The 288358-nt window shown below is 26.5% G+C and overlaps 21 protein-coding genes across 39 annotated transcripts in view; 12 read left to right on the forward strand and 9 right to left on the reverse strand.

Annotated features, from left to right (window-relative positions):
- Nucleotides 1–22223: 22223 nt before the first annotated feature.
- On the forward strand, nt 22224–40092 carry LOC112687683 (allatotropins-like). The gene is made up of 3 exons (XM_025560542.1): nt 22224–22324; nt 35713–35987; nt 39575–40092. The coding sequence occupies exons 2-3, from the start codon at nt 35728–35730 to the stop codon at nt 39714–39716; spliced, it is 402 nt and encodes a 133-aa protein (XP_025416327.1). The 5' UTR covers nt 22224–22324; nt 35713–35727; the 3' UTR covers nt 39717–40092.
- A 13941-nt stretch (nt 40093–54033) lies between these two features.
- Nucleotides 54034–58348, forward strand: LOC112687665 (protein PIF-like). Its single transcript, XM_025560513.1, has 2 exons — nt 54034–54139; nt 57290–58348. Exons 1-2 carry the CDS (start codon nt 54116–54118, stop codon nt 57842–57844), a joined length of 579 nt encoding a protein of 192 aa, XP_025416298.1. The 5' UTR covers nt 54034–54115; the 3' UTR covers nt 57845–58348.
- Nucleotides 58349–64462: 6114 nt separating this feature from the next.
- Nucleotides 64463–86131, reverse strand: LOC112687707 (E3 ubiquitin-protein ligase ZNRF2). Of its 2 annotated transcripts, none has more exons than XM_025560578.1 (4): nt 85247–86129; nt 69993–70088; nt 69649–69754; nt 64463–64847 (listed from the first exon to the last, which is right to left on the reverse strand). In XM_025560578.1, the coding sequence occupies exons 1-4, from the start codon at nt 85614–85616 to the stop codon at nt 64790–64792; spliced, it is 630 nt and encodes a 209-aa protein (XP_025416363.1). In that variant the 5' UTR covers nt 85617–86129; the 3' UTR covers nt 64463–64789. The 2 variants fall into 2 exon arrangements, with proteins under 2 accessions (XP_025416363.1, XP_025416365.1); XM_025560580.1 differs by lacking the exon at nt 64463–64847 and adding an exon at nt 69495–69572 and having other exon boundaries at nt 85247–86131.
- Nucleotides 86132–101391: 15260 nt separating this feature from the next.
- On the reverse strand, nt 101392–110050 carry LOC112687651 (leukocyte receptor cluster member 8 homolog). 6 transcript variants are annotated; one of them, XM_025560490.1, is made up of 16 exons: nt 109975–110050; nt 109759–109815; nt 108734–108818; nt 107544–107607; nt 107410–107476; nt 107166–107342; nt 106606–106951; nt 106385–106528; nt 105651–105812; nt 104435–104575; nt 104048–104306; nt 103846–103980; nt 103405–103618; nt 103118–103325; nt 101547–102620; nt 101392–101484 (listed from the first exon to the last, which is right to left on the reverse strand). In XM_025560490.1, exons 3-15 carry the CDS (start codon nt 108814–108816, stop codon nt 102464–102466), a joined length of 2157 nt encoding a protein of 718 aa, XP_025416275.1. In that variant the 5' UTR covers nt 108817–108818; nt 109759–109815; nt 109975–110050; the 3' UTR covers nt 101392–101484; nt 101547–102463. The 6 variants fall into 6 exon arrangements, with proteins under 6 accessions (XP_025416275.1, XP_025416272.1, XP_025416273.1 ...); XM_025560487.1 differs by having other exon boundaries at nt 109898–110040; XM_025560488.1 differs by having other exon boundaries at nt 101547–101665; nt 101765–102620; nt 109759–110040.
- Nucleotides 110051–112431: 2381 nt separating this feature from the next.
- LOC112687689 (exocyst complex component 8) lies at nt 112432–125370 on the forward strand. Of its 2 annotated transcripts, XM_025560551.1 has the most exons (14): nt 112432–112512; nt 112779–112864; nt 112934–113089; nt 113156–113367; nt 113427–113569; nt 113649–113793; nt 113853–113970; nt 115009–115189; nt 115731–115875; nt 115936–116119; nt 116184–116314; nt 118247–118472; nt 124820–125010; nt 125079–125370. In XM_025560551.1, the coding sequence occupies exons 2-14, from the start codon at nt 112813–112815 to the stop codon at nt 125241–125243; spliced, it is 2049 nt and encodes a 682-aa protein (XP_025416336.1). In that variant the 5' UTR covers nt 112432–112512; nt 112779–112812; the 3' UTR covers nt 125244–125370. The 2 variants fall into 2 exon arrangements, with proteins under 2 accessions (XP_025416336.1, XP_025416335.1); XM_025560550.1 differs by having other exon boundaries at nt 112484–112864.
- A 1503-nt stretch (nt 125371–126873) lies between these two features.
- Nucleotides 126874–128370, reverse strand: LOC112687696. Of its 3 annotated transcripts, none has more exons than XM_025560564.1 (3): nt 127386–128370; nt 127247–127304; nt 126874–127178 (listed from the first exon to the last, which is right to left on the reverse strand). In XM_025560564.1, the coding sequence occupies exons 1-3, from the start codon at nt 127795–127797 to the stop codon at nt 127166–127168; spliced, it is 483 nt and encodes a 160-aa protein (XP_025416349.1). In that variant the 5' UTR covers nt 127798–128370; the 3' UTR covers nt 126874–127165. The 3 variants fall into 3 exon arrangements, with proteins under 3 accessions (XP_025416349.1, XP_025416348.1, XP_025416347.1); XM_025560563.1 differs by having other exon boundaries at nt 127247–127321; XM_025560562.1 differs by having other exon boundaries at nt 126874–127304.
- A 4062-nt stretch (nt 128371–132432) lies between these two features.
- Nucleotides 132433–134174, forward strand: LOC112687639 (transcription factor BTF3 homolog 4). The gene is made up of 2 exons (XM_025560470.1): nt 132433–133181; nt 134041–134174. The coding sequence occupies exon 1, from the start codon at nt 132633–132635 to the stop codon at nt 133173–133175; it is 543 nt and encodes a 180-aa protein (XP_025416255.1). The 5' UTR covers nt 132433–132632; the 3' UTR covers nt 133176–133181; nt 134041–134174.
- A 643-nt stretch (nt 134175–134817) lies between these two features.
- LOC112687653 (RNA polymerase II-associated protein 3-like) lies at nt 134818–138852 on the reverse strand. Its single transcript, XM_025560494.1, has 9 exons — nt 138385–138852; nt 138241–138321; nt 138036–138161; nt 136476–136603; nt 136211–136412; nt 135981–136142; nt 135655–135912; nt 135404–135596; nt 134818–135048 (listed from the first exon to the last, which is right to left on the reverse strand). The coding sequence occupies exons 1-9, from the start codon at nt 138508–138510 to the stop codon at nt 134966–134968; spliced, it is 1359 nt and encodes a 452-aa protein (XP_025416279.1). The 5' UTR covers nt 138511–138852; the 3' UTR covers nt 134818–134965.
- Nucleotides 138853–139049: 197 nt separating this feature from the next.
- Nucleotides 139050–147991, forward strand: LOC112687681 (RRP12-like protein). The gene is made up of 21 exons (XM_025560539.1): nt 139050–139299; nt 139360–139549; nt 139714–139840; nt 139906–140106; nt 140162–140278; nt 140339–140536; nt 140615–140853; nt 140925–141186; nt 141258–141428; nt 142562–142680; nt 142752–142884; nt 143510–143749; nt 143814–144043; nt 144809–144932; nt 145002–145293; nt 145449–145603; nt 145756–146018; nt 146082–146257; nt 146325–146453; nt 147589–147660; nt 147744–147991. Exons 1-21 carry the CDS (start codon nt 139170–139172, stop codon nt 147956–147958), a joined length of 3783 nt encoding a protein of 1260 aa, XP_025416324.1. The 5' UTR covers nt 139050–139169; the 3' UTR covers nt 147959–147991.
- Nucleotides 147992–148022: 31 nt separating this feature from the next.
- LOC112687644 lies at nt 148023–151387 on the reverse strand. 3 transcript variants are annotated; one of them, XM_025560475.1, is made up of 3 exons: nt 150961–151387; nt 149815–150179; nt 148023–148242 (listed from the first exon to the last, which is right to left on the reverse strand). In XM_025560475.1, exons 2-3 carry the CDS (start codon nt 150139–150141, stop codon nt 148054–148056), a joined length of 516 nt encoding a protein of 171 aa, XP_025416260.1. In that variant the 5' UTR covers nt 150142–150179; nt 150961–151387; the 3' UTR covers nt 148023–148053. The 3 variants fall into 3 exon arrangements, with proteins under 3 accessions (XP_025416260.1, XP_025416262.1, XP_025416263.1); XM_025560477.1 differs by lacking the exon at nt 150961–151387 and adding an exon at nt 150590–150648; XM_025560478.1 differs by lacking the exon at nt 150961–151387 and adding an exon at nt 150414–150511.
- A 5267-nt stretch (nt 151388–156654) lies between these two features.
- On the reverse strand, nt 156655–157216 carry LOC112687692 (BET1 homolog). Its single transcript, XM_025560555.1, has 2 exons — nt 157090–157216; nt 156655–157021 (listed from the first exon to the last, which is right to left on the reverse strand). Exons 1-2 carry the CDS (start codon nt 157100–157102, stop codon nt 156669–156671), a joined length of 366 nt encoding a protein of 121 aa, XP_025416340.1. The 5' UTR covers nt 157103–157216; the 3' UTR covers nt 156655–156668.
- Nucleotides 157217–157420: 204 nt separating this feature from the next.
- Nucleotides 157421–162613, forward strand: LOC112687691 (SURP and G-patch domain-containing protein 1-like). 2 transcript variants are annotated; one of them, XM_025560553.1, is made up of 13 exons: nt 157421–157592; nt 157692–157962; nt 158033–158142; nt 158529–158585; nt 159172–159443; nt 159512–159743; nt 159902–160031; nt 160089–160384; nt 160442–160581; nt 160658–160906; nt 160974–161134; nt 161298–161427; nt 162511–162613. In XM_025560553.1, the coding sequence occupies exons 2-13, from the start codon at nt 157706–157708 to the stop codon at nt 162535–162537; spliced, it is 2061 nt and encodes a 686-aa protein (XP_025416338.1). In that variant the 5' UTR covers nt 157421–157592; nt 157692–157705; the 3' UTR covers nt 162538–162613. The 2 variants fall into 2 exon arrangements, with proteins under 2 accessions (XP_025416338.1, XP_025416337.1); XM_025560552.1 differs by having other exon boundaries at nt 157422–157592; nt 159890–160031.
- A 13175-nt stretch (nt 162614–175788) lies between these two features.
- On the forward strand, nt 175789–192008 carry LOC112687699 (coronin-1C). Its single transcript, XM_025560568.1, has 9 exons — nt 175789–176143; nt 178118–178312; nt 187875–188029; nt 188112–188209; nt 190433–190611; nt 190670–190891; nt 190953–191159; nt 191221–191502; nt 191644–192008. The coding sequence occupies exons 2-9, from the start codon at nt 178118–178120 to the stop codon at nt 191848–191850; spliced, it is 1545 nt and encodes a 514-aa protein (XP_025416353.1). The 5' UTR covers nt 175789–176143; the 3' UTR covers nt 191851–192008.
- Nucleotides 192009–197691: 5683 nt separating this feature from the next.
- On the forward strand, nt 197692–199584 carry LOC112687666. The gene is made up of 6 exons (XM_025560514.1): nt 197692–198038; nt 198102–198165; nt 198231–198599; nt 198676–198832; nt 198888–199003; nt 199280–199584. The coding sequence occupies exons 1-6, from the start codon at nt 197950–197952 to the stop codon at nt 199388–199390; spliced, it is 906 nt and encodes a 301-aa protein (XP_025416299.1). The 5' UTR covers nt 197692–197949; the 3' UTR covers nt 199391–199584.
- Nucleotides 199585–217989: 18405 nt separating this feature from the next.
- On the forward strand, nt 217990–219723 carry LOC112687637 (FAS-associated factor 2). The gene is made up of 2 exons (XM_025560468.1): nt 217990–218101; nt 218201–219723. The coding sequence occupies exon 2, from the start codon at nt 218202–218204 to the stop codon at nt 219522–219524; it is 1323 nt and encodes a 440-aa protein (XP_025416253.1). The 5' UTR covers nt 217990–218101; nt 218201; the 3' UTR covers nt 219525–219723.
- Nucleotides 219724–221617: 1894 nt separating this feature from the next.
- Nucleotides 221618–229833, reverse strand: LOC112687710 (mitogen-activated protein kinase kinase kinase kinase 3-like). 3 transcript variants are annotated; one of them, XM_025560584.1, is made up of 10 exons: nt 229608–229833; nt 227175–227483; nt 226581–226629; nt 226323–226469; nt 226077–226159; nt 224227–224485; nt 223935–224151; nt 223132–223749; nt 222240–222430; nt 221618–222163 (listed from the first exon to the last, which is right to left on the reverse strand). In XM_025560584.1, exons 2-10 carry the CDS (start codon nt 227453–227455, stop codon nt 221954–221956), a joined length of 2055 nt encoding a protein of 684 aa, XP_025416369.1. In that variant the 5' UTR covers nt 227456–227483; nt 229608–229833; the 3' UTR covers nt 221618–221953. The 3 variants fall into 3 exon arrangements, with proteins under 3 accessions (XP_025416369.1, XP_025416368.1, XP_025416370.1); XM_025560583.1 differs by having other exon boundaries at nt 221618–222166; XM_025560585.1 differs by having other exon boundaries at nt 222090–222182.
- Nucleotides 229834–230320: 487 nt separating this feature from the next.
- On the forward strand, nt 230321–239711 carry LOC112687759 (probable ATP-dependent helicase PF08_0048). The gene is made up of 13 exons (XM_025560680.1): nt 230321–231146; nt 231214–231392; nt 231455–232183; nt 232262–232646; nt 232731–233239; nt 233305–233532; nt 234974–237487; nt 237553–237769; nt 237839–238314; nt 238394–238554; nt 238616–238776; nt 238854–239147; nt 239229–239711. The coding sequence occupies exons 1-13, from the start codon at nt 230768–230770 to the stop codon at nt 239642–239644; spliced, it is 6648 nt and encodes a 2215-aa protein (XP_025416465.1). The 5' UTR covers nt 230321–230767; the 3' UTR covers nt 239645–239711.
- Nucleotides 239712–241691: 1980 nt separating this feature from the next.
- LOC112687667 (rho GTPase-activating protein gacF) lies at nt 241692–251587 on the reverse strand. Of its 2 annotated transcripts, XM_025560515.1 has the most exons (17): nt 251454–251587; nt 251218–251319; nt 250017–250287; nt 249730–249869; nt 248949–249033; nt 247089–247571; nt 246704–247016; nt 245459–245644; nt 245054–245314; nt 244880–244996; nt 244677–244801; nt 244121–244219; nt 243874–244017; nt 243584–243810; nt 243254–243521; nt 243028–243185; nt 241692–242951 (listed from the first exon to the last, which is right to left on the reverse strand). In XM_025560515.1, exons 1-17 carry the CDS (start codon nt 251465–251467, stop codon nt 242489–242491), a joined length of 3456 nt encoding a protein of 1151 aa, XP_025416300.1. In that variant the 5' UTR covers nt 251468–251587; the 3' UTR covers nt 241692–242488. The 2 variants fall into 2 exon arrangements, with proteins under 2 accessions (XP_025416300.1, XP_025416301.1); XM_025560516.1 differs by lacking the exon at nt 244121–244219.
- Nucleotides 251588–259562: 7975 nt separating this feature from the next.
- Nucleotides 259563–270458, forward strand: LOC112687631 (cyclin-T1). 2 transcript variants are annotated; one of them, XM_025560455.1, is made up of 2 exons: nt 259563–259650; nt 267914–270458. In XM_025560455.1, the coding sequence occupies exon 2, from the start codon at nt 267927–267929 to the stop codon at nt 269955–269957; it is 2031 nt and encodes a 676-aa protein (XP_025416240.1). In that variant the 5' UTR covers nt 259563–259650; nt 267914–267926; the 3' UTR covers nt 269958–270458. The 2 variants fall into 2 exon arrangements, with proteins under 2 accessions (XP_025416240.1, XP_025416241.1); XM_025560456.1 differs by lacking the exon at nt 259563–259650 and adding an exon at nt 267746–267831.
- On the forward strand, nt 266289–271882 carry LOC112687632 (G patch domain-containing protein 4). The gene is made up of 5 exons (XM_025560457.1): nt 266289–266420; nt 271157–271326; nt 271402–271449; nt 271550–271635; nt 271753–271882. The coding sequence occupies exons 1-5, from the start codon at nt 266375–266377 to the stop codon at nt 271874–271876; spliced, it is 474 nt and encodes a 157-aa protein (XP_025416242.1). The 5' UTR covers nt 266289–266374; the 3' UTR covers nt 271877–271882.
- Nucleotides 271883–272866: 984 nt separating this feature from the next.
- The window catches only part of LOC112687760 (cadherin-99C), a 53824-nt gene continuing 38332 nt past the window's right edge, over nt 272867–288358 (reverse strand). Inside the window, exons 1-19 of one of the 3 annotated variants that reach the window (XM_025560683.1) lie at nt 286943–287059; nt 286715–286864; nt 285552–285770; nt 285280–285483; nt 285036–285173; nt 284774–284923; nt 284252–284710; nt 283895–284179; nt 281692–281865; nt 280976–281317; nt 280803–280919; nt 279906–280152; nt 279471–279622; nt 278997–279380; nt 278619–278887; nt 278149–278385; nt 277973–278069; nt 277758–277890; nt 272867–274953 (exon numbers count right to left, since the gene is read on the reverse strand). In XM_025560683.1, coding sequence (XP_025416468.1) covers nt 274673–274953; nt 277758–277890; nt 277973–278069; nt 278149–278385; nt 278619–278887; nt 278997–279380; nt 279471–279622; nt 279906–280152; nt 280803–280919; nt 280976–281317; nt 281692–281865; nt 283895–284179; nt 284252–284710; nt 284774–284923; nt 285036–285173; nt 285280–285483; nt 285552–285770; nt 286715–286864; nt 286943–287041 — 4137 coding nt within the window. In that variant the 5' untranslated portion in view covers nt 287042–287059 and the 3' untranslated portion in view covers nt 272867–274672. Of the gene's footprint in view, nt 274954–277757; nt 277891–277972; nt 278070–278148; nt 278386–278618; nt 278888–278996; nt 279381–279470; nt 279623–279905; nt 280153–280802; nt 280920–280975; nt 281318–281691; nt 281866–283894; nt 284180–284251; nt 284711–284773; nt 284924–285035; nt 285174–285279; nt 285484–285551; nt 285771–286714; nt 286865–286942; nt 287060–288358 lie in introns of those variants that run through there. The other 2 variants (XM_025560682.1, XM_025560681.1) reach the window with 2 other exon arrangements.

Here is a 288358-nt window from a genome sequence, read left to right on the forward strand (position 1 = left end):
TTAGTAAAATATTTATTATTCAAAATATTCAATAAAATTATCTTCAATATACTGTTTGCCATGAAATACTAAATGGAATCCCAACGCAGGCTCATAACCAGACCAAATAATTAGGAGGGGTGAACCAAATTTTAAAGAGGATATTAGAAAAAACAATATAATGCATAACACCACTACATAGAACATTTAAAACTTGTTGAAGGACAACAATAAGATCCAGAAGGCAATTCACCTTTTGCCTCTCCGTGGCTACGGGCCATTGATCTTCATTTTTTACGTGTTGGGTTTTTTTCAGTAGTTAACTCCAAATATTTACGAAAGAAAAAATGGTTCAATCAAATTTTAATTTATTAATTATATCAAAAAGCGTAATTATAATTTTATTTTTAAATTGTATTTATTGTATTAAATATATATTATTGTATTTTTTATAATGATATAAATTGTTATTTATAGATTGATGAATATTCTTATTAAATATTTTGTACAAAGATTAAAGTATAATAAAATTATTCCACATATCAATGAAAAAGTACGTAACACCGTTTCATCGAACAATGTGTTGCGAAATTCAGCAGAAAAATTCTGCCTCATTTATTGAAGTAGAGTTTTAAACAGCTTATTAAAATTTATTGATGCACTCAAGTTTGTTAACATCAGAAAACCGTATGAAATATAATACTACTAATATAATATTAGATACTTCTTTCCAAGTTCAATATTTATAATATTTATGTGTTTTCGAATTTTCTAACAAAACTATACACTTCAATGGTTATAATAATAAAAGAAGCGATGAAATACAATCGGTCCAAAGTTTTTGTACAATGATCAATAACGAAGACATTTCAAATAATATATTTTTTAATTGAACCTAATATATTATATTATACCTACTTCGTAATGGTTATCACTAGGGCTCGGAATTATATGCACTAAAAACGTACGAAATATGCATGCATTTACGTGATGATTATCATTCAAATATGCACTCGAAATATGCAAAAATATGCGAAAATATGCAAACAAAAATGCATTTTTATTATTTATTAAATTTATTAAATTTTAAAATGTATACAATTCATTAAATAATTAATATTCAACAAAAAATATGCTTTAAAATATCAACTATATTTTATATATTTAATTAGACTGTATGGAACTGTTTGTTGTATTGAAATAAAATTGTATTTTGAACACTCACTCATCTAAACAAAAAGGTCACAAACGAGAATCAATTTATGCGAATCAAGTGGATTTTTATAATATTTTAATGTTACTATCGTATTGGTACTTTTAGCAATCTTTATTTTATCTCATTATAACACAAAAATCAAATTATATAACTGCACGATTTCCGGAATTTACGATGGACATGCGCTAAGTAATAAATAATAATATTAATAACTTCGTAATATTTTTTTTATACATATATGCATTATATTTCGAAAATATTTATAATAATTTTAAATGTTCCAAATTGATATTTATATCAAACATTTTTATTCAGTTTCTATCGGTTCGCAGTCAGAGTTATACATCTTTTCCTTAGCAATGCCACATCCCGTGCCGCGAATTACTCATTCATCACGAGTTGGAAATTACCAATTCGAAGTTCAAAAAACAACCACCAATAGAATCATTTTTTAAGAAATAATTAATAAATTTATATAAATATAATATAACAAATTTATAATATGTCATTGTATGTATGTATGTAATATAAAAATAATAATTAAAATTAAATTTATAATGTATTTGTATAATGTGTATATAATATTAATAGATTATACCTAATACATATTATAAAATATAAAATAATACAAATGTACGTAAAAATTGTAATTTTTAAAACATTGAAACCTGTCTATAATGGACACCTGTCTATAACAAACAATTATTTTGGTCCAGTGACGGTCCGTTGTATACAGGTTTCACTGTATTACAATTCGAAGGAAATTTATCCAATGAAACCGATTTTCGTTGACTCATTCGCATGACATGACGAATATTTGTCTTTTAATATTTGTGTTTTAGTTTGGTTATCAAAAATCAAATCAATACAATTTTATTTTAAATTTCAAATCGGTCACTGTCACATAACAATCACGATAAACTACAATAGAATAATTGCATTTGTAAATAAATACGAATTTTTTTTTTAAATCTATTTTCAGTAAATGTTATTATAAATTTATTAATAATGTCTTTTTTTTTTTTTTTTTTTTTTTTTTTTTAATTGTAGTATAATTATGTTATTTTGTAAAAATAAATATTTTATTTGATACCAACGGAAATTCTTTGTTTATCAATCACATATAATAGCGCTAAATCGATATGATATGTTTACCATTCTTAGACCCATGAAATGAAATCAAAATTAATGTACGAGTTCTCATTTGGTGAGAAACATTTTAGTGACATTTTCTTATACCGTGCATTTGCCCGAGTAATTGTAATTATAGTGGATGTGCCCAAAATGATAGAAGACCGGAATGTAGCAGAATTGCCTATAAAAGACGCCGTGTTCGGCAATGTTTAACATTTAAAACGTTTTTTATCACGCATAAATGCCACGTGAGACGTTAACAAAAACAACACAAGATTTAACGATATGGTATACTATTTAATTGATTTTCATCAGATAATTATACAAATTATGCATACAGGCGTCCTAGGAGAAAAAAACTCTTTGAAATTTATAGACAAAGGCGTTCAGACGATTATTGTACAATTTTTTGAGCATATTTGAGCATTATTTAGAATCATACATGAAGAATAAAATAAAAAAATATACTAATAACCTAAACGAATAGGAAAAAACCTCTGGATTTTCCTTTCCACCAGAAAATCAAAAATCATTGTATTTATGCACAGCAAAAACATTAAAAAAAAAAAAAAAATATTACATTATATAGCATGCAAATTTAACTGACTGACTTTTGATGAAAAACTCACCTGGAAAAAAAACAAAACGAACCTAAAAGAATACACGAAAAAAAGATTCAACATAATTAAAGTAGTAGCAAATATAAATTGGGAAGCAGATTCTGAAACACTACTGTAAATTCACAATTCACTAATTAGATTAGTAATAGATTATGGATCAATATTTTACTGTACTGCCAAATATAAACATTTAAATTTTTAGTCGTAATACAACCAAGCAGGTTTAAGATTATCAATAGACACTTTCAAAAGCAGCCCTATAGAAAGTATCTTTATAATTTCTGGTGAAATACCTTTAAAATACAGAAGAAATAAGTTATTGCTTAAATTTACTACCTTAAATGCAATACAAAACCAAAAGTATACCCACCATAAAATTTTCAATCTCCTACTAACAAATACATTCAACAACGACAATAATTTATGATTTATTTAGTTTAGATTAAGAAGGAATGTATAGTACAAAAATAATGATGTACAGAGTAATTAAATTGCATGTGACATGTAAGCCATGTGCTGTAAATGTTACTTAAAACGAATATAATAGAAAAAAAATCATTACACGCGATTCGACTAGATTGGAACATTATATATATATATATATATATATATATATATATATATATATATATATAATTGGTCAAACGATGTACTTAATACTAAGAACTGTACATCTCCTATCAGAATTCATAAAACTTATAAATTCTTAAGTGAATAAAAGCGACAGTGTCATATAATTAGCGAGTATCATGTACTACGTTTATTATACCATCGTGGAAACATGGTTTCTATATATATATATATTTACAAACATGTGTAGTGTATAATATTCCAATATCGTATACGTATAAGTTTAGATTAATCCATTTTCACCATATCCATATGGGCGATAGGTTAAGAGCTTTATATATATATATACATAATCGTATATAAATATACTCTTTATATAGGGTATGTATTTGTATATATGGATTATTACGGAAACGCAAAAAGGGAATGAAAAATGTATTAAGTTAGGCATTTTGAGAAAATTGAATAAAATTTATTTATAAATATTTATAACAATGATTAATGACTATTAACAAATTTAAATATAAAATAATTATATTAGTTTTGTATTCAGAGTTGTTATTATCAATTTACATGATGAATGTTCTATTAAAATAACCTAAATATTCAAATTATATTTATGCAAATACACAACAATGAAACTTATAAAACTTCTTAATTTTTGTAATTGTAAAAATATTAAATACTATTCTAAATTTAAATGTATAACGGATTCGTAAAATCATAACTATCTTGTATTAACTGACAAAAAGCTCTCCATTATATATGTGGGCTTACATACAATAATATAGTTAGCTACGTTAACTATTAATTGGTTTAATTTCAATAACTGAAATAATGCGTTGTAGTTCTATCACTTCTGAGAGTGAATATTTTACTATATGCCTATTATAACATTTTAAAAATTCCAGAGGATTAAAAAAAATTGAAGTATTAAAAAATTAAATTGTAGTCTATACGGATTTTATAGAACAATACCGACATCAAAACATTTCACATTTAAACCATATTAATGTAGAAATATTTGTAACCCTATTTTTTAGTAGAAAGGTGAATCCATTTTGAAAAAGAGTTCTAATTTCGTTAAAAACATCCCAAACTTGAAGTTGTGATGAGAGATCCGACTGAGAAAAACTTAACCGATAGCAAGATGACTTTTCGGATGATGTACTTTGAATGGTTTAACATGTAGTTTTATGTTAGTCTTATGTATACATTTAAATGTAAATCGTTATACACTAGCAGTTATTGTGACATTTACTTTGTATGCCAATATTTGTATTTATTGATACTATGTACTGCGGAGTATTTTCGCATTTGAATAAATTTAATTTTAAAGTCAAAACTATTCATCAGTGTATATACAATATATACTTAATATTATACAAATGTACATTAAATATATGTCAAAATGATCGAGACGTCCAAAAACCTAACTTTGCACGTGTATTTAGAAAAATACAGATTCAGTGGCCTACTAAAATAATTTCAAATCGTTCAAAAAAAATATGAACGCTGTCTATTGAGTATTCACGTGTTAAACTTTTACACTAGTAAGACTAAATACATATATGTATATATATATATATATATATATATATATATATATATATATATTATAAGAAATAAATAATAACATAAGTGTCGTATTTATAAATGATATATTTATTGTTATGTTAATAATGACATTGTTATTGATCACATTTCGTTTATAATTTTTTCTTTATTTAATTATCCTTATTAATTATAGTCATAGTAAAATACTATTATTTACCAATAGAAGTAGTCTTTTCTATCAAATAGTATAAAAAAATAGAAAAACTGGTTCTTTTATTATCAGTAATAAAAATTTAAATAAAATAATTTATTACAATTGCTATTATAATTATTTTCATTATTAAAAAAATGATTCCATATGCTTTTTATATTTATGGTAAGACATTAAGCCATTATTCAAACACTGCCTCTAAACTATCGGCATCGATTTACGCATATACACTCAATCGTATAAAATACTAGTGTGGGGCATATAATAACCATGTGCAAACCGTTATTGGAAAACAACCGGAGAATATAACGCATTATACATATAGGGATATGTTTATACTACAAGAAATTTCGCGAAATGTGGCGATGGTGTACGAAACGATAGAATACCCCGTTGTCACCTAGCTCACACGCGTGCGTCATATATTACGTTTGGAATTTTCAGCGGCACAACATCAAAGTCTTTAGACGTAGGATGGAGATCAAAGAATAATAATGATTCAACCATAAGTAAGTTCGTCTGAAACTTGTATTTTTCACGTCCGAAAATCGTTAAAGTTTAAATATTTCAACGGTATTTCAATTAATGAAAATAACTTCGAATTCGACCGCACACTACTGACATAAATATATTATACATACCTATGTACGTTATTTTGCGAAACGATTTCAATAATAATACCAAATGTGTGCACGTGAGAGTTTGTGATTCTTCGAGTGAGACGCACTGGTTTTTGTTTAATTAAACGTCCGCCCAGGAGGTGATACTTACTGGTAGTTTCTGCAGTATATTACATATATATAAATACATATTACTTGCATGTATTTATTTACAAACACGCATATATGTAGGTTTGACAAATTTTGAAATCCTTAAATCAGCGCATCATATTGAATAACTCACTTTTTTTTTTATGTAACGTTCATATGGAAACAAAAAAAATATATATAATTTTTTAATTTAAATATTTCTTAGATAATACAAAATACATTATTGTTGTATATAACTATGTCGATTAGATAACCATGATATAATGATATAATTACAATATTATTCTATGTTTTATTAATAAATAATATAATATTAAATGTTATTTTCTATCAGCTTCTATTAACCGGGACGAATTATAAGCATATATATACATGAGTGAGTGTGTTTTGTATATTATTAATGGTTCGTCTGTGTGAAATATATTTGTATTCCTAGAGCTGTGCGATATAATTGTAAATTTAGCACTTATATTTAAAAAATAACTGCGCACGTAGTAGTAAATATATCGTGTAGTGGTGTTTGTAGTACTTGATGTGCATAAGTGTGTTTGTGTGTGAGTAGAACAAAATGAGAGAGTAAATAATTTTGGATATTTATCAGAACAATATTATACTATGTATACATTGAAGATCCACCGCAATCGGTATCACAAGTGTCATGTATTTATATAATAAATAAATATACTGTGTACAAATGCTAATTTGAACATCGAAATATTTTTATGTATTCAAATTTCATTAAGAATATTCTATATTAATTCAATGATTTTAACTTAAAAATATACAAAATAGCGCGTGATAAAATATATGCTTTTTAAATAACAAGCCATGGATTTGGATCAAATTTTAATTATCTGTTTATCTTAAGTTACTTACAAAATTATTATTTCCATTTTCTAAGTTGACCAAATGAAATTGAATGAAAATTTCGTATTATTAATATTGAAATTAAATACAAAATAATATATGTGAAATCGGTAAAAACTCCCAAAGTTTAGAGTTTGTTAAAAATAATACTGATTTAGTTAACATAAATCGATTATGACTGAAATCCCATACAACCAATGTTAAACGCATATAAAAATTATATCTAAAAATTTGCTTTATAAAATTAAGATGGACCAAATCTAGTCTAGGAGTAAAGGACTTTTATACAAAAGCCGTCTATTTTACATTTTATTCTTTTTCTTTGTAGTTAACGGCCTTCAAAACCAAACTGACAAACCAAATGCTATGCCATCTCTCTCTCTCTCTCTTTCTCTCTCTGTTCATCGCTAAAACACTCCTCTATGCGTCCGGCACAGTTTACTCCACACATTTTTTTTCTTTTTTCTTTTTTTTCTTCAAAAAACTAAAAAAAAAAATTATTTTTATTTTAAGTATATTTTTTTCCAGTAGATAATAACCTGATCTAATTTAATGGTATATATTTCAAATTTTTAGTTTACAATTATTGTTTACACTCTAATTTTCGTTTGCTTGTATTGTTTACGAATCATAGCTGTTAACACTAATTTAATCTCAATGTCACTGAGTACAGTATACAATATATATTACTAGTACCCAAAGGAAAACGGAATTAAATTTCAAGAAATTCCGATCTCTGTTCAGTATCACAGAGCTGTGGTAGGTTTGTAATTAGTCGAGACAATCACTAGTTCCTAATCAGATTTAAAATGTCAGAGTTTTAAACATCTGTCACCAAAACTTTTATCTTCTGATTAACTTCGATTTTGACCCTTGCATGTCTCTATCATACTGTTTTATTACATGATTAGGTTTCATTATATAAACTATATATTGATATATTCGTATAAATTTATTCATACATATTTTTACAATAATTTTAATTTATTTCAGTTTTAAAAAAACAATTTAACACGATTTATAATTTTAACGGGCCAGGTAGGACCACGACCCTATTTATAAATGTCCGGTCCTACCACCGACTTTACTACTGATATTACACACTGTATTGGTCCCACATTAAATTTGATAACTTTTGAATTTGTAAAGTTAGCGCACCCAATTTCTTTCAGAACTTCCATATAGGTATATAACAAAAGGTAATAATTAGCAATTATTTGTGTCCATTTTTAGAAATCGTAAGTAAACCAGGTTGCCAGTAAGCGCTTTCAAAATTACGAAAATAGCCCACCCAAGTTGTCTTTGAACAACTTTTTTCTTTTGTCAATTTTGAAGTGGGTATCAATTATTATAGTAAATATTTACTAGTCATTAAGTGAAATCAGAAAATGGCATTTATCGCCATATATTAATGTATATATTAAAATAATTAATCATAATATTATTAATTGTAATTATTTATTGGATGGGTCAATTTCACAAGTTCAAAAGTATATAAGGGCTACCTGAATGACTTGCAAATTTGAAAAACAGACTTTCTAATTCTTGCTAATCATTAGATTTCTTTTGGTGTTAATTTCAAAGTTCAAGGTAAAAACGGGTGGACTACGTGAAGTTGGCCCAATTTTAAATTTTTTGGTTTTATGGCAAGATTATTGACTTGCAAATTCTTACAAATAACTTGGAAAATAATGTCATTAATAAAAAAAAAAAATTCAGTATTTAGGTAGATCGACATGATAAACGTCTCAATTAACCCATACAGTAAAATATTCTGGCACTACTATTGCTCTTATTAAATTGACACTACAAAGTCGATTGAAATGCTTTAAAAGTAAAAATTATTAATTTTTGTATTTTGATTTGATACCACATTAGTTAAAGCATTAGTTATTCAAGTTTTATTACTTGAATAAATAAATAATTTTTATATTAACCTAATTAATTTAATTATACATTTTTTTTTCGGTGGTCAGCAGTTTATTCGTTATTATTATTATTAGATTATTTACAATTCGATATTCAACTGCAATATTACATGGTATTCAGGAACTCTTTTTTTCATCTCCATTAAAGAATTTGAATTTTGTAAAATACTTACATATCAAACTTATCAAATGTATAATAAAAAAAAAACTTAAATCATTTTCAACATAGTTCTGTTTTAATAACAGCTTACAGGTTACAGTTGTATACAGTTCGTAGGCGCCTCGACGGTCTTAAACTTATTCAAGTGCCCATTTTATTGTCCAACGATAATCCACCCATTTATATACGTAGTTGATCATAAACGTATAGTAGTCACTATCGCGATCACGAGCATAACTTACTATAGTATATGCAGTTCAGTCGTTACATTAATAGTTGGAGCTATTTGACTATTTTCAGATGTTGTATATTTACATGACTGTTCGTTAACTCGCGAGAAAAACTTAAAACGAAAAATATTAATGACATCAACGCGGCACTATAGTGAATTGACCCACACACACACAGGCAATAATTTCTCCTTCGCAATAGTTTCGGTACCACGCTACACTATACATACGAGTACGACATTAAGTTCAAATCAGCCGCATTGACTCAACAATCCCTCAAATCGATACATTTATATGTTTTGGTCAATTGAATAGGTATTATACACACATATATTTATAGATAATATCTTATCTCGTACGTCGCACGCTGTATTTATTATAATTGTGGACCAGTCAAAACAGAATGAATTTCCAATTGAAAACGTCAAATGTAATATTAGTGATGATGAGATGTTGAACGTTTTAGTCGACGTACACGTTGGCAAAGTCTGATCGAGCGTTAATCCTTCACACATTCACTACTCTCTCTCTCTCTCTCTCTTTCTATTTTCGCAAAGTTGTCGTAATTGTGATACATATGATACAAATACATACATACATACTACTTCAACTGACCCTACTACATTGTCTACACTATGTAACGAGTACACGACCCATAGAACAAATATACTCTGAAGCATGCGCAGTCTCAATAGTAAAGATATGAATTTCATTTGAAAATTGAAAATTGAACGTTGAAATTTTAACGTGCAAATAGCAGTCAATAATTTGATTAAATATTATTCCACGTGGTGATCCATGTTGGTTTAACAATTTTATATTTTTGATAGATTCACAAACACTGTTTTCTTAAAAATTGTAGTTCTCAAAAACATCATTTAAATTCTGTTTAGTTTTAAGATTTCAATTGGTTTGTACTAGTTAATTTAATTAATTATTTTTTTAATTTTATATAGATTTTAAAGAAATTCAAAAACAATAATTCGATAAAATATATATATTTTTTAATAATTATTAAGTATTTTGATGACGTTGACATTTTCATCCATTTAAGACTTTTCTAGTTATTTCTTAAAAATAGAAAAAATATTTATAAGTACTGTAATTATTATTTTTGAACTTTGTTCAAAAGATAAAAATGAATAATAACTATACCTATCTCCAACGTTCTTAAATTTACGTCACTATACGTAACAAGGATACGTAAATGTTCAACACGTGTACACGTGTCCTAATCACGCTATGATATCGCCGATTTCGAAGTAAATTACTAACGAATTTTATATTATCACATAACATACTTACGTTACAATACACGTCAGGCCCACCCAACATAGCACAACTACATTTAAGTACATTAAGTACATTTTAAATATACACATAAATAAATAATGTACGAATTGCATTAATTTTTCATCAAAATATACAAAAGAAATAAGTATACTATACTTAACGAATCACTATGAACAAAATATGGTTTTATATTGGTTTATATTTATCAAACGCATTGTTTGTACGAACAATTATTCATTTAAACATTGAATAAGCAATAAATATAAATATTTTTGCATCAAATATAAGTAATTTAATTCAATATTAATACAGCTAAATTTGAGTTATTTAATTTTTATAATACCAATGCTCCTACCTAATTTTAATAAGTTATTTTAAACACTGAAGTCAATGAAAATATAATTGAAAGATCACTGAAACCTTTTTTTTTTTTTGTATTTGCCCTATGTTTGAATCAATAAATCAGCAAATTAATATAATTATTGGTATTAAAGTAATATTAAGTTGAAACTGAGTTGAAATGTTAAATGTAAATAGATTAGTAAATTTTACAAGAGGAAAAAGATGTCCACAGGATGTAATTATTTGTTTAAAGATCAGTAAGGAGAAATTAGTTTTGAATTTAATAAAATTCAAATTACCTCTGGGTACACCGAAGGTGACATTAAGAAGAAATAACTGGAGAACATATTTCTTTCAGTACAATATGAAGATAAATTGATTGTAAAAATATATAATTTGATGACTTCTTACGTGTTGATAGTAGAACCGTTGAATGATATAAACATGTATGTCATCATAATATTATTAAAATAACCAAAATGGTTTATCCTGTAGAGCGACATTAGCGTCTCGCTGCATATGATGGAGACGTTATATTCAATTACCGTAGCGTTTACTATACATTTTCCATATTTTTATATTTTATTGAATAAAACAAGAATTTTAATATATTTATTAGTGTAACTAAAAATAAAATGCATTTAATACTGTTCAATGGTGAAAATTATTCATGTATATGATAGTCATACAAACATACAGTTAATGAAATCATTGTCTAATTTTGTTCTCAAGAAAATTAGGCGATAAAAGTATCCTGATTGCATATACATCAGTGATATTATGACTTTTAATATGTCAATCAATATTTAGTTTTATCTATACATATAAAATCCAAATACCACTCACTCACTGATCGCTGTATCTCAAAAACTACGCAACGTACGGACTTTAAATTTGGAATAGAGGTTCTTCTCATATTTTCACCGTGCAATCAGAAAGAATTTTCCAAAATGTTGTGTTTTAGTGGTGTAATTAACAATTATAATTATTCACTGCCAATACGTATTGTGCGACACGATGGCCTACGGGTTTCCAGCTACCTGTAAGTTACAGGTTAGGTTACAGGCTAACCTTTCCTTTTACCTTTCCTTTTTGCCCGTCGTCGTGTAGATAAGAATAATTGTTCCGAGAAGTTTATCGATAAAAATAATTTCAGCGTACACCAATACTCATAACATATTATATATTTATATATAGTAGGAATATAAAATTCAAATACAACTGATTCACTGATCGCTGAATCTCAAGACTATTCAATGTACGCACCTGAAATTTGGAACAGTCTTTCACTGGGTAATAAGAAAGGAATTTTCGAAAATCGCATATTTAAAGGTCGAAATAGTTTTGGACTGGGTGCATACATTTTTTAATTTTTGGTTACCAAGGAAATATTTGATTTGTTTAATATGTTGATTTTAATAATCACCGATTAAGAACTATGTAAGTTATAAAACTGTATGACAACATAATCGAAGCCATAATTTTAAACGGAAAATTTAAAGGTAAACATGTACTATTACCAAGCATCCCAATGACTCCAACAGATTAATCATTGGAATTCAAACTTTTGCAGTTTCCAGTGCGACTCACTTTTGCAATTAATATATTAATAAAGACACTTAAAACAAGTGTGTGGACTGAATTTTGAAAATTCATGCTTCTCACATGGATAACTGTGTATTACTGTGACCTACTCACGCGTCAGAAAACCTGATTTATTTAGGCGCGTAGTCAGGAGGGAGGTGTTACAGGTGTAGTAACACCCCCCTTTAACTGTGTTATATTTAAATCATATAAAGGTAAAAATTCATCATAAGCCGTAATGAAAACATTTTTATCATAACGAAATAAATATATATAACAATAATGTAAAGCCGAGATCTGACTTCTCATTACACTGTTTTGTCTAATAAACCCAAGCCGTAGATTTGTGTCGTATCATAAACAATGTAAAATAAGTACATATGACAAAAATGTACATTTTAAATGTTTGTAAAATATTTAAATACTTTCTCATAGAGTAGTACATTACACACGAATATATATTCATGTATAATGTACTAATTTGTCTGTATGCTTGTACAATAAAGTATACGTAAAGTAATTATTTTATTTTGTGTACGCACCACAAAAGAAAAAACAAAAAATATTGTGTAATCCAAATATACTTTAATAAATAACATTTATTTGAAACCTCGAATTTACAGACATTTTTCAATAAAATGAATAAATAAAAAAATAATAATCCAAAATAAATTGAACATTGTTGTAAGGGTATTAATATATGCTTAAATATAGTATAAGGTACAGCAAGGTGTGATAGATATGGCTATATTTAATATTTACTTATTATAATACATTACAAATTAATATTTCAACCGTTATTTCGGGTGATTTATACTTAAAAAGGCATAGGTTCAACGGTAACACCCAAAAAGAGTTAAACACTCACAATTTTCTCAACGGACAACGCCAGGTATTACTCACTTATTGATCATCGCTACATCTCAAAACTATATGAACTCAAAATTTGACATGGTGGTCTCTCCAATATTCAATATATGTAATAAGAAGGGATTTTAAAAAATATTGGAACCAGAAAATACGGTAATTCAGCGTATCAACCAAAATTGCTATACTGATTCATTTGAACTTTCGTTTTATTTGTTTTATAACCACCAACAGTTAAACCAAACTTGGCTTTAAATAGTGTAAAGTAATAATCCATTAAAACCTATGTCACGGCCAAGAATGATCCGTGCGAATCCGGATAATTAAGCTGGTTTTATATAAAACGAACGTATTATTAAGTAAATCTATGCGAGTTCTAAAATAATAAAAATATAATTTTTAATACATTTTGTTGGCTAATTTATTATTCATAACTCATAATTTTCAATAGAAATATGTAGAATAAAAATAAATTAAATCAATAATATTCGTATTTTCTAACATGTATATTAAAAGTTTTATATTGTGAGTAGGAAGAGAAAACTATTATTTCCTATAAAAATATTTTAATATTCTTAACGGAGGTATTGATTTAACAACTTCGTATTACCGTATATTTTTTTTAATATAGATATATTTATTTTTCACCAAGAAACACTTTTTCGAGTGTTCAGATACTCATGAGGTTATCGATTGGAAATTGGGCATATATACAAAATTATTCACCCAGAAAAAAAATAATCATTCTTACGAGAGCAAGAAATTGATCATTCTTTTTTAATTCTATTCATACCTATAATGAGCAGGACCTTGTTCGTAAATTGTAAATATTTTAAAACGAATACACAGTGATCTGTATAAATTATTCTGAACTCTGGTATGTTCAATAATTATTCTTACTTAACAATTGGAAAATCTCTCCAAGAAATCGAAAAATATAAACTTTTTTCAGAACACCTTATATTACAGAGTACAATATTATTAATTACAACCAAAATATATGAAATTACTATATATTATATTTAATACATCCGTTATCTGATATGTGCGATTTCTAGATAATATCTTTCTTAAATATTTAATATAAAACTAATAAACTGTTTTTGAAATTGAAATATTAACGTTTGCGAAAATATATTCTAAATTATGAACAAAACAAATTCAATTTTAAACCATTGTATTTTCTTTAACATCATATTACGGGGGGAAAGATGCTATCAGTTTTTGTGGGGGAATGAAGTTATGGGCGAGATGATTGATTTTGTTTTACCTTTTACGTTTGTGGATAAAACGTACATGATGAATTATAATAACATGTGTATGATAGTACAAACATACTTATAAAGTATATAAATAACTTTTTCGTTATAAGACTTAAGTCATATTTAAGTATATTTGAAAGTTATCTGGAAATATTTTTTGAGTAATTGAAAAGAATCATCTCAATATTTAAACAGTTTGTGTGTTTTTCACTTTAAATAAAAATATGATGAGACGTTCAAAGTTAAATCGTTTAATTGATATCGAAACTAAAAATTTGTTTTTTCAAGTGTGTTCAAACGCGCAGTCAAATGACTTTTGAAAACTTAAATTAAATGCTTAAATATCATTCATTTTTAAACTATAGTAATTGGTATAAATTTTTTAAAAAATATACAACTAAATTATCAAATCTATGCAGTTTTCATACTTTAATTTATTATTTTTAGTTATAGAACTTATATTATAAATATTTTTGTAATATTTTATTTATCAAAGTTTAGCAACTCACCACAAAATAACATATGAAATATAACTTAAAAATTCATAATTACCATAGATAAAACTATTTTATATTTATAGATTTTTACGAGTTCATTGAAGCTTCATGGAATAATTTTTTTTGGTTTTCTACAGAGTATGACTAAGATTAGTGAATAATTGGTATTGTCTAATAGTACAAGATATGTTGAATGATCATTATTTTAAATGTCTTACATTTTCAAAACACGCAGAATTAATAATGACCAATACCATCATGCGTTATAATCATTAATTTGCTTATTTAATAGTGGTAGTAATGTTAGAAGTAACAACAGCTTCAAAATCAAGTAATAAACTGAGATTTTTTACTTTTTCTCTTTCTTACAATTTTTTTCCTTTTTAGTTCTGGAGTTTAAATGAAAAACAAAGATTTTTAGTATAATATTTTATTTGAAATGGTTTATGTGAATGTTTTTTCGTTTGTCTGTATTATTTTCGAGTAATTAATAATTTTCTTTTTCAAATAAATTTTTTTTTTTTGTATTTTTATAAAAATATTTTTATTATTTTTGTTCATATATTATATTATAATGAAACAAACAGTTTTTCTTATAAATTCATAATAAATACACCATGATTTAGAAAAATACTTCTGAGTGAAGATGGTCGGGTAGATCAGTTTCTTGGTCTAAAGATAGTTAACATTACTCTATTTTTATCAGTTATCAGTCTGGTTAAACAAATTCTTAAAAAAAAAAAAAAAATTATATTATCAATGACATGGAAAACACATATGAAAAATATTGCTCAATTTGTTATTTAGTACCAATCCCTTGTTTTTCATAAATATCCCTTTCCTTACACTGACTTACATGTCTTGCTAATATTATGTAAGTATAAACGCATATTGTAGTATATTTGAAATAAATTAATATTAACAATACTTACATTTCTTGCTTCGCTTAGAATATAAATGTTTTATTTACCTTACCAAATTAACTAATATTCAATTTAGCCACAGGGCCATATTTAAGGAGTGGCTTGAGGGGAGTAGAAATTTCCCGAAACAAAAGAAAGAAAAAAGGAAATTTAAAAATAGAATTAAGGTATAATTCATAATACTTTTTATGCTGTATTTAGAAATTTAAAATTAATTTTCAAACCTATTATATTTATCAAGATGTATTTATAATTTTGCATTTACAATTATAAATAAATCAATAAAAATATCTACAATTTTTTTACATCATGGTCTCGAAATTGTGTGAATGGTGATAAATAAATAGAAACATCTTCAACAAATAAAAAACATGATAATTCTATTATGTATAAAGGAACGATAATTTGAATTCAAGAAAATAAATTCCATTATATAGACTTTCGTATACAAACAAGTACAAAATATTGAATGTATGTTGTCTTTAGAGTTTGTGCTGTGGTGTAATCACTGTAAAGTTATAGTTTGGACTTTAGAGTTGATATAGATAAGTTCAATCTTTCAAATAGCGGGTAACGAATTTTAATGCAGAATGTGGCCTTTTTTTTATACTGTACTAAATTAAATTATGAAAAGAGTAATATTACTTATTTATCGCAAGCTAAATATGAATTTAATATGTCACTTAGGTCACAAAAAGTAATAAATACTATGAATAAAGAAGTAAATTAAACAATTAAATATCATTTTGTTATTAATGACTCTACACCTGATTTATCCCATATTGACCAACTTCCATTGCAATTTGTTATGTGAAAACAAACGGTAAATCTATTGAGCGTTTTAATGGGCTCATTGAAAATTTTGGTCTTAAGGCATAATTATAAGCCAAATTATATTATATTTAATTTTAATTATGCTAATTAAAATGTGTAGCAATTTTAAAAATAGGAATAAAATGAAAAGAAAAATATAGATCTTTAACTGTAGTGGAGTGAGATTATTTTTTAAAATATATCTTAGTTTAGACGTTAGTAGTGGTCAATGTGGAAATTAGGCGAAGAAAAGGGTACTGGAATATTTGTAGCCCACTGACGTCAAATCACTAAATACGGCCCTGCGGCTAAGTATATTAAAAACCCTTCCAATACACTACTTACATGGCGTTAGTATTACCATGGAATTTGATTTAATCAATTTAATTATAACAGTTAAAATTATATACAATATAAGAGTATATAATATAATATAATAATGTATTATGCCAACTAAGTATGTTAATTATATTACAAAATTATTATACTTTGGCGCAGTGGTCTCAAACTCAAATTACCGACAAACTATATATATTTACATTAAAAGTTTACGGGCAAAACACCTTTTTTTTTTTTTTACTCTTTTTAATATTAAATTTAAAATAAACAAAATAAATTAAGACAAAATGTATTTCTTTTATTGATTATAATTATGACAAAAATGATGGACATTGTACCAACTGTATATTGATTTTTTTTTTTTTAATAATAATAATAAATTTTTTTTATTTTCGATTAATACTTGATAATTTACATTTATTATTTTGTACCAGACTGTTAAAATATAAAATATTTTATAAAACAAAAAAAAAAAAAAATCAAATTTTTGAAGAAATAAATATTCATTGCGGAACACGTATTTTAGACCACTGCTTTAGTGCCATTATTAAACTTAGATAAAATTATTTAAGGAATGCTATAATAATATTAAATCACTAAAAAGTTATTTAAAATAATTGTTTCATGAATTTTGGGTCTTATTTTAGGTAAAATTATTGATGAAAACTTAGAGATTTTATTCCATTTCACTTATCCAATAAATTATAACAATTGCTATTATCGTGGTGGCTTATAATAATCATAGATACGTTTAAAAGAAATATTCAAAAATAAATTTTCTAGCACATAAAATGTACTTACTGTTTTAATTATAAATATTAAGTTATAAAATAAATAGTTATAATTAACTCTATTATTATTATAATCAAATTAACATTTTATTTATTATTCTTATAAATATTTTAACTCTAAAATTAAATTAAGTATTGTTATAAAGTACCCACGTAACTATCTTAATTAATTATTATTGTGATATACACAGATATGTTGGGTGGAGGGTTCCATAGTTAAGATAAAAAAGTAAACAATTTATGGAGGAAATAGATTTATGTATTGTAAAATGAATTATATTAGAATTTCAACAAATATTTTAAGGGTAAATAGTTTAATTCTCAAATTTCCTTATGTTTTTATGTCTTTAAGTGATGTTCTAAAATAAGTTTGTTTAATGATACAGTCAAAAATTACCAATTTTATAGTTTATATACCTATAGTAAACAAGTGAAAATATGCAAAAATTTATGTAACAATTAGAAGTTAATTTTATCGAATGATCATATTTTTATAAATTATTTATAAGATTATAATATATTAAACAGTATAAGATTTCATCTCAATCTGTAAATCAAGCAAGTATTAAATTTAACAACCATAATTTATAACGACTGAGTGAGAATAAATTCTATAAATATTTTTAAAATTATCAGATGTACATAGCTTAATCATTTTTCTTTATTTGAAGTTCGTAAATATAACTGTACTAGAGATATAAAACATTATTAAAGATGAATGATTTATTTGAATGAGGATCAAAATCCGAAAAATATCTGTTTTTATTTTTAATAAGATTTAATTTTGTATTTTTGCGATATTGTTTCTTCTAAATCAGAGCTTTTCAACGGGGCCGATATCGTCCCCCAGTGAGCGGTGAGCTCGTTTCGGACGATTGGGGGGTGGTGAACTCGTTTTGCGTGATTAGGGGGTTGTGAACTTTTTTCTGTTCAAAGCAACGTACTAAGATTTATCTGTAATTGTTTTCCATTTATCGATTTCTAAAATAATTTCGTGATTATAAAATATAAACTACATACATCAGAGGCAGTGCGTTATTATCTAATAATGAAAAAAAGAAATCGACTAGATATGGTCAAAAGAGGAGACTTACGGCTTCATCTCACAAATTTTGAACTAAACGTAAAAAAATTGGCTTTGAATCACCAAGCATTTCACTGATCAATACATTTCAAAATATTTAAATTATCCTTTTAAATTATATTTAAACATACATTTTACATTTTATTTTTATTATATTTACATTTATATCTAAATTATTTATTATTCAATTACAAACATTTCATGTTTACTATTTTTATTTTTATTTTAATGAAGTGAAGGGTGGAGGGGCGTTGAAAAACATTTTGCTTCTTAGGGGAGCGGCACTCTGAAAAAGGTTGAGAAGCACTGATCTAAATATTGTTATACAAAAAAAAGGTAAAAAATTTTAAATATAAAAATGGCTATAAAATAGTCTGATAAGGTATATAATTTAAAAAATTTAAATTTTGATTGATGTCAAAGTTTTAATTTACAATAAAACATTTTCATCAAAATTGAAAGTAATTCAACAATGACATGTGTTATGAAATACAAATTGTTTTATATAATAATATTCTTATGTAAATTTAAAGACCTATTAATAATCATGAATTTTATGAAATAGACCATCTTCAAATTTTACAAAAATAACCACAAAATACATTCTTTTCATTGAATATCTACTCGTAAAGTATTTTTAATACTTAACTGATATACGCTTAACTTATATAATACTCAACCATATGAATGAAAAAAAAATCAGAATTTGATTATCATTTATTTTAATTAATTAATTAATTTATTTATTTTAATTAATTTTAGTAACAAAAATAACTTAGTAAGACAATTAATATATTTTTTATGTTCTTCCATTGTTATAAATCGTAATAGTTTTAAAGAATCTAAAATTCTAAACATAATGTTTCTACTAATTGGCTATTAATTGGCTTTAAAATAGAAGAACATTTTATTTTAGAGTTACAGTTCTTTTCTTATACTATACTATTTAAGTTGTAAGATAAGTATTGCATTTATGGACATTGGTTTTTTTTTTTTTTTTGTCAATTCTTTATTAAATTGAAACTTGGCTATTCGAGTAGGTAGCATTGGTTCTTACTTAAATTTAAATAATTTCTTATGTATATGAAACTTTTTTACTGTTTATTTATGCACAAATTCTAGTCTATATAAGAAGTGGGAATATATTTTATTGAATGTTTTCAGCTTCTCATAAAATTATTGAAAAATGTAAAAAATCGTATAATAGTTACACCTTGTACGTGAAAAACGTTAACACAGTATATTATTATTTGTTAATCATATCAAAATTGGTAAAATATACCCAAGTCACTATGATTTGTTCGAGGAAATTGCAGAGGATAAATAGTTTAAAATTTTCTTTTAAACAAGTAATATTAAATACTGGTTGCACGTAGAAATTTATAATTTAATAAAAGACTTAAATCGCAAATAACTTCTGATGAAATAATATACTATTATACAAAAACAACTGTGTATTATTTTCATTAAAGCTGCTCCTCTGTCATTAATTTACCTATGAGTCAATCAATATATAAACCTTACTGATGAAAATATTTAGTGGTTGATAACAGTAAGCACAAAATACCTGCTTTATAAATGGTAGGTATAAACAAATTATTCGTAATGCAAATTTTCATTACGACTGCAACGTATACGGGATAGTATAGTATAGCGTTCACGGGATCGCTATACTTCTTAATCAAAAAAAAAAATCGAATGATCAATTTATGTACTAAGTTTCGGGAAATTAATATAATCAAATATTTTATACACCGAGAGAAAGATAATAAAGTAATAATAATTAAAGCTGGGATGTTGTTCCCGAATCACATCCTGAATATCGTTCGTTATTGTCGTTGGCGTCGGATAATAATTATCCGACGCCAATGACAACGACAATTATTTTAGAGAGTGTGAAAGATAGAGAAAGAGAGAGTGAAAGATAGAGTGATAGGAAATATACTACTTGAAAAAAATTAATAATCCTAATTGAATGTGCTATTATTAAATACGATGATTATTATCAAGTGTTAATGTTGTGTGTACATATTATAAGATATATGTTCGTGTAAGTAGTGTTTTTTGTGGTACGTAGACGATCGTGATATGATTTGTGCGATGCAATGCGATACTGCATTAGATCGAATTCAATTAATATAATTTACAACGAAGATATAATAATAAACACGCTATGCGAAATATTCGGTTTATGTTTGCATATATATTTTATGAGGCTTATTTCATATTATATAAATTATGCGTGTACAAATAACGTGTACACATAAAGTTTTTTATGTAATAATGAAAACGAATTCGAAATAAAAAAAAAACCATCTAGGTAACTTAATTATTAGTAATCGCAGGTGACTGCGCATCGAAATATGCCATATTGAGAATATCCCAATTCTCAAAATATTCTCTATTCGTATACAGTGAGCAATAGAGGCGCATTTCATACAGTAATTACATCCTGTCTATATATACACGGATTATAGTAAACGATAGTCGAACAAAATGAAGAAAATATTATAACGGATTGACAAAGAACAAATATTTCGTTATGATATGATCGAGGTAAACTATCGGATTCGATTACTCGCTTACTTATTATTCACCGACTGCTATCCTCGATATGAATAATATCGTGTTGAATTATAATAAATATTTTGAAACGCGGGACGTGTATAGTTCGGATTAATTAGGATGTTCGGGACGACACGGATTGTTTTGAAATGCGAATCCTGCGGACAGGGCAGTACCAATAAATAAATTAGTTAAAACATTGACTGCCCACCGGGTTCAATATACATATATATATATTTAAATATGTATTACTTTCGGCTTCATAGCTTAAGTACTGTGCACAAACATAAGCGCACACAAGTATTACCACGCATGTGTGTGTGTGTGTATAAAAAGAAAGAATGTACGTTTCGGACGACATGCGGCCGATATTGTCCCGGACGACTGCACGGGACGAATAGCGAGCGGTAAACAAACGAACAGAAACGTGGAAAAAAAAAAAAAACGTAAAATCAAATTATGCATATACACATACTATGGTATATTCGTACGTGTGGACACGGCGCCGATACACCAACAGGTTGCGCGGGGAAGAAAAGTTCCGAAGGTTGTCAGGGGGCGTATTTCGCGGTAACGCGCGATGACGCGGTTTGACGCGCTTTCGCCCTGCACTTGGTACATATTGCGCTGCGTCTTTGTCGGCGGCTTCATTCTGTTTGTCGCCCTATCCGCCGCATCCACGCGAATCCAACGCGCTCACGACAGATACTCAAGTCCGACCGGTAAGTCATTCTAAATGTATATATATATATATACATATATATGTGTGTGTGTAAATAATACATATATGTGTACGTATAATATTGTAAGAAATGTATCGGTTTTACACGTATACCGTGTTTCTAAACGGTCGACGATCAGTGAGACGGTCTCGCTTGCGAGAAGGTTATAATGTGTTCACTTACTTCGCAAAGAAAAGGGGAAAAACAATAGCAACGATCACAAGCATTGTGTACGATGTACACGATTGAATTTTTAGAAAATTATACTACCGTCGTCGAGAACGAGACGCGTTCAAATCTTCTTCTTTATATAGACGCTCTGAAAATGTTTTGAAGTCCAACAAAACGCGTTCCGCATTTCTGAAATAACCATGTGTCACTGTGTAAAATTATTCCGTTGCGAGTTACAAAATATTATTCTATTTCGGACATTTTACTCGAATTTCAGTTTTCAAGGTACGTCTTATCGGCATTGCGTGGAACGGTTGAATCGAATTACAAAAAGTAGTAACTTTTATTTCGAACCAACTGTTTTATAGTTAAATAATACGTTAACACTTTTAGGGTTCTGATGGAATACCGTTCAGCTTTAATTTGATATTATTAATTGATAGAAAAAATGATTTCATTGTTCCGTTAGTTTAAAAATGTTTGTAAATTATTTTATGCCATTACAGCGGAAAATTGAATTTTTAAATGAACTGCAGATTCTTTTACAAGATGTAGAATTATTATGTGTTTTCATTGTTTAAAGTGTCTAGCATGCACATGCAACTGAAATTTACATTTTTTTTTTTTTTAAGTGTAGTCATCATTTTTATTGTCGTAAATTAATGAGTTTAAAATAAACATAAAAGGTCCTTTAATGTCAAAGCTGTGTAATAACATTGTTAAAAATGTATTTAGAACAATATACATGTATAAAACTTATAATGAGTTGAAATTAAACATGAAACATAAATACAATTCAACAATCCAACTCGCAAATATAATATATAACTATTTATACATAATTAAAATAACAAAAAAATAATAAAATTAGTTGACTCTAGTGTAATCACTTTCATATAGTTTATTTTTTTTTTTTACAAAATTTGAAAATTGGTTATTTTTATCAATTTAATTTATTTTTATGTAGTTAATTAAACACAATTTACATGTACATTAAATCATTCCCTCGTTTCTACAACTTACTAATTTCAAAATATTGAAATATTTTCATAGATTAATTAAGTTTTAATTTGTTTAAACTATAACTATACTTAATAAGTAACATAATTACTATATGTGAAATATAATGAATTATTTATTTTACGACTATACATCACTCTTTATTTTTAAAAACCCTACTTTAGTATGAATTAGTGTGAATGGCTTTATAATAGAAGTTCATTTATACCTTTACAGAGTTAAATCAAAATTAGATATAAATTTAAGTTATTCTCAAAGTTCTTGGCTCAAAATGGATATTGATACTATTAAGTACAATAGTTCAGATAATAATTTTAGTAATAGCTGATGAATAATGTAAATTTGTAGATGTTTAAAAACCCAATTTTTAATTTAATTTATAGATTTCTAAGTTATAAACGTTATAAAATTGTAACCAACAGAGAATATAAGGTAAAAAATAAATATTTTAGAAACATATACTCGTATATATATTATAAAATAATAACTATACAATTGGTAAATTTAAGGAAAACACCATGTTGCTAAAATCATTTTTATTTTATCGGAAAATATTGAAGTGAATCTTTGTAAAGAAAAAAAATGCATGAAAGTTACTAATACTTAAACTTATGATGTTCGTTTCCTATTATTTTTTTTTTAACTATCATTATGTAACGATAAAAAAATTGCATTAGTAATTAAATCAATTTATTCTATCCAAACACAAACGTAAAAATAAAATTTGAATCGAGAATTATATGCAAACAATTCGTTACTATTCGTTAAGAATTGTTTGCTTTCACGGATGAATTTTTCTCCCTCGAGAGATATTTATAGAACTTAAATAATTTGTATTATATTGATTAGTCATTGACAAATATTAAAAATATATTGGATATTTTTCTTTATTTTCTCCACAGTATTCAAATATTTGAAAAATTGAAAAAAATTTGATACTGAACATTTTAACCAAACATAGTTATATGATATAGTATACCGTTTTAAATATAGTGTGATAGATACAGATGGATTAGATTTTATTTTCAGCGCTTGTGATGTTTATGAAAAGCTAGATTGCATATAATAATATTTTATTGAAGAAAAGTGTTTACGTAATTTCGTCCCGTAAAAGAACAGCATAGTAGCATTTTGTTCTATTAACTAATCAAACTTAAATACATTAATTTTATAACAATCACGCATTTGTACATATTATTTAATTTTGAATAAACTGAAAGTTTAGCAATGTTATTATTGATGTACAATGTACAAATATTAATATATAATACGCACTAATCAAATAGCATTGCATTTATTTTGTCAGGTAATTATCATTGAACACTAATTTATTATTACCAATATATATGTATTAGCGTTAATGTATAAAATAAGTAGTTATTTTAAAGAATAACGTGCACTTTCAATTAATGTATTGAATGAATCCAAAAATACATAATTCAACTAGTTATATTACATACTAGTAGATACTAGATATTTTATCAACTAATAAAAACGATTTAATTAATGTATATAAAATAATTATTAAATTCATAAATAAAAAATATTATTTTGATTTATCTTACGTCAATTTATTAAAACTATTTAATTGTTAAAATTTTAAACAAATTACAAATTCAAAATATCAAGACAATTTAAATAACCTCAATATTATTATAATATAATTTTTATTTATTAATTGGTAAACGAACTTTTTGGGTAGAACTTAAAGTTATAGTAAACTAAATTTTTTTTAATACATACACTGTTTTTAGTGCACTTTTGTTGGAAGGTGCGTTTGAAAAACCCTTGACCATTACCTTGTAATTGGGATTTGGGTGCCTTTTGAAGACAAATATTTTCATCTGGGATGTCATTGAGTTTAGTAAACTTTTCTGGACACATATTAAATTGTTATTATAAACTACAAACATTTACGAAAACCAAACTGGTGTAAAAATTTTAATTAGTAAAACCAAGTAATATATATATATATATATATATACGCACACATACATATAAAACTAAATTAACGAGCATATTTAGGAATTTTATAGACTAACTAGTTAACAGCTAGTTATTTACACGTTTTTTTTATACGGTTATTATTGTATATTCATGGACGTTTTTGATAATAATTACAATATTAGATTACATATTAAATGAAAACTAAATAAATAACCTACCTGAGTATTTGTATGGCTTTTGATAAAAATAAAGTTATACAATATAATAATAGTTTTTTAATGTTTCAACTTTTTAAGGTTATAAAATTAAATTAAATATTAAGGAAAGGACGAAGGGGGAATTGACAGTGTGGTGAGATCAAAAATAAAATATGCATTTTACTAAAATGTGTTGTTTTTATTGCACATAAACACGTTTAGAAACAACTGTTTTCCAAAAAATGCTTACATGCAATCATATTATCTTAGATTAGATTATTGTGCCAAAGGATGTGTGACTTTTGAAACAATGCTATTTGACGATATTGAAATTCTGACATTTATTTGAATTTTCACGTGGGCACTTACATAATTTATGCATCTATAATAAACTTTATTATTAAAGACGAAACGAAACATATTTAGAATATCGAGCATCTCGAGTGATGTCATTCCGATTGGTCCGTAGTGCGTATACCAGCATTTACCAGCTATTTAATGAAATTATGTTTATAATTATGATTTATTAACGACATACATTTAATTTCAATAGAAGAATAAATACTGTTTTTCATAATTCTTATTATATTCTCCTGATTAATTTTTAATTATAAATAACAAATTAATGAGAGAGAGAGAGAGAGAGAGATATTACAAAATAAGTGAATAAAGTGATAAAATAAAAGTAATAAGTGAATAAAATAAAGTAACACTTGTGGCGCAATCAAATTCTATCTAGGAATTCAGATATATTAAAATATGGTGAAATATTAAATAAATATGGTTTGTGGTTTAACAACAAAATACACATTTATATTATATATATATATATATATATATATAATCAACTAACGGAATGCTTGTATAAATATATTTACTACTTTTTTTATGATTTACTTTTTAAGTGTTTTTGAGATAGATATTTTTAAAACATTTATGTATTTTCTTCTACAGTTTAACGCAAATAAATAAATTATACCAATATCAAATTATAATGATGAAAAAGCAAAAATGTATGATTTAATAATTACTTCTTTTTTTTTGTCAAGTCCAAAGTAGGGGTTGTTCTCGAAAAGAACCACTTTAGGGAGCAATTTATTGACATTTTAGCACCGGTGTTGTCAGGAATTAGTTAGCTGTGAGAACACAGCATTAATAGGGACACCATCTGAAGATATTTCAGAAATGATAACTTTTATATTATCATGTTTAATTCAATTACTATAAACCACATATATTTTTAAACTCTGTTGAAACTAAAAAATTAATTATTCAAATAATAATTAAGTAAAACGCGTACTTCTATATTTTTTCTGAGTCTCAAGTGATCATAGATGATAATTTCATGTATAATATGATGTATCATTTTCGACATGTTTAACAAAAATATTTAAGTGGTCTGTAATGTATTTTTATTTTTACTAGCGATTTTCTAAGTACCTTTTTTCTTCTTGTCCCTATCACTTCTTTTTCGTTTCGTTATATAATTTTGGTCTTTAATAACAAATTGCTTATAATAGAAATAACATTTTTTTTACCATGATACGTAAAAAAAGAATCGAGAAAAAAATGAAATATTTTAGTGTCCAAAAATAAAACAACATATAGAAGAAAAAAGTATATTATGATAAAAAATTTTATTTTAAGTCGTAATTCAAAGCAAATGACAATGGAATATCGATTTCAAAATCCCCAACGATTTCACAAGTCCTTTTATAATGTCTTTTCTTGTGAAATACAAGCATATGAATGATTTTTGATAAAGTTATATGCTAAATTCAGTGACTGATTTTAAACTCAAAAGACCTCTTAGGTATTTATAATTTTGGGGATCTGAAAAAAAATCAGTTATCTCACTACTATTTGTCTACATTTTCGGTACGTATAATATAACAGCAATATTTTATAACATTACAAAACGATAAATATAAAACCATATTAGCAACAAATTAATGATATAAGAATTAATAAAATATATCATAATATTTATAATGTATTTTTATTTTTTTTTTTTTGCAATAATTTTTTACTACATTCATATAAAGCGTATCAAATACCTCAACAAAATATACTAATATATCATTATTAACAAATTTTGATGGTAATCAAAATTTATATTCTTATTCTAATTTTTCAATTGAAAATCATAGTACCTATTTAAAGTATTTAATTAACCATATTAATTTGTAATTTAATTTTATAATAAAATCGTAATTCAATCTTTTTTTCCGTTTTTTTTTTTTTTTTCATAGTAGATATTAATTTAATCGAATCATATTACATATTTAATTTTTACTCAATCGCTTAAGCCAGGGGTAGAGGGGAAGGGGATGAAGTGGTAATCATCACTCCTCTTGGAATTTTTTTTATTAAAAATTTAATAAATATTTTTTATAAGATACATTGTCATACAAATATACATAATAAATATTTATAAATATTTACTATCGAACACTATGTTTATCATTGTATAAGTAACATGTTTTATGATAAAAAATAATGAAGTGAAGTGTAGTTTTAATACCTACTGTTTGGAGACTAGTGTTCTGAAATATTCGTTTATATTATGCTTAAAGTTAAATATAAGCGCTGCACTTTATTTTTTTAAATTGCTCAAACTATGATTAGGTTTTCATTGTAATTTGTATATTATTCATAAATATTCTTACTTTCTTCGTATTTTCAATCTTAAACAAACTTAAGATCCTCTCATGACATTAGCAAAGTTTTCCATAGTTGATTCAAAAAATAAAAAAAATTAAGGTCTTTATAAGTTTTAGGCATTGTATCTTTATATAATATATAGCCACTATGTCTGATTAGTCTAGAATAATATTTCTTGATATATTCCCTATCAATTTTAGTTTGGAAACGAAATTTTAGCTAAAGCCATTAATATGCTCTGATACTTGAAACATCTGGAAAACAACTCGATAAAATGAAAAATGTATACCTACCTTTATATAAAACCACTCGTTTGATTATTTATTCATTTTCTTCTCGTTTGATTACAGTTTTAATCGGCATAAACTTTCCGGGAAATTCTAAATAAAATACGTATGGAGTACTCGCATATTGTTACTTTTTATTTTCAATACATAGATGAAATCACTTTTCGACTACCGTATTATATTTTAATCGATACGATAATTGTATTTGAACTGTACAATGAATTTATTTTTTATTTTAGACCTCTTTTAAACACTAAATCAGCAAAAAAAAAAAAAAAAAAAAATGTAGTAAATATTTATTTTTTTTTTCGATTTAAAATATAATACTACAAGTAATTAGAAAAGCGCACTATTAATAATTCTATAATCTGATGCACTAATCCGTTGCTCTATCCGTACGTTAATCTGCTAATCTGCTGTAAATTTTATCCAAGATTGCTGACGGATTATATAAAAAGTACAAAACATAATGAAGATAATAACTAATATTATAACAAGAGTTTCTATTTGTTTAATACCTTACGCTTATGTAAACCAGATGTCTGTATCGCCGAAGTACTCCAAAACTGTTTGGTTTCAGTGGGAAAGTTTTGATCCGAAAACCAGTACGTTATATACAAGCTGCATTGCTAATTTCAAATCGAATATTATAAATTAATTTGATTTTGAATACTTTATTGCAAAAACTGTAGATAATTAATTTCTCTGTATTGCAAAAACCAACGGATGTTGATATTATACCATATATTCTTGTTCATAACTTAAGAGTGCATAGGTTTTTTTCCAAACTTGCACATTATGCGGGTCGAAATAAAGAAGAGATTTACAGTGAGAGAGATAGAATGCTTTGAAAAGGGCTTTCAATTAACCGGATTTGAACAACGAATTCGACAATCCTAACAATCAGCTAATTGTTTAACAATGCTTGTTATAACACTCATTACGATCCATTTTAAACCAAGGGATTAAAGTTTAATTATTATATTATAGGCAGGATTAGATATTAGTATAATAGGTAATTTGGTAATAATATATTGGAATAATTTCATTTCATGGTAAACTCCTACAAAATATTCTCGTTTAAAACAATAATTTAACGATACTAAATATTAATATGAGAAAAAATAAATTTAAAATAAATAAACAATTATAATATAACATGTCTGAATATAATAACACAATATTTCTTTTTTTTTTCAATTATTTAATATACACTTATAGTTTTTAAGTTCTTAATAATTACTTATAATTTTATGGCTAATAATTGTATTAATAAACTATCTGTTTATTCTATATCATTAGACAAAATACTTTTTAATTAAATAATATTAAATTAATGATACATACAAGCATACAGTATTTGGTAATACACATTAGAAGGATAAAATATATTTTTGAGGTATTGAAGAAAAAAATATATGATTTTATTTTGATATTTATTTAATATTAATAAATATTTATTTTAATACTTTATATATAAAGATGAAAATTAAATACTTCACTTTGATTTTTTAGGTTAATTGTTTGAACTTTATTAGTAGCGTAGCCAAAAAGAGTCAGAGTAGAACAAATAATTAGTATTATATAATTACATTAAAGACATAAATGTATTCTTAGTTAATTTTTACATTTTTTTTGTATTTCGTTATAATATATATAAATTATATACAGTATGGGGTGTTTAAATACCCATATTCATCCAACTCTACCTAGGCTCATGACACAATTAAAAAAAGTATTTATCCCCCACTCCTCCAATTAAAAATCCTGGCTACACTATTGGGCTATAAAGAAAAATCCAATTAAAAAATCTTTTGAAAAATCTTTGAAAAAAGTTTAAAAGTTCTTCGATTAAATTAGATAATAAAATAATAGCCTACGCGTTAATGCGATGAATAGTATTCAATATGGACAATACGCCGTAGTTAACATTGTTAACAGTATTTTGTAACAGTGCATTTACTATATATTTATTAAGTACTATGGAAAAAAAAGTTTTTTTATAGTAAAAAAATATTTTAAATTAAAAATTGTTATTTTAGAATAATATTTCTTCATTTACTACTGCCACAATAAAATAAAAAAAATCTGATGAATGATGAAATTTAATATTATAAGGAATCTAGGGCATTTATCGTTGTCTTTTGCTATCCTTTGCCTAACATAAATATTTCTTCTTGCTTCTTATATAAAAAAAAATATTAAAAATATTAATTTAAAATATTTATTTAAATATTTCATAAAAAAAAAAATGTAATTTAAATTATTTCTATATTGACATCAACACCATATTAAAAAAATACATAAAATCTATTTAAAATAACAACAGTATTAAATAATATTTAAAACATTTATCATATTACACATTTCATACATATTATTAAATAGTTTCTAATTTTAATATAGTATTTTTTCAAATTAGTAAGACTACAAAATTTCAATTATACTTTTAACACAAAATCTAAAATTATGATAAAATTTCTTTTTTACAGTGTACATAATTTGTTAATCTCAAAATGCAACATAACCTGAAAAATATTAAATTCTGAAATCTTGTGACTGATGGTAGGATATTATTGATGAAGTATACTTGATGTATAGGAGTTATTAAATAAATAAAAAAAATCAATTTTATTTCTATCTTCCATCTTAAACGTTTCTGTTGAATAGGAAAGAGGGAGGCCAAATAATTTAAGCATGTTAAATAATTATAACCCTACGAAAATACTATCCATTATTTTGCTGTTAATAGAAAATGTAATCCATTTATAAGTATTTTCGCAATATTGAGTGTTTAAGAATCTATGCTAATAAAGTACGCTATCTAGGACTTAAGTACTATTTTATGCTTCATGACGTACAAACCTTTTTGGGTTATATAAGATGTAATGCATATTATTATATCTTAAAATAGTATTAATGTTGATAGTGAAAATATCCTGTTTAGTTCCATAAAATTATACAATACAATTTCATTGTTTACAATTTAAGTATAATCTTTATAAACGAATATTAGATACTAATAGATGGCTTTGCATCATGTAATTTTTTATATATTATTATTTACAGATTAAAAGATAAAATAAATTAAGTTTTTCTAAAACATGATAAATTATTTTTTTCTGTAATTTTGAGCCAGATACTATTTTTGTTTAAATAATATTCACTTGACTTATTGATGTAATTTTCACTGTTATAGTTGCATTTAATTTTCACGTTGTGAAAATAATTGTTATGTAATCGTTTGTTGATTTAATTTAATTGTTAAGTGTACTTTATAAAATTATTCCAATGTAATTGACATATATTCTTGATTCTTTTTATATTACTACATTTATAGTAAATTACTCCAAATACGCGAATAAGTGTTATATATTTAGCGTTAACATAATTTATTTATTACAAAGATGTACATGGGCATGTAATGTATGGGCATTATGAAAGTACAATGCTAAACATTTTTATTTAAAAATATATTAAATAAAGTTGTATAAAGTAAAAATTAGTTGGCTCAAAGTTTTTGAATAAAAAATAATAAATGTCAATCTTTTTTACTGTTGGTTTTAAAGATGTTTAAGGGGAATGGATAATTAAATATTAATTGGATCAAATTTAAATAAAGCGTTCATTTATATTTAAAAAAAATGTAATTCAAATGCAAATAAACATGTTCAAAAAGTATTACAATAATAATATTAATAATGATAAATCAAAACCAGATAATAATAATTCAGTTAGTTTATATTAATTTTACTTTACAATGTTCGGTAGGAAATATTTCTAGAAGTCAGTTATTGTATTAATTTTGAAAATATAAAAAATGGTTTATTATGTTTTGTAAATGACTGAAGACAAATGATTATCCAATATTAACTAGTATGATGTAACTAGTATCATGGTTTATGATGTTTTGAAATCCTTATCAAATAAGTGATTTAGTAAACACTAAATAAAATTTACGTACAATGTACGATACTCTATAGTGTATACATTAGATAATTTATAACATAAAAATAGGAAAATGTGTAACATTTAAAATTGAAATGCCTTGAGCGACCTTCAAATATTTTTTAATATGTACCAAACTCTCAAATAAGCATTTTTATACTAAATTAAACAATATTAAAATATGAGACAAATAAAAAAAAAAAAACTCACACCTATAAGTGAGTGCCACCCTAACGTACATAATATAAAGTTCACTAATTCAATAAAGATAAAAATAATCAAAGAAAATATTGAATGATTTCTATGCATGATAAATTTATAATTTTTCTTCACTAAAACTGCCACAGCGTAATCAGAAAGCAACTTGAATTTTAAAAATGAAACCAATGTTGATTTAATCAATTTTGTTAACGAATGATGACTTACATTTTATTTAAAGTAATTTTTCTGTAGTTTTATCGTAGTTATCGGGAAATCTCATTACTTCTTGATTAAAGAATAATATTTTTAAAGTTTCTCTCTGTGCTAGAACCTAATAAAACTACTTTTAATTTATATATTTTTTTTTTATTTCAAAAAAGTTTAATTGAAAAAAAAATCATAAATTAATGTTATTAAAAAAAAATTATTTTATTTTATTTAGAGTGCACAACTAATAGATTGATTTAAATGAGTTTTTATTTAAAAAAAAAAACTTGGTAACCTGAATAAAAAGGTTTTAGAATATTTTGTTTCTAGCGATTATCAATATCTGCATTTAAAACAGCAAATGCGTATGTTATTGAACAAAAATAACTCAGAAGCAAAGTTAAGATTTGATCTACCATAAAATTTTGTGTACTATAGTATATTTACAATTTAAATTACAGATTACTTTGGATTGAATGGATACAAATATGCAGTGTAGAATACCATACATTTTATATTTATTATTTACCTGCGAAATGCTTAACACCCTGTGGTCTTTAACCATAAGTCACATAAATTATGAAAAAAAAATTATGTAAATTTGATGTACATTTATCTTAATTTTATAAGTATGATGCTCATATTTTGATCCAAAAAGTTAATATTTTATTTATACTTGAGATGAGCAATAAATTATTTTTAAAAGGTTTATTTATTATTTTGTGAAAGTTTCGTATAAAATCTAATTAAGTTCTAGCGTATTTATAATTTTTATTTTTTTAAGTAATGTTACTAAAAAGCTTATGAAAAAGAATAGAATATTTAATATCAACCTGTGAAAATATTATATATTTATGTAAATAAAAATAGGTATTTGCTAAAAAAACTTTTTAAATATGTATACACATATGAAAAATGACTACAATGAAGTCAAGAACAAATGTGCAAGAAATACCTTTTAAAATGTCAATTATTATCATATTATTTACAAATATAATTATACCAGCGATTCCCAAAGTAAGTTCCGTGGAACCTAAATTTTCCATGGGACAATCTCAAGGGTTCCACAAGGTGGACATTGAGTGCAATAATTGTCTTAAAAAATAATCATGAACTATCTTTAAAAAATTATTTGAAATACCAATTATTTTTTCAATTAATTATTGAAAAATTGAGGTTAATTGAAGTTACATAGATTGAGATTCTATGAAACACCAACTATTTCCTAAGGATTCTGTGATCGTAATCATTTTTGGAACTATTGAATTATAAGGTAAAAACATTTATAGGATTAGAATATAACTGAGAATTGAGAGAAAAAATATTTTTATTCAATTAAATTTTTTGAAAAAACAAAAGAAAATCTTACTGATTCCAATCACTTTCATTTATGATTGCAATTGTGCAATATGTGCAATTTTTTTTTTTTTTGGTCTGGAATATAGTGTTATAACTTGTATTTAAATTGGTTGTAATATTTTAGCAATAATTTAGTTGTAATAATTAAATTACGCTATTCATAATACAAAATCATCACCGTTATAATACTTATGGCTATTTAAATACTAAATGAGTTTCGATAATATAATGATATATTTCTATTACAATGAATATTAATCAATTTATTCTTAATATTCTTCAATATATAGTTGCATATTTTCAAAATCAAATAAATCAGTAAAAACATCTGTTTATTTGAAATGTTAATAAAAAACGTTTAATTCGTTTGATATGATATTGTTCCATAAGCTTATTTTTAAATAAATTAAAATTATTATTAATAATATACTAAATATTATTATTAAAAAAAAAAATTAGTATATCAATCAGTTATAATATAACTTAAGTGAATAAATTGCATAATGATAAAAGCAAGAAATATAAATAATTTTTCAGAACAATAGGTAAATCGCCAATCTAAACCTTCTTAACATACTAGTAATATAGGTAATTTAATGTAATATTATGTTACACGTTATTCATATGCGCCTTAATAATTTGAACGTGATCTTGTATATATAAAGAAAAAAACTAAATTTAATCATAAAATCGCTCAAGAAAACCTGGAACTTTTTGATAGAATGAAATTGTATAGAAAGTTTAACGAATACCTATTTACATATAAATAGAGATACCTATTTTTAAAATATCAAAAACTTATAGATGCGTACTATATAGAGAAAAAGAAGAGTCTAAAAGGAACATGAGTTTAAACTACACATAATTTTTATTTAATGTAATTCAATTTTGCCAGCTTGTTATTATTGTGCTATAGTTAAATTATTTGAAACTTAGTAGTTACTGAGCTGAATAGACTAAATATTATAGTAAGTAGTGGCATAAATGGATGAGAACAAACAATGTTTACCTTTTATCACTATTAAGAACCAATGAATTAAAACATGACATTTTATATTGTTATTCCCTCCTGAAAATCATAAGGTATTGTTTTGTTTTAAACCAGTTTTAACTTTTTATAAATAATACCTAGATTTAATTACCATTATGAAATATCGTAAAAGCTGATAGGTATTCACCTTTAAATATGCTATGTACACAAAAAATGAAACAAAATTATAAAAGTTTGCAATTTTGGTACAGTTAAATTTTTTGAAATCGATTCGGAATTGTTTGGAAAATATCTTATTGAAAATAAATTAAGAATAACTTTTTTGTTTAATCAACAATTATAAACGTGTTAGACTTTTATTAAATATGGTTAGAGATAAATTAATGTTTGTTTTAGGTAAATTTTATTATCATGGCAGTCAACAATATAATGGTTCGGCTGTTGATTATAGAGATCACATTTTTGATATTAGCAGTTGTCAATTCATACCCGACATTTGGAGACAACGAATATAAACATAAAAACAGAGACAAAGGGAGAACTATAAGAGGCTTCAAAAATATGGACTTATCTACGGCTAGAGGATTCGGCAAACGAGCCGACCATTATGTTATGAATTTAATGCCATCGGATCTACTTGTGGACAACAAAGACGATAGCTTCAATCAAAAGTAAGTTTTGAGCGTATTTATAATTTATGCGAGTACAGAAATTAGGATTTTAATTACAATAAAGAACCATTGAAATTGTGCGTGACAAAATTATAGAGGGCATTACATAAAACTCTAGTAAAATCTAGTAAATCTAGTGCTGGCCATTTTTGCGGTGATATAAAATTTTAAATATTAGAACTCTGAACAAACGTAATTAAATTTTACGCAATAAGCTGATACTTAATTTAATAAGCCCTTTGAAAAAACATTAACTCAGATATATAGTAATGAAATGTGATCAAGCTGCATAATTTAATTTGATTTTTTCTATCATAAGTGGTTTTAAATAATTTATTTTAGACAACAGGCAGATTATGGATAGTTGATAAAGAATATCTTAATAATATTATAATAATTATTATATAAAAATATGAACTCGAAACATTGTGAAAAACATATTATAAATAATACGTGTTTTTGATAATGAACATTATTTAATAAATTAATGCCCAGTATATAAGTGTTATTTCACTGACATACAGTTAATATATACTGTGGAACAGTATCTATATTTCCTTCAATGTCTGTTGTAAATAAAAACGAATATAATTTACAAATAAGTAGTATTAACACAAAGTTTTAACTTTGAATCCAATATTTAATCTAGTTTTTAGATAATAAGCTGTTTATTGTATATTAAATCTCTATTTCAACCATAAAGTACCATTAAGCTGATATAATCTTTAATAATACATTTTGAAAAATTGATTAGTTATATCGTTAATATAAATAATTACAATGGGTTGTTTATAGAAACAAAAAATGCTCCAAACTTATACAATATAAATGTACAATAACATGTACGTACAATAAAAATATGTAAACAAATACGAGAGTATTAATAATAAGTTACTCGTATATCAAGACATTTGACTAAGAAATTATAGGTACTATTAATTATGAGTCTTATTTTTAAATATGCAATACAAATTAAAATTAAAAAAAAACTTAAATCATCAACATCATATATCATTTTTTTTATCGAATTTTACACTTACTTAATTCTTCATAATTCAAATATATGAATACAGTACATTATGTAAATTCAAAAAAAAAATATTTTAAACGTTTTAAAAAAACGCGGAAGTGTAGATTAAATCTTCAAAGAAACGGAAAATTTACCACGCTAGTGAAATATGTTTTTTTTATTTGTTAACGTAGGCAAAAATAAGAGAAAAAGTATAAACATACTACTTATAATTATACTATGGTATTAATCATTTTTAATATCCTCTTAAACCGTTCAGGAAAATCATTGAAATTAAGTTAAACTATTTCTTTGTTTTTGTGATAAATATATTACTTTATGTAGGTCATTGTACTTTAATTTTGTGTTTAAACATTCACTATGAACGATTCATAGGAATACTCGGTAAAAGGATTCAGTGCCTCATATCTTTTTTAATGTCAGCTTCAATGAGCAAAATTTACGTCAGTGCAATTGTTTATATTAACATTTCTATGTTAAAAATAAAAAATTTAAAAATTTATAAAAAGTAGTACTCTTGGTGTATTATTTAATTTTTGAAAAAAATGTTGGTTACTTTTTATTATTTTGAGGCTTTCAGAATTTTAGGTAAACCGCTGCAACGTATCGTATTTTATAAAAATATTTCATAACACTTCTGATATTCACCACTTTTTTTTTTTTTTTGTTGCTGTTACTAGAAAATAACTAGAAAATCCTCCAGTTATCGTTGCGTGTCAATATTTTAACGGAAGAAAAACACTTTCAAACTTGTTTATTTTTAGTTCGTATAAATATCGGGAATCTTGGCCTATTTGAAAAGGTCCGAATAAAAGTTTATCCAGGAAAATGGTTTGTACATGGTTACAGCACGCGTGGTGTTCTTGATACGTTCGGACTCAATTATGTATGTTCAATATAAATATAAAAGTAAAAATCGGCGTATCCCCGCTGCTACAAACGCACCTACATACATTCGTATCGGTCCCAATAATAACATAGACTGCATCGTAGTTATTGTTCTTGACTTATAAAAAGTACTATGTAATGATCAATATATTTTCGGTACTAACGTTCATCCCATAATGCATCAAAGCGGTAATATTTTCTGTCTTATTTAACATTTATAAATTCGTATTGAAAATCATAGTAAATTCTCATGGTATATTTTGGACATATATAACATTATTACACCCCCAACGCGAGTTGATAAATAAAATAATGTACACTATTATGTAAGTACAAAAATAATGATGGTTTAGCATTGATGTTTCAATAAAAAAAAAAAAATTTAAAAAATAATTAAAACCACCAGATCTTGGTTGTAATATTACTACATGTACCAAAGCGTCCCACGGCCGTATTTCTGTCTATTCATTTTTACTATCAACATTAGATGACTTTGATTTCTGTGAGATCTATTGTTTAATGAATTCGTTCCTTTATCGTAGCAATTTTCTCGTACTTTGAAATGGCGATTATATTCTATACTTCAAGTGTTTCGTCTACATACTTCATCGGTGGTCCTGTGGGTGCTGTGAACTTTATGCGCTTTGCACAATCGATCGTTTTCATAACTTCAAAATCAGGAAGACTGCTGACCGCCGCCTTTTAGGTCCCCTTTATAAGTGCTCGGTAATATATGGAAAATAACCGCCACTGTATACCCACATAACCATATGTGTAATTAATTAATGTTGTATATGAATAAATTGTACAAAGATTAGATTAATTTAGATTCAAAGATTTGATATAAAGTAAATGTATTATGTGCTTTGATGCACCACTTGTTTAATAAATGAAGGCGGTGTGCTTAGAAACGTTTTTTTGTTTTTAATTTATTCGGTGTAAATATGGTTAAAAAAAAAAAACTGAAGACTTAAGGTAACTACGAAACATTTTCATATCGTTTAATCTTGTAACGGTTAGGCTGTTTTATAATTTACAAGACACGCGATTACACGAGATTGATCGGTTAAAAATATTTTATCAACTTCCATCATTCTTCTCTTATAATGCGTATTCTATATGGTGTATTATTTATATTACTCTCTATTTTTCAAAAAAATTTACCTAGTTAAAAAAGGATGATACGTTTACATAATCAATGGTGGTTTTTAGAATTTTTTCTAGAGAGGGGATTCTTTGATATTATATTTCAATTTATTAAAACACAAACATTTTTAACCCATTAATAATTATTGATTTATAACGTAATTATTATATAAACGAAAAAACATAACATATTAAATACGAGAGTCCTGTGTGAATAATATATCATAACTTAAATTCGAAATCTGGGGGAGGGTTCAGCCCCCCCTAAATCTCTCTCACCATAAAACAATCACAATACGTAACTATAACAATATAGTTAGTAAATTTCTATAAAAAAAAAATCTGTCTCAAAAAAAAAAAATGTAGGATCAACTCAAAGTTGCACTAATTTTATAGTTAATATAACTGTATGTCAAGTATATACATGTCAATGTGAATAAAATAATATTCGTAATATATGTATGATGTGAAGATCACAAAAAGAAGAACGAAAAAATAAATGAACAATGTTATTTTTTTACAGCATACCGATGGAGGGATCGTTGGAAAAAATTTTGAAGAATAAATACTTTGCGAAAAATCTGATTGAAAAGTTAATCGACGTCAACCACAATGGTTATATTTCCATCGAAGAATTGCTGCAGCCAATCGATGGTGAATCATAATAAAAAGTTATATATAAATATAAATATATATATTATTAAAGTCAGTTTCACTAACAAATTATTTCGTTGTATATGTCTTCAAAGTTACAAAAAAAATATGTATTAATGTAATTATCAGTATAAAGATTTTATTTCATTTTAAAATTTATAATTTACATACTTAATTATTGTTATTATATAGTAATTCAAAACTAAACAATTTTGTGTAGCTTATAGTAGAAATTACTGACTTTTTGAAAAATAAAATTGATAAATATACACTGAAGACGATCCACAGAATTAATATGCAAAAGAAACATGTGATAGCGTCTCAAATATTGTTTATGCTTTAAAAGTGCTAAGATATAAATATATGCATAAACTTACATTATATATATATATGTATATTTGAAATAATTTTTTTTAAATACCTATAATTTCATTCCATCGGTGAGAACCTGTAATGTTTTCTAGAAATAAAAGGTATACAAAGGTAAATAAAAGGTATCATTTCTCAAATAATTTTTAATGCATTTTTTACATTGTGTCTGAGGTGTAAACAACAAAAACAAAAATAACATTAAAATGGATTGTCAAAAGTTATTAAATAATGTGTTGTTTAAATAACAATCAATACTACTTAGAATGTATATGTATAATTCATACATTGATTATATTGAAAATAAAATAAGTGAGTCATGAGTGTAAAAAAAGATGATTCAAGTTTATATATATATATATAAAAAAAAATAAAAAAATAGTACTATAATTTCATTCAAAATATTATATTAGAGAAATTAAAATAAATATTTATGACAAAAACAAGCTCCAAGCTCTTGCAAATATAACTTGAAAATATTTCTTATTAAATCACATATTATACGAGTATCATATAATGTTTATTTAATTGTTTACGACTATTTTATTGACATTAGTTTGCTATCAGATTAGAAGCAAATGCATGAAATAAAATTGAACGCATAATAATATACAAATAAATAAAAATTGCCAAGGATTGATTTGTATGTTTATGTATTACCATATAACTAATTTTATGCTACAATGAGAATCAAAAGATTTAAAAATAACTACTAAAAAATATTTATACAAACATATAGGTATTATCGTTTTGTGTTAAAATATTATTATTTACAACACAATTAATAATTTTTTCTTAACAATTTATATATATTCATCATTGTTGATGAGAATAAAAAACATCTAAAATATATAAAGCGATTTGTGTATTCATGACTAATTTTATGATGTACAAATATTGAAATAAGAGTTGATGGATTAAGGAAGAAGAAATATTATCCATTAATCATTTTTTTGCAGCCGAATTGAAACTATGAAAAGCTCAGTCAAACCGTGGGGTATAAATATGTAAAAATTAACTATTATTATGTTTTCATAAAGAACATTCACTTACTTTACGAACTTCTGTTGTGTTTTGAGATATAACATCATTGACTGTATGAATTACATTTTATTTGCAAAAAAAAAAAAAGCTCAGCGTTAAAGTAATATTCATTAAATACATTACATAGGAAACAAGTTTAAAATTGGCAGTCGTCAGTTGACCGTTATAGTGTGTGAAAATGTTATAATTGCTTGCTCTCATATCTTAATTTAAATCGTCTTATTTCACCATATTACTCTTTTTCTGTTAAAAAAAATAAAATAAAAAAACACATTTCTATTTAAATAAATGGTACCTAATTAAACTTGTTTCAAATTCAGTTCTCATTTCGGTGATTCAGACTTCCCAATAAGATGCGATAGGTGCTCACAATCCGTTCATAGTAGGTAAATGTTAGGGCCTCACCGCAACCGAAATAAAATAGTTTACAATCAAAAATAGGAACTTAAAATATTTTTGTACTTCATGCAGTCAATGACTTAATAAATAAACTTAACTACTAACTACAACTAAATTACTACTAAAAAAACTTCTTACTGATGTGGAATATCAGTTAAAAGTTAAGCTTCAACCGATTGATAATTCATTTGATAATGCATATGTAATAAATGACATACATTATCGAAATATACGTGTTTCTATCTTATATTTTATAATATTGCCTATAGCAGGGATGGCAAACCCATGGCACGCGAAAATTTTTACTCATAGATATTATAAAATATATAATATTATAGGACTTATAATATAATATAATATAAATAATTAACAAAGCAATATTATTATTATTATTATTATTATTATGTATCTAAACTAATCTTTTTATACTAATACATTAATTATACAATCCAATTATAATATAATAAAATATAATGTTTTTAATATTTTTTTCATGGCACGCTCCATAAAAAAAAAAAAAAAGGTAAATTTTTGGCACGCATTGTTCAAAAGGTTTGCCATTCCTGGCCTATAGTGAACCAAATCATGTCTAAGTCCGAATCACATTTGATTTAGAACAGATAAATAATATTAGTTCAATTATCTCAGACACCAAAGTTAGACCAGTGAAGGTCATTTGTTTCGGAAGATATCGTAACGATAATAATCCACTAAATTAATATTTTCCTTGCCTGCTGATGCATTCGAAATTATCAAATGTAATAAAAATTATCAGGTCAACATGTATCAACTCAAATTCGAAAACACTCAGTTTCAATGAGATTCTACGAAAAATCTATGTAACAAACTTTGGTAACACCTGCCAAAGATGCCAGATTTAACAATTAAATCTATTAAAGAAGTTCTTAAAATTGTACTTAATGAATAAAAAAAAATAAAACTCTTAGAATGACATATCATTTATTAAAATGTTAGATGCCTAAGAATTAAATTAGACTTTTTTTGTAACTGTACTTCGATGCAGGGACTAGAACCCAACCGAAAAAGACCGGTTAGTTTAAAAGTATTTAAACCAAATATTTAACCAGAACCTATAAAACGTTTTTGAAGCAACCGAAACTAAAATCAAAATTTTAATTTAAAATTGAATAATAAATAATGACTAAGTAATAAATAAGTAAAAAAAAAAAAAACAATTTTTCAAATGATTTCGGGTTAAAAATAATATTATTTTTTTACTATCAATTACATTGTACATAATTTAATATTCTAATATTCGCTAAGCTTTCAATAACAGCACCACATTAATGCATTTTTAATTTTATATTTTTCCTTAAGTAAATATAATGTATCAACATTTTTACAATCCACTCTTGCCCTAATCTATGTATGTTTAGACAAATTCACTTTTAATGAATCACTCTAAAAGTTATTTTTTTATATTATTCAATTGAATATTACTTCTTAATAACTTAATAACTTAAAAATATATAATGAAATCCAAAATTGGCTCAAGTACAGAAAAATATAAATATCATAATAAAAACAAATATTATGATTATATTACATTTGCTAATGATAGCATGTAAGTAAAATATATATCTTAATCCTAACAAAGATTTAACAAATTACAAAACCGGTTAACTCGTAGTATATAAAACATTTTATGACTGCTTTTTATTTAAAAATGAAATTAAAATCGAGAGTTATTTTTATATCCATCATTAAGTTGTAATGAAACTATAATTCTAATCATAGATTTTGATTATAATTTTGATAAATTATCAAAACTTCTTCTTTTATGTTTAAATTTCAAATTGTTAGTTGCATGGTTAGGTATCCATGGTTATTTATCATTAAAATTAATCTTTGTTTTTTAAATAATTGAATATACTTTGTCATTAATAGTCTTTATTAAAGATATTATGATTATTAATTATAATTATCCTGGTATAAATAATTTTTAAAAACGGTCATGGTCATTATAAATTAAAATTAAAGCGATCGGCCATGCATGGATGCAATTTTTTTTCATTTTAGTATTAATATTTTTATAACATAATCTATAAGAAAATGTTTAAATTAATGTAAGTTGTTAATGGTTGTTAAAGAATTTTTGTGTGAAAAGCCCCCTCATTAGTAGTACTTTGGATAGAAGTAAACTTATTATTCTTAAAAAAATAAATAAACAGCTATAACATCAGATTTTTATTTAATATTCATCAAATTTAGATCTTTATTACTTTTCAGTGAAGTTTAAATTTTCGTAAGCAAAAAAGAAAAATCTTTGAAAAAACTGAATTTTAAAAAATTATAAAAACTAAAAAAGTACTTTATAATATTTTTATAATTAATTGTTTTTTCATTTTCAATTTTCGTATCAAATAATATTGTGTACTTATTGCATTGAGCACTGTAACATAAATATATAGGTCTTTTATGATTTAATACGAGTAACTAGTTCGTGAAACACACTATCCACAAACAACGATAAAACTATTTTTGCAGGGCTAAAAACCGGTAACCGGTTTGTAACGAAAACCGGTAAAAAACCGTAAATTTGAGAACCAAATAACTGCTTTTAGTTTTGGAATGCTGGAAGCGATTATTGGTTATCGGTAATTAAAGTAGATATCTAAGTATCAACATCAAAGCGATTACCTCATATTTTCAATCCTGGTTTTATAACCAAAACCTATTTCCGACCAAAATAATTAATGGTTTTTTCGTGGTATTAATAATTGAATTATGTCATGATTATACTATACTATTATAGTTGAATTTAATATTCCAGCTATTTTTAAATATTTTTTCTAATTAATTAGCCCCAAATAGCTCCAATTAATGACTGTCGAATATAGCTTATTTGTTGTGAATATCATATATATAGGTATAACTATACATTATAAATATCGTCATAAACGTCGTAGTCGTGGTGTACTGATTCCTATTACGAAATAGTTGGAGGAATAGAGTAAAATAATAATAGAGTCCATTTAGTATTTATGATATTTTATTACTGTCGTTTTAATATATGCTTATTAATTTTTTGGGGTACTGTATTATATACAATATAACCAAAAAGTTCTGTGGCAATGTATTAATCTTGGTGTTATCTTAGAAAATTATTATATTTAATTTCGAGTTTTTACCGTTATAAATAAGAAAATTATAATAATACAATTTTTTATGCAATTTAGTTTTTTGATTATCATTATCTTGATCATAATATATTTTAAACTTAAAAGCAGTTTGAAAAAATAAATACTGAAATTGAGTGAAATTGACCAAATTAAAGCATATTAAGTTTTTGATTTTGTAATATTAAAAGTTATATTATCAACCCACGAATCGCCTATATAAACGGTTTTGAAAATATGATTAAAAAATTGAAAAATATGATTTTTAAAAACCGGTTTTAACCGGTAACCGATTTCTAAAAAACCTTATTCATCGGCTATTAAACGATTAACGGTTATTATAGTTTTTGAAATATCCTTAAAGAAACGGTTACCGGTTACCATAATAACAAAATTAAACGATAACCGCTTATCGGTTTTAAAAAATGTTCAGCTCCTACCGGTGCCGATTACTAACTTTATTAGGAAAACATAGGTTTTAAGCCCTGTATTTTTGTCAAAAATATATAAAATTAATTGATTTCTCATAAATGTTTAATGTTAAACCATTGAACTACATTTCATAAATAATTTCAACTCTACTTTATAATCAATGATAATACGTATTCAAATATATTTATTAATTTATAGCAAACAATTTTTAAATCGGTACATTTTGTACAGAAATAAAATATTTTCTGTTTATAACATGTTATACACATATGCATAAAACGGTATTATGTGGTGCATTAGTTCAGATTCTTTTAAACACTATACATATAAATAATATTATTTTATTAATCATACCTTTCTCATTTCTATTTACATCTTCGTGTGTTTCAGTGTTTGTCGATAAATTCAAAACAATATATCAATTGAAGACAATTATACAACTGAAATAAAAGTAAATACTCTATTTAATTTGTTTAACATTCTTTGGTGATATCAAGAATTTATTGATTATATTTACACAATATAGTATATTTATATACATATATACTATACATATATGTATTATAAATAAAAATGTCCATTACAGTAAATTCTATAAAGAAACATTATTATAATAAATCAGCTATATTTTCATAATATATAAAAGATAATAAATCAATAAATAGGAATATAATAGATAATATACATTCTTAATGAATTGTTGTCTATTTATTTTATTATTGAAATATTATCCATTAATAATGTTAAAAAGTATACATTTATTTGATACCTACTTATAATGTCCGTCAATATGCCATCATTTAGTAATACAGAACAATAATTATTTTTTTTGAAAAAAAAAATAATTAATGTTTATTATAGTACACATGTCCCATAGGTATAAAATCAGCATTTCTAATTTCACATCGTATTATATACAAATTCTTCGGCAAATATATGAGCTTATATTTAGTCTGTTTAGGTTAATGGTAATATATAAAATACACAACAGTAAGCAGATCGTTTACGCAATTAAAATAATCATAATATATTCAAGTAGCGTAAAGACACAGGACAAGCCGAAAAGGGTAACATAGTTTAAGGAATTGGGTAGGATTTCAATAATACACGAAATCATGAGTATATAGGTACAATGTATGCCTATACTAAATATATATAACTTACCTATATATATATGTGGATATTAACAATAAATAAACACATCATAAAATGAATAATTTTAACTATAATAACTCGTTTTAATCTTTACCACTGTATGGTAATATCTGTATAGGAGAATATATATATGCTCAGAATCAACTGTACATTTAAACCACTCGCACGTTCTCTGCTTATATTTCATATTTTATCTTGCCATTTCTCTATACGTGAATTTTGATCGTTTCTGGGAGGGTTTGTGCACAATTTTTTTTACTCTCATACTAATATTTATATAGTTCTGTAGTTTCGTTGTAAATTTTACGCGCACGGTTCGACCGTATAATTACGAGAAGTACTTATGTGTGATTGTAGCGGCATAAAAACGATGGACGTAAAATGGTTTATCCGTCAGATAAGATTAAATATACGACACAAATGTATACGACGCGTAGGTTTAGTTGAATCGCATATATCATAAACTTAGTATTCATTTTTTTTTTTTTTTTTTATCAAACAATTACCAAATAATTGTGCAGAATCCCCTCAGCATACATATATGATGCTATTCTATTTCAAGAAAAGTAAACGGTTAGGATAAAAACTAAGAATTGCAAAAATTTCCAATTGCTGTAGAATGAGTGTAGGATTTCCGACATTTGAATAAACGCATAATTTATCTTATACAGAAGCATGTTTGAGAAATCACTTACCACATGTACTATAGGTAGGGGCGGAACTAGAGGGTGGAAGACGGGGATTCATCCCCGGGCGTAAAATTTTAGAGGGTGTAATTTTTGTAATTATTAACAACTAATATGATATTTTTAACTTTGTCGAATACTGTTATTAGGTTAAAACTCCATAAGTATGATTGTATATTAATTATTAGAAAAAGTTCTAAGAGAAAAGAGTATTCGATTATTGGTCTATGATAAGGCGTAATTTTAACATTTTCTCCGGGCGTAAAAATTCCTAGTTCCACCTCTAGACGTTGACTTTTCGGGGGGAAAACTTTCCGAACTTCTTTTTTCGAACGGACGACTTCAGACAACTTTACGTACACAATCCATAACACCGAACAATAATCGCGTCGAGTAAACAAAAACCTTTAGGTTGGCCGTAGACCGCGCATCAACAGTACGGGTTACATATGTACGCAAACATCCAAACATACGGTTCTTCATACACGGGTCGAAAAGTTTGCTCGGCGGAAATTTCAAGCGAAGGAAAACTAGCGAATGTTTAACGACGACGGCACCACGATGATGAGCAGTCGAGTAGTTGTTTTATAAATATACATTTTTACCCGTGCGGACGAAACGACCGGCGACGGCGAGCTGATGACAAAAAACAATCGTGTAGAACGTGTCTATATTTCATACGTGTATATAGGAGGCGCACATCTTTCTCGAGTCGGTCAGGAAACGTCGGTCGTTTCGGGGCGGTTTTCTCTCGTCGACGGGAAATGCAACACATTATTCACGTGCGCGCGGACGGAAAAGACGTGAGGAAACGGCGCCCCCCCCCCCCCCCTCCACGACAATAAAGCTACGACGTGTTGCAGCCCGCGCCCGTCCCCGTCAATGTACGCGTTCTTAACGGGTAATTAAAGCGATGTCATCGCCACCTACCCCCACCGAACTCCACATCCGTGTGCGTATAATAAAACGTTTATAGACACGTATACATATTAATATATTATTCAGTAATATTCAGTTTGCACGCACCGGTCTGGCGCGATGAAATCACGTTTTACGGCCATCAATATCATGACGTCTTGGCTCCGTCTTGGCTTCGGGTCTTAAGCGCGTAAATATATAATCGTAAGCATATACAAACTAGGTGGCGAAAAACCGCGGTTTCCAGTACGAAAATACTCGTTCTCAGATATGACGTTGTACAAGAATCATTGGTTATTCTTTGCGTTTTCATGATTTTTTTCAGATGTGCTTAAAAACACAAAGAGTTGATACAAATAAATAAACTACACCAAACATAAACAGCTATTAGGTAATACCGTTTTGGATCTAATAAACGGTAGTATTTAATTTATAATAATATAATAGTAATTTATTATTATTTATATTTAGTGACTGTTATATTATGCCACTGTTATAGATTATTAGATATTAATACAAACCGTTTGTAAACGACTTACACCATTTAATATTATAGTTTACATCACTGAAATTTGTGATTTCACTAATTACGTTTTTTTAGTCTAATAACTGATATCGATTCATAAAACGAAAAAAATACTATTTTTTTTACCGAACTCTTCCATACCGTCATAAATGTTTGATACTATTTATTATATATAATATTAAGCTAAGAATATAAGTAGAATTACCAAAACATTGCGATAATTTGTTGTCTACTCTACCTAGTAAATATTTATTAATTGATGCTGCTTAGATTAAAATTAAACTAAAATTATTCATTGACTGTACAACATTTTCATAACTTTTAATGTTAAAAATTATATTGTAATATTAAAAATATATTTTTAGTTAGCTGTTTATTGGTGACTTTATAAAATTGATTTCAAGATTGATAATTTATGTTTACAGTCCCAATAGGTTGTTATATTTTAAAAAGTAAATCATAATTTCAACTTCTTTAGCATATCTTAAAATATGACAACAATTTCTATTAATATTCATTCAGTTTTCGCATAGAGTAAAATCTTCTTAACAATCCAATAAATAAAAGTAAAACTACGTTTATACAATTTTTTTTTTTAGCAACACTAGATCAAATATAAATGTCTAACAAGTAGCAATTAATTATACAACTGGCTTAAAGTTTAGAATACATAATAATATTAACTAATTAAACATTAATATAAATGATTTATGATTGTCTTCTTATCTATATATCTGAAGACAATGTTTATAGTGTAATATTGAATATAATTATTATATTACTAAATTAAAATGTGCTTATATTTTAAATATTGTCGTAGTTATTTTAAATTCTGGTACCGTATACACTACAAAGACAACTAAATTATATATAATTAAATAAACAAATAATTTATATAAATATATAAAAAAGGTTAGTCTGAATTATTATTTAATTTGTAAAATACGATCGATTTTGAATCAAAAATTCATCTTCAGATTTATAAGATTTATATTAATAAAATTGTGACTTAATATGACAAAATTAAGAAATTAAATAGAATTGCATTGCAATATCAATTTTTTATTTTTATTTTATTTATATTATTTTATTAACTAAATTGTACTAGTTCTTTAAACAATTTTTCTAGTGATTTTTTTTTATCTTTTATTCATTTAGTCAAAGTTTTAGTATTAAAAGTAAAATATTTTTTGCAACCAATAGTAAACAGTCTTCAATAAAAATATTATATTTACATGTATAAGAAAAACTGTTAGCTTTATACCTCTATAGGGCATGTATGGGATTTGCCACAGTCACGTTCATTATAAAATACTAAATCCGCACACAGTAGGCTTATACTATACTAAAAAACAAAAAAATTTTACGACTGGTTAGCATGATAAAAACATAACTTTTTCTATGAAAAATATTCAATCGATTTAAAAGTGCATAATTTAGAGTTAACATTAAAAGAACGATTTATTTTCTAGAAAAAAAAATAATAGTATCTAATATAATAAAAATAAAATAAAAATTAGTAAATGGTTATAGCTCGAAAATTAATGTATAAATAAATAGTTGATGTATAGAAATAAACAAATAAATGCTTAAACTAAAGTATTATTTTATTTGTAATGTACGATCAATTTTGAGTTTAAAATTCATCATCAGGAATGGGCTTAGGTACATTGAGTCCCAAACGAATTTATCTTTTTTCGGAATAGGTAAACTGAGTTTTTCATCACAGTTTTTGGTAAATTAGGATGGACAGTTCATCGAATATTTTGTATATTTCTTTTAATAAGAGCCGTATCAGACAAAGTTAATGTATTTATGTCTTCTTTTTGTATCTCAGAATGTAAGAGTTTAGATGGCTTACTTAAAATATCTTTAACGGCTTTCCGTTTTAGACCATTGCTAATTTTTTGCCGGCTCAACGTTTTATCTTCTGGTTTATCGTGGTTGTGATTTTCAGAACTCTCAAGAATTGTGTTTGAATCATTGATTTTCAAAAAGCACTTACATATATTTAAGGAGCAAATCCAACGCTGTATATAATTTTACAACATTTTATGAAACCGAAATTTGTAACCATTTATAATAATAAGTGTTTTGTTACGTTCACATTTTATTACATCCATTATAAAGTTAATACAATAAAATATAGAAAAACTAACTCTAACTGACGGTACACGACAGAAAACTGAAACGTATGGCTATATGGGTAATTTTTAAAACTAATCTCGTTTAATATAATCATTGATTTAGTTATAAATTCTCCGAGTACGATAGGTAAGTGTATCTTATCGTTACTTCGTTAAATATTATTATACTCGTATATCGCTCCGTATTATTATGCGACATTTATATAAGTACCTAACTATCTACAACAACAGACTGATAACTGATAAATGTAAGTTCAATGTACGTAGTATACGATTGTGTTAATATAATTAAAAGTGTGTTAAATAAAAAAAAACAGCATTTCACCATATTTTAAATTACCGCTTTAATTTTTATACAAGGGACTCAATTTACCGATTTTATTTTTATATGAGGGACTCAATTTACCTTTTTTTTTTTTAAGTGGGACTCAGTTTACCTAAAATTAATAAAATTGGACTCAGTTTACCAAATCCATCAGGAATATACAAAGTCAATAAAATAATCGCAAATTGCTGTACGTAAAAATGTTCGGATCTTTTTTTAGATAAATTAATTTTTATAAGACGTTCAAAATAAAACATATAAATAATTATAAACTGTGATGCCTCCATTTTACTAGATAAAAAAAATTACAAATGAATAGGATACAAACATGATATGAATTCTTACATATAAGAATACCTAGGTATATAAATTTATACCAATAAATCACAATAAAATATTTCATTAAATTTAAACTATTTACGATTTAAAATGTCATTACTGAATGAATCTATTAAGTACAACATTAATATTGTTATTTTATATTTTATACTACATTATTATGCTCATTTTACTCAAATATATTTATGTTTGCGATTTACTTACATATTTCATGATTAATAATAACAAAATATTATGAAATTTCAAATGATAATTGTTATATTATATTTTCTAATAATCTTTTAATACATCGAATCAACTGTGTTTTAAGAAATCATTATTGATTTAATTGTGCATGTGTCTTACGAGTACATTGACAAACGAAATAATGTAATTTTAATTTTTTTATACTATACTATTATACAATTTAATAAGCATGTTTAAACATCGAGTCATAACCACAATACTATAACTAAAGTTGGCAGTGGTTTCCAAATTGTGAGGCGCGTTATCCTTGGATGACGCAAGCACTTATTTGAGGAGGCGTTAGACAAATATTTATATTGTATATTACACTACCAGATATTTACTTTTAGATCGACAGTAATTTGCTTATATTTAAAGAATAAAAAAATATTATCTTGTTTATTCATGGGAGGCGCGATTAAATGTTTTTTTTTTGTTTTGGGATTGAATGACCTAAAATTCTTGAGAATTGCTTGTATAAGGTTTACATTTAGCTAGTTAACTACACTTTGTTTATGTTATTTTAATTCGCAGTATACAGGTGATTGAAATCAAAATATAAAATATTAAAAACATAAGTTTCTATTTTTCCTAAAAAATGTTTGAACTAACTTATAAATGGGTTACATGAAAATTTTTCATCGTTCCCTTTATACCCGAAATTGAATATGCGATTGTTTTACAAAAAAAAAAAAAAAAACATCAAAGTGCTGTAAAACTAATAGATTACTCACTTTACTCAGAATCAAAAAATACGCCATTAAAAAAAAACTTGATGCAGGTGGCAAACTATCCCAAGCAAGTGTGCACAATAATAATATTATGACACATGAGTTATTGTTTGTTGAATTTATTTTTCGGATACCTAATGAAACTTTAAGATAGTGAACAGGCACATTTATATATTTTATAAAACTAAAATGTATTTCATTATTATTACAATAATATTCAATATACATTTCGCATATGTCATCTAATTAATAATTATAAAAAAATAAATAATATATATATATATATATATATATATATATATATAAGTAACGTATAAATTAGTATTGTTTTTCAGTGCTTTTGTCTATTATACAGTAGTATTTACGTACAAGTACATGGTTGCAGGTAATATTTTACTTTCGATATCGGTATAATTGTTATTTATTTATTCTGGTATAGTCCGATTTGAATAGTATATCTCCATATGTATACATCGTTTCTCTGACGATTTGACGTCACGATGACTGTAGTAATGTAAATTTAAATTTACTAACCGTAATTAACAATTATCATGGCGTAGTTTTAACATTACCAAGAACGGCGACCTTCTTACCCACTCATCAACCGACTCACACCATCTCTGAACTATACAAGCGTTCGATTCATTACCATGCCACTAAGTAAATCTTCTGGAGAGATTACCTAAACGCAATTAATGTACATAAAGAACGACAGTTGTGCGGTGTCGGTTTCTTGATAGTATTCATTCATGGTGGACCAAATATAATGATCATGTAAGCCTTTAGACTTTTAAACCTAAATTAATCCTTCCGAGTTCCCTATAACTTTTAAGTAGTCTAGTCGTCTGGATAACTAAAAGTAATTAATAATTTAATGCAGGGTTAATTATTAAAGGACCCTATTTTCTATTTTCTATAAGCTTTTATGTAAACTACGAATTTTGTAATCAAAACTATTCGATCAGAAACTACTTATTTTGATATCCGATCACGGTATAGTTATCCAACACAATGTTAACGTTTTACATTAATATAATACAATCATTATTATTTAATATCTTTATATTATATTATCTATAAACTTGTGGGATTGTTTCGGGTTGATTATATACTCCTTCAAATATTCCTGTTAAATAAAAGATATTATGATATCCTACAATATAAATTATAATTTATTTAATACAGTTATCAGTATCCATATTGACATGGGTTTAATGCTGTAAAAAACAATATCATATTTTTTTCTTTATTTTTCGAATTAAGGTGACAGATCATTTAACAGGTACTTAAATGGATGATTTTTCAATGACATTTCAAACTATAAATAACACAACATATCAATTAGTCAAAAAGTCAACTGGTATATATAAAGTAAAATAAATTATGAAATAATGTACTAAATAAATAATGGTAACAATATTAATGGTAATAATGGTGGTACTAAAAGTTGACAAGATGCCAAGAAAGAGCCTCTACGCGATACACCTAGGCAACGATTCAGTGATTCACTAATCGGCTAATCTTTCCACCACGGAGCTCGGGTCTTGTAGACCAAACATGATAAATACCATATTAAGTAATACTTAAAAAATACACGGTTATGATTTAATAATGATTTTGCAATAATCTACAATAGTAACGTGTAATAAATTAAACGAACAAAAGTCGAAGAAATTGCAAAATATTCTAAAACATATTGGTGTATGTAATAATACGTACTTTATGTGTCCCCCCTCATTCCATGAAACTATTCAGCTTACATACACAATAATAACAATAATGTGCAATAACACACACAATAATGCTTAAATTTATATACATATGTGGATTGCGACAACTAAACAAATACGGAAAATCAAATCGCGTACACACACAAAAAAAAAAAAGTAAAACCAAAGAAAACGAAATTGTATTGAAGTTTATTTTAAATGTGATTTGTATAGTATATACTGAATACAATATAAAAACTTAAACATGTTCTCTTTTGGAATAATGACGGTAAGTTACATTTTTTTGATACAATACATCTTAAATAGATACAGAATAAAAATACTTATAATTTTGAACCAATTTTGTATAATATGTTACTTAAGCACGATCAGAATTTTTAGTAAACCTAAACGGTGTACTATGCAGTATCTATCATACATACGTAAATGTACAACACTTGTCGTGTCATTTACGAGCGTTTATCAGTAAAAAACAAAAAAACAATTGCAGTAGCTGTTTTATTATTATTTTACTAAAAATATTACAAAATGGATTTTTTTGTGTATTAAAACAAAAAATAGCATGTTTATTGAAAAAAAAACATATTCTAATAAATTATTAGGCCAAGTTTTTTTGTATTTTATAAAAATATTAAACAAGTTATTTATTTTAAATAATATTTTGTTCGATCGAAAGTTTCGTTCTAAATAAAGACAACTACGAACTTACCGAATAGATTACGTAGTAAAAATAGGTCATACTTGATAGTACTCGTGATAACAATTGGTTGATGATAACTAATTCAAATCATAAACAACTTTAAATTTAAGCAAAAGTTCCAAAAAATATAAGTTAAAATGTAGTATATTTTAATAGTTCCTTTCCGCGTGGTTAAAATAATTACAATAAGATTAATATACTAACTGTATACAATATGCTTCACTTCATATTTTTGTATTTATGCTATCAAACTATATCCAAATGTTTTCATTAAATATGTGTACTTACGCTATGTTTTCCAGTAGTATCTCAGTGTAAAATATTTTCTAATATCATTGCGACAAAAATTATAAGGATGTATGCAGGTAACTGAAGTCTTAAAGAACATAATGGTACTCAAGCATTGAACTTATAAATTTTAAATATTGCATTTAATCATACATTATGAATATAACTATAATTTTCTGTTTTTGTTTATGCTTTTAATGTATTCTTTACACTTTATTATTTACAGTTACGTTATTATTTAATGACGTTAGGTTTCATATAGGCTATGTTTGTGATTATAATCTGGAATATATTCTATAACAATTTGTTATTTGTATAAGACATGCTAATTTTGTTGAAGTTACTTATCATATATCACCTGAGTTGTAATAGATATAGTACTCACTAATGGTTGGTTTTTACTGTGTAATACAAATATTACATTAAAATAAATGAAGAAAAATGTTGTTAATTTTAAATTTTAATTATTTGAACTATATTTAAAAATCACCTGGAAATTTAAAACGTTTGTGTTTTCAAAATAAAATAATACAAAACCTATTAAAATAAATTAAAATAAATTGTTATTCTCTTGTTTGGCAGTAAATAAAATTTCTAAAATGCCCATTATTTGTATTTATTTTCCAAGAATATCGTATATACATAAATGCTCTTCAACCAGTGGATCGCGACCCAATTTTGAATCCCGTAAGCGTTTAGATTGAGTAAAGATAAATCTTCTCTTTAAAATTTAAAAAATTCATATTCCTATACAAATATTATATTATGTATGTCATATGATACCAAATAAAAATTTTCTGAATAAACCCGAAACCGTACTATTTTATATTTGTAGAAAAAGAAGCGAAATGTTCTTTGTGTAACGTTAATTTAACGATAACATGGAACGATGAAAAAGCTCTGAATACTAATTTAAATAGTGAAAATCATAAAAAAAAATTCTCAGAATTTGCAACGTAATTCATTAATGGTTTCGTTTATGACCAAACAAAATAGCTCGGATGAACTATAAGTAGCGATCATTAAAATATCATCGATTTACCACGCAATTAATCATCACCATAGTTATTTAAGTATGGAATTTGGAATAAAACTGAATACTTCTCTATATGAAAATTTTGTTAAGACGATAAAAATTCACTGTGGACGTGCTAAAGCAGAAGCAATAGTCAAAAATAATTTTAAGATCTAGCTCAATTGAACTAGCTATTCAATATTTGAAAATGGTGACGGCTTTTTAAAATGGTAATTATTTTTCAATTGTTATTGATGCGTCTAATAAGGGTTCTCAAAAAATATACCCTATTATTGTTCAGTATTTTCACATTACGGCATTCGTAATTCGGTCCATCGAAAACTTCTTGAAAAACATCCAGCAATATTCTATAAGAAGATCAATTTATGTGCAAAATTTTACTGTCAATATTTTATAGCAATGTTTATTTACTCAAATCTCGTAAAATACATAATGCTATCATAATAATAGCTTATATAATAACTAGTTTATAGATACACATAATTAATAAAATAACAAGTCGTAAATTACGAATTAAATCGGGAAACATTGTTTAAATCTCTGTGTTAGAAATTATTGTGTTCTTTTATTTTAATTTTGAAATACTCTATTACACCTGATATTTTTTTATATTCCCAAACATCATAAATTATAGTTTTTATTATATTATTGTAGTACTAGCGTACTACTACATGAGGGATGAACAGAAAACAAATTACAGAACTAAAATTATAGTGTCAGCATTGTAATCTATTTCATAATAAATTGAAAATGTTTTCAACCAGTAAATTATTATCAATTCATTCCATACGCACAAATACAAAATACACATACGATATATAATACGATTTATGATATTATCGCAGTCCATGCCTATTAGTCTATTATATTCATCGTAGTTTTATGTATATGTTATTATTCGCAATAATATATAACATTGAGAACGAAGTTCTTTGTGAAAAGTTGCAGTGCAACACTGTAAGACTGTTTGAACTTTTTAAGTAAATCATGACCTATTAAACTTCGAATAATTAGTAGAACTTGATAAATTACAGTGTAAGAAACCCTAATTCCGGCCCCGGTTGTCCACCCCTCGATTCGAAAGAAAACAAAAGTGATAAATCACAGTTGCTGGGTTGCGGGAAGAACAATAATAGTGGAAAACAGAAAAATCAGACAACTTCTTGTCATTTGTTTTTTTAATGTTGTTTTTCTTGTATTACTAGAGCATATTTTTTTTAATTTTTTTTTTTTTTTTAAATCATTTCATAATTGATCTCTTAATTTTTTTAATTCCGAAATGTTAAGACTGCAACACCGAACGGTCTAGGAACACCGACGTCTGTTTTTCCCCGTAGCCCATCGATTACGATTGTTATACGGCGCGCGGACGCGCGTGTGTTTGTTTTTCGCAGGTGTTGCTCATGACGATAGCGTACGTGGTGCACTACGACCTGTTGGGCTTGTTCCCTACGTACTCGCACGGTCAGCAGCACGCGCACACGACGGCCGGCGAACACCAGCATCGACGCGAGTACGGGCCCATGGTGGATTTCGACCACGAGTGGCTACCGAAACCGGGCACGGACCCGAACGTGCACCAGCACCCCGGGCCGATAGTGCTGCAGATGGACGACTTGGACGGCATCGACGACGACGACGACGACGACGACGACGACGACGACTTCTGGTCAGAAGTGACGGACCCGAACGGCGACGATACAAGTGACCGCGCGGCCTCGCATGGCGGGTGTTCCGCCGACGACGCCGGCGCGAAGTCCACGGACAACGACACCGACACTTGTCCGGCCCGCGGATACTCCGGGTTCCCGACCACCGACGTACCGCCGCCGTCGAACGACGACGACGAAGATCTGAACACAACCGACGGCGACCACGATTTAGACGCCTACGACGAATACGACGATTTCGTCGCCCCCGGAGAAGAACATGACGCAGATGTTTTTTGACATCTACTCCGTCGGACGCTGTCGAATACGTCCACGGTTATCCACTCGGGTTGGAGCACGACCGTTGGCAACGTAGGTGAACTAAAAGCGCTAGTAGTGGTTGGCCCGGAATCGTCCGACTTTTGCATGTGGGAACCTATTGAAAATGTTAGTTTTAACGCTAATAGTTCGGCCATGTCGCCAACTGACCATGTGATAGTGCTTCGAGCTCCAAACCCGAGTAGATAACTGTGGTTACGACGAATTCAACAACTATTATGTACATTTGTCTTTATTTATTTTATTTGTTTTCGTTTTTATTTTTTTTTTTTTTGTTTTACCCGAGCAATTATAAATGATACTAGCTGAATGATCCGGCGTTATCAGAAAAAATAATTGTGATTGTTCAACTCGTTTAGTGTGAAACTCGCCGTGTAAGCAATGTCTGTTTAAGTATAAATCACCAGAAATAACGTTTAAAATAAAACGTTATCTAACACATAAAACTTTTGAAGAATAAAAATAAAAAAATTATCTATATCTATAATGAATACTTTTCTTCTAGCCCTTACTAGTATTATGTGTTTATTAAAACGTAACAATACTAAATTATAAATAACAATAATTAACTACAAATACAAATAAATTCATATGAAAATGTATAAACAATAAAAAATAATAGTAATTATCACGAAGATTACAGTGGCGGTTTTATAGGAGAGAAGGGTTCAGGGGACCTGGAACCCCCCAGTTTACGCTTTTAAGTTGTGATATAACGGCTGAATCTGAATTGGGTCCCGAATTTAAAATTACTACACTAGTTGGGTCCTGAATTATTTTAGGTTTACACTAGTTCCTGAATATTTTTTGGTAAGTACTACATTATACTAACATTTTCCTTCCTATTTTAACAGACTTAGGACTGTCGCTAGCTTAAAATTGGGGGGGGGGGCTGTCGTGAAGTTGGCCCCTCGAATAGAAAATATGATTTTCCGGAAAAATCGCGGGTATGCAAATTCTGAAAACTACGTAGCAAATTATAGCAAATTAATTGAAAAGTACCTGTGAAGGTTTGGAGTCACTAGCTTGATTTAGGAGGGCCAACTTCCCGCACATAGTTTAAAACGAAAATATCCTTCGATTTTATATGCAACACCACCCCAAATAAATTACAGGATGAAAAGTAAAATGCGACTTACCTATATGATAATATAACACGTAATATTTATTTATTATATACAGTCAACTCGCGGTATAACAAAGTTCGACTTATCGAAAGCCTCGATATAACGTATAAAACTGTCGGAACCTTGAAAATCTCGGATATAACGAAAAATTAAATGTATTTTGGTCCTCTCAATACAACGAAGATTTTTTGACCAAAGTTCACGCAATGTAACGAATTTTTACAATTTTGAAGATTGATACTCGACGTTTTACGACCTATTTATGCGCTGTAACGGCTATTATTATGCGATAAGATAATGTTCATGTATCGTTTATATGATACACGTCTTTTATATATAAATATAAATGTGTTGCTATTAACAAAGATTTGGCTATCTGTGAAGTTCTCAATGACGATGAAATTTAGAATAAATCTGATGATGAAGAAGAGTGTTCCGAAGATCCCCGTAAGCTCGAATGAAGCAAAATTAGGTTTCCGCGTCGTCTTAAATTTTTTACAAGAACATGATATTGACGAAAGTGTATTTTGTAATATTCTAAATTTGGACAATACTATTAATCGCGTAAGCGCATGTGGATACACACAATAAAAAAAAATTACGGATTTTTTAAAAAAATAAATAAGTATGTACGTAATAAACGGAATTTCAATTAAACTATTATTATTATTATTATATGTTATTTATATGTAATTCATCTTATTTTATAATGTAATTAAAATTTCAATAAAAAAGGTTAGTACCTATAGATTTGTATAAGATTTTATTATTTTAGAATAAAAATACTTAGTTTAATTTTGAACCCATATAACTGTATTTATATAATTTTGAATTAAAATTTAAAGGAACCCTTTTTTTTTACTATTGCACACGATCTAATCTTTCAGATGAACCGCCACTGGTTGTAATAATCGTTTAATCAAAAAATCAATTAAAGTTATATCAAAAGAAAAATTGAATACAAATTAATCTGGTTTTCCCTAAAATATGGTAACCATATAAATAGGGGATAAAAACTTAAACCAATCGTAATTAAAGACCAAATGCAGCTTCCTGGTTTTTTTTTTTTTTAATTTTCACTTCTTTACGGAAAGACAAAGGCCATTGAAAATTTATATTTTAAATAAGTCGTGCAAATTTTATCTTAGAGAATTTGTACTTCGTATTTTTTAAGGAAGTTACCAGCAGTGAAATAAAAAAAATAACATTATGTACTTTAAACAGCATCTGCATCTGTTTTCGAAGGATCGTTTTACTATGATGTTTTGTTTTTAATTCAAAGAATTTTTTTAGTTTAAGTCATAATAATAATTTGTATATTGAATTACATCTTTACCTTAAACTAATCACTTACATATTCTATGTAATAAAAAAGTCAAAATATGTAAATATTTATGTTCTTATTTTTGCTAAAATATGTATTGAAAAATGTAAAATATATAACAAAAAACTAGTATTTTACATTAATTTTTAATTAATCGTATTAATTAATAATTATTCATTTAATCATCTTCATTGTTGTCTTCTTCGAAACAATTGAATACGACGTACATTTAAAGATTTTCAAATTTTAATGTAAGGCATTTAGATTTCAAAGTCATTTTGTAGCGGCTGAGGGTGTATTCAACGTCGACCGAGGTTAATGGGACATATTTCATACCACATATGTCGGATGGTGTTACTTTTATATAATTTGACATATTTTCATTTTTATTAATTAGATTATCTCTAATAGTTTTAATTTTTTGTAGACCAACGTATTACCCAGTACGTGGTTTAATTAATTTTTATTATAACTCTAGATTCTCTTTGAACTTAATTTAAATTTCTGTATTTTCCACTATCGCGAGATTCTCAATTATTGTTAGATTTAATGTTTCTAATTTTTTATTTTTTTTAACCATGAAAAAAAATAGTGGAAATTATGCTAAATTATTTTGCAAGTTATTAATTTTACATAATATCAGAAGTAATAGCGATTGTAGTATCTGAATCAAGATTTGAAATTTCTTCTTTCGTTTAATTCCAATATAATAATGGTAAATTAAATAAAAACTGTATTGAAATAGTATGAAAATGTGAAATATTTACAAAATATGTAAATATCGATGAAATGTTTAAAAATATGTATTTACATCAGAATATGTGAAAATATGTAAAATAAAAAAAGGTCTCATATTATTCAAGATCTTATGAAACGAGCTTATTTTTAATGGGAATTGAGAAATTCACGTTCAACAAAATTATGTAATTACATAAAAATCCGCGCCCTACTAATCACATATAGCAGCGGTTCCCAAACTGTGTGGCGCGCTACCCAAAGGAGGCGCAAGCATTTAACAAGGGCGGCGCGGCGTGTGGTCGGAAATTTATAAATATTGTTATTCTTAAATAAATTATATGTCCAATAAAATTTTTGTAGAAACGATTATCTTATCTTATCCACACACGATACACGTTTATATTTTGGTTTTACTTACATTACAATAGATAACGAAGAACGTCCTAAGTGTATTATTTGCTTGAAAATATTAGCTGCTGATAGTATGGTGCCCAGTAATTTAAAACGTCATTTGGAGATTAATTATAGTACATTAAATAATAAATCACGTGATTATTTTGTAAGACAACTTGCAAAATTAAAAAACAATCTTCTAGTTTCGTTAATCAGACAAGCATTCAATCTAAAGCTCTTTTGGCTTCATATACAGTAGCATTTCGTATTGCACAATGCAAAAAACCTCATACAATTGCCGAAGAACTTATTTTACCATCAGCAATAGATGTGGTCAGGAGCGTACCCAGGAATTTTTTATGGGGGGGGGTCCAATATTTTTATTTTATCTATTCTCTAATTATAATTATAGTTTAACTTAATAACAACAAATAACTGTTAATATACTATGGTATGGTTTATATATTATAGCATAGATTCTTAACCTTTTCTGTGGCATGGACCCCTTTAAAGCATAAAATATAATCACAGACACCCCTCCCCTTCAAAAAAAATAAAAATATATATATATATTTATTACACGGCGACAGGTCAACTAAAGTGATATGTTTTCGAGTTAAATTGAAATGTTCCTTAGATCGTATTGTCATGTTATATTACTTTACTATTACGATAACTTTATATGGTATATTAGATTATCATAATCTAAGTTTTATATTTAAAAACATTGTCGTCTTTCAAGATGCTTTCAAATCGTTCAACATTATTATCTTAAAAAAGCTATCAAAACAAATTTATTTTTTGCTTATTTAAAAAAAACTCACAGCCATCTCGTGGATCTCCAAGTAACCATAACCATTTATGGACCCCCGGTTAAGAACCTATGCATTATAGGTATATAATATAATCTATAAACTTTGTATATTGAAGATAATGTGAAATTAAAATACTCTATGTGCTATTATTGTACTATTAACTATTAAATTTTTGAATATGAAGAAATTTAAATTGGAGGGTCCGGACCCCCCCCCCCTTGGGTACGCTCTTGGATACGCCCCATATCATATACTTTCTACTCTGATAGGAGAATCTGTAGCAAACCAACTCAAAAATATACCTTTGCCTAATAATATTAATTAGTCAGAGAATTCAAGATATCTCAGATAATATAAATTATCAGCTTATTGATAAATTAAGAAATAAAAATGTCGCGATTCAGCTTGATGAAGTAACCGATAATAATAAAGATAAATATTTAATATGTTATGTTTGGTTTACAGTTTGGAATAGATATTATAGAAGAATTATTATTCTTTGAGGGAGGCGTGAAAAAAATGTTTAATTTTTAGGGAGCCTTGAATGAAAAAAGTTTGGGAACCGCTGACATATAGGATAAATAATTATTTTCCCTCTAGAGAAAATGCAAATTTGTTTACATATATTACTATGGGTTGGTAGCTTCAATAGTGTGAACAAATATTTATATAATCAGTGAATCAAGGATGCACCAAAATCTATGTTTTAGTTTTCAGAACAATATTCTAAAAATCTAATAGAAAATAAATGACAAGGTGTAATGTGTATAATAATTTTAAACACTATTTTTATACGATCTTTTTAATTTATAGTATATTATACATTCATGTTTAAAATATATCACAACAAAATAGATTAGAATGGGTTTTACATATTAAGCTGCAAAAATAATAATTATGTTAACCTCAACAGAAACCAGAAATGTATTTTTCTTTTCCAGTTATCATATGCTTACAAAGTGTATTTATACATAACAAATAAATAAACAATACAATTTGACTGAACTACTTTGTTTGTTAAAACAATATTATTCTAATTATCATTACAACCCCTCAAAAACATTCATGTATATACAATTAAAAACACATACACGCACACACACACACACACAGGCATGCACATTAAATATTAGTTAAAAAATAAATCATATTTTCAAACTCTGTTCAACATAAGATTATATAATAAATCACTTATATCTTGTTTATTTATTTCATACAATTCAATAAACTTTATAACATAATATATTCTAGATGATAGACTTAGAGCACAGAGTTCAAGCTGGCTAATAGTTTAATGTTTATAGAACAATAGCAGTTTATAGAGCGTTTCATATTTACCAACTATTGTAGCTAAGTGTGTGCAATGTATATTAATCATAATACATTCAAAATGGCATTGGGGACTTGAGATAAATGCAACTCAACAATCAATCGAAACTTTTTTTTGTATTTTCGAATTTTTGTTAACACTTAAAAATAATTTAATTATCCTCAACTAGGTACATATTTCAGTTTTAAAAACAATTTGACATAGATAAAATGATAATTTTAATTACATTTTACAAAGAGCAAACCTAATTATATTACATCAACTATCATTGATCGGTTATAAAATTTAAAAGGAAAAAATAATAATTATAAAACAAAACAAAACAAAGTTACAATGCACCGTACATAAATGTAAAATAACGACAAAATGCTTAAGTCTATTTTAATATTGTTGCAGTTAAGTAAAATTAAAATTAATTATATATTATATTGACCATGATTTTGAAATCAAAAAAATATTCAAAACATTTATCTTAAGACTCTGGAATAGCTATATAAATTTTTAAACTCTTTTGGAATATCAATAAAAAAAACAAGAATTTAAAACTTTTGTATATAGAAAAATTAAAAAGAATAGTAAATTATTTTAAGTTTTGATTCAATAGTTATTTTATTACTTAAAATCATGTTAAATTACCAAAAGGAAAACATGGTTAAATAAGTCTAAAAAAAAAAAAAAATGATATGTACAGTTTTTTGTTATATGAAATATGTCAACTATATAATTAAATATTTTGTATTCAAAAAAGTTATTTTATTTTAAAACTCAACATAGGTATTGTTGTTTAACTTTATAAAATACATAAAATATTAATCTGTTTTAGCAATTAAAAAAAAAATGTATAATAACATTATAAGACTGATTTTTGTTAACATTTTTTTATATGTATAATATCATATCAATAAATAAAAAATCGAGTGAAAACTGACAATAAAGTTACATCAGCCTTTGTACACAACCAAATTGCAAAACATCAAAAGCATATAAATCTAATTTTGACTTTTTTTTCGTGCATATTTATTTAATTTTTAATTTTATACTGGTAAAGTAGATCGGGATCGAAGTTTTACACTTTTCGTAATTATGAAAACTTAAAATAATGAATAATCATACAGCAGCTGTAGCGTTTTAGCTCATATTTCCCTTATCGATTTTGTTCGACGTCAATGTATATACAATTCAATCTCCGGGATGCTCAGGACACGATCTGTTTACTTCAAACCATCGGTCTATACATCTGTAAATTTGAAAAAATAATTACAAGGCGTACTATATAAAATTTGGTGAAACATTTAGGCTATTAAGAATTTTTTCATTTTAAAATAATATAATATGCTACATAAAAAAAAAACATGAGATTGAAAATACATAAAAAAAAAATGTAAAAGTAAATATATAGTTCCTAAACACAATATTTAAGTTTAATTTATAATATTTATAATTTAAAATTAAAATTTTTCAAATTTTAAATATTAAAAATAATAAATCGTTTTAAAAATGAGTTCATAGACACATTTTACACATTTTAATAAATAAAATAATAAATAATTAAATTAAATTAAAAATTATTAAATAGTTAATAATAATAAATTAATATATAAATATATAAAAACATAAACAAGTATATATATATATATATAAAAATAAATAAATAAAAGCTTAACCTGGAGTATTATCAATATATTTATAAAGTATGACCGGTTTCGAATTAAAAATGCATCGTTAAGTGAATACAAAATGAATAAAATCGCAATAGAATATGAAAAAAAAAACTTTTTGAGTAGTGATTTTATTTTTTATTTTTTTATATAAGATAGCAATTTTATCGAATTTTTATGTACACAACGATGGATTTTTAATTCGAAACTGATCATACTTAACAAATATAATAATCAGAGCTCATAACTTATAGCATTTACATATATTTTTTTAGATGTCCTAGAAATACCTATGTGAGTACAAAACTATACATTTGTTTTAGATAACTAAGAAGCCAAATGCGAAATTTTAAGTTGCATATTTTTGCATATTTCAAAGTATAAGTGCTATTTTGCTTTTTTTCTATTATGCAGATTTTTTCTTGCATATTTAGAAATTTGTTATTTGCTATTTTGCTTTTTTAAGTCTTTTTCCATTTCGTAGCATTTAAAATATTTTTTCTTAATGATAAAAATTAGTTATAGTAGTATTAATTTTTATATAAGTAATTAATTCATGTTAATTAACTAATTATTTTCTTCTTCTTTAAGTTTAAATTATATATTTATTTGTATCATATAGTGACGTGATCGGAATTTTAATAATAAGAGTTTACATTTTTTTTTTACACATGATATGTTATCATTTTTTTTTCATTAAATACAACAAATAACAACTTATAAAGAAAATTATACACCACAATGACTTTATGGATATTATACTAAAAATAAAATAAGTTAGCATGTAAATTTAAATATCTTTTTTTTTAAATATATTTGACTGTATTATGAAGGATTACAATCTATACAATTTAAAATATCTATAAATGGCACAAAATATATATATATATATATATATATATTTATTTTAAAAATTATAAAATCTCCATAAAATTCAAGTTTTACAATAATAATTTTAAAGATACGACGAAAAAAAAATTGTTTTTTCCTAAAACCGTTATCCTCTAAATGTAGCCGTAATTTCGTAATTTTTGTAAATTTTTCACAATTATTAGGAAACAATTATGTTCCGTGTACAATAACATGACAAACATTTTTCTAGTCAAAAACATGTAGGCAGTCGCAAAAAACATAGTATGGTAAAATCAATACGTTCCTTGCTTCACTCAGAATCTTAAATGTAAATAGTAAAATGGTACTGGGACTACCAAACGCATAAGATTGCACTTTATCAATAGTCGTAAAAACCTTCAAATACCATCATGTAACACTACGTACATTCAGCATGTTTCCCTCATTAAAACAACACATTAAGTTCATAATGACCCAAGTACTTCCTAGGTCAACAATATTTTTATGTAATTTACCAATGAACAATACTCATCAAAACAATCGAAATATTGTCATGTATATTGAAAAATGTAAAAAAAAATCATAAAATAAAATGTGTACAATATTAAGTAATGCTCAAGTACAACAATTTAATGCGTAAAACCACTAATAAACAACAAAAATGATAAAATAAAAGTTGAGAACAAAAAAAATCAACACGTACGTAATTTATGGAATCTAACAACTGTCAATTTAAATGAAAATAATTTAATACAAATCTATAGCATATATTTTTGTTAATACAAAATACTTTAATCGCAACACTTCTTAGTAAAATATATCAAAGAAACAAAAGTAATACTTTTTGTGTATTCTAAAATCAATTTGATCGTGTGTTAAACTTTTTTGTATTATAAAATATTGGGGAATAAATATTTTTTATTTATTTTATCTTTATTTTATATATAATATTGTATATTTTATTGTATATTTATTGTATATTGATAACGAATTATAAAATCAGCACAATATTTCAGTCATTATAGTAAACATAAAACACAGATTTAAAATTAAAGTTCACATACAATATTTAAAAATAAAATGATGTATTTTATATTTATAAGATAGTCAAATAAATTGAGTTAACGAACAAAAAACGAGAAAATTCTTTGTATTGAAGAATATATCAAATGCGTTACTATTATACAAGCAACTAAAGTTTATCGTTAAGCCGAGAAATGTTCAAATCTACGAGGAAAATCAAACATGAAACTATTGATTCTATTGATTTAAATTAAGTTAATACATTATTAATTAAATTAACAAGATTAAATCTACTTTCTTTCACAACAATTATTTCTATAACATTCAATTAATTTAACTAACAAAAATAAAATAATGAGTTATGCTACCAATTTTTCTTATTTTGATATCTTTTATATAGTATAAAAATTATTAAGTACTTACATAAGTATACATTAAAATCTTAAAATATATAAAACATGACTCAGTATAATAAATGTAAATTTAATTTAAAATAATTTTTTAATCTAATCACTGCTTTTACAATAAATAAGACACGTCTAAAATATTCTGCTTACGAAACAATAATAGAAACATAGAATGTAGATAAAATATTGTCTAGTTCGGACAACTTTTAAAATGCAGATCATCAATCGTCTATTTTCTTGATATATTAATTCGTTTAAAATAAAATATAAATTCAAATATTTTATAAAAAAATACTTTATTATTTAATTAAATGTATTAGTTATATACCGTGGATACAGCATGTATTAAAAACTTTTATCATAGCTAAAAGTATACATCATACACTAACTATACATTTTTATAAACAATTTGAAAAAAAAATGTAACTTTAAACAGCTAGGATAAAATAAGAAACTACTAAAATAAAGGATAGTAGCAAGTTTTCATTATAAATACACAATAAATTAACAAATTATATGATGTAAAGTAAAATTTAAATCAAACTTATTATATAGTATCAATATATCATTTTTTTTAAAAGTATCAAAAACTTAAAATTTGTAATGCTAATTTGTTATCAACAAAAATATCTTATACATTTTTGAACTTGTATAAATATCATTATCACTATATTCATTAAGGACTATTTGTAAAAATTACCAATTATACACACGTTTAAAATAATATTTAAAAGTTTAGTGACCCGGAAATCAAAACCGTTTGAACCTTGATCCAGGAATACCACTAAAATAAATTGGAGGTATCTACTCGTATTGCTAGACTACATTTTGGAACACCCATTGAATTTTAGCCAAAACCAAAAATATCCTTCTGTTGTAGATGCAAAGTTAACGTTAAGGGTTGAGGGCACTATTCCAAATAAATTAAGAATTGTTTTTATTTACATAACTTTTTGTTCTAACATCTATAGAACACAATTTATATCTACAAACTGATATCATATCATTAATATTATTATTAGGTATTGATGATATTACGTAGAATACATTTTTAGTAAGCAAAGAACTTAATTTACAGATAAATACAAAAATGCATTTAAGATCCAAGGTAAAACGATATAGATATATGAATATAAAATATTGATTACCGATAATTATAATTCATAATTATTGTAACTGTCATTATTTGTGAGTCAGATAAACCAATTCATTTGAAAATATTATAAAATTAGTTTTTAACATTTGTATTCTTATAATTAGAGGTAGGAATTATATTATTTTGCATATTTTTTTTTTTTTTTTGATACTATGAAGTCGAACGGGAGTTCAAAATATTTGCAAATCATAAAACGTCTAAATGAATGGCAAAACTTGTTTTTGCATATTTGAGAATATTTCAAGATAAAAGAATATTTCATATAATAAATAATATTAAAGAATAAATCAATTAATTTTATAGATTTTTGATATTTTGTGTTGCAATTACATAAATATAATAATGTTCTATAATAGTTATATTAAACTTTAAAAAAGAAGCAAAAGTTTTGAGTGGAAATAATGAAGTATAAATTATAGATAAATTTTCAACGACTATGATAACTGATTTGCTCCTATAACTTCAGTTGATGTCGAATATTCTTCCAATACATATAAAACCATTTTAATGGATTATGGTATCAATATGACACCAGAACATATGGAACAAAATATTATTATCAACTGTTTACAAAAATGTTCATAATTAAAAATACGTCATTAATCCAATTTAATTAAATAGATAAAATGTTATCTAAGTTTAAGTTTTATTAAGCTTTATTATTTTTTATTGTATACCTTTTTATACCAATATTTTTGTAGTATGTATTTTATTTTTTTTCATATATAAGCATATTTTTTGAATATTTTACTATGATTTTTAAAGAATATTGGAAGAATATTTTAAAATTTTTAAGAGAATATTAGCATCTTATTTTGGCTATTTTAAGAAAATATCACTCCGGCCATCAATTATAACAGTCAACCCTACAGAAAAAAAGATATAGATAAACCAAACCAATTAACTAGCTAAAAAAAATAATAACTTTGATTATATGCTTACGTTTTATGGTATATGCAAAGACAAGGAAGCCTGGCTATGGTATCGCCTTGTATCAGTTCTTCCAAACAAATGACACACTCACCTTTGTCGTCTTTCAAAACATCTTCTACAAAATAATATAATATTATTTAAAACAGCAAACATTTGTAAACAATATTTAACTAAAATATAAAATTATTAATTAAACAATAATAGTTTATGGTATTATAATTAATTACTTGTGTACTTATATTGGTAGTATACATAGTATAGTATAATGTATGTATATGTTATGTATCTATACATTATTATTGACTTATTTTCAACATCATATAAATTAGTATAATAATTATTTATCGACTTACCATTGTAAATCAGTCTAGGTTTGGTCAAGCACATAACGAGATGTACTTCTATCTCATCTGGCAAAACAAATTTTGAACATACTGGGCACTTAATTCCTAAAAAAAAATTATTTATTTATTAAGTAGTTTGATAAAAATAAACGATTAATTATATATTATTATTCTTTTTAGTTTTATGGTTATAATAAAATAAGAAATACATTAGATACCTGTATTAAAATATGTTTTACAGACAACAATAATAAAAACTTTATCGAAAAAAGAAGTATGCACGAAATAGAGAAACAGTACTTTTAATACTTTTGGTAAAACTTTTTTTTTTATTTATGAATATTTGGAATCGGCACAAACTAGTTGAATTATAGTGGTCTAATACAAGATAAAATTCAAAATCAATCATAAATAAAATCGAAAAACACATTTGAAGTAAAACCAAAGTAAAACATAAATGTTTAAAATGTGTAAAACATAAGTCCAACCGTTGTCCAAATAAATGTTTGAAACCCTAACGAGAAATTTAAATCCAATTAGTCGATTAATACGAAGTATCCGTACATATATTATGTATTATATCATTTTCTAATACATATTGTTTAACCCAGCCCATTTTTCTTAGTGAACCCCGATACAAAGTTTGTAGTTTGAAACTGGAAGTGTGCACTACGGATTCGAGAAGTGTGTGCCTACTAAATACTAATAAATAAGACTACTATAAAGGTGTTTTTCAGAAAGACAGTTTAAGCAAGACAACTAATGAGGACTTAAATATATCTATGATATTTTAAATTATATACCCCAAATTAAAATAAATAATTTGTAAATATTTTTCAGATTTATACCAGTTAAAGTATATTTTTAGTTTAAAAAATAATAAAAGATTGGTAGTTACCTAATTATAATCATATGGAAGGGGGTAGAGGGAGCTCTATATCATATAATTGTACACTAAAAAATGTACAAATTTTTTATGAAAAATAAGGACTGGTTTACCCCTATTAACATAAGACACTCAGAATATAATAATCAAGTATTTACATAATATTCAATTTTTATATAAACAACAAACACTTAAATACTTTAATTACAAATAGGTATGTCGCCTACTTCTTAGAACATATTGCTGACGTATATTATAGTAAATTAATGATTATTTAAACTATTTTTACTTGAGTTTTAAATTATAATTTTTTTATTTTCAAAAGTATTGCAATTTATGGTATTCTAAGATAATTATAAAGTAGGTACTAATACATAATATAATATAATTGAAACAATTACCTATAGCTTGTTTTATATATTTATTAATGTTAAATTAAACTGTTGCAGTCTAATCCAATACGTTAACTATTTGTGTGTAAATTAAAAAATTTTGTAATGCTGAGGATAAATTTTGTAGCCTATACTCTACCTATATTAGTGATGGAAAAATACGGATTTACCTAAGTTCGAAAATCGAGATTTATAGAATTTGAAATCCGATATTTGAATTCGGAAAAAAATCTGTAGTTCAAATATTGAAACATTAAATTAGTATTAATTTAAGTATAACTTCTATTAAAGCATTGATAATTATACATTTTTTTGTTATAAATTAATATATTTAATATACTTTTACAATAAAAAATACAACAACAATTATCAATATCACAATAATACGAGAGTATATTTTACTGTATAATATAAAATTTATTTTTTTTACTAAAACTTAATATTGTTTTAAATTGTGAGTAAAATGAAACATGTATCGGTTGTACGATTACATTTTTAAATAAGGATTATTTCCTTTATTTAAATAGAAATGTTAGGTTGTGTAAATAGAAAATGTATGGTTAGTTATTTTAAGATTCATAACAATTTTTTAATTTTATTTTCTGATTTAGATTACAGAAATCTACAATGCGAAAACCAAATACTCAAATTTTGAAATTCAAAAGTCCAATATCCGGATTCTTCGAATTTTCAAAAAATCTGGATTCAATTCTCATCACTAATCTATATAAGATAATAATAATTGCAAACTACCTCATTTATTTAGATAAACATACTAATTTTAATATATTCGTATTTATATACAAACCTATGACATCTCAAATTACAAAAATAATTTAATTATTAAAATTCAGTGAAAAAGTAAATTTTTGGATCTCTAAGAAACAAAGTTAATAGTGCTGCTGGAGGACAAGAGAAAATGTTCTACATGTGTATATAAACAACAAAGAAATTATATTTTGACTAGCGTATTAAAACTGAACTAGACGTCCTTGTTTCTTATGTCTGCCGCACAGTGATCATACTTGAAAATTTAATGGCTTATTGATTCATTTTCAAGGTTTCAGCGAGTAGTGAAAATCCATTTTACATCACAAAATAGTATATATATATCACATATATTAATATAACGTTGTGCTTAACAGTATAGCATTGAAAAAAAATAGGATTTTTCGTTTTTAAAGTGCATTACACACAGACGTAGTTTAAATCATACTATAGTTGAAAAAAATACTATATAAATATTTGAATCGACTCATAAATGCAATACCATAATAGCTAGAAATAGTAATACTATTGACCACTTTAATAACAAAAATTAAGACAAAAATCCGAGTCAGTGATCATTGAAAACATGTATAACGATTAAACGGTTAACAGTTAATTTTTGACTATACTTAGATATGGTTATTACTGATTCTATAGATAATATTTATGTTTAATATAATTATAAGTCAATAACAACAAAGATCTATGATCAGAAATTATGATAGAAATACTGGTAATACTATTTATTCCTTTAGTTTAAAATATGTTTTATTCATTGTGACGACAAAAAGGAGTAAACATAATATACCTACTTAATTTACACTTAGCGTATAAATTAGTAACCATTCAATTATTGAAGTTCATATCCTTAAACTTAAATTTATTATGAACTTGAAGGAGTTATATCTTATGAAAATTTTAAAATAAAAATGCATGATAATTAAATAAGTAGTAACGAATAAAACTTTTATTTTTACTTATTTAATAGATTGTGTTAACAAACTAGTGCTCTTGATACCCGAGTACCCGGGTTTTACGGGTTTTATCCGATTTAAAAAATTTCGGGTACCCGTTATGGTTTGTATGCTCATAACTAGAACTGGAATTTCTATGTAAATACATATTTTTTTCTAAAACATGATAAATTTCATTATCTTTTTTTTTCGTTGCAGAGATAAATAACTGCTATAAATAGATATTATTTTATATAACTTTTTTACAAAAATTTACTGTTTACTTTTACATTACAGTAAATTAGTAGCTATAGTAATATAAAAACAACATAGTTAACAAAACTTTTCAAACACCTATCAATATAATTATTCAATTATTATAATTTTTGTATAGTTGTATATTTTAAGTTCAAAGCATAACAATGAAACTATGAATGTATTACACGTCATCAATAATATCACAATTTCCTTTTTTTTATTGGTCCTGTGCGTAGGTTTGAACGCCTCCTCCCCCTGTGTGTACGCCACTGATTGTGATTACTTATTATTATCTGCGTAGCTATACACATAGAAGGTAACGTATAAGACCACTATATCCGTTATCTGCAAGATTTAAATATAGACTTTATAATAGCTTTTAACATGTTATTCGGCATTAAACTTAAATAAACTAATTATTGAAATATAATATTACTAATAACGCTCATATAAAATACTAAAGGTTTTATTTTTAAAACGTAATTTTGTTAATTTAAAAGGAAAAATATTTTAATATTTTTTATTCGAATAATTGTGTAATGTATAATTTAATACTGATTACCTCTTAGCAGTTAAGACTTAGCTAAACAGTTTACATATATCAAAAACCATTAGATAACCGAAAATTTTGAGTAATAGGTACCCACTACCCGAAAACGTTGATTACCCACATAATCGGGTATTAAAGTGCTCATACACTGCTGCGGTACATGATACGGTATTGGTACGGTACACTATTTTTTTTTTTTGTACGATATTTATACAATCGTAGCTTGCACACTAATCCGGTACTCAATATGGAGTACCGGACGGGAAAATATCGTACCGAAACGTTTATCAGCACAATAAGCACACACTGCTGCGGTACGATACTAAAATTTATTATTTTAAAATTATAATATTATGATTCTATAATTATTATTAAAATTGTTATTATTTTCAGGAAGGACCTTAAGTATTTATAGGCTTATAAACAATTTTATGTGAAGTACTGTGTCTATGTATGTATATTAACATCATAAATGTTATACTTCAAGGTTCAAATTATTTATAGACTATATAGACACACTACATAGACATTCATAAAATCCAAAAAATAAATATAATAAAAATACACAACTACCAAAAAAATGAAAAAAGACAAATTATTCCAAAAACAATTTATTACTGAACAAAGAAAAATTGTTGAATAGTTTTCTACAAATTTTGTAGTTACTAAAGTATTACGTACCTGATAAGGGTAGCTGGCAAATTATAGAAATAAGTTTTTAGAAATTGTGCCCAGAATTCTAGATTTTTTTAAATTAACTGATGAAAAGATGATAGCATTCAATAATCTTAAAAGTGTGAATATTATTGATACGAGTAGGTAATGAGTAGTTACCATTAACGGATAAGCAATAAGATCACAAATTCCGCATGCGTTGTCTCCGTCTTACAAACATACAACATGGCAAATCTGTATTCAGCAGAACTAATTTTGTATTATTACATATTAGCTTTAATACAAGATTAATCTGACCTATTATCGATTTCAACGTAAATTATCTCTATCTTCTCATAAGTTATTTACAAAATCTCAATTTTTAAGCGAGTTTAGGAGTTTATGACTAGGTATGTAAAATATTACAATTCAAAAGAGCTCAAAAATAACTGTCGTTTTAAAAATTAAGATATTGTAAAAGAACTTAAGATAAAACACAGATAATGTGCTTTTCCGGATGTGGCATCATTTTAATTAGAATTAATTTATCCAACTACACAATGATGAAGACATGAAGTAGATATAAAATCTACTATACAGCAGAGTAAATTCCCTGATTTTTTAAGAACCTATTATTTTTAAAACTGATTTGATAGTTAATTTTACCGTTCCGGTACACGATAAAAATCATGCATGCAACATTCTAAAAATACCGGTGCAGAAACCGTCCTCCGGTACGATATTTGAGACCGTACCGGCATTATATCGCACTAGTGTGTAAGCCCCCATTTAGATCTATGGGCATGGTTATTAATTGTACCGCACAAATAATAACGGAGGCGCGCACCGGACCGGTCTAGTTCGGTGTGTGCGTTGCCTATGAAAACCATTTGAACGATTTTACCGGCAACTTTACCGTACCGATACCGTATCGCATACCGCAACAGTGTGTGGGCACCTTTACCCAGATAAACAGGTACCCGGGTTTCTGGGTACCCGGATATTACCCACATCAAATCAAGAGCACTATAACAATCATAATGTTATACCTAACATAATGTAATATGAAATTAAATGTTGATTTTTAATCAAATAAATTTAGTTTAACAGCAATATGTTATGGATATATATTATTTCATAAATATTAAAATAACATTTTATTTTATAAAAATGATTAAAAAAATATCGGTAATATGTTAAATTTCTTCGAACAAATTAATAAGCACTAATTATAATATCATTAAATCAGAAAAAAACTATTAAAGTTAACTTGTACATAAAACTAAAAAGTTTTAAGAATTTAACTCTAAAGCTATAATCATTTTTATTTCATAGTTTACATTTTCTAATTAGAGCAGTAGATCAATCTGGAGGACACGTGCCCCTTGGAAAACGAAAAACATTTATAAAAAGCAACGAAACATAATAATGTTATATTTGATTATTTTAAAATTAAATTGAGACATTGTTAAATCACAATTGATTGGAACTAAACCATATCAACCCTCTCATTAATATGTATCTATTTAATAATAATAAATTTATAATTTAATATTTAAGAAAATATTTTTTTCCTAACAAATAAACTCATTAAATATTTAAAAAAGAACTTCATTAACTTTCATATTATCATAACCTAATAACCAACCTTAAAGGCATGATGCATATATTAAAATACATACATTTATAAATATATATATATTAAGTATAAATCAATCTTATTATGGTGAGAGAGGCATGACATCACAAAATAATATGAAAGATGACATGTACCTCAAAAGGTTGAAAACCTTTAAATTAAAGGAAAGTCTCTTTAGTTAATTTTAAGGAAACCTTAGTTTTGAAATACAGAAACTAAGAACTTCAACAGTACCTATGTATAATATGGATACGATTCCAATCAATTAAAAATTACAAACGTAGAAAACAATTTAAATACAAATATTAAATTTAATTGGATAAAAAAAATAATTTTTATTTTAAATAACCAAATAAACAATTCTATATTTGCAACATTATAATGACAAGTACCTAATTTTTATAAGAGAAACTTAAGTCTTATACATTTTAGGTACCTACCTATGTACTTAACTTAGTTACCTAGTAGTCGCGTCGGTTGCGCGTCTACAGACGCATTCTTAGGAATCGCACTTTACCATATCAAATATACCGCGCATTTTAGAACAAACTTGAATTTACATTAAATTTTTTTATTCTTCATAAAATATTAAGTTTACGAGCTGTGTACAAATTGATTGTAGAAAAATAACCAGGCTTCGTATTAGAGTCCAAACATTTTATAAATACATACTTGTCGTTATTGCGAAATAAATGCACAGAATTCGGCAAGTTAAGCAAATAATCCAAGATAAATATTAAATTTTTAATGGCTATTAACATAATTATTAAATGCAAACAAAACAAGCACCAGACTTAAATTAATTTTAGAACTGATAAAATCTTCTTCACAACTAGTGTTAACCTTAGTTTTTTTTTCGAATTTGGTTTATATTGTAAATTTATACGCCAATTTCACCACGTATTCTAGGCGGATTGTTACTTTCAAAAAAATTCTATACAGTTATAGACATTCTATTCGAATAAAATGAGACTTAATTTAATAATGATATAATAAAATAAATCAAAAATTAGTAAATGGTGAGATATGTGGATTTTATTGTTTTATGTAGCTTAGTAGATACATCGGAAGCTATAAATTGAATTTTTATTAATCATTAATCATTTTTGATTAACTATACATTTATATTCTCCTAAGAATGCTAAAGATGTCATACTCCTAAAATATATTTTCAAGATCGTACCTCATAATGTATGAAGTTGGATTAAAATTGCTCAGATCATTTCAAAGTTCTACAGGGACAAATATAAATTCATTTTTATACATATATTAACTAATTTTTAATTATTTTAGATTTGCAAATTAAAAAATAAATATTTACACTTTCAAACATTTTAAACCAAAATTAATTAGATTATCAACGTTGATGAGAATATAAAGGTTATTTATACTGGTATATAATGTACACATGTCAATAATTAAAATTTTGGTTTGGGAAAATAAGTTGTAACTATACCTTTTTTTTTTTTTTTTTTGCATAGTTTTAAATAATTTTTTAAAAACGTATTTTAATACCTACTTATAATAATAATAAATAAAAACACAATACAAACATAAGTTATATATAATTTATCTAAAATAAAAACATATTTATTCTAGATACATTTTTAAAGTTTTTGATTGTAACGATTATATTTTCTTTTTGAAAATATGATAAAGCCTTTAACTATTAATACTAACTTCATGTTCCGAAAAAATGACTACTAAAAATAGTTAAAAATAAACCTTCATTAAATATTGAAAGTAGTAACTGGTACAAGGTTCAATTATAAACTGATTTAGCTTATTCAATTGTGTTACTAAATTAAAACAAAATAAAAATGTAAAAATTGATATAAATATTATTAAGTCTATAATAATAACCATTAAAAATATAAACACAATTTTCTGTGTTAAAATATTATACAACAATAAAATAGAAAAGAACTGAATATAAAACATTACACAATAATTGTAAATTAGTAAGTTCAGAAGTGGAAAAAATATTTGATATTAGGCCAGACAATAATAATTATAAAATGTATTTTTTCATGAATTAAATTAAAATATATATTTTAAAGCAAGACCTAATTTGAATTGTATTTAAAAATAGTATTAGATTATCACAATTATTTTTACATTACACCATTGAAAACATACAATGATGTGTGTGTGTGTGTGTGTGTGTGTCTGATGAACCTAACTAATGAACTTAACTTTCTTAAACTAGAATGTTACAATATTATTTATGCTTATATTATATACAAAAACAAGAATTTATTTTAAACTTATTTTGTTTTAAAAAACTGAAACGTGTTTTCAATAATTATTAAGGTAAACTTTAATAATATAAATTTGGTACTTCTTAATAAAGAAAAGTACAGTAATTAGATTCAATAGATATTAGTTGAATATATTATACAGAACCTAATAATAAAATAATTATAATATGACAATTATTTGAAATAAATTAATATTAATGCAGTTACATTTTACTTGATAGTATTAAATAAACATTAAAAATACAAGGCCGATGTAATTACATAAATAATGCAAATCTGAATCAGGAAGTCAACAATTACATTTGTGTTATCTTTTTTACAACTTTTACAAACTGTAATACATAATATTTTAAATGACAATAAAAATTGCTATTTTATTTTTAATGTTGTAAAATTAAAGAATTACAATTTTATTATCTATATCGTAAATTTCGGAGCACCTAAGTTGGGTTCCGGATTTTTATAGGTACTACACTAGTTGGGTCTTGAATTATTTTAGGTATTACACTAGTTCCTGAATATTTTTTGGTAAGTACTACATTATACTAACATTTTCCTTCCCATTTTAACAGACTTAGGACTTTCTATGATCTATTTAGACCACAGGTATGATTAAAATGTTTTTTATAGATTTTTTTATTTATATTTCTTTTCCATTAAAATATAAATTATTGGAATTGTGTTCGTAAAAATATTAAAATTGTATTAATATTATTGTATAATTTTTTTTAACTAACTTTCCAATACTATGATTTAAAAATATTATATAAATTATAGGATTTTAAAAAAAATTGGTCCTATGGTCTAAATAGATCATATATAGTCCTAAGTCTGTTAAAATGGGAAGGAAAATGTTAGTATAATGTAGTAATTACCAAAAAATATTCAGGAATCAATGTATACTTAAAAGAATTCGGGATCCAACTAGTGTAATACCTATAAAAATCCGGGATCCAACTAGTGTAGTACCTATAAAAATCCGAGACCCAACTAGTGCAATACCTATAAAAATCCGAGACCCAACTAGTGTAGTGATTTTAAATTCAAGACTCAATTCGGATGCAGCCGTAAATTTATATTAATTTATAATATTAAATTTTTAAATTTTTCCACATTGGGAAGCCTTACTACTGATTCAAATGTCAAAAGTAGGACTTCAAACATTACAAGGATCACGTAAATTATAACTTTAAAAATAGTAAGATATATATAGGAAGTATTATTGGTACAATATATTTATATATATTTATTTTTTTAATCATAAGTATTGAAAGTAAGGTTCAATATCCATATGTATAATAAAATGTTTTATACTATTTTTCTATGCAATACCTATACTATTACATGTGTAATGTAGATAATAACTAATTAATGTATAAAATTTATCTTGAGACTTTTACATTAAGAATAAATTACATTATGCAGAAAAAATTAAAATATAATAGGTATTTTTTTATAACCGAAATAAATTAATATGGCCATTTTTTTTTTATACTACGAATCATATCAGTATTCTAATTGTAATACATAATTAAATTGTATTAAATATATAAGAAACTATAAAGAAGCGTATTTATTTTTTATTATAATTGATCATACATTAAATATGATTGCTGAAAATATGTGAAAATAAAAATAAAAACTTACTCGTACACCCAATTTTTTACAAACCTATTAATTTTTTCAATTAATAGTCTTTCAATTCTGTTACTATTTTTTTTTTTTTTTTTTTTTTTTTTTTTTTTATTACAATTTAGAACAAAAGTACATTCAAAAGTCAGGCATAAGTTTTAAGTTTTTTATTTTACTAAAAAAAAATCGTATTGTTTAAAAAAACAATAGATATTTTGATAACCTTTCTATTGAAGTACTTATTATTGATATTGTAGGTGGCTGATAAACCTTTTAAATCTTTACCACAACAACCCTCTACTTATCTTTGAATTTGATTATTAAGTTTATATAACTCAATATAAATTAAATTTGTTAAATTAAGATATAGCTAATTTTGAAGTCTGGAATTAATACTTCTCGCACTCACTACATAGACATTGAGATTGAGATTACTTTGATTGGAATTTTAAAATAAAATGTTTAATTTATATGTAACAAATTGTTTGAATATTTACAATACTTACATTCTTAACACAAAAATTAATCTACATTTATTATAGAAAATAATATTCGTAAGACATACGAGGTAAATATGTTTAGTAAAATAACTAATTTCGATAAATTACATTAATGTCATTTTAGAAACAGTAGTTTTCAATATAATTATTATTACCATCTGGTTAAGAATCTTGAGTGTATCACTATGTTCAAAATCTATTTTAAAAATTAAATATAACAGGTTTTTAATCAAGAAATATAATGATAAAATATAGTATAGTATATATTAGACATTAATAAAAGTTATCGAATTAATGATTGTAAATTATTAATTCAAATCTAAGCTACATTAAACCTATTGAATATGTTTTTTATTATAATATAAATATAATGTAATTCCCTGGTATATTTTTTTATTTATCATTATCTAAAAAATATAAAAACAAATAATACTTTATACGTTTAAAATTTATTAAATATTTAATTTATTATAAATAATAATTTCTATATAATTTTTAATATATAATTCTGTTAAATTATAAGCTGAACCTAATACAATTTATTATTTGTTATTTATATTTAATATATATATATATATATATATATATATATAAGAATTATTTTATGAAAACATTTACGCACAAATAATTAGTTACAATGTTATTAAAATACTTGTTCTAGTAGCCAACACGCACATTTACTTACGATTTTATAGAACACAAAATTCAATTTAATTTACAATAGATATAATCAGTGGCGTATCCAGAATTTTTTTTTGGGAGGGGTTATAAAAAATGTAACATTCAATTTTTTTTGAATTTTGTGTGTTTCTATTATAATCAATAGACAATATACATACATTAAACATTTTCGAGGGGGGTTATAACCCCCTAACCCCATCCCTGGATACGCCACTGGATATAATAGATAGTTTTATATAAAAATTGCATCTTGATAATTTAAAACTTATTTATACAAATTGTGATCAAATAAAATTTTTAATTTGGCCCAAGGTCAATTTTAAACGAATTTAAATAACTATAAAATTAAATGTTTGATTGTTAATTAATAAAATTGATGATTGGCATTATAATTATTAGATCATAAACCATTATATCACAAATATGTATACAAGCAAATAGTTATGTTACACGCATAAAAAGGATTTAGATGTATAGAGTCGAATTATTATATAATTCTACTTGATTCCACGCAAGAGGGTAGTTACTCTTTAATTAATTAACTTAAAATTTAAAGAAATTTGCAAACGGTGTGTGATTAAATAGGAACTAACATATTTGTGCTTCGTTTAATTAAAAAGAAGATTTATTATAACTAACTATATCAAAATGGGAAGCCCCAACTAGCCACTGACTCAATAGTAAAAACATCTGCCGACTATAAAATGAGAACAGTGAATTATTATAGAATTATTAATAATAAAATTATTTTAGTATTCGTGAGTCCATGGTAGTATTAAATATAATAGAACTAGAATTGATAAGTTTCACAAAAAAAAAAAACGAAAAGTGGAATAATCATAAAGCAGATTTCACTAGTAGTATATAATTGTTATTCTACCATTATAATCGGGTAATGGCTTATTTGATGAGTACCAACACATTAGTCATTAGTCTTTGATTAACATCATTAGTCAATCTGCTTTGTGTCACATTTATCGACAATCTTCGGAAAACGAAGTGTTATAAATTGGAATGAATACTACTACAGGTTTACCGGTCACTACGACTTAACATGTATTCATAAGACTCATAAATAACAGATAATTTACATGCTGTGAAAACTCGGCTTTGGACTATTAAAATAATATATAATTGAAGGGTTGTACATTTTTTGAAGAATTCAAATAATTTTATAATATCGTGTATTAATAACAATTGAAAATACCATAAACGAAAAATTAATTATCTATTTTGAGTATTTGTACTATATATTACATATGATTTCACTAAATTCAAGTAAGCAGATCACAATCAACAAAATACTCGTATTATATAATTGATATTAGAATATTCTAATATGATTATATTAATATTATGATAGCAAAATAATGATTTATACGATGTCATAGTAATACAATTTTTAATAACTAGCGTACATTAAATAAACTATAATTTAAATACTACAAAGTATATACTATATACAGGTTAAAAAATATGTATTGTTTATAAATTTAAAAAATGAAAACATGTTTGAAAAAAAAATTACTTAATAATATAGAATATATATAGAAATATATAGAATAAAATTTAAAAATGGTTTTAGAGAAAAATGTAGTTTCAGCGACCATTAAGGTCAGTATACAATTGAACAAATGGAAACAGGTTTTTTCCAGTATATATCACACATTATCTTTGGTCATCTTAACCCTTAATTTAATTGGTTCTTTTATATTATTTTTATAAATAAAAAAGTAGTAGAACTATAAATGTGGGAAATATTTCTTACATTACTTATATTTCAATATTAAATGAAAATTTTAATAGGCAATCTAAATAAATCGTTACCATGAAATTGATAAGATAATTATAATTATTAAGATGAAATAAGATATATTTTATATCAAAAATACCATTTTTTTTATGATTTTTAAACGTAAATGGTTTAACAATAAATAAAATAGTAATACTATATAACATCCCAAAATTACATTGAAATTATTATTTAAGATTTAACATCTATTAACTCCATACATGACTTTAAACATAATTAATGTGAATTTATAATGTTCAGTTTTCCAGTAAGTTGAGCTTAAAGTCCAATGAAAAAAATATAAATTATAATTTTAACTTTTTGTTTTACTAAGACATAAAATTTAGTTTTATGAATTATTATTCATTACTAAATGATAGGTACTTAAAATTAAATTAATGAATTTAATTAAATAATATGTTTATTTGACTATTCAGATAGAGGAACAAATTAAAGCATCTAGTATTTAGTATTCATTCAGAAACTAAAATTATATTTTATTTAATGAAAACATATTATACAACACACAATCTTCAAACATACATGACATAAAAAAATTCTTTTTTTTCTCAAAATATGCACTTTATATGCATAATTATGATTATAACTAAATTTTTGTATAAATCAAATCAATAATTCTTAAAATATATAAATGAATAAACAAATAGCTTATATATAGAAATAAATAAATAAATAAAAGCTTTGTCTGAAGTATTGAGTTGTTATTTTATTTTTTCATATTCAGTCGTAATTTTATTAACTTTGGATAAACCTGAAAATTAATTTTTAATTTTAAACAGATTGTACACTAAAAATATAATACTGCAGGCTAAGCTTTAATTTATTTCTATTTATAAACTATTTGTTTATTTATTTATATATTGATTTATAAGTATTAACCATTTAATAATTTTTAATTTTAATTATATTTTATATTATTTTATTATCAATAATTTATTGTAAATATCAAATAGTTATTAGGAGAAATTTTCTCCACTAAGAATAGAAAGAAAATATTGATTTTTTTTAATTAATTCAGCCACATAAGGAAACAACCTTAAAAAAGATCAGGATATGCATACATAAATGAATATCTGTGTAGATATATTAGTTAAAATATAGAAAATATCTTATCATGATAAAATATATACAATTTAATATATATTCATATAACATTATTGATTGTTTGTACCTACATTATATTATTTGGTATATAAATAACAATTATTCACAACTAAAATATACCTTACACAGATATTTTATACATGATATGCAACATAGATAATAAATAATTTAAATACTAAACTAATGAATCTTTTTATAAGTGTTAACACTAGTATTGTAGCAAGATTGATAAAATATTATATACCCAAATGTATATACATCAATGTAAAAGTTTATTGGGTAACAACAATTTACTTTTATTAAAACTTAAATTCCATAACAAAATATTTTGTTAGCCAAAAACGTTAATAATCTTTTTAACACAGTTTCTGCTCAGGAATATAAAAACAATATTACATTATCTGTATATTATTAATAATTAAATAACAATGAAATCAAAATAAATATATAATATTAACTAATTCAAAGTGCATTTTGAAGAGTTATTCATACATACTCGGTCATTCCAGATGATATTAGTTGTATTTGTCACTAACTTGAGTAAAATTTGTGGTTATAGTTTATTATGGGAAATTCATTCTTGTACTTCAAATTTCATTAAAGTATAGTATATATGAGTAAAACTAAGCAAAGAAACAGAAAAACAATAAACAAAAACTATGTATATACTTTTTAGATTCTTAAATTTGTAAAATAACTTAAACTTTTTTAATAAATTATTAAAATATGAATAAAGCACCTATAAAATTAATTATTTCATACTTAGTAATTTTTATAATAAGGTATTTTATATCTTTCTATTTCTATGAAATAAGCAGAAGATAACTACCTATGTATTTTTAAATATATTACATATGTTACAATATAATGCAATCAGCCATCAAATAATAGATATACAATAAATTAGGACAAATAGGTGGTAATAATATTACATAAAACAATTGGTACAAGTATATTTATTGAATTAAATAATTAAATACTAGGTCATAATAAGTAACATTAAGAGTTCTCTAGATAGATAACTACCAACCAAAAATATGTTAACATAATTTCCCATGGTTTCATATATAATTTTTTACTGTTAAAAATCAAAAATAAATATTAAGTTTAATAATCTTACATAGCCAAATCAACTGTAAACAGCTAATGTGGTTAAAACAAACAATACATACCGTTGAATGGCCAAATATGTGCAGGTAATGAATGTGCTGAATAAACGCGTCCAAGACTGATATTAGCAGTAACCGTGGGACTATCTAGGATCTGGTCATCATTTGAGCTACTGTCAGCTTCCAAGACATCTGTGATGTCGAATCTAGGACTAGCAGAGTTGCTATTGCCATCATGGCCGTCAGGTACACTGGACAATGATCTGGCACGCTGCCTGTCATTGGCCACAGCACTGGGCAAGGAGCGTAGTATGCTGAACCCTGGGTTTCCAGCGGTGTGTACGGAATCCGAACCATTACCCGAGGCGAACGACCGATCGCCATGGCTGGTGCCACTATCATCACCGTTGGCCGTGCTGGCCTTTGCTCCCATCTCGCATGCAACAAACGTCTACGGAAATACACTCCGCGGACAACAAAGGCACGGAACGACGAAGACAATGAGGAAGTTTTCGTGCGCGTTATACTACGAAAAGAGAATAAAGTGTTCTGTCGTGAAGACGTCGTTCATCACACTTGACATTGATCGCCGAAAACAAACTCCGAGAAGACGAAATTCACTTAATCCACTTATAACATAAGCAAAACAAAACGCACTATGTTCCGATAATGAGCAACGAAATAAAAAAAAAAACGCACACACACAAAAGAATTGATAATAATAACAATTATAATAACAACATTAACTATAAAAACGCGCGACGATTTATAGCGATTTACGGTGCGTGTATCTTTTCACAAATATTATGTTATTTATTGAATATCTATCGTTTTCTTCCTATTGTTTCGTGTTTTTCATATTCCTCGTACTCGTTTCGGTTGTCCGTACGTCGTAGCGCAGTTACAAATTATTGGTAGTTCTGATAGTGATGATAACATGGTCAACTGGTGAGAGAGAAAAAAAAATCCAGACGATTAACATGGCGACGAGGGAAGGGATTTCCCGATCAGCTGTTCCCCGCCGCGCGACGTAACATAATAATAAAACAATATTATTTAATATGTAAGTGGCGTCCGTCGGTCTTTTCACATTTTGCTACCTGCCCACGCTTGCTCTTGTCTCGCCATTGATACCCGATTATCCATCATATAAAGCCTAGATAAATACTCAGCCACCCAATAATTCATTGAAGAGATCTATCTAAAAACCATAGCAAACAAAGACCTCTTATGAAAATTAATTCCAAATATGTATGTCAATCAATTTTCAAACGTAAGAATAATAATCATCAACAATTTTCAAGCCTGAACTTTGACGGAATAGGGGATCGGTACTGAAAGTACCCCCACCATCGGTACGCCCCTGTTAAGGTATATATATTCGACTTCCTCGGACGCAGTTTTTGTACAGGAACAAAACGTTTAGCAGCAAGTTTTCTATTCAAAACGTACATTTTGTGATCGCTGAAAGTTATTACCGTGAAGAGTTGGCACTTGAACAGAATAGATCTACCAGTGGCGTATTTGAATTCATTTTATTGGGGGGTGGGGGCTAAATTTACGATCATTATACATTAGTTAAGTACAATATTTTTATATATATATATATATATATGTTTATGTTCTTGAATACATACCTATTGGCAAGGCCGTATTTGGGGTGGTCCAGAGTGTCTGGACCCCCCCCCACCGAAATTTCTTCAATATTTTATGAATGTTTAAAATAATTATTTATTTTTAATATCAACATAAATATTTACAGTCAAAAATGACTTAAGCTCCAATTAATCATTGACTGCTTTTAATTTTATATCATAATATCATATGAAAACATGATACTAATTTTAATTAAAGAAGATTAAATCTTTTTCTGTCTTATTTTTAACCAAATATCAAAAGTTAAAATCTAAATTCAATAAAATTACAATATACATGTTTTGAACCCCTCCCGAAAAAAATTTCTAGATATGGCCTAGCCTATTAGTCCATTTTATACTTTCATCTTTTACAGATTGCACATCTTGACAAAGATAAATAAAGTACAATAAATCTCAAATTATAGTAAAACAAATTATATTTATTAAATTATAAAATCAATATTTCTATTTTTCATTTGTAAAAATGTATTAATAATTCCATCAATATCTATATTAATTGATCTGTGCACATGCAATAAAGCCAATCCACTTAATCTATTTTGCCCCATTGTAGGTCTAAGCCATGTTTTTAATTTACATAAAATAAATGAGAAATTCAAATATAAGCAGTGCTTGACTTTAGGGGGGGGACAAGGTAACGGAGTACCCCAACTAATTTCAGAAATTTTAGCGTCCCCCTACTATTTTTACGCTATAAATGTAACGTTTAACAAGTCTTGGGGACACTATTTTCTTTAAACTAAACAGAATTCCCTTATTTTTTTTTTTTGCCAAGTCGAGCACTGAATATAAGTATATTAATGTCAATTGCATAATCTAAATCTTTTTACAAACAAAATATTCTATTCAACTACCATGAACTAGAAAATATTTTCAGCAAATTTAATCTATGATATTTTGTACAATAGTAAATAAGTTGCTTTTAAATTCATTTTAATAATTTATTAAGAATTTTTATGGCAAATTATTGTAATGCTTACAAAAAATATTTTTAAAATCACATTAGCTGAAGTATATAAACATGGTTTAATAATAATTACATATACTAATCATAGGCGCAACTAGTCCTTTAGGTTAGGGGGCTAGATTCCTAAAAATGTTTTATCGCAATTTTTTTTAATTAAATTAATATTTATTGTTTCTATTAGTGCTTACAACTGACTTGAACGCATAGGAGTGCGCACGTCGGTGGCCGGGTGGGCCCCCCCCCCTGTGGACTCTAGCTTTTTCTTTAATAAATGTATATCTATACTATACAAGATAGCGAACATTTTTACATTTTACATAAATAAAGTAAAGCCAGTTTTAATCTTATAGTATAGAATTGATATCTGTGAATAAATGTAATAAAGTTATTAGTTATTAATCAGACTAATCAGAACTTGCATATAATATAAAAATTGAAGATGTAATTGATACATTCAAAAACCTTACTCCCGTGGACAGAAGGATGGAGTTGTAAATAGTATAATAATATGTAAATAAGGATTTCTTAGATATAAATTGTGTAAGTCTAAATAGTATTTATTTTTATATCTGCATATTGAATTAAATAAATAATTTATAAAATTTAAAATATTTAATTATACTAGTAGTCTTTAGTACAAGAATCTTTGATTCACTTTTTTTAAGAGGCCTCCCCTGCGGACAAAGTCTGCGCACGCCAATGCTTGAACGGTTATTCGTTTATTTGAAACACTATATTTTTTCATATTGTAAACAAAAATAAAGTTAATAATAACTTATTTATAAGCACATACATTTATCCAAAAATTCTGGAAGGGGCTAACATAAATTTATAATATATAAAAATAACTTGGGAAATGGAGAGGGTGATGGAGGGGTAACTTTTCCGACTGATGCGAATGACTTCATGCGGAAGTACAAAATTAAATAATAATTTTACAGTTGAAAATTTAATTGTAAATGGAAGTGGCCTAGACAATCTGATTGTTGCGAATACGGTGGACGTACTATCACAAATCGATCCGTTTAAGAGTCCTTTCATACACATCCGATCCGATCCGGTTCAGTTGTTTTTATATTTTGATTATAAGCATTTAATACGTATACTTATATCGTAGGGAACGGTTGTATAATGTTTCAAGTTTGAGTTTTGTTTGAGTTTTAAAATTTCAAGTTTATGAACACATATTTTATTACAATGAGGGAATTCAATGAAGATGAATTAATTATTATAGCCCTGATTCTTGATTATACATATACATAAAATAATAATAATAAACTTCTCATTGGACTTGGACCTCACCCAAAAATGACGTTTAAAAACCGCATCTGACATCACGCTTCACCATTTTTGGGATAAAGGATCGAGTCTACGAAAGTTTAAGAACTTTTAAAGTACCTACCGGTTTCGCCAGACGTTCTCGAATCCACGCGCCGAACCTATAATCAAAGAGGGGCGATCGTCCTACTATTCTCGATAGGTGTGGGTCGGTATGTAACCAAAAAAATTATTCATGTAAGCTATAAATGTATATTTATTTGTAGCAGGTCGTAAGGAATAGGGATAAACAACTGACCAAACTGACCAATTAACCACAAACGTGTAATATGTGGGGGGTGCTAAGAAATAATTGTTGTCCCTCCTATTTAATTTTAGTTCGGAGCCACTATATTTACGAGACTGCAACGTATTAAAGTATTATTTATATTATATACACTCTCGACGATATCAATTTTTTCGTGGTTTTTTTTTTTACGCAGTATATTTACTTATAAATTACATAAACTATAAATCAATGTATTGTAATGTTTATATGTGCAATTTTCTTTGCACGGTGCAACGACTTAAAAACTACGTTTCACAGGCGTAATTATTTAACAAAGACTCGAGGAGCCCCCACACCCAGTGTTGGTCTGGCCCACCCGGATACCCGGCAATCACCGGGGGATCTGAGATTTAGTGCTGTACTTGGGGGGGGAAGATACAGAAGAACGGAATACCCCAACTCATTTTCAGAAATGTTAGTGTCCCCCTACTATTATTACGTTTTAATTATAACACTGAACAAATTTTGGGGACGCTTTTTTTCAAAGTAAACAGAGTCTCCCTTTATTAGAAATGTTAATGTTTTACAATCAATACTTTTAAAAAAAAACCTATAATAAAAATGATCACTATGTTATATAAATATTTTCGAATCTAATTCTAGTTAAATGAAACGTAAAAAACAAAATCTATACGTTTATTATAGTGAATATTTAAAAATTAAATATTTTATGTTTGAACTATTGAATTAGATTCCCGATTTCATTAAAATAAGTAAGATAACAAAAAATATATACCTAGAAGCTTATTTTCATCTAGATACACAAAACGTGCGTCTTCCCATCATTCTAGGGCACATACTATACAAATTATTATAGACAATAAATGGTACACATACCATACATAATATTTTATAATATATATGTATGTATGTATAATATATAACCTATATTCGATATAATGACGCAATACGTAGATTTCAATACCACTTATGAATTATTCAATATTTAGTAGTTACCTATAAATTATATTTCATGTTAGATTCCAAGGTTAGGTAGTACGTATATTATACCTACGTGAACATGTTGAATATTTTATATACTTTTGATAAAATATTATATTTACTCATTACTTATTAGCTACCACAACTATAAATAGGTATGTATTTTAAATATTTTATAATGAACCAACGTGTATATAATAGTGTATACTTAACTATGACTATTCAAATTTAATTCAGTATTCTAATATTTAATATAATAATTGACTGAACAATAAACAAGTATAATTTATTGACATTTGTGCACATGTGCTATGACTCATAAAAATCGCGTCGAGACACCTACATAATACCTAATATAAAATGTATAATACATAGGTACCCAGATAACTCAAATTGGTGAGAAAAAATAATTATTTACAAAACCAGAATAGGTTACTACCACTTTCACCTCGCGCATTCGTACTTTATCACCAAGGAACCCAAAACTGCGTATGTGATAAATCACAATTGCACACATAATCATTGACTGTTAACGAGTTTTACTGTAAAAATATAATGTTTTAATTTTTTTTTTCGTTGAGTTTTATGCCGTTCGGACTTTTTCGGCTATACATGAAAGACTATATATTAAAGTCATATACATTACAATATGTACAAATTATTAACATTATTATGCTTGTTGGACTGAAGCAATTCAAATACAGTTGTAATTCTTTGTTGGGATTTTGGAAACATGTGCCTGTTATTAAATACCCAAAAATTACTCTTTGCGCTCAAAAGTTAATATCGATTTTCGGAACATATTCTTGCGAGTCTTTATACTCAACCATGAAAATGATTAAATCTAAACATCGATCAACATTAACGGATGATCAATCAACGGAATTTTTAAGGACTGCGTTAACAACATATAGTCCTGATTTCAAAAAACTTACAAGCAAAATAAACACGCAAAAAATAAGAAAATAGTCAATAAAGAAAAATTATATCAAGAACACATTATTTTTACTTATTTGTTTCTATACACTGTAATTTAATAAAATATTATACTTTTTCAAATACATATATTCATATAATTTTTTTTTTTTTTTTTGTAAAAATGTTACAAGATGCGAAACGCAAAAGTTTGTGACGCGAATCGCGATTTGGCCACCCCAGCCATATACCATTATGTACTTCATTTAATGAACATTAGTATTGTAAAAATTATCTTACACGATGTAAGCTTCCCCCTAGGTCCATACATTAGATTCACAACAGGATAATAGTCTTGTAATTGAAGCATTATTGTAAAAAAATATACAATAGGATGATAAAAGTATGATTAAATATTTATATACCTACAGAATGTGATAATAAAAAAAAATCAACAGATTTATATACTTGTATTATTTACTTAGTATCTAGATCATAAACGTTAGAAGAGGGCTAGTAAATTGAGTCTGCGATATTTTGTGTACATTTTGAAAGCAGTAAATTGAGTCTCGGAAAAAAAAAGATATTAGGTAAGTTGGGTTCCGGGGAAAAAAAAGAAGTAGGTAAATTGAGTCCCAACTACTAACTAACTACCTCGCCGTAGTCGTTTTAGAAATGACAACTCACACTGTTTCTTTCGTTATCGATTCCAATGTAATCAAATAACTTCATAACGTCGTAACATTGATTATGTATAATTAAGATACGTATATAGGCATATACGTACAAAAGTTTGTCGTATATCGTGTGTCAGTTATCAGTTAACACCAATATTGATGATATTATGATTATACACAGACACGAATGTACGAAATCTGACCATTTTCACTATATTTTTCATAGCGTGCATTGCGTACTATACGTATCTTTTAAGTTTTTACTGAAAATTTAATAAAAAACACAATAATATTAAAATTGCTTCTAATAAAAATTATTAGATATTTAAAAAAAAATTGTTTACTTTGGATTTAACCTACTACCTTTATTTTCCCGGGACCTAATTTACCAACTCCCGTTAGAGGACAGCCCGGTCCTATAAAAATGGATCGGAGCAGACTAAATATTTAAGACAATTTGTTTAAGCGGACCAGACCAATACCCAGGGCTTATTCTAAAGCGCAGTTGGACTTATTTTGCGTATTTGGAAAAGGTAGATGCGCACTTGATAGTAAACTTTTGCATAATTGATTTTTAATTCAATGTTGTTTAGTGTTATTTTATACATTACATTATGATTTATAAACAAAGTAAAAAGGAAATTTATTAAGAAATATTAAAAAAAAAAATACTTTGAACACAAATGTAAATTGTTTTATGTCTTTTAAATACATTACATTTTAAATTACTTCACATAGAAACTACACATTTCATCATTTTTAAGTATAATTTGACAGTATATTTTGAGATCATAGTTCTATTTTGATAGGCTTATTTAAACAAAATGTGTAGTTGATAAAAATCCTGAGAATAATCCCTTCCAATACCTAAAATATATTTTTTAACCCAAACCAATTTGAACCAAGCTCACAATTTTTTTAAAAGCCCGGATCAACCCAGTTCAGATTTTATATTAAAAAAAAAACCAACTCGGACCAAGACCGTTTTTATTTGATAATGAAAACCCAGACCAGGACCGTTTTTATTTGTTAATATAAACCAGAACCGTGACAAATATGAAAATACATGAAAGTCCTTGGCCCTTGCTCTAATTATAATATTAACTACCTAATTAAAAATTAAATTAATATTATGACCATTAAAGATGTGCACTGTACAGCGTGCGCTGTATGGACATAGGTAGTATGTATTAATAGTAGTAGATACATTTTCTTATAACTATAACTTAAGATAAAAATTTTATAGTAATTACTAAATTTTTATGCTTACTTTTATGTTCATTGAATGGATCAATCGAATAACAATGCGGCGATGCTTTCTCCGATGAACGGACAAAATAAAATAACACAATTTTGGTCATTCATATTTCACAGTATTATTTGTACATCGTATTATATTTTATATTCAACAGTAAAAAACGTTTATTTGTATAATTTCCTGCCTCGAAGAAAATAATATTAATAATCGATAATTACCTAAACCAAAAATAGGTATAAAAGCATGTGACCGGACCGGACCTAACCCAATCTCGGTCCGGTCTGATCTCTAATAGACGTGTTCAGACTTTGGTGTCTTAGGGGCACAACAAATTTCAAATCATGAGACTCATTTTTTTATTTTTTTTTAGACATGAACAATAAAAATACATTTAAAACTCAAATAAAAACACGTACATTTATGGGCGTAGCGAGGGATAAGAAAGGGGGGATCAAGTGCCCTCCCCTTGCAATTCAGACTAAATTATATTATACCACACGTGTAAGTTATTATAGATGTCGAAAAAATAATATGGAAAATTAGTTACACACACACACACACACACCAACAAAAATTATCACTAGGGCTCGTAACTTTATGCATTTCAGCATTTGCATATTTCTTTGGAAGCTACATATTCAAAATATGATTCAATGTTAATTCGTTTCATAATCCATACAAGTGAAATATAAAAATGTATGTTGCATATTTTTGCATATTTTACTAAATTTATGTGATTTCGAATACTAAAAGATTTTAAGTATATTAATGTATATTTTATGTTCATATACTAATTATCTTGACAATAGACTAATCTAAAGTTTTTAGTTCGAAAAAAAAGAAAAATATCAGTAATAAGTATGAGGGGAAATGAAGAAGAAATAGATAAAATTCCCGAATCTTCCAACAAACCTTCCACTTCTTATAATCCCATTACCGGAAATGCAGATACTCCAATTTCTAAAAAGCCTACAAATGAAGATGGTTATGAAAATGATATAGGTAAATGGGTGGGACGGTCATATCATTTATCACAATATCAAAAAATGGATATCATGAAACGTTGTTAGCAGTTGCGCAACTAGAAAAAAATGTCGAAGGTGGGGGGGCTTACAATGCTACATTACTGCAATATACATAAGCTAAAATCCTGCCTGATTAATAATGTTACATAATTAATGTTAATATACACACTGTATAAATTTCTCAATTAGTATTGTCGTATATGTAATTGTTATATATCACAAGAAATAAAACAATAAACGTCGTATTTATAAAAAAAACAAACAAAAAACACTTATAGATTAATATTGAGTCTTCGTTTTGAAGTTTTAGCCATTTCATCAATTACCATCAATGGATCAATATAAATATCCTGATGTATATTGAGGACTGCCAATCCATTTAGTCTCATTTGACCAGTAGTATTTCTCAGATAATTTTTCAGTTGACGCAAGGAAAAAAAAAGACCTCTCTCTAGTAGCTGTTGTGACTAGTAGTGTAATTAATATTTGCAATAACTTTGAGATTACAGGAAAAAAATCAGGATTACAGTGGAAAAATATTTCAGTTATTATTAATGACGAATTTGGTGATTTGAATGCGCAACTGTTATACCACAGTTTAAGTTCCTAACCTACTTCTAGGCTAGTCAAATTGTTGCTGTTACTTAATATATCAGTATAAAAATTGTACATAATTTGAAGTCCTCAAAAGTTTATTCAGATATTTGTTTGCTAGTCTTAGATAATAAGCAATTGAAACTTTTTAGTTTGGCTCTATGTTAAAGTAATCGTCCATGGAGTTGTTCAATAAAGTTATCAAGAAATGGGATAAATATTGAGACTCTATAATATTCTGTTGGATTATTATTCATAACTTTACTCCTATTTTTTTTGTCGACTTGTTGTTCTTGGAACACTAAAAGTTATACCAAAACTAGTACAGACATCTTCAACATTTTTAAATAAATTATCAAACTCAACATTAGCATTATCGCGGATTTGTTTTATAGTTGATTAAGTCGTATCAGCAAATTCTAGGACAAATTCTAAATCTAAGTTTTCAGTTTGAAGAAATTTGCTCAAAGGAGCAGTTATTACAAATATTTTTACTAATATCAATAAGGCTACTTGAAATAACCTTAATTGATGGATTGAGGAACTAAGTTGGTTAGCTAAAGCAGAAGTCTCAGTATCTTTCCAAGTAGATATTTCATTAAATGCATCCACAACTGCAGGTTGAAGTTCATGAAACACAAATACAGCGTCACTTTGTAGAGAAAATTTTTTTTAGTTTTTTCAATTTTAATTCATGTAATTTATTTTGAATTGATATTTTAAGTAGATATTGCATTTTAGGTTAGCCAAAAAAGTTACATATAGATTGCATTGAGCCCATACAGTTTCGGATATCAGTTATATTACAACTAAATGAAATAGCCAAGTTTAGGCTATGTGCTCCACAGTGGATAATTAAAGACGTCGGATATTTATTATTAATATGTTTTTGTGTTCCATTAAATTTCCCGGACATTACTAATAAGCCGCTACATTGTAGTCTTCCCTAATTAAGTAATTCAATTCGAGTACCGTGATTTCTAGATTTTGAAGTATTGTTTGTGCTAATGCTTTGTCCTTTACAACAGTAACTTCCACAAATTGTAAAAAATCTTCTCTTATTTTTTTTTTTGTTCTAAATAAACATAACGGATACAGATGGTAAGCTGTTTTTTATTGGAGATGTCACTGGTCATGATGGGCGGTGGTGCCAACCACGTCAGGCATACCGAAGAGAGGGAGTACTGTGGTGATGGTTGACCACAGTAATAACTAATAATATAATTTTAATAAATTCTAAAAAAATATTTTAAATTGAGATCACTGCTGTATTATATAGGTTATTATACTAGGCCTCGGAGAAATTTCGGGGGGGAGGCATAACCCCTTACTCCCCCTGGTACGCCACTGGTTGTTAGACACCACCAGAAAATTACAAATTTAGTGAAGATGCTGTTATCAGTGCCATAAAAATTATTGGTGCAGGTGGTACACAGCACCGGGGCCCGCAGAGTCAAAGGGCCCTTAACAGATAGCCGTACATTTTTTTTTAATTTGATTTAATTTGATTCGTAATTATTGTATTATTATGTTGTATTTAATTTTAAATAACAAAATGTAAAAGTCAGGTCCGTTTTATTTGGAATTATTTATCTAAATATTGGAAAAAATACTAAGCCTAGAGAGACATAGATTACTTTTATATATATACCTACTTACTTTTATATTTTATTGTAAATCATATTTATAAAATCCATAATCATATATTCATATTATATATTTTATCTATCTTTATAGTTTATTCTACAAATATTATGGTAATATAATGATGTTTGTATTTTATTTTTTTAACAATTTTTTGGATAAAAATACTGGTTCAAAAGTTTTTACTAGAAACTTTTTAGATTTTAAATTGGCATGTGGTTAATAGTTTTTCCAGGCGTGAGGAAAAAACTGTCCTGAAATGGTAAAAATACGCTATAAATAAGACTCACTTTTCAGATTTTAGTTATTTATTCATAATTCCAAAAGTAATGTGACTAAAAATTTGAAACTCTTACCCTATAGCAAAGATATTTTTTTTCATATTTGATAACATTTTCAAAAAGCGCATTTGATTTAAATATAGAACTTTAAAAATACCTAATTTTTTGAAAGTCTTTATGTAATAAAATTTTTATTTTTGGATATTGAGTAAAAATTTAATATCACTTAACTCATATACGAGTACTTACTTATTTACCGATACTGAAAATTTTTTTAAAAAATTCATATCTGAAATTTATTTCATAAGCGTACATTTTTATACCTACGATTAATACAGATTTTACTGTTTTTACATCAATTTTTAACATCAAATGTTTATTTAAAAATTCATCCAATCATAATGAAACTCTGAATAATAAATATCTGGTTAAAAAATTAGTAATTTTCTTCGTCAGACAGTAAAATATTAAACAGGTTGATAAAAAAAGAACCTACCGATAATTAGACTAAAATTGATAGAATATACTTATAAATCGTTGATTCTTATACTGAATCTTTGCTCAGAACCGTTTTGATAAAGAAATGACTTATAATTTCTTTAAAACTCAGTATATTTACTACTAAGCTTGCCACTCGTCCCGGTGTCCCGGTCGATCATTTAGATTACACCAGTTAATAGAAGCTGATAGAAAATAACATTTAATACACTTATTTTGTTTTCATATCAAAATAAAAAGTCGTTCGATAGGTTTAGGCTTAGGGATTTCAAAATCTGGTATCCCTACCTATTACTATTATCCAGTTCGAGGACCAAAAAGACGAAGAACGAACTTCCACCACCATTATTTAAATAATAAATTTATATATTTATGCAATAAAAACTCTATTTTTCCATACATAATTATAAATCAGTATTTAAAGGTAAATTAACATAAATAAATTTGGGGATACTAATTTCGAAAATGTGGGTGCTAAGCACACCCAACCCCTCCCCAAATTACGCCTATCATGATATTTTAATATCAGATTTATGCCAACGATTTGGTGATTCTGATGGCCTATTGAAAAATATATCACTGTTGTCGTCAAAAAGATTAAGAGAAGTTGACAAAAATCTAAATCTTATTCTAAATGATGCTTTTGTTGAAGTTTGTTCTGCGTATAAGAATTACCTGAATCGTACTCTTCTATCAACAATTTGTTAGAAACTATGAAGAAATTGAAACAACTTCCAAAAACCTTTCTCTCATTAGATTTCTATAATGAATATAATGATGAACAGTGTCGGCCTGGCCAAGGCAGATAGGCAGTAATCGCTGTCTGGGCCCCATAGGCGCCCTGAAAGGAGGGCAAGATGGGGCGTTTGCCCCCCAAGAATTTTAAAATCAATCATGTGCCTACAATAAATATAAATATGACAACATATTAAATTGAACAATTTAAATATTAGTATAAAATAAATATTATTTTACTTAGATCGAGGAATGAAAAGTCGTTTGATAGTTAAAGAATTTTCAAAGTACAAAAATTTTCATGACTCTGTAAAAAAAAACATCATAAATCTAAGTGGCATTGTGAGTCAAAAAATAAAGCGAATGATCTTTGTAAAATTGTAGAAAATAAAAACAAAAATAATATGAAACTAATGCATTCTTCACTGCAAAAAAAAAAAAATTGAATCTAATTGAAAAAAATTAATTCCAATCATAAAAACCATAGTTTTTTGTGATACAAAAATCATTCCTTTCGGAGGAAATACTGGCGATACTGCTATCTTCAATAATTTATTGGAATTTAGAATAGATGCTGGAGATATGACTCTAAATGACCACTTACCGAATTCTCCAACAAACGTCACTTATATTTCCCATCAGGTGCAGAGTGAAATTTTAAATTTATGCAATCATATAATTAGATTTCTTTAGAGAAAAATATATTTCTTGTATAAAATAAATAGTATAATATAAATATTATTTTTATGTGTATACTGAAATTTGCTTACATTATATTGATATGTATGACTGTATTAGTCAGTGGTTTTCAAACTATTATTATACACGTGTTTCAGCCATGAACAGTTTTAAGACCTTTATTTTCAGTCATTATTTTATATTTCATAAACCTTGCCTTTTTGCCCCTCCCTAGAAAAATTTCTGCGGACGCCTATGCTGGGCCCCCGTCTTTTTTTTATATATGTATGTATAAATGTAACGAAACGTTTGGATAAAATAGTTACAAGGAACACGTAGCCGTAAAACATTTTAACTTTTAATTTTTAAATCTATAGGTAGTTAGAATAAGTAAATCGTACTTCTTATTATCTTAGTCAGGTTTTATAATTGTGCTGTAATTCGATAAATATAAATTATAATTATTATGAATGAATGATCTTGATATTAAAGGATTGTAGTTAGTTAATTCCAAAAATATATGATATAGGTACATTGAAAAACTTGAAGAATATACTATGGATATCTTGATAACTGTAACAAAGTTATCTGATGTTAATAGAGATTCTTTATTACTTGAATTAAAACAATTTGCTTCTTACTATTTTAATATTATTCCAAAAAAACATGGCATAATGAACGATAATGATAGTGCAAGTTATATTATAGATGAAGTAATGACATCTGATTCAGAAGATGAATTTGATTCGATAACTTGTAATGCCTGTTGGAAATGTATAGCATGTGCTTTTAAAATTATTACCCAACTATCTTGTCATTATGGTATGTACAACAATTTGAATCAGGTTTTTAAATACATAATGCTATTAACTTATTATTATTGCCATCAACTCAAGTCACTTATGAAAGAGTATTTTCTAAGCTTAAAGTAATAAAAACAAAATTAAGATCGTCACTCGATCAGCAACATTTAGAACCACTAATGATTATGGCTATAGAAAAAGATATTACTTTAAATGTGGATAAAATAAAACTAATAGATGACACAGAAAAATCGTCAAAAAAAACGACTTTTAAAAGACTTTTCATATGATATATTAAATGTACTTATTTTATACATGCAGTTTTTTTTTTAAATAAAAGTTAAATACTTGACTGTAAATTTAGATTAAGAGAATTTTTAACTTTATTCTTTTTTATTTAAAATGACAAATATAGAATCTATATATACATATATATATATATATATATATATATTACATTTTAATGACCATTTTACATATTTAAGGTTTATTTAATTTAAATAAAATAAATACATTTTGTAATATGGGGGTTGGGGCCCTTTCAATTAAAATCCTGCCTGGGCCGACACTAATGATGCATTTTTGCAAATAGATTTGAACTTGAAAAATGAATTTGAAGACACAGATAATATCAGTAAAGATTTATCAAGTAAACTAAAAATATGGCAAAGGTTCTTGATTTATTTCAGCTGTTTTGACTACTAATTTAAATGTAGTATTTCCTACATTATAAATGCTACTTAAAATATGTCTTTGCCAGTTAGTAGCAGCAGTGTGGAAAGTATTTCAAAGCTTAAACTTTTAAAAACTAAATAAAATCTACTATGTTGGATTCTAGATTAGAACTTTTGATGATAATTGTGAATGAGACATTCCAGTTGACAAAGAAAATGCGATACAAACACTTTGTACTTTTAGTTCATCTCTTTCAAAATCTCTTGTATACTACATTACAGAAATAAACTGATCCATATTAAAACAAAATGTTATTTGATTAAGTATTATTTTATTGTTTTGACATGAAAATATATTAAAAGTGAAATCATTAAATCTTAGTTCTTCAATTTTAACTAATTTATTTCAAATAAAATACAAATTATTCAGTATATTAGGGTGTGGGGCTATAATCCTTATGCGTTTGTTGGTTGGAATGTTTTTGATGGGTGGTACATTCTAAAAATAAATTTGATAATAGTACTTTTTTTAGAGCTTGGCGCCACTAATCCAGAACCCAGCTTCACCACTGGTAGTAATGTTTTAAAGTATTGATATAATTGAACCTAACATAATCTTTTTATTCATTTTATCAGTCTGGAGATCCAGGATAAAACACCTATTTTTTTTCAAATTCTTAAAATTTAAAAAATATAAATTATAATTTTTAAAAAATGTTTCTGAAAAGAAAGATAAAATGAAAAAAAAACCTAATAAAAATAAATCTTGGTTGGTTTTATTGTTCTTAAATATATTTACAAAATATACAATAGTTAAATGTAAATAATTGTGTACATTTATAATATAATTAATTATGTATAAACATAGTAACATAGTAAGATGTTTTGTCATCTATTAACGTCAAAGAAGATATTAACTTGAAAAAAAAAACCACAATTTTAAACAGCATATCCACTTGAATTATACTTGGACCACATATTATTGAAGAAATAAAATCTTATTTCAACTAATACTTGGTTTAAAACCAATCCTGAAAACAATAAAATATAATTTATTTAAAGAAAATATCACATAAGTGAAATGTTTTAAATAAATCAGAACATCTTTGTTAACAGACTAAACACAATTAAAAACTAAAATAATATATTTTTTTTATTTAGTAAAATAAACTTTATAATTTTAATTATAAATCAAAAATTTAAGAAAAACAATAAATATCTCATAATATTATTACCTATTAAAAATATTTAACAAATATTGCCCATCTTCTATGGATGACGAATAATCACTTTGATTCAATTTGTAAAATTCAATAATATTGGAATATCATTTTTAGTAATTGAACCTAAAATAAATTAAATATATGAGTAAAAACTACATTTTAAAAAAGATTAGATGTAAACTCACTTATATATAGCATGTTTCAGAAATTGCCATGTATAGATCAATAGATTATCCTTGAATGAGATCCATAATTTATATTATCATTTATCAGAACAATGTGAGGTTATTATAATAAAACTGGACTGAGAAATTAGATATAACAAAGAAATACTTGGAATAAGGTATTTTCATTGTGCAAGTTACATTAAATACAAAACAAATGCACTATTGTAGTCAATTACTTCACTTTACAATTGATCCATGATGCATTTGATGGTTGTGACACTTTCTTCCGACATCCATAGGTACGATTTTCAGAGAATTCAGCACTAAAGTACCTACTTACCTAATTCAAGCTTTGGTACATGAACAACTGCATATTTTCAAGTAAATGTAGTATATTTGATCCTCCAACAAGAATATTTTCCCCAATTTTAAGATGTGTGAAATTTTCTTGGAGTGACTAGACTTGGGTAAATAAGAGTTTGAATAGCTATTATTCACTCATGGCAGAATAAATAATTGGGTGTACATAAAAAATTTCAAACAATTGTCTCTTCTTCAAAACTTGTCGCCATTAGAATGATGAAGATCAAAACAATGATGATCGATCAAACAAAAAAAAAAAAATAAAATATAAAAAAAAGGCAAACATTTGTGGAAAATGAAGTTGCACAGCCCATAACAAGGCTAAAAAATGATCCATTGGAGTGAATTTTGTTCAAAAAAATATGCTAGTCTCCATGACTAACATACCTAACTTATTTTTGGTTTAAAATGACTTTATAGATGTAGTCAGATTTATATAGAAGTAGAATTACAATTTGTGGCCCATCGTGGTTCTTTTCTATGATGACAAATCATCGAAGACTTTTCATATGTTAGATATATACATATGTATATGCAATTAGGTAGGTATAGAAACGAAACCATTCTGAAAGTCAAGCTTCGGTTGAACCGCAGCTTGCTTTGCAGTCGATGTTCTCGTTATTGGAAGAAAATACTGCACCAGCAGCCTTAAGAAAAGCCATACAATCTTCGCGCTTAACGAATGCCATTTGATCTTGAATGGTCGAGATTGGAATAGTTGGACGGTAACTGTTATATCATAATAAAATTATCTTTATAATAAAATTAATTAAAATTATTAACTAAAAGCAAAAAGATTAATTTGAGATAATATAAGCAATACAGTTGAACTTGCAATGTATACATTTTTAAAAGAATATAATTTAAAAACAAGCACATATTTAATAAAAAAATAGTAAAAATTAACAAATTAATAGAGAATTATCAATTATTCCTAATACATATTATTTTTTAAAATAATTACTTTATTACTAGTTAACCTAAAATAATGATCTTTTTTTAAACTAATAAAATTACTTTAAATTTAAATATATTATAATACAATTAAATTGTCATAAAACAAACACAAACCTTCACAATCTTAACCCATAAAATTTAATTTTAAAATTACTCAAATTTAAAATAATAACACTCTGTAAAGAGTAAAAAATATATTAATACCTGTGCAAATAATGTTATGCCCTGAAAAATTATTTAAATAAATGATAAATTGTTTGTATACATACGATTTGGCAATAGCCAAATAGAAGTTATTGCGTTCTCTAGTCAGAAACATATCCATTAAGTATGGAGCCATTTTAGGAGCAACTTTGTATAATGAAAACAGCTGAATATGGTTTCCTAACCACCATGCATCTTTGGTTTTCAATGCAAAATCTACACAATTGTCTTTGATATCAAGCTCTTTAATATACAATATGATATTGTTTAATTCTGTAAAATACAAAATATTTACATTAAAATATTCCTCATAAATTATAGTTAATACAATTTATAATATTAATATAAATACCACATATAGCTCTTGTGTATATACAATACAGTATACTATAACAGAGGAATTCATTTCTATGCTTTTGAGCAGAAGGATTATCTTTTAGTTCCTCATATAAATCACATAATTGAGTCTGACATTGATTAAATTCTCCCATATCACTTTTTTCTAAAGCAATCCTAGCATGTGTTTCATAAACTTCAACTGTAAATGGATCTCTAATACCCTGAACCTAAAATAAGTACATAAATTATTATAATAATCATTATGACTCAAGAAGTCAAAATTAAAAAAAAAAAAACAAGTTTTTTTTACATTTTTTGAATTATATTAATTTATAATTTTAGTTATACACTAATCAATATTATTAAGCTTTTTTCAAAATGATTAGACATAATAAGATTCTGAAAATAATAATATATAACACAAAACAAATAATATCAATACACAAAATCTTACAGTTAAATCTTGTCGAATTGACTTCAATTGATCGCATGCAAACAGATAGTCACCATCACTCATCCATTTAGACTTAACATGTTGTAATGATTTTATCAAAATTCTTAGAGGTCTTACAGCATCAGCATCCGGTGCCTGTTTAATAATAATATGAAAATAATTCTAAAATATTTTATTAATTAATAAGTATAAAATAACATACTGCAGTTAATCTTAAATATTTTTTTTCTAAATCAATACATGTTCCTACAATATGACAAGAATCGATATGAAATTCATCATCATCAATGAATGATTTCTGAGTATGGTAATCCATTTTTAGCATTTGTCGAGGCTTTTTTTTTGGACTTCCTTGAGCTGAAAAACGTGCAGCACGTTTAGTAAGCAAATGTTTATCATAATTAGGTTTAGAATCAACAGAACCATATTTCTGATAGATATGAGCATCTTCATTATATAATCTGGAATATAAATAAATAATAAATTAATATTTATTAAAATTTAAAGAAACTAAAAAATAACAAAGATATAGACAAAAAAAAAAAATTATATAATAATTAATTACACCTTATAAAACTAGGAAACTTACTTTTTATTCTTATTTGTAAATTTACTCTTTTTACTATTACTTTCATCGCTGCAGACAGATAATGGAATAAAATCATCACTATTTTGTTTTTTATTATCACGTAGTGGACTATTATTCTTTTTAATTGTATCATTATTAGATCTAAAAGAAAAAAATTATTTTTCAAATGATATTCTATAAAATATTGATCTTGAAAATTAAGACTTTTAATGGATTGTACAAATTAACGTAAAATATTTTTCAAAGTTTTAATATTTATCTCATTTATATAGGCACCACCTTTTATAATGTTTATATACATAATATACTGAGTATAGGTAAAATGTAATTGCAACATTATTAAGGAAGACATGGTTGAAAGGAATTAAAAATAACATGATATAAGGATATTTGAGAAAAATGTTGGAAACAAAACTGTATAAAGCAGCGGTTTCCAATTTTTTAATAGTCCTGTACCACTAATATATTTTGAAAATGTTCACATCACTTGATCAAAATTTCCTTTCTTTTTTTTGCTTTTTAAAATAAATTAACACATAATTTGAGTTTTTTATTGAATTTTTATAATTAAAATTATATGGTAATTATTAAATACCAAGATGTTTGTTTATTAGGTCAGATGAAAATAGCTTTATATTACATGCATAATAAATATTATCGAAAAACGTAAACAAACTTTTCAACAATATAAATATGGCAATATATGTCACAAGTAGATAAGAGTTGTTTAAGATTAATAGAGTCTAATAGAGGTTCTTCAACAATCATATTTATCAAATCACGTTATAACTAATACATATGGAAAATTATTAATTCTGTCAAATTTATTCCATATTATTTAGTGTATTTTTAACAATTTCTTTAGCCGTTTCAAAAATAGTCATTGAGAAAATAACATTGTACACACTTAATATGCATACAAAATTATAAATTTTTTCATAATTCGCTTAATAAAGTCTCGATTAACCGTATTTTTCATTTATCTATGTTACCCTTCCACACCATTACCCCAGATTATTGAGGTTTTACTGTAATAGTAATACAATGGACATTATTTTTAAATATTTACCATAAAATGTACTTAAGGTTGGAAACAGCTGATGCAAAGGTTAGATTAGATAAAAGTAACAAAAACAGACTTGAAGAAGATGATAATTAATTTCATAAAATCAAAGCTGATTTTTCAAAATCCCCAAAGATATATGAATATACTCACTCATTAGAAGTACTTGGTGATGGCAAACAGGATTTGAATTTGGAAGTAAAGTAGCAATTTACATAGTTATTTGTGGATTTTTTGAACGCAATTTTAATAATAGAATTTTTATTCTTGCCATTTTCATGATTTTGGTTAATGGTAATATTTTCACTTAGCAACCTGTTAAAAAAAAAAATAGCATAAATTTAAATGTTTGATAAACATTTTTATAGATAATAATTTATAAAATTAAGTTTAGTAGATTATTGTATTAACCTTCTTAAAGGCTGTTAGGATTTTGCACACTATATACCAACTAAATTAAAAAAAAAAAAAAGCTTATTTATTATAAAAAATTAACTAATATTATAATTTTTTTTTTTTTTTTGGATTATGAATTAATTATTTTTCATTTAAAGAAGTATTTACATTTTAATTTTATATATCAAAACAAAATTAAAATACTAATATTTACATTTTTTTTAACTTCTAAAATTCAACATATATATATTTTTATAAAAATTTCTTAACTTTAAATCAATTAAATTAAATAATTTGTTTGATAATACATATTATATACACGGAAATTGTTAAAACTAAAAAAAATGTATAAATAATCCATGCAATAAACATGTCATACTCATATTCAAAATAAAGAAGATAATATCTAAAAATAAAATAAATTTGTATATTTACTGTACATCATAAATTACATTAATATTTTTCTATTAATGATAAAAATAAATACATACATTGGCATTGGTTCTTTGGACCAATCTTTGATCCACAATGATCCATCATGATTTGCATTTGTAACTTTTCCTTTTAATATAATATCCATTCTATCTCTGTCTATTTTATTTACACATTTATCTTGACATTTTTTAATGTAATCTCTTCAACAAAATGTTTAATATTTAATACAGACATACAAATATAAAAATAATCAAATATTTAAATCAATAATAATTACCTCAAACTCGTAGGACAATTATCAGGCAAATCGAATCCATTTTGTTTTTTTTGAACAGTTGGAATCATTTCCATTGAAGGTTTGGGTAATGGTTGTGGTTGAGGATTGCTGGGAACTATTGGAGTAAATGAATATGAAGAACTTACCATTGGTTTTGGAGTTGGAGGGGGTTGTAAAATAGGAACAGCTGGAACAAAATGTATGCTCGGATATATAGTTGGGGCAACTTGAGTTGATTGGTTAGCCATTGCTGCTTCCATTAAGTTCCTTTGCTTTTTCCGCCATTTTTTTCTGCCACTTTTTGTTTGGGGCATAGGAGGTAAAGAAGATAAATTTGGTTGTGGTGCTATATGAACAAAAATATCACTTTTGTGTTACAAAAACAAATATGAATAGTTAACTAATAATGCTCAATAAAATATGATTAAATTGAAACCAATGTGATGTTATGCCTAAAAAATGTATAAAATTAAATATGTTCTACAAACTAAAAACAATGTATTAATATAAATTTATAGCATAGTAAGTTTTAAATAATAAATGCTACAAATCCAACTTACGTAAAGGTACATCACATATTCCTGGAACAGGTGGAGGAGAACCTGGTGGTAAAGGAGGAAGTTTGTCCAAATCTTCACTATCAAATTGTGGTGTAGGCGGTTGCGAAGGAGCTGGTCCATTAGGCAGAGGAGGTGAATTTCCAGATAAACCATTTCCTTGTACAACAGAAGTCGAATCTAACACGACACAAAATATAAATAAAATATAGATTTTAAATATAATACCTAGTTAAGTAATACTAACCATTTCCATTAACAAATGGTTTGTAACTAAAACTTAAAGATTGACTTGGAAAATTTTGGTACCCTTGCTGAAATTATAAAAATTAATAAAAAATACCTCTAAATAATATAAATTCAATAAAAATCAAAGGTTACCTGATTGTAACACTGTGCTGTATAAAACGCATTCATATTATACATTTGCGATCCAGCATTATAACTAAAAAATAATAACATTAATTGGTAATACTTTTATAAAATTATACATAGAAAAAGCACAATTAAAATGTATCTTTCATAATTTAAACAAAGAAAAAAATATTAAAGCCAATCAATAATCAATATTTGAGATGATTCTATTTTTAGCAAATATATAATAAGACTATATATGCCGCAGCGAAACAATATTTCCTAAAGTCCTAAAAGAACAAGAAAAATCTGTTGCGTAACACATTAGTTGAGAAAGTATTTCTAATATGAATAATATATAAACAAATGAAAAACTCAATTGGGAATCTCAATATTAAAAGCCATTCTAATAACCCAAGGTAACATAAACAAATCATGTTAAAATTTTCATCCTTATTTAAAAACTAAACTTGATACATTTAAACAATTTGTTTCAACAAAAAATATATTAAAATAATAATAATTAATCTTTTCATTGTCAAACACTTTTAAATAATTGTACAATGTATAATTAAAAAAAATGTTTATTTTAATTTTGATATTCTTTCAACCTATACAATAAATGTCTTCATTGAGTTATTATTATTAAGTTGAATAATTTGTTGTATAGTTTTATATTATGAAATACTAAATTTTTTTACTATAATAATTTCACATTTAAAAAAAATGTATGTTTTATATTATATTATATTATTATTTTATAATATGTTTCTATGTTTTATTGAAATGTATAGGCATCCTGTTCTGAATGTAAATAATTATAGTTATATTAGTCTTATAATTTCTTTCGTAGAACCTGTATAAAATAACAAATTTGCTAATTCATAGCTCATGATCTGAATTTAAAAGTATTTAAATTTTTTTTCAGTAGTTTTAAATTTAATTTGACCAAAATTATAATATTAACTAAAGTATATTTTTTAAACTACAACTCTCTACAAATTTACACTATTATAAATTATATGTATTTGTCAGAGATTCAATTCATAAAGTACTCAATACTTATACTTAAAAAAATCAATTTATGGTATAGGAAAAAAAATTGTTTGATAAACAAACATTTAAGTTAACAACCTGATTAGTTTTATAAAAATATCATTTATTTTGACTTATAATAAAATTGTATGATTATCACTTATCAATAATAAAACACTTACTTCCCATAAGACCAATTCATTGATTGAGACCAATTAGAATATGGAGTTCCAGGAGTTCCCTGATTTTGATTCTGATCAGCCATAACTATAACCAATAAATTAGATGTAAAAAAAAAAAGAAGAAAAATTAATTCACAAACAATAAGCAAAGTAATTTCATTTCAATATTGAATTCAATAAAAATCCACTAGGACTGTTTATAATAGTTTTTATTTATATAATGATTACTATAGAAATGAAAAGTAAAAAAATATTCTCAATAACATTATTTAAATCAAAATATGTACTAAAATCATCAAACAAGATAAACTATGTTATACTTTAAAAAAAAGAAAAGGTTTGAGAAAAAAACTAATTTTACAATTTTTCTGAATAATTAAGAAAATTTAAATAAAATATGCTTTAGTTCATATATCTATAAAGATTAAGATTTTAATCACTATGAGTTAATTAATACAGAATACAATAATAATAATAATAATTATATTACCAATCATATCTTAGTATTAATTATGCTAGCAACTTGAACAATATGCATATAATTATTTAATTATAATGGGAACAATAGGGTACCTAACTAAAATTGAGTAAGATATTAATCAGAAAAAATAACTATGGATAGATACAACAGATTTCTATGACATTTTTAGATTGTAACTCATTTAATTTGTGCAATGTCAGAGATTAAAACAACAAGTTTAATATAAGTACTGTCAAGTCAGAAACTAACATAGGGATGGCTACAATTAAATTTCTACAAAATATAAATTAATAACTTACGATGCTATAACCAACTGTTATTAAAATAAAAAAATACGGCAACAGGAGAAACAAAGAATATATAATAACGATTTAAAAACACGCATATCAGTATAAACATGTAAAACCATAAGTAGGTCATCAATAAACGCCAGGGACATATTGTATGTAAACCGAGCATTCTGCGACGAGAAAGGATTACGAGAAAGAATCGCGTAACACAGTATCCGAGTCGAATGAAATACGGATTAATACAAATTACAAACCTCACTGTAATCGAAAAATTCGTTTGTTTCTGCCGCGTATAAAATTTCTGTTAACGACTGAAAAATAACAACAAAAAAAAAAGAATCAAAATTGTCAATGATAAAACCACAGACTGTTACAATAGATATCAGATATTACAAGTTAAACAATTTAAGAAATAAGACCACTCGTCAGCACAACTATAAGTATAAGAATGAAAAATTAGATTATCTAACTTGTAATTTACAGAGCAGCTCACTTCGATAAACTTCCCCGTAATAAACTGTAAAACAGTAGTGACGACTTGAGTTGGGGCAAAAGTGATAAGAACGACTAACACCAACTTAAAAATATAAAACTCAACCTAACCCAATGATGTGACCATGACTATAGACATATAAAATAATTAATTAGTTAATTAAATAATAAAAATTCTTTTATATGTCTATAATGTGTAAACGCTGAGAACACTCATATCTCTGCGTCGAGAACTGAAATTTGAAGTCTGATTTTTCGTTGGTTTTTATGAAGTTTTTACGAGTTTTTAATTTTTTTAAATTAAATAGACACGCGCATGCGCAGTACAACTTTTTTTCTTAAATGACAAACACCTATTTTAACCACTATAATTATTTTTCGTCTATTTTTTTAATGAATTTTGGTAACTAAACCAACTTTATAAGTCCAAAATTGACCAAGTTACAGCAATTTAGCCAAAAAACTAGAAAATGCGCGCGATTTTGAATTTTTTTGATTGTAACTCTAAAAATAATTATTCTAGAATTGTTAAGGCTTGATATTTTCACTCTTATTTGTTTAAGTGATATTTACACATTATTATAATTTTATCTACTGCATAATTTTCACTTTAATTTGGATATGTATTATAACTTAAAGTAGAAAAACGTAAATAAGCAGGCATGTTATTTATTTCGTGACATTTAATGGATCTATTGGAATTTATCAATAATTAACAATAAGTTTAATTTTTATTCAAGTTACAAATTTATTTATTTATTGATTAATTTAACGTATAAATTGTTTAAATTGTTGTCCTCCGTGAACAAAACATAATTCAACGCGTCGCATGAATTCTTTATTTGTTTCAGCAGTAATTTCTTCATCGGTCAGTTGATTACAATGATGTTTATGATATTTTAAATTGGAATAGAAACGTAATCTAATACTTATCGTATTTTATCAAGCATAAATAAATATAAATATATAAATAAATAAATAAATAAATAAATACAAGAAAATTGATGTAATCACTACAAGTCTACATATTTCATAAAGAATAAAATTCTTTTGTTTCATATTTGTTTTTCGAACCATTCAATAATATAAAAATTTTATTCTAAATATCCCAAGTTAATAATAAAAATAAGCTAAGTAGTAATATTATTAGTAAACCGTGGTTGATACAATAATATCTTAGTAAAATTATCAATATCATGATTTGAGATCGTCAAAAATAGTGTAGCAAACAAAAATTCAGAAATATGTAGATAATTGCAAAGCACAAAATAATTAAGCGACTCACAAAGATATTGAGTAAGCCTGAGACATAGACTTTTGATATAATAGTATATAAATATATATTTTAAGTCTATGGCACTAGATTTCCAATTAGCCATTGAGATAGGTAAAAATTCCGGAACGCTTAACTCCTATGTTCGACACGTAAAAAAACGGCTCGTCTCTACAGCCGTCGTTTGATGCTATCCCCAGCACTGTAAGGTAACAGACTAAATATATACACAAACGGCTGACCAACAAATCATCACTCACCACTCTTCCACTTTAATATAATTGTTTTTAATTAAAACTTAAAATATAATTCTGAATATTGAACGGAATTTATTTTGTGTAAGCACATATTGTAATTAACTAAATCTGTTAACATATAGTTATTTTTATTTATTCAAAGACATTTATAATAAGTATATAGTTATACTTAATAGTTTAATCATTACGGTGTACTTGGGTCAGTAGATAGTAGTTTGTTTGAGCTTTTATTAAAAGTTTAAACTCGTGCCTTATATTAATTATATGTAGATATTACTAATTCGATTTTGTACATATATGTATCAATTAATAAATTAACATATAAATATCATACTACAAATATACATTTTATTTCAATAAATAGATTTTTACAATATGGCTACGTGCCATGTAATATTATTACAATTTTTACAAAATAATTGGTAAATGATCGCAAAACATTGGTTTATTTTAATAATTTATACAATAAAACATAAAATATATTATATTGGCATCCAGATTTTTTGTTATTTGAACAATTAATACAATTAAATAAAATTGAAATGTAAATCTCCATTACGAGTAGGTAGTAAATCGGCCATTGTAGGACTGGTGGCGTACTTTGGTGATAAATTCTGAACTACCAAACTGTCGCGATTTTTCGCTTCAATATCATACCGTTGAAAAATACGGAAACTGTGTCATCTTCTCTACATCGTACATTATATCATATAATTTATATAAACTATCTCTAGCCTTCATGGTATATTATACCATATTTACGATTATAGTTACGATGACTTCGTACCATATTACATTCTCAGACGTATGGTAGTGGGGATAACATTTTGACCGGCAGACCGTTTTTTTCATCTATTATAAGACGCACTCCAGTATTCTTATCTATTTTTTTTTTTTATATCTCTATACACTTAGCACTAGATTTTGGAAACCCCTAAATTTGCCGTTTTCTTATCAAATATTTATGACAAGAGTGCAAGCATTGAGTAATTACTCTATATTAGTAATATATTATTATATTATTTTATATCTTATATTATTAATTTATTACTACAGAACAAGATATTACTCTATGAGTGCAGGGCTTACATTGAAAGTTGACTGAAGTCATTTTTATTACTTATGGCTCATGATCTGGATCAATAAATTATTTATAAAACCCCGTTAAATCTATACCTTATTATAGAAATAACATAAGTTTAAGCATATCAGGTTACATTAGGTATATTATTAATTTTCAATTTTGTTTAAGGATAACATTGATTATAAAATTATAATTAAGCAATATGGAATTATTAATTAAAAGTGTTGGTGATATTGATTATCAACCCGAAAAATGTAAGTACTTATTTTCTAATTTGTCAAAACTGTGTAGTTACAATTTAAAAAGGATTGTATTTATTACAGATGTCAAAGAATTATCCCAAAGGTGTATGGGTCCGGAAGAACTGTTGCAACAGAAAATTAATGTGCAATCATTGGGTGAACAAATTAATACATTGCTTAAGAAAAATGTATTCTACAATTATACTCAGTTTATTGATACTGCTAAAGAAATAGCTAGTAATTTATAAAAATGTTAAGCTTGTAAGTTAATATCAATTTTAATTAAAATTATTTATTTTTCAGATTTAGAAGGTGAAATGTATCAGTTGTCACATTTGCTAACTGAACAAGCATCTTTACTTAATTCATTGGCTAGTTCTTCAATTGTTAGTATAAACATTTCTAATTCAGGCAAAGAAATTAATGGAATTAAAAATATTGAAGTAGATAATATAATTGAAGAAAAAAGGGTTCAGAAGTTGTTAAATATTATGGAAAGAGTAGAAAATTGTCATGTTAGTATTAGTTGCAATAAAGATTCCAAGTTGTAGAAACATTATAAACTTAATTCTAGAATTTAGTTGATGTTCCCGGTCGTAAGTGCTTGCATGAAGGAGATTTATTAGAATTGGATCCTATTGAAAATACACCTGTCCAAAGAATTCATTGTTACTTGTTTACAGATATTTGTATTGTTTCTAGTTGGTTGTCTAGCAGGTAACTAGTTTTTATTTATAAGTAATTATAATACAAAGCATGCTATGTAATAGATTTTTCACATTTGAATTTATTATAGACGTGGACCAGCTAGATATAGATTTCAGTCAACGTATGACTTGGGTAATCTTGCTGTTGTTAATATTAAAGACATAAAAAATGCATTTAAACTGCTTGCTTTTCCTGAAACTAGAGTATTTCAAGCACCAAATACTGGATTAAAGGTTTACTATTTATAATAAATAAATAAATTTAAACTATTATATTTGAAACTATTTTATAGAATGATTGGTTATCAAGATTTGAAGCTGCTAAGAAGTCTCAAATTTCTATTGACAAGATGAAAAATATTGAACATAAAACAATCCAAAGAACCGATTCCATTCAAATAGTTCATAATTGTAAGGATTATTATTTGACTTAAAATAATAATTATTAAATTTCCATATTAAAAATTTGTTTGTTCATTAGCTATATTCTTCATAAATTTATTTGATAGTGCCCTAATACCTAATAAGTGAACAGAAAACATATATATATATATATACTTAAAAATTTGTTTACTTAAATTAATATTTAATATTAATTGAATCAAATCCTAATAGCGAGAAACAAATATAATTACTATTTCATATTTTTATTGTAAAATAGTATTTATAATTATAAAAATATTTCAAAATGTTTTTATGACTGTTGAATTGAATTGAAAGAGTATATATATTAAACATTTGGATTTTTTCAAATAAGATGACTGTTTGAATAGAACGAATCCTAACTTTTTCAAATGTATTTATATCAACTTGTTTAAACATTTAAAAAAAAAAATTGATTTTTAAATTATTATTACCCAAATATTTTTTTTTTATTTAAAATGTATAACAATTAAAATAATTATATTGAAAATTATTTTACTGAAGAAGTGTTGAAATTAATAATACTATTCAATAAATTTTACTAAATCTTGGAAGTTTATGACTTAAAAAAACATTTAATTATTATTTAAAATTTTAAATATTATACATGTTTAAAAATGATGAAAGATTAACAAATAGTGATTTATATTACTAAAACTGAATTTTAAGTTTGTAAAAGACTGGAATTTTATCTCATCCTAATAAGAAATTACTAAAAAATGATTTTAAATTAAAATAATTTTTTAAAAACATTGTGTCAGAAACTGTAGAAATAAAAATTAGGTACCTAGATTTATATTTCATTGAAACATATTTCTAACTATGGAAAATAAATCAAGAATAATATTAAAAAAATTAATTCTTTAGTCTTCTACTTCTGATTTTCTGAGTCGTAATTGATCTCACAGATATTAAAGTGTATTCTATAATTTAATATTTTTAGTTACAAATTAATATTTTGAGTCCCAATATTTTTTTGGATTTATATGTTATTAAAAATAATTATTATTTGTACTATTATTCTAGCATTTGAACCTGAAAATTCAGAAACAGAATTACCTGAATGGATCATTGATTTAGCTGATGATTTAGATGTATTAATTGCTCAAAGGCATTTCGAAGATGCAAATTCTTTAATTTCTAAAGCCAAACAATATTTAGAAAATCATTGTCATCAAATGTCAACACTAATTGAACAAGAAATAAAGTATTTATTTTCTCATTTAAAAAAAAAAAAAAAAATTAACTATCCAATAGTAAAAATATAAATAATCTTGGTTATTTGAAAGTACCTAGTATATGATACTCATGAAATTAGTTATTTTAAGCTCATTCAACTCTATATAATTATTATTTTCTTATATAATAATTAATGATAATATTAATGTAGAACTACAGTTAAAGTAACAAATTTGCTTTTTAATAATTGGGAGCTTATAACTAGTACCTCTCATTAACATATTTAATATGAATTTTGTTTATGCAACTCCTAAGTGTGTAATTAATATAAAGTGCTAAGTTGTTGGTTTATGTTAAAACAAGAATATTAATTGTATTTTACCAATTACTTTTTTGGTTGATGAACGATAAAGTTAGTTTTTTCAATATAATTTTTTTTATAATACTTTACTCAACTATTTTGGTTATCAGAATGCCAGAGATTGTAGAAAAAAGAACATAATTTATGACTTAGTCTAACCCATAAAACTAAATAAACCATACGAAGTAAATTTATTTGTATTTTACAGATCTAAATTAGAAAATCGTATTGAAACACTAACTTTAGTATTAACTAAAGAACTTCAAGTTTCTCCAGATAAATCACATAAAGGTGGATTAAGAGCAGCTCGAAGAGCAGTTCGAATTTTAAATCAATTAGATAAATCGTCTCAAGTATATATTATGAAAATATATTAATTTCTATTTGGTTAAGGTTTCTTTTTTATATCGTAGGCATGTGATTTATTTTTGAAAGTCTGTTCAAATTTATTGAAATCTCAGTTACAATACGTCAAACGTGATGGTGCAATGGCTACATTTGTTAAAAAATATTCTATGGTGTTTTTTGGAACCACAATAGAAATCACTCATGAATTCTTGTACAAAGCTTTTCCAAACAGTCCAGCTTGTTCATCAGGTACTATAATCAGTTTAACTATTTGAATAATATAATTAGTATAGAAAAAATGGGTTTTGTTTAGCTTTTATTTTATGGACTATTCAAGAAGTCAACGATTTTATGGTTATATTGATTAAACACATGTTCATTCCTCAAACATCTTTATCAAATTTATCTGAATGTATAAAAGCAATACACAAAAATTGCCATGAGGTAATATTATTTTATATTATTTAGTTCAGCGGTTCCCAAACTGTGCTCCATGGAACCCTTAGGGCTCCGCAAATATTTCTCAAGGGCTCTGTTCATTTTACCATAGAAAAATTTAATAATATAACCACTGTTGATCGTTATTTTAAACAACAATATTATGTATATATTATATATTATATATATATATATATATATATATGTTTACTAGACTACGTCAAATTAAATATTTTTATTGTAGTTATACATAGATACAGAGGCGGAACTAGGAATTTTAATCCTGGGAAAAATTTTAAAATTTCACCCTATCATCAACTAAAAATCAAATACCTTTTTCTACAATTTTTTTTTTAATTTTTAGCATACCAACATACTTATTGAATCTTAAACACATTATCAGTAATAAAGTTAAAAATATAAAACTAGTAGTCAATAATACATTATATACTACAAAAATTACACCTTCATCTTCCTGCTCCTAGTTCAGTCCCTATATATATAATAACAACATTAAAATTCCAATAATTATTATATGTTTAATTATTTTAAATATAATTTTTTAGATAGTACTCATTCCCATTTCAGTTATTACCCGGCCGGCCAGGTATATTGTATCATTGATTATATAAATATGTATATTTAATCAATGATTGTATGTTTAGATAATATTAAATATACACTATCTCCTTTTGAGTTTCTTCCTATGTAGATACATATCATATGTTATATACTTCATAGAATACAGTTAGATAAAACTTAATATTAAAGATTTCTTGGGGCTCCACAAGAAAATACTGCTTAATAAAAGGTTCTGTGGCTGATAAAGTTTAGGAATCGCTGATTTAGTAGCATTGTTATTTTGTTATTATAGTTGTTAATTATTGAATTATAATTACTAATGAAACTACAAGTAATGTGCATGTATTTTTGTTATCAATATTATTATAATTACTAATATTAAGAATGTGTTTTTAATTTTGGATAAACCCTAAGTTAACAATATTCCATTGCTGTGGTCATTCTATTGATATACATCAATTTATGTATACGTAATACACAATTAATTTCTTTAATTAATCCTACCGAAATTTTTTATTACTTATTTTTATTATATAACTATTTTTATCTATAAACTTATATTCTAGGATACTTAAAAATGTGAGTTTTGTATACCTTTATAAAAAAAAATTAAAGCTTAGGTTTCACTGAAAATTTTCCTTAGTTCGATTCGGTTTAGAGAAAAAATAAGTTAGTGTTTCAGTTCCGGTTTGAAATAAATAGTTTAAGTTTGGTTAGGATTTGATTTTTCTTGGTTCTCGGTTCAAAAGCAAAGAAAAAAAAAAGTTTGGTGTAGATTACGTTCGATGTAATTTATCATGGTTCGACCTATCATTAATTTATAGCTTAATGATGTTTTTAAAATCTTGTCACAACATATAGTCTTAATTCCTTCTTCATATAAATATATTTATATATATCTTTAATATGCAATTTCTGAAATCTGACAAAAAAATGTTGGTTAGTTTAAAATATTGTAATCAATTATTACTGACTGGTAAGTAGTTTAAATAAAAGATTATTATTTTGTATTGAAACTTAGAGGGTTTTATAGGAGTTAAATCTTGAATGCTGTTATGGAATTTGATGTTAAGAAACTTCCCATCAAAATATTTCTTTATAGTCATTAAAGTTGCAAATTACCGAATCAATTTTTTTATGACACAACTTTGTGTACTTAATATTATGGAGTGTAACTTATATGAAGGAAATTAGAATTTATATTGTTACAACAACACAAAGAAAGTATCATTTTAGATTCGTAAAAGTATTGGTTTTTTTTTTCAATTATTAAAATCTAATAGTTTTATAGAAAATTAATTTTTAATTTTTTTGTTTGTACCTCTGTAAAAATATTTTTTTAACAATTTTTTTTAGCTCTGTGATTATGGAATTGATCTACAGTTTCAAATTGATGGCCAACTTAGAATTCCTCTAACTAAAGCAATAAATGATATTAAAGATAAAACTATTGAAGTAATTAAAATAAGATTTTCTGAAGATAAATGGAAGCCATATAATCTGAAAACTAAACAACTGAGGGACAAAATTGTTGAAGAATTTACAAATTATGGTTTTTCAAACTTTGAGTCTTATAATAAAGGTAAAATTATTCTTTATAGTATACTATAAAGTGTAACCCTAACTCATTAAGATATATCAATACATTTTTTTCTCTTTGCATTCAACCGTACGGCTGGTTTTGCAGTTAGACACATAATCTCTACTCTTCCCTGTTTCCGCCTAACCTCTTGAGTTCTATGTAATTTTACAGTCCAGCATCGGAAATCATTTGCTCAACAAATTAAGTTCTTGGACCTCCTCGGTCTTTTATTTTCAATTTTTCCTTCTATACAATTAACTAGTGATGGTTATACACCTACCGAGGGTAAAAATGAAATCATTAAGAATGAGTTCTATGAAAGACTGGACACATTATGTGACTTATTACCAAATAGTCAAGTTAAAACATTACTTGGAGACTTAAATGTTAAGATAGGGTAAGAAACATTCTTCAGTCCGATAATAGGGAGAAATAGCTTACATATAAACTCAAACGACAGCGGTACAAGACTAATTAACTTTGCTATGGCACGAATTATGGTAGTAAGTAGCAGCACTATCTTCCCTCATTAAAAACATACATAAGCAAACGTGGATATCGCCAGATGGGCGAATGAGACACCGAGATAGATCACGTAATAGTAGATGAAAGATTTAAAATATGTATAATGGATGTACGTAGCATGAAAGATAATAGTGGAATATCAGACCATTTCATTGTAAAAACCAAAGTCAGAGTAAAATTATTAACAAAATGGAAAGAGCGAAAAGCACCTGTCAAAAAGATAAATATTGAACCACTGAAGAATCTTCAGACGACAGAACAGTACAAAAATAGGTTAAATGATATACTGTGGCCAACGGAAAAGTATACATGCATACATGAGATGTAGGAAAAACCGAGAAATAAATCAAAAAAAATGCAGAGGAGGTTCTGGCATTTCAAGGAAAACGATAAATAAATAAATGGTGTAATGAAGAATGTAAGACTGTCATAGTAGAAAGATACAATACAAGCAGTGTCGGCCCTAGAGGGTGGCAAGTGATGCAGAGCACCGGGCCCTGTGCTTGTATGGTGCCCAATAAGTTATGTATTACGAATATCACTTTATCTATAAATAAAAATAATATAGTCTCAGTACGCAAATCGCAACCTGTATGGTCGTGTGGTTTTCTCAGGAAACGGGTTATTATCGACGAAAATTAAGACGGTATAAATTACGCATAGCTTTGAAGTATTATATGCGCATGCAATTGTAAAATTGTTTATCCTCGACGACGATTCGAAATATAGTATATATTTATTTGTATAATAACATGAAAAAACATAGATTTCTATAAACAAGTGATAAATTAATTTATATATATGGGGCCCCGAAAACCGTCGGGCCAGCACTGAATGCAAGAACAATAATGCTAAGGAATCCAAGTGAAACCAATAAACGAGAATTAGCCTTAATGCAATGAAGAGCAAAACAGATAATCAGAAAAAACAAAAGAATGTGGGAGGAATCTAGAATGGAAACAATCGAAAATAGTTAAAAAAGTAAAACAAAACTATTCTTTGAAAATGTGAATGAGGTTAAAAACGGAATTAAACCAAGATCAACGATAATGAAAGATGACGAAGAACACTAATAACTGATAAGGAAAAAGTAACACGAGAATTCAAAAAGTTTTAAAGAAAATTTTGAATATACCAACCGAAACAAAGACAAAAGGCAATAATACTGTTACAGTAGAGAAATATTTAGAAGAACAATAATTGGAAGAGGTTAAAATTGCGGTCGAAATGCTAAAGGGAAGGAAGGCACCAGGAGAAGATTCAATAATATCGGAATTTTTATAGAAAGGAAGAATTATTCTAATGATAAACTTAAAACAGCTGATAATTAAAATATAGAGAGAAGAAATAATACCAAAACCATGGCAGGTTTTCGTACTATGTCCAATATATAAAAAATATGTAATGGACTGCCAAAATTATAGATAGGGCCGGCCCAAGCAAAAATAGTGCACTAGGCAAAATCAAATTTTGACGCCTCAAAAAAAAAAAAAAAATTGAGCTCTTATTTTAACTTAGCCTTCCCCCTATTTTTTATTTTATGGATAAAATTATATGTAAAAATAATTTCTATTACTATTACTCAAAACCCATCACTACCGCGACTAACGGATATGTGGTTATTTATATTTTTCAAATAATTGAAAACGCCCAGCGTAGGTCGTAATATAAAGTAATATAATAACTTAAGACAATATTATTTTATTATATAGGTAAGTGGTTTTCACGAATGAATTCATTTAAATGTTTTTCTTATAAAACACCAATAGAACTAAAAAAATGTTCGGTTCAATTTTGAAAATGCCGCCCCTACTAAAGTGCCCCTTTAGGCAGGTGTCTAGCTCGCCTATACCTTGAGCCGGCTCTGACTAAAAAAACTAGTTCATTTTTGTGCCTCAGTATGTGAATAGTCATATTACATCAACTTGCTTTGATGATTTTGAGTATCTCTTCGCATTCATTTATTCCACTGAGTATGTTTTTGTTGGTATAGTGTTCTGTCCAACTTACTTGCAGCATCCTTCTCCTACACCATATTTCAGAGCTTTAAGGTTTCATTGTTCTACCTTATTTAGTATCCAAGTTTCGCTGCACTATAGTTGATTATTCAATGATATTTTTGAAAGCATATCGCAATCTTTTCTATTATTTTTTCCGATTCGTGCTCGTTATTGGCTATGATTACAATATTGACAACAAATTTTTTGAAGGATATTATTTCTCTACTCACATGTATGCCTATTTTATTTTCGTGAAGTGTTAATCTAATTTCTTTAGGCTGTCCGATATAAATATTAAATAGAGTTAATAAGAGTGGCATTCTAGTTTTACTCCCTTCCTAATTATCGTTCACTGTAGTCACATCCTATTTCTTACACACATTAACACATATGAACAAAATTCTAGAAGAGATTTTTATCTGGTTCCGTAAGAAGCCCGATTTTTGGTACCTTTAAAAAATCATGAAATATATCATGTCAAGGCTCGGGACTTATAGCATTTAAAATCATTAAAATAAGCGCTTAAAAACATCATTATAAGCACTAAAACTATAAAATTCTAATTAAAAAACCAAACAAAATAAAAATAAATTTTTACTTTCAAGACTAAATGGATTTTCTAAGGGGAATTTTCTGAGGATTTTCTATTTTTTTGAAAAATAAAATGTAAACTGTTCTCTCTATTCTTGATTATTCTGATGTTTGACACTCACAGTCCTATTTTCAGCGTTGGAATATCATTGTTAACCCTACAACTATACCTTGGACGCAGGGTTGGACTAGGCCACCGGGGCACCGGAGCATGCCCCGGTGGGCTGTTGTAATTTCGGTTAAATAAAATTACTTAGATTTTTTTGTTTTTAATTGAATGCGTATATCTTCTATTCTTGAAATAAAATAAAAAATGTCGTCTTGTAACATGACATTACTAATGGATGCGGTGACACAGGATTAGGTAACTCGGAGTTTGAAAATTTAACATATTTAATGTCGCGATAGGCCTATTGATAACAATTATTTCATCAGAATATTTATAAATAGAAAAATTGTAGGAAATTTGAATACAAAAGATGTGTACAATATGTTAATCATACGAAGTACCGTTCGCGTTTATTCAAACAACATTTTATTAAAATAAAATGTTGGTATGGGTTACGGTCTTAGAAGATTAATTTTCTAAGACCATGGTATGGGTAGACATTGTCGCGCAAAATATGCGATAACGAAATTGTTTTTCGATAATAATAATTTTTATAAGGTTTATTAGACTTTAACAAGTTGGCTGCCATGAGAACTTTTTTGAGATCTTACTGAACTTCAACTCCTTGTCACGTGTTTTTTTCAAAAACTTCCATTAAATGATTGGGTACTTTTTTTTTTTAGTTCTTTGACTTCAAAATTTTACATACACAATATTAGCATATATTTTAAGATTTTTTATTGGTTTATGGATTTTTAAAATATGAGATTCTAAATTAAATCTCAAAATTATTCTTTACCTATTTCAAATATAACCATTAATATATACATTTATACATTTAACCATGGTAGTACACAATCAATTTAAAATAATATCAATTGATAAAAATAATTTTAATGATTTAAATTTATTTGTGTTGACGATTCTTACGATTCACGTTTATTATAATATCATAATCAATAATATTGTACTTATATTATCAAAGTATCAATATCAACCAACATGGTTTATAATAAAAAATGTTCGGTATGGCATAACTCCTTAAAAAAAAATATTATTTCATGTGCTATCAAAGCAGGCGTGTAGAGGACACACTGTATAATTGAATTACACTTTGAAAAACCTAATAAGTGAGATCTACTATGAGAATTCAATTAATAAAAAAAATATTGCCCGAGATTTCGTATGGAATCTCATAGCAGGCAAGTGAAGTTTTTGTGAGATTTTATATGGGGTCTCATGGCAGGCAATTTAAGTTTTCAAAAAAAACCTTGGCAGCCAACTTGTTAAAAACATTTTATTAGTTTTGACGTTCAATCAATAACAATCCTGTTACTAGTTTCCAACCTTAATGGACCTTTGGGCCACATTCACAAATTAAAAATGGTACTAGAGCCAGACAATGTAAAAAATGTTATGATATTCAATGACATTTGCTAGTTTTGAAAATTACTGTAAGCCGCATAAAAGAGACATTAGTTGCCGACCCCACTGTTCTAGCTCAATTAAAATTAAATGTATAAACATATTTAAATCAAATAATTTTTTATGGTGTAAAATTTATCTTAATAGGTCATTATATCAATATTATAGATAAGATATACTATGCGTAAACTAGATTTATTTAAGGAATAACATTAAATCTGAAAATATTCAAATGTACTTGGATGAATATTGTTTTTTGAGTTACGAAGATACATTTTCAGTTAAACAATAATTTGATCAGGTACCTACCTACTTATAAAGCTCCATTGAGGCCGTTCGAAATTATTTTGCCCGGGCCGAGCTATAAAGCTAGTCCAACCCTGCTTGGACGACGACGACCTACGTGACAACGTAGATAAAATAAGAATTATTTTTAATTTTAATTCTATCAAAAACGACTTGGCAGGATAAAAACTATATAAACGTAAAAATAACTGGTCAAATAAACAAAAATAATCAGAAAAACTGGAAATATGCATTTTTTTGAAAAATTGCTAAAAAAAAGCAATAACACGCAAATTCAAATTTCATAGTTGTACGTGTTATAACTTAACATACGCTTCTATAGCACTCTGCTACATATTAGTCAATTCATAAAAATAAGCAAATGCTTTAACTCCCGAGCCCTGGTAATGATTAATAATACACTTTTTTCAATTTTTTAAAATTTATTTTTAGGACTTAGAAATGACAATTTCAAAAATCGGTTTTCTTATGGAACTAATTATAACTTTCCTTTACAATTTTGTTCCTAGGTGTTTTTACGATAAAAGCACTGGGTAACCCATGTTATTGGAACGCGCAAACTTGTTCTTAAATGTATTTTTCAAGCGATTTTTTTTTCGTGAAACTTTTTTTTAAGTATAGAACATATTTTTCTGTCACTTCTCGAAAGCCTTTTCCAATATTTTAAACATTATAAATGTGTCAATTAAATTTTATTTATTTAATTTATTTTTCTGTCATTATTCTTAAACTTAAGATTGCTCTCTAATACCTTTGTTCTTACTAAACTCAAATTAGTTATTGCTTAATTATTTTTCCACTATGGTTCTTAATTAAATTGCATATTAATTTAACTAGGACTTTTTAGTTGTGTCTATTATTAAACTTATCGTTTTGAATTCATTACATTTATCAGCTGCTGTTTTTTTTAGGTATAGGTATTATAATACTTTCCTTAAAGTCTTCTGAAATTTCTCCTATAGTGTACCTATATATCGTTCACTAATTTATTTAAATAGTTCATCTTGAAATTCTGTGCTTGCATTTTGAATAAGTTCCATAGCATTAACTTTAAAGTTTTGTTGAATTATTTTTTTAAGATTATATATCTTGATTGTTGTTATTTTTGAAATTGGCCGCTTCTACTTCCTGATATAGAGCTTCAAGATATTGTTTCCATCTTGTTGCTATTTTGTCATTGTACAGTATCAGGTTCCCATCTATGCCTATTATTTAATTTTTTAGTTTAACCTACAAATTTTATTAAAATTTGAATAATTACTGACCATGTAAATAATTTTTTAAAGAAAAAACAGAATTTAATTATAGTTATCATTTTTTTAGGAGATTTTGCATTAGTTATTTCGTTATAGAACATTCTGTATAGTAAAAGATTATGAATATTGTTTTAGGTGATTCATGGTTAATGTTAACTCAAAACACAATAACATTCACACGTACATATCTATTATTATTAAATGATAGTTTAGTAATGTATTCGCCTGATTTAGCAACTGCCATTGATCAACTGTTGTATGACGTTTTTGCTGCTCACTGTAATTACATTAAAAGTTCTTTGAAAAATAAAAATTTTATAAATGATGTAAGTATTATTAAATGAACAGATATAATAATAATATTATTTACATGTTAACTAATTATATATTTCAGATAAATATTATTACAACCAATGCTAGATTTATTTTAGACATACTTTTATCTCATTGTTTTAAAATATATTCAGCATCTACAGGTAATGTTAACCCACAAATTCACATTCGTTTGAAATCGGAATTCGGAATTATTCCTACTCAAAATATTACTGGTTATATTTAAAATTGTATAGTATTTAATATTAAAATGTTATTGTATTTTATTATCTTATTTAAGACATTTAACTTGAGATACTTTATGTTATTAAGTATTTTACTATTTTTAAATATATAATATTTTATTTATTAAATACCATTTATACACTATTATGTATTTACTACTTGGATAAATATTATATTTTCGTTATTAAATGTTTTAATTTTGTATTCACCATGATTAAATTAAATATAAATATAAATAAATATCAAGTACAATTGATGCTATAAAAAACTGAAATTAATTTTAATTCTAATTTTTTATTATTATTAAATGCTTTTTTTATTATAAATATATTAGGAATGGAAAAAATGCATAATTTTAACCATAATCATGTAACAAAGTAATTATAAATAAATTATTGTTTACAAATACTAGGGCACAATTTTCTGAAAAATAACATATTGTTTGGCCAAGATGTTGGATGTAGTATCATTGATTATAAATACTCATCATTTAATTTATGTATTTCAGGTATTTCATGTATTATTAGTAGAGGTCGGATTTATATTCTCTTAAAATCCTTAAAATATGATGTTTTTATGTTACATAAAATAGGCAATATATTCTCTTAATATTCTTTTAAAATACCAAATATATGATGTTTTATGTCCTTAAATATAAAAATATTCTTTTAATAATAAAAAAAATCAGTTTAAATTTATTTTTTATTAATTTGGTGTTAAATATATTTAATTTAATTAATTTTACAATAACAATTAATTACTATATTTGTTCAATGTGTTACGATGTCATTTTAGTACGTTGGTTTGTAAGAATATTTTTGTATATGCTGAAGGCAGTGGCGTAGATACAATTTTTTTCTGGGGGGGGGGGTTGTTTAAGAGTAAGTTTTTAAGTGTTCTTAGTATATCTTAAAACGAGGTCATATGTAATAATATTACATTTAAAATGGTATTATTATTATGTCCCGTATTTAATGAAAATTATTTTGTTACTCAATTTTTAATATATACCTAATCATAGTAAAATCAAAATATTTTACTATAATATGTAAATATTAATAAATAATAATCAAATATCAATAAAAAAAATTTGTGTGGGGAGGGTGGAAACCCCTTACACCCTCCCCGTAACTACGCCACTAGCTGAAGGGCCGTTCGACATCAACCGATGTCACTGGAGAATATTGCAAGTCAGCTGCCATAGTCGGCGAATAATTTTCCGGAAGTTGTACTGTATTATTTCCACTAAGAACTTGTCCAATATTTTTCAAAAATTTGTATCCTTTGTTTTTTTGTTGAAATTGCAATATTTTTTTTTTTTATTACTTCTCCTTTTTCTCCTGGTATCTGCTCAAGTTGTGTAAAAGCGTTTTCGATAATATTAAACATATCAACCAGTGGCGTAACTGAGAAAAAATCTAGGGGGGCAATATAATATATTTATTATTACTAAAACCCTGAAACCCCACCTCCTCAACAGTTAATACATATTTTTATTGTATGTATTTTATACACTATATCTAATTGTTTAATTTTACATAAGTCTTTTAACTCATTTTATGGTTAAGATAAACATAAATTGTAGGTAGCATGCACTAGGTACCAATATTGTTGAATAATATCCATAAGAGTTCATTAATAAAAGTTGCTATTTGTACTGTTGGATTATCTGGGGGGGGGGGCAAAATTATACCTTTATATCTCAAAAAATGGTCAGATAAGGCACTTGCCCCTCCTTGCCCCCACAATCACACCACTGACATCAACTAAGGGAGTATTTGATTTTTCCAAACTTTTGATAGTTGTAACAATTTGAAGAAAATTAGTTTTAATAAAAATCAAATCATTTTTTACAGTAATAACTAACTAACCTGTAGGTGTAACATATTTTTGCATTTTTCAATACTGACTGGTGACTTTTCTTCACTTAATTTGTCTATAACATTTTTCAAACCCTCAAAATTATTGCAATTAAATACAGCGGCTTCCAACCAAGTTCCCCACCTATTAATACGGGTTCTGGGGCTAATAATGGCATATTGGGCAATATTTCTTTGTACACCTGGACATGATATGGCGCTATTAAAAATACTTTTTTTAGATTACTGATTAATTTGTTAACATTTGGAAACATTTCTCTTACTTTCTCTGCAATCCTGTTCATCATGTGAGCTACACACGTAACGTGAATTAAATTTGAGTAGAAAACTTAGTGTATCACCAGTTTTTGTCATGTATGGAGCTGCATACAATAACATTAACAACACTTTTTCGTCATTTCCACCCAACGGCCATAAAATTTTTAATTCATCATTGATAAACCGAACAACAGTGGAATGATAAGTTTTTTCCAAAACTTTGCATGTCAGAAGAAATGGGCGAGTCGGAGTATTTGATTTTAATATTCCCACCAGTAAATTTGCACCGTAACGACCTTTTATATTTATAGTTTCATCTACAGAAATCCTAATATTATTTTCACCAATTTTATTTTTAATTTTCTTTAAAGTATTATGGTAGCACGGCTCGAGAATTTTTACATAACGCACTTTCATCTGGTATATGTTTGCCAGTGTATTTCTCTAAAAATGTTCGAAATTGAGGAACTAGCATTTTATACCAAAGAATATTAGTTGCTACTAAGGCTAGACACAAATCTTTGTTAAAATCATTGTTGTTGTTTTCATTGGGAGTAGCTTCTGATAAAAATAATTGTTTTGATGAAATATTTAATTTACGTTTTAAACCATTTTTGTGGACAGCCGTATGAACATGTTGTGTTACCTATGATTTTTTGGTGCAAGGAATATTTCTCTCACAAACTTGACAAAAAATTGTTGCACCATCTGTCGTGAAAATCGTTTGTTGGTTATTGTACGACGAAATCCATTGAGCAAATAAACTTTTTAAATTACTTGAAGTTTTCGGCATATTTGTATGTTATAGTACGAGTGGAAAGACAATGTGTAAGCAATAATATATCGCAGTCAGATATCCACACGAGACAAGACGGACGACTAGTAGACGATGCTAGCACGTAGTCAGAAATATATTCACTAGGTGGGCCCCCTCCTCCCAGAACTTTTTTATATTATAAAAAGGTAGTTATCAGCGTATCATTACTACAAATATATATGTATATAACCTAATAATACCATATTTTATAATTTTGCTCTTCTCTTTTTAATTTTAGTTTTCCTTTGGCACATCCACTGAATGGTGCCATTTTAAAATTAATTTAAATATTAAATATATAAGATAAAATGTATAAATATTATAAATTGTACAAATATTAACGCAGGTGACGTCAGCATAAGTGCGGTGTGCGCTGAATGTGAATGTAAGTGCCCAATCGGAGACCATAATATAATTCTATACTTCTATATGAATCAATATAATGTCAGTACCCTTGCTCAAAGTATTTTAAAAATAGACATACAAGCAGTGCTTGACTTGAGGGGGGACACAGGGGGACGGAGTACCCTTTCTAATTTTTAGAAATTTTAGCGTCCCCCTACTATTAGTACATTATAATTATAACGCATAACAAGTTTTGGGGACGCAATTATTTTTAAGCAAACAGAGTCCCTCTTCTTTAATTTTGCTAAATCAAGCACTGCATACAAGTATACAGTAGTCACTGTCTAGATATGATAAGAACTTTGTAGTATAGTACCGGTACTTAGCTATAAATAGCAATTATTTCCTAATCGATCGTTTAAATTTAGTTACAAGTTACATTACTTAGATTATAATTAAAACCCGATGTATTTGGTTTTATTTGCGTCATATTTAGGCAATATTAAAAATTTGGTAAAAATTAAAAGCTATCATATAATAATGAGCCCCTCTCAATACTTTAGGTGGGCCGGCCTAAGGCCGGATACATATTAGGGTGGACCAGGCACACCCTGGCCCTCCTTTAGCTACGTGCCTGAGACGACGAATAGTAATGACAACTAACGAAATAAACGAAGTCCTATCGCAATCGATATGGAATACCTGGAGTTTCATTTTTATTAAAACCCAGAAACTCAGAAATAAATCATTTATATAGTGAACATTGTATTTATTAAAATTCTAATATAGGTGAAATAAGTTCATTATATGCTGATATTACAAAAATATTCTCAAATATTCTCTAACTCCTAAGATATGTCTTTTCATAAAAAGTAAATGTTTTCTTGTGAATTCTGTGTTTCTTTCGTAAAGATTTCTCACTACCATTTAACTGCATAGACTAGAAACAAATATGTAAAATAATAAAAATCCTACCTCTAATTATTATTATTTGCTAAATATCTCCTACATAGACATATTTTTAATAAATATGATTTTAAAATTTAAATATAAATTTCAAAGAATAAATATTTATTGCCAAATGAAAAATTATAAAAAAGAAAATGTGTTGAAAATTATAATGTGAAAAACTAGGGCTCGGGACGTTTGCCACTCACAGTTCTATTTTCAGCTTTGGAATACCTATCTTTGTTAAACCTACAATGATGCTTTGGATGGCAACGAATTATGTGACAACGTAGATAAGATAAGAATCATTTTTAATTTTAATTCTATCAAAAACGACTTTGAATACTATACAAACGCAAAAAAAAAACTGTTCACATAAGCTAAAATAATCAGAAAAACTGAAAATAAGCATTTTTTTAAAAATTACTGAAAAAAGCAAAAAAAAAAAGCACTTTCAAATTTCATAATTTTATGTGTTACACACTTCTATAGCACTTTGATACTTTTTAACTCAATCCATAAAAATAAGCAAATGCTTTAACTCCCTAGCCCTGGTAATAACATACAATAAAATAGACAATTGCCTTGAGAGGAACAATTTTTATGGTTGCATGTTTAGCAAAATATTTAAATCATGTATTAAATTTGACTTTAAATTTTTCTTAACTATAATTTTCTAATTAACTTAATTTTTTAATTTTATTTACCATATTCCATAATAACATCTTATTTTTGTAATTGATCAATTATAAAAATATTATTTGACATACCATATCAATTTTCAATTCGCAATATCTTAAACTATTTTCGGTAACCAATCTTACAATATAAATACAATAAAGAATAGGTATTCAGTATAATAATAATATAATAACTATTTTTATGTAAAAGAATTGATTATTCTAAAGCTGCATCCACACCTAACAAAAAATTAAAAAACTTTTTTGCAAACGTTTGATAAATGTTTTTCAAACGTTTGTTTGATATAAACGTGTTTCCAAACTAATTTGTTTGTCAATAATCCCAACAAAAAAAAGTTCTCTTACTAAAAGAACATTTTGCATGTATGTTTGTACTTTCATACAGATACCTGTATTTAAATAATTATAAATTATAAGGAACGAAAATAATTTTAAATGATAATATATTAGAATATGATATTATTATCATGAAGTATCAATACGTAACAGATAATAATAAAATACATTTTAATAAACAATATAATATTATAAATTCTAATTAAATTGTTTGTTATTCCAGACTATAGGGATATAATGCGATCATATCTCATTTATAAATAAATATTTTGTTATCAATATATATAATATATAATATATATTATATAATATATATAATATATATAATCACCGACAAAATATCGCCGGTAAAATAACACAACTAAAATATCGCGAAACCATTATATCTCATGGAATAAATATCGCCAGTATATATATCGTCAACATGCAATATAGCAGTTATTTAATTATAAATAAATAATATATTTTAAGCATATAGTACTGTTATATAGTAGAATTGATGTAAGTATTAAAAAATAAAATTAATATATTATATATTATATTCATTAAAATACCTTGAAGATAATCTTCAAACTATAAAAAAAAAGGTAAAAGGTGAATACGATTAGATAAGATAAAGTTAAATGCAATATATAGATACGGTGGTGTTATTTCTTTACAATATATTGGTTTCACAATATTTTAGTTGCCATATTTTAGTCAAGCTATATTTTACAGGCGATATTTTGTCGGGGTACCTTGTTTATTGGAATAACATTAAATTTACTAACCTAAATAAAAAAAAATCCGACTGCAACTTTTGGCAAACATACCTATATAACAGTGAATTATTTTATAACTCAAAATGGATTATTTAAAATCCATTTAATATCAATTGAATGAATTTTAATAAAGATAATGGTTTGAACCCTTTTTCAATTTTAGTTAAATATTGAAAGTAAAATTTAAATTTAAATTGATTAAAACATATACTTTTAAAATTAAATTGTGATTTTTTTATTTAATTAATTTTTAATATAAAAAACATAAGTAACATCTTAATTAAGACATATGTTAATTAATAACATAATATAACTGTAACATAATATTATAATAATAGTATAGTACAATATAATTAAAAATAAAGCAAACTCTGAACTTAGTTTGTATTTTAACAACATCTGTAAAAAAAAATATTAATTAATTACATAATGTATATTATAATAAATCAAAATATTTGTACTTAGTAACCCAGATGATAAATATATATATATATATATATATACAGTAAACAACTAAATTATGAACAAACATTTATTGTCATTAATAACATTTTTGACAAGCATTTAACAAATGTTCGAAACATCTTTGACAAACAATGTTTCCCCAAATGTTTTTTAGGTGTAGACACAGTTTAATAAATAAGTTATTAACATTAATTTTTCAATATAAATATAATATACAACTTAGTGTCTGTAATATTGTATAATTTTTTTAAATATTAACGAGTGAATTGAAGTTCAAAAATCATCTGGTATAAAAAATACAATTTGTATATATACTCGTATTTAAATTATTATTTGGTATTTTTTAATAAACTATTTATATATTTAATAATACTTTGTTTAATTTTTGATATATTATTAAAAACACAACATTTTATATACATAGATAATAAATTTCCACATACTGTTTCAATCTCTTCATATGAACTTAAATTGAAAATCGTTAAGAATATCAATATACCTAATGTTATATTATAAGAAAAATAATTATTTAAAAAAATGGCGCAATATTATGTTACCGTTTAACTAAACCGTGGTTTTAGTACTTTAAATTCCCTTTGCTTTTAACCGACGAGATAACCCGAGGTTAACCGAGAGTGAAAACATCGGAGTTCGGCTTTTTTGAAGGACCTGAGATGTGATTGGATCTACCATTTTGTTGATCAAACTCTGAAGTCACATGTTCGTGCTCTACGAAATTTCTTTGTGTTTTACTTCAGGTTAAGTCTGTATTAGTGGATTTTAAACAATAAGTATTATTAATTTGTGCTTCTAGAATATACACCAAATCATATTATTACTGACCGATTATTTCCTGACGATAATTATTCTCAAAACAAAATGAACGCAGATAAATTGAAAAAACTAAGCGACCAGGTGAGAATAGGCGGTAAAGGCACACCACGACGAAAGAAGAAGGTTGTACATACGACAGCGGCCACAGACGACAAAAAACTCCAAAGTACATTAAAAAAGTTAGCCGTTAATACAATACCTGGAATTGAAGAAGTAAATATGATCAAAGATGATGGTACTGTAATACACTTCAACAATCCAAAAGCACAAGCTTCGCTTGCAGCAAATACTTTTGCTATAACGGGGCATGGTGATTCAAAATCCATGTCTGAACTACTGCCTGGCATATTAAATCAGTTGGGCCATGAAGAAATTGGTCAGCTAAAACGCTATGCAAGTGGGTTCGCAAGTAACAATCTCATTGGTAAGTCATTAATTGAAGATGACGATGAGGTACCAGACTTGGTTGGAAATTTTGACGATGCCAGCAAAGAAGAAGTGGTTGCCAAGGGATCATTGGAAGAAAAGACAGACAGTACTGAGAAAGCTGTTGTCGTTGAAAATCCAGTGAGCTCAAAAAAAGAATAATTATTGGTAATCATGCATTTATTTTTAAGGTTTTCTATTATGATTGTAAATTTTAGTTGATGGCTGACTTAGAAATGTTTCCTTCAAGTTATCGACTACAATTATTTATAGCAATTAAATTCAATAAAAATAATTAACAATTATTCCTATTGTTGGTGTTTTTTTTTTGTTTTTCAAGCTTAAATAATGGTGGGTAACACTTTATTCCAAGTCATGTACTGTATAATATATTTATATTATAATTGGCACAATATTGGCCTAAGTTTAATAATTATATGTTCAAAATTGAAAATTTTTATAATCGGAGTATTATAAATTATTTTACAAATTTCAGTAGATGGAAATTACAAATACAAACACATTTAGTAAATTTCAATTTCATGTTTTGGTAGATTATATTACTGCCAGTATTATTGAAAAATACCATATGTATATTTATTGCCTTTTATTACTATACTTAATTAAATTATGAACATTTTGTTTCATTTTCTTCATTATGACAAGTTAATTAATGTAAATAGTGAAATAAGTTTCTTAATAATTTATTTTCTTATTACTTTTTGTTCTTTTTATTGATGATCAAAATTGTAATTGATTTTTAAGTTAACCTGTTATTCTTATTTGTCAAATTTAAATGAAATAATTAGGGTAAAAATATCGAAGGCATACAATAATTTAATACTATTTAAAAATTGAGAGTATTTTTTCAATCATGTTAATACTTAATACCCATATATTTTTTCAAGTCAATTTTGAATCTAGATTCTTAAATTAATTTTTTTATTTTGAAAAAATTATGGCATTATATGTCATGTATAACTATACAAAAGTTTATAATTAATGCCTAATTTTTTTTATATTTCAGAATTTTGTGGTGGCTAATACAATGTTGAGAAAATTTCTATTTTGCCGTAGTGACCGTATTCCATTACAACTTTATTACAACAACAAAACAATATTCAGCATTTCTGAGAATTAATATATCTGTAAATTTGAAAATTCTGAAGTACTTCATTTACCTGTAAATCTCTATATATATTTTGTTCGGTGTACTTTTTGCTAAGTATAAATAAAATATTATTATAATTACCTTTAATGGATTTACTATCATAATTAAAGTTTAATTTATACTAATTGACTACCCTCTTTTCTTTTATTGATCTATTTTAGATATTTGATAAGGATGTAATATCCTTTATATTAAGATTTCTAAAACCGTTGTTTGTACTCTGTGGTACTCAGTAAGCTTGTAAATGATATGCAGTGAAATTTGTTGATATAACTTTCATTGTGTTATTATTATTATCATTTAATATTATTTGGTATATTTGATATTGATGTCTTAATTTATCGGATACAACATCAACAGTATTATTAAGTGATTTAACATTATAATAAATAATTCTAAACGTATTTAATACTTACATTTTAATAATAAAAGATTCCATTAATGTAAAATTATGTATATGTTGAGAGAAGTAACAATAAATTTGGTCAAGTAGTATGTAAAATATTCATAAAGGTTGAATCGCTGTTTTGAATATTGTTTATTAATACAATTTTATAAATCATGTATAATATACGTTGTATATACTAACAAAAGTCAAATATTTTTCAAAGAAACAAATATGTGTAAATATCTAGTTTGAAGAAAATGTTTTTCTATTTAATATATATAAACCATAATTATAATTCTGAATTATAATGCAACACAGAGGTAGTAGAGGTAGTACATTGAAAAAATGTGATAAATGTGCATATAAATAAAAAAAATTGTGGTTTGAGTAATATTAAATTCCAAAAGAACTTTTCAATCTTTTGAAAACACTCTCTGGAGTACTTTGTGAAACATGATGTAGTAATTCTTTGATACCTAGAATTAAAATAAATATTAATGTATAAAATACAATTCATTCATATTTATGTTCAATTAATATAAATCATTTGAATAATTAGTTCTCAAATACGTCCATCAAATTTATTTAAAGATTATATTTTTTTATACTTACCATTGTAATTATTAGTTGTTTCTAACAAATGGGCTAAAATATTTTACATATTTAATGGGTTTTAAGACTAGAAAACAATTAAAGTTCCTTAAAGAACTACAAGTTTATGGACAATTACATAATGATAAAAATAAAACAATGTATAGTATCAAAATATTGTTAAACCTTAGGTTTTTGATGTTATAGAGATATTTTTAAATAATATAAACAGTTACTTACATAATATTTCATCGTATGAACAAAACATAACTAACATTTGTATTCTAGGTAGTTCACTTATTCCAATTAAATGATCAGTAACTTCACATCCATTTTGAATAAATTCTAATTTCAAAATTCTTATCATATCCACAAACAAATCATGATCCATTGAGTTACGTACAATAAATGGTAAACGCCTACCAGGAATTTGCTGGGAAATATATAATATTTAAATTTTCATATATATTTAGAAATTAATTTTATCTTACTCTAAAATATTGAAACAACAATTTAGAATCTTTTTGCAAATATGCCCAATCTTGTTTGAGTTGTACATATGTTTGAGGAGGAGGAGGAACAACTAAATCTTGTTTCTTTTCAGTTTGCATTAAATCTTTTTTTACTGAACTAATAACTTCTTGTTTTTTTTCACAAACTTCTTTCAATGTTGTTTGCAATAAATGCATATTATTTATTTCTTCTTGATCTTCTTGAATATCTTTAATTTTGAGTGTACAAAAAGGTTTCTGAAAATATTTATATCATACAATGTCATATCAACAAATAATTATTAACTTTAATGTATTTTACTTACTTTTGATCTTAAATGTGGAGGTTTTTGTTTGGAAGTTATTTGTTTACAACTTGGTCTTGAAGGCCAATGAGGAATAACACTTTTTATTGAGCCTTCAACATTGCTCATTAAATTATTTAAACTATTATTTTTAAGTAATATATTATTTTTAGGAATTGCATCCTATTACATAATATGAATAGTGAAATTAGTATTATAAATTAAATATATAATTAAAATTTTACACTAACTTTAATTTTGCTGTTAATAATTTCAATATCAATTTTGGCTTTTTTATTATTGGGTTCAAGTTTTAGTACAGAATCCAAATCTTTTTTTGCTTCATCGTACATTTCAAGAGCCATATAAGCTGCACTCCTTCTTTGATATGTTTTTACATAAGTACTGTCTAATTTAAGAGAAGAAGTACAATCATTAATTGTTAATTTATATCTGTAAATGAAAACAATAACAATTAAATACATGTTAACATATATTTTTTTTTAATAAACTTACTTATTTAACTTAAGATAACATAATGCTCTATTGGCATAAAATATTGGATCCTTGTCATAATATTCAATGGCTCTCGTATACCTAGTTATAGCTTCAGCCCATTTTTCTTTTTGTACTAATGCATTGCCCTATAAAAATTCAAATAAATAATAAATCAATTTTAATATAACTCTGAAAGAAATTTTATTTCCAATAAAGTTAACCATAATAAAGTTAAGGCATTGGTATCGTGGTGTGACGCTCACCTCGTAAATATTAAATATTATTTGAAAGATTGTATGAACAAAAGGTATTTTTAAAATAAAGTAGTTTTTAATTTTTATTGTTTGAAATATTTTTAATCATGAAAAATGTTTAGAATTATATTTATAAAATAATTAAATATAAATAATTTAGTATTGGTTTCAATCGTATATGCTCATTAAATAATAAATAATGATAAAAAACAATGGGATGAGGGTGATGCTCACTCAATATTGTGACGTTACATAGCAATACCAACAATGAGTTAAATAAGAATTTACTGTAAATTATAAGCTCTATATTATAGATGTATTAATTATGAAACAATAAAATGTGTACTAAATTATAAATATAAATATATAAATATGATTGATGAAAAGATTTTGTTATACATTATTACAGTTGCACAAACTAGTTGGCACTATGGGGAGTGAGAGGAGAAGAAACAAGTTTTCAATACCCACATATTATAAAAAAAATTGGTTGAAGCGTTTGCATAATATAAATTATGTAATATAAAAAATATTGTATAAGCTAATTGATATATCTGTAAATTGACCTTTAAGTATTGACCAATTGTCTACCTAACTACTAAATAAAAAGGGAAATTGTCCCCTAGATTTGTGCCTCCAATCTAGATAAATATTATAAAAAAAAGACATGTGTATTCATTATTATAACTGCCAAAGATTAATAATCATTAAACACTCCTTACTTTTTTGAGTTATTATTGCACTGAAAATGAAAGTGGTAATAAAGTCTTCTACATTTTATTATCTTCTAAAAAAGTTAAATTTTTCTTTTAAAAGTGAATTAATAAATAAAAATAAAATGAGACAGCAAATAACATAATCAAACATTAAAACATAATACAGTGGAATTTCACTATCTTGAAATTTCTGTATATCAAATATTTTATGGTCCTTTAGTTTGGGATACTGAGGTTTCACTGTAATTGTAAATTAATTTTGTTACACTATTCATAATATTAATAATACAATTTCCTTATTTTTCATCTAAATTTCCAACTATGTGGATTTAGCTACCATAGTTCTCTAACCCCAAATGTCCAAATATCTCATTTATATTCATTAGTTATATTTATTTAACATTAATTATATTTAACCATATTGTCTTTGATATATCAATATCTCTTTTTTTATTCTTTTGAAGATCATAATAGTTATGGATATCAAATTTAAGTTTTAAACATTAAATTATTGATTAAATTTCCATGAAATGTAAGTAGAATAGAAATTATATAATGAATAAACATTTTAAACAAAACAATTAGTGATAATCATTAAGACATATTACCAATTTTTTTTCATATAATGCTTCAGAGATTTTTGATTGTAATTTATTACTGACTAAATAATCACTTGAGGTATGATTATTTTTTTGTAATTCATCTTGGTTATCCAATTTTTTACCAGCATTTACCTTAAAATTAATAAACACAACTTTAACAATACATTAATGTTAAAACAAATAATTATTTAATAAAATTTATAATTCATACAATATCAAATTTGTCCCAATTTGAGTAATCACATGATAATATTTTGTTTTCACTAATTTTCGGTTTTTTTTCACCAGGGTTCTAAAATTGAATAGGTATCAATATTTAAATGAATAAAACAGTAATTAAATTTATAGCAATTACTTTAAGAGGTAAAGTAGGTTCTTTTCGTTTCATTTGATCTTTCCAAATATTCATATCACGTAGGTAATTGGATAATTCTTCTTCATTATCTTTTAGTTGTTTTTTTAATAAATAAGAATTATTCATGCCAAATAATGATCGAGTATACAATAATACAAAAAAAAATTTAATCAAAATTAAAGTTGACCATTTAACAATAAATAATAGTGACTGTTCTTTTATCAGTTTGAATTTTATCTTTAAATTTCGAGCATTAATTATTTAGTAACCACGGTTGAAAATAACAATTTTAAAAATCTCATTAGATGTATTAAAAATAATTTTAATCTCATATTTTGGTCGAACCAAATTGAACATGGCACTCCATCGACATCGCCCCATAGAACTTTTTCTAAGTACACACAGTCCTCAATATTAAAACTTTAATCTAATTCAAACTACAAATTTATATAGTATATATATTATAGATAAATTTGTGGTATTAATTCATTTTTCCCATGCACAGATGTTTTTATTATAATAAAGATATCTGTGTTCCCATGTTATTAATATTATGATAATATTAAGACTTTTATAACTTCCTTGCTTTCTAACCACGTGCTTCAATAATATTTAGTGATAAATAAATGTTTGTTATAGGTATCTGATAAAGACTCAAAGATTTTAATAAGTATCTAATTTGAACATTATCTTTTAGCCTTATTTCGTATTTATTATTAAAAGGAGAATTATTTATTAATTTATTTTATTTTACTTAAATAGTTCGTTACTACAGTAAAGTAATCATGGCTAAGTTTAGAAAAAAATTGAAGTCTAAAGGTAAACGATGGGTAAAAGGACAAAGTTCGGTCACCAATCCAGACTCAAAAAAATACCGTTCACAAGCTCAAATTAATTTTTGCAAACCTATGTTTGGTAAGTGTTTAAATTATTTTATATATAAATTTACTTAAATAGTTCCATTTTTTTTATTAGGTATTTCAAATGAAGGAAAAAGTCTATTAACTCAAAATACTTTAAAGCAACATGATAATTTAATGAACAATTATGGATCTAATAAATCTAAACAAGATGATGTTATGTCTAATATTTCAGCTTCATCATATAAAACATTTGAAACTTTTGCTTCTGATTGGAGCTCATGTACAAATCCATCTTTTAACAAGTAAGTTATTATGCATTTAAAATAAAAATCATTTTTGAAATGTAATCGTTTTTTAATCATAAAGAATCATAATTTCGAGCTATATTATAGATATATACTTCTAATAAAAATAGATTCATGGCAGTTCATTTCAGACAAATTCACTATTTATTTTTTTATTGTAGGTTGCTTAAAAATTTTAGTTCAAATTCTTTTTTACATAAAGAAATGTTAGCCATTCTTGCAGCATTAACTGAAGTAATTAAAGCTAACGGAGGAAAAGAATCATCTACTGAGTATTTCGCTTCTCTTGTAAATAGATTTAATCTTACTATCATGCTGGCTATAATTACTAATAAATGATTCTATTAAATTAGATTACTACTTTACAAACAACATTAAGCAATGGACAAGCTGATTGCGAGGATAGTGTTACAGCTATGGTTTCACTGTTAAGTATGGGAATGAAATGTGTTCCTAAAGAGGTTTTATGTTCTAAATTTGGACCTACTTCTCAAATTTTATTAGCAGCACTTGCAAAGTTTGCTGAATCTGATAATAATAACTTACTAAAATCGGTATGAGAATTTTACCTGACATACTTGTTTTTTTTTTAATACTGTTGTTTTATAGATATTTAGTTGTTTTTCTTTATTACTTCGTATTCAAGAAAAAATTGTCTGGTCCCATAGTTCTACTGTACAAGTATATGATGCAATTTTAAATTTTGTTATACATTCAAAACCTAAGGCAAGTTATCTTATTTTATAATTTAATAGTAATAACCTTTTTTTAAAAAAAAAATTATAGATTCGTAAGGCTGCTCAACATGCTATATGTGCTATACTTAAAAGTAACAATGATTCAATTCATCCAATATCTGGATATACTGCCACATATTGTACTAAAGTTTTAACATCAAGTACAACAGTTAGCAATACTACTATTCTTCATGTTTTAACATTATTAAAAGAATTGATGCCTGTATTTCCAAAAAAAGAACTTAAAGTAATGTATTTATTTACAATAATTTTACTATTTTAAACATTTATTTTTTTTTGTTAAATAATATTTTTTAACTTACAGCTTCTTTGTGAAGAAGTCTTAAAACTTATGACTTTAAATCATCCATTATTGTTGTCATGTGGTTTTCAAGTATTTCATGGTTTATTTGTATCTTATCCTTCATCAGACCTCATTCTACCATCAACCTTAAATGCTAAGTTATTGATGGCACTTTTTGACTACCGCCCTACCCCAATAGATACACAACCTACTTTAGCATGGTTAGCTGTCCAACAGGAAGCTTACATCTGTTTATCTAAGTAGTTAAAATAATATTTCTACTCATATATATATATATAATATTTATCAATATAACATTTATTTTTTGTAGAAGTGACATGTCATTATGTATTTCACATCTTAAAAGAATGTTCAAAGTTTGTATTGAACTTTGGATTAATGGAAATCCAGAATCATTAAAAGCATCAGGTACTACATTGCGTATTCTCATTGAAGAATGTATTGGACAAGCTACTGAATCAACATATCATCAAAATGTCTCCGTTTTATTCAATTTAGTGACCCAGTGCTTATCTTATCAGTATAAAAATGCTTGTCCTCAGGTTTTGCATACTTTTTCTACATTTTTTAAGGTATATTTTTAAGAAATAAATTGTTTTAAATCATTTTTCCTTTTTTGTATATACTCTTATATTATTAACAGGTTTATGGAAAATATGCTCCAAGTATATTTTTAGAATGTATAAAATCATTGGGTCAACTTAGAGATTCCAATGAAATAACATTTGTTAATGAATTAGAAATGACAATTGGAGCGGCTATCAGATATATTGGGCCTGAATATATTATAGCAGATAATGTTATTCCATTAAAGGTATAATTTTTTTTTTGAAATTCGATCATTTTAATACTTGACATTTAAACTCAAGTTAAAGATTATGTAATATATTCATTTTAAATTTAGAGTAAATTAAGCTTATTTTTATTTTTTCATAATTTGTATGTAATAGTTTAATGATTTTTGCTGCAAATAAGGGTTGTAATGCACTAGGAAGCCATTCTCACCTATAGTTGCTTATTGTATGGCACTAGGATGCCAATGATTCCAGGTTGCAGCAACCAGTAAGTGTACACTCACACAACAGCTGCCAGAGTATGATAACAAGAACGTATGTGGCCGTCGTGTGTCTACTTGTCAGTCGAAGTAGTCAGATATATTTTGTGTTTCTCACATGTACCTCCATACAGTGACCACGTTATTTTTCAAAGAATGATTGCACTGACATTCTAGTAGAATTTAAAAAACATTCTAGATTTCTTCAAGGATTATTATATAAGTTTGATACAAGTCCTTTGAGTATTGTTCAAAAAAAAAAAAAAAAGGTTGAATCCAATATTTTGTATTTGCTCTGTATTTTGTACAAAACCAAGCAGTGACAGCTTCTTCCACGTCCATTTTAATTGATTGTACACATCAAATGGAATGCTATTATGGATAGCCTGACGATCATTACTCGTCAGCTGGTTGCTTATACAAAATAACTGCTCAATATGTTGGCTGCTGCAGCCAAGCTGCCTAGTGTGTTCCTGCCCTGAGTTTAAACCATTATGAATATTATATTCTGTAAAGAACTATAAAAAAAGTTTCTATTAGTCGAAAAATTGTTGCCAACATAATGTAAAAAAAACTTGGAAAAGTGTTTTATAATATATTACTTGAAACATCACATGATAAATCATTTAATTTAAATGTTAATTAAAAATACCTTATACTAAATTTGTAATAATTTTTACCATCTTATTTTATTGACTTTTTAATTAAATTTAAAACTAAATTACTATTTTGAATATTTATATTATTTAATTTATTTAAAATGTTTTCTATGGATGAATAATTTAAAATAATTTTTAATATTCTATTATTTTTGGTTAAGATAAATATTACATTTTCTCCCTAACCATTGTAATCTATTTATATTTTTGTGTATAATTTAATTATTATTTCAGGTGGATGATGTTGGAGAGTTTAAACGTAGTTGGTTATTACCTGTTTTAAAAGATAGTATTTCACATTCTACTCTAAAATGCTTTATAGACCACTTTTTGCCTTTAGCACTTAAATGTCGGTATGTGTTAATATCTTTTTTATTATTAACCATTTTCAATACTATTTTTTATCATTATTTATTTATTTTAGTGAAATGTATGAACATGCTTTGAAAGCAAATGACAATATAACTGGTATTAGTTATAATCTTCTTGAATCACAAATTTGGTCTTTATTGACTAGTTTTTGTTCAAATCCATCAGATATATCAGTTTCATTTCGGGTAAGAAATAAAGTTAAACATTTTTTTTTTTTCAAATGTTTGTTGTTAATTTTTCTATAGTATTTTCATTCAATTTTAACAGTTATATATATATATATATATATATAACATTAATATAATACCTATAATTAATCTCTTACTCAAAACTATGATATATTTTTATGAATATTCTAGTGTATATTTAAATTTGTTATTTTTGCGCTAAATGTATTGTCTTTAAATTTTAAGATATTATCGTTATTGTTCAATTTTATTAGGTAATTACTTAATTTAATTAACTTAATTTTGTGTGTGATATATAATATATTATATAATGATATTTATATAATATATAAAATATATTAGAATAATTCAAAAATTAATTTTATATTAAATAAATTATTTTTATACTGGAAATTGGGTAGTTAATTTTTGTTATAGATAGGAATGATTTTATTTCACAATATTTGTACAAATGTTTTTTTTAGTTTTTATTTTTGAACCTTTTCAAATTATACAGATGTTTCTAAATAATTTAACAAATAGTTTTAAAATAATTATTTTTATTTAAAGTACATTAATTTAAAATTTAATAATAATCAATAAATGATAAACATTTATTATTATTTTTTTTTTTTTTTTTTAGAACATTGCCAAGACTATGGGTACTGTGTTAAGTTCACGTAAAGAATTACGAGATACAATACTTATATCTTTAAGGAAACTTGTAGATTTTGTTTCCAAAAATACAGTTTTAGATAATGATAAAATACAATTATCCCATTTTGCTAAAAACTTTTTGCCCATTTGCTTAAATTTATATACTAATCCTGCTCATGGTACGGATGAAGAAGCTACTCGTTTCTCTGCTTTAGAAACAATCAAAGTAAATAAGTTAAAATAAAATATATTATAAAAAAGCTCTATTTTATATTAATTTATAATTATAGGTGTATTTGACATTATCTGATGATGTATTAAAAGAACAGTTATTTAACAAATGTTGTAATATGCTAGAAAATTGTAAAGATTCTGAACCACTGCTACTAGAAAGCATTCTTGATATTATTCGAGTTTTAGTACCATATCAATCAGTTAAATCACTAAAAGCATTTTTTGACTCTCGAATTTCTAAAACTAAAGAAATGAAAAATTTCAAAGAAGAAAAAAAATATTTTAGGTAATATATTTAGAATATTTATTAATACCTAATATTATTTCCTGAATGTATATTATAGAATAGTATATTGTGTAGCAAGGGCTGGAAGTAAGCTATTTCAGACACGGGCAACGTGTGCGGCATGAATTGCAGGCTAAGGCCGCATATCGCTTAAGACTAAAATTGCTTTCCTGCCCAAGCCACATATATTTTTTTGTTACGTATAATAATGTATACCACCGTCCTTATAAAGCATAACATTTTGTAAGGACGGTGGTATACATTTCAATTTCTGATTGTGCTGAGAATATGCACCTAGCACTTTTGGTGCACAATTTCCACTTTACTGGACGGAAAGAGGTTGCTTTCCAGTGCTTCAACCGTGGTCGAAAACCAAACTTTTGGTGCAGGTGTAACAAAAAAAATATTATCGTTTTCCTAAAATTTAATTACCAACTGTCTACAGATTTTACATAAATTAACTTTTAAATATTTATGAAATATCATAGTTATAGACTATAATTTAAGTATAGGCAGTATTCGCTCCTTGAACTATAATTTTAATAATATGAACAAGGCTGATTTTTATAACTACATATGTTCGTTGCCTTCTAATTTTCATGTTCATGACTTGTTTGAAACTATAAACCATGTCATTTAAGATATTATTACACCTAAATAATATTCTTACTTTATCATTTATATTATCAATTATCTCTTAAATTTCAATGATCTATTCTTTGAGAATTATAATATATATTAATAATATTTTATGTTTAACTCTAGAATTTTGGAAGAAATAATTAGTAGTCAAACTCCAACGTGTAGTAAATTTGTCAATAAAAATCTAGAACATATACTAAATTTTATTGTTTCAACTGCTCAAAATGCTGCAGCTACAAGTCGTGGTGTAAATATCAACGAAGTTCTTATGTTTTATGTCAACTGATGTATTAATTACATACATTTATTTGTTTAGCCACGTTTACGTTGTTTGGCACATCTTTTAGATTATAGTAATGAAGACAATGTGATGCAGATTATATTAACACATCTACCTGAGGCTGTGCTTTGCTGTAAAGGTTCTACTGTTAATAAAAGATGCCGTGAATGTGCTTTCGCATTAATAAACAAAATGGCTTTGTTTGCCATTAAAACTGAAAATGGCTTAGAAAACTTTTTAAATGCCTTGTCTTCAGGATTAGCAGGTTCTATAACAATGATAAGTTGTACAATTTTAGCGTTGGCTTCAGTTCTTCACAATTGTAAAAGTATGTATTATCTGGTGTTCTCTGAGAATTAACTATTTTTGAAGTTTTAGATGCAATAAAAACGTTAATACCTCAACGACAAATTAGTAATTCTTATAGGGCATTCTTACTAGTTTTATTTAGCCATTAAAAATTATTTTATTTTATTTTTCTAGATGATATAAATTCCGAACAATTTGAAACAATTTTAAGTAATATTTCTTTACTTATTACAACTGGAACTAGAGAAGTGGTTAGCTCTGCTTTAAGTTTTATCAAAGTCATCATTACTTCATTTTCGAATGATCTATTTCCTCATCTTTTTACAATTGTATGTATGATTTTGATACTTGTAATATATTTGACCTAAGACTTATAATTTTATAAAATTATAGTATTATTTTTAAATTAAATTTGTTAAAAGAAAAATAATTTCATTGATATTAAATTTAATCAATTGGATTCATTTATTTTTTAATTTAGGTGAGTTCACTATCTAAAATGACAGATGATTGTAAAAGAAAATTTCGCCAAGAAACTAAAAATATTTACCAAAGATTGGTCCGTAAATTTGGTACTGATGTTATAATAAGATTTGTACCGAATACTGATATTCAAACACATGTACGCTTACGCGCTATAAAAAAAGAATCTGAAAGATTGAAGAGAAATAAAGAAAAAAGAACAAAAGATAAAATAAATGATGAAAAAGTTGTTGATTTTAATCTTAAGACTAAACCTAAAACGTATGTATTCTTTTTTTTTTATAATTCGTAATAGTATCCTTAACAATTTAATTTACACATTAGATTTGAAGAAATATTGGCTGAATGCGATGATGATGAATTAGAAATTAATTTAGATAAAAAACCCAAAGCAAAACTTGAAAAGGGAAGAAGGAAAAAGTTAGTTGAAAATTATTTACATGAAAGTGAAGATGATATTATAGATTTTACTGCACCAACTACTTGTAAAAATATTTTAAGTAAGAATTAATTTGTATGAAAAAGAAGTTAATATTTTCAATTAATATTTTTAATTTTCTGATATAGTGTCAAAACCTACTAATGAACACCATACAAATGTATCAAAGTCATCTAATGTTGATGATAGTATAAAAATTGCACCTGATGGACGCCTTATCATTGTTGATGAACCTTCAGTATTACCGCAAAAATCTGGTAATATAATAATAAGTGTTTTTACACTAGATGTAATAAGAATGTGAAAAATGCTGCAGATGTGCTATTGAAATGCTATTATTCATAAAACCAATTTGCACTACTAATTAATACAATAGCCATTTACATGTTTTAGGTTACATTGTTTTAAAACAAAATTATTATTTTTATGCATTGTTGCTTTTAATTACATTATAACAGCTTTAGGGGATTGACATCCCACCAATGTGTGTTATCTTTATCTTTCACATTTGCAACATAGTAAAAATTACTCTTTATTTCTATCATTACAGTTTATGTATTAACGCAATAAAGATTCTGAAAATGTATTTGAATTTGGCATAAAGTCTACTTGTAATCAATCTAGCCATTTTTTTTTTTTTTTAATTTAAATTTTCAAATTTCATGAATTTAATTCCAATACTATAAAAATATTTGAAAATATAATTAATTCAAAACAAAAGTTTAGAAGTATAATTTAATCTTGGTATGCTCAATATCAAGTAAGTAGACTTAATACTAAATTTGAATGTGTTTTCAGAATTGTTATCACTTATATTAACTGTAATGATAGATAAAAATTGCTGTTTTTTGCTATATGATACATATAAAAGAATTAAATAATACATCAGTATCAAATCCTGATATCTATCTTAAGTCTTTATGTAGGTTAGAATACTATTCAGTAGTAGCAGAACTATTTGTGAACCTATCAGAATTTATGAAGTCACATTCTTGTTCTGCAATAAACATATCATTTTATGATTTTAACATGTTAAACAATAAATGAGTTAATACTTTTAAATTATTTATAATTATGCATTTTATCTTTTCTGTGTACATAACTCTGCTTTCGATAAAATATTTGGGATGCTGCTTATTAGTTTTTTTATTAATTATAAATTACTATAGTTAATTAAACTGAAGTATATTTTTTACTAATTCAGTATATATATATATGTATTGCTTAATTTTTGTTAGTAATAATAGAAGAAAAAATATATATAATACCATACTTCATAATATATTCAATGATTTAATATTTGATGATTCTATTATTTGATTTATTTTTACTTTTAAATCTTGCTTTTTTTTCTTCAAATAGTTTTTAAATTATTTATATTTCATGCCATAGGAAATGAGGAAGATTTAGTCAGTAACTACAGTGATGATGATATGCCATCAAAAAAACGGTTGAAATACACACGTATGTACTATTATTAAATATATTATTATTTTCATTCCAATTTTAACCGGTAAAATAAAATGCTTTTTAAAATAATGTTTTAGCTGGAGGCAAAGGTATTCATCGACCATTAGCTAATAGTTCAGAAAGAGGAAAGGTAAATAAAAAAATGAAGAATAACAAAACACATAATGATTTTCAACAGTCAAATAAGAAAAATAAGGGAAGTAAAGGTAGTGGTATGAAAATCCGTCCATTCTCTTACACCACTTTCAAAAATTATGGAGCTACAGATAAAAAGAAAAGGAAAAGAAATTAAAATGTACTTAAATAAAGCACTTCTTTTTATTGTTTATGAGTCTATTACAAAAAATACATAAATATTTTTGGATTAATTTGTTTGATCATAACTTTTTATTGGTAAAATTCTTGATTATCAGAATCAAAATGTATTAAATCTGGATCAATGTTTAAACTCGTTATTAAATCTTTTATAGTTATATGATTAGGATTCCCATTTAATTGGTTAAACAATGACATAATAGCTTCTTGACAAACCATTAACCATTTTTTTGATAGTTTGTGTATTTCATCTAAATTGTGCTGAAAAGAATATATATAAACATAAAGTAATATTATTAAAAGTACTTGAAAAAATAGAATAAAATGTTTTTAATAATATTAAAAGTATAATAATTCTAATATGTATCCTTAAATTAATTTAATGTTAATCCTCTATCGAACGAGCAAAACACAATTTGCTATCTAACTAGAAATTTAATTGAAATCATTCAATAATTAATCATATAATATGAACATTCACTTCATAAACAGAAATGTTATCATGTTATATTTATTCTATTTACAAATGATCTGTAAATTTATCTATTTCTCTTGTATTCTCTTAAAATCCATTTCCATGTCATTCTTGCATTCCTTAATAATAAATTACAATCTTATATTCATGACTCAATTTATTCATGTATACTGTGAGTCATCTTTTTTCAAATGCCACATTCTACGGTTACCATTTATTTTTTACTCATCTCTTCAACTACTAACTGGCACTACATCATCTACAACAATGCACCATAATTTCATTAACTAATTACCTATATACTTACAGCTATGGTCTTATTAAACTACCATTCAGCTGATCTTAAACTTGTTATAGATATACATATATATAGGTCCTTACAATTATCATTACATGGGTATATTACACATAATAAATAAATATTATAATAGAATAACTCTTATATAATCATTATAAATAGGTACCAGTAGTACGGTTGCTATGGCTAAAGGATTATGGGCTTTTTCAAACAATAATGTATAAACTCAAATCATATAATAGAATATAAGATATGTGAAAAGTGGTTCTGAGAAATACAGAATTCGCGAGGCCAACCAATTATATAATAAGTAAGCCAGGGTTGGACGTACAGTAATATTTAAAATACAATTTAAAACTCCTTATAGGGAATATAGATATCATTAGCTAAATATTATTATTGATGGGATGGTTATAAGAAACGAAACAATCTAAATGTTATAACGAGTACAGGGAGTTCACACAAAACTGGGTTTTAGACACAGAATATTTAACATTAACATAAATTACACCATATCCAGGTCAGGTATGTTAATCTCTTGAAAGAATCACAACATTTTACACAGGAACAAGGTATATAAGGTAGTCCCGAACAAACTATTCTTTAAAAGTATTATAGTCCGATCGTACCATGCACCTTCACCTTGTAATTTCTTAAAAAAATAATTAAATGATTTATACTTAGAATATTTATAATAAATAAAATTTAACTTAAATTGAGTAATAATTTGAAATATCCTAATACGCATGTAATGTTAAACCTGTTGAATGAACAGCATGCAACTTTTCTAAGAACTCCAAATTATATAAAATTCAAATGAAAACAGTTAAACTGATATTTTATAAAACTTTTCTATAGGTAATCTATTTTATGCAAATTAAAAGTTAAATATTACATTATTAATAGGGTTATGTTGAAATGTTAAGAAAGATATAATTATAAATCTAAAATATACTTTGTTTTGCTTAGCTTAGCTATATTTAGAAGTTATAATAGCATTGAGATCAAAGTAGATAATATATTGTAAATATGAATTTATCATTAACAAAATATTCCATACCTGTTCACTATTTTTGATTTCAGACTTCAAGTTTTCAATTTTACGTTGTTTTTCTAATACACTTATATGTTTCATATCTCTTTTATAACTAGTTATTGAATTTGATTTATCTTTTGTTTTAGTTTTAATTGACTTCACATCTTCATCAAATTGTATACATTTCCTTGTTTCATTTAATAACTTTGTTTTCTTCAATTCATTTTTATAAGATGGTGTACTACTTGACTTCCTCTTGAGCCCTATAGTGCGACATGGTGTAAATGTTTTGCAAGTGGTATTTGACAGTTTACATAAAATAGGTGATGGAATAGAATTAATATCAGACATTGTAGACTTTCTTAATGCAAGTATTAGTTTGTTGAAATCTTTATGATAAAAAAAAAAAAAAAAAAAAAACTAAAAATTTAATAGAATAAATATAAATGAATAATAAACATAAGTATATAGTATTTATATTATAGACCAGATTTTTAAAAATAATATATATAATAGTAGTATATATTATAATAATATTATATATTATTCAACATTTACTATACTATAAACTTATACTAATTCTTAATTATACATGCAATTTAAATAAATGATGAAAATATTACATATTTTTATTTTCTACAAGGATTCATGTAAGATTTGATTGTTTAATTGAAAATACAGAATTTTGGACATTAGATACTTGGTATGAAATATTAAAGAGATAAAAATATTAAATATACCATATTATCATTAAATGCTTAAATATAATTGTTCTTTTTTTTATCAAAATATAAAATACCTTAAATCGTATTGATTTATTCATTTTATTTTTCGTATATTTTCATTACATAATAATAATTAAATTAAAACTTTTAAATTAATAAAACTTTTTTTACTTGATATCAACGGATAATATTAGCTATATAGTTCGGTGATAAGAACAATCGAGGGAAAATAATTGAGTAACTTGAAAATAAGAAAAATTAGTCGAATGATAATGGTAGGGTGGGCAATTATTATTGAGAACATGCGTGACTCGTTCCCCAACAATTTATAATAAAAAATTTAGTCGGAACTTGTAAAATAATGACACAACTATATTAACACAGTATATATAAAAATAATTACGAAACGCGTACGCGTATGCGAGTTTATAAAAAAAATACTCACGCGTGACGACGACAAAGGACGAGGCGTTAAAATGAATCGTTCGCGATCAGCGTCGAGAACCCAAGCATAAACTTGTCTATGAACACAAGGTCCGTCGTGGTCCGACTTGCCGGGCGAAAAATAGCCAATCGCGTGGGAAAAACCGGGCGATAACAAAAGTCTTGGCGTGCGACATGAAAGACAGCTTTTCCGTGCGACGCGGACAACACTCAGTAAAAGAGTCGTATCGGGTGTAGCGAAACCACTGGCGAGGTAAGAAGCGGGGGATGGCGGAAATCTCTTCGTGCTACGCGAGAGACAGTCGGAAGTCTAATGAGGGCAAACTATTATTTCATGAACCTTCATCAAGTACTGTGTACCATAAAATGCATACACATCCGTACGTGCATAGTATACCTATCATACTCTGCCGCAATATTTTTAATATTCGCGTTCCGCGCATACCGAGCTAAAATATATAGTTACTGTTAGCCTAATTTTCTTCACCAACATGTAAATTATAAAATCATTATTATAATATATTTTAAACCATGTTTAACACATTTTTACTTATTAAGTTATAAATCAGACATTCCGAATGAAAGAAAAAATATCTATTTTCTGATGATTTAATGCTTACAGAACACAGTGGCGAATTTAAGGTCGATTCCCACTTGTCCGGACCGGGTTCGAGCTTGGTTCGTGACATGTAACGGCACGTCCGGGTTGACTCGGATCAAGCATTCACACTCGTCCGGGCCCCGTCCGAGGTAACAATTTTGTTATATTTACAACTCACAATTTTACTTCAGTCATCAGTCTCGATCGAATGAAAAACCACGTGACTAACTGACAGAACATAGCATATTTTTACATCAATTTATAAGAATATTTTACATACGATTTTCACAAACTTCTTATATACTTATATACTGAAGAAAAAAAAAATAAAACGTTACCGCCATTTGTAGTTAAAAACCTGTAAAAGTATAAACTATACAAACTATAAATATTTTTGCCACCGTCAAAAGTTCATTAGAAAACGCGATTTATTAATTTATGAACAACCATCGTTTTACATTCTTATCTATAATTCGTATAACTATTTTAGTTACTAATGCCCAAATAATTTAAATAATTTAAAAAATTTTGGATTCTAAAAATATTTTAAATTGATTATATTACATTGATAAAGAACAAGGTTGTACTTAAATTATACGGTTGATTCTAAAGTCACCTGAATAACCCTGATGAATAAAAATAATGTGTAAAACACTCACTTTTTGGGTTTATTGTACCAAGGACGTATCTAGACTTATTTCTTGGGGGGGGGGGGGCTAAAATTTTTTCTTTAATTCATGCTCAACATTTACAAGTCAAATTTTGGTAATATTTTAATCGGGTGAATCCTTAATATTTGTGGTTTTTTTTTTTTTAATCTAATGTCGGATCCACTTAGAATCGACTTTTATGTAGTTATTTTTTAACATCTGTCTGTGTTTTGAAAGTTACGCTTGTGTTATATTTGATTTCTCATTAAGTTTGGACCCGACAAAAAACCCAATTCAGTATTCACAGCCATGCGTAATTTGATTTCGTTATAAAATGATCCACATTAAAAAAATTTGTAATGTGTATCTTATGTTGCATGCCGGTAATGGGTACCGGACAGTGCAACGAGAGATGAGTACACTCAATTGTTCAGCTTCGTAATCAATGTAGAACAATAATAATGTTGAAATAAATAACTCAAGACTTTAAAATATTAACTTTATTGAAATATTCTAAGTCCAATTTATTCAATTTGTAAAATTATTCTAAGTCCGAATAATTAATTTATAAAACAAACTGACGTGAAGGTGCGTGCATTAATAAGACTAAAACACATCTGAATTAGGGCCTATTCAGGGCCCCCTTTTATATCTGATATATGCAAGTGTGTGTGTGTGTGTATATGAAAATGATAATAAAATATGATAATTCCTTATTGATTCTGCGTGTGTGTGAGATCTCTCGTCTGGTACATAATTACTGACGCAGAGATACAGGATGTAATCACTACCGTTTCGATTATTCATTAGTTATCTTAATTTCCCGTATAATGATCATGTGAACTAATTAATAATTTAATTTATCCACGAGTGTGGTTTTGATTTTACATATAGATATGCCCGCTATAGTGGAATCATTGTGTTATTGTAATGCAATCGATATAGTATTTATATATATATATATATATATATATATCTGTAACATTATGTGATAAAATGTATGCCCGTCACATTATAATATGTATGCACATAACATTGTATATTTGTATGCAGTGGCTTATCCAGGGGGGAGGGTTAGGGGGTTATACCCCCCCCCGAAAATGTTTAGTGTATGTATATTGTTTATTGATTATAATAAAAACACACAAAATTCAAAAAAAATTTAATGTTCCATTTTTTATAACCCCCCAAAAAAATTCTGGATACGACACTGTTTGTATGTAACGAAAATTGACAAATATTAAAAATTGTTAAAGATATTCCTGTATAATCAATTACTCATTATCATTTTTTTAAAGAAATAAAATTCAGTTATCGGTAATAAATATTATAAGGATTAAGGGCCCTTTGGACTACTAGGCTCCAGGCCCGATAAACTCTTAATCCGGTCCTGAATGCCTCATTACCAGTGACAGTTCTTTGAATTTTTTCTGAAGGGGGTCCTTTTATATTATTTTATTATATATTGTAATAAACCAAAAGAAATGAGTTGGAATACCGGGGTAAAATCTTAGTTTGATCGAAAGGAAAATGTATTGTGAACGGTATTGGAAGTACAACGTCTTTTGGCAGCTAATTTTTTGGTACCTATCCTACTTTATTTGGTATATCACCTCATAATAAAATACTAATCCAGAATGTTATGATTAGGAACTTAGAGTAAATATTGGAGATCAGGATTTAGCCTGCAGTGTCTTAACCCAATGTTCTTTAAATGTTAAGGTTCGTATTTTATAATGGTTAGAGCTTTAGGGGAAGCGGGATCAACTCAAAGACACTTATGTGAAGCTGATGATATGAGTGATCGGGAATTATATGTCTTTGGCAGATTATTTATATGTATATATTCAGGGCCCGTATTTAAGATTTCTCCGTCCAGGGCAGTGGCGGATTCAGGAGAGGAGCACAAAGGCACGTGCTCTCCTGTACATTTTCTATCGACAATTTTTTTACGTTACTATGAGTATCATTTAAATGAAAAATAAATAGATAAGACCTGTTATGTATTACCAATATGAATAATAACATAAATGATTTTAGAAACCTTTATTGTCAAACGTGTAAATCGTAATGAATTACATTAAAATTGTCTACTCGCTAATAAACCGATGGACAGTCCCCATCGATAATAATATGATACTTATTATTATTGTTGATATAAACATAACGTATATAATATGTATACAATATAAAATGCTGAATATGCAACAAGAATAATCATAGGCGTGCGCAGACTTTGTCCGCAGGGGGGCCCCTTAAAAAAGTGAACCAAAGATTCTTGTACTAAAGACTACTAGTATAATTAAATATTTTAAATTTAATAAATTATTTATTTAATTCAATATGCAAATATAAAAATAAATACTATTTAAACTTCCACAATTTATACCTAAGAAATCCTTATTTACATATTATTATACTATTTACAACTCCATTCTTCTGTCCACGGGAGTAAGGTTTTTGAATGTATCAATTACATCTACAATTTTTATATTATATGCAAGTTCTGATTAATAACTAATAACTTTATTACATTTATTCACAGATATCAATTCTATACTATAAGATTAAAAAGGGCTTCACTTTATTCATGTAAAATGTAAAAATGTTCGCTATCTTGCATAGTATAGATATACATTTATTAAAGAAAAAGCCAGTCCGCAGGGGGGGCCGCGGCCCACCCGGCCACCCCCGTGCGCACGCCTGTGAGAATAATACTACATACTAGTGTAATAATTATTTAAATTTAAACTGGATATATATGTTTCTTAAAAAAACATAAACGAAGACTTCAATTCAACCTATAAGGATATTTTTATTTATTGATGACTACGTTTATGAATAATAACTTGCCTATATGTATAAATAAATAACCAAATCCAAAATTATAACTGAGTTATAATTATATAAATAAAGTTATAGAAAATTATCTTTTATAAGACTGATGATGGTGTCATTAAATAATTTAGTCAATAAACCTACCTTTCAGTTTCAATGTCTCATCCCCATACAAATCAAGATTTAACCAATACCTATACCTTAATAAAATACCATGTCAAACAAAATACTCACATTTTATACGGTACTAAATAATATAAATTATTTTATAGTATAGTATATTATTTTATAATAGTATATGTAATTAAATTTATTCAAAAATAATTTCCCATTGAAAACGCCAAAAAAATCGATTAGGTTTTATTTAGAATTACCGTACAAATATTTCCGCCGCCTTAAATATTTCAAAGGGGGCTATTGCCACCCCGGACCACCCCTTAAATGTGGCCTTGAATTGTAATCATATTGTATACTAAAATAGGTAACGGTCCAATATGCGACCTATAAATGTTACTCGACCTACCAATAAGATTGTTGATCTACATGTTTCGTTACCACGGTTAATGTCGTTTTGGGCATTTTATTCTATTTATGGGAATATTATTTATGTATTTTGGAACCGAGAAACTCTTTTAAAAGTTATTAAAAATAAAATAAAAACTGGAATAATAATTTATGGTGACCAATGGAAAGCGTAATCAACATTAAATCATCATGGATATATTCATTAAACAGTTAACCATTTAGAATTTTTATTGACCTGGAAACAAGAGCACACACTCAACAAATTGAAGGCTTATGGAGAATTACAAAATCCAATTATATCTATTTTTAATTTTAATTTTTATAAACGCTTGTTAGATTTTTTTTTTTAATTTTAAACTGTATCTACATTATATTGTAAATCATAAATACATTTTTTAGTATGGGTACTAATATTGTCGTACCCATATTGATATGCATTATTTATTTGGTATTTTAATTTTAAAATTTGTATGCATTCTATACAGCAGTCACCTGAAAGGTATTAAACTTCTGTTACCGGTCATCTCTAAATAGCAGTTATTATTTCCGGTCCCTTCGATGACTATTGTATAGATGTTCTATAATATGATAAAAAGTATGAATTAATAATTAAATTGGTCTACTATTATTATAAATATACATAAAGAGTTATTTACAACCAAATTCTATAAATTAATGTTCTCTTTTTTTGTACCTTTGTAGCAAATTATTTATAACTTTTGAACCTTTTTTTTCTTCTTGGAAGAGTTGAAATCCATAGAGAACCACCTCTAATATCCTCAATATCCAAAATCTATATTGTGTTTTAAAATGAAAATATTTATATGCAATATATTCAAATACTAGGTATGTATTCTATTTTAAATTTTTCAACTAAACTTATAACAAAATAAGCAAAGTAATTATTAATTAATTTGTATTTTCATTTGTGTATATTATGTTTTTAAATAATTTAGATAAATCAACAAAAAACAAATTCATCACATTTTTTTATTAAAAAATTTATACATCATTAAAATCTGATTATAAAATATAAACCATGGTATTTTAATTATCTTATCCCATTTGATAATACATATTGTAAAATAAAATGTCTTATCTTAGTTTTAAAAATATATACAAAATAAAAAATACTGCAACACTAAATAAAATTAGATATAGCATGTTATAACCACCACTATGTCTACTAAGCCTAGTAACTCGACCAAGTGTGTTACTTAAAAATCCTCCAGTTGTTTCGAAATCATGATCCATATCTCTTAACAATCGATCTTGGTATTTTACTTCTGCACCAATATCAATAGAGAGAGACTTCAAGGTATTTACTTTATCTTTCAACTGTTCTGTTAAATCATCATTTTCAGTTTCAATGAACTCATTCCCAAATGAACCATTTGAAGGCAATGGGTCATAATAGTTTCCTCCGTGAGCTCTACGCATTATGTTGTCTGAAAATACAAATCATAAATTTAATCATTTCTGGGATTTTATTTATGATAGTTAAATAATAACTTACCTTTATAATCCATCAACTGAATAAATAATTATATTTTACCTCTTCATTTTAAAAACCACATTCCTATATACCTATTAAAATTATTTTAAGTGATGAAATATTATTTTATACTTTATCTTATCAATATGCCTCGTTGTCCAATGATAACAAATTTTATCATTACATATTCAGTATTCACTTTCAAAGTAGACATTAGACAATGTTCCTTATTATCACAGAATAGTATATATCTATAGCTATTATGTACGCTTGATTTCTAAAAATTTTAATGAATAATCACAGATTAAATAAGTTTTATTTAATATGTGGTTATATTATTGTAATTTTTAGTTATTATTTTATTGTTATTCGGTCACATTTATACTATTTTGTTAAATTAGATTCTTTTTCAATTTTGATAATGAAATGTGATATTATTCCAAGTAATCTTTTTAATTATAATTAAAACCACACTTTTCAATAGTAATTTCTTTATTAAGCATTGCCAGATTATTCTTTATTTAGTAAGTGCATATAAATATATAATTTTGATTTATACTTAAAATTGGTTTTCCTAATAAATTATTACTCTTTTAAAATTTGTTTTATTTCATAAATATAAGGACAATCTAGTATAATGTTTCGCAATGGTAAATTTTCTGAAACAACACCTGCAAAACAGTCACGTAGTGAACGTTTTCAAGAAATGTCTAAGCAACAGCAATTAATTGAGCAAAAAAAACGTGAGATTCAAGCAAAGTTTGAAGAAAAAAAAAAGAAAGCAGTTGAAATAATCGAGGAAAATAAAAACCGAAAACCAATAGCTATTACTAAAAATGCAATTAAATTGGACAAGATTAAGTCATTTTATCAAAAATCAAAGAGTTTAAAAAAGTAAATTACATTTTTATAAGATTTGTTCTTTGTTAAATAAATATTTAAATAAATGTATACAATTGGATAGGAACGAAACTATAGTCAAAAATGTTAATGAAGAACTACCATATGAGTCAACAGGGGCCCATAAGAATAAATCTAATGTAGAAGATATTTTTGAGAAAGTGGATATTACTGGTAATGTTGTTGGGTTTTATATTTCAAAACTGGGTATTGATCAGTTTTTTTTTTTTTTTAATCTAATTGTCACTTTACTAATTATCACCTATATTATAGAAATAACTATTATAAATAATTATGATAACTGAAATGTTTCTGGGATAATATCTTTAAAATATTTTAATAAAATAAAACATAAAAATAGCAATAACAAAGGTGTTATTGATGATTCAACAACCTTTTTACTTTTTAATTATGATAATATTTTAATTTAAATATAATGTCCATATTTATTTGGAGACTTTGTATTTGATTGTATATATTATTTTTTCATTAGATTTAATAATTCCATTTGCAATATTTAAAAAAATATTTTATTGAATTATTTATTTATGTTATCATAGATACAATACATTCTAAAAGAGATGCTGAGCCAGAAACTGAACGTGGACCAAAATTAGGTATTTTAATATATAATAAAATCTATGTATATATTGAATCTACAATAGTTTAACATTTATAATATAGCAATTAAAATAACATCTGAGTACTAATGTATAATGTAATATAATACGTTTATTTTGAAAATTAACAATGAATATGTAGAAGTATAGAAAGAAGTACGGTTTTTATCTAAAAAAAAAAAAATGAGACAGTTGAAACGCATAATAAGTATATTTAAGAATAAGTAAATAGTATAATTTACATAAAATACTAGGTATGTAAAAATAAAACATAATATACGATATAATTAAGGACTAATACTATTTTTTGTTATTATAATTCATAAATAATTTACATGGATTAAAGAATAAAAGTAATTAATCAACTGAATATTTTTAATATATTTTTTTATATATTTGTACTCTTAGTAATTAATATAAGTGATCATACATTAAATGCGTTGAATTTAACAATTAATATGAATCAATTTTTATACATTAATTTAATTTTTTAATTAATTTGTAAATTAATATATATATTATATTAATGGTTATTTTAATTCAATAATATGTAATATATATATATATAATAATGGTTTTCTAGAGTCTAGTTATTGTCAAGAAGCATACAAAGAAGCTAAACCCTTTATTCCAGATCATCAATTTATCGGTTATATTAATCAATCATACCAACAACCTAATTACTATAATTCTCCATCAGTTCAAGTAACTTCCATTCAACCTCAACCTCAAACATCTGTGGTTCAAGTTCCTACTGTTTCTATTGTTACTACACATCCGATTCTACAATTATCACAACCAACATCAATGTATCAGGCACAAAATTCAGTCTTTTTATCACAAAATAATTCAAAAGTAAAAATTTTAAACATTTCTTCTCTAGCCTTATACCATTTATAAGCTTACTTAAAATTTTATTACAGATTTCAATTCCTCATGGCACTTATCAACAATATCCATTGCAAACTCCTCCACTGACTGCTACAATAGTTACAGATACTACAACAACTACAACTGTGCCTCGTAATGCTGATGAACAACCATCACTCATTGTTACTGAAACTTCAACTGTATCTTTGGGACCTACTCCAGATGCAGCACATCTTTTAAATGCACCACCACAGACAATTGAAACTTACACTCCGGTTCCGAGAGGTACTGTTCAGAAAAATTGTAGATTTTGTAAAAAAAAAATCAATGTATTTATAACTTATTATATAAATTGGGTTATTTGTGGGAATGAGGGAGAGAGGGGGGGTTTGCGTTTTAATCGCATTTTGAGCTGATTCGGAGTTGTCTAGCTTTGAATACAGTGATGAGGTGTGAACCACAAGCTGTACTTGAAAATCAAGATGTTGAAAGTCTAGCTGCTACTGTTGCTGAATATGGTGATGAAATAGAAAATATTATATTACAAGAACGACCCCAAGATGTAAATTTATTGTATGTATAACTTTTTTTTAATAAATTATATTGTTTGTTAATTAATATATAATTTAGATTTTTGAGAGATAAAACTTCTCCTGCATATACAATTTTTCGTCAAAGAGTAGGATACTTAAAGGCAAAAACTATTGCTAACAAACTAACACCAACTGATATAAAATCTCAAACTTCGTTAAATGAAGTATCAGCTGCAGACTCAGAAAATGAAGATGTAACTAACAAAAAACGTAAGCGTAAAAGTCGTTGGGCAAATGATAATGTTAAAGTTCCAGTTATTTCACCGATTGATGTTATTAATCCTGTTATGACTGGACAACCAATTCCCCAACCAATTAATACTCAAAAACTTGGTAATTATAAATTTTTAAATTTTTTGTGTACATAACTAATTTTTTAACTGTTTCAAGTCGGTATTCCTGGTATGTCCGGTCCTATGATTAGTCAAGTTGGACGCAATGATCCTGCTTTAGTTCAGTATGCCATGCAATCATTTGGAACTCTCAATTTATCAGAAGAAGATTGGAAAAAAGCTGAAGATCATTATAAAGTATAAATTAAATTAATTAAAATAATATTGCATATAATGTTGAAAGTAAATTATTGATGGATTATTTTAATTATAGATTAATTTGTTGTACCAAGATATGTTAAAAAAACGTCAACAATTGGAAAGTCTACAAAAAGCTGGGAAATTCAAGTACGAATATGATAGTGATGAAGATACTGAAGGTGGAACTTGGGAGCATAAGTTAAGAAGAGATGAAATGGTAGCTACAGAAAGATGGGCTGAAGAGTTAACTGAAAAATCTAAAGATAAACATCATATAGGAGATTTTTTACCTCCTGATGAACTTGCTAGATTTATGGAAAAAGTATTTAATTAATATTAATTGTTAATAGACTTTATCATTCCATTTATTCATTTTTTTTTTTTTTTAGTATTCTGCTTTAAAAGAAGATCGCGAGCCTGATTTGTCTGATTACAAAGAATTTAAACTGAAAGAAGATAACATAGGTTTTCAGATGTTACAAAAACTTGGATGGTCTGAAGGCCAAGGTTTAGGATCTAGTGGTACTGGTATTGTCGAACCAGTTAATAAGTAATTGATTCATTATTATTATTTTTTAGTTGTGTTATATTATCTGTTTAAGTTATTTTATTTATTGCATTTAATATCTATTATTAAAATTTAATTTATTTTAGTCATGTTTTTTTTATTGTTTATTACTTTATTTTTATATTTATGCTTTTTATTTCCATAGAGGTGGATCTCATAATGAAAATCATGGACTTGGGGTTGATAGGCCATCAGAATTAAGACAAAATGATGATGAATTTGATGCTTATCGGAAGCGAATGATGTTGGCGTATCGTTTTCGTCCTAATCCTTTGGTAAAATGTATTTTAAATTTAAATAGTTTTATGATTAATTTATTGTACAGTAAAATTATAAGTGATAATGAAAGTTCAAAACATTTAAAGTTATATTCAAAGTTTTTATACAATTGCATTTAAATAAATGTCAAATATACTACTAAGTATTCATATACTCAAGGTCAGCATTTTTCAACCTGGTGTCGCATTAGTAAGAAATAATTAAATTCTGATGTAGAAAAACAACATTTTATTTACATATTTAACTACTAATATATTTTGTAACTGGTAACATAGATAAAACTTAAATTCATTTTTATCATTAGGAGGGTTGAAGTGTTACTGATTTTTTTCCCTATTTTGTTTTAACTTGAGAAACGCTGCTCTAGGTAGTCTATATAATTTTTTTTTTATATTATTACCTATTGAACATTTAATTGACATTTAACATTTAACTTGGTGCTATATATTTCATCTGTTGTATGTTTATTATTAAGTATAGTTAAAGTTGTCTTATAAATATTTTGTTTCATTATCAGATTATCTTTGAGTCTATTTTATAGGTTAATGCTGTATAGTTAAGACTCTTTAATGGAGTTAAAGATATTTGATATTTTCCACTATTATTTAACTTTTTATTATGACCTTATACATCAAAATATATCTCTTAATTAATCTTGGACTTAAGATTTAACTAGTAAAATGTTTTCTAATATATCTTCTAATGTTTTATTGTAAAATAGTTAAATCTATTGCTTGGTTTAATATTAAAATTTAAATTTAAAATTAATTCAATTCTTCATTAAGTTATAAATTTATTTTTTAAATTTATTATATTTGGTATACATACTTAAATACTATATATACTATATGTGGTACAATTATTTCTAAAATGTCCTTGTACTAATACATTTAAATTCTTATAAGATGATTGTAACACATAAGTATTGCAATAAGTATTAGTTTTATTATTTAATATTCTCATGAAACAAATGGTACATAAATATATACAGTATTTTAGTTTTAACAAGTAATATCTGTAATATATTTATAATAAATGCTAAGCAAAATCCCATTCTAATTGAATTTGTATTGTTTCAGAATAATCCTAGAAGACCTTACTATTAAAGCATTTTATATTTTAAGCATTAACATTCAAATTTGAAATTTGTATTAATTATAAAATTATGTATTTTTATTGTTGTACTGGTTTTATTGTAAAAAAATTAACATTTCTGGTACTTAAATATTTTGGAATTAATTTTACTATATCTTATATTTATACATGTATAGTTAAAACAATTATATGCAAGGTCATCTCAAATATAGTGTATTAAATAATTGTTTTACAATGTTTCACTAAAATGTATAATAATATGAAATATAAAAATAATTATTTAACTTATTTTATTAAAAGATGTTTATTTTTAAGACAATTTTATTATCTTTATTATTCTTATGTGAGGAGACGAGAACCTAAAAGATGCCTACTCAAAATGCCATCAAATAGATAACCACCAACCGGACTTCTAAGGCTTAGTCATACTCCATAAATTATTTCTTATTTTATTGAGTAAAATACACTTAATTGAAAATACTTTCACTTTAAATTATTGCTATTTCCTTAAAACTAAATGCATTTTTTTTTTTTTTTTGTTAACTTTAATTTGTAATTTAAAAAAAATATTTGACTTGACTATCAATTTTTATTATGTTAAAATAATTTTCAATGCTAAAACATTATACAAAATTATGTGTAATTTAGTGTGTTCAGTACTGGTTGAGGTATAGTACAATAAATAACTAAACACTTATCTTATTAGTTATTATAATTTATTTTATTATGATACAGTTGTACAGAGATGTATAGAAATTTATTTTGATATGGTATTCTGATGAATCATTTATACTACTGTATCTAATATATCAATGGGCCTCGCTATGTTTAAATAAAAATAATACATTTTAAAAATGAAGGATGAAGGCTACTATAATCATTATCGAATTTTCTAATAGCCACATTACTTTGAATCCGTTGTAAAAAAAGTAAAGAACTTTGTATTGTTATACAATTTGAAAAAAATATTCCTAAGTATTTAACTTAAATAATTTAAGTACTATTTAGAAATCAATGCATAAGTATACTATGCACGATGCACCTCAGTCAAAAAATTTCTGGCGGTGTCTTTGAGTATTTCTGTCTTAATGCCATTTAGGAACATTAAGAGCTAATAGGAATAATTGATGACATTTCTTGAATGACTAATAAGGTAAACATAAAAACATGATCTTTATCTATTGTTAAATAGGGAATGGGATTTAAAATATTTACCATGCACCATCAATGGGTTAAATCAACCTAATCGATAATCGATTACGACGAAAATTTGATCACACCGTAATTTTCGATTTTCTAATTAGAACTGCTTAAGTAGACACTCATCAAATTTTAAAATTTTATTTTTAATGTGATAAAAATAAAATAATATTTTGTAACCTACTTTGCTAACTGTTAAAAATTAATTAAATTATTAAATTAGGAGTGTTGGTGAGATAATTTTATTCTTTTTTGTCTTTGAAATTGTATAATGTTTTATCTCTCATAATATAGGACGGAAACGAATATTATAAAGTGGAAATCATAATATTAATAAAGGCCACATTGGCCTTGTGACATGTACAAATATAAAATTATCACTAGGTACCTACTGTGTAAAAAAAAAAAATAAAAAGTGATAATTGATTATTTAATATTTCTCCTGAATAAATAAACATTAACATTACTCATATAACAAGTATAACATTTCGTTTTTATTACATCGTAATTCAAAGGTTCTCAACCTTTTTTTGTTCACGACATCATTTACATCACAAGTTTTTGTGGCACACTCATACACTTGACAACAACAAAAACTTTGGTTAAGCGCTAAGATATCCAGTTGGGTTAATATCGTACAGTTTCATTACATATGTATCGTATTATCTGCACAATTAATTGACATTTAATTGTCATAGTTTTATTAATCGGTATTTTCAAATATCAGACATTTTTCACGGCACAATAGTGTGCCGCGACACACCAGTTGAGAACCACTGACGTAATTGGACGATGATAATTTTATTTATATCAATGTGTGCAAAATATTACAAATACAAATTATTATATTTAACTGTTACCGTCAACACGTTGTTGATGTTGGACCTATACATTTTAATTTCTTAATTTTAGCCCGGCAGCACACCTCTGTCACCCGAAGCACTGCTTAACAGAATTTTCAAGTGTATTGACAAGATTTTGAAATAAAAAAAAAGGCCAGCCGTTCACAAAAAGAGCAAAATTGATTAAAGCTGATTGAGTCAAATTTCCTAAATAATCGGCTTTAAAATCAGTCATAATAAAGCTGTAATCTAAATCTAGTAAATTAATATTTTTCCATGATTAAGACTGACATGATTTCATGGAACGAAACCGTCTTGTGACTGATGTGCGAAAACCTTTAATGTGGCATAATATTGTTTTTTTTGAAGGTGTACAGTGTTCGAACAAAACCGAATCACATGCGTTATGAATTCATATAAATATGAGTGAAGTTAGCCCCCTCTCCCAATGTAAAAAACATTTTCCAAAACGATTTTAACCTTATTTTCCAAATTTGTAACCATTTGTAATTAAGTTTTTAGAATTTGGAATTTCTGCCCACGAAATGGGCAGTGTGTCTTTGAGGGACTAACTTTACGCAGTCCCCCAACTCAACGAAATTGTCCGAAAAATAGTTTTTGACTTACAAAATTATTTTTGTAATAAATAAATTAAGATTTTTTTTTTTGTATATTTAGATTTTTTATTTTCATAAATTTTTTTATTTTTATACTCGTATATTTGTTTTATTCGACTAGACTAAAATCTTAAATTAATAAAAACTTCATAATGAATAAAAGAAATCTAAATATAAAAAAATATCTTCATTTAATAAATAAAATATACGTATAAAAAAAAATTTTAATTGAATAAAAATTCCATACCAAATTTTGAAATTTGTCCGAAGTCGATTGGGTCAAACTTCAAGAACGTGTTACAAATTGTTTTAAACGATTTGAGTTGAGTTGAGTTGAGTGGTACTATAAATTACAACTTTTACTATTTTATTGAATTACCCTCATATACAATCGATCAGTACTCAAAATTGATAAGGTTACAAATTCTAAAAAGTTAATTAAGATTAGTTACAAATTGAGTTTTGTAAGTTACAAACTATTTTGGAAGATTTATTTCAGTTAAGAGGCCAGCCACTCATTGAAAAATTTGAAATTTCTCAGAAGGGCTGAGGTTATAAATTTTAAAAAGTTTGTTACAAATAATTTCAAATTGAGTTTTGTAAGTCACAATCGGTTTTGGATGATTTTGTTGAGTTGGGGGTTTCGTGAAGTTAGTCCCTCAAAGACACACTGCCCATTTCTTTAAAAATATGAGTTTACAAATTATATTCTAAAAACTTATTTACAAATAGTTACAAATTGAGAAAATAAGGTTACAATCATTTTGGAAAATGGCTTATACAGTGGGACTAACTTCATGCACATTTCTTTAAACTATGACTGTATAGTTAATTTCTTAATTTTTTCGTACACCGTTTAACCACACACATTACACTGAAAAAACCTTGGTAATTTTGATAAAAATATGGATCAACAAAATATTTGTCACTAATTATCTTATGAACAGATTTGATCAACAAACAAAATTAAATTGTCAATTTATAACCATTGTACAAACATATTTCATCAATTTGATTAAACTTTCATTATTAATATGATATGATATCATCATAAATAACATAATTTTAATAAAAAAATCTGATAAATAGGATAAAATATTTCATTTATACAAAATTTTTGATAAACAAATCATAAGAAATTTGATAAACAATAAACGATAAACAAATAATTCTATCAGAACAAATGATAAAATTAATAGGACTATTAATTTTACCATTTCATTAACATTTTCTAATCATCTCAACTGAAATTATTATTGTTGCATTAAAAAAATAATATACAAATCGTAAATATATTTAGTTATAGGTAGGTATTGAAAAAAATTATTATATTTTCTTATTAAGCATATATTTTCAAATCTTATTAAAAATAAATAAATATAACTTATAGGTAAAACAATGTAGGTAGGCTTTTATATATATAATAACATAATAAATTTTACATAAATTATACAATATAAATAAATATAAATTAGAATAGACAAACAATAGTTTTATATTATATTAACTTAGTGTTATAAAAATGCATACACATATAATAATAAAGAAATCAAATAAGTAATAGTTTAGTATTCAATTTTAGCTATACGATACAATTAAATTATATAATTACGCATTCTATTAAATTACATAAATGAATATTTTTAGAAGTATAATACATATTATTGTTATTTTTATCAATATTTCATGGGTATACAATTTATTATCACTTTCTGTATAATTATAAATATTAATTTAAATAACTTTATTTATTTTTAATAATTAAGGAAACTTAGATTATAAAATTTAAACCATGCAATAGTTAGCATGTAAACATTTAATATTTATTATACAATACAAACATAAATCGTGCCTATAAGACGAATAACGGAGGAGTTGCAATTGTAATAAATAATTAAACAACATAAAAATTTTACCACAAATGTCAATATTCACAGCTAAAGTGATGGCAATAAACAAAACCATAATCTCCATATAATACACAAACACCAAAACAAAATGTATAATAATCGGTGATTCACTCAGCAACTTAATCGCCATTACAAATATGCAACATTTAACCGTTATCCCAAAATTTATCCAAGAAGAAACATTTTTAGCAGAAAAAAGAGGAAAGAACCATATTCAATAAATTTGGATCCCCAAGCACATAGGTATTTCAGGTAACGAAAGAGCTGACCAAGAAGCACTCAATGAGATTACCTAAATAACATCGTTAACCATAAATAATACATCATACTCAGATGGGAAGAACGAAATTAATTTTTACATAAATAATAAATGGTACTCTGGAGAAACGTGAACACCAAAATAAATAAAACAAAAAACAATACTAATCTCTGACCCGGACTAAATAGGAAAAGATGAAACCGTAATTAACTGATTCAAAATTGGACACACTTACCTAGTATAAAACCCTATTTTCCCCCCTAGTTGCGCCTATGATCAGAGAATAATTTAATTTACGACATCTAGAAGTATGGTAATCAGTAGCGCTATATTTCGTTACAAAAATATCCATAAATATTCCTGGTAGTTTCCAAACGGACGGACTATGATTTTTATTGACCATTTACTGATTGCAAAAAGATATACTGTAGAACCTCATTAATTCGGACTTAATTGGGGCTCTAGACTGTTCGAATTAATGAAAGTCCGGATTAAATAAAATAATCAAAAATCGTAAATTATAAATTTAAAAAAAATATATTGCATATTTTATTATACAAGTTTTAATCTAATACATACATGTGTGTCTAACAGTATGAAACCTAAAAAATAGTTCATAATTGTATTATAATCATTACGTACATAATACAGTACATATTAAGGTACTAACCTTCATTATTCACACTTGACATGCAAAAATATCCAATAATTTTTTAAGCGTAAATTACTGGTTTAAAAAAACTGCTAAGCTTTGGGGTTGTCTTCCTTTCTCAGTGATTTCTTTAATGATTAACTCCCGAAGATGCCTTATATGCTCATAATACGCAGATATATTTTCATCGTTATTATCTACTACGTATTTAATGACAATGTATAGATAGTTTAGATAAACTAGTGTAATTTAGGTATTATAAAGGGCTGCCCGGATTAAGTGAAGTCCGGACTAATGAGGTCCGGATTAATGAGCTTTTACTGTATATTATAAAGATATATAGATCAAATATAACATATGTGAAAATTTGCAGGAATGCAGATTGTGTGTATACGAACCTTTTGTTAGTAGTATTCAAATTTAGTCTCAAACTACAAAGGAGTAGACATTAAAAAAAAAAACACCGAAATTTAATACTAAAGAACTAAAAGATGAAGAAAATAAACAAAAATAAACTAAATGAGAGATGAAAAAAATTGAGAGGAAAGTAAACTTGAATATCATAAAAAATAGAATACTTGAAGCGACATATAGCATACTAGGTAGACTAAAAAAATGAGAGAATAAATGGTTTAATAGTGTTAGCAAAAAAAAGAAGTTAAGCTCGCCAAGGATCCTTCAGCTGATGACTCCGTTAAGCGAAGAAAATTATGAGGCAGAATAGATAGCATGCAGAGAGAAAAAAGAAACTACATGAATGAACTATTGCATGAAACAGAACAAACAAGAAAAGAACAAGGAAGAATATGGAACTTCTTCGTAAAAATTAAAAAGTACAAACAGTTTAACCCTAATCTGAAAGTTGTCAAGGATATAGATAACAAAATTGTATTATATCTGTAAACACCCATTAACTGAGGGAGGGGGATAACATCATAGGTCTGTGCGGTTGGGTAACTTAATAGTAGAGCAATCGCCCGGCAAGCGAGGGACTCGGGTTCGATTTCCTATCCGGCGGCTTATTTTTTTATGTTATCTCGCCCCGGAGAAGTTAGCAAATACCATTGAGTCTAGTACCATAACCTATCATAGGGCGAAACAGGGGATAAACGATATATCCATGCAAGAAGTCATAAGGCTATCAACAACGCGAATAATTGGAAAGCACCTAGAACATATTGAATACCGGTCGAATTAATAAAATATGGCCGTGAAGTATTATACTAATATGAGTTATGTCAAAAAATATGAAAAGATGACTTCCTTAAGAATGGAATAAGAACATCGTTATCCCATTGCACAAGAAAAGTGACAACATTAATTGTAACAACTATAAAGGAATTTCATTGCTGAACACATATAAGGTGTTCTCAAAGATTTGATAATATTACTAGGAATATTACAACCCTTTGCAGATGAATGTATAGGGAACTATGAAATGAGTACCAATGTGGATTTTAGAAATGAAAATCGACAGTAGATCAGCAGGTTATAGAAAATTTTAAATTTAAGTAAAATATACGGCAAGTATTTGTAGACTTCAAAAAGGCCTAAGATAGCATTCATCGCAAGAGCCTTTATAATATAATGTACGAATTCGAAATTTCAAGTTAACTTATTTCCCTGACAAAAGTATACATGAACAGTAAAAAATATCAAGAGTCGACAACGTACTATCAAAAGAATTCCTAGTTGAAACAGACTAAAAGCAAGGTGACACTTTTTCACCACTACTGTTTAATATTAAACTGGAGAAATTTGTATGGATTATACAGAAGGATAGGGAAGAAAAATTGATTTGTTGTGAATCTTCTAAATGAGCCTTGGGACAGTCATCTTGGAACACAAAACGGAAAACGGAAAAAGGACAGCAATGGATTAAGGATCGGTATATGGAACATAAGATCTCTATTTTAGCCGGATGCTATGAAAAATGTCACAGACCAGATACAAAAGTACAAACTACCAGTTGTAGCACTACAAGAAGTACGATGGCCTGGCAGTGGCTGTGTAAAATCTGAAAATTACACAATTTTTTATAGTGGATCGACAGGTGGTAAAAATGAACGTGGAGTGGATTTTATGCATGAAACCATGGTTAATGACGTAATACTACCACACGTAAAAGGCTTTACGCCAGTTAGCGAACGCCTGTGCATTTTAAAATTGGAAGGGAATTTATGGGATATTATAGTAGTAAATTGTTAAGCCCCAACTGAAGAAGGTAACAACGACATCAAAAGTGAATTCTACGAAGAGCCAGGGCCGGCGGCAATGGGGGTATGGTGAGTCGTCACCCCCCCTCCCCATGATCAATGTTTTATAATTATCAGTCGGCAATTTCAGGGAGCTGTTGTCCGTTGGAAATTATACTTTTTGAAAAAAAATATATATATATTTAATATAGGAACAGGTCCCGGCAGTCGGCAATTGAGAATTTACCGATTTAGAAATCTAAATACTGCCGACTGATATTGTCGGCTAAGGAGTTTGGACCCGTATTATAATACTATAATATATAACTGAAGATATAAAAAACGCTTTTACGTTATTTCCTCCTAGTTCTGATATGTCAAAAGTAAGCGATTATGGTGGAAGTTTGTTTGAAGTTAATATATTAAGACAAAAAACAGATGATTGTAAAACACAATGAAATTATAGATATAAGTATTAAACTAAAAGCTGTTATACTAACAGCTAATTATTTATGTAGACTTGTATTCACATCATCAGTTTTTGCTGCGTCTAACGAAAGGGTATTTAGTGTTCTTAAGTTGATAAAAAGTGATTTAAGAACAACCATGTCTGCGTTTGAACAACTTACTTATACTCAACACTACTAACGATATAGGTACTCGACAGTATAAATATGTAATATAATGTAATATAAATAACGACAGTTTAAATATGAGTACAATGATAAAAAATTTGGGCAACTTTAAAAGAACGCCGTATAATTGTATACATTTTGTAGGAAGTAGGTATTTTAAATAGGTATATATAATTTTTTTTTATGAGTTAATAATATGTATGATTATTTATATTTTACTTAATTATTTATGACTATTTAATTGTTATGAATATTTTTTTATTTTATTATCTTTTAAATTTTCAATTTATAATAAGTTAATTAATTAATAAGTAATTACACGTGTAACATGGAAGTGTAATAAACGTTTTTTATACAAAATATTAATTATTAAATTTGTTTATAACACATAATAAATAAATGTGAAATACAATATTTATATTTTATACTACATAAATTAGATTTCAGTCGGCAATACTTGATCTCAAGCAAGTAAAGCAAGGTAAGTCAAGCAAGGAAGCAAGAGCGTCAATAATGAAGGACGAACATGGAAACCTTATAACAGATACTAAGAAAATTTCCCTACACTTGATGGAGTTTTTTAATAGAATTTTAACAACAATATAGGGGATAACATCATATCCTACGAAAAAAAATCTACCATGCAGCGGAACTAGAGATTTTAAAACATATATTGGATGAAGTTAAAATCATAATAATTACTCTCAAAAACAATAAAGCTCCTGGAAAGGATAACATAAATTCGGAGTTAATTAAACTGGCAAAAAAACAATTAATAACTGAAATACACAAGTTAATTCATAACGTACGGACTAGAGAAAAAGTACCACCGGACTAGAATATGGCAATCATTTGTCCGATTTTCAAAAAGGAAGATCCAACAGAAGTCGAAAACTACCGAGGAATCTCCCTTTTGGATACAAGCTATAAGATTATGTCTCTGAAAATTCTCAACAGGTTGGAAAACTATGCAACTGATATTATTGGAGAATACCAAAATGTGCTTATAAGAGGGAAATCAACTGCAAACCATATATTTACTATCAGACAAATTATGGAGAAATATTAAGAATACGATAAAGAGCTCGACAGGGTTTTCGTTGATTTTAAGCAAGCCTATGAAAGCATAAATAGAGATCAGTTATGGATTGCGTTGATGAATCTAGGTATTCCAAATAAATTAATAAAAATGATTAAAATATGCAACTCAAACACATTCTGCAAAGTTCGATAGCAGGGGGATCTATCCCCCCCATTTGAAGTAAAATCGGAGTTAAAACAGGGAGATGCCTTCTTTCCCATTTTGTTTAACCTTGCTCTTGAACAAGTAGTTAGAGATGTAGGAGAAGACCGAGTAATGGAGCTCAATAAAAACAAGACAATACTGGCGTATGCGGATGACGTTGTCATACTAGGAAATAGTTGCCAAGAGGTAGGATACACTGTGGAAAAATTCATTGCAACTAGTCGGAAGATGGGTCTCACAATTAACAAAGCAAAAACAAAATACATGCAATTATACGCCATACGCCCGCTAAGAACAATCTAATGGTCAGACCATACACATTCGAACAGGTCGATGATTTTAAGTACTTGGTGGTGAATATAAACTATAAAAATGACATGCATAATGAAATTAATTTTAGAATTAACTCGGCGAACCAAGCATAATTCTCAAAGAATAAATTATTAAGCTCAAAAATACTATCATGCAATCATGCAATCCTATCATGGGCGACAAAGGAAAAATTGTATGTAACATATTTACGCCATATAGTAATGTATGCTTGTGAGACGTGGTCAACAACTAGAGGGGATGAGGAGAAACTTCTTACCTTCGAGAGAAAAGTGCTGAGGAAAGTATACGGTTCTATCAGAAATTAAACAACTGGGGTTTATGAAAGGAGAAAAAATATCATTTTGGAATCTCTGTACAATAAACTAAGTCATAAATGCTTTCTAAATTCCAAGCATTTAGAATGGGTAGGCCATCTGTGGCGCGCTGAAGAAAGCATAATTCGGGAGGTACTGATAAATAAACCAGCTGGCAAGCGCCCCAGGGGAAGATCTCGACAATGGTGGGAAGATTACAGTTAGTCATAACATTGAGTCAATGCAGATATAAGGATGATAGACGGAACATCAGACATTGAGATCGCTACTGACCGTGACGTATGGAGAGGATTGGTAGAAACTGCAAAAAGCCTGAATAGCGCATAAAAAAAAAAAAAAAATACAGAAGGATAACTGCAGTATCGACATCGGTACAAACAAGATTAGTATCCTAGGTTTTACAGACGATTGAAATATAGTTGTTGACGATGGGGAGAGTTTGGCGCAGATACCTCAATTTTTATCGACAAAGTAAAAGCCACAGGGCTGAATGTGAATGGTAATAAAACCAAAGTGATGGAATTATTATCAAAGAATAATCAAGCCAACAATGCAAAGATTGAAGGACATACATTTACAAAAGAGTATCAATTTACATATTTGGGCACCATTATCAGTGGTACCTAATAATGACTGGTTCATCGAATTAAATAACCGAATCATTAAGGCAGAAAAGGCATCATTTTTGATAACCAAATACCTAATATCTTAACTGTTTTCTAGAAGAACCAAAGTGAATACCTACACGGTGATAATTAGATCAATCCTAACATATGGATGTGAGGTATGGACTTTAACAGGTAGAATGAAAAAAAAACTTATGTGGTTCGAAAACAAAATAATGAGAAATATCTATGACCTAGTATATGACAATGAACTGGGATGTTGACGCAGAAGAAGGAATAAGAAGATTCAAAACTTGACACAAGTTCTAAGGACAGGCCTGAACTAGGAGGTTACCGACCTAATATTCTAGGTAAACAGGCGGCCCACAATTTATTAAAATGTTTAAATGTGTTTCTCACAAAATTGATATTTGGTATGATTTAAAGAGTTTAAAGGGGGGGGGGAACTTTCTTATAACCTTTATATTAAAAAATCATGATTAGTTATGTGATGTTATCCATAATCCATGTCCCATGATACTATACAAAATAAATTTACTTTGTACTAAAGTGTACGCTTTAAAATAATACAAAAAGAATTAGTAGAGTTTAATAAAAATACAATATTTTTTTTTGTGAATTAATTTATTTTATTTCGAATTAATAATTAAAAATATCTTTTTTAAACGTTTATAACAAATATTAAACGTACAATTTACTTTATTTTTGTGCCCACCATTAGAAAAACTTAGACAACATTTTATTTTGACAAGCAATAGCCAAAAACGGATATGACGATAGAATACCACAGAATATAATAATAATATGATCATACGGTCCGTCACGAGCTTAGTTATCAATTTATTTATTCCGTCATCTGTGATAACATTAATTATTATAACATGTGTACCATAAATATATACAATATACATAATATATCATATGTATTAAGCACGGTAAATACTAGACTTACTGCCAAGAAGCTGAGTCGGATCAGATTTCAGTATAATTTATAATATATGTAGGATTTTCTATAATCGTGCTTTGAGATCATTTAAAAAATATAATTAGGTACCAAGGTACTATAAACAGATAATCTGTTCACTATTCTGTGATCTCAGTAAAGATTTTTTTCACGGACGCGGCCTACTGTGCTAATGCACAGTAGCACAGTGGGCCAGTTCGGCTCTGTCCAAGGATAACTAACTTTATGAATGCATAGGGTTGCCATACATTTATAAGGCGAAACCGGAACAACACAAACACAATATACAAGGGGGAGATGTGGGGATCAGATCCCCCTAGGCTTTTTTTAAATGTTATAAAATAATATTCTTAGTGCGAGGGTGTTAGAAACGTAAAAAAAAAAATAACGATTAAATAAAAATAATGATTTGTTTACAAACTATCCCCTCCATACAAAAGTTTACAAAAGTATACGCGACTGAAGAGGATCATTAATGGCCGGCAATATAATATTTGAAAAAAATGTTGTAAAATAAAATATATTATATATTATATGTATGTGTAAATTACAAATTATGTTTTTATTATACATTGTTAATCACTTACGATTAAAAATGTACTTAGAGATAAAATGGTCGAAGTTAAAAATTACACAATACTGCATTAACTCTAAACGTCTAGGCCGGGACATATGGACGTCTCGAAAAATATTTTCGAGGCACAGGGACGTGAAGTTTAAAACCGGTGACAATCCTGTTTTTCTGGGACGTATGGCAACCCTATGAATGCACAGAGAATCAAATGGTTTGAGCACGGGATAAGATTAGACTCAAAGTACCTTAAAATGGTGCTCGAGTGGAAATCCACAGGACAGATACCAAGAGGACGTCCAAAGAATCGATGAATAGACTTAGAATGCAGGACTTAGAGAAACTAGGGATACCAAATTGAGGATAAACAGTACAAAACCAAGAAGAGTGGAAGGTGTAGGTGGCGGCAAAAACTCTTGAAGAATTGTGATGCCTGAAAGAAGAAGAACTTTGTTTTAGTTAGTAATTTGGATATTTATTCCTCCTCCCTATCAATATTTGCTTGCGCAGGCTCTATGTACATATCATACAATATATGTATTAGTGTATTTATTATTTTAGTGTACAATATACAATGTACTATTAATAATTTTTTTATTTTTGTAAAAAATGTTATTATCGTAAAAAAATTTTAAATATCATTTACGAAAACGACTACGTCTGTATTAACACATAGTTGACAGAGATATCGTTAATATTGTCGGCGACAAGAGCAATAACGTACAATACGGAGCAACACTTAATTAATTAATTGTTAATTAATGATGCATTGTAAATAATCACAGAACTTCCTTTCACCGGGTGAGTGTGTGGGGAGTTTCCAAGGTTGGTGGTACTGTGATGTTGTGCTTGTGGCACACTGCGTCTCGTAGATTGTAAATAAACCGGCGGGCGACCCCCATCCGTCGTCCCGTTTCAGTACTCAGCCGTCGCGTTTCCATTCGCAAATTCCAAATATGGTAGAGTGATATTAAACGGACCTTTTTTTCCCTCCGATTCACGTCAGTTCGTCGTGCCGTTGTTTGTGTTAATTTTCCCCCCGCGCCTCGCAATCGAACCGAAGTTCTGACAATTTTACGCGATCTTATATCAATTGATTGACAACGAAGTTAATTTTTTTTTGGAATTCAGTAACGATACACAGTCAACCCAATTATATAAAGCTGACCACTAAAGCTTCATATTAGCCATTTCTTAGAATTACGCCGGGACAACATTTAATAAGATAAATTCTTTTTGCATGAGTCACTAAGGTGAGAACACGTATAATATCTATTTTCAATCCTAACAATTGTTGGTGACTCAATAACTCTAATTAATTTTCGTATTTCTTAAAAAAGCTTTAAAACTATTACCTTTTTGGGGCGTGGAGCAATATTGTAAATGGTTTTTAATTTTATTTTATGGTTTACCTAATATTTTTTCAACTTAAATTATGATACTGTATTACCATTACCATGTAGTAATAGTCTGAGCAGGATTACATTTTTTTTATAAATAACTAGATCTATTAGTTATAACATACATGCCTTAGTTACACGCCCATTTTTGGATTCTGTCATTTCCAATGAATGTTAGTCATTGATAATATTTTAGAGGACATCTATTGGATATGCTTATTTTTTTCCATATAATGATTTAAGTTTGTTTATTTTTAGTTACATTCTTGGGACAATGTTACACTTGATTAAAACAATAAAAATTTATTAAATATTAGTATTATGTTTATTAAAGTTAAAATTAATAATTTTAGGTCTAATTTCTGGAATTAACCTAATGTTAAAGTACTTATTGCGACCATTTTGTTTACTAGCCTATAAAACCTATATAATTTTATAGTTTTAGTAGTTTATTAAAATGATGTTGAAAATTTTGTTTTAATTTTCAATCTAGAGTAAGTCTTATTTTACAATGTGGGGTTTTTAAATTGAGTTCAAATTATTTATATTATTTCAAGTTTTTAAATACTTAAGAAAAAATTAAGTATAATACATCCATTAAAGTTATATTTCTTAAATTCCTTCTTAACTATGATATTAGCCATCCTTCCACTATATCCCTTTTACCTGCACATACCAATTACCTTCTTGACATTCTAATTTGTATCCAACTATTTTTTCCCTTAACTTATTCTATCTGTTTTTTCTTATTCATTCATTTTTTTGCTGACTCCTTTATTTTTCTTATATAATATCAAAATCATCACAACTGATTCTTTCACTTTTTTGTATGATTAATGCTACTACTATACTTGACTCTAATTTTATAATATTATTTATGATCTATATAGTCCTAATATAATAAAAATTATACCACTTTATAATATAGAAATGAGCCTTTTTGCTGTATTAAAAAATTAATAATCCTGTATTAAAAATAGGATAAAAATTGTGAATTTTATTGTAATCAGCTACCGGATTTTTTTTTAATTATATGTATAATTTATATTATAATATAACATACATATTATGTATGGTAGAAATTGAATGAAACTCACTAATTATCTATGGTTTATATTATCTAGTATACATGCTATAATGTTATAAGTATATTTGTAAATAAACCTGAGTGCTATACAATTAGTCACCTGATATAGGTACCAGCCTCCCAATAATTGTAAGGTGAATGCACAATATAAAGGATTTATTTAGCGACCCTGTTAAAAACTAAGCCATTTAATGAAATTTGCTACCTGGTATTTTTAATATATGGGGAAAATAATAATTAACTGTCAATTAAGTATATAATGAATATTATCACTAATATGTTATTTTATAAAATACTGCTGCAAACTTATTATAATGAAAATAATAAATTGTGAGATTATTTTATTAGGAATTTTGAAGTATTTAAACGCTACATCTATTAATTTTGAACTAAACCTTTAATATAAAATAGTTAAATGTTTAATTTTTGAAATATCTTTAAAAATTCATAATTTATGATTATTGCTAAATTGTTAATATAAGAATAATTATTATTATTGAATCAAAGTTGAATGCATTTGTAAAGTTTAGTTAAATGTAAAATAAAATATATTTAATCTTGTGTCTGGTACCTATACAAGTTTTAGTAAATATTAAATGAAGTTTATTGTATTTAAGTAAATTTGTACTTCGTATTTGTGGAATTTTTTTACATTAACAATTTATTCATATAAAACATACTTGATAAATGCTTATCTTAACTATTTTAATTATACTTATATTAATTTTGTTTTTTCGCAGATGTCTTTTAAAGTAAGAAGTAGTAAATTTCGCCATGTTTATGGAACAGCTCTAAAACGAGAGTATTGTTATGATAATATTCGTGTATCTAAATCTTCGTGGGATTCTACATTTTGTACTGTAAACCCAAAGTTTCTTGCTTGTATTGTTGAATCAGCTGGTGGAGGAGCTTTTATAGTATTACCTCTTTCAAAGGTAAGTTCTTTATCTATATATGTATTTTTTTTTTTCTTAGTTTAAGTATTTTTATCATAATATTCAAATTAATTATAAATTTACGGTGGTACTCTTTCTATAGGAATTTTAAATTGTTTTATAAAATTACACTTAAGACGATTAGAGTTAAATAAACTTATACATTAAAAGAAAAGTCAACAAAAAGTATATTAATTAATTTTATATTAAGAAAAAAAAAAGCTGTATCTAACTCATATATTTGTCATGTTGTTTTGTGCCAAAAAATATTAACTTAGAATGTTCAATTGAAGAATTAAAATAAACTGAAATGTAAGAATTTTTTTATTAAATTTCTACATAAAATATAAATATTACATTAAAATTATTTCTTATTACATCTGGTTTTTAGATTATTTATGAATGTTCAAACCATGACAATCATATTTTATTTTTACTCTTAATACCCTAAGAAATAAATTGTAGACTAATGACAATGTTACAATTGTCATTGATTATCTAGAAAACTATTCAATAATGAGTGCAATAGAGAAAACACCATTTATGTCTTACCGTAAGTGAAATTATTTGAAAACAATTAGTAATACATATATGAGGACATAAACCATCGAAAAAATAGAATGAATTAGTTTGAACATGTTGTATAAAGTTGTAATCCAGATAATAATTATGAAGAAAAAAAGAAAAAAAATTAGTTGGAAGTAGTATAACGATAGCTAATTTATATGAGGTATATTGAAGATCTAGATTTATGGAAGCTAGAGTAATCAAACCCATATTGTTGGAAGAGAAAACAAAATAATTCAAGTATACTGGTTTTTCTAAGTAATAAATAAAAATAATAAACATATTTGCTGTAATAAGTATTTGATTTAGAATAAAATTGGAAGAAAGTTGTTGTATAATAAGTAAGCTATAATTCAATATAAGAGCTATTTTTAATGAAAATTAAATAATATTTATTATTTCAGGATTACTTAATTTTCCTGAATTTGTTTAATCAATGACTAAATTATTATTTATTATATTATTTCTGATAAACAGTAAAAATATAAAATATAAATATGGATTTATCTATAAATACTTTGTGGGCGTATTTTAGGGGGGCGAAGGGCAATCCCTCCCCTGAATCTGTATTTAAGGAATTGATAATATGTACATTAGATATACTAGATATACATTTCACATTTTTTTAATGTGGATCATTTTATAACAAAATCAAATTACGCGTGGTTATGAATACTAAATTAGGCTTTTTGTCAGGTCCATACTTAGTGAAAATTCAAATAAAACACAAGTGTAACTTTCAAAACACAGACAGGTGTTAAAAAAGAACTACACAAAAGTCGATTCTAAGTGGATCCAGCATAAGATTAAAAAAAAAAACAACCACAAATATTAAGGATTCACCTAATTTAAATGTTACTAAAATTTTAATTGTAAATTTTTTGACCCTAAATTAAAGAAAAAATTTTAGTCACCTCCCCCAGAAGTAAGTCTTAATATGTCCCTGATATCATATTCGTATAATTTATATCTAACCTAAAAAACATTTTACAAAAGTTTGACCGCTATTAATATGTTCCCGAACAATTTTATTTTACAAATAACTATTTATTTAATATGTATTATTTTTTAAATTGAAGTATACATTTGGAGGTAGGGTTGATATTTTAAATTATCTTCTGCTAGAAATTTGGTCAAAGTTGATACTAGTATAATCTAAAAAATATAAAAACCAATAGTTAATATTTGTAAATTTAATTTATAATTCTCATGTGTCCTGGAATATTGTAAATTATGTATAGGAAAATCATACCTATATCCAAATCATCTAAAAAAGATACTAATGATTCATGTACTTTTGGTACAATTTCTGATATTGACTGCTTGGATACATTGAATGTATGCATTAGAAAATAATAAGTTCTCTACTAAAAGACAAAAATCATAAAATAATTGCCAGGTGCACTTATACTAAAATATTGTTGCTGAAGTCTTATCGTCTCTTAATTCTGTGCTTCTTTTTATTTTTTTAATAATTTTGAATAATTATAAAAGCAGTTCATACTCATACGACTAAAAACTTCATAATCATAATTAGGGTTCGGAAATTATTGCTCTAAAAAACATAAAATTTATTGCATTATTGCAGTGAAAAAAAAATCAAAATTGTACTTAAAAATTGCATTATTTTTGCACGATAAATAATTTCTTTAAGTTCTCAAACTCGAAAGATCTCCGATTTAAGGAAAGCGAGTTGTGCTACCCTTGAAATGTCTTATCAAATAATATTTCCACCGCTATCATTACAATCGACAAGGCCCAAAATAACCATAAATTATATATTTATTATTATTATAATATTCTGACACGGCCCTTATCCTCCTATTGTTATTTTATTTCTTACATAAAAAAAAAAATTAAATCATGTGAATAATAATTATAAGTATCTAACATTGTATAATATAAAAGGAAATTTATATATAACGAAATTTTAATCAAATTAAAAAATGCCAAAAATTGTATAAAGTTATACTAAATTTTTTAGATTTTAATTTGTACTTGCATGGAATGTTAAAAGGAAAAGAGGCAGAGAAGTCCAAAAAAGAGATGTTTGAATATGATTGAGAATGGTATGAATTGGTGCGTGTATAGAGGATGTAGAAAATTAAGTGGAGGTTTTGGACAAGGGTGGCCGACCCCAAATAGTTGGGAGAAAGGCGAAGGAGAAGAAGTCGTACAGAATTTATAACATACTGGGCAATAAATTCGAACAATAGAAAAAAATGCAAATGCAACAACTTCCTAGGTCTAATCATACCTGTAAATTAATGAATCCAGCAAACATATAGGGTCTATATGTTTATATTATAGACGAACAAATAAAATGTTTGTTATTTCGATACACCCTTCAACAAATAATATTTCTTTAGATGTTTGTTAGGTATGGATGCAGCTTATACTGTACTATTTATAATTTTTTTTACTTTTTTATAAAATATTTTATTATAATAAGAAAATAAAAACATTGGTATGCAAACCATTAAACACTTCGCGCTACGCCTGCGTCAACTAATAATTGAGAGGTTTAAAATGTCTTATTATAGTCCTCGACGCAAACGATAATAAATCGGAGCGACATAGAACGTGTTATGCTTATTATAATTAGGGATGTCTTTCTTATGCTATATATACCCCAAAAGAACTTTCTCTTCAGAATATCTCTTGTGTTTTTAAAGATAATGAAATGTTGTTTATTTTTTAGAAAACTCATGTTGTGTTTTAGATAATAATTTTAATTTTAAAAATGAATATAAATAATTTAGTAAAAAAAGTCTAATTTGTTTTTTATTTGTAAAATTTAAAAATGGTCATTTTATAGGATTAATTTTCTGATATTATTTATTCAACAACTTAATTCCATAAACATCATTTTTTATATTGTATAGAAAATAGTATTATTTAGTTTCAATTGTTTTGTTAATGGATTAGGTCTATTACAAAATTTTTATAAAGATTACAACGATTTTTCTAGATTTTTTTTTTTGTCTATTACAAAGATTTTTCCACCATAAGTTATTCATGAAAATAATTTAATACCGATTTTAAAATTATTATAAATCATGAATTCTTGAAGTTTATTATTTAAGTACCTTAAATATGATCTATACAATGTAGAATCATTGGTAAAAATATTTTGTAGTAAATAACAATCAAAAAAAAAATAACTTAATACTAAAAGTATTTTGTTATTGTTAAAATTTTAGTTTTGACTCATTATATTTAAACTTTAATTTTAAAATTACGTAATTTTTTCACAGTATTAAAATAATTAGAATGTAGTAGATAGTAAGTATGAATTAAGAAGTTAATTTGGATAAATTCATTAAAGTTTAATACGTTGAAAAAATATATTTTTCTTCGACAATTCTGTGTAAATTACTTCTAATTGATATACAAATTATGAACTTAGGCTTTTAATTTGTTAGATTATTGTTTGTATAAAATTTAATTAGTATTAATAAGTGTTAAATTAATTAAATTTACTAACTGTAAATATTTTAATTATACATTTTCTTTTGGAGATAATTGCTAAAAGTCAAATCAAGGGAGACATCAGTCTAAGCTTTGTACTTCTTAGTACATTAAGTAGTACTATTTTTCATAATTACTATCAATAACTATTGATCTATTTATGATTTCTATGTTCAACAGTTGTGATAAAACTACGTTATTATCTATTAATATTTTAAATTTTGATTTGTTTATTTTTTCGCGCATAATACTTGACATAATTAGGGCAACCACATATAGTGACGTTCGTCTACAATAATTTATATATATTAACTATGTTCCTCATGATTTCTATATTTAAAGTTCTCCTTGGAGATTAAAATCATCAAAAATACATTTGACCGGATGTGCCGTGTGCATAATTCCAATTTTTCCTTGCGCTCAATTTGTTTAAATTATTTAATGATATTTTAATACATTTAGTATTGTAAGTATAATTCATTTTGTATTATTAACTATTTTAAATTCATTAAACAGTAAATTTTTCAATATGGATATTGTTTTTAGTTTAATTAAAAATGTACGAGTCTTATAAATTGGATAAATTAGCACCAACTGCTTGAAAAACCTCAGTTTCTTTTAATATATATTTAAAATTAATCATAATAGTATGGTATTATTTAGTATTTCATTGAGGCCATGTTAAGTATTTATGTTTGTTGAATATGACGTCATAATTAATATTCTTGGATAGTTCACGTATATAATATTGCCAAGATTCAAGAATACGGATAGAATAAAAACGAATCTCCAACCTCGATATTGACAAGCTGATTAGGGTTTTTTTTAACTTAATATTCGTTTTTTTGTTTACCATTGACGTATAAAATATGATTTAAAGTTTATCAACCAATACCATTAGCGAATTTTTGTTGAATTCGTTTAAAAAAATTGTTGATGTTTTATAAAAGTCTAAAATATAATTATTTCCTATAAAAAAAATTAAAGAAACATTTTATATTGGTATATGTTAATACTTGTAATATAGCTATAAGTGTAAAGTGTAAACAAATATTTTATACCAGCCAGTAATGTAAGTAATATATGGAGTTCCTGACTCATCATTAAGATATGTGTGACGTATGTTCACATAGAAGTACAATTGAACATTAATCTTACTATTTTCCTTATTGTTTTTTTTTTCACCTAAAGTATTTTCTTTACTTTATTAATACTTTAATAATTTAAATATATAAAGATAATTTCACTAATATAATACAATATTGTACCTATAATTAAGTCGCTTGAGTATTTTTAATTCTAAATTTAGGTAGGAAACTTATGTGTTCCAAAGAGTTTTGGCATTGTCATCTCTTTAAAGGTTGAATGGTTTTTATTTTTTGCCAAATTTATTTGAGAAATATATTATATAATATATATAATATATAGAATTATATTTTTATTAATAAATAACTATAGTATAGTTTTTGAATTAACAATTTTTTTCGTGACTGTTGTTAATGCAAAGTTTTAGTGAAATTTAAAGTTATTACGAGTGTTTATCGAGTATTAATATATGTGTATTAGAGCATTGCACGGTTTGTTTTTTTAAAGACCAGACCGAACTGTTACATTTTAACTTAAACTAAGACCAGACCGGGCAGATGAAATAAAGAAAAAATGAAACCAAACTGGACCGGACCGTATCATTTAGAACAGTGGTCTCAAATTTAAATTACCAATGGGCTATATATATACATCAAAGGTTCGCGGCCCAAATACCTTTTTTTTATACTATTTTAATATTGAATCTAAAATAAATAAATCAAAATAAATTAAGACAAAATGTATTGATTTTTTTTTAATAATAATAAAAATGTATTTTTATTTTTAAGCAACACTTGATACTTGACAACTCTTATTTTCTACCAGACTATCAAAATATAAAATATTTTATAAAACAAAAATAAATCAAAATTTTTGGAAATAATATTTAAGGGGGTGGCAATATTTTTACGGTGATTTAAAATAAAATCGATTTTTTTCACATTCTCAATGGAAATTATTTATGAATAAATAAAATTATGATCTTTTCCGTTAATTCACTATCACTACAATTATTGGTTTCCGTTAATTAACTATTGCTCAATAAATGTTATCTAATCTAAATACGAGTAATATGTGGATGTGGGTTATTATTATTATTATTTTACCTTTATATAAATATTTTCTAACTTTCATACCTAAAACAGTGGGGTACCTACTGCTAAACAGCTACTTGGTCGAGTATAGTGACGTAAATGTTACGGTCCTGAGAATTGAAACAATGCTGCAACACATAGCACACTTCATGCCCCAGAATCAAAATAATATGTGTGTGTGTGTGTGTGGGTTATTATTATTTTACCCTTATAAAAATATTTTCTATCTTTCATACCTAAAACTAAATAGTTTTTTGGTAGTGAATGGTTGGAAAAAACGAACAAAAAAGGTACAAAATTATATAAAAAGTAAATGTTTTACTATAAAATCATAAATATTATTTAGTAGCGTACAAAATTTTATTTGACATAGTATTTTATTGAGAGATATTGGTTTAATGTTGATTTGTATGGGGATGGGACATTCAAACCGAAAGATACTAAATTATTAAATGGCACCACTATTATCTTATAAAAGACAATTTTCTGTAACTTTATTTATATAATTATAACCCAGTTATCATTTTGGATTTGATATTAATTACAAATATTGTGTAATAGTATACTGAAATCGGGGAAAATTAATTGCGAGCGGGTTTTCAATGAATAGTTGGGGACATTTATTTTTTGTTTTACACTTCAGGGAAGAGGGGCGGTAAAATGTTGTTGCCCCTTGGCGGAGAAATCTTAAATACGGGATTGGACCTAATGTTAAGAGGATGCTATACTGAAAGTAAAACGTACACAACGTTCCATAGATGGCGTTGTATCGCCGCCGTTTCGGCAGTTCGTAACCGCGCCCATTGTCTACGTGACGAGATCTGCACGTCGTGATCGTTGGAAGAGGGACATAATTATCTCACTTAACAGTTGTATAGAACGTTTAGCGTCAGTCGATCGTTGCGTAAATATTGTCATTTATGTATTTCTTATGAATTCTATACATAAGCGGACATTTGGTTGAATTTTTTTTTGGGGGGGGGGGGGTGGGCTATAATAATTCAATGTAAAAACACCTCCAGGGACTTCACCATCACACCCCTTCTTATGCACAAGTAAAACTTATAACTATTAAAAATATAGATATGTTTAAATTGTATTAAAAAAACAGTCAATATCGTATATTTAAAAATAATAAATATTTTATTTGAATTACAAATATATATTTGTATCAGCAAAGATATTAAAAATATCATTGCTTTTTATATTTTTTGATATATCTTTTTCAATATATTGTATTGAAAGATCGATGAACCTATCTTGAACTAACGATGAGCCAAGTTTTTATTTTTTCGTTGCACTGAAATTTCTTTCGCAAGTAGTCAAACTAATTGGTATTGTTAATGCTATTGTAAATAGTTTTTTATTATTTCTTATTTTACGATTTTCAAAAAAACGAACAGATAATTATAAAAAGAACGAATAAAATTTCTAACAAAGTTTCGATTTGGGGGAGGGGCTAAGCCCCTCCAAGCCACCAGGTGTCCGCCTATGATTCTGTACTGTCTTCACTAGAATGTGGCGCGTTCGATCCTAGCGCAAGTTACAAACCATTTCTTAAATAAAGCTCCTGTTTAATTAAATAATATTTTCGTTACATAAAGCATCTTTTATAATACTATACAGTTTGAATTATATTTATAACTTTTTAAAGAACATGTAAAATAATAAATTTATTACGATTAAATACATTTTTGTATGTGAAAACCACACTACAACTACTATAATTTGTAATTAACGAAAATAAAGTTAAAAGTTCTGGAAAATTATACTTGAAGTCTGGGTGTGTATTGCTCACACTTCGAAAGGTGTACTAAAAACTGAACAAATATTAAATCAATTATATTTCTCAGTTTCATTAAACTTATCTCTTATGAATGATTCATGCTGTAATATTTTTAACTTTAAATCAATCCTATCCCAAACCTATTAACTTCGATGAAATAAAAAATATTAAATTTAAAGAAGCGTTCAATAAAATAAATATCTTATCACTGTAGATAAAACGTATAAATTTATATTTTTGAACAAATATTTAGTTGTTATAATAATAATATTTTTAATATATTTTTTAGCAAAAATTTATTTAAATGGGAAAGCAAAAAAATCAACTATAGAAAACATTAATTTAAGTTAAAATCCTACTAGCTTTAAAAATTAATTTAATAAAGATTCTTAGTACGTATTTATATACCTAATATTATGTATTATTATATTACATTATCTATATACATATAAAAATTAATTTCTGTCGGTCCTTTATGCATTCTTAAACGGCTGGACCGATTGCGACGAAATTTGGTACCTAGATATATTAGACCTATGGACAGAAGATAAGCTAAGTTAAAAAGTGATAGGCCCAACCCCGGGAAGTGCTCAGACATTTTGAGATTTTCGTTGGACATTTTTTTCAAAGATAGTTGCTATTACAATAATAATAATAATAATTAGTGGAAAAAATATTATTATCCTTGAATTTGTTATTATTATTTTTTATTATTTGTTTCCACGGCACGTGCGTCTATGACATTAAAAGTTTTTATGATTTTATTTTTTATTTTTTTATTGTGTAAATCTACAAAATCATCCATCAGCCGATAGTTTCGCAAAACAATTGCTAGATATGGGGAATGAGAAACTAGCGATCCATGGATCAATACAATGCATTACATTTCCATCATATTTCTGTAAAATAACAGAAACGACCAATGAGTTAATTGACAAAGTTTTCCAAAATCTACCACAAAATTACAGAATTCGTCAGTACCTCAATGCACGGGTTATATTGATAGCCAAAACCTATGATGTATATACAATCATTCTAAACGAAATTCGAAATAAGACAACGTAACCGGTCATTGATTCCGTAACGAATCCAGACAAAGTTGTCAAATATCCAACTGAATTCTTAAATTCACTTAATTTGCCAGGCAGCCACCACACGTTTTAACATTGAAATTTGGTGTGCCCATCATTCTTCTACAAAATATCAATCCACCACGACTCTGCAACGGTACCAGCCTTTCAGTGAAAAAGTTGATGAACAACATGATCGAAGCTCAAACGAATTTTAAACGGAAATTAATTAATAACATAATATAATATCATTTATAATTATGAATTTTCTCTCAGAAGCCAGCTGTACTCTCTTGTGTAATGAAAACTTGTAGTACTTTTAAATTTTAGTGTTGGATATTTTTAGTACAAATGCAACATAAATTGATTTTTTTTTTTTTTTTAATAAATTTTCTTTTTTTTTCAATTATAGTTAAAATTCTATAGGAAATATGAAAATAAAATTATGATAGAATTTGAAGAATTTATAAGAGCAATACTTTTTTCAGACTGGTCGTTTACCTGCTGATCAACCTGTAGTTGGTGGTCATAAAGGTCCTGTTTTAGACATTGCTTGGTGTCCACACAATGACAATGTGATTGCCAGCGGTTCTGAAGATTGCGTTGTAAAAGTTTGGCAAATTCCAGATGGTGGAATTTCACGGTATGTTAAATTTAAACTTTCTGCAATTGAATGGTTTTTATTTTTTGGTTAATTTTATAATTTGTTATTTTATTTTTCATAGGACATTGACCGAATCTGTAGTAGATTTAATATACCACCAAAGAAGAGTTGGTCTTGTTTTATGGCATCCAACAGCACGAAATATTTTGTTATCTGCTGGTAATTTTTATTTATTTTAAAGTTATTTCTTAAAATAATAAAACTTCCATAATATTGCTAAATTATAGTTATTAAAAAATAATTTAGTATATAAACTAGATGGCATCCTATGATGCCATACTAAATTATTATTTAAAAAAATGATATATCAGATGTAAATTATGAGCAAAGCTTAATATAATGCTCTACAATTGTCATGTTATTCAATACATTACATAACATTTGTGGTGATATATTTCCAGTTCTTTCATTATTTTATTTTTTAGACTGTACACTAAGGTAGGTTTTATTAAATAGATTTTCATATACCTGTCTACATAAAAATAAATCTACAATAATCAATATTTGTTCATTAAGAACATCTCTCAATGAAGCTTTCAAATTGACAACATCTTCTGTGTGCATAACTTTATATAATAATTAGTTTATATTTATCATTTATGTATTTGATGATATACCGGATATTTTAGTTTATCTACCCACCTTCAAAATTTTCATATTTCTGGGCATATTCCAACTTATTTTTATTAATTGATGTTAGGATAGGTTATTTAATATATACTAGGTATTGTTAATGCATAATGCATTTTATTTTACAAATTAAACAGGCCAAAATTACTTATCACAAATGTATTTATTGTGATTACATAACTATATGAATTAACTATAGAATATCCAACTTTGTTTTAGAAGAAATTTACCCACTAAATGTTATTAGCAATACTTCAATAACTTGAATGATTAAAAAGACAAATATCATATGTTTCATTTATGAATATTAAGTTGTACATGAGCTTCATAATTTCACACAGTGCTGGATTTAACTATTACGCCACTGTAAGCACAAAAAAAAAAAGTTTTCACCTCTTTAGATTTATAAATAAATAATTTTATTTTATATTTTGATAAGAATTTATATTATTTTCAAAACCATTAGATTATAATATAGTATTGAAATTATAAGAACTAAGTACATTGATAAAAGGTACATGTCATTGATATTATTCTTAAATATTACTAGCTATAATTATGAAATAAAACTATACTATAGAATATACATTGCCCATATATTATATTATATTGTATAATGGTACAAAAAAAAGATATATTTTAAAGTGTGTGCCAATAAAAAGAAAAACTATGCTATGAAATCATACATTTTTTTAAAAACGTTAAAGATATTAATTTACACATTCAAAGACTTTCAGTGTAATTCTAAGCTAAAAAATCATTAATTACATCATCAAAATCAATTTTTTTAACCTATCCTGTCTCTATTACTAATAAACTCAATGAGTTCAATCTATTCTCTTCCGTATTGTACCCTAAATAGTCCTTGATGCGTTTTAATGTAGAAAATGATAGCGCAGCAGAACAGTTAGTAATTACTATGCATAATAACACACATAATGCTATGCCAACATAAGAAAAAATTATTTCCAAATTACGATACCAAATTAATATTAATAATTCAATGATCCTAAAATTATTTTTATTTTTAACCACATTATTTTGATAAGACTGAAAATAAAAATATTCAAAAGAAAAAGATTTTTTTCAATCATTGTTATAAAATTGTTGATGTTCATTACCTTTTATTGTAATTTCTTCTGATAAAAGTTTATTTAAAGTAACTTATGACAAAAAGTTATTCCTAATTCTTAATCTTTTATTGATAAAATCAAAAACTATTTTGATTTTGTTTGAATATATAGGTATGTATAATATGATATGTAAAAAATAAATTAAAATATTCATAGTTATAATATACATAACATAGCTAAAATCTTTAGAAATATCTGTGTTGATAAATTGTTAAAGATCACTGGTTGTTGTTTAATCCAAATTCCTGAAATCAATTTAAATTATGTATTACATCATACATTTATAATGTGGTATGTTTTGAAAAATGTTCTTTTTTCATTTTCATTATTCCATTAATTTAAATTTTTGATTAAAATATATTCCTGCTTAAATGTTATGTTTTAAAACTAACAATCCATCTTTTAAATTACACAAAAGTTATACCTTCATAATTTTCATATTTTTGTGTTAACATCTAAGCTCAATTTTAATTGTACAATACCTTCTTCACTGGTTTAATATATATTTTTATATTGTTGTTCAATATTATTTTTCTATTGTTTGTGTATATTTTGGGACTATTTGTTGGTAGCACAACTCTGCTATACCAATTTTATATTTTAATCTATATGTTATTAGGATCTGATAATCAAGTTGTAATATGGAATGTTGGTGTTGGTGAACCACTTATCCATATTGATTGTCATCCTGATATAGTATTCAGTGCATCCTGGAATTTTGATGGATCACAATTATTAACAACATGTAAAGATAAAAAGCTTAGACTAATTAATCCTAGGAGTGGAGAAGTTGAACAGGTATGTAATTTAAATATTAGTAACTGAACATAATTATCTATATTCATTAATGTTGTAGGAAGTAATATGTCATGAAGGAAGTAAAGCATCAAGAGGTATATTTTTAAAAGGTGGCCTAATTTTTACAACTGGCTTTAGTAAACTTTCTGAAAGACAGTATTCATTGCGGTCTCCTGAAAAACTAGATGATCCTATTGTTATGGTTGAATTAGACACTAGCAATGGAGTTATGTTTCCTCTGTATGATCCGGATACAAGTATGATTTACTTGTGTGGCAAGGTAAAGATATTATTATATATAACATTTACATATATTAAATCCAACTGCAATATATTTTTAGGGTGATAGTGTTATTCGATATTTTGAGATTACCGGAGAACATCCATTTGTTCATTACATTAATACGTTCCAAACTCCAGACCCTCAACGAGGAATTGGTATGATGCCAAAACGTGGTTGCGATGTATCCATTTGTGAAATATCAAAATTTTATCGTTTAAATAATTCAGGACTTTGTCAAGTTATCAGTATGACTGTCCCACGAAAGGTAAATATTTATTATTTTAATTTATTATAAATAATAATTTCAATATTTTATTATATTTTAGTCAGAATTATTCCAAGAAGATTTATATCCAGATACTATTGGAGATATTCCTTCAATAGATGCTGAAGACTGGTTCAATGGCCAAGATGCTGAACCAATACTAATATCATTAAAGGACTATCATCAGCCAACACGATTACCAACTGCTTCTGAAATGAAAGTAGCAAAAAAGCCAAATATTTTAGATAAACCATCAACTAATAAATCTACCAAATCAAGTCCTAATAATCTTACAACACCAGTGGCTAAACCACAATTTATACAGCCACAGCAATCAATTCCAGTAAGTAAAAATTATATAATTTATATGAAAACTAAAAGTACAAATACATTTTTTTTTCATAAAAAGGATTTGCTTATAAATGAGCAATTATAAATACTGTATCTAAAATTAATTACTTTTCTAATTTCTATAATTTTTTAGGATGATATTGTGAAGGAATTTAAAGAGGAAATTCGAAAGTTAAAAGCTATGATTGTAAAACATGAAAACCGTATTAGAACTTTAGAAGCTCGAGCTGCCGAGGATGTTACAGACTCAGTTAAAGATAATGGAGATTCTCTTATTATTACCAATAACGATCAAAATGATGTAGATACCAAAGATGTGGATATAAATGATGACGACTAAATTGTTTGGTACTATGATTATTAAAATCAATTTTAAGAGACTTTGAGATAAATTAGTTTTGATTAATTTATATTGACTAAATTTATGACAACCTACAATATTAAATAGCAAAATAACATGCTCAAAGTGGTTTCAATTCTACTTTTCTCTAGTCTTCAGTGTGTGTGTTTTTTAATTTTTATTATCAATATAATATATTAAGTTATGTTCCTCTATTCCCTCGATTTGTATTCGTCATTTAATTTTGTACGAATTATATTATTAATTCTATTTACTTAGCACTCTTTATTTGCTACACAATTTTTTTTTTCATTTCATTTTGAATACTTATACTCAAGAAAAATGTTAATAAAATACTGCTTTTTTTGGTTGAGTAAATAATTTGTTTAATACAAATATTTAATTAATTAATTGATTAATTAAATAGCTCAATCAAAAACTTCTTAATATGAGCTTCCAATATAAATTAAATTATCCCATGAATCTCTAGTCCTTTAACAAGCATTACAATAATTTGTTAATGTAACAAGAACTATTAGTAGGAACATTTTGTTATTGTAAATTATTTATTTATGCCTTGTCTTTGGAGTTATATAAAAGGTGTTTCATGAAAAGATTATGTTTTTTGATAGAACTAATAATGATCTTTGTAATTTTTACTATAGAGATTAAGTTAACTATACATTTTATAACATGTTGAATTTAAAAAATAAAAATTACAAGTTAATTATGTAAGAGAGGATTTGTATGAAATAAATACTGAAAAATTATTGTATTCAATATAAGATACGATTGGTTTATCAACATTTTTTTATTATGTCTTTTTAATTAAATTTATATATATTTTAAACAACGAACATTGATTATTTGCTTTTGCTCATAAAATATATCTTAACATTAAGATTGTAATACAATTATTATTTTAGTTTTTAATGCTGTTGGTTAAAATAATTATCAAAACATATTTTTTATGGATTCTCCATGTTTAACTAATTTTTATTTTAACCATATTATTTTTTTTTTTAAAGAAATAAACTATTTTAATTTATTTAGTAAAATACCCATTTATAAAAATTAAACATGACTATTTAAATTTTTATGGATATCATTATTTAATTATTATTTGTACTAGAATATTATAAAATAACTAACTACAAAAATATTAATATTTAATTTAAATACTCCTGTTTTTTTTTTAAATTTTGTATTGTCTATCCTATAATGCATTTAATACTTTTAATTTTTAATTATATTATTATAACTAATGACATCCTGATTTAAAAATAACTTATGTTTTTGTGAAGATATTGTAAATTATAGTGCATTATATACAATGAAAGATTAAATAAATTACACTTGTTATTTAAAGCATTTAATATAAAAAGTATGTTACATTATCAATAATTTTTTTACATAACGTTCAAAGGGTGTATTTAATGAAAAAAAATGTAAAAGATAATATGTAACTAAAAACCGTTCTTTTTTTTTTTTTACTTAAATAAAATAACCTTACACAGGGTGCATATGCGAATTTTAATATTAATCTTTATACAAAAACTCAAGTGCCAATATTTTAATAATTTAATTTTCAATACTGTTAATCAGTTTTGTTTAATTTAAAAATCAATGTTTTATAAGGAGGCTCAATTTATTCTGTAGTCCTCAATTATAATAATATAATAAAAATAAGTAAATTAATAATTTACTTAGTAACATAATTTTTTTAATAATATTACGTCACATAATTGTGTTAAGATAAATTCAGAACTAATTTGCTACAAATAAAATTATAGCTTCTGTCATTTATCATTCTTTAAATTCATGTGTAAATATATTATACTTTTTAATACATTTGTTATCTATTTTTATACATTTTGTGTAATATTTTTGTCATTAAATGTATTATTCTTATTACTATTAGTTATGAATATAATATGCTACATTATTATGTAAGAGTACGTTCAAATAAGGATGCTGTGCTATTTTATAGTTAAAATATTTAAACCATTATTTTTTCCCTTATGTTTTACATATTATCAATAGATGGCATTTTAAATATCTTACTGTAGAAATAATTTATTTTGTATTCTTTTAAATATATACTTGTGTGTGCGTGTGTGTGAGAAAGAATGTATACATAACATATATATATATATATATATATATATATATAATAATAATTGTAGTTTAAAAAATAATATGTGTGCAATCAGATATTAAATCAGTGTGACTGTATTCAACTTTATGAAAACATAAATTGTAAAAAAGTTTGTATTTTCATCATTTATTTGTATTGTATTGGTTTTTTAATATACAAATATGTTCAGTGATTTGCCATTTACCCACAATAATGTGTCTGATTGATATATGACAAAGAGTTATAATTTATTTTTTCACCTTTCATTTAGATATCTTTTTGGTATCGATCAATTTTGTATTATAGAGATCATAGAGCTACATTATAAAATTTACTTGACACCACATTTTACATATTTGTTTCTTTTCAAATATTGTTTTTATGATTTTTATGTTTTACAATGTTTTTGATATAGAACTAGGGATAGGAATTTAAACTCGTTTTGGTTAATCAAATCTTTCAACTCAGTTAGTTTAAAAAGTTATCATATAGAGTATAATGATATTAATATGTGTAGTTGTTATCAACAATGGACGATAGTCGTGTACCAGTTTAATTAGCGAGGTTAATCATTACCGGTTCGTGAATTGAATTTTTATACGTGGTTTAACTGAATCGCCGATTCTTGAAATACTGATTCAACTCCCACAGTTAAAAAGAGTCAATTTTTTGAGTTACTACAGGCTATATAAATATAATGTGCAGTAGGAACAAATAATAAAAAAAAATAAATACGATTAAATACGTCAGTATTATGCCCCTCAAAACACTAATAACCAGGGCTTGTAAGTTCATGCATTCGCATGTTTTCTTTGCTACATCGAAAAATATGCTAAATGAGATAAAAATCCGTTTCATAACAATGGTAATAAAAATCTAAAGTTTAATAAAGCATGTTTTTGCATATGTAGTATGTATTGGCACATTTGGCATATAGTTGATTTTTTTTTTTAGTTTTTTGAGCGCATTTTATGTAAATTCAGCGAAATCGTTTTTGTGGAAGTCAAAAACAAATTGGATCAATAAATGTTTGAATTCATTCTTATTTACTTTTCCAAACTTATTCATAAAATCTTAGTATTTTATCAATATTTTTATTTTTTAATGACATTAAATTTTAAAAGTTAAAAGCAGTACCACGAAAACAATATTATAGCGCACCACTACCACTTTCTTCCTATTGACGTGTCCATTGCAATCTATCTATTTTCGCCGCAACGTGTATTCTATAATAAGTTTTAATAAAATGTAACCGAAGAAAAAATATAACTTTTAAAAATATGAATGAATAATTTTTATTATTTTAAAAAATCCTTATACGTTTTTTTTCGTGCATAGTTAAGAATTTTTAATGCATATTTCATCAAATGTTAGTGCATTATTGTATGCTTATTTAAGTGTTTTTTAGTGCATGAACTTTCGAGCTCTGCTAATAACACATAACCAGGTCTCGGAAGTTGTAGCACTAAAAATGTTACTTTTTAGCTCTTAAACTCTAAAATATGTGCTATAAAAGGCTCGAAAAATCAAAAAATATGCATTTAACTTGAAAAAATTATAAATTTATTGGGAAAAAATGTAATTTTAGAAATTTTTGAGCTCATAGACACAGTCTGGACTGGCTGAATTATAAAATGATAAATTACTTAAATATATTTGTAAAATTGTGTATATTAAATTATTTAATATGTATATATTTTACCTAGGAAATTATCCCGGATTATTAAAATATTTGATAAACTAATGCAATGATATAATAAGGGAATAACAATAACATCACTAACTCAGTGGCGCATTTAATATATACACGCACCATGGCAAAATAATTTTTCCGCCCTTCCCCTTTACCAAAAAAAAAAAAAATACATATAAATATAAATAAATTCAAAATTAAGGAATAAAAAAATTAATTTTATGAAATAGATTATAAATCAGTTGTTTTGCGAAATTGTATTAGATAATTTTATAGTAATATATAAATCCTAAAGTTAACCAAATTTTTTTTTTTTCAAAGTGAAAATTCGTTTCTTAAAAAAATTATATATATATTAAATACAGAAAACGGATTCAACACTTGTTATATGCACAATGATTCACAATACATGGTTTTTTTATTAGATTAAATATATTATATTCATTATTAATTATATATAATAAAATAATCGATAGCTTTTAATTTTTTTCTTGACTTTTGAGAAGAAAAATGTTTTATAATATCCTTAAAATTAATAGTTTTCGTTAAATCAGCTTCAATATTGAGGATTTTTAAATAATTAAATTGATTTTCTCCCGTTGTCAATCTTAAATAAGTTTTGATCCTTTTTAATGTAGAAAATTATTTTTCCGTTGAACAATTACTTGAAGGAGTACATACATACATAGTAGTATCCTTAGAAGTTCTAAGGATTATTGATAAGTTAGAGGAATATCAATATAAGGATATACTTCAACTAAACTATTTTCTTTTATAAATGCTAACATACATTTAAGGTACAATTTTACTTCTTTTGTAGACTTTTTAAATGTGCCCTAAAGTGAATACCGCGTTCTGTGTACCCGAGTCTTTATAATAAACATTGAACGAAAATATTATATCTTATCGAATAATAAATGTAATATATCTATTTTGCTTTTTCAAAATAGATGCTCAACAATATTTTTTAAAATACTTAACAATACCAAAAAAGGTGTGAAAATTAAAAAAAAATTCATGAATACATGAATAATAAAAGTTAGAATATTTTGCCGCTCCCAAAAATTTTCCGCTTGGTGCATTTGCCCCTTTTGCTTCCCCCTTAAATGCGCCACTCCACTAACTATTAATACATCAAAATTGTCGATGAAAACACAAATAATATTAGATGAGGTCTATTTATTTCCAATAATTCAAATATTTTTAAAAATACAATTATTATCAACAAAATGTGATTATTTCCTGTAATAAGTGAAAATATACGGGAAAATAACACTATAAACTCTAAATTAGCAAAATAGCAATAAAACCCGTAATTAAGCAAAAAATAGCAAAATTAAATTTTGTGTATGATATCCGAATATTTCAAACATATTTGTATCTTACTTTGGATGTTCTAGGATGAACCAAGAAAAATATCCATTGGCTAGAACTTCCGAGCCCTGCACATAACCGTTTTCATCGTCATAAATAAATACATCGGGCAAAACTAAGGATGGTATTAATTTCTGTTAGTTTGATTTGATACATGACGGTTATCGTTTCTTATAGTAATGTATGCGTTTTTGTCATAGACATATAAAGATATCTTTATGTCTATGGTTTTCGGTAAAAACCGACGAATTTATTTAAAGCATTTATTTTTAACAATTACTCATAGGTCCATGTCGAATGTTTTTTAGCATTTTTCCTTTATTAAAACGGCACTTACCGTAGAAACTGCTATATGATGTGTTGAAGTTATGGCAGTTGGAAAAAATTACCAACAATTTTTAAAAATTTAAATAATTCGTAATTCTTAATTTCAATCTAAACAGACGTTACGTGTGTAATTTTGTAATCATAAAATCCATAATATATAATACGACCACCAGTGTTAAGACCTATCTAAATTATCTAGTATCTCTTATTGATTGTATTGTGAGTGTTATCACCATTGAATTTTATATGATAATTCTGAAGTCAGTAACGTGACCGGCAACCAAACGTTTACAATACTTTCGATGCTATGTTGATTCAGTTCGTTGGATTCACATGTCTTCATTTTCCCTTTCGCCTTTTACTGTACTGCTGACTGTAGTGTCCACGTTGGCCTGGCCCGTGTACCTGCTAGTACTTTCATGCTACGTGCATGTGGTAGCAATTAGTAAAAATTTGGATTAATCTGGTTCATTAACTCTTAGAGAATTAAAACTCTAACTACAAAAAGAAATACGTATAGCTTTTCCGGTTATAATTCATTCGCATGTTGACATCCAGATTTTAAGTGATGGACGACGAAATAATAGATGTGATCACTGAATGTAGTTTCGATTATTTGGAATCCTTGTATGAACCGTGGAACAAAATCAATTCAACGTAAGCAACTAATCGTATGATTGTATGAATAGGTTAGTTAAGAAAGTATTTATTCATCCTTAGGTCGTATAATCCAATTAGTCCTCAATGGTTGATCCAACTGGCAGATGATTGGAATTCTGAACATGTAAGTGTTCGTGTAAAACTATGGTTTTAAATGTTCAATATCTATTTATATCTTACATATTGTAGAGTGTCTGTAAAAATGATTCAAGAAGATTAAAAAAACGTTTATCTGAAGATGTTTGTGACGAATCAAAATATCGTGAAATTCTTAATAAATACAAAGAAAATGATGTATTTATACTACCAAATGGTGAAGAAATAGTTAGAGTTCGAAATGATTCTAGCTCAGAATCAGAAATTGATATAATGGATGGAGAATCAAACAATATTATTGATGAATGGCAATCTGTTGTATCGCATGGTTTTACAAGGGATATTGACAATTTACCAGCACCTACACAAGAAAGAAATCTAGATATTAATATAATTACAGCAGATGAAAGGTATTATCATCCAAACTTATTTGGTAAAAGAGATGACAAGAAATATTTAAAAGTTAGTATTGCTAGGATTAGATATTTTATCTACTAAGAAATTATTTTTGGTTTTAAAATCAATAATTTATTTATAGATTAGAAATATTATATTAGAATTATGGAAAGCAAATAAACCATCTTATGTATCAAAAACAATTGCCAAACAAAAGTTAAAGAAAAGTGGTACAGCTAAAGAAATAGGACAAATTCATACATATCTTGAAAATAGGGGATATATAAATTTTGGCTGTGGTAAATTTTTTATAATATTTTATAAATTTTATAGTTAAGTATGTTTATTTTTCAGATGAATGTAAGTACCTTAAAAATGGTAAAAAAGAACTTATTAAAGCTAGAATATTGAAAACGCAATATAATTTAAAACACCCTCTTTTACAAAGAAAAAATAAATCTTTTAAAAAAGTAAGTATTTTATTAACTAATATTAATTTTTTTTTTTTATATCATAACTTATATTTGTTTATTCATTGTGAAAAAAAATTCAATTGATTAATTTTAAATATTATAAGTGTATAAATGTATAAAATATTAATCTTAGGATGACATTTTATTCCTATAATTGTACTGTTAATATATTGAGTAGAATTGAAATTCAACTGATATTGGATATTTGTTCAGTATTGTGCTATTTTGTCTTATATTATTTTGACTATACCATAACTTATTTATATGTTTCAGATCAAAGCAATGGGTGGTTATACAATATGCCATGAAAAAGCTACACCTCAAAGGGAACATAACTACTCAGTGCCTAAACAAAAAAAATCCTTTAATAAAATATTGTATTAATATTTTCTATAAAAAGTATTCTGGCTGTGAATGGGTTAATTTTGGTAATTATTCTATAGACAAATATGTAAAACTTATTTTTGTTTGGTAGACATTTTTTAATTAATTACCATAGAAAATAAAAACTCAATGATTTTTTTATAATTGAGAATCATTGTGATCAACTTATGTGCATATACAAATTATATGATATATCAGGCTTCTCTGAAATTTTAAATTTTAGTGTTTTTTAAAACATAATCATATGATTTATTATTAAAATTATTGACATAAACAGTAACTGAAATTTGATGTATTAAGTTGGTTTTATTAAAGCTTTATGTTCATCATTCTTTTAATTTCTTTAAAAGCTTGCTTTAAACATTATAATACAATTTATCACACCATTGCACACAAATTATGTAAATTAACATGTTTATATATTTGAGTGTTTCTAAATGTTTTTTTAGGATTCAAAACATTTTGTTAAATACTATAAGACGTATAATGTGCAAGGTGGTATGATTTTATGATAAATATAATAATATAAAAGCCTATATTTTTATTTAAAATAAATTTTTTACTCTATTAGAGAATCCAATATTTTGGAATAGATATAAGTAAATATTTGAATATAATTAAGTGAAATTTCTACTAATGTATTTTTGTATATGTACCTACAGTAATTAACAAAACATACTTATAAATATGTGTAGACACTCTTATGAAAAAAATAAAAATAAAGAAATGAATAATTATTAAAAATAATGACCCATACTCTAAATTATAGAATATATTTTATTTGTTATTGTCTTAACTTATTTAATTTGGTTTTTTCAATTGTTAATTTTTTTAAATTTAAAATTTCTTTTTCATATGTTATTCTTTTTAACTTCTAATCATATATTTTCCAGGAGTAATATTATGTCAATATACTGCTGCTAATGTATTATTTAATTAATTGATTTATTTTCACCTACTAGAGCTACAAAATTATATCATTAATAGATCAAATGTAATTAATATATACTATTTATGCACTATTTATTGTATAATAAACAAGTATAAAATTAACTTTCTAGTAGAGTTGCTATCCATCCTGGTTTAACTGGCACAATAACAATTTTGCGTACGCTGTTCCAATCTATTTCAGGACAGCGTATTGTACTGAATGAGACTTTTATAGTGTATGTTTGTATTTTATTAAACTCTGGGTGGAAAATCCTTAATATTATTGTCATGATAAATTAACTAGTTGAATAAGTATATATAAATAGGAGCTTCTGGGCCACCTTCATCAATCCTCCAGTTGCTGTCATAGCTAGGGGCGTATTTTAGGGGGCAATCGCCCCCCCCACCATCATGAATCCGTATTTAAGGAATCGATTATATGTGAGAAGCACATTACAATTTTTTTTTAATGTGTATCGTTTAATAACAAAATCGAAATATCTAACAATTTTGATTTTCTACAAAAATATTTGTTATAAAATATGAATGAGTGATAAGAAAAATTACAAAAAAAAACATTTTGAAATGTAATAGTTGAAGGCGAACGGACGCGTATGATTTTGTATGTATTATATTTTATCAGTATCAGTACCAATAATTAATGGTAACATCACGGTCAATGTTGATTTTAATGAACTGGGCTTTTTGTCGGGTCCATACTCAGTGAAAAATCAAATAAAACACAAGCGTAAATTTCAAAACACATACAGGTTTAAAAAAAGAACTACACAAAAGTCGATTGTAATTGGATACGGCATTAGATTAAAAAAAAAACCACAAATATTAAGCATTCGCCTAATTCAAATACCTATTACCAAAAATTTTACTTGTAAATTTTGAGCCTGAATTAAAGAAATAATTTCAGTCACCCACCCCCTAGAAGTAAATCTAAATACGACTATGGTCACAGCCACCTTCCATCCGCTGACGCCCAATCATTTACGTAACCTATCTATGTTATACCCCATCCAGTATTTTTATTTTTTCTTATTTTCGCCGCCCAATTGTTTACATGAGCTATCTATATTTTTTTCAATTTTGCTCCTTTACGTAGTATTTTCTTTTTTTTCCGTTGTAGTTTACTGAATAGTGTGTGATGAAAATTGAGATAGGCGACCAGGATAATAGGGTTCTAACAGTCATAGAATTATATTCATCGAGCTCAGGCCCTATTATTTGTACAATTTCGAACTGCTCACTTGATTTTACTGCTTTAAATGAAAATTTAGTCTCGCTATTGTCTTAGAAAAAGGAATATATTACATACATAATATATATATATATATATATATATATATGCATAACATGTTAAAAAATTCACTAATACTCATATTTCCTAGTAGTTGGCTTATTATTTAATTTTTGTTTTGTAGACCATAGTGCACACTTATACATTCGTGGTGCACATAAAAATAGGGCCTGATCAAACTACACCACCGAGCTACTCATCACACACTGTTCTGCCAACTGCTTAGATGCATATAGTTTGAGCTGACTCACAAAATAGCATTTAGTCTTCGGGACATGGTTTCAAATCATATCATCATCGACATTTCTGATTGTGGTAGTCATATCTCCAACACGTAGTTCTTGTTTTAAATTGTTTTTTAAGTAATCGAATATTTGATCAAACTGCTGTAACACTGTAGGCCGTACGAATGAGGATTTGTGTACAATAATCTAAAATATACACCATTCAAAATATTGTATAGTAAGATCTGGACGGTTAAGCAATATACGGCAGCCGTCTTGATTTGTATCTTCTATCAACATCACGTTCTACGATGGTTACATTAGCAATAATCAAATTTTTTTTTTGTGTTAACAGCGCAAGGGCTGGTTGTCAGCATTCCTCCATACTTTCTGCTTTACGCTTTAGTTCATAGTATGTTCCACACCATAAGTACAACTAGGGAGGCGCAATAGGGTTTTTAGCATCCCTGAGTTCAAATTTAGCACACCTGTTTTTTTTCAGATTTATATAATATTTAGTAATTACAGTTAAATACCATTTAATTTTATTTTCAGCACCTCAAATATTTGGGCTCTAGTTGCGCCCATGTTCCACACCCAATAAATATAAAAGGCAATTATTAATTTTTTCCAAAATCAATTATGATTAGTTACATATTGTTATAGGCGTAACTAGGGGGGAATTAGGGGGCTAATCCCCCAATATGAATTCTAGCCCCCCCTGTCATAATGCTTAGTCTTGCTAACGATAGCTACATTTTTAATTTTAATTTAAAATATCGTTTTATTTTTTTTATTATCTTGGAAATTTTTTTATTTTTTTTTTGTATACGTATCATTTTAATACGACGATTGAATGTAGGGCCGTACTCAGACAGGTTTTCTCGGGTATTTGTTGGGGGCCCGACCCTAAACCTATTTTTGAGGGGCCCGGGTTTATAAAAAAACAACTTTTAAATCATGACTGTTTCGGACCTACAAAAAAATTTAAATTTTAACGGGCCCCTGCTAGAGCTTAGGTATCGACCAATGGACACTACCACTTTGTTGAATTTTTGTTCATATATTATAACTGTGTATCCGTGTATTATTGCAATGATAAATGATAATTACAAATGATTCAATACATCGAAAACATTCGAAACAACAATTTTTATTCATATATTAATATTGTGTAGTATCAATACTATTCCTTGATTCACAAAATACATTAGCAAAGTATCATTAATAACAGCCAATTGGAATTTTTTGGGGTAAGTATTGAAAATTCACCCAACCTTTCCATAAGCTTATCGTGAATATGTGCAATATCTTGATATATTTTTGATATTGAGGCTGTTGTTGCAGGAATAGTCAATACTAATTAAATAAGTTTTGTAACTTCTTGATATACTTCTTGGATCTCGTTTAAAAGAATATTTATAATTTATTTGAATAATTATTAAAAATATTTAAGAAATTTTTGAGATTCTAACTTATAAATATAAAAATCAATTAATTCCAAAGGAGCAAAATATTTCAATGGATCTGCATATTATGTAAAGCTCATTTTTTAGACGATCTTTATCAAAAATATCTGAATAGTGTTTAAAAAGTTGTCTCAATTTTTCTTCTAGAAAATGAACTTTATATGATGCAAACATTTTTTTCATTTGTTATTTCAACAAACTCCAGTTTTTCAAAATCTTTAAACATAATATTTATTTGAATAATTAATGAATCAATAATTTCATATGTAAGTCGACGTAAATTAGCTTTTTCCTCATTTATATACTTTAAATCTGAATTTAATTCAATAGAACATTTTATTACATCATTGTATAGAAATTTCATTTCTCCAATATTTCAATCGTGAAATACGACTTTTAATTTCATTATCACAATATTTAATATCAGTAGTTGATTTATTTTGTAGAATACAAAACGTGTGATCAGTAAATATAAATATTTTACTAAAAAGTACCAATAAGTAAACAAATTTTGAATTGTTCATAATGCTCAATATATCAGATCAGTACAAACAGAAGTAGAATCCCAGCAGGGTCATCAATTACTTGAGATATGGCATTTTGTAGTGCATTGAAATGAGTTTTTATAGTTAAATCAGCTCTAGGATGACAATTACAACGTGTATGCATGAATTTGATAATTCAAATCTTTGCTCTCTTAATAAAACACTTATTTTAGAGGATTTACTAAAAAATGTGTGGAACATGTTAAGGTTTGTTATGAATAATTTAACATATTTTATTGATTTTGCGCCACGAAGTAGTACTCAATTCAATTGATGAGCATAACAATGTATAAAAATAGCCATAGGATAAATATTTTGTATAATTGACTACAATGGCGTAGCAATGTGGGTAATCGATTTTTTGGGAGTGGGTGGCAAAATATTCGGTTCGAAAGTGTTCGGTGATAAAATGTTGTTTTGAAGAGAAAAATATTTTACCTGATTGTCTCAGTTGTATCTTCCAGTAAGAAATTTAATTTTCAGTTCATTTTTCTGTTTCATGTTTTTATACTATACTCATAGATACTTATTCTTGGACGTATTTATGCAGGTATACAAGAATTATTTATAACTTATATGCTTTATTTATCAGCTATATATTATACTTATTGCACAGTGGTCATTTTAAATGGAAGATTGTCATTATTAAAGTTTTAGATCATAAAAAACCTAATTGTATTTGGCTAATTAGTTTCTTTTCCCAAACAAAAAAATACGATTAAACATTACCCAGTACGTTGTTGGCTGCGTATCTAATACCCAAAATAATAAAATATATGCTTTTTTGCTGTAGTTATGGTTTTGTTTTTCAATTTTATTTTCACACTACCGTTGGAATAATATTATTATTGTAATCACTAATCTTGAAGCATTTGTATTCATCTACAAAACGACATTATTATTGGATCATATAAAAGTAAGTACACTATTGTATTAGCAAAATGATCAGTTTTCATGTTACATACTTGTATGTACAAACGATATACATGTAAGAACGTACTATGTGTAAATTATATTATAAAACATATTTATAACTGATCAAATTTTTTTGAGGGATTTTTATTTAGAATAAATTTATATGTATTTTCTTTTTAAAGTAAATACACACAAACATACATGCACACACATATTTATTAATATTAAATTGTATTCTTACAAGTAAAATTGATGACTCTAAATCAATCATCGAATTACTTCCGACAAATTATAGTGATATCATAAAAAACGGATTACAGATGTTCCAACCAGAGCTCCAATCTTCAGCAAAAACTATCGAGAAGGCTCCGGTCTTAACAAATATTAAACGCAAGGTACAAATTTTTGAAAAACTTGCATCTTCGTCGAAATCAAATAGTGGACCAAGGATTTTGAATGTTGTACCTCCGGCTACGACTAATGTAAGGAATCTATTAAAATCATTCGAAGTTATCCACACTGTTTCACCGGACAACACATGTCGATCGAAATCTCCAACGTCTTCAGATTTTCCGAGCTTGAAAAGTCGACTGAAGGTCCTAAAAATGTCTACCGTGAATGATTCGGACGACGTGCATTTAGCAAAAGATTTAAAAAATTTAAGGAACGTAAGAATATAAATTCAGCTATATCTATCTATATATCTATCTATCTATCTATCTATCTATCTATCTATACTATATATAAAATTGTAAGAGTTTTTCTTCGACCGCGCTAACCGAGAAAACTACTGAACCGATTTGGCTGAAATTTTTTTTTGGCTGAAACCCAACACTCTGCTGAAGGTTTTAGTACCACTTTTGTCAGTAAAAAAGTTCATAAAAGTTCATAAAAAATTAAAAACAATTGTACCTATATTGTGCGTGTACCTATATTATCAATCCGAGATTGATAATTTAAATATTAAAGCGCTTCAAATTGGACGAATGACTATATTATGTTCTAAGTGCCATGCAAAAAAAATGGAAAGATGAAACCCATGGACTTTGCTGCGCTGACGGTAAAGTTGTTTTATACCAATTTGAGGATCTTCCAGACCTAATTAAAAGTTTAATTGATAATTCTCACCCTCTATCAAAACATTTCTTTGATAATTCTAGACGATATAATACTCTGTTTCAAATGACATCGTTTGGAGCAAACGAAATAGCTGAAGGGAACTTCATGCCCTCTTTCAAATTCAGGGTCAAGTGCATCATTTAATAGGTAGCTTATTACCCGAAATTGGAAATAATTCTAAATTTTTACAAATATATTTTATGTCAGAGTCGGATCAAATATCTATTCGAACAAATATGATTCTAAATTTAAAAAGAGGTCTCATTCAATCATTGCAAACAGTTTTGCGTGAAAATAATCAACTCATACAGAGTTTCAGATCTAATCTGGAGTCGAGGTCTTTTGATGAGTTGCAAAACTTTAAGTTATTTATTCATGCTGACAGAGTTCCTCAAGATGAACACAGAGGTCAATATAATGCACCTACCATCGATGAAGTAGCTGTATTATTAGTTAATGAAGATAAAGGTCCCAGAGATATAGTTCTGCACGGTCGGAGTGGTCACTTGAGTCGAGTTTCCGAATTGAATAGATCTTATGATGCTCTGCAATATCCATTGATGTATACTAGAGGCGAAAACTGTTATCACATTAATATTTTACAGAAAAATAACCAAAATCGAACAAAAACTGTCTCCTGCATGCAATTTTATTCTTATAGGTTTATGGTTAGAGAAACAAGTCTAAATCATCTATATTATTACAAAACATTATTCAGCCAATTCGCCGTAGATATGATGGCAAAAATGATTTCTGAAAGGTGTAATAATAAGTTTATAGGTGGCATAACATTTGTTTTCGCTGTTGATTTCCGTCAAACCTTACCAGTAATCCCTAAAGGTACTCGAGCTGATGTCGTTAATGCTTGCTTAAAATCTTCCCCTATATGGAACTATGTTGAAAACTTTATTTGCGAACAAACATGAGAGTTTATTTTTGCGGAAGGGACGATATTTTTCTAGCATAGTTATTGAAAATTGGAAATGGAACTTTAGAAAATGAAAATGGTTACATTTCTGTCAATCACACGATTGAACGGGTGGTCAATAACGTGGAAGAGTTGATTTCTACAGTTCATCCTGACATTTTTAATCTGTCCAATAAATCTTATCAGTGGTTATGTGAAAGAGCTATTATCTCTTCGAGAAATGTAACAGCAGGAGAAATTAATGATATCATCCTTCTAAAATTCGATGGACACTCACGTGAATATCTATCTATTGATACAGTTACATCAACAGATGATGCTATTCATTATCCACAAGAATTTCTCAATTCTCTTTCTCCTTCGGGATTTCCTCCTCATAAGCTAAAATTAAAAATTGGTGCTCCAATTACATTATAACGTAATCTTCAACCACCGAACTTATGTAACGGTACAAGATTACAAATAAAATCGTTGCGAAATAATATTATAGAAGCCGTAATTCTTACAGGGCCAGCGAAAGGAGAAATTGCATTTATTCCAAGAATTCCCATGATTCCCTCTGACTTGCCGTTTTTTTTTTTAAACGGCTTCAATTCCCGGTTAAAGTTTCTTTTGCCATTACCATAAACAAAGCGCAAGGTCAAACATTCAAGTACGTTGGCGTAGATCTTCGTACAGAGTGCTTTTCACATGGGCAATTCAATACATCGAAAACATTCGAAACAATTCAATTATTTGAAACCCATTTATAGCGACCGAATACTTATATTCTACTTTAATCTTATCAAGGAATGTATTTTATATCATTTTGGATTAGGTAATTGCAGATATAAATAAACGATTTGAATCACTAAAAACAGTTATTGATATCTTCTCAATTCTTTGGGAGTTTAAATATATACTTATATAAATATATATTTGATGCTACTAATTTGGACATAAACAACTAACCCCTTAGAATTGCTGAATCACTTGCAAAAAACTAATCTTGCAAACATGTTTCCTAATTTATGTATTGCATTACGAATCTTTATTCCTGCAACTATTGCTAGAGCAGAACGATCTTTCTCAACATTAAAGAAAGTGAAGAATGTATTACGATCAATATGACACAACAGACTCTCAAAATTAGAAGTTTTAGTAGTGAAGGCTCAACTGACAAAGACGATTGACATGGTTGGGGCCATTGATGATTTCGCAGTAAGAAACACAAGAAGAAAAACCCTAGGACTATTTTAAATTTAGGGTTATTTATTATATAAGTCATGGTTATTAATATTACGTTTCATATTATTATGTCGTTTTTTATATTATCATTTGTGTATTTGAGTATTTAAATTTTCTATGAAAAAGTTTCATCATTGTTTAGATAAAAATAAAAAATATTAAAATAGCATGGTTGCAATAATATTTGATGTTAAAATAATTTAATTATTAGTTTTATATATAATTAGACAAATTTTCCCTACGAAATCCAGGAAAACCCCTTTGAAAATAAGAGGCCCAGAAGGTTTAGTTTGTCCGGGGCCCGCCAAAGCTGAGTACGGCCTTGATTGTATGTAAGATTTTACTCCATAAATATTACTTAGAAATTATTAATAAATTAAACACAAAATAGTAGTAAAAGATGAACGATTATTAATAACTTGTGATAACGATTAACGAGTAACGAAATATTAATGAAACTGACTTAAAATCAGAAATTTTGGTTGCAAAAAATTGTTATGACAATCAATTAAACATTAACAATCAGGAACATTTAAAGCAGCTAAAGAGAGTATCGTTGAAAAATCTGTTTTCCCAAATGTATACAAAATACTACATTTAGCACTTGCAGTTCCAACAAGTTTCGCATCTTGTAAAAGAACATTCTCAGCAATTCGTTAAAAAACACCTACATAAGGTCAACTAGGTATATTATCAAATCGATTTTCCAAGTTAGCAATCATAGCAATTGAAAGAGAGTTGTCAAACATTCTAAACTAAGAAGAAATTTTAAATAAATTTTCCAATACTGAGCGGAGGCTTAAGCTGTAATAGTTATAAAATTCCTTTAAGTTTTTAATTTTTAAGAAAATTTGACTTGTATTTTAAATAATACTAGATAAATACGTTAATATTTTAATGTTAACCTCAGTATCACTTTTTTTTATTATCTGTCTTATATATTGTATATTAATAAAATAATATTATAATTTAATAATTAATATAATTTGAGAGACGTGTTTGGGGGTGTGGAGGGCAGAGCCCCCACATTTTTTACTTACTTTAAACATGGTAGGACTAAAGCCACCCTAATTTTAGGATCTAGTTAAGCTTATGTATATTGTATTGCCATTTTTATCATTAGTATATCTCTAATAGTTTCAATTGTTTGTAAACCAATGTTATTACCGAGTACGTAGTTTAATTTATTTTTATTATACAGCAGATTCTCATTCAACTTAATTTAATTTGATTTCTGCATTTTCCATATCGCAATACATTCAATTATAGTTAAATTTAATTTTTCTTTAACCAAAAAACAAAAGCTTGTGGAAATAAATGTTAAATGATTTTTCAGGTCATTATTTTGCATAATATCAAAAGCTTATGTTATAGCGATTCTAGTAACCTAATCAAGATTTGAAATAACTTCTTATACCTATTTAATTCCGATAAAATAATTTTAATACAAATAAAATCTGTATAGGTATGAAAATATGAAATATTTACAAAATATGTAAAAGTAAAAAATCCTCATATCATTCAGGGTGTTATGAAGCGTACAACCTCTTAACCCCCCTCCCCCTAGCGTGCGTCATTGAATGAAACATTTTTTGCTTGGATAGTGGGGAATTGAAAGCACGGTAGAGGATAATATTAGATTGAAGATGATATTAAGATAGCGGAGATTTGAGAAGTCCCATCAGGGTGATTGGTACTGTAAACATTGTAGCCAGGAAAGAAATGTTTAGAATTGTTTGTATAGTGGGTTTCGGTAATAAGAGCTACATCAATTTGATTTTCTAAAAGAAAGTTTAAAAGTTCGGGTTTTTTTTGTTCAAGACCGCTAGCATTCCAGAGAATGATTTTAAGATTTTTATTGTTAATTTGATTATTTATTATTATTTAAAATTATTTTATATATGACTGTGATAAGTAATTAAATTAGGGGATTAATGAGTTGTTTGAACTCTATTAAGAAGGATGATAATTGATTATTTGATAGTTATCGGGGTTAGGTTTTATTTGAATTACTGTGGTTCTGAAGCTTTTGGGTAAGGTTAGGAAAAGTTTTATTATCAGTGATGTTAGGTGGGGTGGAAGTGTCCTTTCACTGGTTTGAATCCCTGTTTGTTTATATTGGTGTTATAGTTCACATATTTTTTTGAATTTGGATTTGACTTGAGATTAGAACGTTGTGAGCTTTTGTGAACTGAACAGCCCCAGTAATTCGCTGTGTGGTCACCTCCACACAAGGCACAGGTTACAGATGTATCTTTTGTTTTTGTACATTGTTGGGTAGGGTGGAAATCGGTGCAGTGAACATATCTAGGAGGACGAGGACAATAACTTTTGGAGTGGCCGTACTCCTAACAGTTGAAGCATTGGATGATTTCTTTTTTTTTGTGGGACTCTTCGACCGTTATTTTGGTGTGGAGTAGTGACGTTAGTTTGAATATCTCGTTGTTGATTTGAACTGGTTCGAGGTCAATAAAAAATATTGGGACGGGGCGTTTGGTAGTTTTGTGAATAATATTAGTGATTTTTCGGACTGTGTAGCCAATTTTTTCAATAAAGACGCCAACTTTTGAATTTGGAGTTGAAGAATGTAAATTGCGAATAACAATACGAAAAGCTTTATTTTCACGAGCTTGGTATGTATAGTATTCTGCTTTACCTTGTTTTAAATATTTAATGACCTCTCTGTATGAGTCGGAGTTGGTGGTGCTAATTTTTAAATTATTAGCTGATGATTCGAAACTGAAGTTTTGAGAATCAATCAATTTTATTAATTGATTACGTGGTTCGATGAAATCAATAACATAGCGTATGAATATTGAAGGGGATAACGGAGTGTGATTGTTTTGAACATCAGAATCGTTTAAGTTGATTTTTGATGTATCGGACATTTTGGTAGAATTTTCAATGTCATGAATATGAAGAGCATTATATCTATTTGTGCTAACAAAGACAGGCTTAGGTTTCTCTAACTCGGCTTTAGCTACGGAGCACAACGACGAATGATCTTTTATCTTAAATTTTCCTAATAAAATTATTTTATCAATTAATTTAATTTCTGTCAAAGTTAAAGATTTGAGAAATTTTGTGAATTTGGAATTATTCCAGAGAAATACCAGCAGTTTTATTTTAACTTGTTTGACTGTGGTTCAGATAACCCTGAAGTCAATTTAAGTGAAGATTAAAATAAATAATATTAAATAGTTAAAATTTGTTGATTTTATTATTTTTCTTTATTTTAACTAAAATTTTTATATGTATTGTTTTTATATTTATTTTTAAACTTAGGCTGACAACACACTAGCGTTATTTTACTGCGCCACGTTTTACTGCATGTAACGCGCGGTAAAAACATCGACCAACACACGAGCGTTATGTTACCGCTTAAAATTTGTCATTTTAAACAAAAATTCTCCAGTGTGTGGTAACATGGCAGGTGTGGTATCTACTTTATATCCAGCTCTTCAAATCTCGGTTTCATTATACAAAATATGTCTTTCCAGCATTTCCTTTTCTCGTTTCAGTCCGAGTATTGTTAATTAATCCTAAATAAAACCGAAGTTACAAAATATAAATTTAAATATACGATATATTACTATTACGTATTCAGTATAAACTATAGAGTATAGAGAATAGGCTATAAGGTGTATCCAAACTTTTAGAAAATAATAAAGGGTGCCGTGAGTCAAAAAGATTGGGAACCTCTGCACTAGAGTCTAGTGACTAGACCATAAATCCAGAAAAAGAATTTGAGGCAATGATTGTAAATTGTTTTATTTAACATCTCTATTATTTTTGAATGTATACAATGTACATCGTGGTCAATTTCATAATAATTTTTATATAATTTTGAACATTTGACGTTTTGATGTAAATCAGTTAATTTACAATTCTTTATTGAGAGAAATAAAAATTTACCTTGTTTTGATCGACTTACATTAATTTTGAAAAGACGATTGTATTTGTTAATCTATTTTCTAGGTTTGCTCGGAAATAGATTTACGACATTATTTTTTGTTAATAAAATATGATACATAGTAAGTTAATATTTTTCTCAAAATAAACTTATACTCGACTTAGTTGTAGATAACAATAAAATGAAAAATACAAAAATCCACATCCCAGCAAACTTAGAAAAGAAAAATACAAATTAAATTTAGTCTTCAAAATTTAAATCGAGCTAAATGCATGGAAAAAATGGTTACTCCAGCCCCATTAATGTTTAGTCGAATACACATTTGAAATTTTTCTAACCCTTATATCTCATAAACCGGTCAGTCTGATCGATTATGTACCTATGTTAAAAAATAATAAATACATTAAGTTTATCCGAATTCTAAAGTAAGGAAGAAATCCGGACGTTTTTAAACGATTAAGTGCTGAAAACGTTCTTTCCGGAGTGAAAGAGGTAACCGGTAACGTGGCGAATAATTGTAAAAGTATTTTAATGTTAGGTCGAAGATTGGTGCGATGAGAGAGTGAATCAAGAGCAGAATTCGGTTTTGGAATAGTATTTTGACTCCATTGTTGCCTCCATATGAACAGGTCAGCTCTGATTGTAGATGAGGTATCATCATGGAGATCTTGGACATATATTTTAGCAGCTTTTATAATATTTTTATCATCATACATATTTAAATTGGCCGGAATAAGTCCTTCAAGTGGCATAACATCAATAAGCCTTTGATTAAAACGAGCATTGATTCTATTAAATCGTCAAGATACATTATACATATAAACACGTCCCATGGGGGAGGCTATAGCCCCCTTAGCCTCCCCTTGGCTATGCCACTGGTGTCGCTTATTACATGGGTTACATTTGATATGATTAGCTCGATTAAAGTTCACGATTAAGATAATTGTTATTCGTAATCGTTTACTTTATACATAAAAAGAGCTGATATTATTGTAAATTATATATTTCTGATGATTATTTCTGATTACAATAACCGAAAACCTGAACACTGTAAGCGACGAAAAATACACTTATAACGGCTGTTTGTTCCATTCCTGGCATTTTTGATCACTATAAGCGGCTGATTCTTATAACCAGTGAATACTATAAGCGGCAACCACTGTATATTGTTCATTTTACAAGAAAAATGTTATTCGTTTTGAAGCATTTAACCAGGAAAACGTTTTGAAGTATTACATTCTTGAAAATTTATTCAGGAGAACATTTTAAAGTAGTACGTTCACATTGTTGAAGAAAATTGGTATGTGAACGTTTGTAACTTGTAAAACGGAGATAACACATGTTTTCTCTTAAATTCTATGTTTTTTGGAAGCTCAGGATATTATATTATCGCCCTTATCGCTGTTATGAATAATTATATTTTTATGTTCATCCCTAATTGACACTCTGAGTTGTGAAACATTAATTTTGATATGTTCCTCAATTTAAATCAAGTATATTTTAACACCCCCATAGCCCCACAATAAAATTTGCAAGGGGGGGCGTTACACGTTTCCACCAAAAGTAGACCTTTCCCTTTTCCATCAATATCCGTTTCCACCAAATAAGATAAAATACCTATACTTTTCATGAGTTTTTCGGATTGATGTAAAATATATATAAATATACACACAATATAATCAATGTATATTGTACATTTATTGTATTTAATTGTATGTTAAACCGTTATCGTACTTATACATGTACTTTTATGTCCAATAACCATTATAATATCTAAATAATCAAATACTTTATGAACAAGTGAAAATATGGCACAGTTTAAATAGTGCATTACAACTGCGTGTGTGTTAAAATAAAGCGTAAATTTTAAAATTTATAAATTCTATGATGGCTAAACTTATCGAAAGTAAACGTGGAAATAAAACACTAGTACTAAACAACTTTAAATTTTTTATTGGATCAGTTAATAAATATTAACTAATTATATATATAGTTACAATTTACATAACTAAGGTATCGTATATCATAATATATTATTTTTTCATCTTTTTATTTTGACCATTTTTTTAAATAAAATTCAACATTTTCCAACCTTTATTGTATATACGAGTATTATATTATGCCTTTAAATTTATTGAATAAATAGTATATGTTAAATAAAGTTATTTCTGTGCTATAACTTTTAATTTAAGTGTAATATACAATTGTTTTGATAAAAACGTGGTCAATATCTCATTTGGTGGAAACGGGTATTGGTGGAAAAGGGAAAGGTCTACTTTTGGTGGAAACGGGCATCACCCCGAGAGAGCCCCGGAGCTATCGCCCCGGTTAGACCCCCCCTCTCTAAATCTGGCCTTGTTAGTACTTACTGTGTCTTTTTAGTAATTCTAAAAGTGCGTCCACACTTGTGTAACATGCAACCAGTGAATGAAAGAAGGGGGACTCTGTTTGCTTAAAAAAAATTGCGTCCCCAAAACTTGTTAAGCGTTATAGTTATAACATCATAATACGAGTAATAGGGGGACGCTCAAATTTCTAAAAATTAGAAGGAGTACGCCATCTCCCTGCGTCCCCCCCTCAAGTCGAGCACTGCATGCAACTGCAACACGCAACTTGTAACGCGTTTTTGTAACATATTCTTGTAACAATACAGTGAACTTGTAACACATTTGTGTAACAAACCGGCAATCGGTTGACAGTCGGTAATTTAGTGAAACATCAAAGAATGTTACATGAACATTTTGTGGCCAGTATGGACAGGTTTGCGAACCTATTACTAATAACTAATCTATTATTAATAATTTTTGTTATTCCATCTGGCAGTTGACGTTTGGCACAGAAACGAGCTTGTATTTATTGTTTATTAAAGGGTTTATAATAAGGTAATCAAAGTCATTAGAAGGTATTCTTAAAACATTTTGTAATTGACCATTTATTTGACTCGTCATCCACCCGAGTAGACATGTTGACTATACTCTCAATTTCAGGAGACTAATTTTTTTTTACATGGATACATATTTATTTTACATGGAAACCACTAAATTATGACTTGTAGCATATAGCAAACTAATGGTGCAACATGCGAATGTAACAATGCAAACGAACACCGAACACTGTTACAGTAACATGTTACATGTTGCATGTTACGCATGTTGCGTTTAAAGGCGCGTACACACTATGTAACAAAACGTCGAACATGAGTTCGCGAACAGTGTTCGTGTGTAACAAATCGGCATACTTGTATCATACTTCTGTAACAAACCGGCGATCCACCGATTGTTGGTGTTTTGGCGAAACATCAAAGGCTGTTACACGATCACGTTACAATATGTTTGGACGCTCTGACGAACATAGCCGTGTAACATTATACATTTATCACATATGAACCTCCAGGGAGGATCTACTTATTCATTTTAGGTTTGTTAATTTATAATCGCTTTCGAGTTTCTTTTTTGGCAATTTTATGTCCGATATGATTAATTAGCAAATCAAAATCTGTTGATGTCATTCTCATAAAATTTTGAAATTGTCCATTTATTTCTTGAGTCCTTAAAACGTGTAATAGAGTATTTCCATCAGTTTCTGCCCGTTGTTTGTATAAATGCGTAGTCCACCATCGTTTTTGTTTTTTACTCTTCTTCTTAAGTGTGAGATGAATATAAATATATGCAGCAGCAGTTAATTGAAGAGACATTATTCGACACTGTGTAAATCGACACTGAAATTTATTTCAATAATAAATAGAAAAATGGAAATGACATGTAACAGGTTACAGGCTTTAATTTCTATTAGAAATTGATACGCGTTGCATGTTCGCCGTTTTGTTACATAGTGTGTACCCACCTTAATATGAACGTACCTATAGATAGCAGTGGTAATTTAACTCTGTCCATAGTAGCTACTCCCGAAAATATTTTCTGTATACGCCTTTAATACGTATCTTTATTACTTTTAGTAAACGATATTAATCGGGTACGTAGTAAAAATGTACGTTTAAAAATAAAATAATGATATTCAATATATTATTTCGTTCTTATGACTTTTCGAACACATACCTATCTATTCGAACATATAATTTTTCGATTACATTACTATTCAAACAAATAACTTTCCTAACACTCGTCATTCGACAATATGACCTTCGAAAACATGACATTCAAAGACATGATCCGCTCCCAAGAATCTTAGCTATCTTAGACTATCTTTAATCGTGACTTGTGCCACAATAGTTATCACATATCTTTGTGAAACTGCACTTCACAACTTCAAATTATAAAAAACAAACATAGATTATGCATTTCACAACAGTCTTTAGAAACAAACTTGCTTATTTCAGTTTCAAATATCACAACTGACATAAATATGCTATGCGAAAATATGCAAGCCCATCTGTCACATTAATAATTATAACATTTTTATTATTATTAACCTAACTAACCTTTGCTTGAAACCAAATTAACATTATTACTGACAGTGGTTTAACTGGGAAAAAACCTAGGGGGAACAATATAATATATTTATTATTACCAAACCCTGACACCCCTCCCCATCACCAGTTAAAACATATTTTTATTGTATGTATTTTATACACTATATCTAATTGTTTGATTTTACATAAGTCTTTTAACTTATTTTATGGTTTGGATAAACATAAATTGTAGGTAGCATTTACTATATACCAATATTGTTAAATAATATCCATAAAAGTTCATTAATAAAAGATGCTATTTGTACTGTTGGATTATCTGGGGGGGGGGGCAAAATTATACTTTTATTTCTCAAAAAATGGTCAGAGGGAGCACTTGCCCTCCCCAATTACACCACTACACCACTGATTACTGAATACTTTTGAATTGCTATATAGTTATTATCAATTATTTTTTGTTTATATATGTTTTAAGTTTTATACAATTATATAAGATTACATTTCAAAAATATATTAAAATACATATATTTATTTTCTTTACATTTTAATAATTTATTTGTGTGAAATAGTGCATGTAAATTTAGTATTTCATTAACAATAAATAATTAATGATTTTGACTGAGGGGGCCTTGACAATTTTACATTAAATTTTAAGGGCCCTAAAACAAAAAAGGTTGAGAAGCGCTGCCCCCCATAGGGCCGTGGACCACAGGTTAAGAACCATTGGTTTATGTCAATATTTATAATTTCTTATATTAAATCCAATTTATTTTTAGGTTTTTTTAATAAGTATTACAGTCTTTTGTTTTTGTGTAATTAAATTACTTCAAGATGCCTTTTTTCTAAATAAATACAATTTAAAAATGTAGCACAGGCATAACATAATTTCAATTATATTCACCATGTTATTAATAAATAATAATTTTTGTATTTTAAAAGTAGGGATGAAATTGTACACCTTGACCCCCATTTCTTAACGCCCCTGATAGAACTACACACTGCATAATTTTTATATTTTGTTGTCAATTGGTGTTTAACATTTATTTTCTAAAATATTTATGTATTTAGAATTAAAAATCACAATACTCAAAAAATAAAGTAATTTTTGTCATCAATTATTAATTTATAGAAGTGTTATTTAGGTACCAAATTGTTACTTCTAAGTCTAATAACATATGTTTTCTATCATTATTTTGACTAACTCGTACCTAAATTATGTTACGTTAAGTACTTTCCAACATTGCCAACACGTATATATCATGAATAATCTCAAATATTTTAATACAAAGACAAATAATAATTTGATAATAATACTTTTTGTAGATAGTATAAAATTTAAAGAAGAAATAATTACATTATAAATTAAACCTAATAGCTCAGTGCTTAGACTCATAACGAAAAATGTTTCTAAATATTAAAAACATTTATATTTTATAAAGCATTTTCAATGTTAAACCTAAAAGGGAAATAATAATGATTTATATGTTGGCTGCACCTGAAAAGTTATCAACGTTGATTTAACTTATCATAATAATAAAATTATTATTATTTTACTTCTTTATTGAACTTCCTACATTTTTTCGTTATAAAACTTTCAATTGCTACATTTTTCAATTTATTTTGGTTTTTAAAATATTTGTATATCTCAAATTTTTAATACGGCTAACTTCTGCAAATTAATTATTCAATGAAATTATAGTACTGAGGTAAGACTAATACGATCATATCATTTATTTTTACTGTTAATTTATTAGATTATTAGTAAATAAGAGTTTTAATCGCGTTTATTGTAATGTATATTTTAGAATGGACCAAGAAGACTTCACTGCTGATCTGTGTGCTGAACAGATTGGTAAATTATTTCAATTCCAGGATCTTACTGGTATAGAGAGTTTGCCAACATGTCGGGATGTATTACAAAGACATAATTGGGATTTAGAATCTGCTGTTCAAGATCAGTTAAATCTTAGAGAAGGTCGCCCTTCAGTATTTGCTGGAACATCAGAAACATCTTCTGCACCAACAGTTGTAGTTGATCCAACTAGGCAACAAATATTCAATTCAGAATCTTCTGGAACTGGAAATTTCTTACCATTTGTAATAGATTATATACTAAGAACATTTTACAACACATTTGTATCAGTGGTACGATTTACTTGGAGTTTAGTATGGCCTGAACCTAGACCTCCAATTACAGATCCTGTTGCTGATGTTGGAAAATTTATACTAAACTATGAGTCTGTGTATGGTAATGGACATCCAGTATATTATAGAGGATCATATAAACAAGCACTTAATGATGCTAAGCAAGAATTGAGATTTCTTGTAATTTATTTACATCAAAATGATCAATCAGATTGTTCTAATTTCTGTTCTTCTGTATTGCCAAATAGTAATGTTATTTCATTCCTAAATGAAAGTAATATACTATTTTGGGCTTGTGAACAAGATACCAATGAAGGTAATCGTGTAGCTACAGCTTTACAAGCTAATGTTTATCCTTATGTTGCCGTAGTCGTGTTGAGAGAAAGTCGCATGACGTTAGTTGGTCGAATGGAAGGACCTGTATCACCTGAAGAATTTATAAGAAGATTGCGGTCAGTGTTTGAAGCTAATGAAGCTTATCTTATAGCTGCTCGTGCTGAACGAATTGAACGTAGTTTTAATCAATCCTTACGGGAACAACAGGATAGAGCATATTTAGAGTCTTTGCGTGCAGATGAGCAAAAAGAGCAACTTAAAAAGGAGAAAGAAAATCAAGAACGAGAAGAACGTATGCAAAAAGAAAAATTAGAAGAAATAGAAAAAGCAAAAAAGGAAGAACTTAAACAAAAGAAAATAGATATGTTGTCAAGAATCCCAAAAGAGCCATCCGTTGAAGAACCTGGTGCTTTGACAATAGTATTTATTATGCCAGGTGGTATAAGAATAGAAAGGCGATTTGCAGATGTATCACCTTTGTCTGATGTATTGGATTTTGTGTTTTGCCATCCAAATTCACCAGACGTTTTTGAAGTAGCCACTAATTTTCCAAAGCGAGTACTTAGCACTGAGGATAGAGATAAAACTCTTGTACAAGCGGGCTTACAAAAAAGAGAAGTTCTATTTATCAATGATTTAGACTCGTGAATATAAATAAACAAATATTTATGTTAAGTTATTAAAAGTACAGAAATATTGTAAAAATTACAATTAAAATAATAATTTATAAATTGCAATGGTACAAGTATAAGGTGTTTTAATTAAAAAAAAATGTTTAATCGAAATTTGAGTATGTAGAACCAAATACCAGTTAATTATAATATATAAATATATATATTTATTTTTACTTTGACTTAATTTCTTTGAGAAAATTTGTTTTATCATTTTTGAGCGTCATAAATTTATTTTGCACGTTTAGCAACTGTATTGTTTTAATATTTTTTTAACTGTATTATAATAAATGGTTTTGTTTTATTTGATTCAATAAATATTTTTTAAAAAATAAATATTATAATTATATATTATATATCTATATAGGAAGTCGATAGAAATAAACTTATACTCATCATTTTAACTTGTGTTTTAAGATACATACAAATGATGATTTAAAATTATAAACAATTTTATTAATAAAATTAAAACCATTTAAATATACATAATATAAAAATAAAAATTTATTATATTCATTATTATATTTATTGGCCCACATTCTAAAATACTAGTTATACCACTAGATAACATTTTCAAGCAAGTTATTTTAACGGGTTCATAATTAATTTACTTTTGCATGTATATTGATTTTTTAAATGTAAGTTCTTTATTGAAAGACCTATTTTATAATATCATATGACTTAAACATTTTATATTAAGTGGAAGAAATTCCAACAGAATTAATTAATTTGTTTTTTTTATTCATTATATACTTAACACCTTCTACAGTAATTACTATGAAGTTTGATAGTACTTTTTGTAAGTAAATTAAAAGAGGCAAGATACAGACTGAGAATGGCAACTGAAATAGATAAATTATTGTTATATATTTGAAATCGATAAATAATTTATTTTGAAAATCAATTATAAGTGAAAACCAGATAATTCTTTTTATCTAAAAATATTTAATACTACTATAGTAGTAAGAGAATCTTTTAACTTTGTTATTATGTTGGTTAAAATAATTTTACAGAAATAATAATAAGAGTAATTTATACATTACATATTAAAACATACATTTTTAACTACAATAGTGTAAGATTTTCATTATTATTGTCAGGTTGTGTAAATATTTTAGATTTGAAATCTTATAAAAAAATTGTTACCAATGATTTTCGGTACTTTTCTATAAAAGTAAGAATAATGTATGTATGATATATATGTATGTAGTTTATCAACTTTGTATTACTATCTAAAAATGTTTGGTTTTTTTTGGCATTTTATAAAAATATAAAATATCAGCATGTATCACAGAAAAATCAAAACCTTTTAAAATTTATATCATCTCCAAGAATAATGATATTAGCATTCAAAGAAAATATCATGTATCTATGATTATTACAATGAATAAAGGATTTTTTTTTTAAATCGGTGTTTCTCTAATGTTTGAAAAATTATTGAGAAATTCAAAAAAATATCCCCTGGCTAAACCAAATATACAAAATTTTTGAACAGAAACCATACCTCATTTTGATAATTGGAGCAAGTTTTCTAGTTGAAAACTAAATTAAAAACATAAAAATAAACACAATCTTTACAAAATTTTAAATTAATAATGAATGACCAATTACTTTAGAGTTAAAGGAGTTATTCTTCCCACTGCTATTATGTATCATTAGATACAGACTAAAATGTTCATAATAGTCAATATAATTCAATTTCATATGAAAGTGTAATTTACAAGTATAAATAAAAAATTAATAGATACATTTTTAAGTATTTTACTAAATTTATTATATTGTCTTAGTTTAAATAAGATTAGGAAATTTGTTTAGTATTTTAATAATATTATCTTAAATTGTTGTTGAGAGAAATAGAATAATTAAAGAAAAAAATAATTTTTTCAATAACTTCTGAAACTTATAATAATAGTGTAAAACATTTTTAATTAACCAATAATTTGGATAGTCGATAAGAGAAAATTAACTCTATTAGTTATTAATTACACCTAAAGAAAATTTTTGATTTCATACAAAATATTTGCTTGTTGATTATTTTACATCCATCATTAAATACAAAAATAAAACAGATACAATAAAAATAATTCTTTTTAATCTTGTGTTGAACTTTCTAATAGTAAATAGTTCCCTTAATAAAATATTAGAAAAAAAAACAAAAAATTACAAATATAACTTCTATACATATTAAAACCCCTCATGCTTACCAAAAGAGAAAAAAAAGAAAAATGGCAACTATTGTAAATAAATATCATGTTATGGTTTTAATATACATTATACTGTTTTGGCATTCTGTGGTATCTATGACTAGATGAAACAAATTTTGGAAAAATTCAAAAAATAACCTACCATAAAAAAAAAAAAAAAACAAATATTTATAAATGGTAAGTAGCACCCTGATGAGAACATTTATTTTCTATCAAAAAGTTTTAATTTTGACCTTACAGCTCCTTCACACACCAAAATACGTTTGCCACAGACATTTGGACTAGTTGTGTTTGTTGCACGTCGTAAAACTCCAGATACAAGACCTGAACGTCTTGGTCTTATAGAAGACTGTGTATCTCGCTGACATTGTTTTTCTTCAAAATATTCAACAATTTTACTTATATGCTTAGTCTTCTGAAATAAATATTAACTTTATAAAAAAGTATTAGACAAAATAAACAAATTTGATTTAATAATATATAATTACTTGATGGTTTTCCCATTCATTACATGTGGATAGGTCATCTGAACTATGATGTGTATTATTGTGTTGAAAACAATAGCCCCCAGGTCGGAGATGGTGTTCATCACTGGTGGAGTCAAGGAATAATGAAGATGTAGCAGAACCAGATGACAATGTCACTGATGAAGCATTAGTTGTATGCTGGCACTCAAGTCCTGCCAAAACATTGTTCATTAATATTGTTTTTTCTTTTACTTAACACAGCAAGAAAATAGTTGAGCACACAAAACTATTATTCTAAGTGTAGTTAATATTTTAGTATAATGATATAACAAAATTTGATAAAAAATAAAATACAGTAAATTCTGCTTAAGGTGTCCATCTGTTAATATGGGATGGTCATGATTCTAATGTATGGTAACATGTCAAAAAGACACCTTTAATGTGGGTCTTTCTATTTCATTGAAGCTTAGTATAACTCTAGAGTAAATGATTTTCATAGATAATAAAACTAGGATGTTCATATTTTTGGGTTCATTTTGAAAACTAAATCCAAAGAATTAGCACATAAAATGAGTAACAAGAATTTTATTGACAATAATAGTTGGTTAAGCTAGTTGAAGAATAGACACAATAACAAAATTTAAACATGTTATAAAAAATTATTTATATGAATATATGCATTTTATTTAGTAATATTTTTTTAAATTTTACAGTACAGGAATTTATTTTATAAATATTTTTTATATTACAATACATACATTTGTGATTCATGAAATATATTTTATTTAAAATTTAAAACTTATGTTTTTTATTCATTTTTGTGTTTATTAGTAACCACTTAATGCAGGCAAATATAACTGGTTCCAATATACCTATATTAAGCAGAATCTACTATATTGAAATAAATCTTTACCTGGTAAACAAAAATCATCACAAACACTACTGTAGAAACCCGATTCACATGAGCCTCTCCGTCTAAGATTGGCTACACCAGAGTTTACTGGAATTGTGAGATTAGTCCAACATGAATCTACTGTAACAGTAGGAAAGGATTGAACATTATTTTCTATATTTGCTAAAGACACCCATCGTTTTTCATTAGTTCTAGACATTAATGGAGATGTTGGTAAAGATGTAGACCGGCATTTTTTTAATGATTTTTCAATATATTCATGTTTTCCTTTAGGTGTAGATGAATCAGCAATAAGTGTACCACTACTTGAAACACTTAATGAACACCGCCTCTCAAGATCACCATAACCAGGTGATGGTAGTTCACAGCATGATGAAAATAAATCTGAACCGTTTGTAGAAGCAAGTATTTTTCGAACTCCTTGAAACTTTGCATCCAGTTTATGAAAGGGATTGGATTTGGATGGGCAAGGCTTATAATGAGGATCTTGACGGCACATACTTTCACCCACATAACGTAAAGGTTGTACAAAATGACATCGTGCTTTGTCTGATGGAGCAGTATGTGCAGGAAAAGCCAATAATCCTTCATCTTCAGATAATGATCTACTATGACACACTGTTAAATATATAAAATAAAATATAAAAAATTATTTAGTTTAAAAAAATTTTCAGATTATAAATTAAGAATTATTAAATTATTTAAGAATAATTGCACATTATAAAATAGTTCTTCAGCTTAAGGAAAAACATATTGAATACTAAAGTGAAAGAAAGAAAAATAAAGTTCAAATTTTGAATTACATTTTTTATGACTGTTTTCTTCTGGCCCATCGTTTTGTAACAGGAACTCTTCACTTCGTGCTTCTACCATAGTTGTTGAACAAGGATTAGACCGAGTTGTAACAACTGGGCATCTCCATGATCCAGAAATATTTGAACTTGCAGTAAGGGGAAAAGCAAGTGCTTCTTCTAACTGCTGAACAATTTCTTTAAATGTTGGACGTGATTTAGCATCTAACTGTAAGATTAAATATAATAGAATTATAATTATTATACAAATATTGTTAAAAATTTTAATATCAAATTAACTTACATGACAGCAAGAAAATGCTAATTTAAGAAATGTAGTAGGTGGCGGACAAGATGAACATAACTCAACAAAAGCTATATAATCCAGACCAAAATTTTGTGTTCTAGGTAATATATCTGGATCTGCTTTGACTCTGGCAATAATTTCACATAAAACAATTCCATAACTAAATACATCACTGCTCTCATTATATACATGGCCTTTGACACATTCAGGTGACATCCACCAAGGCGATCCAACTTGCTGTAATCTTTGTCCTTTCCTAATATACAAAACAAAATAATTCTTAAAAATATTATTTCCATAAAGTTACAAATTTAAATTTAAATATATTATTATATCAAAAATTAAAATAAAACAAAGAATCAAACTTTTATAGTAAAACATGCTTAAGAAAAAAAATATTTATAAAAATTAAAAAAAAAAATCAAAATATACAATAAAATTTTTGTCTATATATGTTATACATATCCATGTTTATTTTTATCATAACATTTACTGACAGAGCATACAACAGTTATATGTGTAAGCTACACAATGCTTGTTGTCGTTGTGAAATACCAGTTATTTCAAAATCAGCTCTACTAGCAGCTGTGGTACTGATTACCCAGGGCATGCTCATTTTGCTGTACTTTGTCAATGACTTATTTACAGGGTGGGGCACTGAAACAGCAGATTTTCAAAGATAAATTTTTTCAGTAGCAATTAAAGTAAAAATTCTCTCTAAATATTATTAGTTGCAAGACAACATGCCATTTAGTAAATATGGAACTGTGGAGTGTTGAACAAAGTGCTTATGCGATAAAATTGTTTTACAAAAATAATGAGTTACGTAGCTGCACATCGAACATTTGTTCGTCTCCATTTTTATATTAAACGCCATAATTCAGTACCATCAGCAAGGTTATTCAAATATAGGTAACCAACTTTAAAGAATCGGATTCAGCATTAAAAAAGAAGCCTGTACAAAAAAAAAGCACGTCACCGTGTAAAATCTGACATAGACTTATACTAGAAAAATTTAACAAAAACATGTTTTGTGCAGAACATTTTGGACTACTTATAAGAGCGGTCCTAACAGCAGTGATGTTTACAAATGCTTTTTTTTCGGATTTTTTAATGCTAAACCCGAGTCTTCAAAGTTGGTTATCCATATTTGAATAGTCTTATCAATGGTACTGAATCATGGCATTTAAGATTGAAATGAAGACGAAATAAACGCTTGCGCAGCTACGTAATTGTCATTATTTTGTATAATGAGATTATCGCATAAGCATGTTGTTTATCACTCCACTGTTCCATGTTTACTAAAAGGCATGCTGTCTTACAACATAATATTTAGAGACAATTTTTATTTTAATAACTACTGAGAAAATTTATCTTTGAAAATCGGCCGTTTCAGTGCCCCACCCTGTATTTTACGTGTACAAGTATATGAAAATTTTTTTTTCATTTTGTTCTAATATCATTAATTTCAGGTAGGTACATCATTCATAGTTTTATTTATAAATAAATACAAATTTGTGTATTATTAATTATAATTAAAATATCACTATAATACATTATGTTAAATGAACATGCCCATACTTCAGTCAGCATTTGCTACTGCTATTGGTTCACTTGTTTTATATTTATAGACAGTATTTGTATTTTATAACTAAGCAATTAAATTGTTAAAAATATTTTATATAAATTATTTTCTAAAAAACTAAAACTAAATTTATATTTTATTATTTAATATAAATATAGATTGATAAATATTGATTGTATAATTAGTTAAAATATTTGTCTGATACAATTGTATTAATAATAACAATATAAATGTTTATAATTTAAATTTAAATATTACTTACTTTGGTATTTTTGCAGCTAGGCCAAAATCAGCCACAACAGCTATTAGATCTTTAGTTGTTTCATTTTTCTTAATTAATATATTCTAAAACAATATTATTTATTATAGCATCATATTTATAATAGTATTATAGTTTAACAATAAAAGTATATAATACAGTAAATACAGTAGAGGCCAATAACAACTTCAGAGTGAATTAAAAATTAGATTAATATTAATTACTTGAAAAGAAAATAATTTTATTTACCTTAGAAGTTAAATCACGATGAAATATATCTCTTGAATGTAGATACTTCATGCCCCTTGCAATGTCAAGACTTATTTTCATTCTTACTTTAAATGAAAGTTCTGTATCAGACTCAATTAATTGTTCCAAACTTCCACCATTGATATACTAACAAGTATAATTATTTATAAATTATTTTTACCTCAGCAGACAAAATAAATAATACTAATAAGACAAATATTATTTATTTGAATCATACAAAAAGCTATATATAATTACCTCAGTTAATGCATGAAGTTGTCCTTTGTAAACACAAGCACCTTCAAATCTATAATAATAAATAAAATGACTATACTATAATTACAAAGTTAGTTTCTAAAATTTTGAAAACAATTTATAATTTTTTTTATTTGATTCATACATCTATTGAAATTAATTTTGGTTAAGTAGTGTTAAAAGTTTTACATTCACATGACAATATGCTATACATATATATATACATTTAATTTTAATATAAGTTGTCAAAACGAAGTGTTACAACTAAAATTTATCTTAAAATATTGTATGTATATTATATATAAATAACAATTTTTTAAATGAACACAGTTATTAACACTATTAATGTTGAATTTATTTTGACGTTACACATCAAAATTTGAAAAACATAAATTACATCAAAAATTATGAGTGAACAACAAAATTATTATAATCATACACTCTCAGCAAAGTGTTTTAAAACACTATGGAAATATGTAATATATATTTCTATAGTTATATTATAAATATATTATATTTTAGCTATATTATAACATTTGCATTGAATGTATTAATCAATCATTAAATATTTTAAATATAGTATCTTAATTTTTGTACCCAAGAATATTAGGATGTGAAAGCTTATTCATTAGCTGCACTTCTTTCAACATATTGAATCGATTAGACTGTTTAATATTCATTTTCAGGACCATGACTTTTCCAGTATTTCTGTGAGTAACACGATACACTTCTGAGAAGAAACCTTCACCAATACGTTCACTAACAAAATCATCTAGATTGGTAAGTGAACGTACAGCATGCTTAAGAGCACAGCAAGAATTGCCTTTTAATCGACATCCTTCTTTACGTTGGAATTCAGTCTTCTTATCCATAGTCATTAGTAATTTGTCATAACATTTTAACTACCTGAAAATGTTAATTAATGATAATTATTTATAAATATAAAATTATGAATCTTAATAAATTATAATTATCACATTTTCACCACTAATGTACCATGAAGCTATTATACTATAATAGGATTGTTTAAATTACATATTCAAACACTAGTGCAACAATGACCAAGTAATTAATCTATAATGATTTTTACATTTTCTTGAAAAATGTTAAGCATAAAAATTATTTTATATATTTATTAGTTTAACTTAAGTAGATAGCTTGATGGTAATAAACAATGTTATAAACTATTTCAAATTATAATTATGCATATATTACAATTCATTGAGTTTTCTTCCATTGATTACCATGTAGCCATATAAAACCACAAGCAATTTTTGGGAAACTTAATATTCTACAATAGTATTGGAAATATGCAGAAAAAAAATCAATATACATAGTTTTACTGATACAAAATACTATGTTCAATATAAAAATAATGGATTAAGTTTACAAACTTTTGAGCATTACACTTTTTGTATGTTTAACTCTCTTATACATCATTCTATACCAGGGAAGGGCAACTCAAAGTTACTAGAGTGCCAATTTTTAAAAAATTAAAATCTAGCGGGCAAGATCATAGAAAAAAAAAAGGTCATTCAAAATATGAATTTTAATTAGTTCGGAAATAAATTCAACACACACGACAACACGATACGATGAAACTGACATAATTCGGTACAAACAGCTATGATTGAAAGTTATACTTATACATACATATGACATTTAGATATTTAACGATGTTTAATATTAAAAAACAATTATTATATTGATAAGTTAGGGAATACACCATAAACTTTAAAATTGTATGATGTAATTTTAAAATATAGAGCGGGCCAGATAAAAAAGGCTCACAGACCACCAGTACATGGTTCTTATAGTGTTACTTATAAATAATAAAAATTAATTAACAACTGTATAATATTATATTACTAACTCTAGAAAGGTATAAATAAATAAAAAATTAGCAGATAGAGAAGATCAGTTACAGAGACAAGAACCCTTTAGACAGTAAGAAAAAAATACCAAGGGAAATAGTTTTAATTTTTAGATAAATAAATGTTTTGAAAGATCAAAATTTTAGTATATTTATATAATATAGATATTTAATTATAATTTATAATTATAATTTCATATTCAGTTGCAATTTTATTAACTTTATACTTATAAACCTGATGATGAATTTTTAATTTGAAACTGATTAAACTATTCAAATATAATAATACTCCAGGTTCCAGGTAAAGCTTTTATTTATTTATTTATTTCTATATATAAACAATTTGATTATATATATATCCCTTATATTATATATATATATATTTAATACTAGATTTTTAATTTTAGTATTTAATTGTACTTATTATGAAAAAATTTTTTATGTGTTTATAAAATACAACTAACCTAAAATACAGAATTAGTTACTTATTTGGGCATAATTAGGTGGTCAATCATTTACTGGACAGTTACCTCTGATCAAGTAATATCTTCAATCACTAGTTCACTAAATGTGACCATCCTACTAAGAATCTAATAAAATTTAGGGTGTCTAGGTAAATTTATTGGATACCCATTTTCTGTTTTAACTGTATACGATAATATTTAAAGTATAGACATAAAACACAATTTTAAATAGATAAAGTTTGATAAATTGATTTTTTTAAATTTTCTATCAATATTTTACTCAATTTTTACATAAAAAATTAATTTTTTAAAAATTCAAATAGATACCCGTGTAAATAAGAACTTTTATTATATTGAAACATTAATTATTCACATAAAATAAGAATATAATGACTCAGTTTATCTAAAAATAGAGCTTTTTTAACAAATATAAAATTTCAACAGTTATACTATTTTTCTTTCAAATATTTTCCTTGAATTTTGGACACCATGCATGGGTTTAAAATAATTTCATATATACAATAACTCAAGAATTAATATTACACCAATAAGTTAAAATATTTGAGAATTCGTTTTTTTTAACAATACTAAAATATAGTATTGATCAAATTATTTTTTCCTAATAATAATATTTTTGTAAAATTGGTTAGTTACCTACCTTGTATTTAGTTAAAACTAATATAATTAACTTACAGATTTTTCTATTGATTCCGTATCCATCTGAGGAGTTTTTACAAAATTCACATTGCCAACAAGATACTTAGCAATTAAAAAATAATACCTCTAATTAAATAATACAATAGATTATAAACGTTCGTCCAATATACTAAGTTATTTAACTTCATACAATCATTAACACTTTCCAAAAAAAAATAATTATAACAGAGAATTTGTAAATGTACACTATTTAATACAAAAAAGGAAATAATAATTAAAAATTGTCCATAAAATCAGATAAGAATTAATTAATTTTCATTTTTCATATAACTTGTTAAATTTTTTACGCATACACACTTCAATACTTCATTCATGTCAACATTGCAGTGTAGCCAATTTGACCGGATGTAAACTTGTAAGCTTTCCCTTTTCGTATTCGTAATTTCTAAATACGATCCAAAATTCAATGATGATTCAATGGTATTCTTAATTGTTTTCATTAATATTGGGCATGCATATCTTTAGCATGAGCTCTGAGACTCGAAATTATCTCGATACGAATGAAGAAAAAAATTAACATGCCGTTCTTTTGCCCCTATTTAATTCTATGAATTAAAATCAATTTGTTTAGTTGTAAATAATAAATTAATATGATACTAAATGTCGTCTGTGGTTGGTTTATCCTAAACACTACTATTTTTTTATCGATTATTTTCTATTTTATAACATACAATTAAGTCTATAGTATTTTTAGGGAATATTTCAAAGTATTCTTAATAGTTTAAGATTCAAGAAATAGATAATATGTAATCATAATGAAAACAATTAGGGACGGGAATAATACCTGTTCACCCACACTGTAATTCTCAGAGATTAATGTTTTCCAAAAATTTATTGAATGAAGAAAATGGACGAACGTAATATTAGTTAATTTAAACTCTCGTGATTTTCATCTGTTACTTAAAGTCTAGAAATATTTTAAACTGTATAATTGCGATAGTTTAAAATATTTAGCTTTAATTTTAAATGCTGTGTATCCTGATGTGTTTATGATAGGGAATTGAGCAGAAAAATTATTGTTGTTTTGATAATATTGTTTTATTATCTATTCAATGTTTATTTGTTATTCAATGCAAACGAATGATTTAGTATAAATTATCATGTCATGGAATTGGTTTTAGCACAGTGATTTTCTAATGGATCAATTCAATTTATCACGTTATGCGAATTTAACTGTTCAAAGGATTGAACCATCTGAAGAAAAGCCACTACCTAGGGTTATAGAAAATGAAGATGGTAGTGATGAAGAAGATGATTTTAGTGGTAGTGAGGAAGAAGCGAACAAAACCCTGGAAATTCCGAAAACTGAAGGTGATTCAGAAGAATATGAAATTCCTACAACAACTAATATAAATGGAGGAGTCAAATTAGAATCTGATAATATTCTAAATGAATCAGAAAATGAGATTAAAAACCATGAACAAAATGATCAAGATATTGAAACAAAATCTAAAAGAAAATCTGGTGAGGAAGAAGATGATCAAACTCTAAAAAAAGCTAAAATGAACGAAGAAAGTATGAATGCTTTAATTTAATGTTAAATACTCTTGCATTAATAAACTTATTTTATTTTGTTATTTAGAAACTAGTGATGAAGATCCTGATAATCAAACTTCATCTGATAAACGACCTACCAATTTGAGGCGTAATATTCGAGAAGTGATGGATGAAACAAAATTAGATGAATCGACCTTGGCTGCTCAAAGACAAGAAATGGAGAGATTAAGACGTGTTCAAGAACAACAGCGGATCATTAGAGAAGTATGCAAAACTTTTGATATAGTTCATAATTTATTGTTAATTGTGTATTTTATAATTTTTAGGTTCAAAAACAAATTACAATTAATAGACAAAATTCTAAAGCTCAAGATCGTGTTATGTCTCTGTTACAAGGTGGTACTACTTCATTAATTAAAAAAAGTTCTGTACCTACTGAACTGGAAGAACAAACTAAACCTAATACAATTGTGATATCTACTGATTCTGGATCACCTCAGATTTTTAATAAAAAAATGTTGGAAATATTGAAAAATCAACCAGATGTTTCAACAGATGGAAATGAAATGAATAAATTATCTTCCATTGCTTCTAAACTTGGAGATGTAAGGGAACCACACATGGTTACTTCATCTGTTTCTATTGCTCCCATAAAACCAACAAAAATAGCTGAAGTTGTAACTATAAGTAGTGGAAGTGAAGAAGAAGAAATAGAACAAAAACCTCAAAGTTCAGATGATGACTGTATACTAATATCTGGTGATGAAGAAGAAGAAGACATTGCAGATGATGATGCACATAATAGTGGTATGCATACAAACGATGCTTATAATCTACCAGATGAATCTGGGCGAGTTCTTATAAATGTTGGGCATCCAGACAACGAGCCAGATGTTTTCTTAGCTCCGCAAATTGCACGTATTATAAAACCTCACCAAATCGGTGGTGTAAGATTTTTGTATGATAATGTGGTTGAATCTCTTGAAAGATTTAAATCTTCTAAAGGATTTGGGTGTATACTTGCCCATTCAATGGGTTTAGGTAAAACTCTCCAGGTAATTTCTCAATTATATTAATAAATATATGTATATATCATGTAATTTATAAAAAATGTAATTATATTTTTCTTACAGGTTGTTTCATTTTGTGATGTTTTTTTAAGACATACTCCAGCAAAGCATGTGCTATGCATTATGCCTATAAATACTTTACAAAATTGGATGGCTGAATTTAACATGTGGCTTCCTTTACCTGATGATACTAAAACATATTCAGAAGACACAACAAAAAATAACAATATCATTTATAGACAGTTCCCATTATTTGTGCTTAATGATTTTCATAAAACGATATCTGCACGAGGCAAAGTGATACATAGTTGGCGAAATGAAGGTGGTGTTCTTCTAATGGGCTATGAACTCTACAGACAGTTAACATCGAGAAAACCAAGAAAAAAACGAAACAAAAAACAAATTGATGATGATTTTTATGATGAAAAAAATAAACCATTGCTTGATGGTATGTAATTTACGTATTATTATCATAGTTATAATAAAATTTTAGTAGAAACATTTAAATTATCTATTATTTTTATTTTTATAGAAATGAGAGAAGCATTAGTTAAACCAGGACCAGATTTAGTTATTTGTGATGAAGGACATAGAATTAAAAATAGTCATGCTACTACTTCTCAATCTCTTAAAGAGATTGAAAGTCGACGTCGTGTAGTATTAACAGGATATCCGTTGCAAAATAATTTATTAGAATATTGGTGCATGGTAGATTTTGTCCGTCCAAATTATTTAGGAACAAAAACTGAATTTAGTAACATGTTTGAAAGGCCTATTCAAAATGGTCAATGTATTGATAGCACACCACAAGATATTAGATTAATGAGACATAGAGCACATGTTTTACATTCCCTTTTAGAAGGATTTGTTCAGAGGAGAAGTCATTCCGTATTAGAAAAAACACTACCACAAAAGGAAGAATATGTTTTACTTGTTCGTATGACTCCTTTACAACGATTGCTATATGATCGTTTCATGAACGAAGTTGTACGGAAAAAAGCTGTTCCTAATCCATTGAAGGCATTTGCAGTCTGTTGTAAAGTAAGATTCATTAAAATATTATTCAAAATAGTAACTTCAAAATTTTATGTATAATTTTTTTTTAGATTTGGAATCATCCCGATATTTTATATTATTTTTTGAAAAAACGATCATTGGATGAAGCTGAAATTGATTTAGATCTTGAAGAAGCTAGTACACCTTTAGGTACACCTTTAGGACCAACTCCAGCAACTTCTCCTTCTGCAGCACCCAAAAGATCTAGAAACCGATGGCCAAAAGGAGGAGGAATGAACCCAAATTCTAAAGAATTAAAAAACAATCCTAATCGCAAGGTAATTATCTATAAATAATAATACATATTATTAAATACCATGATTTTTTAAAATATTTATTGAATTATAAAATGTATTATTTATAAAAAACAATTGTTTAAAGTTTAATTTATCTATATTTTTTTCTAGTGATATTTTATTCTTTAAGGTTTTCTAAATGTTTAATTAATTAATTCCAATGACAAAACGTACAGTATATACTACTTTTTGTATTTTTTGGTGTCTTGGAAAAATTTTCATTAAATAAAATGTAGAATGTGCAATAACCAACTGTCAAAGTCCATTGCATCACTGTCTTCTTACAAGAAGGAAGAAGAAATAAGTGAAAATAATATTCACTTTCAATTATTTTTATCTTATTATCAATTTTATTATCACGGTTAGTTAATTATTACTTGATCATCAGTAAGAGGAGGAGAAAAAAGAAAACAATAGTATTCAGATAATAATATAAATAATAAAAACTAATATCACTAATAATGATATCTAAACAATATTTTTCAATAAATTTATTTATAATTTAATGATCATATACAAAAAAAAAATTATAAATTATTTTAGGTATTGAAAACATTTTCTAAAATTATATGAATTTTATAAACAATACTATGGATAAATTTACTAATACTTTTTAGTTTTTAATAAAATATAGGTAATACTTGTTTAAAATCAAAATATGTGTTAGTATTAAGTCAATAATATTTAGCTATAATTGAGTAAAATATTTGATAAACTATCCAGTCAATTAATCTAATTTTTATTACCAAAATTACCCAATGCATTTATTTTGGAAAACTATTTATTACAATTTATTTAGTTTTGCACCTAAGTAATATTATAATAGAAATTACAAAGTAAATACATATGTATATTCTATTTATTAAAATCTATGTATAATTTAAGTATAAGATATTACAAAAAAATATTTTTGTCCTCAAATTTTTATTTAGATCTCAATGAATATGTAAAAGTTGTCGATCTTTAGCTCAAATTTTTTGTTAATATTATACTGGATTTACTATCTTCTAGATAATTTAAGTTACATATTTTATTTTTAAATTGATAAATAGGTAACGTTTAATCACGTCCAAATTTTAGATTCAAATAACAATTATGGTTTAGTAGGCTTTAGTCTCAGTGATTAATTTCAAACCTCTCTTTTACTCTTATTTCTAAACCGATTTTAGAATTTCTTTTTCACCACAAATTTTGTCATAACAGTTTCAAATAGATAATTTGTTATAAATATCAGTTTTTACTATTTTAGCTTTATTTTTCAATCATTCCTAAATATTTGTATTTTATTTATTTATTTAATTTTTTTTTTCGATGAGGTGGATTTTTTACGATTTTAGATAAGATTAAGTCTATATATCTCATTTTCCTTATTTATGCCTATAGTTTTAATATTTTCTATATTAAAATTTACATTTTAAATTAGTTTCAGAATGTAAAGAAAGATCTAATTAAAACTCCAGCGGTAGCTACAGTTATGCCTAATACAAGTAATAATCAACTTATTACTCCTACTACTCACAACCATAATACCACAGCTGCCACGCAACCTATACAAGCTAATCAATTTGATGATTATTCTCAATCACAACAATATAGAAATCAAGGGAATTTTACAAACCAACAGTTTAACAATTATAATCAAAACTATAATTCTTCTTACTGGAAAGAAGGTGGAAATTTTTACCGCGGTAATCCAGAATATTATCAATCTAATCAAAGTTCAGAAACAAAAAGTCAATTTCCTTACCCCCAAGATCCTAGGTTAGAAGTTGGAGAAATTAGGATGGTGAAAAGTGAACCTAGTTATCAAAACTATGATGAAACTAGTTATAGTGTTTCAAATGATCAAAATAATTACCAAAATCGTAGATTTAATCAAGATTCTACTCAAGGAATACAAGAAACTGAACAATCATTACATAGTCAGAATTTTACCTCTGATATCCATAAAGTGAATAATTTTTCAAATCAAGGCACAAATAAAGAAACAGTAAACTGTCAAAGCATTTCAAATATATCAAGATTGCAAACAGAAAATATTACTGATCAATTGTCGAAACTAAAACCGAAAAATATACGAAATCGAAAATCCAATATAAATAATAAACAAATTCTAAAAAATCAATCAATAAACATGATTAATTCAGGAACACATATTGCTAATAATGATAATGATAGTAACTTAACTAATCAACAAGTAATATCTAATACTAAAGAAATTTCATTTAGGCAAGCATTTAATCAAGTTAATAACCAAGAAATTCATTCTAATAACAATCAAGGATTATTTACAAACAATCAAGATATTCTAACAAGTAATAACAAAGGAATATTTGGAAGCTCTTCAGGAAATAATGAAGATCTCCAGTTTACTAGCAATCATACTTCTTTATCAGAAAGTAATAAAGGAATATATGGAAGTGGCTTAATAAAACAGGGAAATGACAATAATTCTGATATGGCTGTTAGTTTTGAGGGGATATTTGATAATAATGAAATTATGACAAATCACCAAAAATCTAATTTGAATCATCAACTTTCTATTCAAACCAATATCAGCCAACAGAATATTAGTAATAGTTTAAATAATAATCAAGGTACTTTAAACAACCAAAGTATTCAAAATCAAGTATCAAATCAAATAATTGACAATCCAAGAACAATGAATAACACCTCTGTCAACCAAGGTGTAAGAAATCAAGGGATGTTGTTGTGTGATAATAATAACCAAGGGAATTTAACAAATAGCTCAGGAGCTTTACAGCAAAATCATTCTAGACCTATACAACATGATCGTAGTATGTTAACACAACATCAGGAAATTGATCAAAAATTTGTCAATCAGCAACAACATCAACAGCAGCAGCAGCAACAACAACCACAACACCAACAACAGCACCATCATAATCAAGAACAACATTATCAAAATTCAGATAATATGTTATCGAATCGAGGACATATTCCAATTAGGGAATCTTTTATAAACCCTAATAATTCAAGTAATAATTATAACAATTATATGTTAGAATCAAGTCAGCATATGAATAGTCAAAATCATAATTATGGAAATATGTTACCCAGTTCCCCATTTCAAAATCAAAATATTTTAAATGATCAAATGTTACACGACCAAGAAATGTTATTGGCTAATGACCAGGCCATGTTAAGTGTTCTCAATTCTACAACTGATGCCAATGAACAAGCATTATTATATAACGCTATGGTAGGTCAACCAGATGGACAGGGTTTGCTTGGTCTTTTAGAACCTCCTAATATGTTGAACAATCAAATTAATGAATATCAACCTGCTTATGGCCCTTTGCCATCAAACATTAAACCTGGATTACCAGGAGGTGCAAAAACAGATCCTGAATCAAATCAGTATACTAGAACATCAGGTATGCCACATATGGTTGGTAGAGGAGTTGGTTTGATGTCTGCAACACAAACTGCAAATCAAACTGAAGTAAAAATGTTTCCAGATCCTAATCGCTTTAATATATCAAATTCAAATGATTCATATTCAAGGTATTCAAATTATTCATCTATGTATCCACCATATACTCCTAGCACTAGTACACCTTTAGGTAGTATATCTGATATATTAGATAACATTCCTGGACCTGAATGTACATATCAACCTCCTGAGCGTAAAAATCCAGCACCTTGCACTATGACCAGCCAAGATGTTAATCCATTACCACCATTTCGTTCATTAGAAAACAAAACAAAATATGAATTTGGAAGTACTAGCATTAATGCTGATATTGATAAGTCTCATGAAGAGAAAAGTACTTTGTTTTCTTTAAATAAAGAATCAAGATCCTTAGACGATACCATAGATCCAAAATTATCTTCATTAGAGGAAGGCGAAATAAAAAATCCTTCTCTTTTAATGAAAAGTGGCAAGGAAGAACCAGGGATTCCATATGATTGGGTAAAACAATAAAATATTTTATAAAAAATTTTAACATATTTCATATTTCATTAAATATTCTCTAGGCGGTTGAATTATTTCATGATTATGTACCTGGTATGATTGAAGCTTCAGCAAAAATGTCACTATTATTTGCTATTGTTGAAGAATCTGTTCGTGTTGGGGATCGTGTATTATTATTTAGTCAATCATTATTTACATTAGATTTAATAGAGGAATTCTTGCAGCGGAATAAAATACCAGGAAAAGATGAGAATTGGTGTCGAAATTGTGATTATTATCGTAAGTAACATATTACCTCTAGATGTTCATTACTATGATTAAATTTCTATGTCATTTTTTTATTACTAGGTCTTGATGGCAGTACCTCAGCATCTGAACGTGAAAAGTTAATAAATGATTTCAACATCTGCAATACAGTTCATTTATTTTTAGTATCAACACGTGCTGGATCATTAGGCATTAATCTTGTTGGAGCAAATAGAGTTATTGTATTTGATGCCTCTTGGAATCCTTGTCATGATACTCAAGCTGTATGCCGTGTTTATCGCTATGGCCAAAAGAAACCTTGTTTTGTATATAGGCTAGTTACTGATAACTGTTTAGAAAAAAAAATCTATGATAGACAAATTAACAAACAAGTAATGGCAGATAGAGTTGTTGATGAATGCAATCCAGATGCTCATTTATCCATAAAAGAAGTAACTAATTTATGTTGGGATGATGGAGAATCTATACCTACAAAAGATTTTTCATCACTCAAAGATAATTATGAAGATACAGTAATTAAATACATTGTTGAAAATTTAAGTTCTGTGCTTACCAAGGTATACTAGAACATATTTTAAATAATTAAAGTATAATTTTAGTATTTGTTGTTACATATTTTTGTTTATTATTCTTTAGGAACCATTTCAACATGAATCATTATTTGTTGACCGTAAAGATAAAAAATTATCACAGGCAGAAAAGAGGTTAGCTAAAAGAAGTTATGAAATGGAGAAGAAAGCAAATTCTAGACCTATGTATTCATATTATGGTCAAACTCCTACATCTTCATTATATAGGTTAATTTTTTTAATTTTATAATAGGGTTTATTGTATTATTAATTTAATATTTTTATGTAGAAATCAAATGGGTAAACCAATGGCTAGTGTACGTCCAATGCAATCAATGTCTAATACTTCATCAGTTATGGCAAGCAGAAATGCTTTAAATCGTAGATGGATACCAGCTGAAGTATGGCAAAAACAAGGAATGAGTGCTCAAGAAATGACACTACCACTTGGTAATTATACTATATTTATACCATTATTTTTCTAAAAGTACATTTTGAAATGTATAATTTAATGTTATTTCTTTAAGATGTGGTGATTCCAACCAATGCTGGAGATCGAGGTTCAATTGTACTGAAAGCTGGTCAAAAAGTAATGGTGCTGAAGAGTCCTAAAGGAATTTATATGCAGTTAGAAAGTGGAAAAATAATTGCTATTCGAACATCAGCTAATAATAAGCCCAATAGTCCAGCACTTCCTGGTCAAACATTCAGCTCTCAACAACAGCAACCACAACCACAACCACAATTAAATCAGCCTTCTACAATTGCATATAATAGGCCACAATCACTAGAAAGTAGTTTTAATTCAGGACCTAAAAATGGTGATTAAAAATATTTTAATAAATATTAATAAAATTTAGTTAAAACAATTATATTTTACAAATTAATTTGTTATCTTTCAGATATGCAACAAATACGAAACCGTTCAAATCTTTTAAGAAATAATCCTAGCATTTCAATAACACCTAAACATATACAAACACCGTCTAGAACTGTTCAATCACCTTCATATATGCCACCAACTCATTCATCTGCTGCTGGTTCCCAATCTTCATCACCTATTTTATGTCCATCAACATATCCACCTAAATTGCCTTCTTCGATAACCTTAACAAAATTTGACCGACCCCCTCATAAATCATCGGAAATAGGGGTACAGGCTGATTCAGCCAACTCATGTTATGGACCTAGGTATCCACCAGAATATCCAAGATCATTTGATAGGTATCCTGTTCAAAATGAATATTCTGCTAGGCTTCCTCAACCTTATACTAATAATTACCCACCACAATATCATCGTCCCTCATCTTCGCAATAAAAATATTCGTATTTTATAAAAAGACTAATTTGTATATATAAAATATTGTAAAAATATTTCCTGTATGTGTATTAGATATTTTATTTTATCCTAAATAATATCTGTTATTTTATATAAATCTAAGGAATTCATTTTAAATTCAAGCAAAAATAACTCAGTATTTTCCTAATTATTTTAAATTTATAATCTGGATATTTAATACTATAAAGCATTTATTTATTGCGTGTTCCTGTTTCTTCAACATTATTTTATAATAGAAAAAAATATTTGTAACCATAAAATACTATGTTTATTAAACATTGTGAGTAGCGATATAATATTTGAATATAGACTTATTAATATTTTAATTATGTTTATATTATTGTTTAGTTCATATTTGTTGATGTTGTTATACATAATTTTTTTTATTATCAATCAATAAGTTATTTAATTCAAATTAATGAATTGTTTTTTATTTTAAAATTATGTTACTTTTGACAGGTAATGAATGTAATTGTAAATTTTAGATGTTTAGGTTTAATGTAAGTGTTAAAAAAAAAAAAAATAGATAAAGTACTAATTTATACAATTTTGTTGATTTTTATTTAAATTATTTGGTATATTTTTGATAACTTGAATTGAACTATAAATAATGAAAAATCATATATATATATATATATATATATATATTATAAATAATTAATGAACCATTCATACATATGAAATTGATGATCTTTTGGCCAAGTAGTTAATACTAGAAGCTGTGTTTAATCACAGTCACTGGTTTCCGAATGAAACCATTGTCCTAAAAAAATAAACCATTACCAGTATCCTCCACTCCCCAATCAAAATGAATTTTTCTAAACTATTCTCTACCTTACTGCACAATATGTAGGAGATAAAGGGGGTAATGACATTAGTGTCAAATCTCGTTTCATACATATTAAATAATGCTTGAAAATAACTCGTCTGGAATGTAATTTTTTTTCCATACAAAAGAACATATTGGAATTTCATAAATTTTTAGGGAAATAACTTTTATATTGTTCCTTTATTCTTAAATAAAGACAATTATATTTTTTTTAAATTAAGAGAACATTTTATATAACTTTTCTTTAGAAACGTTACTGATTTGATCAGATATTAATGATTATTTTTCAGCAATTGATTTGGTATGATGTGTAGAATTACATCCCAAATATGCGCAGCTTACTTTATTTTTAAACATTTTTTATACATCAAGAGCTATTAAAAATAAAATTGACAATACTTACTAGATGTTAAGTCAGTCACAGTTGCTTATCAGTACCATATTATTAAAGGCTAGAACCCTGTTCAAATATACACTAATTCAATTTTAAAACTATCAAGAAACAAATACATTCCTTATTTAAGAACAAGGGAAGGAATAAGATCGTTTCTTCTTCATACTAGAAATTGAAAGATTTAGTTCCTTTTTAACAAAATTAAATATCTGAATTAGTTCCTTTATCAAAGAACTGTATAAAAAATATATAAGAAAGGATATCTGTATGAATTAATACACACTTGTAAAAAGCTTATGCTTATCATATATATTTAAGTTATACAATTTACTTGGATATTGTGAAAATTACTTAATTTTTCACAATAGACACAAAATTCTTATTCTTGTGCGATTATAATCTCCACAAATCCTTACAATTTTATGAACTTCCAAACAACATATTATTTAATAAAGCATTAATTAATTTATGATGTATAGAGCTACTAGCAACTATTTGCATCAAAATTTATTTGTTACATGAGTATATTAGAGGATAAATTAGTTTTACATTTTTGTTGTACTAATATTTTCAACTGTAAGAAAAATTGAAACATTTTCATGTAAATTGCATTTTAATTGAATGATTTTTAAAATTAATTCTAATGATAATAATACCATAGCAAAATTGAATCAAACATTTTGTTTTCAAGCAGTTTTATTCAAACATTTTCTTAAATATTTTTTTAAATAACTAAATTAATTCTAAAACCAACAAACACTTTTTATTAGAACATTATTTTATAATTAATAAAGGAAAACATTTATAAACAATTCCAACTTTTATTATTCATACAATAACACCACAAAGAAATTAAGAAAGAATAAAGTGTATAAAAATTAAAATGACAACATTGTTCTGCTGTTCGGTACAACTGAACTTAAAATAAATGCATTGAGACTAACAAATAATAATAAAAGATCCCTTGTTTACCTTATCCCAGGTAAAGTATTTTTGTAAAGTAAAATAACATGAATTCTAATCTTATACAATAGCATAGAAAAACAATTTCTATTAGTTATTAAGCTTTATGAAACTTAACAATAAAAAATTCTGTTATTGGATATTTAAAAAATTTAAAACATTACTATGTATAGTTATAATGTATTTATTTGTATACAATTTATTTTTCTAAACCAGTTGACTATTTTAAACATTTTAGTAGTAAACTTTTAAATAGTCTAATACTGTTTATTACTATAATGGTTATAGCAAAATAAAAGTTAAAAAAAACATGGTATAGTATAAATAAGCTATAAAAAAAAATATATATATAATAATAAAACAACATACAGGCAGTGGGAGGGAATATCATTTAAGTAATTAGGATTTATTTAAGTAAAATTTTGAACATAATTTATATCATATTACTTATCTAGACTACCAAATTAATGTCATTTGAAGTCATAAAAATGTATTTATTAATGTTAATAAATAATATAAGCTTAAAAATAATTAAATTTTAATGTGCAATTAAGCTGTCATAATAGTAACCTTTGGTTTGTGTAGTTTTGAAACTACAATAGTTTCAAGAGTTAGTTAATAAACAAAACAGATCTGTTTAAAACACGCCTTCCATAAAGGACGCGTCAAAATGTAAAATCAACAAACGCATGAATGCCATCTCTTTACGAGCGTTGTCAAATATTACGCGAGGATCGATTGATGTACAACGTAAACAATTAGGAGCCATAACCATGGCTAAATTACTAGCATCCATTTTGGTAACATGAACAACTTCTGGTTTGGTAAAAAGTTGTAGGAAGTGAATAAGATATGCCAAAACAGCTTTGTTTATCGGTGGTAATCGATGAACAATAGCAATAGCACGGCGAGCATCTTGATGTGCAGAAATACATTCAGCATACATATGATCAGGTACAAGTGGTTCATATAATTCACGATACCATAGTTTTAATAAAGATGCAGGAGTATGAGCATCGGTTAACTCCTCAGAACTAGGAACTTCCCACACATCTAAACGACTTTTAAGAGCCATAACTTCATCCATATCAGCCGGTACTCTATTAAATATTTGTATATTATAAATTAATATTGTAAATAGTTATAAAAAAATATATAATTTATTTTTCAAAGTACCTAAATATTCCCTCAGTTTGATCACCACGATGTCTTAACACTAATTCAGACAAAGTAGTTTGTACCCAAGGTAATTTGTAGTGAGGAAAACGTTCCTTTTGAAGATCAATAACTTCATTGATTGTATTTCCAAAAAGACTAGGTCTAAATATTTGCATCTAAATATGAAATAATATGATAAACAAAAATAAGTTTGATATATTAATTATAAAATTATTAATCTCACTCTGGCTTGTTCAATATCTTCTAGTGTGGGTCTACGTACTGCTTTTTTTCCATCAACTCCCATTCGATGTAACCTTTTAGTGGCTACACTGGCATAATGGCTTACTTGTACATGAACAGGCCATCGTCCAACTTCAGTTGCGTAACTATCTAAGCCAGGATCTCTATGTCTTTCCATGTAACTTTCCAAGTATTTTTGCAATTTAGGAGAAGGTGGAAAAAATGATAAGCAAATAGCCAAAAGTTCCCACCCGCGACGTAAACTTTCTCTAAAAAATAATTAAATATAAAATAAAGATTTGTATTAAATTAAATACATTTGTAATCTTACTTTCTAGGATTTTCTGTTGTTTGTCTACATATTTGTATGTATAATTCATCTCTAAGAGTAGGTTTCATAAAACCAGTCATACATATTTCTAAAGCTACACTGTTTAAAGTCATGCCTAATTTTGCTTTGCGATCACTCATATAAGTTTGAACCAATTTAAATAAATCACAAGCTTCTTTTTTTAAAGCTTTGTCAGACAGCACCAACATAGGTTTACGAATTGGATCCTTAATAAATATTAGCGAATTTAAATAAGATAATATATTTAATGATATTATTTAATTGTTTACCTTGGACCATGAAAGCATATCCCTAACAGAAAATTTTTTCCGGAATATACCCTTTTTATGTATATTTAAATTATCCTGGGCATACTTTTCAATATCACTTTCAGATGTTGTTTTTTTATCACGATTCAACAAAGTTCTGGAACTCTGTAAATATAGTTGAGTTATATAAATAAAGTAATAATAATAATAAAAATAAAGAACATTTTCCACAATATTCTAATAGCAATTGCAAAAAGCAAGTATAAACCTGTTCGTAGTAATAGGCAGGTGAACAGGATCGAGTATCTTGAGATAATGATGGGTGGAATACAGCATGATTGGAGTTGGCATAACGAGCCAGCAAAAACTAAAAGCACACACAAGAAAATAGCAATAGCTAACATGCAGAAAAAATATGAAGTATTAAAATTAAAAAATTAATCTAAACAAGTCTTTATGACATATTTCAAAATATTAAATTATTTTTGTACTTAAAAAGTTTAATAATTATTTTAATAAATTTCAAATTCAAATATTTAGCTAAATATATAGCAAGAGGGAGTGGTAAAAATAAATTTCATTCAATTAAATAAGTAACTGATAAAAATTTTAATTCTATATTGGACTTTAATTTATAATTTAAACTTTGAGTATCCCAAGAACAATTCAATCCATTTATTTGAAATATGCACAGCTATTGTATTATTATTAGTTTAATATAAAAATAAAAATCTCCATTAGTGAAAATCCTTAGTTTGCCATCAAACATTATCAAATATTTATTTAAATTTAAACGTGCTAAAATACATAAAACGAGTATGTACCTCATTTCTTTCCATAATTGGAGAATACAAAGCAGCTGTAGGTTGAACATGTTGATCTTTACGTCTTCTAAGTGATGTATGTTGAGTTTCTAAAGGAAGAGTAGGAGCAGAATTGCTAAATGGATCTTTTAAAAAGAATAAATAAAAATAATATAATTAAATAAAAATCAATTATTTATCGACAAAATAAAGCAATAATTTACCAGATATTGATGGTGTGACTAGATTGGCTGATCTCTGAGATGCCAAAGTATTTGTAACTGTATTGTAATAATGTTGATTACTACTGGATTCAACCATATAATCATTTGCACGAGCATCTAAAAATTAACACATTAAAGTAATATTTAATTTTTTTTTTAACTATATGACATTACCACTATTATAACTTCGAGGTTGAGATGTTCTCATAGCAGTCAAGTGATCATAATCTAATTCATCTCTTAAATAATGTCTTGAAGATGTATTTGATGGTGATGGAGAGCTTGATTGTTCACCCTGACTAATTGCACCTTCATCATCAGCAAACTCATCACTATCATATCCAGTAGCTGTGCCCATAACACTTATTAAATCTTCAATTTCAGCATCGTCTTCAGAAAAAGGACCAGCTACATCTCCAAATCTATACGATGATCCTATTATATATATAAGAATAAATTATTCAATTATATACTAGTAATTGTTTAAGATAAATAGCATGTGATCAATAAATGTAAGCCATTATAACTAAATTGTTAAGCTATTTATTTTTTATCTATTTATTAAGTAAAATATAATACCTGATAATTTTGCTTGCTCTAAAATATATTGATGAAGTGGTAAAATTCTTCCTTCAAACATATCTAAATTACTGTATAATGGGACTTGTTTTTGATCAGAAGTAGCTGGACTAACACTTTTTCGAACAGCTCCACCACGCTGACTAGATGAACTTGAATGATTTGATATAGGTCTCACTTTTGAATCTATTGAATGGAAGTAGTTAACTTTAATTTTAAGAAATTAAGTTTAAGAAATAATATATATAACTATTGTAATAAATATTATTAATAGTTAAATTTTTTTTTAATAATATTTAAAACTATATTGCAACTGCTATTTTTTAAGACGGAACCTGGTAAAGAAAATTTAGAAATAAAATAACTCTGAGAATTTTTTGATTAGAATTAAAAACCAAAATGCCTTAAAATTTAGGATTCATAACTAATGCATTTAATGAAAAATTATAGTTTGGTTAAAAAATATTACTAACCTAACTATTTGTGTAATGAAGTTGGTGTTGTACTGCGAAAAATTCTTGTTAAAAATCGAGAAACAAAAGTGATTTCAAATTTGTATGATATATAGTAGTGATCATGAATTAAGTATATAATAGAAACTATATGTACAAGAACATAAAAAATTTTAAATTTAACAAGTAAAGGTAAAATTTAAATACAATTTCACAATAAAGTAATCTGAAATATAATTTTAGTCATTTGTAAATACCTAAATTAGTTAACAAGATAAATTAACAAATGTTAAAAAAAAATGGAATTCAAAATTTTTAAATTAATTATCTAATCGCTATTTGAGTTGAAACTGTATAATCAATATTTACGTCAAGAATATTTTATCTGAGATAGTTATAAGAATGCAATAAAGCACGGTAAAATTAAAATCAATCATAATTTAAAAATTTAAGAATAATATTTAACCAACAATATAAAAAGAAAAGTTTAATTATTCTTGTTTACAATGGTATTTTTTTTTTTTTTATAATTTTTTAGTACAATTACAGCTCCTTATAGGATGATTTTTAATTTTTTAGCTCAAATAAAAAGATTTATTTCTTGAATCAAATCTAATTAATATTTTATCAAAGGTAAAATATAATAGACAATTAATTCTAATATATTTTAATTAATAAACCAGGTTCCAGTCTTAATTGAAAAACATGCAATTTAAATACATTTTATTGAAAAATATAAATAGACTGAAGAATTCTATGTATTTACAAAAAAAATAATACTATTTCAACTTACGGTTGTCTACTGTTTTGTTGCCAGATCTAAGTCTATGATCAATTTTACTAGCTGTTGGAGGACTACTTGATACGCTTGAACTAGAGTTACCATTTCCTTCAAAATCATCATCATCACTACTGGAAAGTCCAGCATCTTTAAGATCTTTTGTTTTTATTGATTGAGTTAAAGATGACTTTGAACTCGATTGACTAGGAGCAATTGCTGGGGGAGGAGGCGCTGCAAAGTTTGCATATTCTGGAGTTAAGGGAGCTCGTGATTTAGATGTTGTTGGAGATCCAGTGTCAGAATGAGAATGCCATTTCCGTGAACTCTAAGAATATAAAATAATATAATGAACAATAAATAACATATCAATAATTTTTAAAAATAGATATAATACTACCAAAGGTGTGGATTCTACAGATTTTTTCCCATGACGTGGTGGCATTCCTAATAATCCACTTGGTGCTAAATATTTTTCATGCATTGAATCTTCTTCATCAGCTTCTATTGATTTTTTTGTAATAATTGACTTCTGTGCAAAACTTTGGCTCCTACAAATCTGGCTATTAGATAAACTGGAAGACAGTACAACAGGTGGACGAGGACGAGTACAGCTGTTATTACGATTATCGTGACCAAGACTGTAACCACCACCAATACTTATATCGGTATCAAAGCTTTTTTGTTTGCCTAATAACAATTGGTATTGAGAAGCATTGGAAGAACTTCGTTGGATAGGAAGATTATTTTGAGGAGTAGGTGGCTGTGAAAGTTTTTTTCTAAATAATGGTGTGCTGGCAGACATTGATAAACCAACAGAGGCATCTTTGCAACTAGATGACTGTATAGAGACACAACTTGAATCACTTGAACGACCAGAATCCTACACAAAAAAAGTATCAAAATTATTATTAAAATATCAAATTAATAAAACAAGCACATTAAATGTTAATCATAGAAATTTGAAATAAAAATATTTATATTTAAATTATATAAACCTTTCATATACCAAGTATTTTAACATCATTAATTCATTATATTTAAAAAAGTTACTTTTGTATTGTTTAATAATACTATAGTCATAAATGTGTAGTAAAAATAATTTTATTTTTTTTTTTTAAATAATTTTTAATTGTCCAAAAATCCAATTATAAGGGTCAAATCATCTAAATTTAATATCAGATCAGTTATACAATTGTTTTTAACTGCCTGAATTCTGTAATTATTTAATATTTATTGATTAAATAATTTGTTAACTATATAATCTTATCTTTCTTTTAAACTCTTTTAAAATTTAATTTGCATTGTATTTAGCAATAAAAATATCATTTTAACTATATATACATAGTGCTATTGATAATAAAACATATAGAATGACATTTTTCTGAAAACTTAAAATTTAAATAAATAGTTTTGACCAGACATAATTTAACTACATTTGGTCCACATTAATCCAATGAAATTAATTAATATTTGTTACAGAGTATAATTGAAACATGTTATTTTTTAATAAAGTTAAAAAAGTGTGTTTTAAAAGTACTGCTATAAAGTTATTTTGACATTTTTCTATAATGGGTAATTATTTTGTTATTTATTATATTATACTAAAGTTAAAAAAGGTAAAAAAAGATGAATAATATATTAATATTATAATATGTAGATATTCAAATTTAGATGTGTATTTCTTTAATGGATATATCAAATAAATATAATGCCTGTTTAGTACAATTTTTAATCTTCTAAAATGTTTGTATAACAATAATATACACAATTCAATTTAATAATGGACCGCAATATCTGTTACATAGTTTTATAATTGTAAGATATCAACAGCTGTTATCAATTACAATATGCCGTTACTGTACATAAGTGAATTCAGGGAATTATAGTGAATGTTAGTGCCAACAGAAAAAAAATCTTCAGTTACCATTAAATTTACTTTTAAATTGAATACAGAATATAATACTGTTATTACAAACTCAAATTTAAAATGCATTAAAAAATAATTTAAAATATTAAAGTAAATGAAAATTGTACTTGTAAACATTATGGATTTTTTATTATATATTTTTTTTTATATAGGTGTTTTCTTATAAAATAATTTTCATAAGTAGCATTTAAACAATTTTACAAATATCAATTAATTTACTGTTTCCATTTTTTTGAAATTTTTTTTTTCAATAAATTATTTATATTTACAAATAAGACTAATATAAATTTGCTTAAGTTTGTTGTTTTCTTTATATTGGTAAAAACTAACCTGTGAATAAGCAGTACGATTATACCAAACATTAGGTTGATTTCCACGTCGTCCTCGACTAGGTGTATTAATTTGTTGTTGATGTCTAAATATAAGTAAAATACATAATCAAGAAAAATAATAATTTATCAATATAGAGCTATTTTATTTGATTATAAATAATTAAATAATTAAAAATATAGTTGAACTAAAATAAGCTAAGATGGATTAAAGTTCTAAATAACTATTTTAATTTGTTACATTTAATAATTTTAATAATGCATTCAACCATAAACTAAATATACTATATTTATTTAATCAATATTTACAGTCTTTAGCATACTATATTTGTTTTAAAAAAAATAGATAAAGTGATATTTATAAAGAAATAAATTCTGTAGAATGCATTTAACTTTTCCAATACTAATAAAATAAAGCTTTTAAATTAATTTCTCAAACATTAACAATATTTTGTTAAATAAATGTAGACTTAAAGATAACTTTAAAGATAAAAATAGATTTTTTTAATAACATAAGATGTATCATGATTATTCAATTCTTAAGTCATTCTGTATATAACTGTAGATGAATATTTAGAAAGATTTCGAACCAATTTTTCAACCAACCTATCTCTATCTTGAAAAATTTTTGGTTTTGTCACTGTCTGACTTTTTTCTACTAACCCAGTCAATTTTTTATTGTATTTTAAAATATAGCCCTTTTGAGTTTTTACTACAAATTTGGTGAAATAAGAAATGATCAATAATTGAAAATATATTTTTGTATATCATAATTAACATACTTCTGATGATGATGATGATGGTGATGGTGATGAGATCTACGAGGTGTAAGCGGAGAAGTTTGAGTTTCAGAATCTACAGAATGCTTTGTTGATGCAATAGGGTCCATTAGTTTGAAAGTACGAACATTTTCAACATTACCCTAAAAAATAAATTGAAAACAAAATTATTGAACTATTTTTGTTATTTCAGAGAATTATTTTTTAAATTAATTAACGACTGAATATAATAAAAATAATCATTACTTAAATTTTATTAGTTATTAATTATTATAGTTTCAATGACTTACCAAAGTTTGATTACTTAACGAAAGAGGAAACACTACTCTACTACGCCCTGGTGTTTGAGTTGACACTGATTCTTTTGACTGTTTACGATCATTTTCATCATTTACAGCTGGTTCAGTATTTTGTTTTAATGTTTGTAATTTAGCCAATGGTATAATGTCTGAATTAAGTGGCCGATGCCAAACCGTTTTTTGTGAAGCTGTATTATAGTAGTAAAAACGATTGGTAATGGGGTCAAATAGTTCCCACCACTGATTGTTATCTGTCTTTTTACTGTAATATAATAATCACGTATAAATAAAAATATATTTACTTAAGTATTTAAAAAAAATAATAGTTTATAAGTATATACAATAGAACCTCGATTATCTGGGATAATAATGGGGAGGAATCACACATACAAATGAAAAACCACAATTAATCAAGTCTTTATACAAATAGAAAAATAATTTTAAAATAATTGGTCCTATATCCTATCTCATTTTTAAAGTTCTACACATTTAAAATATAAAAATATTATTAACATTAATAATTTATATCAATGAAATAATAGAATAATTGTAAATTTATTTTAAAAAATAATTACATGCATTTTTAACTATTTAAAATTACTTTAAAAATGTAAGTATTAAAATAATATTTAATTCAAGTAATCATTATATTAATTTAACAAAAAAAATTTTGATATGATTAGTTATCTAAAATTAAAACTGAAAATACTAACAATACATTTGTCAAACTCTAAGTAAATATACGAGTATGTTTAATGCGTAGCAAAAAAAAGAAAAAAAATAACAACTGATTATAATTAATACATAATAATACAATGTCAGTATGATAATATATGTCTCTAAATATTTTTATTAATTTGTTATTTAATTGATAATTAATTGAAATATATTAAAATTACTAAAATTATACTACATTTACAACTTAAAGAATCAATTTTATATATTAATAAATGTAAAGATAAGTACTTATTAAATTAATTATAGTAATCAAATTGATTAAATACATGAAATATATTTTTAAGAAAAATGATGAACATGACAACTGTTTTTAATTGTAATATAAAATACATATTTTAAGGTCATCTAAAAATCTTTATTATAAAACAACTAAAAAATCATACATAAAAACAATGTACTATTTAATTAATTATGTTGTTATCTTAAAAGTTTAAATATCATATAAATTACTTACACAGGCACTCCTACAGGCGCATCCCAAACACATTCACCAGTTGTTAAATTTGCATACATATGTTCTTTGGTCCTGGGTTCAATTATTTCAACCCATTCCACCCTATAAATAAACTTTCTTATAGTGAACAGTACTTAAGATTAAAAATAAATTATGGGTAGAACATCAGATAGAAAATTTAATATTTTGATGACTATAAATATGTGTTATGAAATATGAAATAAATAAACACTTACCGTTCCGAAGTCATTTTACTATTGTGATTAAATAGCTGTTCCTATTATAATTGTAGTCAGATTCATGATTTACATAGTGAAAAACTTTTAGTTATAAGGACTAAAACGTCCTGTAGAGAAAATTTGGTTTTGACTTTTTGATAATATTAAATATACATATATATATATATATATATGTATATATATCTAAAAAATTCGGCCATCTAGTACCAACCATCATCTGATCTGCGAGAAATATATTTAACCTATGTACAACCTCTTTGGAGTTTTAATATTTATTGTAGCGGGAATTTTATCATTCAGCTTGCTTCTTATTAATTTTAAAAAATCACGAACGTACTTTTATTATTATATGAAAATATTAATTTAATGAAATATAATATGACAGTCATTTATTAAGATAGTTATATTTTGTAGATAGTAAAATTGATTTATTCATTTTTGCAAATCCATAATATTATTTTTTTTCTTTCAAATTAAAAGTCTTATGATGTTAATAAAAACTGTAAATTTTCGATGATTTCGAAAGTTCTTCGAATATTCTTTATTATATGAATTAACTAATAAAGTCTAGCATTCGTCTATAACACCGGACACTCATTATCAAATACACCATCATGTACGATGCTGACTGGCATTCACGTATATTTCCAATTATAATAATTTAGATCCAATAACCGACAGCAATATCAAAATATACGATAAAATCACTGTCTATACATTTAATTTTATTGTATAATAAAATAGTATACTTTTACTTTTACTTTTACGTCATAGTTATGTCATTAATCCTCTGATGGAAAAAGTTAATATCCATTATAAAAATGGGTTAACATTTAAAACTTACTTTTGTAATATTATTTTTTTTTATTAAAACAAAAGTTTATCCTAAGTGAGTCTATACAAATATCAATTATGCACAACATAATCTTACAAAAAATCTTACATAGATCTTACAAAGATTACATCTAAAATATACCAAATATATATTTTATATGTATACGAGTACATTTTAAAGTTATCATAAATTATATAATTTATAGAAAATTGTAAATTTTACTCTTTTAATTAAAATTATCGTGTTTCTAAATTTTGTATAGAATTTTAACATTAGGTATTTTCAAAGTAATAGAGTACCTTATAATATTAATATTATAATATGATTAATCGAAACTCGCAGTATCAAATTACTATTAAAATAATGCATGTTGTTAAACTATATATTTAGGCATTATAAGTTTCGTCCGTGTTTATACCTAGTACGATACTAATTACAACTGAATAATCGCTAAAGACTATTGGCGTGTCCTTATGGGTGGCAGGGTATGCACTTGCACCCCTTGCGAGATGAAGCGGCCACTGCTGCAAGCAAGGCCGGATTGGACAAATTCGGCCTACCGAGTTTTCTGTATGTTACCGGCCCACTTACTAACTAGTGGCTTTTGTCCAAATTTTTTTAATCGCATATTTCAATAGGTGCACTAATTTTCAACTTTAAACTATTAATATTTTCTGTTAGCGGCCTTTCACAACTTAAAAGGCCAAAAATTGTCGCGGCCCACCGAGTTTTGCTCGGTAACTCGCCGGGCCAATCCGGCTCTGGCTGCAGGCCCATACCAAGGTTTTGCAAAACCAACTTAAATGCGCATAATTATTTATTGTCTATGTATTTATCTAATTGTATATGAATATAATAATACGGATATCCTGTGATTATTTACCTATATCGCTATCACAAATTAAATATATAATGGTGGTCCAGATGAAATATCTTGTCGGATACGTTAAAATAGCAAAATGGATGTATTTAAAAGGTCTCTTTGAAAATGTCCTAGAATTGTTTTATTTTTTTGCGTATGATCTCTGAGTATACTCATTTAATGAAAGACCGGTTAAACTATACTCAGACAACCTCATTGAGTTAGTAAAAATTATTATGGTTAGGATTGCACTCTCTACGAAAAGTCTGGACACGCCTATACTAAAGACTATTGACTATTTGGCTTGTTAACATCATAATTTATCTGTTAGGAGAAATGGGGTGCTTGAATATTGAGATAAGTTTTTAAATACAATTTAAAAATAAACTATCATAATTTAAAATTAAATACTTTATAAGAATTTTTACCACGCATATTAATTAGGTATATAATATTAGATTTGTCATTTAAGACAAGCATATGTAGTCCGATGTTCGTAATCCCTAAGTAATCTATTCACAGAATAAATTAGCTTATTTTGTGGTTTAATATTATAAATACATCGTATAATGAGAGAAGCGTGGCAAAAATGTTTAAAATCAACTCGGAACAAAATATTTATATAAAAATCCTATAAGTAATACATGTATAAATATACGTAACCGAATATATACGGGGATATAAAAATAACATTTTATCGTTATAGCTGTTATGGATTATGGACGGTTTATTCACCGTGCCGTTAAAAATAATGAATGATTTATGGTTAATAATTATTCAAATTTTCAATTATTAGTAATGATTAAAAAATATTGTTTACTTTATAAATGTTATCAGTGATTGGTTTTATCAATGGCGGACTAAGGGAGGGATCAACTTTTTAATCCTTACTCAATCATCTTTTATATTATTTTCCGGATAAATCTAGGTGACTTGATCATAACGTGTATATTGAATTATTGGGCGTCAATCGTTTCCGCCAAATCTATTACACAACTGTCTAAATTATAGTTTGAGGACCATTTAGAGTTACCCAGGGGCCACCATGGATAGGCGGTTCTAAATTTTCGGATTCATATTTTTGAACTTCAATTAAACTTTATAATTAAATTTGTATATATATATATATATATATATATATATATAAAGTCAAATATTTCTTATAATTCTATAATTCTATTAATTATTTATTATTTCAAATAATTGTATACTTTTTTTAAAAATGTCATTCTTAAAAAAATTTTATTTTTATATTCTTCTACTTCATTTATTGTATTTATTAATCGTTTTTTTTTTTATATTACATCTTACAGAATAATTTATAAAATATAGAAGTTCTAATATATTAAATAAATACGTATATTATTCAGTGGATAATATTCACGATTCACACTGCAATGTTGCCACAGTACTGACATATGTGATCACAGAACTCCAATCCCGATAATACAGGCACTAACTACTCATGATATAGGTTATAACTTATCATATTATATAGTTCGATTTATATTTATTTAAAATACATGGAAATTATTGAACGTAAAATTATTTATTTCTTATATATCTTCAATATAAAATGATGGCTTATCTCGAATATCAATATATATCGATAATCGATAGAACTGCTGATAAACAAGGGGTTCTCAAACGCTATCACAATATTATAAGTAGAAATAGATTTGGCGGAAACGAAAATCAAATTTTTTGGCAGAAACGATGACCGCCCTAATTATTAGTGACAACCAAAGAGTTTCAATATTCACACAACAATTGTGAAATAATGATGAAAAAATGGTGATTAAAAAGTTAAACAGACATTTCTAAATATTAATTTAAATAAGGGACTTATGATTATACAATTGCACGGATTGTTAGCCCGTCCCCATTATGTGTTACAATTTCACAATGGATTAAAGAAATAATCATAGTAACATTTGTAATTATATATTTTATCCTTCCCTGCATGACCCCGAGCAAATATATCTACAACAGGCTTGGAGCAAGGAATTTCAAAAGGGGGGTATTCTTCAAAATTAATTATAACAATAATACATATTTTATTGATTATGATTGTATGATGTGTATGATTATGTAAAATGTACGTATACTTCATTGAAAAATCGTACAAACACATTTGTACATTACACATGAATAGATAATAATGTATGAAAATGTTTAAATATTTTATTAAAATTTCAAATGTAAATTTTCTCTATATAACTATAAATAAAAATAAATATTTTATTTTTAAATAAACTTCATGATGCGATGAGTTTTTATAGCTGGTGTATCTATTATTTCGTTTATGGTTACTATATTACTATGAATTACCATTAACATTCATAACCACTAAATCATTCAAGCGATTTTCACCAGTTGTGTGTTTTTTAAATAGGGTCTCAAACATCGTAAGAAGGTAAAGGATCTTTTACTTACTATTGTTCATAGGCGCAATTTTAATTTCTTACCTGAAGGCTTAAAAAATGTATACCAAACTAACCCGTGGAGGGCTTTGGCCTCCACACCCCGTTTATCAACCTTACTTTTATCATCATATAAAATATTTATGGCACAAAATATATTTTGAAATATAATGTCCTGGTTTTTTGGGATTTTTACGACTAAGTTTGGAGGGCTAAGTCTTCCTAATTTATACCTATGGTGTTTTCACTTGTAAAGTAATCAATATTAATAAATAAAAGAGTATATAAAGACCCGAGCATTAGACCGAATGCCCACAAGACACTGACCAGACAAACTTTTGCGCCGTCTGCCAAAATATTGTGAGTTTTATTGGTTTCAGTAATTCTTTACGATTCAGGAAATTGTAAAAATTTACTCTTTCACACGCTCTGCTTGAAAATATAAGACATTTGAAAATCTGCATGCAATAATAAAAAACTTCGAAAAAAAAAAGGCCGTGGTAGATAAGTTTTATTTAATGGTTTTTATCATAAAACAATGTAATGAGAAACTGGGTCCCGGCTTTACATTATTGTTATTGTAATTAATAATTATAATAATTCGTTATGATAAATATGTGCACATCACGCTTTATGGTTGATCTTTACCTGTATAAAACATAACTATAACACAGTCAGATGGAAAGGTGTAACTATACCTGTGACCATGGACGTTTTTGTAATGAGGATATCCTTTTGAGGATACCCATGATCTTTATTTTAATGCATTTTATTTTCATGTTAACTGATATTTAGAAATAATCAGAGTTCATAATTTCTAACATTTATATATATATATTTTTTAGAGGTTGTAGAGTAACCTATGTGAACTATAAATTTGTTTCAGAAAACTAAGAAAGTAAATACGAAAATGTATGTTGCATATTTCGATGTTTGAAAGTTTTTTTTCTTTTTTGTGTACCCGGGTGTTTTCTTAATAACGAAAAGGGTTTAATCTTTCTTGAATATCACGAAACTACCAACATCGAGGGTAGATTTTTTGCTAATATAATTTGATATACTTGAAGTACATAATCCGGGTAAGTAATATTTGGTAAATTCAGAACAATTAGAAAAAACTAATTATTCGACAAATCTATTGGAATTATCGGTATTCAACACGATGACATTTCATTCTATTCTAAAATGATTCATATTACGTGCCTAGACATATTTATGGCTATGGCCACTCTGGTAATGGCCAGACCTGCAAAATTCAGCTTCATTTTAAATTTTTTGTTAAATTATTAAAAATAATTACTAATAAATAAAAAGAATGATTAACTAAAACAGAACTAAATAATAAATATTTTCACATAAAATATTGCATATATACATATAATATGTCTGAGGCAAAAATTAACCAATAATATTCATTATCTGATATTCATAGCTATAAGTACCTGTGTAATTTATGTTATGTTATAGATCTTTTATTTTTTATAATAATTTATTTACTAACTATAGCTATTATAGTAGCTATAATTGCTTAACATGTATGTTCTGGAGGTAGTATATTGTGTATAAGTCACTCTTTGTCTACGTATCCTAAATAAAAATTTTAATTTTCTTAATAAAAAATTTTATTAGCCATATCTGCGAAAAAAATTTAAGACAGGCCTATGATTACGTGTACGGCTCTTGTATGGACTCTACCGAGTAACAGAAGAAGTAAGGAGGAAGTTTAGTACTGTTGACAAATTAACTTTTAGTGTAAAAAAATATTCCAAAAGGTGCTTAACCGAGTTCAATTATTTAAAGATGGAACTCCTCATTAAAATTTGCCATATGAGCCTATTATTACATTTTGGAGAACGTAGATAAACGCCTCAAATTCTTATTGTGAAAACTTTGAAATCATTAAAACTAGATTCCGATGAAATTATAAGTATCAAAGAGTCAAAAAAAGTCTAGTTAACTCCAAGAGTCTTAAGTTGAAATTGAAAAATGTTTGGTATGATACAAAGTCCTATTTTAACCGTTTCCATTACTATAATCTACAAGAACAAGAACTATCATTTTGCCCAACCTATAGATTTTATTTGGAAATAGAAAAAAACATCTCAAACTTTTTATGGATCAATTGGAAAACCTATTTTCAATAATCTAAACCAAATCATACACAAAAAAATCGATCTCAAAATTTTAAAAAAATATTTCAAACATAATATCGGGTAACAATATAAAGCACAGAACTTGAACATGGACTTTCTGAAGATTTCTCAACGTATGACTTTGTATATTTTAAGTTTGCACCAATTACGTCAGTGTAGTGTCTATTTTAAAAATGTTTGTTTACATCATAATTATTTTACAAATCCTCATACACATTGTTGCAATATATATATTAAGTACATGTATTATTTAGTTATGAATTAACCGATATATATATATACACCTGTCGAAAGTGATTTTTATTGTGAGTTTTAATTTATATTTGTATCTAAATTAATCTCTATAATAATTATAAATAATAAAATATATTTAGATATAACAAATTTAATATGGGTGTTCAATAGGCATTTATTAGGATTCAATAACCTTTTAATGGTTGAACAGTGAAAATTAAATTAAAAGAAAAAAATCATTAATTATAATATAATACAAAACAATTATTTTTCTGGGTATAGGTATTAACTAAAACTTTTGTTTGTCCCCCCCCCCCCATAAATATTTCCCAAGTTACGTTGGTGTATGCAGGGACATTTGGGCACACATAGTTTAGGGGCCCTTTTAGAAAAAAAGAATAATTATTATTTCACATTAGGTACCTACTTATTTCCAAATATAACAAATATTTGAAATTTGAAACGATATTACAACTACCTTTCAGTTTTATTCAACCAGAATTGTTGATTTGATGAAATTAATAATCGAATGTATATGGTTTTCTCACAACACAAAATTAATTCTCAATAACGCAAATAGCGCTTTAGTATAGATCCTCCATCAGTATATATCAAGAGATCGTCTTCTATGTACATTACTGTACTCGGTAACATTCACAGGTAATTTAACTTTGAAAAATTGTATTAACATCTTATAGCAATTTTAGTTTGAGGATTTTCCGTTTGTCATTAGGTACGTACTTCAGATAATATTGGCTTTTTAATTCCGCTTGAGATTCCCAAGTTAGTTGATTTTCATAGGGTTTAAATATTTTGTTAAAACAGTAGTAACTAAATAGACCTATTTATAGCTATTTAGAATTTTAGTCACGTTGCTAATATCATATAATGATGTATATTAGAATATTTTATTTAAACTAGATGCTAAATATTACAAACGACATCGACCATGTTTTAATTTAGAGTTATTTTATTGTAAATACAGATATTCCATTCTTAGGTAATACAATAACATTAATTGATCGATTCAAAAATTAAAATATGTGGTGAATTTGAATGAATAATGTATTTAACGGTTTGACTATTTAGTATTAGAGATGTTGGTGTCATCATTATATTATTTACGGATCGCTAAGTTGATTTACTATAAATACGTTTTATTTTGATCTGTCCTAAATCTTTGTCCGATAATTTGCAAAACCGATTACCGAGACCTAGTTGACACACCAGTATCGGAGTGATTGCACCCCCACGCGGGCAATTCGTGCACATCATGACCAAGACGCATGAATGTAATATGTATGACGTGGCAAATCGTTTTTTCGCACTTCTACGTTAGACAGCCTGCCAGACACTTTTGAAAGGATCCTGTTAGGATGTTGGCTAACATGTAAATGCTTGATAAAAAAAATAAATTTTGGCGTTTCTTTTTATTAATTTTGCTATAATGTTATGTATAGTTCCCAAATAATTATTTCTGTATTTCGTTCAAGTTGAACGCGAATCTGTTATATATTATTTGGTCGAGCTACATAATTATATGTTTTATGTTACATTTGCAAAAGAGAATTACAGTTATAGCCGTCGGTCGTGTTCGTTGTGTAACCGAACTTGGTCTTATAGGCATTCGCCAACACACATTTTCCAATTAAGAAAGAAGACCGTTAATATTGCAGTTTACCCTAAGGTAAATAGATACAAAACAAATATAAAATAAGCAAATATCATTTACTCGAGTTATTATTAAATAAACGAAACGCATTGAACGCTATGGCGTCGTTATCAATCTACAGAAAATGCGATTGACCAACGGGTCATCAACTATAACTACTTATATTTTTTTTATGATTATTATGTATATTGGTATAAAAAAATGAAATAAAAATAGCATATTTGTATTATTTTTAAAGATCAAAAACTTCAATCGTCTTTTCTTTTATTATAAACCTTTCCCTTGTAAGCTACCTTGATTGTTTTCTATATAATGCTGAATGTGAGTAATTAGGTTACCTACTTAAAATGTGTGGTTTGGGAATAATCTCTGTACAAAAACTTCCCTAAAATAAACTTATTACTCACTTAACGTTCAACATAAAAGTTTTTGACTAATGACAATTGGCAAAATTTAATTAATTGTGTGTATGACATTGTAAATTTATGTTGATAGGCAGACATCAACAGTGTTTTTTTTTTTTTTTTTTAATAGAATTATACTGTTTTTGAAAATGTAGTTTCTACTTGTTTATAAGTTCATAAATTCTTCTTTAAAAGTGTATACTTATTTATATTAGTATCAAATGTAATATGAAGGTAACAGAATATTTTATTGTATGACATTCTCTTTAATATTTTTATTGATAAATTAGGATTATTCTGCACTAAACAATTATTTCTTAATGTTATCAATATTCATATTTAAATTATGAGGTATTTATATTTTATGCAGATATGATACATTATATATAATATAGATTGTTAATGTTTAAAAATTATATAGCTGCTATGTTGGCTAGTTTAGGATAATAATGAGGTCTGACAACTTAGTTTTAATTTTTATCAAATATTGTGGTGGTCTTATAGAATTTGTTATATTTTTTATATCTTACTATTCAATATAACTTTTTATGCTTGAAGAAATTATTTAAGATCAAAGGATTTAGAATTTGATATTAAATTCATATATTAAAAAATATTTATATGTTCATTAGCTATGGTTTTTATTCATATAACATTCAGATATGTAGCGAACAAAATTTATAAAAATACCCCATAAAAAAGCAATTGAAAAACATAAGATTTTAGATCAATGTCTAATGAATAAATCGAAATAAGATATTATTATATGATACATCCAAATTTGTTATTACTTTGGAAGAATATAAATAAAAGTTTTTATTTATATTACTGTTTAAAGGTATAACAATTTTAAATTGTTAACATTTTTATTTTTGAACTGGGTCGTTTAAAAATTAACTGAAAGAAAACTAAATTTATTAGAATTATTACTTAATAGTTTTTTACTAGTTATAAAATATATTTACTGTACAATTATATATCACTTAATATTCAAGGTCATTCAAATTCGAATATGTCATAAATAAGTTATTTATATATCTCTATTATTTTGGCCATATGAAATTTAAGTGACCTTGTATTTAATAATGAACAATATTAAGAATGGAGTTATTGAGTTATTTCTATGTTTGTAACAACCTGATGTTGTGTCTTCACTTTAGTATGAATATGGTAAGTGCACAAGCTTTACCATGTAAACACTGTTATATGATTGAAATTATTAAGTAGAATTTGGTACATATACTTACTATTTCAATGCTAAGATTCTACTAAAAAATCTAGCAAATGTACAATCATGTTTATTGGTTTTATAGATTTAGTCAACATTATTTTTGTTGTAATATTAATATTTATTTCATTTTTGTTGTGATTGTTATCATTAAATAAATATAAACTTAAGTCAATAATTAGATAAAAGAATTATCTATCTATACATTATTTTAGCACTTAAGTTATAGATCAATAATTGTATTTATAACATTAAATAAGAAATTAAATCAGTAGGAATTTATTTACACTTATAATTCCGTAATATCTCAGCATAAATATTAAGTAATGTAAGAATTTAATTTTAATTTTGTGAATTTGATGAAAGTTTATTTTTAAATTTAAAATTTAATGTTACTACTTATATGAAATTATAATTCAATAGTAAATTACCATTTTCAAACACACTTTAAAATGTTATTGTAATGTATTTAAAAATACAAATAATCTAGAATCAATGATTATTAAACGTAAGAATAAGTTAAATAATTGTATACATTTTTCAATAAAATTATTACTGTGCATATAAAAAACTTAGTTTAGATTTCAATTTAACAAATATTAATAAATATGTTCAGGTGAAATGTTTCTTAAATTGTATTCTTGACAGCCATCCATCTGCATAACACTAAAACATTTAAAGTATAAGCTATTATGGTTGTTAATTGATAAAATACAAGTTGTTTTTTAAAAAAATATTTCTAATATTACATTATATATATATATTAAATAAAAATATAACTTTTATCGTTAATTTTAGTAATCTTTTAAAAATATTCTGTGAAATTAAAATTAACACACAAAGATTAAGGTTATGTTAAATTACTAAATATAATATTAAGGTATAGTTACTCTTAACTCTAATGTTTCAAATCAAATATTATATCTATTTATCATTATTGTCATCTAAGTTAATATTGGTTTAATATGTATGTATACATTTTATTGATAATTAAATAAAATTAAATGCTAGTAAAGTTAAATACTTTATTTAAATATAATAATCATTATTAATTTACAATAGTTTTTTTTTTTTTAATTTAGACATTTATAGCCAATAAGCTTTGTACATCTAATACATCTAATGATATACAAATACAAATATAATTAAGAATTACAAAATTATACATGAACTTATGAGTTTATACCAAATTATAATTAGTAAATAAATTATTATGGAAGTTCATATAAAGTTACCTATAACTAAATTTACTATAATATTCATATGTTAATACATATTATGTATTAATATTATTTTTTTATCAGATAAATATCAAGCCAATAAATAAATAATAAATAATTTTAGCAGAAACAGTTATTTTTTTTAAATTGATAACTTTTGAAGAAAAGAAACATCTAATTATTTTTCAAATCAATAAGACCTAGGTCATTTTAAAGTTTAAATTTTATGATTTTTAATGCTGAAAAGCATAAAAAAATACACCAATAATTGTCAAAAAAACTTAAATTAATTAATACATAAATCTATGTTTTTATTGTATTCTAGCAATATAATAATATTATGTAATTAAATGTTTTAATAACTATTATTTAGACTTATAATAATTAACTAAAGTAATTACCCATAATACATTTTCTATTATTAATGAAAATTATTAGGCTTAAATGTAAACTATAAACAATACTTAGTGTGGATTATTATTAATTATTTAGTTAGGTTCACTATTTTTGAAACGGATTATTTCATGTAAAATCTCTAATAAATATAATTGTGTTGTTTTATTGTAACAAGTTTAGTATATTTGTCAGAGGCAGTCCCAGAATATGCACAACATTTTTAAAATAATTAACTATCCTCGAATTACTAATATTTAAAAACTTATTCTACCTAGTTAAACTCGAATTAATATATTTTTTTAGGTTGGTCTAAAAAAAACATTACAAATGATTCAAAGAAAAAAAAAATTTGCTACCACTGTAAAATGCTAACAAATTAAAATTCTTACTCTATGACTAACATGAATTTATTCATTGTTTTGATTAGTTTTTTTTAAATTTTATTGATGTATTATAAAATAATAAGATATGAATAATTCAATGAATAGTACTTTAGGAAAATGTAAATTATAAATTGCCTATTCTTAAAAAAAAGATATTTGGTTTATTATACATTAATGCATATAAAAAAATGACTATTCTAACATTTATTATAAAAATTTAAATTTAAACATACTTCTAGAGACTCAATATTGAAAACTTTCTTTAGATAATATTTGCAATCATTTTTGGAATACATAATATTCGTTGAATTTGAAATAATTGTTTTTAGTCAAACAATATTTTATTTAAGTAGTAAATTAAAACAATTATGGACGTATCAAAGCATTAAAAGAAAATTAAACTTAAATATTAAATTACTATTGGTACAATAAGCTATCATATGTAAATATTTAAAAAATTATAATTATAAATATTAGTATTTAATAATATTACTCAATGATTATCCAATACAAACACTTGAAATAATAAGTTAATATAAGTGTGATATATGTAATAAAAATAGGATCATAATAGTTAAATATTTACAAAAAGTTTACATGGATTTTTTTTTGGTAAAAATATATTTTAATGTAATTGTGTAATTTAATATACATATTATTTTAGTTATAAAATAAAATACATTATAGACGTGAAATATGAATTGAACATCTATATAAATTTATTTTTCTCAATTTTAATTAATACTCGTTATTTAAAATTTAATTTTTTTTAAAGTATTTTGAGATGATTAAGAGTTTAAAAATGAATGCACATAATTGTATTTAGAAACATTATACATACTTTTTTATATAAAAAGAGCTTAAACCTAAACAGCTGACCTTTGGCTAGGTGCACCATAACTATTATAAATACAAATTTGATATTTTATTATTATGACTTTGATATAATATTAAAATATATTGCAATATTTTACAATGTAATGTATCCAAACCGGTTTTTAGATCTTGTCAAAATGTTAATTAAATGTTGTTTATTATTTTAAAAACTGTTGGTAACGACTTATTTTATGTAACATTTCATAGCAAGTAGTGACATATTTGAATATTTTCAATATAGCAAAGAAACTGTTAGGATTTATAAAGTGAGTGTCTTGTATAAAATCCTAACTTACCAACTACCGAAAGAACGATGATCAAAAAGTAAATGCTAGAATTTAAATATGTGTTTAAGCAGATTTTTATATGCTATACATACTTTTTAAAATTAATTGATAAAACATAGAGTACAATTAATTAAATATTATATATTATTTATACAAATTTAATAGACTTATAAATTATTATTAGTATTACATTGCAATTGAAATTAGCAAATATATTATAGGTTTTAATAAAGTTGAAAAATCTATTGTCTTTAGCTATTATTATTTACTTTATATTACAAAATATTAATATTATTAAAATTAAGCTTTTATTAAATAAAAATAGAATGAAAGAGTTCTAAGAATTTATAGACCCTACATTATGCTAAATTAAGAAAAAATATTTTTAACAAAAAGCTTGAATTTAATTGTATAATATAATAATTTTGTAGTTTAGTATAAATTAATATTTATATCCTTATTTTGGTAAATAATAACATTATTATTAAAAGTATTATTATTATTGATTATAGATAATGATATCTAAAACCTAAATAAAATATATTTAAAAAAAGAAAAAAATTATTTTTATTGGTTGTATTTAGAGGAGAAAAAGAAAGTTATAATATAAATGCAATGAACGTTAAAAATATTTTTTTTAATTTTATCTTTAATTGACTTTCAGATTTTAGTTTTTACCATATTTTAACCATTATTATACATATAATATTAACCACATATTTTATACATTCAAATTATGCAAGTACAACATTATATAAATCTTTAAAGTTTTAATATATTAAAATTGAATAGATCTTTGATTAAATAAATTCTACATTAATATATTTATGAGCATATTTTAAAAATAAATTGTAATAATTCTTATTATTTAATAAAATAATAAATTAAAAATTATTAAATAGTTAATACTTATAAGTTAATTATATAAATAAATAAATGCTTAGCCTAGAGTATTATTATATTTGTAAAGTACGACCGGTTTCATATTAAAAATTCATAGTCGAGTATATAAAGTCAATAAAATCGGTACTCTTACTTATAAGACAAGAATACATTTTTTGAAATTTCATACATAATAGATAATAATTTCCTACTTTATCTATTATAGTATAACTTAAAGTTTATTAAAATAAAAATACAGCTTAAATGTTATTTAATTTTTTATAATGATTATTTCAATTAAGTATTAAAATTACATTTAATATATATTTATAAATTATGTATCCTTACATTTGTTAAATTTATGAAAAATTAATTTATAACGAAAAATAATTACAATTTTTAGTTTATGGGTAATAAAAGAAAATTATTATTTACCTGTCATTCATTATTGTACGGCAGTAGTTTTATTTTTCTGTACATACAGTATTACGCACTTGTCGATGGTAGTTCCTTTTTAACTTTTTTTTTTTAGATATAACGTTTTCACGAATTATCCATCCTTACAGTTGGCTTGTTCGTCAGTAACTGTTGTTATCGCCAATGTTCATGAATAGTATTGTCGTCATTGCGGTACAGTGTTCCCGTCTACCATATTTTTTGGTGGTTCACAACAATGTTGTTATATTCAATAATTCAATTTTTAGTGTGTTCAAATTTAATTATTTTCGACTTCTATGAACTAAATGTTTTCAATTAAATTATGACCTCTACAATTAATCAGAACATAGGATTATTGAAAAATTTATTTGAATGCACTCATAATTTTAAGATAAAAAACTTTCCAATTGTTTTTATCATCCATGGTTCCGTTTCTGTAAATTTATTTTATAGGTTGGGTCTATGATGTTGCATTCGTGATTTGTGTTAAGCAAGTAGGAATTTTGCAATAATTTGCATGTCTGGATTTTCAAGTAAATATTTTTGTTGTTTTAACTGTTCAGTTAATATTATAACTAAAATGATGTTCGAATATAATCATAGGTGATATTGTACCGCCAGAACCATGAGCTTTGGCGAAAATATTTTACGTAAATACGGTTGGAGTCAAGGTAAACAAATTTTTTTTTCTTTAACTAAACACGCAGTGTTTTAAAAATTACTTGGTATTCCATACTTTTTCTTTACTTATTTGTTCTAAAAGAAATTTGGTTAACAATATGTCTTGTTGTGTATTAAAATTGTGTCTGTGCACTTGCTTGCAATCTGTCTGTCGGTTCGAATTGCAGTGCATTTATTGAATTTGGTATTGAAAATTTGTGATATCAATAGATTATTTAATTTTAAAATTTTCATTATTGAATAATCTTTGTTAATATAGTTTATACTGGTGCATAGTGATCAACATTATAATTAATTTTTTTGCGACTAATTTTGAGTTAATTAAGCACTGGTATATACTTTTTGATATTATTAAATATCGAAACATACTTTATGTTACTATATTACTTTTTCATCACTTATTTTTATTGGTTATGTTTTAAATATTTCTATTTGAAAAACTAGTTTTGTACTATTTATCTTAGTATATACGTTAAAATTCTACTTATTTATGAAAAAATATAATATGGATGGTTTTTTTATATGGTTAGGGTTTGAAAATGGAACTAATATTAACAAATTTGTTATTAATGTTATGAAGGGGTTGTAAATAAAAAAATAATACTTTTAAGTATATAAGAAAGAAATTATTATGGGATTTCTATGTATATATTACTAAATGATATAGTGTTTTTATGTTTAATTTACTTTAATGAATCTATACATTATTAGCTTTATTAAAAATTATGGAAACTAGTTTTCTGTTATTGTATGAATTAACCTTTTACAATTATGTTTAATATATTTCACTATTATTTTTATTTAAATACATTGTAATATTGAATGATGGTAAATTATTAGTATAAGTAATAAGGTTTTATTATTAGTTTTTTAAAATAATATGTCATATTTATTGTAAAGCTGTCTTTACATGATAAATTATTTTATGAATAATTCAAATTCAAATTCTTCCGCCTAATTTAATATCATTATACAAATAAAATGACTTTTTAGATTAAGTTAATATTTATTTTTTAATTGCATTTATATATTTATTAAAAATAAATTGATAGCATGTAATTTTATGTTGAAAATAACTGTTTATTAACTACATTTATTTTATAAATAAAATCTTAAAGAGATTATATATTTATTGACATTTTAAACCTCAAACCACATTTAATTTCTTAATATTATTTATGATTATTATTTATTATCAGTGTAGTGGCCCGAAAATTATTTATTTCTAATTATTTCTAATTATTTCTAATTATGTTTTTTATTTTTAAATTTATGTTATGTTTAAATAATCTTTCTTGGTTTTTCATGCATTCAGTTGAGGAATAAATATATAAAATATAAACATGGTTAATGTTTATTTTATAATCTTCATATACTTGTAGCCAATAGGAAACACAATGGGTAGTAAATTTTATGCATAGTTAATTGCATTTATCTTTCTTTTTGTATCATTTCGACTAACATATAGACTAATTGTGTTTAGGGTGGTGAGAGCCATGCATGAAGATCGCTGGTACTTCTCAAAAGAGCAGCTGGAGAATACACCCAGCAAACGATTTGGCATCGATGCTGATAAAGAGTTGTCCTACCGACAGATTGCGGCCAACCTCATTCAAGAGATGGGCCAAAGGCTGCACACCACCCAATTGTGTATAAACACTGCTATTGTGTATATGCACCGGTTCTACATGTACCATCCTTTTACACTATTTCATCGTAATGCAATGGCTACTGCATGTCTTTTTCTTGCTGCCAAAAATGAAGAACAACCGCGCAAATTAGAACATGTTCTCAAGGTGTCTATAATTTGTTTACATAAACAACAGGGGCATAATTTTCATCATATTGATAATAAATCTGAAGTTTATATGGAACAAGTACAAGACTTGTTAAAAAATGAAGAAACCCTATTGAAAACCTTAGGTTTTGAAACAGCCATTGACCATCCTCATACTCATATAGTGCGATGTTGTCATCTTGTAAGGGCTAGCAAAGATCTCGCCCAAACAGCATATTTTATGGCATCTAATAGTCTGCATTTAACTACTATGTGTGTTCAATATAAACCAACAATTGTTGCTTGTTTTTGTATACATTTGGCATGTAAATGGTCGAAGTGGGAATTAAAAGATAGTATGGAAGGTAAACCATGGTTTTGGTATGTAGATCAAAGTGTAACAACTGAGTTACTAGAACAGCTTACTTCAGAATTTTTAGCAATATTTGACAAATGTCCATCTCGCCTGAAAAAACGACTAATGGCCACCAATTCAATGGACAAAAATGGAGCATTAGCTAATTATTGCTCTTCTCAACAAGTGCAATCACCTATCCCTCCTTTGCCTTCTAATTATAAACATCAGAGTCATTCTCGAATGTTAAATACAAGACCTACACCATCCAAACCTACTCCTCCTATAGTCTTCCAACCTCCAACTAGAACTAATGGTGTTCCAGTTGATCATAAATTTTTAGTACCTGCTAGACCTATTCCTCTTAAAGATCAACCAACACCAATTATTTCTAACAAACCATTAGCACCTGTAAAACCTAAAATTGATGTACCTACAACTTTAAATAATAATGTTAAAAATGAACCTCTTATTCAACGACCTAAGTCATTACCTAAACCTTCAGAAACTATTGTTAAACAGGAAATCATGGTTAAACAAGAGATAACCAAACCCTCTGAACCTGTACGAAATCAATTCTCTGTCGGTCGAGATAATCATTCTGAAGTGATAACAAGTGTGCTCAAAGAAATGACCAAGCAAAATGATTTAAATACTTTATCTGTGATCAAATCTCCTCGAGAATCTCCACCCAAAGTTAAGAAGCCATCAATATTTAGTCCAGTACCTGAAGACGAACCACAAGATATTAAACCTTATATTAAATCTGAACCAGAACCTTTAATTACTAAATCTGAACCAGAACCATTTAGTATCAAACCTCAATCCGAGTCTTTTATTGTTATTAAATCTGAACCAGAGCTATATATTAAACCTGAACCAATGAGTCCTGAAGCACTACCAGACATACCCAAGTTCAATCCTGAATTAATGCTGAATCCAGTTGGTCCTACTGGTACTGTTGAAATGGATGGAGAAACAACCAATTCAAATACACATAAAAAGAAAAAGAAGAAACATAAAGAAGAGAAACGTGAGAAAAAGAAACATAAAAAAGATAAAAAACATAAAGATGGAGAACATAGACATCACAAACATAAAGATAAACATAAAGAACCTGAACCTATTAGAATTACAATACCAAAAGAAAAAATTAAACAAATACCACCAGTGGTAATAACAACACCACATTCTCCACCTAGAGGCATCAAATTAAAAATTGCAAAAGAAAGAATTGGAGCTAATGGCTCAGGGTCTGGGAGTAGTTTACGAATTAAAATTAGTAAAGATGACAGAGGAGCAAAAAGAGAACACAGTCCTGGTGAAAGCACTCCAAAAAGAAATCGCAAAGAAAGAAGAGATTCTGATTCTGGTTTAGGTCATAGCCAGAGTTAGTATTTACTTTTTGTAAGCTGGAATCGAAACTATATCATTCATTATTATTTTTGTTACTTAACTAAGAGCCTTTGAATAAGCATTTGTTTTTACTTTATAAATTGGAAAAATAGAACAAAAATATATATATAAAAAAAAAAAAAAACATTTTGCAAAGACTTTTTCTCTTAGGTAAATGTTTCGATTACCAGTATGTGTCATTGTGCAATATAATATAATATGCTCTTCCTGACACTTGATTTTTGTTTTCGTTTTGTTGTTAACAATTTAAGTGCCTTTCTTTTGTTTGGTTTTTATTATTTTTATATACATAATAAGTCAAACATTATTCACCTAACGAGTAGACCTCCTAGTACATACTCGTACACATAAATATTATTAATAGCTAAACATTGTCATCTCACATGTCTTGAGCTATTAACTAAAATATTGACTTTGTGATAATTGGCGGATATACGCCAAACTTATTTGTACTATTGTAAATATTGTAATGTCGACTGAGTTAACAATCATAGAAAAAATTATGGTTTTTAGGAATTTACCTATTAAATAATGTATTTTGCAGAGCTCATACTATTTAATTTTGTTTTTCCAAACTCCTTTTTCCTTATTTTTCAATACTAGTTAATAATTTTTTTAAATTGTATATTTTTTATTTGTATTTGGTTATGTAATTATTTTTCAGCGTACATAATTAAAAAAAAATGTTGTTAAAAAGTTTTTTTCTAGTACTTGTTTCATCCTTATTTTCTTATTTGTTGGACATAAGTGTTTTTGTGTAAGTGTAATAATTATACGTAAAATATATTGGGATAAAAATATGGAAATAAGTAGATCTCATTTTCTAAGATCGTATGATTTTTTAAACATTTGAGTATATGATCATATTGAAAATTCATATTTGAATTTTTCATTATAACAGCAAACATTTGAAGAAATATTAGTCTTGCAATAAACGAAATGTTCTACATTTAATATTATACAACAATCAATTAGCTCATTATGTATAGTTTATCTTGTACATCAATAAATTTATTATGAATTATTGGAAGATCTACAACTTGGTGTATACATTGAACCGATTGACAGACAAGCAAATAGATACATTTAGGTACCATTTATGATTACCTACAGTAATAGCTTACATATTTATTTTATCATGATAACATTTTTTATTCTGAATTTTGTCAAACAATTAGGTAAAGGTTTAGGGAAAAAAGAAAATGGAATCGCAGCTCCTGTCCGTGCTAGTTTTAAGTTTGATCAAACTGGTATTGGTTATGATACAGCTAATGCTGAGTCTTACGGTGATAAATGGTGGACCCGTACTTACAATGATGCATCTAATAGATTAGATGTTAAAGAAAAAGTAATGATTTAAACATGATAAATTATTATTAATACAATAAACTTGGACCAATTATAATGATACATTTATTTTCAGGATGGAAGTATAATTTTTAAATCAAAGAAAAAAAGAGAAAAAAAGAAGGTACCTATATAATTTTTAAATTTTAATAGATTTATTAGTATATATGTGTATAACAATAATAATCACATTATATTCTTATTATGATAAATTAAATGTAAAGAAAATAAAAATCGAGGAGGTCAAAATGAGTTTTGAACTATCTGATGAACAGTTATTCCAAGCATGCGGTGGTATTACTTGTCATAAGTAAGTTTAAAATTTATGAGAAATTTATATGATGTAAATTAAAAAAAAAGTTTACATAAATTATATGTTGTCCAAAAACATATTAATTTATGCTTGAATCTAAATATGTTTTTCTAGAGCGGCTAGACATGGATTTAATATGAATGGAAAGTTGGAAAGATTACGCAAACAAGATGAACAATTATCAGCAACCTTTAAGAATGTAAAAGAAACTAGTGGAATAAATGATAAAAATAATTAATCATGATTTTTGAATTTTTCATATAAATATTAAACATTTATTTAAAACACATGTACAAAAAATTGAAATAATCATAAAAAAAAAATACAATAATAAATCGAGCACATTTATAACAACATTTATGTACAATTTGCTATTCTAGACTATGAAATAATTCTTTTAATATTTCCTCTTCTTTTTAATAATTATTAACACATTTTGAGCTTGAGGAAAATGTTTGCCTTTACAAATAATTATGGCATTTGTTACCTATTATAACATTAGACAAGATCTTATATGAGCAAATTAATAAGAATACAATTATACAATTAAATTATTCTATACATACACATTTGTTACATACATTAAAAAAAATATAATGGTTAATTTGATTGGAATTATCATGAATTAGCTGCGTTTATAAATTAATAGGAGAAAATTGACGGACAATACTTGTGATACAATAAGATATAGTTAACATTTTAATATTCTATAAAAATATATCTTTAAATATTATTTTGAACATTAACAGAGTAAAAAATAAATAATACTGTTGTGATAATTTATTGTAAACAGCCATTGAATATAACTTAAATTTAACACTTAGCTTACTAACCAGTCATCATAATTATTCTATTCATTATAAAATTAAATTACATTTCATTATATTTTGCTAAAATAATTAGTCTATTCATTATAAAATTAAATTAAATTTCATTATATTTTGCCTATTGTGAAATATTCTTCAATAAATTTATTTTTTTTTTTCATATCATACAATCATACATTTTTGTTGAATATTTAAATATTTACAAGTTTTTAATGTGCCTTTATGATAATAATTACAGTAAATATATAAATCATGTGTAGTAGTATATTTACCTAAGGTTTTAAAACTTGATAACAGAAAATATTATATTGACTATTTAAATACCATTAAAACAATACTTCAGTACATTTATGTACAATTTATTTATATACTTTAAATTATTAAGTAATTAAAACAATCAGTGCAATTCATAGTTAAAAACTTCATGTTCCTATAATATACTTTCATACTTAGAATGTATTCATTTCAAGGTTTAATAGGATTTTTTAGAAACGTTTTACATAAAACGTATGTTAGCTCTATTTAATGTTCAAATTTTATTTTTTAAAGAATAATTATGTTAATTTTACACAAATTTAAAGGATCTTGAACGAATTCCAGAAAAATAATGCAAAACAATATTATTTAACTGTGTGAAAATATTCCTTGTCCAGACGAGATTCCGTATTATATTATATTGATGTATTATTGATTCAGTAAAATATTAACAGTGTTTTTTCTTTTAATTTAAAGTATTCCACGAATTAGAAGTTAGAAATTGTTGTTTGATGTTTGGTATAATAAATGTGCATAAAGACCGAAGAAAATTTATTATAGTTGTGGTAGTCAAAAAATGTTGATCTTTATTGATTTATGGTAGTCATGCGTGTACCTACGAAGTACAACACAATTATTCATAGTTTTGGTAAAAGTACTATTCGTCTATTTAATATGTTTTTGTAGGACTACTGTTATAAATAATGAAACTATTTATTTATATTTTTTAATTATTAAAAAGCAATATTGTTCTGAAGATGATGGGTTATCGGACGGCTGACGCTTTAATCGGTGTTCCCACGGACGCGCAGTAAAATGTTTACTTGGGGCGAGTCGTTTCTATTATATCGCGGACGAGAATTGTTGGGCTTTTACCGCGTAAAGGTATACACATTCAACGCGAGAGAGGGGTGTGAAGTTAAGTCGTAATTCTTATTCACAATATTATTATGTTCGCGCGACCAGCGGAATGGGAGTCACGATCGCTAGCTTGCGCGCCGAAAATTTTGAATTTTCTCGGTAACGAGTGCGCATACGAACACGAATATATTTCCAACAACTTCAAACGTCAATGCGAGTTTAGAACTAGAAAAAATAAATTCTGGTTTTTTTTCTTTTTTTTTAATCGCCTGTTCAGCTCGTTCGCACTTGCAAGCCGTACGAGAGATCGTCGATTTCGCCACGGGGAGCATGATCGTCGCGGCGGCGTTACATTCCGCCGGCCGTGTACCTACGGCACGCGAAGTGGTACGTAACATTAGAAGTACAACGCATTATGATACACATGAATAGCTACGGTATTGGTACGGTGTATTTTGATTGGGTACAGTGGCGCTGATCGCGTGCCCGTTCGATTTCCAAACGAATTACATGCGTTGACGCATTTGTTGAAATCGTGACGGACGGCCGATACGGCAACCGATTCGGCAGCGCCGCGTTATAGTTGGGTCAAGATTAATTACGAAGACGACGACAGAACATTGGCGGCGCGAGAGAATATCGTTATGCGTGTGGGTGGGGGTGTTTGGTACGCGTCCGACTGGTGGTCCCTCGGCACACGAAAATTGGGTCGGCGCAACCGGTCCAGAACCCGCAGTGAACCGCCCGCGACCGTGTAACGCCATGTCGCGTATACTCGCCGGTGGTTATATTATACGTGTGTAGAGAAGAAAACGGAAGGAAAGACAGTTGTTCGTCGCGCGTACGGCCTCGTAACGCGGTCGTCGGGCATCACAGTGGTGTGACGCCGTGGCGCAGGACATCGTAGGTACCGGGTTGAGGAATCGGTCGATTCGAATATGTCGAACGATGGACGGTGAACGCGGGGGTGTGATCGTGTGTCCTGGACTCCTGTCGTTTACGTTGCGCAGACGACTTCGCTGTGGGTGTCCGCTGCACGGACAGGGCGCGGACGAACACGACGAGAGAGGACGGCGGGACGATGATGGCCACTACAGTTCGGTGGTCACCTCCACGTCCTTACGGTTGAACGTGGTCAGTCCGTTGCCGTTGTGCATGGGACGTCCGAATTCCTTCTTCTCCCTGAACGTCACGTTGTCGTTGGTGGGACTGGTGACGGCGGCGGCCGCCGCGATCGAGGACTCCGCGTCCCCCGTCGAGTCGAACGCCATGTTCGTGCGGCCGAACGTGCTGGTGCCATTCGCGCGGTTCCGGCCCACGCTCGACGTCCTGGCCGTGGTCGCTGCTTCCGAGCTCACGGGGCTGTGTCCGTCTGCGGATCAAACGTCAAACTTCGTTTTATTATCGAATCACCAACAACACGTCGCGGACACCTGTTGTCACGTTGGCCGAGCGCGTTACTTTCGGTGTCCTTATTTCGGGCCCGCGTCCTAACCTACGTGTTTCCAAAACCCCGCAGCTCATTTAACCTTCATCCCTGATGCCCAGGGTCGTGGAGAGAGAAACCCGGGCCCGGGGAGTACATTTTAATGTTTTCTGCAGTGTTCATTAAATTCTTATCGTTAATTGTGTTTAATTTTTAATAATTTGTAGTAGTCTTTAATTTCCGGGCCGCATATTAGCATTCTGGGGTCGGTCTCGGCACGGTTATCATTTTAGCTTTTTGATTGGTCGTTTGGTTTGGCCGCGCTTTTTGAAAACTGTTACCCTATAACCTTGTTATCTAGTATTATGTGTTATTTAATATTGCAAATATTCAAATTGCAATGCCTATTTATTATTTATGATACTATTATAAAGTATGAATATAAATAATCTTTAAAAGGGTTTTTACTTTTGAATTTTTTTAGGTAGCTTTTTAAATAAAATATTATAAGTCAAAAAGTATTTTAAAATGTTTAAATCAATGGAATTTGATAATAATTCATTTTATTCTAATAAGTTTTCCGAACAAGATATTTGTAACTGGATTCATGGTAAAAATACTATTACAAGCTGGTGTGTGAAAACATATTAGAATGAAATGAATTATCATCAAATTCCACAAATTTAAACATTTTAAGAAACTTTTCGACTTATAATATTTTACTTAAAAAGCTACCTACAAAAAGTAAAAAGTAAAATCCCTTTTAAAGATTAATTGTATTCACACATTATAAAAAAAAAAAATAGTAAATATGCATTGCAATGTGATAATATTAAATAACACATAATGCCAGATAACAGTTTTTTAAAAAGCGTAGCAAAATCAAACGACCAATCAGAAAGCTAAAATGATAACCGGTGCCGAGACCGACCCCAGAATGCTAATATGCTTCCGGGCCAAGAGGAGGAGGAGGAGGGGGGTGATTCGTTTTCCTCTCTTTCTCGTCAGGCCTGACGATGCCAACAAATTGTCATTACTCACGACGATTTCCAATGTGACTGAATGTACTCGTACGTTTTTATTTTACAAAATAATATTAATATCACTATCGGTGTATTGTATTGGTATTTATATTCCAGTATGTTTTGTTGACACCCACCGTGTAAGAAGCTACGACCTGCGCCCGCTTCATCGGATAATTACCGTTTTTGTTTGTAAACACATACCTATATAATTGTTGAACATTTTTCATATGATTTGACAGTATGCGGTTTGTGCATGAAATTGGGCACTTTGTTTTTTTTTATATTACTATAAAAAAAGTTCTAACAATTAGGCGTATAAAATATTAAAGTATATGATTAATTGATCTCTAATTTTTTTTTTTTAATTTTGGAATAACTAATTATTGGACCATACGATTTTAGGAAATTAAAGTTATAAATATTCCTGTTATTATTTCCTGCGTGTTTCTGGAATTGTCGAGGAAACTAGTATACGCGTACTCTCTGGAACAGCCAAATTAATCTATTACTCTTTTGATAACTAGTTTGATGATTTATTTAACATTTTTTTCATCTTCAAAACCTGGACTTTATTTAATTATATTTAGAACATTATCTAAAATCTAGAAATGAATGCTTGTAAGAGATTTCTTGCAAAATTTTCATGTGAATCGATATGGGTCATTGATTTTGGGTTTGTCGCGCGTTTTTAACGCTTGAATCACCAAAATCAGAAAATGTGGTGTGACATATCAATTTTTACCAGCATTTTGCAATGTAAACGAAAGTAACATTTATTTGTTATTAATTATTATTTCTGATTTATTAACTCGGTTATTGTAAGGTTAACTAATAAAAAGGATAAATAATAAACTTAAGATACAATTGTAACTTTTATTGGCCGACTGCAAATTATGGCTCTAGATAAGTAAAAAATGTCAATTCAAAAGTGGAACTGTATAATTTTTTTATTTGTGTATTTTTAAGAATAATAATTATATAACTTAACTTCAAATTATAATTTTATTTTTAATGAGACCAACTTGTATACTGGAATTGAGCTTATAGTAATTTTATTTAATCATTTAAATAAATTGTATTATGTTTATTTTACAATGTAAAAGATCGAGTTAGTTAATCAGATATGACAATTAACAACAAATAAATATTACTTTCGTTTATATTACAAAATTCTGGTAAAAATCGATGTCAAACCACATTTTTTGATTTTGGTGACACGGGCGTTAAAAACGCGCGATAAACCCAAAATCGATGACACATCGATTCACATGAAAAATTTGCAAGAAATCTCTTACAAGCATTCATTTCTAGATTTAAGATAATATTTTAAAGATAATTAAATAAAACCCAGGTTTTAAATAAAGAAAAAATATTTTAAAATAATCTTCATTTGGCCGCTCCAGAGAGTACGCGAATACTAGTTTTCTAAACCATTTCAGAAACAATCTGTCTATTATCATACCTATCAAATTTTAATGGAGAAACATTATTAGTGATAACTGTTTAGTGTGGTTATTCATGTAAGTAAGTGGTTAAATGAACAACCACTACGTGGTTAGCGATTGAGAACTGTGGTTTGACGATTATACAGATTAACTGTTATGCTCCTGTTCCCATGACAGCTCTAAGCTTTTACATGGGCAGCATATGATTTCAAATACATGGGATATTAATGTACGAAAAACCCTATTTCGCGCAAGTATGTTTCATGTTATTTATTATTACCGATGCTGTCGACGTTCTCTTTGGTTATGTACCCGACGTTGTCCAAACTAAATGTGTGGTTCTTGCGACTAAAGTCTAGTTGCAAGTCGTTGTAACTGTCGTTGTCATCAATCGGCACGCTCATTTGGAGAACCTATAAGCAAAACACACAGTCGCGAGATTGAGTTAGAGATGATCTCATCACCGGTGGCGAATCGTCTAAATCCAAATCTTACCTGTACCTCGTATTCCTTCATGTTCGGCTCGATGAACACCGGGTCGTAACGTTGCGTGACGTACATCCTGGCCATCCTTTCTTTGTACGCCTTATACCTGGAAATCGGTCGAATAATGCGTTAATACGATTTTTAAATTTGTATATTCTTTATCTATTCTAAGGGTTTGACCTTACCTAGACCACGACACGCTAATGTAAATTATACCAGCGATGCCCAGCACCAGTATGAGGGCGGCCATCAGGATCAAAGTGTACGGGAATACGGTCCATTGGACATTGACGCTCGCGGCTTGAGTTCGAGTGACGAAGTTCAGTTGTTGCAAAGGGGAATGAATATCCGACGCGGTAATTGATAGTTTGTCGACAATCGCCATTGTTATGTTTGTGACGGAATCTTTGTTCAGTATCGATCTACATAAAAAGGAAGAAACTTGGTCACGAAACGTCAGTTTTTATTCGTTTATAGCACTAATAATATGTATTAGGTATTCGAAACGCTGCTGTGGTGGTGTAATTATCGTTTCAGATGCGCGAAACTGTTTTTTTCGCGCAGTTGTGAATCCGCGACGACCAAACCGGTTACATTTCTATATCTTAATATTGTATTGTACTGCATTCGCGTATATACACCGTTATTTAATTACCTGGTCACTCTGGTATTGTTTCGATCCAAAATCATTTCGCTGGCTGGGTCTACAACATAAAACCAGAAATCGGTCGAACCAGAATCTGTCTCGATGGTAAGATTGTCTTTTCGTCGGTACTGTTTTGCAGAAACCTTCTCACTGCCTACGATGAGCTGCAATTTTTTTTCTAACACGTCTATCAATTTGTTTTCAGACGACTTAACGACGTCTGGACGAGTGCCGTCGATCGCCATTACCATGCGGTTTTGCTCTTTGATTACGTTAATCTAAATGTTTATAATACGATTAAAGTAATATATAAGTACGGTTTGCGGAAGTTTTCAAGTCGAGATCATAATATGCAGGTTGATTATGTAGTAAATATTGTATACTCACGACTACGTGTGCTTGAGCCGTGTTGAAATCGCTAGGATTTGTGGCCCCTGGGTTGTCACGAGCAGTAATTACGAGTCTAAACGGCAAATCCCGCGATGGAACGTCGGTTAATGTCCTCAAAGTTCTTATGATCCCTGTTTTCGAATCGACCGCGAAATAAGGACCTTCCGTTGAGTTTTGATCCTCGTCGTCGGTCAATTCATATCTCACGTCACCCAGTTTACCACCGTCCAAATCTTCTGCTTTAACTTGCAAAACCGTGCTGCCTATTTCTTTGTCACTAGCAATGGCACCGAAGTACGCATTTTTGGCGTATCGTTTGCTGCTTTCCGGGTATACAAATGTAGGCACATTGTCGTTGATGTCGATTATTTGAATGTTCAGCTGAATCAAACAACGCACATCGATTACTCTAATTATTGTCTGTCAATGCTTCGGGAAAGAGGGATTATCGGTACATAAACTACTGCTTACCATAGTTGTACTTTTAGTCGGGTTAACGACTCCAGCAAGCGTATCAAGACGTATTTTCAGTTGATAACTCTCTGCGTGTTCATGATCTAATTTTGTATCTTTTAAACGCACTTCGCAATTTTTCTCAGTCGTAACGTTTATTGTAAACACATCTGTTTATATCCATAAAACAAAATTAGCATTAGTAGGTATATACTATTTTTGTTCTATACATTTAATATTTATGTTAATTCCAACAAATATTATGTTATTAATTAACATCACATATACTAATGCGATACATGTAATTTTATTGCAACAGTATGAAATAAGGTGATAAAAATGTATTAGAAAATAAATATTTATATTATTATAACGGTTACGGCATTGTTTATAATATTGCATAGATTACTCGAGTACGTTATGTATACTATTAACATAACTAAAATATTTTACCTTCTGAATTTCCGGAAACTATTGTACAAACTAGAGGATATGGTTGTGACGGTCTTGGGTGTACGACTGTGAGAACCTTAACCAAGGTACCAGCAACAGCCGATTCTAAGACTCGAGCGTTGTATGAGTCATCGGAGAATCCCATTCCTAATTCTGGTATCGGAGTTGTAACACGTCGAACAAATATTGTTACTGAAGTCACTGACGAAAGCTGTGGCTCACCCAGATCATACGCTTTTACATCCACCTACGAAATTACAGATTTACGTGTAACAGCACATACCAATTATTCGAATATTTATTTTTTAAAATATTTGTTACACAGGGTACGAAACTAATTATGGGTAAATGCAATTGAATTTTACTATTCCTTTGTTAAACCTAACTGATCTCGGTCCATTTAAAATACCTGATCTATGAAAGTTAGATGTGTATAGTTATATTCTTAGTAATCCATTTGAAATTTAAACGGTTATCACAATATTACAAATTGGTAAATTGAAAGAACTATTTTCATTGTAACTAAAAGAATACTAATTACAAGAATAGAAAATGAATTAAATATTACTTCGCGAGTTAAAAATTTAAAATACTATTTTTTAAGTATACGGGAATTTCAAAGTAAAATGATATTTAGGTTAGGTATTATATATGCGTCCTATCTAATTGTATGTAGATTGTAGAAATAGAATAGTAATAGTCATGTTAAGTGTCATGTCATAGTTAAGTTGTTACATAAAAAATATTTATATCTATTTTCCATGATTTATTTAAAAGTAAACAGAATAATAACACATCTAATGAATACTGATAAAGACATATTACACAATTTCAATGTTTAAATATATGAAAATACTTTTTAAACCGGGTATTATAAAATAATATCAATGAATTTACCTGGTATTCATTATCAGGTTCTTTCTGTAGATCTCCGCGTACGTATAGAACACCGAGATCAGGGTCTATGTGGAAATATTTGGTTGCTTTTCCACGGCCGCTTAACTCATAACGAACCTGAAAATTAAATTTTAGGTACAAGTCAGAATATTAAACTTTGTTTTTTAACTAACCTTATTTCCAGGAGATGTTCCATCAGAATCTGTAGCTAAAAGTGTTGTAACTTTAGTTCCAATGGCTACATCGTCGTCAAGTGTTACTGGTGACGGTATAGTAAGAAACACCGGTGGTATATCATTTCGATCTTCAACGTTTACAATAACTTTCGTTGTGGCACCAGGTGTATGATTAGGATTTTCTAATGTACCAATAATTAAGGTATGTTGACTGTCCTTCTCATAATCTAGACCTCGTAGTGTCCTTACAGTTCCAGTATTTGGATCAATACTAAATAAATCCGAAGGTCCTTGTTTTATCACATATGTGATTCGTTTTACTGTATCAGGATCATCAGCCTGTAATAAATTAAACTTGTAACTATAACATTTCGGGTTATATTACGAAGTCAATCATAACTAATTTCATCACATTAATAAATTATTCAAAAATAAAAAATAAAAATAACTTATGTCACAGAAAAATTTTTCTCTCGTGTTTTCAAATAATAAAAAATTGTAATTTAGTCTTAATAAACTGTACTAAAAAATCTATAGATTGCAAATATATTTAAAATAAAGAAAAACTAATTTACTTATAAAAAAAAAGAGTATCCTATTATAATGATGTTAATATTTTTTTTATAAAAGACAATTCTCTATTTCATTAAATATGCTATTAATATTTTAAAGGTAAATAAATAAGTTTAAATTAGAGTTGTAAAATTACTTACATGTACTTGGGTAACTAGGAAATCCGGAGCATTTTCTGGTACTTTGGCTTCATACACTGTTTTATGAAAAATTGGGATTTCATCTTCAACATCTTTAACGGAAACAGTTACAGAAGCAGTTCCAATACGTGGATCTGATGCTCCATCTTTAGCAGTCACTACAAATTTGTACTCCTGTAAAATAATTATTATTTTAGCTTTTTTTAATAATAAAATCTTTATAAAAAATTATTTATTTCTACTTACTTTTCCCCCTCATGATTTCCATCCTAATAAAATAGAATTTAACTTAAAAAAAAAAAATCTCCTGGTTTTGACGTAAATATAATAGAAGTGATGATATATCAACCCAGAAAAAACCATAATTTTCCCAACGAAAATTTATAATACTATGTTACGTTTATCTTATTTTCCTATATTATGGAAATACTCTATTATAATGCTCATATTAAAATCACAAAACCTACTCATTATCCTTTTTCATATAGACCTATAAATCTCCTTCCAACTTTCTCCAAAACTATTTAAAAAAATCCTTCTCAAACGAATACTGTCAAGAGTTGAGGAAACCAAAATATTACCTGACTCGATCTAGTTTTTGCAAAAATCATTCAATAATTCACCAGGTTTATTATCTGGTTGATAAAATTTCGTTTGTCCTGGAAAAATAACTATACTGCACCTGAGCGTTCCTAGATGTTTCTTAAGCATTTGACAAAGTTTGGCACGCAGGACTTCACTAAAAACTAAAATTTTTCCTTCCTAGCTATTATTATCTTATCCTTAAATCCTACATCGAAGATCGCTTCTTCACCGTACGTGTTGGTATTTCCTTCTCTTGTCCAACATAAATAAGAGTAGATGTACTCCAAGGCACAATAATTGCTCCCCTTATTTGCAATTTTTACAACTAAGATCAGAGTGGTGAGTGGGGTGCACCCTCTCTCCTCAAAATTTTAAGAAAATCTAAAAAATATTTTCATGGTCATTGCTGCAAAAGTCTTAAATTTAATTTTTTGGTTTTAAATTCGTATTTTTATTTTATTAGCTTATCTTACTGCTCATAAACAAAATTTACCATAGGTGGGAATACTGGGAATCATAGATACTATTTATAAACCTATGGATAACAATTGCCAAGTAAAATAGAGCTGCAGCTCAATACACAATATGGCACGGTTTATGTATTTCTAAATGGACCTTAGTAGTATCATCAAGACCTTCTACCTCCACAGACGTTTCAATTTCGTGTGATTAAACATTGTACCCTAATCTCTACGAACTGCTTAAAATAATTGCCATACTTCCTGTGTCAACTGCATCTGCTGAACGCAGTTTTTTAATGTTGCAGTGGTTAAAAACATATTTGAGAAACTTAACTTTAAAGAATCGTCTCGTTGGTTTATCGTTATTAAGTATTCATAGAAATATATTTTTAACTGATGATAATATCATATTAACAAGTTGTCAATAACAACCATATTATGGTTTTAGACAAGTTTGCTAATAATGTAAATACGTTATAGAGTCAAACGTTTAAAACTGATTATTTAGTACTTAATAGCTAATACATTGTATATACTCTACTACATTTAGATCATTACATTTTATTTTTTTGTTTTACTATATGATTATGCTTATAAATTTTGATCAGCCTCTCCCGAAATAAAATTCTGGATACGTGCCTGACTCAGATTATCCATTTTTTATCCATACACTAGTTGGTGACTTTGTCAAAGATATAGTTATGCTAATAGTCTGTCCACAACTTACCTGCTTCTTATACAAGAATCCAAAAATCTTTAAAACTCGGTACAAAATATGGGGAGTTAAAATGAATGAATTTTAATCCATTCACTTCGCCACGGAATATGCTCAACCCTTTTCCTCAATGATCAACCGCTTCTCCTGCTCAGTGTGTACGATACCTTGGTATTCTAATAGATTACTGACTTAGCAATCACACATAATTAACAAAACTCGAATACTAAATTACCGTTTTCGGTCATTTATAACTCTTAACCACATGAAACTCCTTAACAAACTTGCTCTACAAACTCCTACTTAGACCCATATGGAAATTTGGAATTAAACTCTGGGGTGTTCCAAAATGTATTTTGTTCAAATATTATTGTTCCATATTGTAATAGATTAAATAAAAAAATTTTTAAAAACGAAAAATAAAAATAAAATTTCCACTTACATTGTTCTTTTCATAGTCCAGTGCTGTGGCAGTACGTATATGTCCTGTGTTTGCATCAATTAAAAATGGTAGATCATCGGGTAATGAATAATGTACTATTGCATTTATTCCCTCATCTCCATCCACAGCTTCAACTTGGCCAACTGGGGCTCCATCAATACCTTCATTCACTGTAAACTCATACGGAGCTCCAATAAATTCCGGGTTTTTATCATTAATGTCACTAATTTTGATATTTAATGTTGTTGTACTGGAAAGTCCACCTTCATCTTGTGCTTTGATTAGCTATAAATTGTTTAATTTCACTGTCTATTATTAAGGTAAAAATTTAAATCTATTGGCAAAAAAAAAACTCACCAATTGATAACGCGTGAGTTCTTCGCGGTCTAATTTTCTTATTACACTGACAATTCCACTTTTTTCACCAATAGAAAACTGCCTTAAGTCGTTGCCCGATAAAATTGAATAAGTTATAGGGTCGTTTTCTGGGTCAATGGCTTTCAATGGAATTACTGTTGTATTAATTGGCGATCCTTCACTAACAGTCACTTCGTATGAAGATTGTGAAAATACTGGAGATTTAGTGTTGGGCCCAGCTATTACCATAACTTCAACAATACTTTGAGTATATAAACCTCCAGAGTCAGTTGCTTGGACAGTTATACTGTATTGATCTCCAGCCATCATTCGACCTGTAGTTTCAATCCATCCGGTTAATGGATCGATATGGAATTTAGTATGACCTTGATTGGACACGTGATATATACTGTAAGACACATTAGCGTTCTGACCTTCATCATTGTCTACTGCTTTAATCTTTACAAAAAGTTTATAATCAGCAAGAACTAATTAAATCAGTCAATTAAATCGTAAACATACTTGGACAAGTTGTCTTCTAGAATTTCCTGCTTGTATAGTGATCGGAGACAGCATTGGCATACGTGGAGGATTATCGTTTACATCTTTCAGGAATACTGTCATTGAGTACGGAATACTACCAGCATGTCCATTTATTTCTCTAGCTACGATCTAAAGATAATGTACATTCAATTGTATTACAGAATATAAATTGATCGGTACAAGATATCAAATTTTACTAAAAAGTGTTCGATATTATTTATATATGTAAATGTTTGTCTACCTGAAAACGGTATTTTCCTGGATTCGGTGGATCTCTATCTAATTTTTCTTCGTTAACATATATATAACCATCGGAGTCCACATTAAATGAATTAGTGGTAAGTTCAAATGAGTACGATACTTTAGGATCATTCGGACCCTGTTAAAATTACGCAATATTTAAGTATAACATTTTTTAACAAAGCGGTAATTAATAGTTACTAAATATCAGTATGAATTAATTTAACATTCTAGGTTTTACTTACTAAATCATCATCGGTTATTGTTAAAACAATTGGGTGTCCATTTTTATCTAAGACCTTTGTACCAATAGGTGAATTTTCTTCAACAAATCCATATCCTTCATCGATAGCAGAACTATGAATTATAGGTGGATTGATATCAACGGGTTTTACATCTATGTATAGTTTAGCTGTAGTTGATCTATGGTTAGACGATTCTTCTTCAGCCTTAAACATGAACAGTGATTTTTATACAGACATTAATGTTTTATATAAATAAAAGTTTTATGACTTACCTTGACAGTAATTGAAAATCTTTTTGTTAAACTTGTATCTACTGCTTTGATTTGTTTTACTGTACCGAACTGAGGATCAATAGTGAAATATTCAGTGTAGTACGATGGTGAGCCATCAATAAACGAATACTTGATGGGGTAATTCAATGAATCCATATCTACAGCTTGTATTTTTTCTGGTTTTATTGTAAGGACTCCGGAATTCACACCACTAGCAACCTTTAAAGAAACATAAATAATCGTTTTATTAAGGTACCTATGTTTATAGTATATTTATAAAATCAACATTGAAAATGTATGAATATTTCTTTTCGCTTTTTTTTGTAGATATAATATTATACAAAAATTATTTACATAAATCACAGATAAAATAATTTTAAAATATTCATCAATAAAATTCAAAATATTATTTTTTTTAATAGAGATGAAAATAGTGCTTGTTTAAATAAATATATTGTTGGATATTGATAGGTTAAAAAGTTAAAACAAATTTATCATAATAATAGGTTTCATTATTTTAGTTTCTTTATCAAAATCAACACATACCTTTATTATTTTTTATTATTATCTAAATAACAAAATGTATAACTAGTTTTAGATTAATAAACTATTAATTAATAAACTGCTTCAAGACAGAACTAATTACAAGTAATTATTAAAATTAATTTAATAACTACTTTTTTCCAGTCTTTAAATTCGAAAGATTTTCAAATTATAGCGAAAACTATATAACCAGGTAACTATGATAATATACAAATGTTTAGCCACGTTTTCATAAATTTAATGCATTCTACTATTTCTGAATAGTATATATTAGCATTTATAACTATAAGCCATAAATATTTTAAAAATTCGACAGTAAATCACAGTTGAAAAAAACTATTTTTATTGACATCGCTACTACTTATTCCATGTAGACGAGTTGTATTATGGTTTGAATGAAACCTGCAGGCAACTGGAAAACCGGTTAAGCGTTTAATGCACAACTCTCTCCTATGAATGAAATAACCAATACGTAGTATGTTAATATACTGTATTGGTCATTTTGATTTTTATGGCAGAAATTTAACACAACTTAAACATTATTTTAGGTTATTTAGATAATACATAATTGGTTAAATGCTCTTCTCGATTATCGTCAGTATCTAATAATAATTACTCACAGTGGTATAGTATTCTGGATTTATACATGCTCCGTCTTGAACTGTACATCCTTGATAGTTGAATGACGGATCCTGGTCGTCTTCATCTTTTACCATCACTGTAAGTGTTGTAGTCGAAGTTAGTCTATCGTCAGCGTTTTTGGCTCGGTCCTGAAATCATATTGATATTGTTGCGATCAAAACTATATCAGCATTATTTTACAGGACAAAATTAGATGGTATACCGACCGGTGAAGGGTATAAATAAATAGGGCCAACGTCAAACTCCATTGCTTGTCCTAAGGCGTAAGAAATATACCAACTAAATACAATAAAATAACGATCCATTGCGAAACATTTAAGAATATTTGTACACAATACGCGCATTTGAAACGTGTCTGAACTCTGCGACCGTCGTTAGTTTGTTATAGATGTGCCATATGTAATGACTGTATTTGTAAATTACGAGTAAGCTGTGCGTATGTGTGTGTGTGTGTGTGGTGTGCTCATGCATTTGGTTGCGTGTAATATTCAAATATAAAAATTAAACACAGCTATTACCTACCAACGACACCACGCCGTTTATCGATATTCGAATGTTCTAATTATTTGACACATAGTGGGAAAAAAAGAATAATAATTATAATATTATTATTCAGCATAGAATACAATATTAATCATACACACAAAATAAAGTATTTATTTTATTTGATGAAGTTAATGCATTTTAATCATTCTTATTCAAAAAATATATTGAGAAGATTGAGGTACAGTTTATAAATAGTAATGTATGCAAAAATATTTCGAAATTCAGTCACGATTAACAAAAAATTCGAAGAGTTACGAAATTCTATGTATAATATTTTATAAGGTAAACAGAAGCATATTATTCGCCTATTTGTTGAGAAGTATAACATTACATTTATACAAATAGTCAAACAATATAATATACGGGGGTCGAATAGTGAAGGCTTTGTGAACTATAAATGTCTTTTATAAGTGGGCTTATGATGTGTTAATAAATTAATAGGAATGAAATACTAAAATATTTTTTTTGAAATATAATTAACTTCAAGGCAAAAACTCTAAAGATCTGCTTTACGGATTTATTTCGACGATTCAACAACTTATCCAACCAAACAAGCCTAATAATTCACTAAGAGTATTGTTTAAACACAATTAAATGAACATTACTATATTACCTATTACCAAGGCTGGACATCAACGAGATAAAAGTTAATATTAAGTTAAAACGTTAAGTTAATTTTAATTAAGTTAATTAACTCGTTATTTTTTTTACAAATTAACTTTTAATTTAATAAGTTACTTTTTTTTAAAAAATAAACGTGTTAACTTTAAATTAATTTTATTTAAAAGTATCTAAATTAAGTTAATTTTAGCGCAAAGAATAATGCAAATTGTTAAATGAGTTTTTTAGTGTATTTATAATTTAAAATTTTAATATGAATTTTCTCTAGACGAAAATAATATGAAAAATAACTTTAATAGTCATTATATGGGCTATATTTTATCATTATATTTTTTTAATATTATTATTGTATAAAAAAACTATAAACCCATGGAAATCCTAAAAATATTATGTTAAAATAGTATATACCATGAGAGCGAGTGTCAATGGGGGATTAATCACAAAACAACTGTGGT

This window comes from Sipha flava, unplaced genomic scaffold (genome assembly GCF_003268045.1).
Source record: "Sipha flava isolate LNK unplaced genomic scaffold, YSA_version1 35a_pilon_pilon, whole genome shotgun sequence".
NCBI classification, from domain to species: Eukaryota; Metazoa; Arthropoda; class Insecta; order Hemiptera; family Aphididae; genus Sipha; species Sipha flava.

Excerpts from the sequence above, each read along its gene's own strand:
- LOC112687683 (XM_025560542.1), top strand. The coding sequence starts at position 35,728 with ATGGCAGTCAACAATATAATGGTTCGGCTGTTGATTATAGAGATCACA. Across the intron at positions 35,988-39,574 it reads GACGATAGCTTCAATCAAAA|CATACCGATGGAGGGATCGT; the intron begins GTAAGTTTTGAG and ends ATTTTTTTACAG.
- LOC112687665 (XM_025560513.1), top strand. The coding sequence starts at position 54,116 with ATGTTCTCTTTTGGAATAATGACG. Across the intron at positions 54,140-57,289 it reads TCTCTTTTGGAATAATGACG|GTGTTGCTCATGACGATAGC; the intron begins GTAAGTTACATT and ends TGTTTTTCGCAG.
- LOC112687707 (XM_025560578.1), bottom strand. The coding sequence starts at position 85,616 with ATGGGAGCAAAGGCCAGCACGGCCAACGGTGATGATAGTGGCACCAGC. Across the intron at positions 70,089-85,246 it reads ACATATTTGGCCATTCAACG|GAATTAAGTGCCCAGTATGT; the intron begins GTATGTATTGTT and ends ATTTTTTTTTAG. Across the intron at positions 64,848-69,648 it reads CTTTGCATATACCATAAAAC|ATGTATAGACCGATGGTTTG; the intron begins GTAAGCATATAA and ends TCAAATTTACAG.
- LOC112687651 (XM_025560490.1), bottom strand. The coding sequence starts at position 108,816 with ATGGCTGATCAGAATCAAAATCAGGGAACTCCTGGAACTCCATATTCT. Across the intron at positions 103,326-103,404 it reads ATACACAAGAGCTATATGTG|AATTAAACAATATCATATTG; the intron begins GTATTTATATTA and ends TGTATTTTACAG. Across the intron at positions 102,621-103,117 it reads TATTTGGCTATTGCCAAATC|TTACCGTCCAACTATTCCAA; the intron begins GTATGTATACAA and ends ATGATATAACAG.
- LOC112687689 (XM_025560551.1), top strand. The coding sequence starts at position 112,813 with ATGGAATTATTAATTAAAAGTGTTGGTGATATTGATTATCAACCCGAA. Across the intron at positions 116,315-118,246 it reads TACACAAAAATTGCCATGAG|CTCTGTGATTATGGAATTGA; the intron begins GTAATATTATTT and ends AATTTTTTTTAG. Across the intron at positions 118,473-124,819 it reads CTTTGAGTCTTATAATAAAG|GTGATTCATGGTTAATGTTA; the intron begins GTAAAATTATTC and ends ATATTGTTTTAG.
- LOC112687696 (XM_025560562.1), bottom strand. The coding sequence starts at position 127,797 with ATGAAAGTGCGTTATGTAAAAATTCTCGAGCCGTGCTACCATAATACT. Across the intron at positions 127,305-127,385 it reads TGAACAGGATTGCAGAGAAA|GTGTACAAAGAAATATTGCC; the intron begins GTAAGAGAAATG and ends TATCATGTCCAG.
- LOC112687639 (XM_025560470.1), top strand. The coding sequence starts at position 132,633 with ATGAACGCAGATAAATTGAAAAAACTAAGCGACCAGGTGAGAATAGGC.
- LOC112687653 (XM_025560494.1), bottom strand. The coding sequence starts at position 138,510 with ATGAATAATTCTTATTTATTAAAAAAACAACTAAAAGATAATGAAGAA. Across the intron at positions 138,162-138,240 it reads ATTGGGACAAATTTGATATT|GTAAATGCTGGTAAAAAATT; the intron begins GTATGAATTATA and ends ATTAATTTTAAG. Across the intron at positions 135,597-135,654 it reads TGTTGTTTCAATATTTTAGA|CAAATTCCTGGTAGGCGTTT; the intron begins GTAAGATAAAAT and ends TATATTTCCCAG.
- LOC112687681 (XM_025560539.1), top strand. The coding sequence starts at position 139,170 with ATGGCTAAGTTTAGAAAAAAATTGAAGTCTAAAGGTAAACGATGGGTA. Across the intron at positions 139,300-139,359 it reads TTTTTGCAAACCTATGTTTG|GTATTTCAAATGAAGGAAAA; the intron begins GTAAGTGTTTAA and ends TTTTTTTATTAG. Across the intron at positions 144,933-145,001 it reads CTGCAGCTACAAGTCGTGGT|CCACGTTTACGTTGTTTGGC; the intron begins GTAAATATCAAC and ends TTATTTGTTTAG.
- LOC112687644 (XM_025560475.1), bottom strand. The coding sequence starts at position 150,141 with ATGTCTGATATTAATTCTATTCCATCACCTATTTTATGTAAACTGTCA. Across the intron at positions 148,243-149,814 it reads AAATCAAAAATAGTGAACAG|CACAATTTAGATGAAATACA; the intron begins GTATGGAATATT and ends TATTCTTTTCAG.
- LOC112687691 (XM_025560552.1), top strand. The coding sequence starts at position 157,706 with ATGTTTCGCAATGGTAAATTTTCTGAAACAACACCTGCAAAACAGTCA. Across the intron at positions 160,385-160,441 it reads AATTAATACTCAAAAACTTG|TCGGTATTCCTGGTATGTCC; the intron begins GTAATTATAAAT and ends AACTGTTTCAAG. Across the intron at positions 161,135-161,297 it reads ATTGTCGAACCAGTTAATAA|AGGTGGATCTCATAATGAAA; the intron begins GTAATTGATTCA and ends TTATTTCCATAG.
- LOC112687699 (XM_025560568.1), top strand. The coding sequence starts at position 178,118 with ATGTCTTTTAAAGTAAGAAGTAGTAAATTTCGCCATGTTTATGGAACA. Across the intron at positions 190,612-190,669 it reads GGAGTGGAGAAGTTGAACAG|GAAGTAATATGTCATGAAGG; the intron begins GTATGTAATTTA and ends TTAATGTTGTAG. Across the intron at positions 191,503-191,643 it reads AGCCACAGCAATCAATTCCA|GATGATATTGTGAAGGAATT; the intron begins GTAAGTAAAAAT and ends ATAATTTTTTAG.
- LOC112687666 (XM_025560514.1), top strand. The coding sequence starts at position 197,950 with ATGGACGACGAAATAATAGATGTGATCACTGAATGTAGTTTCGATTAT. Across the intron at positions 198,600-198,675 it reads ATGACAAGAAATATTTAAAA|ATTAGAAATATTATATTAGA; the intron begins GTTAGTATTGCT and ends ATTTATTTATAG. Across the intron at positions 199,004-199,279 it reads AAAATAAATCTTTTAAAAAA|ATCAAAGCAATGGGTGGTTA; the intron begins GTAAGTATTTTA and ends TATATGTTTCAG.
- LOC112687637 (XM_025560468.1), top strand. The coding sequence starts at position 218,202 with ATGGACCAAGAAGACTTCACTGCTGATCTGTGTGCTGAACAGATTGGT.
- LOC112687710 (XM_025560583.1), bottom strand. The coding sequence starts at position 227,455 with ATGACTATGGATAAGAAGACTGAATTCCAACGTAAAGAAGGATGTCGA. Across the intron at positions 226,630-227,174 it reads TCACATCCTAATATTCTTGG|ATTTGAAGGTGCTTGTGTTT; the intron begins GTACAAAAATTA and ends TTATTATTATAG. Across the intron at positions 226,470-226,580 it reads AACTTCATGCATTAACTGAG|TATATCAATGGTGGAAGTTT; the intron begins GTAATTATATAT and ends TATACTTGTTAG.
- LOC112687759 (XM_025560680.1), top strand. The coding sequence starts at position 230,768 with ATGGATCAATTCAATTTATCACGTTATGCGAATTTAACTGTTCAAAGG. Across the intron at positions 233,533-234,973 it reads AAAACAATCCTAATCGCAAG|TTTCAGAATGTAAAGAAAGA; the intron begins GTAATTATCTAT and ends ATTTTAAATTAG. Across the intron at positions 238,777-238,853 it reads AGAAATGACACTACCACTTG|ATGTGGTGATTCCAACCAAT; the intron begins GTAATTATACTA and ends TATTTCTTTAAG.
- LOC112687667 (XM_025560515.1), bottom strand. Across the intron at positions 244,220-244,676 it reads CAATTATGGAAAGAAATGAG|TTTTTGCTGGCTCGTTATGC; the intron begins GTACATACTCGT and ends GTGTGCTTTTAG. Across the intron at positions 243,811-243,873 it reads ATATGCTTTCATGGTCCAAG|GATCCAATTCGTAAACCTAT; the intron begins GTAAACAATTAA and ends ATATTTATTAAG.
- LOC112687632 (XM_025560457.1), top strand. The coding sequence starts at position 266,375 with ATGAGCTTTGGCGAAAATATTTTACGTAAATACGGTTGGAGTCAAG. Across the intron at positions 271,327-271,401 it reads GATTAGATGTTAAAGAAAAA|GATGGAAGTATAATTTTTAA; the intron begins GTAATGATTTAA and ends ATTTATTTTCAG. Across the intron at positions 271,636-271,752 it reads GGTGGTATTACTTGTCATAA|AGCGGCTAGACATGGATTTA; the intron begins GTAAGTTTAAAA and ends ATGTTTTTCTAG.
- LOC112687631 (XM_025560455.1), top strand. The coding sequence starts at position 267,927 with ATGCATGAAGATCGCTGGTACTTCTCAAAAGAGCAGCTGGAGAATACA.